General features: G+C 47.5%; 5 protein-coding genes across 21 annotated transcripts; 3 read left to right on the top strand and 2 right to left on the bottom strand.

Moving 5' to 3' along the window:
• The first annotated feature begins 77,686 nt into the window (after positions 1-77,686).
• LARP1 (La ribonucleoprotein 1, translational regulator) lies at positions 77,687-157,579 on the top strand. 3 transcript variants are annotated; one of them, XM_077823596.1, is made up of 19 exons: positions 77,689-78,358; positions 125,001-125,062; positions 128,999-129,064; positions 132,401-132,572; positions 134,387-134,518; positions 135,074-135,226; positions 137,389-137,551; positions 138,500-138,644; positions 139,027-139,201; positions 139,780-139,949; positions 140,448-140,801; positions 144,290-144,413; positions 145,905-146,110; positions 146,283-146,389; positions 147,051-147,202; positions 148,141-148,285; positions 148,642-148,751; positions 149,554-149,681; positions 151,366-157,579. In XM_077823596.1, exons 1-19 carry the CDS (start codon positions 77,872-77,874, stop codon positions 151,585-151,587), a joined length of 3,273 nt encoding a protein of 1,090 aa, XP_077679722.1. In that variant the 5' UTR covers positions 77,689-77,871; the 3' UTR covers positions 151,588-157,579. The 3 variants fall into 3 exon arrangements, with proteins under 3 accessions (XP_077679723.1, XP_077679722.1, XP_077679724.1); XM_077823598.1 differs by having other exon boundaries at positions 78,064-78,358; positions 132,404-132,572; XM_077823597.1 differs by lacking the exons at positions 148,141-148,285; positions 148,642-148,751; positions 149,554-149,681; positions 151,366-157,579 and adding an exon at positions 147,421-148,127 and having other exon boundaries at positions 77,687-78,358.
• Positions 157,196-180,973, bottom strand: FAXDC2 (fatty acid hydroxylase domain containing 2). 7 transcript variants are annotated; one of them, XM_077823600.1, is made up of 11 exons: positions 175,581-179,020; positions 175,152-175,232; positions 169,599-169,664; positions 168,151-168,198; positions 166,630-166,721; positions 166,405-166,508; positions 164,849-164,970; positions 162,204-162,409; positions 161,278-161,383; positions 160,461-160,627; positions 157,196-159,046 (listed from the first exon to the last, which is right to left on the bottom strand). In XM_077823600.1, exons 4-11 carry the CDS (start codon positions 168,196-168,198, stop codon positions 158,890-158,892), a joined length of 1,002 nt encoding a protein of 333 aa, XP_077679726.1. In that variant the 5' UTR covers positions 169,599-169,664; positions 175,152-175,232; positions 175,581-179,020; the 3' UTR covers positions 157,196-158,889. The 7 variants fall into 7 exon arrangements, with proteins under 7 accessions (XP_077679726.1, XP_077679729.1, XP_077679727.1 ...); XM_077823603.1 differs by lacking the exons at positions 175,152-175,232; positions 175,581-179,020 and adding an exon at positions 180,803-180,973; XM_077823601.1 differs by lacking the exon at positions 175,152-175,232.
• Positions 180,974-181,089: 116 nt separating this feature from the next.
• On the top strand, positions 181,090-192,106 carry CNOT8 (CCR4-NOT transcription complex subunit 8). 9 transcript variants are annotated; one of them, XM_077823590.1, is made up of 8 exons: positions 181,090-181,425; positions 182,209-182,310; positions 183,232-183,358; positions 186,438-186,631; positions 188,226-188,387; positions 189,261-189,405; positions 190,298-190,408; positions 190,714-192,106. In XM_077823590.1, exons 3-8 carry the CDS (start codon positions 183,242-183,244, stop codon positions 190,861-190,863), a joined length of 879 nt encoding a protein of 292 aa, XP_077679716.1. In that variant the 5' UTR covers positions 181,090-181,425; positions 182,209-182,310; positions 183,232-183,241; the 3' UTR covers positions 190,864-192,106. The 9 variants fall into 9 exon arrangements, with proteins under 9 accessions (XP_077679716.1, XP_077679712.1, XP_077679720.1 ...); XM_077823586.1 differs by having other exon boundaries at positions 183,217-183,358; XM_077823589.1 differs by lacking the exon at positions 181,090-181,425 and adding an exon at positions 181,602-181,927 and having other exon boundaries at positions 183,217-183,358.
• A 1,444-nt stretch (positions 192,107-193,550) lies between these two features.
• GEMIN5 (gem nuclear organelle associated protein 5) lies at positions 193,551-229,370 on the bottom strand. Its single transcript, XM_077823992.1, has 28 exons — positions 229,174-229,370; positions 228,103-228,257; positions 224,407-224,588; positions 223,120-223,271; positions 222,295-222,411; positions 221,561-221,693; positions 218,508-218,670; positions 217,657-217,869; positions 215,991-216,076; positions 215,156-215,250; positions 214,482-214,618; positions 212,900-212,973; positions 212,141-212,322; positions 211,089-211,225; positions 208,325-208,496; positions 207,851-208,069; positions 207,329-207,442; positions 206,700-206,828; positions 205,733-205,828; positions 205,305-205,442; positions 204,636-204,783; positions 203,637-203,756; positions 202,832-203,042; positions 201,804-202,061; positions 200,728-200,890; positions 199,601-200,165; positions 199,016-199,112; positions 193,551-194,204 (listed from the first exon to the last, which is right to left on the bottom strand). The coding sequence occupies exons 1-28, from the start codon at positions 229,316-229,318 to the stop codon at positions 194,037-194,039; spliced, it is 4,569 nt and encodes a 1,522-aa protein (XP_077680118.1). The 5' UTR covers positions 229,319-229,370; the 3' UTR covers positions 193,551-194,036.
• Positions 229,371-229,449: 79 nt separating this feature from the next.
• On the top strand, positions 229,450-246,335 carry MRPL22 (mitochondrial ribosomal protein L22). The gene is made up of 7 exons (XM_077824723.1): positions 229,450-229,545; positions 229,631-229,676; positions 230,317-230,452; positions 233,537-233,602; positions 234,086-234,163; positions 236,048-236,117; positions 245,765-246,335. Exons 1-7 carry the CDS (start codon positions 229,518-229,520, stop codon positions 245,974-245,976), a joined length of 636 nt encoding a protein of 211 aa, XP_077680849.1. The 5' UTR covers positions 229,450-229,517; the 3' UTR covers positions 245,977-246,335.
• Positions 246,336-285,159: the final 38,824 nt, after the last annotated feature.

Below are 285,159 nucleotides of genomic sequence, written 5' to 3'. Positions count from 1 at the left end.
CAGCCTCATCTGCTGCACCAAAACCAGCCTCGACACTGACTCAGCAGCAGGCCTGGATCGAGGTGCGTTGCTAGAGCTGGGTTAGGGGAGCCCATGCGCTGTTCGACTCCAGCCAGCACGCTGAAGTCTTAACTTTCAGAACCACCTAAACACATTCAAAGAAACGACCCAACATCCTCTTTACCCTGTCCCAGCTGCTGGTTTGCCAAAACCAGTTGCCTGCCTTCTGCTCCATAGTGCTTTGCACCGTAGCAAACTGTGCAGTTGTCCCCAATCCCTTCAGCAGTTGCAAAGGTTTTAATATTAGTGTAGCCTGGGGTTATAGGAGGAGAGAGTTGCAGCAGAGAACTGCAAGGAAATAATTCCAAAAGGGACGTCTGATGCTCTGATTAACCCATGAGAGCAGAGGAAAATAATTGCTTGCGGGTCAATGCAGTTCATCTGTAGGGGATTTTCTAAATAATAGGGGCCTAGAACATGGTTTTTAAGTTTCCAAACATTTTAAACAACTTAAAACATTTATTAGAGCTGCAGCCTTGTCAGAAATCATTTTCGGCTATTAGCGTAGTAAAATAAAGGGATTTAAAGCGTCTCAGATTGCCATTTTAACAGAGTTCAGATGACCTACGGTCCCCAGAATGATTGATGCACCAGAATAGTGTAATAAGGTCACGCCCCCACTGAGAGCATGAGAATCTGGCCCTTTAAATGCACTGAGCTTTGCTGTATTTTTGTCATATTGTTTAAAAAAAAATCATCTCAGGCCACCAAAACTCAGAAAATTGACTTAAAAATCATGAGATTTAAGAAAATTAATAATAAATTACTTTAAAAAAAATGAAAGTGGAGGTTTTCTCATAATCACATGAGTCCAGGAGCTGGGGCTTTAGGAAAAACATCAAATACCGGGGAGTTATGATAAAATCAGGAGCGTTGGCAATACTGTCATTTAGAAAGCTAAATGGCAAACTGGAATGGTCTCCCTGGAATAGAAAACTTCACAGGCATCTTGAAAACACACACACACACACACAAACACTCTCGCTCGCTCGCTTGCTCTCATTAAAAACAATGTTATTAAAGCGATGCTATAGCCCCTGCAAACCTACGTCCTAACAATTTCCCAATGGGGTGAAACTCTTGTCGTTTGTTGTGGCTTTGCCACGCCATCCTCCTTGGAGGAATCCTGAGAAGAAAGCAGCAGTAAAGAGACCATTTAAGGGCCTCATCCTGATCAACGCCGCTGAGCATCAAGTCCCTGCACTGGGTGGCTTTGGACGCCAATGGGAGCTGCTGGTGCTCAGCGCCACTCAGGATCAGCCCCTGAGCCTGTGACTGTGAGATATCCTATCTGGTAATTAGGGTGGGGGGAATACCTTCCTACACCCTTATCAGGCCGTACATTTAATCTTTCTCTTAAGAGGCACCCACTTAATTACTCCCTTTTCCAGTTGTATTGTTTAAACCCGGCTTTGAAAGAGCGATTGCTACTGTGATCATTATCAAGTTCTCTCCCCACTGCCTGCTCACCCCCTCCCCCTCCTTTCCTAATCACCAGGCTGGTGCCAGGGCCTCCTTCACTAGCCTGCCAAGGGATCTGGTAGGAGCCAGCCATTGGGCCGCCGTGCTCGGCGTCCCCCGTTCCCCAGCCTTCCCCTGTCGTTCCCACTCCAGAGCTCCATCCCTGAGAAAAAACAGACCCCCCGGCCCTGTTCTCCAGAGCTAACTGCTGTCACACTGACCTCCACCCCGCCTCCCCGGCTGGAGGGAAACACTGTGCTCAGCCAGAGGGAGCAGGACTGGGCGCAAAGGAGGCCATTCCAGTATAGCTGTGGCTGCCTCCTCCCTGCCCGTCTTGCTGGGGCTTGCAGCGTTATGGTTAGCGCCAACAGGCCGGTTAAGCCAATGCCTCTGTAAGGGACGAGGCATGTGACATTGGCCAAGCCGATGTCACGCTGCTGACATGTCCCAGCGTCCCGCAGGCAGACACAGCCGGGGCTGGCCGTGCCCCTGAAAGCACTGGCATTTAGCGAAGCCCAACGGCGCTGCCAGCAGCTGAGTGGGAGGAGCCGCGTACATTGGGATTTGGCTGAGTTACAATCAGCTATTTCGGGAAGTCCTGTCGTTTTCTGGACAGCCCTTCAAAACAAAACAGAGCCAGAGTCTGAGCTCCTTTACACCAGGACAATGCGGAGTAGCTGTATGCACTGTGGTGGAAGTACTCTGGAGTTAGACCTATGGAACCGTGCAACCAGAATCTGGTCCAAAGCATTTAAAATATGCTTCACGGCTTGTTCAAGTGCTGAGCCTTCCTTAAGTGGGCAGGCGTTTTAAACACAGCTTCCATTGGACTTAATCAGAATGGCCCAGGCCTTTCCACCCTCTATTTATAGGAGAGAGTCTTTAATTTTGCTTCAACAGACTGGTTACTAGTTGTTAAAAACATAACAGTAACTAGTCATATATTACCTCATTTGCTCAGCCGCAATATATTTTAACAATTAGTTGCTAATGGGGTGGTTGGAAATTGTCACTTTTTTTAATGGAAAATGTTGATTTTTTTTCTTCAGAATGAAATGCTTTCCATTTTCCCCAACCAAAACCAAATTTTTCAGTTGAAACTGCCGAAACAACAGCAACAACAAACTGATTTGCAATGAGAGATAAAAATGTTTCAAGGAAAGTCGGTGCTCTCCATAAACATTTTAATTTAGTCAAAAGTGCGATTTGCCATCAAAATTGATGGAAAACTTTTGACCAGCCCTAGTTGCTATTTCGTTGACGTACCGAAGCTTTCACAAAATGTCGCGCTATCATTAGTTCATAGATTCATATATTTTTAGGACCACGAGGGACTACTGTGAGCATGTAGTCTGAACTCCTGTATAATACGGGCCAGAGAATTGTACCTAATAATTCTTGCATCAAGTCCAATAACTTGTGGGGGAGCTAGAGTGTATCTTCTAGAAAGAGCCATCCAATCTTACGTCAAGTGATAGAGAATTTACCACATCCCTTTGTGAGTTGTGCCAGTGGTTAATAACCTTTATCGTTAAAAATGTGTGTAATTTCCTATTTGAATTTTACTGACTTCAACTGCTGGCCTCTGGATCTTGTTATTCCTTTTTCTGCTACAGTAAAGTGCCCTCTGGCATGAGAGACATTCTCCTATGTGGAGGCACTTGTAGACTATGATCAAGTTCCCTCTTAACCTTCTCTTTGATTAAGCCAAATAGCCTGAGTTCCTTGGTTCCAACAGTGGCCACAGAGTTTGTTACTATAAATATCAGCGTGACTTTTAGAAAACATTCAGCTTCGGCATTGTTCTTCTAAATGTTTTCCCATTTTTGTTTTTTGTCACCACTAGTTTTGATTGGCCAGGCAAATCACATAGTGTTTTTTGTTGCTGTTTTTCAAACTAGAAAATTTCCAATTTCAGCGATCCATCCAGAATTTCAGTAAACAAACAAACAAAATCAACCCATTGCAAAACACAGCAGAGTGGAAAAAACACTTCTGAATTCCTAGGAGTCGTTTTCTATTTTTCCATGAGCTGTAGTTACACCCCTGCTGCCAGGAGCTTTGGAAAAAACAGAAAGACTCAAGCCTGAAGAGATACAGTCATGCCTCTTTAATTACACTTCACTGATACTATATAACTGAATACAACTGGGGCTAAAGACCGTTACAGACGCTTGCTGACAAGCACCGTGCTGTGCAGGAAGAGAATCTGTCTCACCAAAGCAGAGCTCAGCAAACCGCAAGCAGAAGCTCAGCTACAGTATGTGGTAAATCAGTGGGTGACACCATTCTGAGTGAATTTCATAAGCGAAGGGAAAGCAGAGGTATTGTCATCAGCAGTAACAATCAACGCCAAACCATGGCACTCTGTGCACACGCTGTACCGTGCAAGGGACTAGGGATACACTAAGGCATGTAATTAGCAATGATCCCCCAGCTGCATAGAACAGGCATCAATTCCTTCGAACAAGGAACAGTCAGATCAGCAGATAGTACCTGTGGTGAACATGGCAAGGCTCTTAAAATGTTCTGAGTTGGGACACTGTCTGAACAAACCATTTGGGTTCTTGATTCTTGAAGTCAGTGGGGTTACCCATGCAAGTAAGGACCACTTACCTAAGGGATTGCAAGCCCCAGACCCTTTTTATATACCCTCAGTGTGCTGGCTGTCCACACCTATCCAAGAACGATACAAAAGACAAGTACCCTGGCCCTATGGCTTTTGAGTTAGCTGTGTATGAAAAAACGTGGCAGAGCTTTTGTCTGGTAGGCCCAGGAGCTGATGGCTCTGTGGTTTGTTTTTCCCCAGCCTCAGATAGCTCAAAAATGGTTGATTAGATTTTGATCAACATTTTTTAAAAAATCGCTTTACAGCTGAGGTGAAAAAAAGGCCATATCGGTACAAAAGGAACGTTTCGGAGAAAGTGATAGATGATTGAAAGTTGGGATTCTCATTAAAGCTGTCAGCTTTAACCCCCACGATAATGTGGAGTAAACTGAAATAAATAGCCGAGAGGAACATTTTCACATATTGTTTGTGTTTATGACCATAGCGCCTAGGGGCCCTGGCTATGCAGCTGAAGGCCCCCATGGTGCTAGGCACTGTACAGACACAGAAAAGACATCTACGTCAATCACTTTGTAACTGACTTTGGAGCTGAAGTCCTACGGCCTTGGAGTACACTTAGGTTCCTAAGCACCCGAATTGCTTTTTAAAATGGCTCCGAAATCACTTAGGCCCTTCTGAAAATGTTTCCCTGCCACTTAGCTGTGACTCTGCCATGCAGGAATAATGTGGCCTTCTCAAAGTCATGGCCAAAAACGTGAGTAGCTCCCCCAACACCACCAAATAGTCTGCCTGTAACAGACCAAATGAATCCCTGGTGTAATCCCAGTGGGTTATGGGAGAGAGGAATTTGCATTCCATTCTGGGCTGCGTGAACGGAAGTTGAGTGGGTTAGGCCCGTGTGCTAGTGTGGCGAAGTCTTGTGATGGGGTTGGGTTCATGCTTGGAGTCTGGTATTGTGTTGGGTGCGGCTGCTGAGCATAAGCACCCAAGGCCAGCCATCCTGGGTCAGACCGATGGTCCAGCTCGCCCAGTATCCTGTCTTCCGACAGTTGCCTTAATTTATAATCCCTTTGCTCCCCACTGTTTGTGCTGTGAGGAAATACACTGGTACAACTTTAACTCTCAAGTTTTTTGAGTGGGAATTGGATATTATACAGGCTAATGTAATGATTCTCTCTACCTGTATGTCTATTCAGCGGGATGACATGCAGCATTATCACACGTCTGAACTTCACACCTAGCATCGCTACACACCTGTGCGTTTTTTTGTTTGTCCATGAGCAATATATGCCATTGGCATTTTAGTTTTGGCTAATGTCCTTTCACTGCTTATTATATAAATAATATAAATAACTCATCCTCTGACTTCAAACATGCCACTTCAGATGTATGGCGGGAGATTACAGAGTTTGTTAAAGCTCAGGTCTTCAATCATCTAGGCATCTTAGAGGCTGTTCACTAAAATAGAGATCAATGCTTCAATTTTATGGGAGGCCTGTCCCATGTGACCAGACCCAAATCCCTTATTTTATGGCTTGCTTATGCATTCCTGGTGAAAAATGGTTTACATTTTGGGCCCTGGGAGCTCTCCTAAATCAGCTGCCAGGTTTTTGCAGCTGGTAGTAGAGGGGAGCGCTGTCATCGGGCTGCCCGGAGGTGAACAAACGAGCCAAGATGTGTGCAAGTGACGGCCTTAGCAGGGATGCTGAGCATGCTCCCCCGGGGCATGGAGCTGCTACCGTGCTGAGCCGAAAGCGCTGTGGTTCCACGAAGGGGATTGCTGTCTGACTTACAGGGTATTGCCAGGCCCTTCCACCCCAAGCCATCACTCAACCTCCTGCGCATCAGAGAGCGGCACTAGTGAAGGCCAGAAAGGGATGACCCTGAGCAGCGTTACTGGCTGCAGGCTGTTTATCACCCCTGCTGCTGCTTACCTTGCACCAGTGACTCCCTGACAGCAGCTTTTTGGGCTTCTGATCGAGACAGATGAAAGAGTTAAGGAATGGCGGAGAAGCACAAAAGGACAGCAAGGTAGGAAGGCAACTAGGATAACCCCATCGCTACTAATATTGCTCCTAGTGTTCATTCCTAATGGTTCTGTTGCAGAGATGGATCTGGACCTAAACTAGAACTGTGGCTTCAACTCCCACCAAGCTTTGGAGAGGTTCGGATACTGCTCCTGACCTCATGCCTCTCTCTAACAAAGGCTCAACCCAAATGCTGAATCCAACCCAACCCAGCCTTCAGAGACATTGGGATTCTGGCTCCAAACTTCACAACTCACATCAGACCATTGTGAGACAAATCAGATTATCCCTGCTGGGGAAACTGAGGCATGGGGCGATTAACTGACCTGACCAAGGCCATGTGGGTGAGCAGTCTGTGGTGGAACTGGAGGGAACCAAGGAATCACGATTTCCAGGCCCCAGCATTAACCACCAGAGCATGATGTATCTTCCTATCTGGGATGGAGAACAATGAATGTTTGATTTATTAAGTATTCACCAGCAGCGCGTGGTTCCCTGAGCAATGATGAGAATGGATTAAGATACAATAAAGACGTAGCATCACAGATGTTCTTCCAGAGTCAGCCAGAGAGACACACATTTAGGATACCTTGGTGTCACTCTCCCCTAGTGGAATCTGGGGATTGGGTGTCTGTTGGAGTCACCCAACCCCGTTCCTACACAGTGGGGTTCAATAAGATCCTTGCTCTCTGTTAGCAGTCTCCAGTTATGGTGGAATTTGGAGTTATCCTCTCAAGCTGTGAGATTGCAACTCTGCACTGTAAGGGGTGTATTTCTAAAGGCTGCCCTTTGCTTGTCTGCATGTGTGACTCCTCACATGGGGTTCTTAGCAGGAAGGGGATCCAGTGCCTGGAGCACAAAGCCCAGACCCTGACTATATGAACTAACAGAGGAACTTCATTAGTTGGTAGCAGTAGTAGGTTTTTATCCTCTTAAGTGGGTCAGATACTGGGCGAGGGGAAATGTAACACATACTGGGTTAAACATGCCGATGTGTACATGTACTCACATAGAGTCACACCTGGTAGATGCAACACCAGTATGTCTTACTAGCCGCCCCCCACAGCCTACCGAGGACAAGATATCAGAGACACTTCAGTCTTGGAATGGTCCGAGAAATGGCTGCAGGGTATCTGAGTGCGTCTGTGGTGGTGAAATGCACAGGTGCCGACTCCGTGGGTACTCCTCTGGGGCTGGAGAACCCATGGGAAAAAAATAGTGAGTGCTCAGCACCCACTGGCAGCTCCTCCCCATCCCTGCCTCCCCAGGGCCCCTGCCTGCTGGAGGCCCCGCCGATCAGCTCCTCCCCCTCCCTCCTAGCACCTCCTGTCCACCACGGATCAGCTGTTCAGCGACGTGCAGGAGGTGCTGGGGAGGGAGAGGGAGGAGTGAAGGTGGGGTGCACTTGAGGGAGGGGGCAGAATGGGATGGAAAGAGGCAGGGTGGGGGTAGGGCTTGGGGGAAGGGGTGGAGTGGGGGCAGGGCCTGGGGCGGAGCACCCCCCAGCATCTCAGAAAGACGGCACTTCTGGTGAAAGTAGGAGCTCCTTCTTGTCCTTTAATGTCTAGAGACACCTGGAAAGTGCAACCCTACCCTTGCAAATTAAATCTATTTCTCTTATTTTCATGGGCACCATAAGCGTATATCTTTTTCCATAAGAGAACTGCAAGCGAAGCCCTTGAAGTGAAGAGTAACAAAATCCGCTCATAAACCCAGTGTTGTTGGCTACCACCTAGTCCAGGGAGTTTAGACTTTGAATTATTGCCGTTGTGACTCTTTCCTGCTAAGCAAAGTGCAGAGTTGGTAGCAAGCAATAAACATAACTCCTCTGCAATGTACAAACACCTCCCCCCCACCATGCACCCGTCTCCTTCCTGACTGTGCTGTGACAGAAAACAGCTGCTCCACTGGAACGAAGCACCTCCAGAATGCGGGCAAGGAGAAAGGGGGACTTGACTAAGAACACATAAGGCAGTGGGATTAGTAAATGCACCTCTTCCCCAACCTCCACCTCCCAGTGCATGGAAAAATTCCACCACCAGGGCTAAGGCATTATTTATCCTGGTGTCTCCAGGGAGTGCCACCATTAGTAACTTTTAAGGATTGTGATCCTCCGCCGGGATGGAACATAGCAAAGCTGCAGCCAGAAAGAGGAACAGCAAAGTGAAAGCAAGCTACAAAATAACTCGGCTGTGCCCTTTGCTGTTGCTTGGGGTTATATGTTGATGGGTTTGTAAACTCTTAAAGCAATGAGCTATTCTATTGGGGTCTTACACTGGAAATAGCCTCACTCCCCTCTCTCGGTGCAAACCCCTGCTGTGATCAAGGGAAGGCCTGGCTAGTAGCCTGCCTGCTGGAACCCTTCCTCCAGTTTACAGATTCAGCGATTCCAAGGCCAGCGGGGACCGCCGTCGAAGGAGGGCAGTGTGACATAGTAGACTGAGCACTGGACTGGGACCTGGGTTCTATTCCCATCTCTGTCGCTGGCCGGCTGGGTGACCCTGAGCGAGTCACAGCACTGCTCCATGCCTCAGTTTCCCCAGCTGCAAACTGCTGATGATGCTGTTGACCTCCTTTCTGCAGTGCTTGGGGATCTATGGGTGAAAAGTGCTATGCCAGTGTTTGAAAGGTAAAAGCAGGCATTTTAGTGAAGGCACGTGGGTGGGAGTTTATCTCAAGAATCAGACTGTCCGCAGATAATTAAACCCACCTGTTAAACCAGATACTGAATCTGCTAGAGCTGCTTTCTCTTCAGATACAATCTTCAGTGTTTGACATGACACACAGACAGAGACCTGATTGTACACAATGACCATTAGGAAAGGGCTGGTGGTGTGATATCTGGCTGGCTCAGCACCTTCAGGGATTGCCAAAATACCCACAGGGAAGATGAGACCCTTGCCTTCAGCTGTCCTGTACCCAAAAATAACCCTATCCCAAGTAAAGCTGAACCCAGAAAAGGGAGCAGCAACAGAGTCTCAAAAAGCCCATTAAGGACTTTGCTGTTGATTTTACTTGAAAGGTGCTCAGCTGCCACAATGATGGGCAGCTGAATAAAATCCTCCCGAACAATCCTCCTTAAACTTTCCACTGCAAAGGGAGAAACAGCGAGTGAATCAACGAACAAATGAACACGCAGACAGGAGCAACCTTGCAGCCAGGGAGCAGGGCCCCAATGCACCAGGCACTGCACAAACGCAGAACAAAAAGACTGTCCCTGCCCCACAGAGCTTCCAATCTAAGAATAAGGCAATAAACAGCAGATGGATACAGACCGATGAGGGAATACAAGGAGGCAATATTGCTCAGTGTGACAGTGATCTCAGCACACCAGCATCACTGTCCTTCCATTGCTTCAGCCTTGTAGCTGATAACCTTCCTCAGTACCACCTGTTACATACTGTTTACTGGTCCGACTCGCTCTGCTGTTACCAGGAACAAAATACCTGACATGAAGGCATCCGAGACACACACACTAGGAGTGTGGTGAAGCACTGGAATGGGTTCCCTAGGGAGGTGATGGAATCTCCATCCTTAGAGGTTTTTAAGGCCCAGCTTGACAAAGCCCTGGCTGGGATGATTTAGTTGGGGCTGCTCCTGCTTTGAGCAGGGGGTGGGACTAGATGACCTCCTGAGGTCCCTTCCAACCCTGATATTCTATGATTCTCTGATCTGAGAAGTTATGGCTTTGAGCCACAGGATAGGGTTGGTGCAGGAAGGTTTGGCCTGGAGGGAGAGGAGGAGGCCAGGGCTTTTTACTGGCTGTAACGGCGAGCAATGGTGGGGGGGTGCAGAGAGGAGCAAGCAGAGGCTGGGGTCTTGCGGGGAAGAGGTGGCGTGGGAGCAGGGCCTCGGGCAAGTAGTGAGGCGTGGGGGGCAGGGCCATGGCTCGGGTGCCTGTGGGCCCCCCCAACACACACTTTTAGGGCACTTCCGCTGCTCCTGAGGAGAAGCATCCAGGAGCGGGTAAGGAATCTAGAGGGAAGGGGGCACTTCAAAGGAAAAGTGGAGGGGAGGTCTAGAAGAGAAGGAGGCAGGGTGTTGGAGAGAAAAAGAGAGCATTTAGAGAATGCGAAAGAGAGAATCTGGAAGAGAGGAAGGGGCTACAGAAGAAGGAGCCTGATTCAGCAAACCGCCCCTGTTCAGCAGAGACCTTACGGACACACAAAAGTTCCATTGGCTGTAATGGGACTCAGGACCCGACCCAGCACCCACTGAATACAAAACTTCTCATTGACTTCCGGGGGCTTTGGATTGGCCCCAAAGCCGCTGAATTGGGGCCAAAGAGAGAGCTTGCCAGAGGCGAGAGAGGGAGTCGGCCAGGAAGGAAGAAGGGACTAAAAAGAAAAGCAAATGCTGCTAGAGCTTCACAGCTGGATAGAGAAACTGGGCACACAGTGAGTGAAATCCTGGCCCATTGAGATCAGCGGCAAACCTCCCACTGACTTCCAGCGCGCTTAGTGATTTCATCCGAAATCACTGGACTTGGGCGCTGGTCAGTGCAGTGGCTAAAGTGCTGTGTGTGGTTGGGGACCTGCTCCTCAGGAAAAAATAGGTGATTTCACTGGGGTCACCTTTCAGTTTCAGGGAAAGCAGACAGCATCGCTCACTCGTATTTACTGGGCCTTCTCTTTGCTCTTTTGCAAACCTGTAGCTTTTTAAAATGGCTTAGTTCATTGAAAACATTGTAATAAATAGATTCCTTGCCAGGGATACCCTGCCCCCTTATTCATGTGGTTGCCTATTGCCGGGGTTAATTGGAGACAACAGACAAGTTGTGGGGGATCAAGCTCCTTTATGGGCTACACTTGAGCCTGGAGAGAATGTTTACAGCTTATAAAGAGAAGGATTGATCCTGAACTCAGGCAGCTTGCACTGAGCAAACGGTGCTGCTGTAATATTTAAAACACAGCGTTTGGGTGGAAAATATAGAACCCATGTGTTTTTCCATGTGAGTCCCGCTGCTCAGGGCTTGCTTAGGGGCAAGGCAGACAGCTGTGTTTATTTGTTCGGGGTGGGGCGGGGTGCTTCTCTTTGGGTTGTTGTGCTCTAAGTAGCCATGATGCTGCTCAGATTGACAGCCCTGGAAACGGGCTTTTTCTGATTCAGGTCCAGAGCAGGCTGGACATGCTTTGCCATCACTGCCCAACTCGTGTCGCTGGAAGGGCCCTGGTAGAGGCAAGAGGTTTGGTCAGTCTCCAGGGCCCTGCCAGACCCTGGCCACTCCGCTGAGATCACTACCCCGAGGACCACCCAGTGTTGCTGCAGCTTCTGTAATGCAGACATCTGCCCATTAGGGGCTGGGTTCAGACTTCAAGCCAATAGCCCATCAGTCCCCAGGTGATAATGACTTCCAGTCACTGTAGACCAGGAGAGGTTAGACTCAGAATTGAAAGACACCCAAGTCCATTATCCTGGGCCTGTCCCAAGCCTTGATTTCCTAATTATGGGCGTGATCTGGGGTGTCCTTTGGGTGAGCAAATCACACAGGGCAGTAGGGCTTATACAGCCAGGATAGCTTTCTCTAACTATGCTTGTTTAATAAAAGGAAGAGATTCCCTGTTTTCAGCTCAGGTTTTCCTTCAGCACACACCTCGCCAGCCAGTGCAGTGATATGTTCCATTGAAAGCTGAACTGAAAACCCAACTGAAAGCCCACACCCTGAATTCAGCTGCTTCTCCATTAGCCATGCAACAGCTGTTAATCTCTCAGACACCCACAAACACTGAGTGGGGCGATAGTTTCTTGCACGTGTCCTCGTGTGACTCTAGGCACTTTGGCATCACCATTGCAGGGGAAGCCCAGAGTCTGGACCTCAAGTCTTGCCAGCAAAAAGGGCTGGATCCTGCCCCCATGCCAATAGAAAATTCAAAATGTTGATGAAATTTCAAATTTTGAGGGGGACCCCAATACCCTGGAAATGTTCAATGAAATTTTCACCATATCCCCTAACATTTTTTAGCCAACAGTCAAGCTGGTTGGAACTTTTCAAATTTGGGGCATTCAATTCGATTATGAATTTTGAAATTCAGGGGGAAAATGGGAAATCAAGTCCAAAGCATGTTTTCTAAATTTCTCTTCCTGCTTTACCAGCAGTTCTACTTACTGGTACTTACACTGAGTAGCACTCTGCAAGTAGCCCCCCTTTTTTCAATGGGGCCACTTGCAGAATATGACACAATCCTCAGAGTGGGTGTGAGAGACACAGAACCTTAATATAATTTTGAGGCTTACATTGGGGATGGGGAACCAATTTGATCTAGTGTTGAACCCTCTCAAAACATTGTTGGTTTTAAATTTTCAACACAAGCTTGAATCTTACTGGGTGGGTGCTCTGCCTAAGAGAGACGATGATAAAAGGCATCACGGGGGGAAAAGAAAGGAAAGAAAAGTGGGAAAAGGAGAGATACTGGGGTAAATCCTGGCCCACTGAAGTCAGTGGCGCAGTTTCCATATCAAAAGGGGCAGAATTTCACCCACAGAATATTAAAGCTGGTTGAAAAATGGAGAATAGAATTTCATGAAGAATTTTGAAATTTCAAAGTTGTTTCCATTTCACAACATTCAAAATGGACCCATTTTCCATTTTTTGCTAAATTTTCTATTATTTTTTTAACCAAAGTCATTTTCAGTAATGTGATCGACATTAACTGTTTACCAAAAGTTAAGTTTTCTGTAACAAAACACAGTTTGGGGTAAATTAAGAAAGTTGACAATGATTTTGATAAAAAGGATATTCTGGAGAATTTGGGGGGCGGAGGGGAAATGGGAAAATGTCTAATGTTGACCATGTTTAGCACAAATATTTTGTTTTGTTTTATTTACAAGGCCATTTTTCTACCATGCAAACATTTTTTGATCTGCTTTACAGAATATATACTGTCTGCAGGCCAACTGCATTGTGCTAATGTGAGCTCAGGGTGGTGAATATAGGAGCTACTTCCAGAACCAATGTGACAGACGCTTTCTTGTGTGTATGGTGCCTAAATACGGCGCTGATGGCTACTGTAGAAATGGAGAAAGACAGACAAGAGATCGGGGTTCTGCCCTGGAGAGGGATACCCACATGGTTCAGAACTTTAGCTGACCAATCAGGCTTCTCCTTTTACCCATGGACTGAGGACCTGCTTCCTGTGTGGCTGAACCGTGCAAATTTGTTTTGCAGAGCTGCCTATTCTCTGGTGCTCTGAAATCAATTACGAAGTGTAAACAATGAGCAACAAACCAGGTCCCTCGCGGCACAGAGCCTTTGCCACCCGTGATCCACCCTGCGCTAACCCTTTTCATGGTCGGCAGCCTACCGCGTGATTTTCCCCCCTGTCCCAGGGCAGGGTTAGGACCTTTTCCTACCAGGACGGTAGAGAGAGCTGGCATGACTCCAGCATGGACACTGCCGTGACACAATCCTTCCCCGAAAGATGAATGGCCGGCCAGTTTTCTTAATCCAGCCACTTTGGAAAAATTGTTTGTTCTCATCCTGTTTGAAACGGCTTCAAAGTGGCTTCAGTCTAGACTGTGCCAAGATAAATTACAAACCCAAAGAGCTGATAGAAACCACAGGGGGAGCGAGTCATTTGCTTTAATGTAATTAAAACAAGATATAATAATGTATGTGTATATGCGTGCACACTCTCGTCTAGCTGGAGGGTTGGGGAGGAAGACAAAAGCTCTGCTGGAAAGCTTTTGTTTTGCTCTCCCCGTGGAGGCAGAGCTTTCTCCAGGGGAACCGAATTTTCTGGGGTTTGAGAAACACTGTCCCTTTAAGACTGGTGGGGTGGAGACCCAAGTTGATCCTTTCCCCGCCCACAGCTTCAGCCAGCCAATTAGATTGTAGCAGGTGGGCTAGGCTGCATGGCACAGGTATAAAAGGAGTAGGGCTATAAGAAAAATAGCAGGGGGTCATTGGTGATGTTGGGGGGGGCAGGAGATACATCAGACTTTGACACAATCCCGGCAGCTAAGAATGAGGGAGTGGCACGATTTGGAAAGAGGAATACAGGACTGTAACAGGGTGATAGAGGCCCAAGGCCCTAGAAACAATAAGAGAGAACAACGGAAGGTGAGAGAAGGAGAGAAATGGTGCCCTGCCCTTATTGTGAAAACCAACGTAGAGCAAGGCCAGATAGGGCCAATCATCATTAACAGCTCTGACCTTAGAGCATGATTTTCCTACCACATAATCCAATGTGACTTTTAGGCTCTGTGCAGACACAAAGACACAGTCTGTGCCACTGTAACTCATCTATTTGGGTATAGGGTCCAAGTTTCTGGTTTGTTTTTCACGCTTGAAGCTTTAGACAGATGTAGATCTAAACACAATCTCAAAGACATAGTCTGTGTTTAAAAAAGAATAGCTTAAAAAGAACGAAGTTACTTTTACCATTATTCATGGGATCTTTCTGTTTATGCTGCACAAGCTGATGGAGACAATATTATTCACCAGAAGTACTGTACAAACTCAGAAATATAGCTCTATTAGCAGAGATAAGGTGAAAGTGTTCTGAGTATGTCGTCTGGGTCAGAGTTGTGGCTGACTCTGAAACACAAAAGGTCGGCTGTTACATGTCAATAGTGTCATTAACTAATTTTGCTACACGAGCTACTGGAATAATGGAAAATATCTGACGTTATTTCCTTTCTTTTGAATGTTTAAAGGATAGATGTTGCTGCCTTTACTCACATGGTGTATCACCTTGCTCCACAAGGGTTCCCACTGATTTTATTGGGACTATTCAAGAGTTAAGGTACTACTCAGTATGCGTAAGGATATTACACTCTGTCCCTTATTAGCCATTTAGAATAAGAGTTAATCATTGGAGCAACTTTAAGCTGGCAGCTTTTCATGGGGTTGGTATTTATCAATCTAAGTGTCAGCAAATCAGTTTTCAAAACTAGGTTCTGGAGCGGATCTCATTCTGTGAAGAGGATTGCACATGTAGAGTAAATGGGCATTATTATTTCTAACAAACCATTCAGGGGTAATTCTCATATGAGGCTTTGATTATCTCAATCCAAAAATATCTTGATTAAACAGCACAAGAACTGCCATACTCAGGCTAATACTCCATCTAATCTAGGTACCTTCCTCTGGTACCACAAGTTTAAAAGGCAGGAAAAAATAAAAACCTAGCCTTCAGCTGGAAATTATTCAGCATTCAACTGGCTTTTCATCCTGACCCTTAGGAACAATCAGCCTGTGCCCTGAAGCATGAGGAGAGATAGTAACACCTGTCATTTTTGTATCCTTGCTAGTGTATCTGCCATTGCCATTCTTAGTCAGATCTGCTTAATCATTGCTTCTAAAATATTTGCCTCAGAACCATTTTTAATGTCTCTCTTTTTTCTTCTATGGAGAACAAGCTGAAATCTGCTCAGATAACTTTAAGCTTAAAATATATGGTTCCAGTTATTGTTGAGTTTGTTTTTCAACAAGCCACAGTTGAATCAAGAGGTGATGGTGAGAAACTAATGGCTTGTCTACACGGGGAAGCTGTATGGCTTTCGCTGTTGGTATAGGTACAGCAGGAAAATCCTCCTAGTGTCAGCACAATTCCATCAGTGTAATGGGGTTTTATACCACTATAGCGATTCCCATATGGGCCGGGAATAACTCTGTTGGTGTACGGTATAACTGTGTCCTCACTAGGGGATGTACCAGCATAACTAGAAAATCACAGAATACTAGGGTTGGAAGGGACCTCAGGAGGTCATCTAGTCCAACCCCCTGCTCAGAGCAGGACCAATCCCAATTTTTGCCCTGATCCCAAATGGCCCCCTCAAGGATTGAACTCACAACCCTGGGTTTAGCAGGCCAATGCTCAAACCACTGAGCGATCCCTCCCCCAAATCACCTCCCTAAGTGACATAGTTATATTAGAAAAACTGCCAAGTGTAGACTAGGCCTCAGGAACAGCTGGGAGATGGGCTATACCATCGCTGCAAAAGGCTGGGGAGGGTTATTGTACTGCCTGACTGCAGTGAAGGAGTAAACTAGCACTGGCTTTTATTTGCATGCCATTACCAGTGAGGATCTCTCTAGCTCTGGGTGGGGTTGCTCACCAAGGTGTCCTTCTTTCCCCATGCAAATCCTTTACCCTCAGTCAGGCTCTCTTTCCAAACGTGACATTATCTTCAATTAAAAACAAAGACAAGCTGAACAGCAGGTGCTGACTTGTCCGGGCTACAATGAGCAGCTTCAGCTGTGTGACTTATTTGGGGGAGAGGTCAGGGTTTTTTCTTGTTTTTTCTCCCTCTGTTTATTTCTGCTCGTGTATTTTCCAAATTATATCCGCACAGGTGAATGGCAAACAAACTTTGCTCAGCTCAGGATGCTGGCAGCGCCCAGTTTGCATCCGACGGAGAAGGCCTTAGCCTGCCTCTTCTAGGACAGGAGCCTGCGTGTCTCCTCGGCTCTCACTGATTGCAAGTGACGGAGCCCTAAGGCAGTAGTGCAGCCTGGCTGAGATGACAGGTCCCCCTGCACGCCTTGATCCAAGCAGCCTCTAAGATGGAGAGGGCCACAGCCCCATGCTAATGGTCAGGGCGAACGTGCGTCGCAGTGTAGACCCCCTGTGACTTCAGGACGCATTTTGGGGGCGCTCCTGTTTTTGGCTCATTGTGCTGCTGTTTGCCACGCAGCCGTCTGAGAGCACAAAGCACTGCAATCCCCTTGGCTCAGAGAAAGTGAGCCGGATTAATCCTTCACACAGTGAAGTGCATTCCCATGGGGTGATTGCCGTGTGCGAGCTAATGCAAATGCATTCTGGGAGGGATTTTTTATCTCTTTCCTCTGAAGCAGCAGGGCCTGCCGTGGCTGGAGGTGGGACGCTGGGTGGGGTGGGCCAAGGCTCTGAGGTGGTACCGGGCATCCTCTCTCTCAGGGGCTTGGCTGGCTGGTTCTTGTTCCCATGCTCAGGGTCTCACCGATCACCATATTCAGGGTTGGGAAGGAATTTTCCCCCAGATCACATTGGCAGCAATCTTGGGGGGTTTTCACTTTCCTCTGCAGCGTGTGTGCGCGGGACACTTGGCAGGATTGTCAGGGTACATCTCACTTAGCCGTTTCCCTGCACTGGTGCAGCTCAGGCCCTCCTGTTCTCTGCCTGTGGCACATCAAAGCCAAGTCTCCTGTGGGCTGTAATACTTGGGTCTATTTCGGTTGTTGGGTTTCGTGTGCGGGCGCTGGGTGGAGTTGGTGGCCTGTGCTCTACATAGGACATCACTGGATGATCTGGTGGCCCCTTCTGGCTTTAAACTCTATCACTCTACGCCCACATTGCCTGCCACGTGTACCTAGAGCTTTCCTGCATTCCCAGCACCTTGTCTTATGGAGCAGCTCAGGACCTCGGGGTTAGCTACTGCGCTGGTCAAAAAGTGCCGGGGGAACTTTAAAATTCTGCCTAGATGACCCACCCCCGGAGTGACAGAGGGAAGAGACCTCAATATAATGTTTCAGCCAAAGGACACTTCTGGCTCCTCTCAGCATGGCACGGGCAGTTTCAGTGTTGGGTATATGCCCAGGTCATCTGGTGGGAATTGGAGTGGGGGGGTATTTGTGTTTTAATAAAATAACTTCTTCTGGCCCAGGCCGGGCAGGAGTCACTGCTGCACTTGCCTGAGGAGTGGCTGCCAGACAGCAGTGTGGCCAATTCATTGCTTTGCAATGTACGTAAGGGTCCCTGGGGTAGATACAGAACCAGCTCTCTGGAGCCCCGTTCTGTTCCATTTGCTTAGTGATTTAAGCCTGCAAACCCCTGCAAACCTGCAACCTCCACGGTCGGTATCGACGAGGGCTCAAGCATTCTTCAGCCACATAAATTTCAGGTCCGGGTGCTTTGAAGTTTCCAATGAGGACAGTTGTTTTTGTTTGTAGTGTTGCTTATCACTTTAATGCCCCCTCCCTGTCTCCACGCGGGCTGCACTCTCAATCTAGCCCCATCCTTCTGTCCATGCAGGCCCTGCTGCCAGGGACCGCAGTGCTGCCAGAGACCACTGATAAGGATGATGGATGGGGAGAAGGCTGGCTCCACCATGGCCCAGTGGCTTCCTGGGAGCTCGAGACAGTCTAGCTGTTCCAAAGCCCACTGGAATGCTTGTTTAGAAGCTGGAAAGCAGCTGGGGAGGGGGAAGAAAGGGGCAGAAAACGTTGCCTCCATCCCCCGTCCCAGATGAATCCCAGATGAACCCTCAGCCTGGCTGCGATAGCAGATTTCAGCACCCTTCCGCTGCAATGATTTGCTCCCATGTTGACAAGGTTCCCTTTCAGCATCTAGCCCACCCTGCGATCCCGTTCTTCCAGGCCAGCCACGCAGTATGCAGTGGCTCTGCTTCACCCAGACGCTGGTGGAGGCAGCCAAAGCAAACCAGGGGATATAGAGGGGCCCAATTCACCACCACTTTCCCACCGCTGCAGCCAGTCCTCACTGTGCAAAGGGAGCACCCAGGAGTGCCAAACGTCAGCAGCTATCTCAGTGAGGGAAGAGTCCTGATTTGCTAGCATTTTGCACCCCCTTTGCACAGGTGTAAGTGACCAAAGCGGGGCCCAGGCAGGGGAGAATTAGGCCCACAGTTTAAAAAAAAAATCTGATTCATTCCTGACTGGATTTCCCTGGGTTTGGGATCAGGCTCTTGTTGCCAAAGCTGGTCAGTGTCTGACAGCTGGTTTTTGTCCTCACAGGCCCAGTGTTGTTTAAAACTCACACACACAACTTTAGTTCCCCTGCTCTCTGCCCTCTGGGATGAAACTGTTGTTGGGGGTGGGGAAATAAAACCTCTTCCCTTTGACTGCAGGGCCAGCTGGGAGCGACTCTGGATCGGAGCAGGCTTCTTTCAGTGGAACGAGCGAGGTCGGTGGCTTTCGTCAGCTGCTGCCTGTGATACGCTGCTGGAGTCTAGGTGTGTAGCTGGGGGTGGTGATGTGTCGGCCCTGCACTGATTGTCATTCTGTCTGATAGCACAAGAGAGTGCAGGGCTATGTGCAGAGAGACCTGCGGGAGGAGGATCCTGCCTTGTCAGGCCATGGACCGGGAAGGGGCTCTCATGTTTCAAATTGGCTTCCAGTGGCTACAGTCCAGTGTCTCCATATTTCGAGTTGAGTTGGCTTAACACCCATGGCTGCTTGCCAGCTGCCTTTGATATGGTGCCAGAGGGGTACAGCATACATCTGGGATCCAATGAGCGTTTCCACCTTCCACACTCAGGCTTTTTCCTTCTGCCTGACCCTAGTGAGAAAGCCGAATCCTGTGTTTAGAGCACTGCAGCCCGTTGTCTGGAGATGATGCTGATTGTCCTGGTGATGATGCTGATATCATGAACGCAGCATGATGACTTCACAGCAGAGTTTGGAAGGAGGAGACAGCTATTTCCTCAGCAAAATGGCCAGGGGACCATGACAGACTGTAGAGGAAAGATTTCCTCCCCAACTGGGAAAGTCTCCTTTAAGAAGAACTTTGGTCCTCCAATTCCATTAAAGACCCACTAATGTCTCATGGGAAATCCTGGAAAGCATTGTTTAGATTAGACACATTTCTGCTTGTATCCATTTCCATTATTTCTCTTCTCTCCTCCTCCCTTTATTCAGAAGGAGGTCTGTGTCCAAACAGGGCCACAGAGGGTAGCCGTCTGCCAGGGCTATTTAGGATAGGCTGCTTGCGCATGGTATACCTGCGCATTCCACTAGATTGATGAGCAATGCAGATAGGGGTGAGGTGCGGCTCCCTGGAAAAGAAAGGGTTGATGAGCTGCAGGTGACTGCAGGGAAAATTTTGACCAAAGAATCTATTTAGAAAAGGGATTGATTATTATTCTTTTATGAAGTCTATGTGCCCAGAAATGTCCTAGATCCTTCACAAAGGAAAGACAAGTCCAGACAAGCTCTCCGCCCCAGGAAGCTTCCAGCCTCCGTTCTCCTGCATGACACAGCAAATGTGAGTCAGAAGGATGAAAAGCAGAATGGGGAGAGGACAGCTCAAGGTGACCATGGTGAGATCAGCAGCTCAGCATCTTCTGCCCAGCACCTTTCATCCGAGGACCCCCAAAGCACATTACAGACCTTCCTTGGGCCTCGCAGCATGCCTGCAATGAAGGGCATTGTAAGAACTCTCCTTTTGTTGATCAAAGTTTAGGCTCCTCTGATTTGGGGGGCCCAATCTAAGACCCCCTTTGGGCCAGATTTTCAGAGGTGCTGAGCACCCGCACCTCCCATCGGGCCAGATCCTCAGTTGGCATAAATTGGTATAGCCCCTTCCATGGAGCAAATGCTGATTTACACCAGCTGGGGAGCTGACCCCTTGACATCGATGGTTTTCCAGGCGGCTTCAGCAGCTCGTTAACCCCTTCGTGGCTGCGGAGCTGTGCCTGGCTTTATCTCAGCAGCAGGGCATGTGGACGGTTCGTGCACAAGGATGGAATGCCAGGACGTGACAGTGGTGGTCGTGAGCAAGCAGCATGTCCTAAATAGCCTGGGTGAGCAAAAGCAGCAAGGAAAGCGTTATGTGGAGGGTATCATATGTACCAAACTCCTGCTGAGTGCCAGTGACCTTGTCTGTACTTGGCATTTGCCCAGCAACTGCTGTAGCTCCCCCCAAGTGTAGAGAGGCAAGGGTAAGCTCAACCAAGGCAAATCCTGGCTTTCCTTGTCTGCCCTTGGCATTCGCCTTGGGCAGCTCCACAGCTCCATGGCCACTGATGCCGGCATCCCAGGCCAAAGCAGGGGAAAGCAGGAATCCCGGACTGAGCAGGCCAAAGAAAATGCTGCCCGAAGGCTATTTCCAGAGCCAATATTTACTGTTCCTCCCCACCCTTTTTCCTTCGTCGTTTGTTTCTTGTTGCTGGCCTGCATTGTGGAGAGCTCAGCTCCTCCCATCCCAGCTTCTCCCTGCACGAAAAAGCCTCCAGGAATCTCGAGCCCACTGGAGGAGTCAGGCTTCAGCCTCCTATAACGGGGTAGCTTAGCGGGCTACTGTGACCCCAGCAAGAAGGCCAGAGTTTATGGATTACTTTGGCAATACCACTCAGCTGTTCCCCCAAAGCAGCGCCAACCAATTCTTGCCAAATGCAAACACCAGATCCACTTGCTAATTCAGCATCTCTGTCGGACAATGAAAAAGCTGGATGCATTTCCACACCAGCCTTATTCGAAAGGTTTCTTCAATAGAGGTTGTGCTTGTAATTAAATAACTGCATCTTGCCTCTCCGAAACAGGAGGAAAGGGCAGTTTAAAGATGTATTAAACCAAGTTTTTGGCAGGTCTCCTGGACTAAAAACAATTTGTGGATTTAAAGTGTTCTGTTTCAAATGTGGGACCTAGCTTTAAGTACAATTAAATAAAGATGTGCAAGACGGAGAGAAGGCAGAGCCTTCCTGGATGCTTTCCCCCCTTAGAATAGTGAGGGAGGATTTAGTAATGTTGGATTCCAGGAACAAACTTTGAACTACCCGTCTTTTCTCTAAGTGGTGGATGCGTGTGGGGATGCATCTACGCTACTAAGGTAAAGGCCAATTTTTCCAACGTCTTCAGCTTGGCTTCTGCTCTTGCATTTCTGCACTCACAATCATTTGCACACTCAAGTTAAAGGCTTGGCACATGCAAGTGCCAGAATGCTCAGAGAAACACAGACTGCTGACGTGATTATCTGAGGAAAATTACAGGCTACTTCTCTCTGGCTCTGCTTTAACGCATTGCACTTCTGTCCCTTTAAAGATCTGCTTCTGTGAAGCAAACAGAGAAAAATGCTTTGGGAAATGGGATGCAAAAAAAAAATGTAGCAGAAGAATCCAGCCATTTGCACGTTAAGTTCCAGAAGGTAAGATCAATATCCTTGTGATACAAGATCCATATGAACAGAGACAAAAATACATGTTGACTATTTGTGAAACATAATACATTTTCTACAGAAGATAACAATCTTAATTTAGCTTTAGACAGGGACATTTGTAGGACTCGGGTTTATATCTGCCCTAGTGACAGGATTTCTCACTAAAACTTTATACATTCTAGGGTGTAGTGTCTGAATATATAGACCCCTTACAGAAAATGTATTTACTCTTCTGAAACAATAACTAGAATATGAAACTCATCCTCTTTGGAAAGGGCTTGGAGATCTATGGATAGATGGATGGAAAGCACTATGGAAGTGCTAAGCATTTATTGTTAGTAATTATTTGAAACTTAGCTTCTACTCTCTTTTTCATGGCAGAAACCTGGCATACATCAGTCAGTTGTTCTCAGATTTTTTGTATTTGGCTTAATGCACTTCAGACACCGAGCATGCTCCAGTTCCAACCTCAGGGAGATTTATGAATGTATTTGAACATGCTTCTCCAAATATAGGGGATAATCAGATAATCAGTCTGTGTCCCAGCGAAGCCAATGGCAGCTGCCCTCTTCAAAGGCCCTGGGCACAGGGATCCTCACTCACGGGGGTTAGATGTGTCCTTGTGGAAGCCAGTTAAATCTGCCCTGTGCTGTCTCAGCAGCACGCCTAGCCCACACCTCTCATTGTAGCCTACATGTTAGAAATCAAGTCAGGATTCACGGAATGGTTATTGTGCAATAATCTGATAAGCACTTAGTGACCATAGCTTTTAGGCATGAACCCTCTGAATGATCTGAATTTGTGGCCAAATTCTCTGACAGTGTAAGTCCATTGACGGGAATGAGTTGTGCCAGCTGAGAATTTGGCCCCACTACCTGGCTACCTAATATTGCGTGTGTGCGAGCGGGTAGCTGAGAGGTGAATTGTGAGGTGTCCTACTCAGATAAGACGGATAACAGGGTAGCATTTGGATCCCAGCCCAGATTCTGCTCCTGGTGGTTTGGGGAGATGTATTTAAGCCATCAGTTGCTGGGCGGTGGGGGTGGGGAAGGGCGAACCAACCGAAAAGGGGCTTTAAAGTGCACTACTTCTGTGGTTAAAGGTCCTTGGGTTGGTCCATAAATCCAGCCTGAGTTCTGTTTATTCTGTTTACTGCAGTTACCTAACCTGTGAGCCTCGGTGTAAATCATGGGAAGTTGTGATTTATAGAGAACCACATCTCCCCATGGAGTGTGCTCAGTGTCCCCGGCACAGAGCCCTTATGGAAACCTTACTCCTCCGGGAGAAAGGAGATAAGAGCAACAGAAGCCATATATCTATCCACACGGCTACTACTGCTTCATATTTCAGCATGATCAAGCGTGTCGCCAGCTGATGGGCACAGCAGGCCCAGCTTGGTTTTTTTAGGTAGCACCAAACTGAACTGACAAGAAGCCGGAGACTGGAGCGGATCGTCTCTTCCGCCCAAGCCACCACAGTGAGCTTTGACGGTGCTGGCAGAGTGATCCTCCAGAGTGAGCATAACCCAACCAGTGCCTCAGGCAAACCCAGCGCCCCACAGCATAGCAATGGCTCCGAGAGAGGAGAGGAAAGAATGGGACTGGCTAGCCTGGGGATTTGACCTCAAGCATGTTATGTATGGAGACTCCTCCAATGAGCCGGGGAAGGTGCAGCAGGAAGGATGTGTGTGTTATATACACCCTCATCCACACAGATGTCGGTAAGAGCAAGTGACTGTAGAGAGAGAGAATGGAAGGAGGCTTCTCAGCTTATTATCCCAATCTTGCAAATGGAGAAACTGAGGCACGGAGCGTGTACGTGTCTTGCTTGAAGCCACGCAGCAAGCCAGTGGTGGATCCAGAATGGGAACTCAGGAGTTCCAGGGTCTGAGCCCCCGTGCATTGCTGCCGTCAGAGCCCGTGCCTCAACGGGATGCTAGTCCTGATATCTGATGTTGCTCTTCCAGACGACAAGGTGACTAGTGAGATAACACCCCCTGCTATTCCCCTGTTGATGGCAAACAAACCATCCTCACCTGAGAGGTGCTGATTCCTCATGAGTTGAAACTGGCAGTCAGATAAGAGTGTCCCTTCCAGACGACAGGAACCAGCTGTTCCTTAGGAGCCCCTCGCAGCACGCGGAATGACGAGTGGAAGTAACCCATATTATCTAGCAAAAGACACAGCCAGGAGCGGTAATAAGGACGACTCAGGTAATCACAGCAGCAGGTGTTCAAAGAGTAAACGTCCCCCTTCTATCACCCACCTGGCTATGGTGCACTGCAGCCAACGGGAACCCCCAGCTGCGTGCGTCGGGAGGAGAGACGTTCCGGACGCTGTTTGGCCCTGGCAGAAGCACAGCCAGCTCATTGGAAGCTCTGCCCACGGACAGCATGCCTTAACGCAGCAAATCCCTGGCAAACTGAATCCTGCCAAGTGGCAGATAGGAAGGAAGGAATGCCAGGGACTCCCCCATCGATAGCGCCCATGGAACATTCCACGACCACTGCCCGAGGCATCGCCAGCCACCGCCAAGGTGAGCGGGAGGGGAACGCTCAGCCAGCGTAAGGATTCTTGGACATTTCATACCTAGCGCGGCGAGCGCTTCCCTCTCTTGGGTCTGCCTGGTTTCGCTTGGACCAGACAGGCTGCTCCCCTCCCCGCGCCCCTGTTCCCAATCAAGCCGCCTGATGAGTCCCCCGGCCCTTCCCGTTATGACTTTGCTGCCAGTTTTGATGCTAACCATTGCGCCCACCAAAACTCCTGTTTTCAGCAAGACGCGGGAGCGCCATGGTGCTGATTTCTCCAAGATAGCCTGAGCTGTCTGCACTGCAGGGCTTGTCTCACCAGGGGGGAGAATGAGAGAGAGATCAGGCTAGGTCCCCGCTGTTTAGTCTACCAATCAGATTGGTGACAAGGAGTCTAGCAGCTGGCAGAAAGCACTTTTACAATTGCTCTGATGCCTGTTTCAGACTGTTCTTTCTTTCTTTCTTTCTTTCTTTCTTTCTTTCTTTCTTTCTGAATCACTGAGAATGTAGGAGGGCAGGAAGAGTTACAGTGGAGAGGCAAAGCATCTCAACCCCAAGGAAATGTCAAGGAAATGGAACCCAGCTTTTGTGGGACTGCTGACCCCAACCCCAAAGGTATTAACACAACCGAACCACTGGGGAAAACACAACAAACCGGCCGCGGAGCTGGCTTTTGTTTGTGGGTCGGCTCCTTGGCGCCAGGGGCAGGGACTGCTGGGGATCTAACATTAGCTCCTCTTGCCTCCATGCTGGAACTCCCCGGCCCGACGGGGCTGGACACGCTCCCTGGTAGTCCAGCCCTGAGTGTGGCTGGGTGTGTAAGCCTGCTCCTGAGTCGCTTTCTGAAGAACATGTGGGAGGGGGGTGGGGATGGAAGAGCTCTTAATTGCCAGAGGCTGTCCAAGTCTGCCCAGTGCGACATCTCTTCACCTTCTGTTTCCATCGGTTGGCTGATGACAACAGGGAAAAGAAAAATCACATCCACCACGTTAATGCCCTGCTCACTCAAACAGGGGAAAGAGAAGCACCAGCATTGTAACAGGCCTCACAAAGCTACATTAAAATCCATTAAAGTCCTGGTCCAGCACAACTCTGAAGTCACCCGAGTAGCCCATTGACTTCCCATGTTAATATTCACAGATATTAAGGCCAGCAGGGACCACTGTGATCCTCTCGCCTGACCTGCTGCATAGCGTCGCCCAGACATCATCATCCTGCGAGTCCTGCATGAAGACCAACTGGAGTGTATCTTTGAGAAGGGGATGGCCAATCATGATTTAAAGACTTTGTAATGGGAAAGCTGCCACATCCCCAACGTTTCGTGACCCTGACTGTTAAAAATCTGCACCTTATTTCTAAGTGACCTTAAGTGCTTTGCTACATCAGGGCCAAGGCTGCAAAGAGAAGCACTCAGAAGAACAATATTAACGGCCCTGACCTAGCAAAATATTTAAGCATGTGCTTAACTTTATCCCTTGAGTCGTTCCACAGACTTCAGCGGAGCAATTCCCAAGCCTAAAGTTAAGCATGCACTTAAGTACAAGTTGCCCACATGAGAGTTTTTAAAATTAAATCTTCTATGCTTTAAAAAAGATAAGCTACAACAAAGAAATTCCCTAATGTGGCAATATTTGGAAGAAGCATTAAATCATTCTGGGGGCCATGCAGGGTGCAGACAGCTGTCCCTTTGTGTGGGGGGAAATTTCACCCTGAAAGTTGTTTTTTTCTTTTTAAATTGAACTAACTTGTCGCCAGTTGCTCTTTTCTTTCCCCTTTCACCTCACTGAGCTTAACCAATAGAACTGGGCTTGACAATTTCTCTTCACTGTTTATAGTCAATTTCACTTCCTGCTTCTCATGCAGCATCAGGATGATGTTGAGTTTGGGCTCCCGGGCTGCAAAGGAGCTTTGAAACAAAACCACAAAGCAGGAGAACTTTTCTCTTCTGTTTTGCAAATGCCGTCTACTTCCCATCTTACTTTTGGCAGCCTGCATTGTGGAACGACTTGACCATGTCCCTGTAATTTTTCATGCTTCATGACAGGTTTGTAAACTGCTCCAAGGTCATCCTGTTGAGGACCAATAAGCTCATCAGACGTGCAGCCAGATACCATGGTGGTGGGGCACAATATAAGCACCTGAATAGGCCAGTCTCTTAGCCGTGCCGCCAGAACAGCTCAGGAGGTGGCCTTTCTAATTCCAAGAGAGGGACGCTCAGAGGCATTTAGAAACTTACAAGCTCTTTTATAGGAATTTTCTAAAACTCATTTTGGGCTTGGTGCCTCTTGGCATTTTAAAGAGAGAAATTAAAAAGGGGCTGAGAGTCATTAAAGTCAGAAACTCCACCATTCCTGCAAAAGCAACCCTTCTTGTCCCAGCCGGGGTTTTATGACTGTTCAGCGAATGCGATCAAACCTTGCTGGCTGGCACTAAGGATGTATGGCTGGGGCAGCAGTCCAAACCGCATGTTCACGGGTGTGTTATTGATTTGCTGAAGTGCTCTTTGAGTTTGGAAACATTTAATTGAAACAAAAAGGGGGAAATACTAGCTTCTTTGGTAGTTTGATGGGCCTCTTTATTTGAAATTAGATCTTCAATTAATAATAATAATTCATAATAATAAAGATCATTTCTGTAAATAAATAGAAAGGCACCTTCTCCCCAGACATTTTATAAAGCTAGCTGAGTCATCAAGAAAGCTAATTTCAGACTCCCTGGTGTCTTCTCGCAAAATTTGAATCTAAATCCAGATTTCAAATTCAAACTCAGGAGTGTTTAGAGCTTTGGCTTGCGATCACCTTCTTGCTGCTAATAACACACCATTGGGAGTCTGCACTGAAATGTGTCAATGTTAACAACCTTCCTCCTCAATTGCATGCACTGAGTTTGTATCGCAGAGCTGTCCATGAAGGCAGGACACTGGCTGCTTCTCCTGCTCTAATCCAGGGAGCAGTCCAAAGAGCTTCATCACATCCTTTATTTTCCCATCCGGTCACCCAAGCAGCTCCATCGCTGGGCCACAGAGGGGTCACCTGTGGGCACGGCAGAGGAGCTGTGCCCCAGTGATTGCATGTCAAACCAGAATTCAGGAGTTAGTAAATTACCTGGCTTGGAGTGATCCGCTGTCACCCCAGCCATCACCACACAGAACCGCAAACGTGTCCAGAGAGCCACGGACTCACATCCTGATTTGGATCTCTCGTACGCTGGCCCTTTGCTCTTTAAAGCCATTGGGCCAATTTGTCTCTGTGATGGCACTTACATGGGAATAGCGGGGAGGCAGCTCCCACTCACGCTGTTCAGGGATGGCTAGGGGCTAGCATGGATCCAGTGAGGCATCCAGTGGTCCCTATGGTGCTTTGCTGGAGTGCTGAGTTGCGGAGGGCACAGCTCTGCCCTGGCCATGCTGCTTCCTGTCCAGCCGAGGCCCGCTCCTTCCTCTGGTCTCCCCCACCCCAGCCCAGAAAGTCCCCTGTGCCTTGAAGAGGTGCAGAGGGGAGCCTGAGCTGGTGGTACCAGGGGTAGTGGTGCCCTGTTCCTGTGGTATCCTGCCCTACACTCTCATCGCACCAACCTAATTGGCACGAAGGGGCCCAAGAACAACAGTGGATGGGGCCCACTGATTCCAGTGGGGTCACTCTTCATTTACTCCCGGCTCAGGCCCTAAAATCTCAGCGCCCCCTAAAGTGATCGTGTCCCTCTCCGGAATTCTTCCTGGTCAGCTGTGGAGGTGATTTCCCAGCCCGGGGCCTGTAACGAGGAAGAGGGACCGGTCTGCTCAGAGTCAAACGCTTCCTGCCACCCCACAAACGGAAGCCAGCCATTGCCAGAAGCTGGGATTTGGACTCTTTCCACCCTCGTGCTGACTCCAGATGTGGCCGGGAATCCTTTCCCCATCCGGGTGAGCCCCAGCAGCATGCGCCCTCTGCCCCTGCCTCACGCATGACCTTCAGGGTGCATTTCACTGCCGAGGCAGCAAACCCAGCGCTTTGCAATGACCTTGGGGCAGATGGACCCTTGAGCCACTCAGCGGGATCAGGTGCTCTGCTGAAGGCTGGGAGGGGGGCTAAGGCTGGTTTCTCTCGCCATCTGGTGGCTGTTTCGCAGAGTGGCAGTAAGAGGCTCCGCACCCTTCACCCAGGCCAGGCTGGGGATCAGCGCGAGACCATCACTTGAACTCAGGGCCCCTGCATGTCAGCACGCAGCACGCTCCCTCAGCGCAAACCAAACCTGCAGCTAAGGCCGGCTCGAGCTCTGCCGCCCCTCTCTCGCCCTCACTCGGGCTGCCTTGTTTTTCAGCAGTTTCGTTAACGTGCTACAGGACACCAGAAAATCAAAGCCAGAGGGCAGGAAAGATTGTGGTGCCAGGACAGAGAGACACAGCTCTGTGCTTGGGGTATAAGGCAGGCCCAGCATGGGGCATAGGGGAGCCGGGCGGTTCCGTCCGTGGGGCGTTGGGGTCAGGGGCCCCGGGCGGCTCCACCCATGGGGCGTTGGGGACAGGGGCACTATGGATCCTGGAGAGATCAAATGAAAAGTAGCTTTTGCAAATGAAATGTGTGTTATAAGGGTTTTATTTTTCTACAGCTGCCGTGGGTGGATCAGATCAGCGGCATCCCCAGATGGGTCTGCCCAGCTCAGCCCTCCCTTGGCTCCCTGGCAGGATGGTGGGAGTCCCTTGGACCCAAGGTAAAACTGACATCACCAGCCTCTGCCAGGAGTGGGATGCTCTCCACGCCTAAGCCAGAGGAAGGCCAGGGGAGGTCGATCCCACCAACACAACGTGTCTGCTGGTGACGGGACCCCGGCTGTGGTTCTGTTCCAGGGCTGCTCCATCTCTCTCCCCTCCCCCGCCTTGTTTTATGGCCCTGTTGCATGGCTGCATACACAGAATACACACGCATACATACACACATGCACATCTGGTTTCCATCCCCGTAGTGAGCCCTAATTGCCGACGATTCTTTTGAAGCGTTTCTCTATTGTAAAAAGGAAAGCAAGCCCTGTAAAGGGGGCAGCCTGCCGTGACAAACCCAGCAGGCCAATGATTTTATGAACTCACTGGCTGTAAATTTCTTCCCAAACAAATCACAGGCTTTCTGTGCCCCACTCCACCCCCTTTCCTTTCTTTCCCCCTTTGTTGCTGGTACTCGCATTCCTTGCTGCTGGGTGTGTGTGTGTGTTTTATACGCTGATCAATGCAATTCAAACCGAGGCTCAAGAGTGTAATTCTGCGCCCGTCTTTTCCCGGTGTGTGTCGATGTCCAGGCAAGTTTTCAACAACACAAGGAGCTGTTTAGCACCTGGGCTGGTATTTATAAGCTCTTAACCCCTTGACGCCCTGTTGTGGAGAAATCACTGCCCTTGCAGTGCGGGACTAATGACACAAATGAAAACCATAATGAACAGTCGTGTACAGGGTCTATGAGGCTTATTCCTGCAGAGAAAGCATGGGTGTCTTTCTTTTTTCTAACACCTGCCCCTCCCTCCTTATGCCCTGAGGGCCAAATTCTGCCCTGATTTACACCCTGTGTAAATCTCTGTTAAATCAGGACGGGGGGGAGATCAGCATCTGGTCCACAGTGGTGGTAATGCAGCAGGGTTTCTGTAGCTCCCAGAAGCTGTACCTTTAAACTAGCACAAGGTGGCGCTGTCTGAGAGCAGCTGATGTTGGTGCCAGTTTTGCCCATGGCACGCTCGGGCCAGCAGCCGGGTAAGAAATTAAAATAAGAACATCAAAGTCAAATCCATGGCCCAACGGTCTGTTCCAGAGACACCCTAGCATGTTCCCTGCATGTATATATCTCTTCATACTATATGTTCCATTCTATGCATCCGATGCAGTGGGCTGTAGCCCACGAAAGCTTATGCTCCAATAAATTTGTTAGTCTCTAAGGTGCCACGAGTTCTCCTGTTCTTTTTTTTTGGCTACAGACTAACACGGCTGCTACTCTGAAACCTAGCGGGGGGGGGAGGGGCGGAGGGTGCCAAAACACCAGCATCAGGGAAGGCATCCAAACTTCAGCGAACCGACACCACTCAGTCAGCGAGGCCCTGTGCAGCGAAGGAGGGGCCCTGGGCCCCGCTGGGGAGGTGGGCCATTGGGCGGGCAGGCAGGTGAGCTGTTGCTAAACGAAGAGAGCATTTGGGTGTTTGGACAGAGAGCCAAGGGAGTTAGCTGCGGGGAGGAGTGTTAGAGATTGACCAGAGCAGGAATAATAATACTTGATTATTATTTATTAGGTGTATTATGATAGAGCTTAGGAGCCCCAGCCATGGACCAATACCCCATTGTGCCAGGTGCTGTACATTATTTATTAGGTGTATTACGGTAGCACTAGGAGGCCCATTCATGGCCCAGGACCCCACTCCGTTAGGAGCTGTACAAACAGAACAAAAAGCCGTGCCTGCCCCAGGAGCTCACGCTGTCGGACAAGTGATGCCATGCGGACACTGACAGACTGACAGGGCAGTCCAAAGAACCAACAAGACAGTAGTGACCAGCAGGAGGCGGCGATCTCTGCATTTTGAACTGATAGCAACTTGCAGCCTAGGACCCCAAAGCAAAGCCACAGCTGGGGGGACAGGCAGGCAGCGGCCAAGGCGGAGCTCTACGAGGGTGATTAGTGATTTTTGGGGTGCAACTTGAGTTCTCTGCAAGGGGCCTGATTTTTAACCAGTCTCTGTAAATCAGGCCCCTTTAAGCTGACACAAGTTTGGTCCCCACAATCACCAGCCGCTTTTGAAAACCTTGGCCCAGGTGGTTTGTCCGGGGCCGTGCAGCAAAGCCAGCAGCAAAGCTGCAGCCTCATTTGGATCTGCCATCTCTGTAAATCGACAGTAACTCCACTGACATCGCCCGAGTGGCATTGGGAGGAGATGGTGCAAGACTCCGGCCAGGCCGGTATGTCTCCAGGTCCCTATTCTCCAGCTGTCCCCCAGCTTACATTCTGAGACTGCGCCTCGCTTCAGAGAGGCACCCGGACTCCTGCAGGATGGCACTTGGTTGAGTGTGCTGCACGGAGCTGGAGAAAAGGAGAAGGAACGGGTCTGGCTAAGGAGGGTTCTCAGTCCACATGGATTCCTGCTGTAACTTCGCAGACCAGGACTCAACGGCCAGGATGCCTGTGGCAAAAGCTTTCCTTCTTGTTATTTAATATTTATATTGAAGGGCACTTAAAGGCCCCAACCTGCTTCATGAAGGGAAATCACAACAATATCCATCCATCAGTCTGGCTATCCATCCCCAGATACTATCTATCTATCTATCTATCTATCTACATACACCCCCTGTATCTATCTATCTGTCCCAATACACCCCCTCTATCTATCTATCTGTCTCCAAACACCCCCTCTATCTATCTATCTATCTATCTATCTATCTATCTATCTATCTATCTATCTATCTATCCTTACATGCCCTCTATCTATCTATCTATCTATCTATCTATCAAGCGTCTATCACCATGGTATCTAGCTGATAGTATCTGGACTAGGTGTCCCACTTCTCAATGCACCCAAGGCCTTTGATATCCTGGTGAAGCCTCGTCCTTTGTCATATGCTATTGTTAGTGTATCAGGCAGGAATGTCATTCTGCCAGAGGCCCATACCCCAGACTAGAGCTTCCCCCACCGCCAGACTTGGCCTTGCTCAAAGGCACCTCCCTGCCTGTGTCCGGATGGCCCTATGTGTTGTTTTCCATCTTCTGCTCCCCCACTTTCCCCTAGAAAGTCCTGCTCTTGTGCATGTTGGTTTGTTGCTGTGTAGGGTTTCTGACGGGCCCTGGGCCATTCACACTGGTTTGTTATTGTAGGGTCACTCATAAGCCCTGGGCTGCTCTCGCTGGGTTGTCATTGAAGAGTCATTCGTGAACCCTGGGCTGCGCTCATGGATTTGTGATTGTAGGGTCACTCATGAGTGCTGCACTCATTGGGTTGTTGTTGTCATAATAATGTATTGTTGATCGTATGTCCAGGGCTACAGAAAATGGTGTGTTGTTATGTGGTTGCCTGTGCATGGTCCTTTGTTATTGTAGGGTTGCTCAAGTTACTGACTTCCGGGGGGCATTGCGCAGCTTAATTCATTCACAGCTGTAAAGTGCCTAGAGACACCCCCCACCCCATGGACAGGTGGGATAGAAGCACTATGTAGCCTTGCAAAAACCAGTGAGGTGAGGATCCGTCCCGCCAGGCTGCTCTGTAAAAGCCCTGCTCTGTAAACCCAGCACCAAGTCATCTCCTGCGCTCTGCAAGCCAATGGGATTCCTGCCGCTTGTCCTGTCTGAAGAGCAGCCAAGGCGGAAAGCCGCTGGCACCACGCATAAAAATCAATACAAAATCAAACCCTCAATACCTAATAGCAAACAGAGGTTGGGCCGGCAGGCTCCACACCTCTCTGCATTGGCCACAGCTTTAGCCAATTAACATTCCTGTGAGGTTTCAGGGCCAGCGCTGGGCCCGCCCCTCCACTCGCACCTAGTAAATGTCAGCTGCAGCAATCCAAGCAAGCCATTCCTGTCGGGGTAATCCCATGGGAAACCGCCTCCGTCGCCCTGGCGACAGCACCCACACTCCGCTCTGCACCTGGCAAGCCTGCCCGGGACCCAGGGGAGGACAACACAGGCTCAGAGAGGCGGCAAGCCAACCCTCGAAACCCTAGATCCTCTCCTCCTTAGCTAAGAACCATGGTGCAACTCATTTCTGTAGGTCTGTTTACCTTGTTTAACCTTGCAGACCACACTCATTTCTTTTCCTTAGGGCTTATCTACATGCACAGCTTCCCCACTGCAGCACGTCTGGTGGAGGTGCGCTATGCCGACAGGAGAGCGCTCGCCCATCGGTATAATAAAACCACCTCTGCAAGGGGCAGTAGCCGTGTTGGCGGGAGAAGCTCTCCTGCCAACATAGCGCTGTCCATACTGGTGCTTAGGTCAGTGTAACTTATGTCACGCAAGGGGGTGGTTGCCAACATAAGCTGTAGTGTAGGCATGGCCACAGTTAATAAATAGTTAGTTTACTATGCAATTGGCTATAAGCGTTGTCTTTGGTGTGAGATCTAAGGTGCAAATTAACCTGGGGTCAGTGACGGGCCTTTTGGGATTGGGAGTAACCTGAATCTTTTGTGATCTTTGATGAAAAGTGACCATCTACAACTCAGGCAGGCTTGCCTGGGTGACGAGATGGAGCGGAATGCCCGTCTGTCTCTGACGCCTTGGTAAGGCTGTAGCCTGCCGGAGGAGTTTACACTTGTTTCTTGGTTGGTGAAACCGAAGTGTAGAACACACAGACAATTTGGGGCTTGTGCCCTGTTCCTGAACAGTCTGCCCTGAGGTGGCACGCATGCTCCTAAGCCACCCCAGACAGCGTGACAGGTACATCTACACGGCAATAAAAAACCCACGGACTCAAGCCTCACAGCCTGGGCCAAATGACTCCTGTTCCCAGGGCTCAGCTTATAGCAGTGTATATGATTGGGCTTTGGCTGGAGCCTGGGATCTGAGATCCACCCCCATCATGAGGTTTCAGAGCCCGGCTCCAGCCTGAGCCCAAATATCTACACTGAATCCCGAGCCCCAAGAGTCTGAGTCAGCTGTCCCGGGCCAGCCGTGGCTGTGCGGCGGGTCTTTTGTTGCAGTGTAGCTGTACATCAAGGCTACTCACTCTGGCATTGTCTCTTAGCAACCCTGGAGTGACTATTAGAAAGGGAATCCTCTCTCTTTCCATGGATGGGTGGCTCTGCTATCCAGACACAGCCCAAGGGGGAAATGTCCATTCCCATTCATGGGACAGAGACACTCACCTGTGTTAGATCCAGCTACAATATTATTAACGAGTCCCTATGTGTCACAGGGCACTTGGGACACGGCTTAAAGTTTTATGTCCCAACTATGAGAGCTAGAAATGGCTTTCTTTTCTTTTTTTTTAGTGAAAGAGGAAATTTTAATGAAATCACATGACTCCAGGACCTGGGGCTTCAAGAAAAATCACCAAATAGTGTGAACCTCAGGATGAAATCATGAGGGTTGGCAATGCTGTAATGTTTGCTTGCGGCATCTCTCAGGGAGACGTTTCCAGCAATCACACCTCTTTAGAAGGAATTTCCTGTCTGGCTACGTTATGGCACTGGAGTTCCACATCTCCATCAGCTGGCAAGGAGCTGGCCATGGATGCTCACCAGCCATGGCGGTGCCCTCCTAGATGGGCATGGAAGCAGATGGGAGCCAGAGGGCCTCCTGTGAGGACAGGGCGAGTTGAAATGCAGCCATTTTTACCTGCTGGGTGGTGAGGGGGATTTGCCAACTGTTGGGGTTCACTCCTCACAGGCCTGCAAGCCATCCTCACCAATCAGAAGACCCAGCATCTCATAACTAAATTCAGCGGCTTGGCCAAGCTGTGCTCAGGATTGAGGGGCATTGGCAGAGCTGGGGACTGGAGGATTGAGAATGTAGGGCGGGGGAAGGGAGATGCCACCTCAATCTATAAATCATCCCAAACTCGCTCCCAACTTGTCTCAGGCTCCCGCTAAAGCCTGGGGAACCTGGTGTGGATTTAAGGTTGATAACAAGACCTGAAACAGAATGAGATTCCCCCAGGCCTCTGTTGAGTTGTCTGTATTTTCACCCAGCTCTAGTTACAATCCAGGTACAGAGAAGCAACAGCTGCCTCCCTTTGAGCCCTACCTTCCTCTCCCTCTCGTCCGGTTTCCCCTTTGCAGTATGCCACTAGACCAGGCTCTCCCTCAGGAAGAAAGCACCTGGGGTTCCAGATCAACACAGTGAAAAGGTCCTGAACCAAACCTGGCATCCCATCGCGCCCAAGGCCCGGTTCTGCCCCATCTTTCAGGCGGGTTGCGCTAGCGTCCAGCCATCACCATGCCGTGGAGAATCAAGCCCTCAAACTTTGGGAAATTCTGGTATGATTGGCTGGCTCCCGTGTCACCAGGGCACCTTGGGTGAGCTCAAGAGGGCTGCAAGGAGAAGACAGTCGTTGTGTCTCACCTGGGGGTGAGATGCTCCAGGACTTAGCTGACTCCGGTCAAAAGAGCCCTCACCCTGTGAGCACTCTGAAATCTTGTTACTCACCCACGGGTGCTTCACACAAAACTCCCCATCCGCAGCCTGACTGCATCCCTCCATGATCCACCCTGCATAAAGTAGCATCGTCTCTGTGCCGCCGAGCAAGTGGCAGAATTTGGCTGCATGCTCTCCAGTGCTATATTAAAGAGGAGCACTAGTGACCCCGTAGTTAAGACTGAGCTGAGCGTTTGCATAAAGCACTGATGTTTCAAATCGCTCTGAAATCTACGTGCATTCTCAGATTGTCTTGACCAAGGACTGAAGAGGGCTGGAGCGATCACTGACCTTCAGTTGACTGCAGGAAGGATCATGACAGGGTGGAAGGCCGTTCTGCACCCCAAGGAACTTAGTCACCTGCGTTAACAGGCTGCAGAGGCCTTCTTGTCTCCTAGTTCCCAGCAGCAGTAGTCTGGGGGCGGGGCAGGAAGGGGGTAATGTCCCTTGTGGACCATGTATACATCTCCAGCAGCCTCAGCTGATCCAACGTTAAAGAAATGACCCTTTCCAGGGACTCTTCCTATGTATGTGCTCTTCCTATGCATATTCCTTCACAGCCCTGTGTTCATTCCACCACCCTGTGCCCACACCTCTGGACTGGGCCACCATGGCTCTCAAAGCACTGGCCCCTTCTGCTGCCACTCACACTGATCGTGGATGGGTCCTTGCTGTCTATAGTTATGAATCATCAACAACCCAAGTAAAAAACACTGCAGTCCCCAGGGATGCGACTGTCCAAAGGGGAAGGCTTGTTGGTTACTATGGTCCCAGCTGCAGGGCGGCCGGGGAAGGGAAATGTACTTTGTCACTGCAGTTTGCTGCTCCCAGGATTTATGTGTCTGTTGCAATTCACTAGCACTGGGGAAAGTAACCGAGCTCCTGTGATTCGTTACTTCATAGAAAGGCCCTTTGACTGGGGCAGGGCCTGGTACTCTCAGGGCCCCAAGTAAATCTGTTTCTGGAGAGCTGGTGAAAAGAATAGAAGCAGGTGAAGAAAGCGAGCGAAGGCTGCAAGGAGCAATGTAACCCTTCATGCAGGCGCATGGAAAATCCCTCACTAGAGGAAGGGGCTGGAAGGAGCTGGGATGCAGCCCATGGAGCTCTGGATCACTAACTGATCAAAGCAGGAGCAAGCACAGGCTGGGGGTGGTAAGTACCATTTCCACGCGCAGGCTGGCAGGGTTAAATCTGGACTGCCACCTACCTGTAAAGCAGAAAGCAAGTTCTGGATGCCAACCCCTGGAATAGGGCCCTGGGGAACTGCAGTGAACATCATTGATGGAGACAGGTGTCTGCTGCGCAGCAAGGAAACCTCCCTCCCCCTGCAAACTTCTGCCCTGTCTTGTGCCAGGCCAACCACTGAATGCGCTGGGTGTGCCTGGGTGGTGAGTCAGAGCCCAATGTGAGCCAGTGGGCCAAAGCCTGCTGGCTTTATCCAGACCGAGGAGCCCGGCGACTTCACTGTCCACTTGGGGAAGGGGAGCACCATGTGGCGGTTTGAACGTTTGTGCGTCTGGACAGGAACGATCGGTTTGGGGGCAAATGTCAGCACAATATGCGTGGATATGCCGTGGGGGAGGGGCGATCTGGAGTGGCCACAGGTCAGAGCTAGGGGGGAGCCAAGCCTGGAAGAGATCAGGATTGAGTGGGAGAGCGATAAAGGGGCTCCGGACGGGAAGAGCCGAGGTACTGCAGGTTGGCGCTCTGGACATTCGCGGAGCGACGCTGGGAGGCCAGGTTGAGAAGCAGCAGGGGGAGAGGAGGCGTGAGCAAGGCTCAGACACTTGGCAAATGTCTGGGAGCAAAAGGGGCTTGTCCCTCAGTGGCTGGAGAGCATGACCCAGGAGGAACCAAATATCCCAGCCAGTGGATCTTCAGGGAGCAGCTCCAGGCTCCAAGGTCTGGTGCCGTAAATGTAAACTCCCGTAGAGAACGGGCCCTCGGGTTTGGCCTGGAAAGCCACCACCACGGCTCGCAGGCCTGGCTTCTCGGCCACCTCAGCCACTTCCTTCTAGAACGGGGCAGGCTACTGGGGCAGCAGGTTCTGGAGGCACTACCTGGTCCCCGGTGTATAAGGGGTTCACCTCAGCTCAGCTGCCCCCTACCTGTGGGCGGAGGCTCAGGGGAAGGGCTCGAAATTGGCACCCGTGGGGCAGTTGAGCTCCCCCTGGGCTGAACTGCAGCCTGGAGGAGAGACATTTCTCGGACTCTTTTTTCCTTTGGCTCCTGCATGTGTGTTTTGATTTCTGGAGCTATGCCGGGTCCCTGGGGTGGGACCCTGGCTGTTGCACCTGGACTCCCTTCTGCTGAGTCACCCCACCAGCTCCCAGCTGGGCTGAAGCGTCAGGCACTGGCAAACGCCACCTGTGCTCACCACTTACCCTGCGCAGCGGAGCTGAGCCGTTCCAGACCCGATGCACCGGAGCCATGCTCGTCAGTCTGGCTAGCATCCAGTGGGTTCAGAAGCCAGGGCGCTGGGTCTGGCCACGCTGCTCTTTGCATCGGACCCAGTGCAGGGGAAAGGAGGCTGTGAGCCACCATTCTGCTTCCCTGGCCCTAGGGCTAATCCGGGACTGAGCTGACCTCTGGCGTAATTTAGAGCAGCCTCGGGGACTAGAACAAGACTCAGGACCCTTGAACAGCAGGAGCCTAAATAAGGATTGAAGGGGGGAAAGGGGGAAAATTTTCAGAAGTGCTTAAGTGGTTTAGGAGCACAGGCTCCACTGAAAATCAAAGGGACTCCCATTCCTAGGTGCTTTTGAAAATTCTGTGCCCCCAGAGTCGAGTTTTAGGCGCCTGCCTTTGAAAACCTTGGCCCCAGCGTCAGCGAGTGTTTCCAATCATCTGCGCAGGGGAGGAGAGGGGAGAGATCCCACCATCTGGGCTGGCAGTCTGAGATGAGATATCCACAGGCAGTAACTGATCCTCTTCCCAAACACTAATGGGGGTTCTGAAGTTGTGACCTTGGCAGCACCAAGCGGGATTTGCTCCCGCATTCAGCTAGTCTCTGGCTCCCATTTACCTTTATCCATGGCTGATTTACCTCGCATTTCACTGGGCCACAGAGTCAGTCCTGGGGCTCGCAGCAGCCCCAGCTACAGCCAAAATACGCAACTGCAGGCGATGAAGACCTGCTGAGCTAGGGGAGTCTGTTCAGCCAGCTCACCGCACGCTTTCTGTGCCACCCAGTGGACACCTGCTGTAAATGAGTGGAAGAAATTTCTGGGTCAGTGCAGGAAAGGCTCAGGGTATCTTAGTTATTCATTGTGTGTCTTTACAGCAGGGCTGTCAGGCAGGTGACCCCCATGGGAATCAAGACGAGTGCCTGATTCACCCATCACCAGCATCCGTGTATCTCAAGTGACGTCAGTAGAATCCCTCCTGATTCTCACCAGTGAAGGTGAGAGGAGAAGCAGGCCCCTGGTATACAGAGGACTGGTAAGTCTACAATTCCATTTACTAGCCTTGTTCTGCAGGCGGCACCTGACCCGAAACTTGCAAGCCAGAACCACCTTTCATTGGTCTGTCCCATATCATGTGATCCCAGGGTTAACTCTCAGAGTCATGGCCCAGTGTCAGGGTGTGATGATGCCACACAAATGCTACTGCAAAAGGACATCACGAGACCAGGTCGCTGGTCATTGATCTGACCCTTCCAAGAGAGAGGATTCAAGCATGATGACGTAGCATTACAGCCCCAGCAGCGTGGCTGAATGCCAATGGATTTGCTGGATCCTTTCGTCTTTAAAGGGTGAGCTGTGCGTTCTGTACTGTCTTTATCCAAACCCAAGCTCTGTGCGTGCCAGGAACGTGGATGTGTGCCAGCATGAGAGGTAGAGACGGAGCTCACTATGACACTGCCCGCCCGAGCCAGACTTGACCAGAGGTCCCCCAAAGCCCTCACGTGTCTTCCCATCTCCTTACCTGATGATCCATCTCCTGTTCTCCATCTGCCATCCCTTCTTTAGGTAACATGGGCAACCCATTGCCTCATTATCTTCTTCACAGGCCTGTGTGTTGGTCTAGTCTCTTCATTTTTGATTGGTGTCTTCTTTCCCTGTACAATACCAACATACATACTCCCATATCTCCCTGTCCAAACTTTGGAGCCGCATAATTTGCCACGGATGGTTCTGCCTTCTCAGAAGAAGCTTATGGCACCACAGCAGGAGGTGTTGCAGAGCAGGGCTCAGGGATGCTGGTGGAGTTGGGGGGCAGGGAGATCAGGTCTATAATAGCAGAGGGGGCTTTGGCTCAGGAATCAGAGTTGTGGTGAGCAGTGGGCATTTTCACACCCGCCCCCACTATGCCTGAGTTTGGTGAGCGTGATCAGAGCTTCACCTCCATGAACCCCTAGAATTCCCCTCCCCCGTAATGAAAGGGACCCTAAAGATTCGTAGGAGGCCCCTGACTTCAACAGAGTCCCACCCCCCCATACCGATATCAGTTTAAAAAGTTGATGTACTTGTTTAAATATGGTTACAAAGCAAATGTGTCACCCTTTATATGAAGGGTGCTGTTTATAGAGAGTTGATAAATATTTAACAGGTGATAGACGCATGTTACAGACATGAGCAGTATGTTGCAAATGAGTCTCTCCGTGTCACTAGAAGGTGCTACAGATGATTATAAGCAACCTACTAGATTCTGTTACAATCTGCAATGACTGATTAACCATTTATTACAACTTTATTAACCATTTCTTAATCCTTTACAAAGTATTTCCCTGTGTACCCTTAGTAGAAAGCATGACTGCTCTATTGCCCAAGAAAATACTTTATGCAAGCCGCCAAGCCCTCAAACAACTCTACAATAACAAACCAGTGCTTGCACTTCTTTGCTAATGTTCATTGCACAGCTCCAAAATCTGGCCCAGCCAGAGGGCTCCTGGGAAAATTTAGAATGGGGAGTGGAGGAGGATTTTTGGAAGCTGCTGGCTCCGCATTCTGGGAAGGAGTCTTGTGTGGGGAGGAGCTGATTAAGATAATATAATGCCTCTGAGATGGGGCTGTGGGCCACAGGCCCACAGTGGCAGTGGCAGATCCTGGCTCTGGAGACCAAGAAGCCCAGGTCTGTCCTGCAGTGGGTGGACCAGGCACTGTCCTAGGACGCCACGACAGCCCGCAGCGGGACAAATCGCACTTCCTAGCACCGCTTTGAACTCGGACTCCGCTGCTCCTGCCCGCGTGGGTGGAGCAGGTGACGAGAGAGCAGATTTATGAGGAGAAACTGCGTCTTCAGGGGCGGGCTCAGGGGGCATCACAGGACGCACCGCAGTGCAGGATCAAAGGCGAGGGCATAGGCCGCAGGAACACAATGTCCTCTAGTGGGAGGCAGGGCTGCTTACGCCTTGCTGGCATCGCTGCCATTCAGAAGCCTCTGCAGACAGGGGCTGTACCCTCCCCCGTGTGCCTGAAACACCTGTGCTTCCTCGCTCTCTTACTGCACTTTACATTCAGCAGCCCACCTGGCCTGGAGTGCAACCTGAACCCTGGGTACAGCCCCTTTTGCCCAAGGCTATTGCCCCAGCCAAGCCAGTCCCTGGAAGCGGCTTCATTGTTCTCTTGCTTGGCTGCTTAAACACAACACGGAAATGTGCGTCCCGGACCTCCGTGAGATCATTGAGACGTGTATCCCCTCCCCCGCAGCATCACCCCCACGCAACCCCCCCACACCGCAGGGTCTGCCTGCACTGCCCTTACCTCACCTAGCTAGTGACACAAGCCCTTATATTTGCTGGCCTCCGTTTTCATGAAAAATGTGTGCACAGCTGCAAAACCCCACTGCACACCTAATCTGCACGTGCATTTGCCCCTGCTACACACGCACCTGTAGCAATCACATGAGCAACCCGACCTATCGCCTGATTGGCTGATCACTTGCACACATCACTAGACTCTCTAGCTGTGGGTTTCTCTCTCCAGAGACAGGACAGTGGGGTGGGAGGAGGTATTGTTTCATATTCTCTGTGTATATATAAAGTCTGCTGCAGTTTCCACGGTATGCATCTGATGAAGTGAGCTGTAGCTCACGAAAGCTCATGCTCAAATAAATTGGTTAGTCTCTAAGGTGCCACAAGTCCTCCTTTTCTTTTTGCGAATACAGACTAACACGGCTGTTACTCTGAAATCTCTCCAGAGTGTAAGGGAAATATTAACAAAGGGCAGCCTCACCCGCTCTCGGTGAGTAAGGTCGGTCAGTATCACTGCTCAAATTAAACCAGTAGGGGCCCTCAGGCCAGCCGCATAAATGATCTGCCCCCAGTTGCAGACGGAGTCACTGCCAGGTGGGGTTAGAATTTCCTGGCTTCCAGTTCTGTGAGCTGTAACGATGGGTTATAATGTTGCACACGCCAGGTCAGCCTGGGAGGATGAGGAGGATTGTGGGGGCAAGATGAAGGCTGCAAACGTCTCTAAACGAAAAGCTCTGCTGGGCCCTCTTATGAAAAGACTGGTGCCAAAGTGGCCAAGCTTCAAACTCAACCTGCCTTTGAAGGAGAGTGGGGGGAGATGAAAAATGTTTGTGAACCAATTTCCAAAAAATGTTTAAGCACCACATGCCAGTCCAGGCAAGGGGGTGGCTTTAGCCCAGGGTTCTTCTGGCATCCGCTAGCTGCGTGCAGGGCCCCCAGAGAGGCAGAGAGTCCAAGCCAGGTGGAGGGGGTTCGCATTGGCACAAGATGCCTGCAGCATCCCCTCTGCCAGGAGCACCTGGAAGTGCCCAGCGCTGAGCGGAGAGGTGAGGCCAGGAGATGGGCTGAAACAACACATGCTTGGGCAGCCTCTGCCGGTGAGACCTCAGGTGTCATGTACAGCTGCCCTCCCCTCCCCTCCTGAAGCACTTAGCATTAGAGGTGGTGGGGGTGCTGTTGTCCCACTGGTGGGACTGCAGCAGAACTGCTGTTCCTCCGGCTGGGGCAGTGGCTGGAAGGAACAATGCTGCCGTACAGACAGTGGAGAGACTCAGCGAGCAAGCAAACCAGCGGAACACCCCCACGGCGGGGAGCAGAAACAACCCGCAAGTCCCATCGTGAGCTCAAGTGAAGCCAAAAGGGGAGGGACCAGCTTTGAGACTCGATTCCTTCTTTGCAACGGTGTGTGTCTCCTTCTGCTTTACCACTGAACCCTGCCTTAAGTGCAAAACTCAACTCAGCCTCAACGGTGCCTCTAGGATAGCAACAGAGCAGCTTGAAACTGGCGTCTGCTTCCCCTTCCTTCTGATCCTGTTCCCTTAAAATTGTTTTCTCCTCCGCGTAGGCCAGATGCTCTACTCAGTTTTGCCAGTGTGAACCCAGTTGGCCTGAGCGGAGTGACTCTAGATTTAACACACTGGAACCGAAGGCAGAACTTCCTTCTGTGTTTGCATGCTGATTTGCTGTTGTGTGGTGACTCACACCCGCGGAGTCAGGCATAGTAGTTTGTTGAGGTAGGGTGCCCATGAGCTTTGCACACTGCTTGGTTAATAGAGGGCTGCTCATTGCTGGGTTAGGCATTATTATTGGTATTATAATAGCATCGAGGGGCCCCCAATGAGCTCAGCACCCTACTGTGCTAACCCCTGCATAGACATGTTGTAAGAGACAGCATCTGCCCCAATCTAGATAGAAGGGAAGGGACTTGCCAACCATCACCCAGCCGATCAAGTAGCCGAGATAGAACTGGATCCCACAGCTTCAGATTCACAGGCCTTCACCCTTCTTCCTCAAGGCCCCAGCAGGGTGTTCTCTCACTGAAAGTGTGTTCATGAATGGGTGATAGCTGTGGTGTGGTTGGAGGGTTCATGAGACGCCTGGGCTGGTGGCATCTACTGGGCCTTTAGTTCCATGGCTGCTGCTCCTGCTGACGTTAATGGGAGCTTTACATGTGGCGAATTAGCTCTTGAGAAGAGCCTAGAAATATTCATTTTGGCGGGACGGGAATTACAGATTAGTAAAATCTGCCCTTCCCTTGCTGACCCAATGGAGCGTACACACCTTTGGGGGAGTGATAGTGGGTGATGAGGGGTTCTGCAGCGGCTGCCCAGAGTCCTGACTTGTTCATTTCTACACTTTCTACCATGGTTTTCTTTTGAAGGTGTAGGATTTGTTTATTAAGACGGTGAATTTTTGCGCTTAGATCTTAGCTGGACTCCAGTGAAATGCAGCTTAAAGAAGTTCTTTGCAGGAAGTTCCACGTTTTGTGTTTTAGTTAATTGAGCACCAAAAGTTTCACTGCGTTGGCTTATAAGGTCTGCAGGAGGGGAGCTCTGCTCTGACAGATCTCAGGAGGCCCGCCCAAGTGGGACCCCCACCCTCCTGGAGACGTTAGCAAGTCCATAAGAGGTGTGTGTCTGTTTACATGGTTGTTACATCTATCCCAGGCAAACAATGGCTGAGATCATAGAATCATAGAATATCAGGGTTGGAAGGGACCTCAGGAGGTCATCTAGTCCAACCCCCTGCTCAAAGCAGGACCAATCCCCAACTAAATCATCCCAGCCAGGGCTTTGTCAAGCCTGACATACCCTCTTATACAAAGGGCTGCAGGCATAAAGCGTTCATGAAAATGCAAAATCATCCAGACTGCAGCGACACTGCAAATGAAATTAACCAGTGTCATGTTCTGTGTGGTCGTGCAGTCAGAGGCACCAACCAAGGATCAAGGCCCTGTTGAGCCAGACGCTGTGCAGATGAGCAGCATAAAGACAGCCCCTACAAAGTGTTGGTGGCTTCTAACAGAGTTATCACATCCTTCACAGGACCCCACACTCCCCTAGCGGGCAAAGCAGCGTTAATGGCTTAGCCAGCCCTCTCCCAAGGGAAAACAGCTTTGTTCCTGTGGATAAGCAAGGGTCCCATGATGAGCTCTGGGTTCTCACTGCCTGCGCCCCCCTGGCCTGCGTGCCCATAACAATGGCTCTGTCTGTGGCTGCTCATGGGCTCAGTCCAGCGCAGTGACTGAATCTGCTGGCATGTCCCTGGGAGTGCGTTTGCTGGGCAGCGGTACTCTGCTGGAGTGGGGCTCATTGTCAACAAGACCTTGGAGGTGCCATTCTCTTGCTCACGTAGCTCAGAGATGGCTTGGCAAGGGACACTCTTGGGCAGCACAGGCCTGAAATGTGGGGAGCTAGACCCCCCGCTCTAGGTTCTCATGACCACCAATCCCTGTTCAGCAGCAAAGTAGCTGCCTCAGCTCCCCCATGCCATGGGTGAGAGAAGTGACGTGGGGGAAGCAGTGTCCCCCCGGACACTGCTGTTTAAGGGACGTGTGGAAGCTGAGTCAGAGAGTGGGGGCCTGGTAGTAACCATTGGGGATCCTGGGCAGGGTAGGGAGCAGGATGTACAGCCTGCTGCAGGGTTGCCCAGCATTTAAAAATCATGATTCAGGCCCCCAAAATCATGTGATTGGTTTAAAAACCATCATCATTATTATTTTAAAAAAATAAATATTGGGTGGTTCTTTTCCTTTGCTCTCTGGTTTACGAGCCTTTCGGGTGTACACTCATCCAGGTCACATTTTCAAGGGCTTATCTGAATTCTAAGGGTTAGAAACTGACTTTGTTTAATGACAGGTTTCAGAGTAACTGCTGAGATTCCCACCTAATCCCTTCTCTCCAGGGGCTGGGCTTGACGAAGGGTAATGAACATTGAAATCTAGCAATAAAAGCGCTTGTATTATACCTTATTATACCTAAGGTATTAACGGTGGTGCTGCTGTCCCTCGGCTTTTGCATTCTCTCTTGGCTTAATTTGAATTTCTGATTTAAATGCCTCTCTGAGAAGGTTTGCTGCCTTATACCAGTGCAGCAGTTCTCAGACTGTGTGGTCGGGACCCCAACGTGGCCAGGGCTGGCTTAGACTTGCTGGGGCCCGGGGTCGAAGCCGAAAACCCAAGCCTAAGAGCTTCAGCCCGGGGTGGCAGGGCTCAGGTTACAGGCCCCCTGCCTGGGGCTGAAGCCCTCCGGCTTTGGCTTTGCGCCCCTTGCCCGGGGCAGCGGGGCTGAGGCTTTGGCCCCTCTACCCAGGCCGGTGGGTTCGGGCGGGTTCAGGCTTCAGCGCCCCCTCCTGGGTTCATGTAGTAATTTTTGTTGTCCAAAGGGGGTCGCGGTGCAATAAAGTGTGTGAACCCCTGGTCTAGCGCATGAGAGCCATAGTGTGAAACTGACCAGTCTGGTCTTGACTGAAATGAATCAAGTGCAAAATGTACATTCAAACATGCATTCTCTCTCTCTCTCTCTCTCTCTCTCTCTCTCTCTGTGTTGAAGGGAAGGATTGTCCAGCGGTTAGGACACTGGCCAAGTATTTGGAGCAAGTCCCTGCTCTGCCAGTGACATCCGGTGTGACCTTGGTCAAGTCACTCAGCCTCTGTGCTGCAGGTCCCCATCTGTAAAATGGAGCAATAGCCCTGCTTTGCCTCATCGGATGTTGTAAGGATAAATACATTACAGATTGGGAGAAGCTCAAATACTCTGGCGCTGGGGGCCACCTTAGAGCGAGGGGCTGTCTCTTGGCAGATGTATGAGCTACAGACCCTTAGGGCACTGCCAAACTACCTGGTGGTGCTGATTTGGGATTCAAGCCTTGACCTATGTGTGAGACATCGGGCACTTCAGAGACTTACAAGCAATTTCCTGCGTGCCTCATCAGCTTCGTCAAAATCACCCCAAAAGGGACAGTTTTACCTGCAGTTTTTTCTGAATGCCACATCAGGTAGTTTGGGCCAGCAGGGGAGTTCGCAGAGCTGAAAGTAGGGTGGGAGGGTGGGTGGGTGGGAGGAGGAGGGGACAGAATAGCTTGCGCAGGAAACATGGCAACAAAAAATGACTTAATGTTTCCCTTTCCGTGAACCCAGTGAAAAGGTTGATTTATTTGTTTGTTTATTCTCCCTTTCCTGCGGGGGCTGGGATGTTTTGCCCAGCTGCGAGTGCCGTACTGGACAGAACAAGGGCGTTTCAACCTGTACTGTGCAGGTAAATACATTACTTGGGACAGGTTGCAAATGTCCTAGTGTGTTTCTTAGGAGATCCCTGAGCTTTGTTTCTGGATGGAAGCCAGGCTGGGGACTTCGTGCATTCAGATCGCGGGCCCTGTTGTGAAAGGAGATTGTTCACCTGCATTGGACTGGCTGGCTTGCAAATGAACCTTTTGGCTTTGCTAACAAATTGCTTGCACATCCAGAGAGGAAAGGGCTTGTTTTAGCTGAGGAGACCAAACAGCAGCTCCAAACTGAGAAAATCTCCTTGTCTCTCTGAGCCTTTCTGTGCAGAGAGCAGTTTCACAATGGGAGGAGTTGGCTCTTTGCAAACGGCTTGGCTCCCTCTGGACAGCAGGGGGCAGCAAATCCAGGCTAATCCCTGAGTCGCCCCTACTTCATCCAGAGGTTTTAATTTGCCTTTTACAATTTTAATCCCAGGGTAACTCCACTGATTTCAGCGGCGTTACTCCTGATTGACATGGTGTGAGTAAGACTTGGCCCATAGTTTCTAGCATGGTGGAGGCAGTATCTTGGTATAAGCAGATTTTGATTTCGTCGAGATTTTACAGAAGTCATGGATCTCATCTCTGGGGTGATCTGCAGAGACGTCCACATAGCACTGCACTCGCCCTCATCAGCAGAGGTGTAGCCCTGGACATATGATCAACTATACAATATTGTTATTGTTGACATCAGACCAGTGTGCGCTTCCTTGGGCTTGTCAGCAACCCTACAATAACAAACCAGAGAGCGCAGCCCAGGGTTCGTGCGTGGTCTCCTGCTCCTGGACGACAGAGCTTGCGTCTGATCCTCCTGATGCCCCGGCCGAGGAGCATGGGGACATGAGGATCTCAGCTCATGTCACCTCACTGCGAGGTAGCTACTATTGTCTGTTGATGGCGAGCCAGGAGCACCGAGGGGTGAAATGACTTACCCAGGGGTCCTTGGTGGGCCGGGTGAATACAGGACAGGAGCCCTGCTACCCAGTTCCGCACTACACCCGCTGGGCAAGGCTTCCACCCCATTACTGGGTGCCTGCAGTGAACCCCAGCTGCATGTTGGAGAGAAGCTGGAAACCCCCCTACTCTGTCCCCCTCGCCCCAACGTACGCTGGTCTTCCCTGAGTCTCTTTCTTTCTCCAGCCTGCTCTGCATTATTGGGGGCAGGGAGTTGTCTCCCACCATTGCTAATGCTGGATTAGCTCTCCCTATGGTAGCAATGGGGAAGGGGCCTAGCACAGACGCCCACAGCAGCCAGCATTTCGAACACCACATTGTCTGACCCTGCTAAGAGCTGGCAGTGGAGGGAGCCTTGTCTACGCTAGGGGTTTCAACCCTCTTCCTCCCAGAGCTTCACCAGTGTTAGCAACAGTGGGAAATTTGCCCTGCTTTATATGCGGCCTCTCTCTGCCTGTGTTCTAGGGCTCCGAGTTATCTCTGGTGCATTGGCTGTTCGGTGTCTCTGCCGCCCCACCCAGCCTGGGCAGATGCAGTTAACAACTGTGGCTGCCACACATTGATTACGCGCTCCGGTCCTGCAGCATGCGGAGCGGGCTTTATCGTGGGCAGAGCGCTGCTGGCTCATTCATTCTCTTTGGCCGTGTCCTCCCCGGAGCCCTGAGCGGACACGCTGACTGCGCTATCTCCCCAGGTCACGGGAACAGAGCTATTTGCAGCCTTCCTATCACACAGGCAGCACTGAGCGCTAGGTGGGGTCACTGGAGTGTGCCCTGAGAGCAAACAGGGGCCTTTTCATAGAATCATAGACTATCAGGGTTGGAAGGGACCTCAGGAGGTCATCTAGTCCAACCCCCTGCTCAAAGCAGGACCAATCCCCAACTAAATCATCCCAGCCAGGCCTTTGTCAAGCCTGACCTTAAAAACTTCTAAGGAAGGAGATTCCACCACCTCCCTAGGTAACGCATTCCAGTGCTTCACCACCCTCCTAGAGAAAAAGTTTTTCCTAATATCCAACCTAAACCTTCCCCACTGCAACTTGAGACCATTACTCCTTGTCCTGTCATCTGCTACCACTGAGAACAGTCTAGATCCATCCTCTTTGGAACCCCCTTTCAAGTAGTTGAAAGCAGCTATCAAATCCCCCCTCATTCTTCTCTTCCGCAGACTAAACAATCCCAGTTCCCTCAGCCTCTCCTCATAAGTCATGTGTTCCAGTCCCCTAATCATTTTTGTTGCCCTCTGCTGGACGTTTTCCCATTTTTCCACATCCTTCTTGTAGTGTGGGGCCCGAAACTGGACACAGTATTCCAGATGAGGCCTCACCAATGTCGAATAGAGGGGAATGATCACGTCCTTCGATCTGCTGGCAATGCTCCTACTTATACATCCCAAAATGCCATTGGCCTTCTTGGCAACAAGGGCACACAGTTGACTCATATCCAGCTTCTCGTCCACTGTAACCCCTAGGTCCTTTTCTGCAGAACTGCTGCCGAGCCATTCGGTCCCTAGTCTGTTGCGGTGCATGGGATTCTTCCGTCCTAAATGCAGGACTCTGCACTTGTCCTTGTTGAACCCCATCGGATTTCTTTTGGCCCAATCCTCTAATTTGTCTAGGGCCCTCTGTATCCTATCCCTACCCTCCAGCGTATCTACCTCTCCTCCCAGTTTAGTGTCATCTGCAAACTTGCTGAGGGTGCAATCCACTCCATCCTCCAGATCATTTATGAAGATATTGAACAAAACCGGCCCAAGGACCAACCCTTGGGGCACTCCACTTGATACCGGCTGCCAACTAGACATGGAGCCATTGATCACTACCCGTTGAGCCCGACAATCTAGCCAACTTTCTATCCACCTTATAGTCCATTCATCCAGCACAAACTTCTTTAACTTGCTGGCAAGAATACTGTGGGAGATCATGTCAAAAGCTTTGCTAAAGTCAAGGAACAACACGTCCACTGCTTTCCCCTCATCCACAGAGCCACTTATCTCATCATAGAAGGCAATTCTATGATGGAATCTCCTTCCTTAGAAGTTTTTAAGGTCAGGCTTGACAAAGCCCTGGCTGGGATGATTTAACTGGGGATGGGTCCTGCTTTGGAGCAGGGGGTTGGACTAGATGACCTCCTGAGGTCCCTTCCAACCCTGATATTCTATGATTCTATGATTCAATTAGATTAGTCAGGCATGACTTGCCCTTGGTGAATCCATGCTGACTGTTCCTGATCACTTTCGTCTCCTCTAAGTGCTTCAGAATTGACTCCTTGAGGACCTGCTCCATGATTTTTCCAGGGACTGAGGTGAGGCTGACTGGCCTGTAGTTCCCAGGATCCTCCTTCTTCCCTTTTTTAAAGATGGGCACTACATCAGCCTTTTTCCAGTTGTCTGGGACTTCCCCCGATCGCCATGAGTTTTCAAAGATAATGGCCAATGGCTCTGCAATCACATCCACCAACTCCTTTAGCACTCTCGGACGCAGTGCATCCGGCCCCATGGACTTGTGCTCGTCCAGCTTTTCTAAATAGCCCCGAACCACTTCTTTCTCCACAGAGGGCTGGTCACCTCCTCCCCATGCTGTGCTGCCCAGTGCAGTAGTCTGGGAGCTGACCTTGTTCGTGAAGACAGAGGCAAAAAAAGCATTGAGTACATTAGCTTTTTCCACATCCTCTGTCATCAGGTTGCCTCCCTCATTCAGTAAGGGGTCCATACTTTCCTTGACCTTCTGCTTGTTGCTAACATACCTGAAGAAACCCTACTTGTTACTCTTAACATCTCTTGCTAGCTGCAACTCCAGATGTGACTTGGCCTTCCTGATTTCACTCCTGCATGCCCGAGCAATATTTTTATACTCTTCCCTGGTCATTTGTCCAATCTTCCACGTCTTGTAAGCTTCTTTTTTGTGTTTAAGATCAGCAAGGATTTCGCTCTTAAGACAAGCTGGTCGCCTGCCATATTTACTATTCTTTCTACACATCGGGATGGTTTGTCCCTGTAACCTCAACAAGGATTCTTTAAAATACAGCCAGCTTTCCTGGACTCCTTTCCCCCTCATGTTATTCTCCCAGGGGATCCTGCCCATCAGTTCCCTGAGGTTGTCGAAGCTTGCTTTTCTGAAGTCCAGGGTCCGTATTCTGCTGTTCTCCTTTCTTTCCTGTGTCAGGATCCTGAACTCGACCATCTCATGGTCACTGCCTCCCAGGTTCCCATCCACTTTTGCTTCCCCTACTAATTCTTGTGAGCAGCAGGTCAAGAAGAGCTCTGCCCCTAGTTGGTTCCTCCAGCACTTGCACCAGGAAATTGTCCCCTACACTTTCCAAAAACTTCCTGGATTGTCTGTGCTGTATTGCTGTATTGCTCTCCCAGCAGATATCAGGGTGATTGAAGTCTCCCATGAGGACCAGGGCCTGCGATCTAGTAACTTCCGTGAGTGGCCGGAAGAAAGCCTCATCCACCTCATCCTCCTGGTCCGGTGGTCTATAGCAGACTCCCACCACGACATCACTCTTGTTCCTCACGCTTCTAAACTTAATCCAGAGACTGTCAGGTTTTTCTGTAGTTTCATACCGGAGGTCTGAGCAGTCATACTGCTCTCTTACATACAATGCAACTCCCCCATTTTTTGTGCCCTGCCTGTCCTTCCTGAACAGTTTATATCCATCCATGACAGTACTCCAGTCACGTGAGTTATCCCCCCAAGTCTCTGTTATTCCAATCACATCATAATTCCTTGACTGTTCCAGAGCTTCCAGTTCTCCCTGCTTGTTTCCCAGGCTTCTTGCCTTTGTGTACAGGTGCTTGAGATAACTCGCTGATCGTGAGGCAGGAGCCCTCCCCTCTCGCGCGCTCCTGCTCGTGCTTCCTCCCGGTATCCCAAGTCCGCACTTACCTCAGGGCTTTGGTCTCCTTCGCCCGGTGAACCTAGATTAAAGCCCTCCTCACTAGGTTCGCCAGCCTGCTTGCGAAGATGCTCAAGCTGCTAGGGGACTGGTGCTGCCTGAGTGGGCTGGGCCAGCAGTGACAGGGCTTGGCCCTGAGCTCATTTGTGCCACTTGTCACTGGGGGAGCCCCACTGACCTCAGCGGACGACCTCTGACTTTCACTGGCCTGAGACGAGAACCAGGCTCCTAGGCCAGCACCGTTGACTTGGTTGGGAGCCGGAGCAGGCCATAAATGAGGATGCCGTCGTGGAAACTGAAAGGCCTGGCTCTCCGTTATCCTGTCCCTTAAACCTGCCCAGAGTGAACGCAGGATGCCGCTCACCTGGGATGGCGGCACTTCACGCCCGCTTGGCATGGGTGTCAATGGCTGCACAATGGGCCGGGCACCGGAAGTCAGGCCCAAAGGCTCCCAGGACTGAGGGCTTTCCTCTCATCGGGGGTGCGGCCGCGCATCGCTGCTCTCCGGAGAGAGGCTCATCAAGCAGCAAGGTGCAGACGTGGGGCCAGGCCTGTCTGGGCGTGGGCCTGTCTCTTTTTCTAACCATGGAGCCCTTTCACCTCGGAACGGAACCATCGTCCCAGGCGTTGCCCTTGGACACCTCCGGTTGAATCCCTGGTGAAACCCAAGGGCAGCTCCTGACATCTCCCTTATTACCCTCTCATGAGACTTAGACCCTGTTCACGCTGATTTGGTTACACTGGTAGAAGCTCCACGGGGCCACGTCCGCCCTAGGAAAGACCGTGTCTCTTTGCTGCGTGTTAAAAATCCTAGGCCCGACCTTCGCTAAAAACTTATGTCAACCCAGCTGTGTTGCTCAGGGGTGTGACAAATCCACACCCAGATCAACATAGTTAAGCTGATGACCTCACCTCCAGTGTAGACAGGGCACTTCCATCGACGTAGCTCGGGGAGGTGGATGAATTGCAGCACCAGGAGAGCCCTCAGAGAACTACACTGAAGTGCTCCAGGGCTGCAGCTGCAGTGTGTAAGTGTAGACATAGTCTTAGTCAGGACAAGGCAAGCTGCAGTTTAACATAGTCAAGGTGCGGGGAACCTAAGATTTACCTTGACCAGCTAACCCATGTTAAAATGGCAAGTTAGCCTTGTCCCCACCTTAGGATTTTCACCTGTTTGCTAACATTCAGTTAAAAAAACCCAAATCAAGCCAGCTTTTTTCGTAATGCATCCACCCCCTAACCTTCAGTCAATTTCTTCCTGACTTGAGCTAAACCGCTGTGAGGCACTCTTAGCGTTTAATAGCGTCCGCACACAAACTTGCCTCCGTTTAGCAAAACCAGTTGAAAACCACACTTTTTGTTAAAATGGTGCAAGTCTGTGTGCAGACTCGGCTGTCGCTGCCTCGTGGAAGGCTTGTTATTGCCAAAGGGGGTCAGAAATTTTCCATCAGAACTTTGTTCTGATAAAAATGGGCTTTTCGGGGGAAATTGTTTCATCTGAAATTTTTTTTTGGGGGGGGGGAGGTTAATTAAAAAACAAACCAACCGTAGCATGAAGAAAATTTGGTTTGCAAATAACCAATTTTTTCCCAGCTTTTCATTGAAAAACAATTTGCAAATTAAAAAGAAAAAAACAGATATTTTTTGTTCTGTCAAACTTTTTCTCAGAAACACTTTTCATTCTCTGACCAGTTCTCATTATCCCACATCTGACCACCTGATTGGTGCCTTAGCTTACTCCTGGGGCCATGTCTGTACTCTGGGGCCCATGGTGGTTTTTTCACTTCCTCCCCAGGGTGAGTCCAAGAAGAAAGAGAAGATGAAAAATAAGGGCCAGATTCAGGAGCATCAACTCACAAATGCAGGGGACGTTGCATAAAAGTTACAGGCAACGACTGGGAATGGGGAGACCTTGGCAAAGGATTTGACTTTTTTGGGACTTGTGCACATGCATGGAATGGAATGCAGTGATCAGGTCCCTGCGGTCTATTCCCAGCTCTGACATGGTGATTCTGTGACTCAGTTTACCCATCTATAAAATGGGGCTATTAATACCAATTCCACGAGGGGTCTTACAAGCATGAATGAATGAATATGTATAAAATGCACTGATTTCCCTGCATGAAAGGTGCCTTACACTGTTTTATTCATTATTAAAATACAGGGCAGCTGTCAGTACAGGATCGTTATCTCCTGCCCTGATCTCTCAGCTCTACCTCAAGGATTTCCAAGGCTGCTATCCTCACGGTGAGTCAGCACATTTGGGAGGGCTGGGAGCTGTGACTTTGCCCCGGTTTTGTGTCCCTTCGGGGCCCTAGCCCTTGGCAGCGATAGCAGGGTTAAACTTGAATCTCAGTCATTTCAGCTAAGCTGAGCATTGTCTGGTCCAGCCAGCTGCAGGAGGGAAGAGCGAGGTGGATGGCTGAGCAGGCAAGGCAGGGAGGTGCCTGGTTTCAAGGTGGATGGGCCTCAATCTGGGGGGCAAGATGGAGAGCTTGAACGGCGCCCAGGAGACACATTTAGCTGTATGGTGCTTTTCAGTGGGAAAGTGGCAGAGCTTCACATGGCTGGACTGAGTGAGACAGCAGAGCCTAACCAAAAAGCCAAGCACAAACCTGAGAAGCCAAACCCGAGAAGCTGCCTCTGCGTGTATTGCCCTCATGCGGGTCAGGCCCGAGACTGGAGATATTAAAGGGGCAGCCCTCCATAAACCAGTGCTTGCTGTAATTCAGTTTGGACTCTGCCAGCTTGGCTGGTGGCATCTGGTCCCATTCCCTGGGGAATTGGCCTCTCCAGCCTAGGACATCACCAAGGAGGACAGCAGGACACAGCTACCAACCTCAAGAGAGTTGGGCAATTTGCAGAGTCCAACTGCAGCGGTAGTGGGCACGATTTTCAAAAGCACCTAAGGGCTTGTCTACAAGGGAAATTTACTGGCAGAACTACAGTGGAGTGGATGTGTCATTACACAAAGTAAAACTATTTCCCCATGTTTATTTTTCCCCCCTACTGTTTCTCACATGTTCTTGTCAACTGCTGGAAATGGCCCACCTTGATTATCACTACAAAAGGGGTTTTTTTTTTGTTTGTTCCCCCTCCCCTTCCTGCTGATAATAGCTCACATTACCTGATCACTCTTGTTACAGTGTGTATGGTAACACCCATTGTTTCATGTTCTTTGTGTATATAAAATCCCCCTACTGTATTTTCCACTGCATGCATGTGATAAAGTGAGCTGTAGCTCATGAAAGCTTATGCTCAAATAAATTTGTTAGTCTCTAAGGTGCCACAAGTCCTCCTTTTCTTTTTACACTACTATAGTTACTCACAGATTCATAGATTTTAAGGTCAGAAGGGACCATTATAATCATCTAGTCTGACCTAGTGCACAATGCAGGCCACAGAATCTTACCCACCTACTCCTGCGATAAACCTCTCACCTATGTCTGAGCTATTGAAGTCCTCAAATCGTGGTTTAAAGACTTCAAGGAGTAGAGAATCCTCCAGCAAGTGACCCATGCCGCATGCTACGGAGGAGGCGAAAAACCTCCAGGGCCTCTTCCAATCTGCCCTGGAGGAAAATCCTTCCCGACCCCAAATATGGTGATCAGCTAAACCCTGAGCATATGGTCAAGATTCACCAGCCAGATACTACAGAAAATTCTTTCCTGGGTAACTCAAATCCCACCCCATCTAACATCCCATCACAGGCCATTGGGCCTATTTACCATGAATATTTAAAGATCAATTAATTGCCAAAATCATATTATCCCATCCTATCATCTCCTCCATAAACTTATCGAGTTTAATCTTAAAGCCAGATAGGTCTTTTGCCCCCACTGCTTCCCTTGGAAGGCTATTCCAAAACTTCACTCCTCTGATGGTTAGAAACCTTTGTCTAATTTCAAGTCTAAACTTCCCGATGACCAGTTTATATCCATTTGTTCTTGTGTCCACATTAGTACTGAGCTTAAATAATTCCTCTCCTTCTCTGATATTTATCTCTCTTATATATTTATTGAGAGCAATCATATCTCCCCTCAACCTTTTTTTGATTAGGCTAAACAAGCCAATCTCCTTGAGTCTCCTTTCATAAGACAGGTTTTCCATTCCTCGGATCATCCTAGTAGCCCTTCTCTGTACCTGTTCCAGTTTGAATTCATCCTTCTTAAACATGGGAGACCAGAACTGCACACAGTATTCCAGGTGAGGTCTCACCAGGGGCCTTGTATAACGGTACTAAAACATCCTTATCCCTACTGGAAATACCTCGCCTAATGCATCCCAAGACCGCGTTAGCTTTTTTCACAGCCATATCACATTGGCGATTCATAGTCATCCTGTAATCAACCAATACTCCAAGGTCCTCCTCCTACTCCGTTACTTCTAATTGAAGCGTCCACAGCTTATAACTAAAATTCTTGTTATTAATCCCTAAATGCATAACCTTACACTTCTCACTATTAAATTTCATCCTATTACTATTACTCCAGTTTACAAGGTCATCCAGATCTTCCTGTAGGATATCCCGGTCTCTCTCTAAATTGGCAATACCTCTCAGCTTTGTGTCATCCGCAAACTTTATTAGTACACTCCCACTTTTTGTGCCGAAGTCAGTAAAAAAAGATTAAATAAGATTGGTCCCAAAACCGATCCCTGAGGAACTCCACTGGTAATCTCCCTCCAGCCTGACAGTTCACCTTTCAGTATGACCTGCTGTAGTCTCCCTGTTCATGGAAACATAGAATATCAAGGTTGGAAGGGACCTCAGGAGATCATTTAGTCCAACCCCCTGCTCAAAGCAGGGCCAATCCCCAGTTTTTGCCCCAGATCCCTAAATGGCTCCCTCAAGGATTGAACTCACAACCCTGGGTTTAGCAGGCCAATGCTCAAACCACTGAGCTATCCGTCCCCCACCCAATTAATCACTTCCTTATCCACCTTTCAATTTTCATATTGATCCCCATCTTTTCCAATTTAACTAATAATTCCCCATGTGTCACAGTATCAAACGCCTTACTGAAATCTTGGTAAATTAGATCCACTGCGTTTCCTTTGTCTAAAAAATCTGTTACTTTCTCAAAGAAGGAGATCAGGTTGGTTTGGCACGATCTACCTTTTGTAAAACCATGTTGTATTTTGTCCCATTTACCATTGACCTCAAGGTCCTTAACTACTTTTTCCTTCAAAATTTTTTCCAAGACCTTGCATACGACAGATGTCAAACTAACAGGCCTGTAGTTACCCGGATCACTTTTTTTTCCTTTCTTAAAAATAGGAACTATGTTAGCAATTCTCCAATCATATGGTACAACCCCTGAGTTTACAGATCCATTGAAAATTCTTGCTAATGGGCTTGCAATTTCATGTGCCAATTCCTTTAATATTCTTGGATGAAGATTATCTGGGCCCACCGATTTAGTCCCATTAAGCTGTTCGAGTTTCACTTCTACCTCAGATATGGTAATATCTACCTCCATATCCTCATTCCCACTTGTCATGCTACCATTATCCCTAAGATCCTCATTAGCCTTATTAAAGACTGAGGCAAAGTATTTGTTTAGATATTGGGCCATGCCTAGATTATCCTTGACCTCCACTCCATCCTCAGTGTTTAGCGATCCCACTTCTTCTATCTTTGTTTTCTTCTTATTTATATGACTATAGAACCTTTTACTATTGCTTTTAATTCCCTTTGCAAGGTCCAACTCTACTTGACTTTTAGCCTGTCTCACTTTATCCCTACATGTTCTGACCGCAATAAGGTAGCTTTCCTGGCTGATCCCTCCCATCTTCCACTCCCTGTAGGCTTTCTGCTTTTTTTTAATCACCTCTCTGAGATGCTTGCTCATCCAGCTTGTTCTACAACTCCTGCCTATGAGCTTTTTCCCCTTTCTTGGGATGCAGGCTTCCGATAGCTTCTGCAGCTTTGATTTAAAGGCATCCTCTGCCTTTAGATCCACAAGTTCTTCAGTCCAATCCACTTCCCTAACTAATTTCCTTAATTTTTGAAAGTCAGCCCTTTTGAAATCAAAAACCCTAGTCACAGATTTATTTTTGTTTATCCTTCCATTCAGTTTGAACTGAGTTAGCTCATGATCACTTGAACCAAGATTGTCTCCTACAACCATTTTTTCTATGAGGTCCTCACTACTCACCAAAACCAAATCTAAAATGGCATCCCCTCTAGTCGGTTCAGCATCTAGTTGATGAAGGAATCCATCAGCCATCGCATCTAGGAAAATCTATTATTGTTACTAGCACTCGTCCTCCAGTCTATATCTGGGAAGTTAAAGTCTCCCATGATCACGCTGTTTCCATTAGTATTTATTTCATTAAAAACATTAAAGAGGGCTCTATCCATATCCAAATGAGATCCCGGCGGTCTATAGCACACCCCAAGCACTATCCCAGGGGAGGCTCTAATAGTTTTCTTCCCCAATGTGATTTTTGCCCAGACGGACTCTGTCTTGTCCATTCCATCGCTTCTTATTTCTTTACATTCTACCTCATCATTGATATACAATGCTACTCCACCACCTCTACCTTCATTTCGGTCTTTCCTAAACAGAACATACCCTTCAATAGCGGTAGTCCAGTCATGACTGCTATTCCACCATGTTTCTGTTATCCCTGTAATATCTGGTTTCACGTCCTGCACCAGTAGCTCTAGTTCCTCCATTTTGTTACCTCGGCTCCTCGCATTGGTGTACAAACATCTTAATTTTTGCTGTTTGGCCTCGCTCACATTCTGTACCCTATTAGGCAAGGCCATTCTACAGCCAGTATGACCTATTAGACTGGTATCCACACTGGCCTTCCCCCTTATGTCCATTCTCCTACCCACGGCTGTATCCTTTCTTACTTTGTTTTCTTCCCTCTCAATGCTAAAATCTGGCGTGGAGATTACCTGGAGATCTCCCAACCATCTTCCCCAAATCCCTAGTTTAAAGCTCTCTTAATCAGTTGTGCCAGCCTCCATGCTAGAAGTCTATTTCCTTCCCTACTCAGATGAAGTCCATCCCGAGAGAACTGTCCTCTGTCCATGAATGCCTCCCAGTGGCCATACATCCCAAAGCCCTCCTTATAGCACCACTGCCTAAGCCATCCAGTACGGCTCCCCACGTGGATGCACCGATTCAGGAATCTGAGTGCTGTTTTCTGGTTTGCTGTTTTCTGGTTTTGCTTATGTCACTTTGAAAGTGGTGTAATTATTACAGCTGGGAGAAAATTTTCAAATGGAACGTTTTGGGGGGTGAAAAATGGGGATTTGGTGCCAAGGAAACATTTTGTGACTGTGTGTCAATTTTGTTGAATTGTTTCAGTTGAAGCTAAAATTAAAACAAACAAAAATTCTGAAAAAATCCTAGCGTTTTGTTTCGACACATCCAGAATGAAGCGTGTTTCGATTTTTCGATTTGAAATGACATTTTGTTTCAAAATTTCCTTTAGTTTTATTTTTAAGAAATTAAAATAATTAAAAAATGCTCGACATCTACACAAAAGGCTTCATTTGGGGTTGAAATGAAACATTTTGTTGGACCTGAAGTTAATATTTTTTTTTAACTTTTCAATTTGCCAAAATGCTCCGAAAATTTCTTTCTGGTTCCATCGGAAACAATTGTATTTTTAATTTTTCAGCCTTGCCAGAGAACCAAAAATATTGGCTATTCACTCAGCTCTAATAATTAAAGTGGGAAAAGGCACTTTTAATCTGGAATAAGAGCATCCCTGTGGCAAGTTATGTCTATAGAACTGGAGTGGTCTAATTATACTGGTCTAGTTCTGCCACTAACTTTCCCCATATAGGCAAGGCCTAAATGATTCAGGAGCACAGGGGCCAAGGATGTTCCTGAGACTGGCGGTCCTGAGTCACATGAGCACTTTTGCAAATTCTATCCTTAGGCTCATGGGCACGAAGGGAAAGTTCAATCACTGGGGAAAAGCGAAGGCTGAAAAGTGGTCAAGGGGGAGAGGGATTCAGCCAGCCAGCGCAAAACCTCTCAACCTACAATCTGGGAACGAAGGGAGGGGGCGAGTATTGACTAGCCAGTCTTGAACAATCACTGAGATAAACAGTGGAACAATAGAGGCAAACAGTAAAGTGGGGAAGGCTGAGTAATGAGGCTGGGTTCTGGTGGAGCCCAGAGAGTTACACCAGGGATGAATTTGGCCTGGAAGGGTTGTGTAGTGGGTGAGCCAGAGGAGTAACGCCCAGTGGAGGGAATCTCTGGCTAAAGCTTCTTGGGAAGCTGAGTCCATGGTCTTTTGGAGATTGACCCAAAGATGCTGCCAGACACCACTTTGTCAGCCTGTGCGCCATTACTGCGCTGGGAACCTCTGAGATTATTGATGACAAAAATGTTTGTCACCACATGCACAAAGGCATCTGGATGCCTTAACAAGGCCTAATAAACTAAATTATTAAATTTAAAATTAAGGCAATAAAGCCCAATGGATGACCAGGGCTGGAACACTAATCACACTACTGCAGAGGACTATTTATGTATCCTCAGGGGAACTTGCCTAACAAAAGCCTTCAAACCCACTGCAATAAGAATCATAAACTCAGGGACTTTAAGGGCAGAAGGGACCATCATGATTATCGAGTCTGACCTGCATGTCGCAGGCCACAGAACGGAATTACTGAAGTCCTCAAATCATGAGTTAAAGACATCAAGTTACAGAGACTCCACCAGAGACAAGGTAACCTATTTCCCCTTGTTTTTTCCTACCCCTCCCCCCAGACGTTCTTGTTAAACCCTGGATTTGTGCTGGAAATGGCCCACCTTGATTATCATACACATTGTAAGAAGAGTGGTCACTTTAGATAAGCTATTACCAGCAGGAGAGTGGGTTTGTGTGTGTGTTGGGGGGTGGGGAGGGTGAGAAAATCTGGATTTGTGCCGGAAATGGCCCAACCTGATTATCATACACATTGTAAGGAGAGCGATCACTTTAGATAAGCTATTACCAGCAGGAGAGTGGGGTGGGAGGAGGTATTTTTTCATGCTTTGTGTGTATATAAAAAGATCTTATACACTTTCCCCAGTATGCATCCGATGAAGTGAGCTGTAGCTCATGAAAGCTTATGCTCAAATAAATTGGTTAGTCTCTAAGGTGCCACAAGTCCTCCTTTTCTTTTTGCGAATACAGACTAACACGGCTGTTACTCTGACACCAGAGACTTGATGATCTACTGGGCTTGTGAGGGTTCAATATACATAGTGTGTGTGTATGTGTGTGAGAGAGACATTCTTCCCAGGACCAAGGCTGTGCAGATGGTTAGTGAGACATCATAATTAGCCATGCCCAGTGCAATATATGCTCTGGAGTGGACAGTGACCATAAGAGGCGCAGAAAAAAACACAAGGAGAGTTGCCATGTGATGCACATGCCTGCATGTGTTTGAAGCGTTTGCTAGCACAGATATACGATTCTTAGAGCATCAGTCTTCCATGCTTCCCAGATATTGCAGCTGTTCAGAACAGCCCAATGAACGTGGCATGCTTTGACCATGTCGGAGCCCTGGAGCAGTGTGAGGTATGCTGGGGAACTGGGAAGGGCACACCTGCTTTTACTATAAGCAAAGAAAGAAGAAGGTGGTTTACTCTTCCCAGCTTTGGTGCACTGGTTGCGAGAGGCCAGGATGATGCTGTCAGACCCTACTGCGAAGGAAGCACGGTGGTCTGGGGTCGGAGGCCGGTTCGATGACCCAGTGCAGACCAACAAGCTCCCTGTCCACAGCCAAGAAGGAATAGCCACAGCCTGGGGCAAGCCAGCTGTGTTAGCCACTGAGTAAAAGTCAGTACTCCAGCTTAATTAAACTCCGGGGGACGTGTGAGGAGGCCCTGGAGAGTTCAGGGTGACCCAGAGGTGTTCCAATAACCATTCGCCTATAACACAAATAACACTAGCATTTTGCAGCTTTAAGGATAACATGGCACTTCTGTCGCCCTTCCCTCCAAGAGCCTCGGTCCTATTACAAACCTTTGACCCTCGGAGGTAGGTAAATCCTGGACCGACCTCTGTGCATGCAGGGCTGGATTAAGGCACCGCAGGGCCCTCGCCACACCACAACACTCCCCATCCCTGCCCCTTCTCTTGTGTGGTTCCTCCCCCCAACCTGACTCATGCATGGGATTGGCAATACTGCCTCTCCCAGGAAGCCCATGGCAAAGGTGCTGAATGAGCCCAGGAGTCCCAGCCCTGCAGGCCAATCTTCCTCCACTTGTGCGCTGAGCCCAGGCTCCTCTATAGACGCTCCCCGCCCCCACAAGTATAAAACACACACAGCGCCTGTTGCAACCTGGCCAGCAGGGCTTTTAAATTAGAAGCCAGCTCACAAGACTGTTCACTTAGCAGGCACCTCACAGAGTCTTCTACTTCCTTAAGTTCAGACCAGTGGTTCTCAACCAGAGGTACGTGTACCCCTGGGGTTCACAGACGTCTTCCAGGGGGTACATCATCTCATCTAGGTATTTGCCTAGTTTTACAACAGGCTACATAAAAAGCACTAGGGAAGCCAGTACAGACTAAAATTCCGTACAGATACTCACTTGTTTATACTGCTCTATAGACTATACACTGAAATGTAAGTACAGTATTTATATTCCAATTGATTTATTGTATAATGGTATGGTAACGAGGAGAAAGGAAGCCATATTTCAGTAACAATGTGCTGGGACACTTCTGTATTTTTATGTCCGATTTTGTAAAGCAAGTAGTGTTTAAGTGAGGTGAAACTTGGAGGTGCGCAGGACAAATCAGGCTCCTGAAAGGGGGACGGTCATCTGGAAAAGTTGAGAGTCACTGCTTCAGACATTGTGTATTCCAAGTGCGTAGCGCTATGAACATTCACTGTCTACAGCACAGATTTCTGTCCCCAGCTTTAAGTTAACGCCAGCTGTACTTGGGTCTTCCCTCTAAAAGACTTTCCTTTCCCCTCCAGCCCTTTTGGCCGGTTCATTTCAATTCTCTGGGGCTTCCCTGCAGGGTGCATAGCCCTTCTGAGCTCAAAAGACCCAGGGATGTAACAGTGTGATCAAGGCTTTGGTGCAGGTGCAGGAGAGGGAAGAAAAAAAGACAATAAACCCACTCTTGAAAAGCAGTGGTGCTTCCCACCTGTTCTCCAGGGACAGGGACTCTCACAAATATCTCAGGGACTCTCACAAGACCTGCAGGCTGTGAGGAAGGTGGCCCCTTCCCCTCAGTTCATGGGAGAACACTTCATTTTTTGGTTTAATGTGTCAAAGCTTTAGGACAGGGACTGTGTTTGCAAAGCCCCTACCATAGTCTGGTTGTTACTGTAATCTAAACAATCAATACTAATTGGCTATGTAAAGAATGTAAAAGTAACCTACAAAGCCTGCAGTGGAAATAGGTTTGCGCCTTTTTCTCCTTTTCTCTGGTGCATAAGGAAGGCCTGAAAGCTGCTGGTCTGGTCTGCTGGTTTTTATGTTGTGGCTTTAGCTGCCTGGGACCACTCTGGGGTCTGGAGGACTAGTGGGGTTATGACATCTCAAGAAATGGGAAGCTGAGGAATGGAGATTTTCATCGGACTGTATAGACCTTTGCGTTCACTTCATTTTGATTTACCTTAAAAGTCTCAACCAATTTGGAGGAAGGAGCTCTTTGTTAAAGAGACAGTCCCCCCTCGCGCTTCAATTAAAAGGACTCTCCCAGTCCACACATCAGACCCCAAGAAGTCCTGCAGCAAAACCAGGGAAGAGCAGCCTTCAAATCATGAGATTTCTAAGGTTAAAAAGAAAGTAGAAAAACACACACGCAAACAACCTGCACCACTCTTGTATAAGCTGGGCGTGCTCAACCTACAGCCCATGGGCCGCACATGGCCCACCAGAGCGTTTCATAAAGCCAACGGCCTGCTTCAACACAACATACTAACAGCCAATTCATTAGTGTATTGTCGTTGTGTTTATATCATTTTAGTTTACACAAGCGTGTAAATAGTCAATACTGTACATAGAAACAACCTATCTACATACATACAAAACGAGCTGAACTAAAATCTAAATCAATACAGGTGACTTTAAATCTTATTAAAATACATAGACTCTGTTTGGCCCACCCACGGTTGTGCTTAGGTTTACGTGGCCCTCTTCTGTAATAAGGCTGGGCACCACTGGCATAAACAATGCTGCTTCAGGCATCAAAATTGCACAAAAAGTCTTTCACGAGTCCTCTTTAAACTGCTTCTTTATACGGTGACATGCAGTAAGTGTACATGATGCTCTACAGGAAAGCTGAAACACAAGATCTCTGCCCAAAGGGACCCTGTTCTGTACAGCATCGATAATCCTGTAGCAGGAGAGAGAGTGTCCCCAAGTAGAGAGGCGATGAAACAGATGGCCAGCGGAGAAGAGAATAAAAAGAGTCGCACGCACCTAGCCCACGGGTAGGTCCCCACGTCTTCATTTTTCTTAATTTGATTCCTACCCTAATATAAAATTGATACTAGGAAAAGAAACAGCCAAAAATACCTTCCAGGGAAATAGGTGTGCTGGAAAACAGTGCATCTGCAGGGGGAGTTGTGTATGTCTGGGAGGTGCTACCTCAAGGAGTGGGAGAAGTGACTGCTTTCTCCTGGGCCTCTCTGTGGCTTTACAGAGACAAGCAGAGATGGCTACAGGAGATGCTTAATGGCTCAATTTGCATTTATCTCTCTCTCAGACCGGGATATAAGGCTGTGGATTACACAAGCCTGTTAGCTAGGCACTGCTTTTTCAGGTCTGACTGCACTGCATTATGGAAATCCTTGCCATGGGGTTTTAGAGCTAGAGACGGGACAAGCCAGAACCTTCTGCCCTGGCTTTGATTATTCCAGCATCAAAATGCAGCTTTTCTGCCCGAAGCTCCTACAATAGCAGCGAAATGATTAAGTGAGCGATACCCTGGCAAGCAACCCATGTCCACATGCTACAGCGGAAGAGGAAAGCCCCTGAGGTCACTGCCCATCCGAGCTGGGGTAAAATTCCTTCCTGACCCCACATATGACGACAAGTTAGACCCTGAGCATGTGGGCAAGAACCAGCCAGCCAATCCCCTGAGAGAGAGAATGCGTGGTGACCTGGCCCACCCTATCCATCGCTCATCTCTAGTTGGGCCCATTCCTGATGCTTCAGAGAAACAACAATAATATGCTAAGACAGTGGAGGTCCATAGCACGGGGTGTCAGAGATCACAATGTGTGGCTTTATTCCAGGCGTCTATGAGTTCCACAGGATTAATACTGATCTGGCGCAGCCAAGTTAATCACAGGCAACCGCATGACTGCCGCCAGTCTGTGGCTGAGCAGTGACTGACCCCTTCTGATCTCAAAGTCTGATCTGCAGGGCTTGATGTGTGGGGACTTTGTCTCCAAGGTGGGCAACATGAGTGAAAACGCCCAGCTGGCAGCGGTCGGTGATGACTGCAGTCCTCTCAAGGCCAGTTCTCAATGATACATCCCTGTTACTAATAAAGTCAAACCATCTTATACCTAGTAGTCGGCGCTGGCAACGCATCTGAAATGCCTCCAGCCACCTGATGTGTTGTCTAAGCAAAGTCCATGTTTCAGAGCCATATAAGAGGATCAGAAGTACACAGGTTTGATAAATGTGTATTTGTGTATATAGCTTCACCTTCTTTTGGCTCCTGACCCTATGCAGGTTCTTCATGGCTGAGGCTGCTAAACTCATTCTCCTTAGGATGTCTGGCAGGGTGCGTCCATTTGATGACCATTTACTTCCTAGGCAGATAAAGTCATCCACTACTTCCATGGTTTGTCCAGCAGCACAGATGTCTTGTATCACAACTTTTGCATTGACACGCTGGATGTTTGTTTTTGCCCAAGAAATCCCTAGCCCCAGAGCCACTGTCTCATGCTGGAAGCTCTCTAGTGTGCCTCTGAGATCGTTTGCATCCTGCCTGCAGAGGACAACATCATCTGCATGATCCAGGTTGGTGACAGACGTGGAACTGACCGCTATACTGATATTTGTGGAGATATTCAAGGAGCCAGTCCACTGCACGACGGAGCAGGGCTGAGGCCAGAACACGTCCTGCTTCACCTTGGAACTAGCGTGAAACTTGACAGGCCTATAGGTGCCCCACTGAACCCATATCCCTGGGCCACTTTGTAGGTCTTGAATTAGCCTCAGGAGGATGTTGGGAACACTGGTGCCTCGTAGGGCCTTCCACAAGACAGCCCTATTGACTGAATGCAGGTTTACCTTTACGTCTACGTGTGCTGGTGTCAGAGGCCAGTTGACTTCACAATGGATCTCAGATAACAGACAGAGAGCAAGTGTAGCATCTATTGTAGATCACCCTGCTTGCTCTGGGAGAGGACATTTCACAAGGAGAGGGTGGAGCGGAGTGAAGACCAGTGTGAGGATTTGTCCAGGAACACAGAGCAAGAGTTGTTGGCCTACAGCTACTGCACTCATTGCGTGAGCCTTTCCCCGCATAGTGTGGGATAATGATCCCTTTCTCCTGCTCTCCTGGTACCTTCCTAGTAGACCAACCCAAAACAAACAAATGCTGCACTGATGGCATCCTGCCTTCGGGTCCAGCAGCACATCTGTGTTGCAGTTTCAGAGGAAGGAGATTTAAAAGAAAAACCCATGGGGAGTATTGTGTTTTTGAAAGAAGACACCCATCTTGGGTGTGGTGATGGGTAACAGTACCTACCCTTCGCTTCATCTGTGGATCTCACAGCACTTTACAAAGGTCACTAGCAGAACCGTGGTTGAGCCAGGAATAGAACCTAGGTCTTCTGAGTCCTAGGCCAGTGCTCTAGCCACTAGGTCATCCTGCAGTGGGCATAGAGCCCATTATTATTTTATTTCATTTCATTTCACAGTAGTGCCTAGGTGCTGCAGCCATGGAGCAGGACACCATTGTGCTAGGCGCTGTACAAACACAACAAAAATACAGTCCCTGCCCGAAGGAGCTTGCAATGTACCAGTAAGACAAGGGACAACAGATGGATACAGACAAACCAAGGGGGAGTACAAGGAAACAATGAGATCATACTGGTCAGCATGGCAGGCAGTGGTCTCAAGTGTGTCATTATTAGTTACCCCTCCAGTGAACAAGTGTTGTCTGTAGCATCATATTCCCGATGCCTTGTTTTTATCTCCCCCAGAATCTTTTCTAGTACTTCTCCATTACCATATGTATCAGCACCATCCATAACTCTTTTAGCATCATAGCAGTGGCTTGCCTAGTGTTGTGCAGAAACTTTTCCCCAAACTACGGTTAGCCCATGAGAAACTGAGAGTAAACTTTGGGTCCAAAACTGTGCTTTGTCGGGATGAAGTGTTCGCTGATTGGCTGGAGCGCACAAGCCCCAATCAGAATGCAGCTACTGAATAATGGTACAGTAACTCATGGCTGCAGAGCTGACTGTGTCCGTTATTTAACATGCGTTACTAAAAATAAACTGCTTGCTCTAGACTACAGTCCCAGCATCGCTTTTTCCAGCATTGAAAATAGCCTTCTCGGCTTTGCCTGGGTATTTAGTCAGCTGCTGGGGAATGCCATCCTGTGACCATGTTAATTTCCACCGACACAACTCTGAACCAGAGGAAGTCCCCCGCAGTGGTTTATTCTCAAAGATATGACCATTCCTCGTTTTGCTGTCAGGTCCCAGGGGTTGGGGAAGTGTGGAGGCAGAGGGGTGACAAAGTCATCTTCAGTTGCGTTAACCCTTGGTACATCTCCGATAACAATAACAACAACATAAACAGGGCCTCTGCATGCGCAGAAAAGCCTTTTCCTTCACCATCCTGATGCCAGTTCTGTATGAAAGCTGAGCCAGAGTTGTATCCAGTGGGTTTGCCGCTGTATGCTAGTTAGTGTGCTCTAAACTTGTTTGCCTCTCGAAGCTCTAGAAGTTTGCACACGACATTGAGGTTTTAATTACAAATACCCTGGTTTGTGCTTTTGTGGCTACTGTGCTTGGCGTTTCTCTGATGCAGGGACAATTTTCGGATGGCTACAGCAGCGCTTAAATGCATTCACTAAATAACTGCTTTCCTCTGCAGACAGGCTGGATTCTGGAGCTCTTTAAGTATCCATGTACAGCCAGGACATTGCTTACATTTTTTCAGGTGCTGTGTCATTGTTCTAAACCCAGAGTCCATGGCTGGAATCTTCTCCTACTAAATGTTCATGCTGTGATAAACATGAACAATGGGACCCTGAAATTATGGAATGAATGTATATCACATTAGCTAGCATGGCCTAAAATGGGATGAGTTAAACATTTCATAGGGGACACCCACTGTTCAGTGCATTCCCAGGGAGGAAGGCAGGTCCGGGTGTTAGGGTCTCTTTCCTCTTCTCCATTCCAGTTGTGTTATAGCTTTCAGCTTCCCAACAGAGGTTGACTGGGCAGGGCTTGTTGTCGGAGCTATTCAGTCTAGTCGCTCCTCAGAGGTTCTTCTGCATGGCAATGCAGAGTGCTGGATTAGGCCTCCAAGCCAAGTCAGCAAAGCAAAGCCTGCTACCTCCGTGCAGTTTATTGAAGGGGGCTGCCAGAGTGCAACGGAAGGTGGCAGAATTTGGTTTTGTACGTTTCTGAGACCATGACCCCAGTTAAGTACACAGGGCCAAATTCTGCTCTGTTTGATCCCAGGCAGCACCACTGACTCCTTCAGAGGGGTTGCATGGGTGTGGGGCCGGGCAAAATCTGGCCTACTGGGGCTTATTCTTTGGAGGGGAAGTTTTTGGTGCCGGGTGGACAAGTTGGCTTACACTGTACCTGTGTGCTGGCTTCCCCCCTGGATGGATGCGCCCCCCCAATGAGCCCCTCCCCCCACGCCAGGCCAGGGTTCTTGCCATCCTGTGGGGCAGTGGGTGGGGCTAAAATGGAGTTACTCACTGTGTGCCAACCTGCTCCGAGCTCAATTTTGATCACAGATGACTTCATTGGGGATAATGCACCAACGCAAACCCTTCCCACTGCAATGTTTATGTATACAGGCATGCTGTTGACATAGATCTCGTAATCCCTGCTCTGTGTACCATAGCCTGTGATTGTACAATAGTAGCCCATGGCCTGTTGCTGGCACTGCACTTTACTTCATTACTGAAACCCTTTTGCCTCTGACTCACTGACCAGTTGCTGACAGGGTGTTATTGCAAGGCTGGAGTTGTTTAGCTGGGCATGCCACAGTGTCATAAGGGTCAGACGGGGGGACACTTAGCTTAGTGGATCTTCAATTTCAGGGATGGGGGGGGAGGGGAAGGGAAGCGAGGGCGTGGATCAGCTCACACTTCAGTGATCTGGTGGCTTCGATGATGCAGGAGCTTAATGTCTGGGGAAGCAAATGAATTGCCTGTGAGGCTGAGGTAGCTCATCTCCCACCCAAATCTCCCTGATCCCTCCAGCCGAACCCACTGCAGGACACTTCCATTTAGAGCCCAAAAAGCCAGAGTGGCTTGATGTGTTTTGAGGGCTGCGTCTGATCTCCTTTCCCCTGCTTTCTTATTGAAATAGCCCTAGCAGCTAAACAGGGAGCACGGAGATGCTGCATGTTCAGGCCAGAGAGAGTGACGGAGAGCACGCAGCGATGACTCAGTGATATTTCAGTGCGGGGGGAAAGCTAGCTGAAGTGGGAGTGTCCCTTTCCCTTCTCCCCCACATGTCCTCCTCAGTCCAGCTCCTGGGTGTGCGGCCCCAGAGGTCTGTGATAAGAAAAAGCTGGAAAACTGAGCCTAGCGCAGCACCTCTGGAGCAGGGACAAGAGAATACCGGTGTATAGTGAATAAAAACCCCACCCACGCATCAGAGCTCCAGGAGCTTCCTGAACTGCATCCTCCATCCATATAACACTTAAAAAGCCTACACTAAAAGAACGTTGTGGTTGCAAAGCCAGCATTCAAAAGTTAATACCAGTCTTCAGGTTACCTGTGCCAGCTTAATTCAGCCCCCTTGGCATACACCTGATACCGTCTTTGATGACATGATCACATGCTACTTTTCCACAAGTCCCCAGGCTCATCCAGTGCATCCTTCGGCTCCCTAAGTGTAGGGTAACCAGTTCGCACCCACCACCCCTAATCATTCAGGGCTCAGAGAGGGATATAGCATCATCTGGTGCCAAACTGATGGATTAAACTGCACCTTTATTATGGGTTTGCACTGACACAGCTACCTCGTGGCCAACATCCTAGTGTAAACCTATGTCACGCTTCCCCCCAGCCCCAGGTATAAACTGGGCAGGAATACATTTAGACTGGAAATTGGAAAGTAGAGGAGGGAGGTTCTGGAACAGTATTTCCAGTGGGACTACTGGTGAGGGGGGGAACCAAACTAGTTTTCAGATGGAACTTGGTAAATTTATTAACAGGATGATATTAGGGGGTTGCCTGCAATAGCAGAGGACTGGACTTGATGACCCAGGAGAGCCCTTCCTGTCCCGTGTTCCCCAGTCCAGTTACAGCAAAATAATGGCAAAGATTACACAGCAGCTTTCCAATACACAACGCCTGGGATGCTCGCTGACTGCTGTCCTGGTGACTCGTTCTTAGTGGCAGGGAAAACATTTGCAAGCTGCAGTGGATCCTCCCAACTTGCTCTCCCTAGGGAAGGAGGTTGTTTACAACACTTGTTTCTAGCTGCGTGTAAATGGCCTGTTGAACTGTGGCCATGTGTGCACTTGTTGAGCGAGGGGAAGTGTGAGCGGGTCTCTTGAATAGTGCACGTGCAACACATCTAGATATTGGCCTGGAAGACTCAGACTGCGAAGCTGAGAACCTGGCCCATTGTGTCCTCCTCAGCAAAAGCCCGCCTATGGGAATACAACAGGATTCATTTGCAGTGATCCTCTTATTCCATGGATCAAAAATTACTCTCCCAAAGCCATTTATTGGTCTGGATACGGTTGCCCTTCAAGGTGATCAGAGGAGTTTTGAGTTATAAGGATCTGCATGGAAGCAATGTTATTCATCTGATAGGGAAGAATTTTACACCTTTCTGAGAATCACATGGCTGCAGGTAAAGAATTTTATGGGAGTGCCAGTTATAATCTGCCTGTTGTGCGTTGGTGTTAAAATGCAGAATAGAACTTGTGTGCATGCTTGGCTGCTGATTTTGCTTTTGTGCACGGCTGCGTCTGGACTGGAGACATGAACTGGTGGGAAACTAACTGATGGAACTGCACAAATAAAAGCACAGTGCTGCTGCGGAAACATTAGCCATCCTGATTTCAGTGGCCACAGTGCGTTGCAGCCACACATGGCGCTCCCTGGTAGCATTATGGGGCCCATGGATTGTTTCACCTATTCCACAACGCCTGGCGCAGCTCCCTGCAGCATGGCACAGTGTCTGAGGTTGACATCTGCTTGCACCTGCTTGTGTTTTTTAGAGCTGATAAAAAATTTGGAATTTCTGTCCTACAGGAAATTCTGATATTTTGGCATTGTGTCTTCATCCTGATTTGGGACACAAATTTGAAATATCAGAATGTTTTCTGGAACAAAATACTGTGAAATTTTTCTATTTGGAGTTGGCAAAACCTTTCATTTTGGGCCAGTTCAATATTAATCTGCATCTGAGCCGTGGGCTCACGTCCCTATTCTCTCCTGCTAGACTACATCACCCTGCGTCATTCTAGCCAGAGGAGAGCTGCAGTGCATCATGGGAGATGTAGTCCAGCCAGAGAGCCTGGCTCATAGGGAAGAATGAGGCATATGAGACAACTGAAATACATCTTCCATCATGCACCATTGCAGCTTGGAAGTTGAACATCAAACTAACTCAAAATGAAAGGTTCAGTGTGGTTCAACACTCAAAATGTTTTGATTTGGGTCTTCCTGAGCCAAAGGGAAATATTTTTGTTTAGATTTTCCAGAGAGAAAATTGAAAATTTTTGGCAAAATTTGGAGGGGGAAAAAAAGAAACCACCAGACACGTTGTTACTTTGTTCCCTAGTCTAGTCAAGGCCCTAAGGTTGACCATGACCAGCTGACAAGTGTTAAACACTGTCCACCCAAGATGAGAACACTTTTAAAAACAACACTTGTGTTAATTAAAACTTGGTAGCCAAGTGGTGTTTTAAAAAGGTGTTAGTATCTAATGTAGACAACATTTAACAGATGTCATGGTCAACCCTAGAATCTAGGTGTTGTCTAGACTCCAGACTAGGAAAAAACAGGGTTTGGGGGATTTTTTAATGCAATTATCTAACAATTTAGAACACCAGATAGCACCTAGTGGAGACACCATTTAATTCCTTAAAAAAACCTGTGTTAATGATGGACTCTGAGAGGAGAGGGACTGGGCTAGGCTACACCACCACCAACTAACATGATTGTAAATGTGTTTAAATTGTGTCTACACTGGGCATCCAGGGGTGTTTCAAGTCATCTTAGCTAACTTGATTTAAAAAAAATACCTTTTCTTTTTTTTTAACTCTAAAGAAGGCCTAAAGTGATAACGTGTTTTTAAATCCTGTTTAATTAAAACATGTTAGTTGGGGTATTTTAAGAAAAACACTGCATCTCATGAGACTCCCAATAAAATTGTGAGATGGCAACACTGCTCTCCCTAATGCAGCTGTGCTGGACCAGGGCAAATTGGGATTTACCCCAGTACAGCTTCATTTAGTAACTTACCAAAGTAAGCTCCTATATGGACTAAGATATCTGAAGACAATGGAAACCACCATCCAGGGCAGTAGGCCACATGCAAGGCTGGCAACTGATTGCAAATACAATGGCTCAGCCTTGGTCTCTGTGTGTCAGAGGCAGAAAGAAAGGCAAAAAGCCAGCAGACAGTGAGAGAAGCAGTTGTGAACATGGCCCTGAGAGGGAGCGCAGACAGGAGTTCCTTGGGGCAACAAGAGTGGCTTGAAAATCATGAGCAAGGAAACTGCCTGCTGTGGTCTGTCTCTCCTGTGCTCAGGGAAACCGGGCTTTGTGTGCATTCTTTGTAATGAAACAGGATTGTACCAAAGAAGTACCTGACTCATCGGAACATCACTTTCTCCTCTTATGGGAAACAACCTGGCAGAGCTCCAAATATTGGCTGGCCGCTCAGGCCGAAGGAGTAGTGTTATTGTGGCCATTCCATACACCTTGCCACAGTGCTGCTGTGGGGAGGCGGGCTCCTGGCATATGCCCCAGCCCTACTGGGTTTGCTAACGGACTGAGCCTAGTTCAGTTCCATTGTAGCACAGTCAGTCTTCCCTGCTGGGTAGTGGGGGATGGAGGAGAAGAACTCAACTAGCATCTGCGAGCTGAGGAAGTAGAGATAGGACTGGAGTATGGGCAGGTTGCTAGGAGTCTGTTTACACTAAACTTAGTCTTTGCCTGCTCTGAACACAGCTCACCTGCAGAGAGGTAGAAGGAACTCTCCTCAACCAATGGGCTCAGAACATTCCTCCCTTAAAGAACAGTGATGCTTGAGAGAAGACCAGCAAAGCACAGTAATTGGACCAAGGCCATGTATCAACTTCATAGATATGTAAAAGTGGCTCCCAAGGAAGAATGTTCTCTCTCTCTCTCTCTCTCTCTCTCTCTCTCACACACACACACACACACACAACACCTGCTGAACTATATTGAGATACATTTTCAAAGCATCACATGGGTGTTTAGCGATGTTGCCAATTAAAACCAATAGGAATTGCATAGCATGCCAGACTAGGCTTTCAAGAATTCAGATGCCCTGCACAGCAAAAATGAGAATTGTGGGTTTTTTTAGCCAGAAATGGGGCAAACCAAATCCCATATATGAACATCCTTGAACCTTGGGAGAAGCTCAGATTGGATACTCTGACATTTGCCTGGGCCTGTCTATCTAGTTGTAACTAACTTTTGTGATTTACTTCCTGGTTTCTTAAAACTATCCCAGAATGTGACACATACTATCAGAAGTCTCATTGCAATCCTCGAGGCTGCATCATACTGTGACCTCACAGATCTGGGAAACCCTCAGGGACTCAAGAAGGACCAAGAGAATCTCAGAGAGGGGGAAAAAATGATTTTAAAGAGTTAGGTAAAACATGCCTGTGTGCTGAATGGCTCACACAGCCTGGTTAATGGAGTCATTTAGTACTTAAATCTAGCCTTCGTTTTTCATTGCTTTACAGTTCATCCTTAAGGCCAAATTCTGAAAGATTGGTGCCAAAATTGCATTAACTCACACATGATAACAGGTAACTGAGAGCACTATTATGGATTCTGAATGTACCACTTGAGCACCACTGTTTGCAAATTTGGCCCTAAAAATCTCAGTGAAATCGGCAGATAAACTCTCTAAAGCCCGGCACTTCCGAGGGAATGCTGCCATTCTGTGTGCATTCTGTGCTGAAATACAGCAAAGAAAGCACAGCTTCTAGTTCTTCAAACTTCATCTTTCCACTCCACGTGGTGAGTCCAGTGCATTTCAGTGGTATTGATGGTACGTTCCCCATCTCAGCAATCGCTGTTGAGCATTAAGATGTTAGCCGCTCTCTCTCCCCCCGCCATTCCGCTTGTCCTTACAAAGCCTCACTAAGATTTAATTTAACAAACCTTATTTAAGTTTTTCTTGGAGCAGTCTCATAATGCTGCTTTACAGGGACTCAGAGGTGATCACTCGCAGAACCATGAAGACGAGAGCAGCTGTTTGGCTGGTCCACATGGGTTAGAGCAATACAATTTATCATAGACCGTCTCCTCCTATTAACGTAAGTACTAGAACAGGCAGGTAAAAGACCTAAGTGCCAATAACATAGACACAGAAGGTGCTCTGTAAATAATATACTCTCTGTAAATAGACACAGGTTGTACAGGGCGAAACGTTTTCAGATTTTTATACTCTTTCCATAGAAACTCCATAAAGCGAAAACCCTGCCATGTCGGTCCAAATTAAAAAAAACCTGCTGAATAACTAACCCGCTGAAAACCAAAGTTTGCAATGGAAATGACAGCTTACAATATAGAGGTGCTGGTTGGGTGGTAACCTCCCATCTTCTGAACATCCCGCTAAAGGAGGAAGAGACTGAAATAAAATGTGTGCAAGTATTGTGCATCCTCGTGGGTGTGTGCATGCCAGTGCAGACTTAGTTGTGTGTTTCTGTATACTGTTTTTGGGCATAATGTATGTTTGAGTGTGTCTGTCCTATATTTATTATTCGTTATTACTGTAGTGCCTACAGCCCTAGGTATGGGCAAGGACCCCAGCACGTGTGTCTACATGCTCCTTCTTTTCTGGGCCTGAAAGCAGAATCATAAACATATCATCTTTTGGTATCCAGGCGTTAGTTTTGCAGACTAAATATAGAAACAGCTGTGCCCCAAAAACACTGACAGGTAAGTATGACAGAAGCAGAAACGAGGGGGTGGTAGCAGCAGCAGGAGATGCCTATCTGTCACTTGCACCGCGCCCTGGAAATAGTCACATCCGAATGGCACCCTCTCCCCGCGGGTGGGTTTGAATGACTGTACAGTGCAGAGCAGACAGATTGTTACCGTGACAAGCTTAGGTGTGGCATGGACAGGACAAATATTTCACAGGGGACTACAGTGTGGCTGGAATTAAGGAAGGGTAAATAGGACCAGTTGCAGTGGCTGTAGGTATTCCTTGCAATTTTGTAGCTATAATTTGACTGATGCTTCTACCTGGACAGTCACATAGACAGTCAGGTTTTTACACGTGAGCTCTCTATATGTGGCCTCATCAGGAAGGCGTCACTTGTCAGGTTCTTGAGGATGGTGGTGGGTAAGGATTCATTTCCCTTCTCCCCCAGCCCCAATGGCTTTCTCATGTGGGACCCCATATGGTTGCATCTTGTCATCCCCCTCCTGTTTATTGTTTGTTTGAAGCAGCTAGAGCAGACTGAGAAATTTTCAGTGCTGGTGACACTCACATCTGTGCCCTTTTCATCAGATCCAGACTTGGCAGTTTCCTTGCTTTTCCAGTGCTTGGCCAAGGACTTCAATAAGAATGAACTGGCTGAGACTTCATCCACATAAGAGAGAGGTGATGATGATCAAATGGGGGGTTGGGGAAGGAAAAGCAAAGAAATTGACAGGGCCTTGTAATGACTCCATCTCTTGTTGGAGTTTGCCCGCTCTGCGCCAAAGATGCTCAAAGATGATCTTGGGGCACTTCTGTGCCTCTTGCTTGTCCAACCACCCGCGTGGTCTTGGATTCCTAGATGGCAACAGTGTTGATCCCACATTCTTTTCCATTTGCAGCTAGCTGGGAGGTTGCCACCTTTTCTTACTGATGTGGACCTCACCTCAGTCATGCACAACTTGGGCACCGCTAGGTTGTACTGCTACAGTGAACTTTACTTAGGGCTGACCCTTGAGATAACTGGGAACCTTTAGCTATCGGGGAAAATGCAGCTGATCCACATGAGCATGTTATCCCTGTGCTCCACACACGGCATGGCTTCCGGTTTGGTTTTAAACACTATTGAAGTTGTTGGTTTTAATCTATAATGCCCTATTTGTCTTAGAGACCACAAACCAGACTCTCCCCTGGGTTCTGATTCTTTTGTGCCTCTTTGGCAGCACAGAGGGGTCAGAAATCATCTAGATTTGGCCAGCTGCAAATTATCCCAATGTGTGTGTGTGTGTGTGGGGGGGGGAACGACATATCAGCTGGCCCAGAGCCAGCATAGCTGGGTCCCGCACCATTCCCACATCCAGCTCTAGGATGGTGGGAGCACAATGCACTCAAGTGCCAGCTAAGGTAGGTTAGAGGAACCCCTAGGACTGTTCTTTTGCCCCATGGGCCACCATGATATCTGAACTGCTCCTGACAACAGTACCTAATTGTCTCTCTTTGACAAACACCACATGGGGAATTGAATTGGAGACCTGCATAGTGGAAAGCACAGGTCTCTACAGCTTGAGCTAAGAGCCAGGTTCTGAACTGGAGGCTGCAATGGACTTGCATGCTCTGTGGGTCGGGCACAGAAGGGGACATAATGACCAAGTTACAAGTACTGTTGACGGCCGGAGGCAAAACATTCTCCGTGGAGGGGTCTTGGCTATTTGAAACTCCGGCTGGGGGTCTGTTAGAACTTTAACCCCTATTGTCCTTCGTAAAAAGGTGCAAAGTTCATCTCTTCATCCAAGACTTTGTCTAATGTCTTTTCTTTCCTGTTTTTGTTTCATGACTTTTCTTTCATTTTCCCTTTTCTTCCTAACAGCTAACTTTAAAACCCCCCTCTTCCCTTTTTCCCATGCACCACTACCTTGAAGCTGCAGCTTGTCATGCTTTCAATATTCCTAGGGGTGTCTCGACTCTGTGAGTGCAGCTCCTATTATACATTAAATACCAGTTCTTCTAGATGGAAGGTAGTGCTGGAGAGAAGTAAAGCATTGCCTTAGCTATTAAATATAGAATATGGGATCGCATGAGGCTTGTCGTGAATATAGGATGCCTTGACTGAGAATCACTGCGGTATTAGACCGGTCTTGTCGGCTGTGGCAATAAAAAGGAGACAGCCCCCCACGCCATCCTTTTTCTTAGGGGTTTTTTGGTTTGAAGTCCTACTCCCCCCCGTGAACTACATTAAATCGGATGGAAACAATGTGAGTTTGGGAGGATCATGGTGACAACCACCAATAACAGGTAAATTATACAGTGGTTTGAAATGTCTGGTATGGAAAATACTGCAGCTTAGTTGATAATTGGCAGAACCTCCTCAAACGTATGTACCTGTATACAAGGGAGAATACTAAAGTAGGATGACAAGCTATTCAAATCCCATGCTGTATTTCCCACTCCTGCCCCTAAAAGTGTCCCCAGGGGCCATGCCAAGGGGCGTGCTGGGAATATGGAGACAGCTACGGGCTGGGGAGTGCAGGGCCCAGGAGCTTTGGGGCGGGAGGGAGGGTGACCAGCCAGCCAGCAAGTAAGTGTGAAAAACCGGGACAGGGGGTGGGGGTAATAGGAGCCTATATAAGAAAAAGGCCCCACAATCGGGACTGTCCCTATAAAATCGGGACGGGGGGTGGGGGGGTGGGTCCTGGGGAGCAGCCAGGGGCCTGCACAGAGGGGAGCTGGGGTGCAGGTGCAGGGCTGGGGGGGGGAGGAGGAGGAGAGCAAGCACCCAGGCCCGAGCCCAGCAGCCAGGCCCCCCGCAGACGCAGGCTGCCCCGCACCCCCGGGGCTCCTCCCCCTCCCGCAGGCGCTGCCCCTTTAAGGAGCTCCTCCCGCCGCCGCGAATTGCATCAGGCGCGTGCGCGCCGCCGGCCCGGGCCGTCCCCCTTCGGCGTGCGCGCTCCCGCCCCCCCCCCCTTGCCAAGGCGGAGCTGGCGCTGCTACGTGCGCGCGCGGCGGCGGGCAGCGAGGAGGGAGGGGGGATGCGCGCGCCCGCCCGCCGGCGCGCTCTCGTGCCAGTCGCGTGGTCTCCGTGCTTCTCCATATTGCTGCGGCTGGAGGGGTGCCGCGGGCGGGGGAGCTGGTGCAGGGAGCCCCCCCACTTGCTCCGGGCGGCGTGCGGCTGAGCAGGGCCCCGCCCGGCGGGGGCAGCGCCTGGAGCAGCAGCCGGGGGGGGGGCGCGGCGCGGCGCAGATGGCGACCCAGGTGGAGGCTCTCCTGCCCGGCAACCGCCTACTGCCCGCCGAGGAGCACGGGCTGCTCATCAAGAAGCCCCAGGAAGGGGCGCGGGAGAAGGGCGAGCCCCTCATGCCCCACGGGGAGAAGGCCACCGCCGAGGAGGGCAGCGGGGGCGCCCCGGACGGCGGCCCCAAGGGGGGCGGCGGCGGCGGCGGCCCGGCGGGGGAGCAGCCCCGGCGGAGCGCGGCGCCCAAGCCCCCCAGCATCAAGCAGCAGAAGGAGGAGAGCAACAACCAGGAGAAGGAGAACCTGCTGCAGCAGCGCGGAGGGGGCGAGAACCGGCTGCTGGGCGAGGCGGGGGGCAGCAGCGGCGGCGAGGAGGGCGGCGAGCCGGGAGGAGGCGGGCGCAAGGAATTCATCGAGGCCCCCCCGCCCAAGGTGAACCCTTGGACTAAAAACGCCCCGGTGGCCGTGGTCACAGTCAACGGACAGTCCCCCCCAGGTGGGTCCGGGGGTGACCCCGGGGCGGGGTGCGGCGCGGTGGGGGGGGGGGCGGGATCTCTGGTCTGCAGTACGGTGACTCTGGTTTTTTTTTTTTTTTTTTTTTGTCCTCCAACCCCACCCTACTTGGCTCCGTCGCTGTGTCATCTACCCCCTGCCTCGGGGTCCTGTCCCCGCTCAGCCCCCACGCACGAGCTGGGGGAGTGAGCTCGGGTGGGGTGCGTGGGGCTGGGGGCGGCCGGAGGAAAGCGTGGTCGCGAAGGCCTCGGGCTCACACACACGCTCGTCCAGGGCACACGGGAGCTGCCTTTTTTATGAAAGGCTTCCCCCCTCCACCACCACCACCACCCGGGGCCGTCACACACATGCTGAGAAGGGGGCCCCGTGTGTGCGTGTATGGAGGGGGGGAGGTTTGTTCGGAATAGATCATAGATCATCCTCCCCCCCCAGTTTAGCGTTGCCGTATTTCCCACGTTGTAAATGCTTAATGAGTCTATTTGGCACGGGCCAGAAACAGAAAGCGCCCTCCATGCCCTCGCTGGCTGCCTGGATTCGCGTGCCAAAGTTTGCCCGGGTGCTACGAATATCGGGACTCGCTGACTGCGACCCGGCGTGGGGAGAACTAAACGTGTCATGTGGCCTTGGAGCGTGGAGGGGGAGCGGATCGCACGCCGCCACTCTCGGCCTTAATCCTCGCCGGGCGCACGTTTTGGGGGGGGGGGGGAAGGGTGCCCGGGGGGCGGGGGTCACCGGGAACGTGGATTTATGATTTCTGTAGCAGCCCCGGCTCTCTGGGAAAAGAGGAGGCTTGCAGCCTGTGGGAGCCATGAGGGCGGAGAAGCATGTGTGTGCGGGGGAGGGGGAGCGGAGCCCAGCCCAGGCGGAGCGGCCCGGCCGGGCCATGCGGCTCTGGGGCCCGGGGGGAGGGCGGCTGCTTTCGTGCCCAAGGTTCCACGGCGCTGTTGCAACGTTCCAGGCCGCGGTGCGGACGTTCCACGGCGGCGGACTGAGCGTTCGATCCGGGCAGCGCGTGTGTGGGGCTGGGTGGCTGCGCTCGGCGCTTCCTCCCCTTCCCGGCATTCCACTGCAGCAGTAAAGACAACGTGGTTTCTTCTGCTGCGAGCATGTGATTCTCTCTACCCCCCCGCCCCGGCTCGCCGCGGGGCCTTCTCCTCTTCTCCCCCTTTCCCGGCACGGATCGCCCCCTCTCCCGCCGATTTGCGCCCCAGCAAGAATCTGCAAAGCTTTAGAGGGTGACAGACAAGCTGTGCTGGGGGGGGGGGGGGGGCGGGAGGGGGAGGGGATCTGCCAGCCCTCGCCCATCCCCCACTCCCTATCCTGCCTCTCATGTGTCTGATCCAGTGCACCATTGATCGGAGCACGCTATGTCTTTTTTGGGGGGGGGGGATTCCCCTTGAACCCCACGTGTTCTCCATTCTCACAGCGGCCCTGCGGTGTGTGGGGAAACGGAGTTCTCTTCCTCCTCCTCCCCACGTGTGCGTATTTCTCTGTAGCTTAATGCGGCTGGGCCCTTGACTCCTGTCTCCCTGGCTTTGCTGGCACGGTGACATGTAGGCCTCAATCCTTCATTTCTGTGCAGTTCCATAGCCGGAGTGCGTAACCCTCCCTTCCCAGCATTGAATCTGTGTGGAGGATGGGAAAGGGAGGGTGAATATGCTGGACAAACAACACTCTCTCTCCCCACCGCCTCCTTTGGAATAAATCCTTGGCCCAAAGGAAATTCAGAGTAGCTTTCTGGTAATCGTGCATGTTGCAATGCTGATTCTGTGGTGTAACTTCAGCCCCTCTTCCCCCAAAAGTTACTGGGGGGAGGGAGGGGTGGTTCAGTTGTAGTTTAGTAACAACTGCCTTTTACATTGTGCATTCTTCCTTCCACCATTCTTTTTAGGCCAAGATTGGAAATGCTGAATGCTTTGCATTTCCTTGCACGTTGTAATAGATATTTTCTCCATCAGGAGAAATAAACTGTTTTAGCATGAAGGGAACCCCTGCCAGGAGAAAATACCGAGAATTTTAAATTGATCTCTCATTTATGAGGGCTTTTTAATTTTTCAGCCTTCCCTTGCAAACTTTAAATTACATTCCCAGCTATGACATCTGGTTTCTCATCAGTGCATGTGCCATCATTTTGCAAAAGCTGGTACCATCTAACATGATGAATCATCATAGTTATTGATCTTTGAAAGATGAACAACTCTGCAATATCTGCTTGGAATACTTTTTTTAGTGGGAAAGAGCATATAGGAGATAACTTAATGGTGCACAGCAAAAATCTCCATGGAGGCAAACTGCTCTAGTCTGTGAAACCATGGAATGATATAAGAATGACTTGTCTTAACAAAGTTCTGACTGTTTTGCTGCCTCAGTTTACTACTTGTTGTATGACCTAAAGCTGATCTCCTCACACCTTCGTGCAGCGGTGAGGATTCCTAATGCTGCTTTGGTGGGCCGCATTCTGTAATAGCCATTCTCTAGAGTTTTTAGCACTTCTAGCATTTTCAAAGTGCAGTACAAACTTTTTGTGATTCAGGAGGCTGATCCAGTTGGTTGTGATGTAAGCAGAAAAGACTTCATCTGTTACTTTCTGCGCATATCCTCTGTGTAGAGCTTTGTGAATTACAATATTTATCCTAAACTCCAAAGCTATAGGACTACAGACTTACGGTGAGAATGGATTAAAAGTATACCCAAGGTCTGCAATAAAAGTCTTTTGACTTGCCTTCATCTCTTATACATTAATATTTCAGGTTTTAAAGGACAAAAGACAGCATGTTTTGGAACTGGTCTTGTTATCAGGATGGGAAAATCTTTGTTTTTTCAAAGAAAAAATAATGTACTTCAAGAAAGATACAACCAGTGTTCAGCACTTGAATTGCAACACTATTAGGCTTTTCTGGAGGGGGCGGGGGGGGGGAGAGAAACTCCACAACTTATTCTTGTGGGGAAAATTAGTTGTTGAAAGGAAATAATAATATTGTAACAACCTGAATTCTGTTCCATTCAGAGTATTCCTTAAGGTGTTAAACAGTGAAATTGACTAGTAGGGCATTTTCTGGAGCTTGGCAGCCTTGTCTATAGTTCACACAATACAGGCCTTGTCAATATTATTCTGCTCTTTCGCTCTTGGGGCATTGTTTGGTTTTTTTTTTTTTTTTGCTGCCTATTAATTAACAGGAGGAAAAAAGGTGTTTATTTTACAAACATGGTTGTCATAAACTACCCATATGGACAGATTCATGGCTGAGCTGCCTGATGGGCTCCATCTTGAATATATTTCCTTCATTTGTAGGTTTCAGTCACAGCAAGAAAAGTTCTTTAACTACTTGAGGTAGAGGGTTTCTTACACTCACCAAAAGCCCCTGGAAAGTTACAACGCTTGTATGCCCATTTCACAGATACATGTTGGTTAGGTAAAGTTTTAAGTTGCACGTTAGAACAGTCTTTAAAGGTCTTCCAAGCAAATTGATTTTTGCACATGTTTAATGGTGGCGTTCTAAAGCTCAAATATTTGAGGCAGTTTAAAGTTATTTTTCAAAATACCCAGAATGACTAAGAACTTACTGTAGAACTGCTTTCAAAGCTGCATTTAAATTCTAGAAGTGTAAAGTATCCTAGACCTGATCCCTGCAAGCTAGTCTGCTTGTGAGAGCCCTTGTGGAGACCTGTGGACATCAGCAGAGCTCTGCAGAGGTACAAGGTTCCCTCCACATAATTGCCTTTGCAGACTTGGGACCTTAAATAGTTTAAAAAAAAAAATTAAACTCCATCATGCATATGCTATAAGCCAGTAGAACAGAATTAAGTGACTAAAGATGCTCTTTAGGCAAAGGCCTCTGCTCAGAATCTGAGCTTTTCGACACTGTTCTGTGCTGATGGTATTTGAATTCAGACTTGCAATACCCCTACAATTCCAGTTCTGGGCATTCCCCACACACAGTTGGTAATTTTCCCGTGTTGTATAGTGGCTTTGAGAGGTATGTGTACTGGGACTCTGGCAGGATACTGTAAAGCAGGACTTACAGCAGGATCTCCAAAGGTGAAGCTGCACCTGCTGAGATGGCATAGAAGAAGTTGCAGTGAATTTGCTGAGATTCCATTAGTATTGTATGCTCAAAGTCTCTCTGCCTAGAATTTTGACTAGTTTAGTTATGTATTCGGGGAGTGACTCAGAGGTATAAGGAAACCGGGGAAATATTTAGTTGGGCTCTTAAAGATTAGCACAATGGTAATGTTTGTCAAATGCAGGAAGACTTGTATCTGAATGGTCTCATAACTTACATGGATACTGGTAATGGTTTCTTTCCTTTTTCTCCTTATTACGGTCTTGTAACAAGATCCAGGTAATTGTAGCCCCTTGGTACACAACTTACTATGTGTTCACTGTTATAGTCTAAATAAACAAAGTCAGTAGCTTATCTCGCCTAGACGACCCTATAATAATAGAGTGTATACAGAAGAAAGGAAAAATATCTTGCAAGGGAAAAGGGTAGTGATTTTGTTTCCAGAGGTGGCTCTACACCAGTTTTAATATATACATTTCAAAAACAATGTATCGAGATTTTATTTATCTCTAGGTAATTTTTTGGAAAAAAGGAATATGACCCGAGGAGAAACCTTTAACAAATCTCCTAAAATATTTTGTGTAAATCTTCCCCCAATTGTGCAGTTGCATCGGTGTTTGCAACGATGTATGCGCTCGTGTGGACAGGGTTCATGTGTTCCTAGCACCCAGTTGTGGAAAAACTGCTGCACTTGCTTAAAGAAACATTGTATCAAAGCACTTATTGCTCTTTAAGCACTACTATATTTTACAGCCTCTGTTGGAACCAAGACCCGCTGGGTTTTCATGACGGTGCCAAAAATGGCTGAGTTCTGTCTACATTAACTCTTAATGCTATTACTTGCACTGGTGCAAGTGCACTGTTGCTGGAAAATCTGTACAGCATTTTCTAGTGTAGACATAGCATGTAGTGGTCTTTTTTTTGTTTTTGTTTTTTAATGCAGTTTCTAGCTCACTGTCTGGTGTATGCTCTCTTTCTAGCTGATCTTGAAGGCCAAGTAAAGCTTTCCAAAAGACACCTCTTAGCTCCTTGTAGCAAGCATCAATGTCCGCTGACTCTTGTTTGGAAAGGGCATAAAATAATGTGTGGGTAAGCACAGCTGAGGCTCACTCGCCACATGAGAGGTGCGGGAAGAGGTAGCATAACCCTACACTGCAATTACGCTCCCTTTCATCCTTCCTTGACTGTCCGTGGGGATGCGTCCCACAAAGGTGTGGGGAGAAGCACTTGGAACCAGCTCCCACCAGCGAGACGAGACACAAGTGAGAAGATTGCTTTGCCGTTGGCACACTTTCATCTAGGTAACTTTTCATTAGACTCTAGAAAGTTAGTCACTGCTATTGTGCCGAGTAGCCAATGCTTGGTAATCCAGCACGCGCTGATCTCCAAGGTGTTGGGCAACTCTTATTCTGTTACGGCATGTAGCTGTGTAGTGCTGTTGGCTTTGTTGCAACAAAGATCTAACGTCACAGCAAGAGCTCTGTTCCCCTTGATTTCATTTCTTCTGAAATAGCCTTTAGTCCTGATCCCACAACTCAGGTTTGAGTAACTTTTTGTGTGAGGGGACTGGAACTTCCTGCCCTGAAAGGTTAAAGGGCTTTTTCTCCTCCCCCACACACCTGTGCCCTTCAGCTTTTTTCTGGACCTTTGCTCTGTTCGGCACTGTTTGTTTCAGGGAAGGTTGGGGAATGCAGTGTATTCAGTGAGCTGATTCATAACCCCTTGTTGCTGGGAGTCGAGAATTCCCTGATATGATGCTAAGCTCTAGATGTCCAGTACTAAGGAATTAATTCAGGTGATTCTTATCAATCTTTGCTTTAAACCCTTCCAGCTTTTTTTGGCATTGCATCTGTGGTATGTGCAGATTGTGAAACTAGTGATCATTCAGGCTGAGATTAGCCTTGGACACCTAACTCCTTTAGGCCCATTTGAAAATCCTACCCAGTAATATTTCTGATATCCACACGCACAAATGAATTGAGCACAGACATGTCTGCAACACTAAATGGGCAACAAGGGCAATGGGTTGCAGGGTTCTATCAACCTTTCCCTATTATGATCCCATATCCTTTGGCATTCCAGTAAGTAATGTGAAATTGTATTTGGGGCACACCACATACCACCCTAGACAGGGTGCAGTGACAGAGCTAAGTGGCTGAAATACAGGGCTGCCTTTATTCAATCATTTTTGTTAAACGTTCCAAGTCTACCTCCCTTCTCCAACTCCACCAGAACTTGTTATAAGGGCAGATCAGGTGTTTTCACTTTACTGTAAGATTTTTTTAAAGGGCACAGCCACCATATTTCCAGCTGCAGATAATGCCTGCGTCTGTCAATAGGGTGACTTTTTTTAGAAAGTTCTGAACCTTAGTGAAAAATTAAACCTAGTACTTGCCTCACTCCAGACACTAGAGGATCTTGGTAGGCTTTATAAACAGAAACTTAAGCCTCATAATATTCCTGTGGGATAAGTATTGCCCCCATTTTACTGACAGGTAAACTGAGGCGTGGATGTTGTCTTGCTGAGGGCCATGCATTTAACCTCTAGGAGAACTAAGAAGAGAACAAGGTCTCCCAATTCTGTGCTCTTTTTAAACCTCAAGACCTCAATGAATCAGGATACTTGGGTTCTAATCCATTCCTAGCTCTGACATACACTTCTGTTGTGGCCATGGGGGACACTCCTGATTCCCCCCCGTTTTAATATTACAGGCTCTCATGCCCAAGGCTGTATGACCAGCTGCTGAGTGCTTAATGGTTGCCATGTTTGCTCACCTATATGTTGGTTTCACTCTCTGCAGCTCTAATTCCGACTTTGGTATGCAACTGAGGCTCTCTTGGGTATGGAAGGTGTGCTGTAAAACCATATTCGTGAATCCCCTGGGCAGGCTGAGCAGTTACTGTAGAGCTGAAATCTTCTGTCGTTGATGTGCTAGGATATCTCATTGTTATGCTGGTAGCATGAAGACTCCAGCATCCGCAGACATCTCCTGTGCTGTTACCTGGCCTAAAGTAGAGGTGTGGATACCTTGTGCAAATGTGTGGTCTTCCACTTCTTCGTGTTTCCATCTGCTTTTGCTGTGTGCTTCATTTCAGATCGGTGTTTTGTTCCCAACTTTGTGTTCTCTGAATCCAAGGGTTAAAATTCTACTGAAAAACTATGCAGAGCTTTGTACCTGGTGAGCGTATTCCCAACCGTAAATCTGGGGAAGCTACTGAAGTAGCTGAAGTAAAATCCAGTAGCCAGTGATAGTCTCATGACCGCTTAGCAGGTAAGCGAGGGGGAGAGTGCAGATGAGAGGTCTGTAACAAGTTAATGTGACACAGCAAGAGCTTATTTAAAACAGCTGTTTGCGTGTTTGAACATCTCTGGTCAGAACAAATGGGAGCTGAATGTGGCTGTCGAATAAGCCGGGTAGCAGGGTTCTTTGCAGAGGGAGTTTTGGCTCATGGAAGGTGTCTGTGTGTGTCAGAATGGCTGCTAGGTTGAAAAGCTGTCCCAGCCTAGAGTGAAAATTGGGATTAGCCTGTTGGAAAACTGGGTCTACTGGTGGCTGTACTGAGACTGTGCAGGGTGTATGGCTTCCTATGCCTGGCTTGGTAGGTATGGTTGTGGAGGCTGGTTTGTAGCCATATTCAGTGTCAACGTGTTTCTAAACACATGGCCCATCCTTTAATTGCAAGTTTTCAGAAAATGTCACTGCCGTGTTTTTCTGAAATCCTAGCTGGGGTTTCCTCTTAATTTGCAAAGAGCACATCGTTTGCACTGTGATGGGATGGCTTGTGGAGGACTAGTGTGGACCGATGCCTGCAGGGCCCCTTCCCAAGCAGGCGAATGTCTGCTCTGGGGGCTGGAAGGCTGCAGCATGCCAGTTCCAAGACAGCTCTGAGCTGTTGAGGGTTATAATGTATAAAAACTAAAGGGGTCTGTTCTTCCCCACCCAGCCCTTCATTGTATTTTGATTAGTCCCTGTCACGTGGGGTAGGAACTCTGCATGCAGTGCCAAAGCAACGCTGACTGGATTAGGAACTCGGTTCCCTCTAAACTGTGTGGCCACGCACCAGCCTATTAAGTGCTGCGCGGTCACTCAGACTACGACACGGAGAGATGCCTTTCCCCGCCAGCCCTAGCCCCGGACCTGCCGTGGCTAGGGAAGAGGCGCCCTTCTCCCAGCCCTGGCCCCAACCCAGTGCTGGCTCGGACCTGCCGCAGCCAGGGGAGAGGTGTCTAGCCCCAGCCCTGGAGCTGCTGTGGCGGGGAGAGGCGCTCCCCTCTTCCCCCCACACCCTGCCCCAGCCCAGGTGCTGCCCTGGGGTGAGAGCTGGGGGGAATCCTCTCTCCCTGCCGTAGCCCCGGGGAAGCCTGCACCCCAAACCCCTCGTCTCCAGCCCCCACCCCAGAGCCCACCCAGCCCCAACCCTCTGCCTGAGCCCCTCATCCCAGGCTCCACTCCTCTGCTCCGGCTCTGAGCCCCCTGCCAGGCTCCCAGCCCCGCCACATGAGTTTTGTTATGTGCACCAGTATGGAGGTGATGTCACATACCATGTCCATATTGGTGCACATGACAAAATTCTTTCTGCACATGTGTGGGGGGAAAAACTAGTGGAATCCTGGCTAGGGGTATTCTGTTACGCAAGGAGAGGGAGGGCGGCTGAGAATTAGTGACCTTGGTCTCAGACCTGTACCTTACCTCCAGATTAGTAGCTGATTAATACGGCTTTGTTCCAGAAGTTCACTGCAGTGGGAATTTCCCCAAAGCTTTCTTGCATTTGGGGTGCTGTCAGACAACAACATGGCTGGCAGCTGAGTGTACTTTAAAACTTAAAATGCAGATGATTTTCTGCCATCTCTTCTCTGATCCTTTTTGATCTCCACTTGGAAATGATGAAGAGAAGCTGCCACTGCAAGACCTCCCTATGGCTTTGGGCGCTTTTGGACTAAGTGATCTGATAGAATCAAATCAGTTAGAGATGGAAAAGACCCGTTTAATGCAGTAGAGTGCCCTGGGATTTACCATGGGGAACATGAGCTGATGCTGGCAATGTCAGCAGTTGCCGCAGTTAGACTAGTTCCATTGATTTAGAAACATAGGGTCTGTTTTTCTTTTTTTCAGCCTTTGAGTAGGTATGCTGTATGTGTGTTGAATGCCAGTATTGTGAACTTTGCATGTGCTTTTGAGTATGCACAGTCAAGTCCCTGATTTGCACATCTCTATGGTATCTGAATTGTGGTGGATGGTGCAGTGCTTTAAAAAGGTGTGGCTGGTGTGATTACTCTCCCTAGCCATGTGTACCTACTTACATTCCTAGCTTCCTGTCCTGCGGTGGTGGAGTGCTGGTAATCGGTAGAGGCGGGAGACTTTGTGTAGGGAAACTTGGGTTATTGTCAGTTTCCCGCTCCCCTGGGGTGAAGGTCGTGGAGGGGGAATGTTTGATCTGTTGCTCAACAGTTACCCTTCCAGTCAAATACAGTGGTGTTGGCTGGATCTGAAAAGAGTCTGGTGTAGGATGGGCAGGATGCTGACTGCTCGGTATGGGTTTGGGGCTGTACGCAAAGAGAAATTTGAACTCTAATGGCATCTGTAGAAAGTGCTGGGAAGAGGTTGACCTTCATGCCAATTGTAGACTCTTATCTTCTGCTCTTTGGTTTGCCAGCTGGGTATCTTGGGGTTAAAGCATCAGTCTTAACTTTTGGAGGGTTGGGGAAAGACGAGGTCTGGGTCAAGGGTACATTTGGAGCACACTTTTTCCAGCTGAGCAGTGATGTGTGCCCCTCTCTTACAGAGTCACTTCACAGTCCTCGGTGCACTGGCAGCGGACCTGTGCAACAGAATAGTTTATTTACTAATAAACAGTTGTGGAACCCCTTCTCCTTCCCAAGTTGGTGAAAAGACCCAGCAGATTCTCTTCTGTCCTCCCTGCCCACCACCTTCCCAGTAGTAGTAGAGGTTTTTTTGAACTCGCTGTCTAGTACCTGTATGAACGTAACATGTTTTTTAATACTAGATGCATTAGGCTGTAATTTAATTCTGTTAATTAAAACTTGGAGCTATTCTAAAAGGTTAAAAGGCGAGTGTGGAGAACATCAAGGTTCTTACTGTGTCTATAAAGTATGTTAGGAGACAAAGTTACAGAATTTCCAGAAACCTAGAGGAGAAGAGGAGTGGGTCAGGTTGTTGGTGATAGCGACTAGGTGGAGTTGCGTGCTGTAAGAGGGACAAAGTTTGCTAAACTAAAGCTATGGGAATGTGAGTAGGACATATGATGATGTGATTCTATACAAAACTGGCTAGTTCATTATTGATTCCCCCCCCCCCCACCCCCTCGAAGTCTTCACAGTGTTGTGAATTCAGCACATGGGGGGTTCTTATTCCAACTGTAGTAAACGTGAAACCTGCTGGTTAATACTGCAAAACGGTAATTAGTGATTACCAAACCTAAATGTTACACTAATCTGGCTCACTATGCCTGAAGGTGAAGAAGTTGAAACAAACAAGTGATTCAGTGGAGTGAAGTAACGAAAACTGATTTATAGTTTTTAAGTAAAATTCAAGATGTTAAGTAATGAGATGAAGGGATTTGTGCTCATCTCCAAAATGAGCTGCTTCAGATTCTTCATGGTCAAGTGGAACATCAGCTATGGAATTGGAAGAACAGGAACTTCGAATTTGTTCTTGCAAGCCAGACACTTTTTATACCACCATGCTAGAAAGGAAGCCATGATGGTATCTTCAAGTCCCTGTTCTAGGCCTTCCAGCTTCTCATAAAAATTAGCTTAATTCAGAAGCGATGTCTGCTCGTCTTTGAATCCCCCAACAGGAAAAAGATAAAGTATCATAAAAGCTACTGAAAAGTAAAGACTTGAACTTGATCAGAAAGTTGCAACTTTCTTCTTCTGTGATAACGTTGCCATCCGTGTACCACAAGATGAAGTTTTAAGACGTGACTGAAGCACTTTGAACATGTCTGGAGCAGTATGTCCAAGGAAAACTCAAGTTGTGTTCAAGTTACTGCAAATGAAAAAATGGCAGAAAAATTAAAGCAAAGAACCAAAAGCATAGAGGTTGACGTTAATGGAAGATAGTTAGTTGAACATGAGAAATGACCTAGTCGTGGCCACCATCAATACGGGAGGGAAACACATTCCTACTTAAAGCTGTTCCTTTTTATCTGAAAAGGAAATGGCAGAATATTGTGCACAAGTCGCTTTCTTTGCTAGAAAGGCAGAGAAAAATTAGATCAGGGATTTCTTTGTCATTTGCACGGACAACGAAAATAAAAACCCTGTAACTTTTCACAGGTGCAATCATCACTCTGAGCTGCTTAGGTGTGGGTGCCCTGCATGCTGTCTAAACCTTGACAGAGAAATAATACATCAAAGTTCTTAAACCATGTTGTGGAAGTTCAGAAATTCCACCGTTGGCCTTACAGTTGGTTGTGTGAAAAGAGGATTATTGCGTCGGCTTCCCAACAACCTTTGCAATCGTGCATGGGAAGATTGTGTGTGTTTTTCATATGCATCATAGTACAATACTTGTGTTGACATTTGCACTGATGGTGAGAAGGAACTTGATACAAATGTGGCCCATATTTTAAGCAAGGGCCTAAATTTACAAAAGCAATTTGAAGGAGGTTTCAGAGGGACTTGACAGATTATAGGCTGATAACCCTGCAGTTGAAGTCTCAGTGGAAATCTGGCTTGAACTAATTAACAACAACAGAACTGGAACCACACAAGGACAAAATGGAGAAATAATTCAGAGATACTACAGAACTTGGTTTAAAGCCGAACCAGAAATCACACACAAGAGGGAGGGTTATCTGAGTCCTTGTCTCGACCTGAAACTTAGGTCGACCTTGCTGCATGGCTTCACGCCCCGAGAGACAGCGTTGAGCTGACCCAAGCCCTGGTTATAGATGCTTGCTAGGCCAACAGAAGATTTCTCACCTCTCGGGGGGGTGGTGGGTGAGATTTACTACAGCAATGGAAAAGCACCTTCTGTTGCTGTAGCAAGTGTCTCCAATGCTACAGTGGCGTTGTAGCACTTTGGGGTATCGGTAAAAACAAGCACAAGTGGTGGTTGTAGATGAAGGTTACTTGGTTGCCTTGCCTGCCTGAAAGTCCCCTTGGCTTTCCCACCCCCCAGTTATGTTTTGAGAAGGTGGTCTTTTCACGGGTCGTGCAATGAGCTCTGCCCTTTTCGGCTCCTGGGCAGGTCACTGGCAGAATACTAACTGTCTACTAGGGATGTTTGGAAACATGGTCTGTTGCCAGCCGTACCAGTGGCTCTCACAGACCGTCCTAGGCCATGAGATGACCATGGTACTTTGGTTTTGGGTAATTGGCTGTGCTTATGAACAGATCTTAACTCTATTTGGATGCTGGAAATCTAGCCACAGGGATTTGAGCAGTGATGTAGCCAGGTGGAGAAAACAGGGGGACTGGAGATGGGTTAAAAAAAAAAAAAAAAAAAAAAAGCACCACCCGGTTGTACTCGCCTGGCGGCACTCCGGGGCTTCGGCAGCGCTTCGGCGTCGGGTCCTTCGCTCGCTCTGGTCTTCGGTGGCACTGAAGGACGCCGCCCCCCGCCGAAGTGCTGCTGAAGACCCGGAGCAAGTGAAGGACCCGACACCGAAATGCTGGGGGGTGGGGGAGCGGCTACTGCCCCCTAGCCACGCGACTGGATTTGAGATTGGAAGATTCCCTTCCATTCAGCCCCGTTTTTTCTCCCCCTAGCCCTTTCTAGCTGTCTCCTTGGCAAACCTTCCTTTGGCATCAGAGGAGTGGGATAAATCTCCAGAGTTTACCCGCCACTGAGGCCCTGAAAACCACTGGATTGGTCCTAATTGTCCCTTTTTATTGGGAATAGCCGTGGCGGCCTCATAATTTTGTTTCCTTTTTAATATGCAGTAGTACGACCAGTGTGGCACTTTCTTTTGTTTTTCTTTTTAAGGCAGTGTTATTCCCCCTTAGGCATCCCTCTCCCCAGCTTCCCTACAGGGACCGCCTTCTGCTGACCAGCTGGATGGCTGCATGTTTCAAAGGGTATCACTTCAGGCTTATGGGTGATTAAAGGACTGAGGCAGGGAGCCGGGCCACCAGCTGCTTCATGGCAGTGGTAATCAGACATTCCTTTTCTCTTGCTCTTCCCTCTAAGCTGCCTTATACTTTCCCTGCAGCTTTTCAGCTCCTGTCTTGATAGAGGGGCACTCTGTCTCTGTGGCATGGGCAGCAGGGTTTTACTGCTTATCCAGTTTGCCAGGTCTTATCGGCCCTGGACTGGGGGAGGGGTTAACTCCAGGAACATCCAGTGTCGGTACACTCCAGTACAAGAACTGATAAATGGCTGGGAGAAAAAGCAGCCGTGACGGTACGGTTACTTTCTCTTGGGCATCTGCTGGAATTACAGGGTTATCTGTGTGGAGACACCTTAATGGAATCAATGCAGCCCCTAGAATGCAGTGGAAAAACCTTTGTCTTTGCTTTGCCTTTTCCTCATCAAGGCTTTTATAATTCACTTCTCCGAAGCTTGAGGTGCATAGTGCACTGTGGGTGAACACCTTTTATACTGCTTGCCAGAATTGCAACTAGCCTCCATTAACAAATGGTCCTAAGTAAACATCCACCCCTGCACAGTGGTTTCCCTCCTGGAGTGGCTTTGAAAAGATCACCAGCAGGGGCAGTAAGAGCTAAGGTGAACAGACAGCAAGTGTGGAGAAATTGGGACAGGGTGGGGGTGGGGGGTAATAGGAGCCTATATAAGAAAAATCCCAAAATAGGGACTGTCCCTATAAAATTGGGACATCTGGTCACCCTAGTAAGGGCTTATCTCTGTTTAAAAGTTGATTCAGATTAAGGTGGAAGGGTGAGTTTAAAGCACAATAGCTATTCTTGTCATTCCATATGTGGACTCTCATTCTGGAATCCCAGTGGGCTAAGCTAAACAGGATTTTGGACTAAGAGTGTCCACAGGTAGAGTTGTTCCAGAATAGCTGTTCCTGAATAACGGCATGTGTAGATAACCCCTCCGTTTCAGAGGTGAGACCTCCCCTGCGTAGGCATATACTCCTATTTAAATGTCTGACTTTGGTTTGAGTACCTCAGCTGTTCTTGGCTCTCGGGAGGTGGACTCAAGGAAAGAGGTAGTTGCTGAGGAATGCAGGAATGACACCACAAAGTCCTTTCTAGATTAAAAACGTGTCCAATAGATTTGATCCTTTTTCTCTCCTACTCCTGCATTGTCAATAGGAAATTGGTAACGTTTTCCAATAGGTAATTGGAAACCTGTGCGCTGGTATAGACTCTTCTAATGGTATGAATGACCACATTGGCTTTGAACATGGGGCTGACAACTTGAGAATTTGCATGTGTGAGAGTTAATCCTCCTTTCGAGAAGGCCAGGAAATAAGTGGGGGATCCAGCAGTCCCCTGCAAGTTCTGACAGACAATGAGGAAGGAAGGGGGAGAGATTTGGGAGCAGCTGGGAGGTTTGTGTGGTTTTAACTTGAGTGCGGACACTGCCTTCACTGTTTCAGTCTTGGTGTCCAGGCCAAGATGGTGGCCCTACCATGACTGAGCAGAGGGCTGAGGCTCTTTATTCAGGCTGCTTTTCACCTCAGGGCCATAATCTGAATTTCAACTGTCAGCTAAGGGTCAAATGTACTGTGTTTAACATCCTCTGAAAATTTTAAAATACTTTGTGAAGGTCCTCTCTCCCCCCCCCACCCCCCCGACTCTTCAAAATTAGGGATGAATTGGATGGAACCTTGCGCTTCTGTACCTTAAATTGACCCTGCCCAAGACTGCATGGCAGGCGAGTCTCTGACATGATGGAGGGGAGTGGGAAACTGACAGGGAATCCAAAAGGAAATGAGTCGGTTATGCTAACCTTTAGGGTTTGGGTTTCCTGCTTTGCCCTCTGCCAGGCCCTGCCCCCCTGTCGATTGGGCACTGTTCTGAAGAGGTTTGTAACATGCAGGCACAAACCATGCTGCTGAAGTAATTAGGGATGTAAATGTAGTTTAAACAGGTACTTTTAAAAACAATTAATTATATCTGTTAACTATTTAATCGTTAACACGACGGGGGGTCGGGGTCAGGGGCTGCAGTCAGGGTTTGGGGTCGGGGGCTGCTGCCAATCTGTTTTAAATGTTAACTGCAATATATTAACAGTAAGATTAATACTTATCGGTTAACCGTTTAATATTTTACATCCCTAGCAGCAATGATGTTTATCTGTTCCTGGCTCTCTAGGAGAAGCAAAGTGGTATTTATCCAAGCTGAGGTGGTACCCTGAAAAAATACTGACACTCACTGCCTATTTGTAGAGGGAGAGTTTGTTTGTAACTTGAAGCTTCTCTGTAACTGCATTGTTAAAGGTTGTCTTCACAGCCATAAGGAGTAGGAATGAAATCAAATTTAAATGCAATCTATTCTGCAGAAAATAATGGTCTGGGTCACCACCTTTGCCAGGGTGCTTCCCACCACTCCATGGGATTTTACTTCCAAGTCCCTGTCCCAGTAAGGCAGTGCAGTCCAAGAGAGGTGCTTTTCTGTGTCTTCCTTCTTCTGCAAAATGTGGGTTTAGTTACCAACCAGGCATATAGCGAGGACAAATTAGGTGGTGTGACGATGTAAAGTGTGTAAATGCGAAATACTTAAACTCTCATCCTTATGGCAGCTGACACTTGGAATGTGTGTGGGTCTCTGTCGCACTCTTGTATGATGCAGGGACCTTATAGCTGTACCACCTGCATGAGGTGTTGCTATGGCGATGTTATGGCAGGTACCACCAGGTGCGTGCGCCTTCTAGCGGGGACACCCAGGTGAGATAAGGTGTGTTAAGATTTTCTGCCCTATGGGGTGGAAAGGTAACGGCAAGTCTGGGAGCCTGTGTAGTGTACAGAACTAGCCTGTCTTCCCGTAGCGTAGTTTGTGGCAATGTTGACCAGGTTGACGGTTACAATCATGGATTGCAGTAATAACGAGTTGGTGTGTTCCTCTTGCATCAGGCCTAATGAGCTTCTCTTCAGCCACTCCCATCCCCCAGTTTCTTCTTCATGTTCTCTTTCAAATGGATCCCACTTCTCTGGATTCCAGGCAGAAGGGAAGGAGGAGGACAGACACCAGGTGATTCAGGCCCATTGTGCTATAGCTCTTACCTTTCGGCTAAAGTGAGTGGAAAGCAGACACCAAACAAGGGTGTCTGAATTTGGCACCAGGGTGCCAACGGAGCATAGTGACTGTTCTAAACAAGCCTGATGGGCAGCTTGCTTCTGCAGTAAGGAGGGGAGTAACACACAGAATATGCCTGCCTTTTGTAACACACGTTTGCAGATTGGGTGTCCTCCTGGACTTGTCAGCTTCTTCTGGAGGCCAGAGAGCAGCACTGGCAAAGGGCCTTTTTGACTCCATTTGTTTTGTTTTCAATGCCCTATTGCCCTAGGTCTCATACAAGCTCTTTCTATTTATATTAAAAAAAAAAAAAAAGGCAAAAACCAAAACCTGCAGACAACAACTGGGAATCAGTGCCCTTCCCTTTCCCCACCACACGCTAAAAAGTAAAGATCTTCCTAGATTGCTTAAGTTTTATAGCACTCCCATCAGCCCCAGCCCTGGGTCTCTGGTGCTGGCCACTGGAGGTGTGGCCAGTTTTGGTGCTGTGTACAAACATTAACAGATACAAGATGCATGTGTACATGCATGTCCATACATTTATACATCAGTCTTGTAAGTGATGTGGAGTGCCCTTCCTAAGCTCTTGCTAGTTACAGTGCTGGCTTTCCATCATTGATAGCTCATAAACTAGGGATTAGTTATCCTACACTCCTATCATAGAGGCAAGCACATAGATAACTGCATTGGTTGGTGCAGTATAAGACCCTGAATAGGGTAGGATATTAGTTTGCTTGGCATCTTTGAGTGGCCGCTTTGGCATGGCTGTTGCTACTAAAAAGGCATCCTTGGTGCCTGCAATGATGTAATTCTTCTTTTTGAAAGCCGGCACTTGGGCTCTTGTGGCCCCTAGCTGAAAAATCCGGTGCAGGTGCAGAGGAAGGGGAAGGAAATGTGAGGCCTAAATTTCCTGGTGCTTCCTCACTTCGCAGGCGTCAGGATGTTGTCCACCCACTGCTTGCTGATTATTTGTCCTGGCGTGATGTGGTGTGGCACAAGCGTGTTGATCAGGATTGCAGACATCTAATTGTATCAAGGAAAAAAACGATGGCTAGGAAGCCTGTCTGGGTCAAACATCTTGGTAAGGCCCTTGCCGTTTCAGATGGATGTGAAAACCTGGAGATGTCTCTGTATTTTTGTGCTTCGTGTTTTTAATCTACCTTGTGTGTGTTGGGAGGTGGGCTGGCAAGGGGAAGTCTGACTCTCCCAGAAACCTCGGTTTGGAAATCTGCTAAGCATGCTCCTCAGAGAGCAGCCTCTGTCTTCATCTTTGACCTAGCAGCCACCTGCGTTTGTGCTTGCCTCCCCTTGTGGCAGGTGTGGAAAAAGAAAGTGTTGCCTGATTTAGACTCCCCTGGGTGCATGAGGTGCTGTTCCTAATTGGCAGGCTAATTTCTAATCTTGTCAGTTGTGCTTGAAGGAAGGAGCTGGGGAAGGTGCATCCCAGAGGGATATCCTGTCAGGCAGCCTTTGGCTTCCCATGCCTCAGGATTGCAGATGTCCTCCAAGCAGGTTGCTATTCAGCTTTGCAGATAAACAAGTGCAGTTGACTAATAGTTCTGTGGCTGTTCTCTACCGTGGGCAGGAGGAAGATGCTGTTTGTGTTCAAAGTCTGGCTCTTCGCTCTGGGAAGCTGAGTTCAAGGCTGCCTTTTAGTCACAGGTGAAATGAGTTTGGTGTTCTCAGCTTCCCTACAGATGAATGGCTGCAAATCAAGGGGTACTGAGAACTGGAAAATGAGGAAGTGCTGCAGCACAGATGCCATTTCTTTGGCAGAGTTGTGCCAGGGCAAATGTGAGCGACATCTGCCTTTGGCCATTGCAAAGAGCCCTTATTCTGAAGGGGCATAAATTGTTGGGCAGTTCCTGCCACCCACCTGCTCAGCCAGCCATACAGCAGATCGGATTTAAAACTGAACGGCCTAAACAGTGACCAATATGGCAGATTTCTAGCAGGACCACCTAACTTCCTTCCAAGTGCAGAAGTGGGACTATGGGGGGGAAATCACTACAAAATAAGCACAACTTTTCACATCCTCTGAACAGTGGTAACTATGGCAGTGGTGGCTTATCTAGTTTCTTGTTGGTTCCAGTCTGTTCAGTCCTCCAACATCTAGTTCAGAAATCAGGTTTACAGGTAACTTAAGCCTTCAGCTGTGCACCTCATAGGATTGCAGATGGGTAATTGAGCATATGGACAGTTCTGGTCCCTTTGTAATCTCAGTTCACTGTTAGTAATTTTGCATGCAAATTTGATGTATATTTTGCATTTCCATGGTTTTAAAACTCTGTCCCCCAGGTGCCTTCTGGTAGAGAAAGGACAAGGTGCCTCCCTTGATCCTGGATTTGTCAGTGTACAGTAATGTGTTCATTAAGGACAACCAAAAACCATACACAAATAGTAACACCAAGCAGGGCTTTCTGCTGCTCTAGGTGGTACTTACAAAGAGGAATGAATGGTGCTGCTTAAATGGTTTTGTTGTTCTACTTAGTGGGTCAGTCTGTCCTGTCCCTTTCTCTGTCAAGGGTTTCAGTCTACCGTGGGCTGGGAGAGCACCGTATTTAAAGACACTGAGCCTACAACTGAAGAGGCAAATTGCTGCTTGAACAAAGGTGGCAGCCTGCGGGTTTCTACACACTCTGGGCTTTGAGGGCATGTCTTGGTCTACTGCCATGAATGCATTTTCATGCACACCACCTTCAAGTTGCAGTGGGGGAGATTTAGATTGGATATTAGGAAAAACTTTTTCACTAGGAGGGTGGTGAAACACTGGAATGTGTTACCTAGAGAGGTGGTGGAATCTCCTTCCTTAGAAGTTTTTAAGGTCAGGCTTGACAAAGCCCTGGCTGGGATGATTTAGTTGGGGATCGGTCCTGCTTTGAGCAGGGGGTTGAACTAGATGACCTCCTGAGGTCCCTTCCAACCCTGATATTCTATGGTTCTAGAAACTGAAGATTTGGAGCCAGTGGTTCCCTGCCCCATCCTTATCCCCAGTGCTGAAGTTCCCTCCTGCCCACTCTCTGGGATTACAAGTGCTTCCACCAGGAATCTCCTTTGGCTCTACCTCACTGAGCAGTGAGAACTCAGCTGATTGACCAGCATGCAGCTGGCCACTTGGATGAGGAACCCAAAGGGCAATCCCCTGAGATCCCATGCAGGCTTTGCCACTAGTGTGGCATGTGCCAGTGATCCAGCAGCAGCTATGGTTGCCAAGGCCTGGAGTCCCCAGCTGGTGTGTGAAAGAATTAATTGCAAGCATCTAAATGGCCTGGGTTCTGCACTCCAGTGCAGACTGGCTGGGCCAACATTCCCCTGACCTACCGTAAGGGGGGTTTATTAAACTGCCCCAGATGGGCCTAATGGCCTCAGCCAAGCAAAGAAGTGGAGCGTTCTTCTCTCAACTGGAACCTGTTACCCAGGTAATGGGTGCTTTTGTTCACCTGTGGGAGCCTGACCTTTGTGCTTAGACGTTGCAGCAAGATGAGCTATAGAAGACCTTAAATAAATCCTTAGCAAGTCTCTTCACTTCCTTAACCCTGGTGATCGCAAAGACCTGCAGAGGATCGCAGATTCTCCCCCAAGCTGTGTGTGGGGGCAGACCGGCCCAGGAGGCTGTTCATTTCCAGAGATGCTGCTCTCACTGAATCAACCCTTCCTGTGACCCTACCCCATGTAAAGGCAGGGGGGGATTCTGGCATGAGGGTGACTTCCTCCTGCTGTGTGCAGTTCGGGGGGCACCTCTTCCTTGTGCTTGAATCTGGGGCGCCTTCAGGGCATGCTTCAAGGATAGAAAACTAAAACCTGTTTGGTACATTCTTGCTGTCTTTCAGATGGGCTGGGGACAAGCCAGTGTGTGGGCTCTTTTAAGGGATAATAACCCAGCTGCAGCACTCTGGTGGCTTTCCAGCTGAAGTCGGGGTGTGTGTGTCCGTCCCGGGAGAACCTTGGCTTGATGTGCTCCCACCTGTATTATTTTGAAGTACCTCAGGAGAGTTTGAAAGGGCCCCTACCTTTCAAAATGCCTTTTTTGGTAGCTGTGTGTTTAGCCAGAGCCTCCAGCTTTTTCAGACAGGGACCCATGCCTCCTCTCTTAGGGAGGAATTAATGATTTACCTGTTCCTTTCCACTGTACCTCAGGAAACTTTTTTTTTCTCTGTCCTGCCCTTCAAAGTCATTCAGGGTCTTCATGTGTTGTGTGAAGAGGGCTTTTTGTCTGTGGCTGAAAGGAGCCTGGGTATTCATGGGAGGAGGGGAAGAAGGGATTGGGTGACCCGGTTGTCTGAGTGGCCTAGCAGGCTCTGAAGACTTCAGTAGCTCAGTTGGAAGGACCCTGCAAAGAGGCTGCTTTCTGTCCCTTTCTTGGACTGGGAAAGGGACTGCTCCCCCTCCAGGGCTCGGCAAGGCATACCAGGGCGTCAGTCGGATGTGGCGTGGTACACGTTGGATGCTGCCTTCCATTAGCAGGTTGTTCGTGTTGCCGTCGGCCGGTTTTCCAGGTGCCCATGCTATGTTGCTGTTGGGGCTGGGCCTGGCTCTTGCTGACCCCAGTGTCTCTGCAGATGGAGGGACACTGGAAAATGCAAGTTTCTTTTTGTTTTGGTTTCCTCAAGTCCCTCCATGTCATCCCATACATAACCAACGGAACCAAGCTCGGGTGGAGTTAGAACGGTCTCTCAAACTTTCAGGGCAGATTTCAGTTTAATAGAACTTGTAGTGCTTGGCAGGTCTGAATAGGCTCCCTCCACCTGCTCCCTGCACAGAGGGAGAGAAATGGCAAGTGTATTTTTCTCTTCCCGCTGTCTGCTGGTACAAAAAGGACTTGTCCCCACAACCTGTGCTTGTAGAAGCCAGTTTAAAAAGTAAGAAATGACGACAGTGTCCAACCAGTACAGGCTTGTGTGTTGTTAATTCCCTTTCTTCAGTTATTTTTGCTCCCCCCAAAAAATACCCCAACAATCCTGCTTTCATATGAAAAGCGATTGAACTGATGAAGGGTTCTAGCCAGTGACACACTGACCTCAATTTCCACTTGGCAGTGCGAAGAAAGGACTTCCTCTGTTTTAGTTTTAAGAAAACCCAAATAAATCCAAAACCTTCTAAATATAATTCAAACCCCAGCTGTATCGTAGATTCCTTTTTCACAAGTACCTTTCCTAGCTGTAGCTCATTCTGGTGTGTGTACACTAGACCCGCTGCACTGTTGTGGGGGAGGGGGGACACCACCCCAAAACTACACTTCTAAAGGTTGATTACAGTTGAAGGCTGACTCAGCAAAAACATATACGCTTCCACTACATCAGCATTTGTGGGTGGCTTTTTAAAAAGGAGAAAAAGAAAAGCTCTGATTTCTGACTCTCTCTCCCCTTTAATACACACTCTGTATATATTATTGACATGTTCAAACACCTCTGTATAATCCTAATAAAGGCCAGGCTGCCTCCATTGAAACCACCGCAGCATGGCAAATCTTAAGATCCAGGTTGAAAGAAACTTTCCAATGTAACAATTTTGGGTGTGTAGTGAGTTTTTTTTATTATTATTATTTTGAAGATAATTCAACACATTACTTTAAAGTTTAAACATAAAAATGTAGCTCAGAGAATTTTATACTATGCAGTTGTTTTTCACTTGTCCAACACAAACATTATTAGATCTCTAGGTACATGAATCTGTATATTTGATCTCATAGTTCCTTTTAAAAAAAAAAAAAGTGAAATTCCTTGTCCACTCAATTTAAGTTTTTTTAACTGATTTGTTTGCAATAAAAGCTTACTATTTCCAATGTACATATATTAATAATGGCATGGGTATTTGCCTTGCCGTGCACATCACTTGACAGAACACATGAAAGCGAAGCTCACCTGGCCCAAAGAACATACACAGTATAACTTGACAAATGTGACTGAGGCTAGAGAGAGCTGTGAGGACTTAGTAAGTAGTGAGGAGAGCAGTGTAGACAGGCTTTGGCAAGAAAGCAAGTTTGAGGAAGTATGAGGGCGCATTCCACTCTTGGAAGTGAGAGGCTGTAATCATCAGGGCAAGAGAGTACTTTTTTTTTTAAAGATGCGTCTTAATTCTTGCATCTTCACAATTGCTGGTGGCTTTTGCTCCATCGTGGTGTCTCTGGCGAGCAAAGACTGGTCTTCTGCTAGAAATACCAAATACAGCCACTGAAATCTGGATGTTGGCGAGAGGCTGACATTAGGGTGGCCTTGTGGTTAAGGCACAAGAATAGGACACAGGAGACCTACGGTCAGTTCCCAGTTTAGCCACCAAGTCCCTGTGTGATTTTGAGCTAGTCACTTAATCTGTCCTATGCCTTTAGTGTTCATCTGTAAAATGGGGATAATAACACTTCCCTATCTCACTGGGAGTGTGTGGATAAAATCCATTAATGATTGTGAAGGTCTCTGTTACAGTGATGAGGGCTATATAAGTACTGGATAGACCTCAGTGTATTAAAAAATAAGTGATTTTTAGTGAAATAACCCAAGTTTATTTTTTTCGAGGTCTGTATCACTAACATTTGGGGCAAATTTATTGTTGGCTTCATCAAAAGAAAAGAAAATGAGAAGTTGTTTTTCTCTTCTGCAGTGCTCCAGCGAGGATAAGTTGCTGCAGGGTATCACGGATCCTGGTCTTGGTACTGGGATGTAAACCTTGGCTTTGCAGGTTTTTTCCCCCAACCCATTTTCCTTCGCTTTCAGAATGTGCTGGAGACTGAGAACTTTGTAGACTGCGCTGCTGGAGGTGGTGGTCATGTTGTCTTGTGTGTTTAGCACTTTTGATCACTGGTCCAGATTTGGGATGTTGGGTGCTACCACTACGTAAATAATAATGCATCTGACAACATTAGAAGGACATGATTTCCATAGGATTCTTCTCTAGGGCATGATCAAGATCTCAGTTGATTTATTGGACTGGTGCTAGTGCAAATCATCGAGGGTGCACAGATTAGCAGAGCTGTTTTACTAGACATTTCATTCTTTCTGCTCTAGTAGCTTGCAACAGAATGTATCAGAGACCCTGTAGAGGGTGGGGTGGGGGGCGGGGGGGCAGAAGTACATATTTGCAGTAAATAGTAGTAATATGTGCTTCTCCGTAAATGGAACTTATCTGACAAAGTAGCGTTGCCTAAAATGCAACCTACGGTTTAAATTTTTGGGTTTTACACACACACACTCACTCACTTTTGTTAAAAACCATGAAAAGGGAAAAGGTTGATCCGCCAGCCCTAAAACATTGCTACTTTTGTGTCTGGCCGTGTCTTTCGCTCTCTGGGCAGCCAGTCGGGGACCTACACAAAGCCATCGTTCAGAAAGTCCTTGAAGACAGCAGCTATACTTTCTCTGTGTGTTAAGCTTATCTTGAAACCCCGCTATCTTCAAACTCCCAGAACTGTAAATGCAGCAAGTTCAAAAGGAGAACCTCTGGCTGTGGGGAAAGGGTCTCCTTGGAACTTGCTTAATGTGTACCAGCCTAACACTGGTGGAATTTTTATTTTGTGTGTTGTGGGTGGGTGGGCGGAATGGGGACATGGGTGTTAGACTAACCGGGACAGTCTGAGCCAAACTAGCATTGCTGAGGTTAGTCCAGGGGATTAACTCCATAAAGGCCACTAGCCATGATACCATGGCACTAAATGTCTTTGAAATATATTGGTACCCATCTTCAAGGATAATTCCATGTCCAGGAGTTCCTTGCTATCTGGCATTCGCACTCTGGTTTAGGCTGAGGAGCCTGTCTGATTTGGCTGACAAGAATTCTGAACTCTTATAATCAAGACCCATAATCCACATGGGTTTGGAACTTGAGCCAAAATATTAAAATAGCCATTTTATAGGCACAACAACATACTATGTTCCCGTGTGTGTGCTTGATAATATATGGGTTCTGGAGACGTTCTGCCCTGTACCTAGTGTCACAAGCACAATAGAGGTGGGTGGGTGGTGTTGCCCATATCCTGGTTGTTTAATAATAGTGCTTGGAAATAAAACTGCTTGGAAATAAAACTGCTCTAAAGTTCCAGGGGAAATGCTTCATGGGCTGGTGGAGTATTTTTCCTCCCACTTTATTCCATTTTGTGCCATATCTCTAGCTTTTTCTTCTGTGGATAGAGCCTTTCCCATAGCCACTGGTGTCGATGTCTGAGGTGGGTGGAATCTTTGAGTTGAAATGGCCCCTCTTGAAATGTAAACCTGGTAGGTTTGGGTTCAGTTTTTGGTACTCTGGGGGTATGTCTGCACTGCAATTTAAATACTCCCTGGCACCAAGTCTGGGAGCTCAGGTCAGCTGACTTAGGCTTGTGGGGCGAAAAATAGCAATGTAGACATTTGGCCCGAGCCCATGCTTTGAAACCCACCCCCCTTACAGGATATCAGAACCCAGGCTCCAGCCTGAGCTCAAACATCTACACTGCAGCTTTACAGCTTCATGAATCGGAGCCAGCTGACCTGGGCCAGCTGCGGCCATGCTGCGGGTCTTTTGTAGCAATTTAGACATAGCACAGCACACTGAGGGTACGTGCTACTTGAGCATTAGTTCTGTGGTCCCCAAACTGTGGGGCACATTCCTCTGCACCCACCGATGGGGATGTTCAGGAGGGGCCCTTGCCAGCACCCATGGAGGGCGGGGTGGGAGTGCCCCGCTTTGCCCCCAGCCCCATTGTGCCCTCATTGCCTCTCTGCCCCAGCCCATCCCCAGCTCTCCTTTAGCCCAAGCTCCGTTGTGAGGAAGCCTTGGCTGTGTAGTAATGGACACGGACAGATTTGGTTAATGGTGAATGAAGCAGGGCACGACTGGGAAAGTTTGCGCACTACTGCATTAGTCCGCCAGAACAGGAGGGCTGGGATTTTCCCTTTACTAACATATTGATGATATTGCAGTGAGTAACTCCTATTAGCTTCGTGCTCTGGAGTTAGTTGAAGACTTTTCTGTGTGTGGACATGTGGGTGGTGGCCGTCTTGCAAGAAAGGATTAGCATGTTCTTCTTCATGTTTTGTAAAGATCTGTCTTTATTTAAACTGTCTGTTCTCCCCCTCTTTAAATTCCTGTAATTCTGGCAATGGCTTGTGGTGTGTGTTTGCAAGAGATGCACCTACATTCTTGGGGTTTGTTGACATGAGGGGTTTGAGAGTATGCTTGATGACAGTAAGATGGCAGTGAAACCCAGGAGAGCGCCTACCCTGAGGGATGTTGCTGTCTAAGCGTATTCTTTTCTTTTAAAAAATCCTTAAATTTCCCTGTCGTTGCTTAGACTGCAAAAGGGTGGAACAGCTCCCAGGTGCAACACTGACTGAGTCTCTCGCAAGACGTGCTTCTGTATTCACCGGCAGGAGAAAGTCCTAGTGCTACTTCCTGTTAAATCCTGCAATTCCTGGCCTAAAGATGAGTGTTTTTATCCCATTTTTGGGAAGAGCACCTTGTTTACACAGGTGGCCTAGTTCAGGGAGATGTACTAAACTTCCAGCAGGTTTTGTAGGTGAGTCAGACGTTAACCCTTCCCCGTCCTTCCCTCTCTTGTGCTCACCCCAAATGCACTGAATCACATTAGGTGTTGCTGACCCTGGGGTCAGTGGTGGGTGTTACTGTTGACCCCTCTGTGTCTCCAGGCAAATTCAGTAGCTTAACCTGCTAAGGATAAGAGGAAACTTTTGTTCAGAGGCTGCATGCTGGCATTTCCTTTGAAGGAACAAAGACTTTGGGTAAGAGGAAGAAGAAGGCAGAGGATCTGAACTGTCTGGTCTGGGAGGCCATACCTAAGAGAGACCTTGCATTTTAGGCTGGAAATGCAACAGGGAATGAAGGTGGGATTTGGGTGCAGGACTATGTACAGTGAAGTAAATTTTAACATGGTTTGAGTAACCTGAAGTGCAGTATAGATCCCTCCTACTTACTGCATTGCTGGTCTATATCATTTGTCCGGCTCACTATGACCATCTTGATCTTGCAGTTTCAGAAATCCTGAACCATCTCTTCCTGAGTGCAAGCTGTGTCCGAAAACAAGCACTTCCTTTGCCGCTATGGTTACTAGCGTGGCTGTGACTTAGCTACAGGTGTCCATGGCCTCGGAACTCTTGCTGCAAGATATATAGGGTTGAAAAGGTTAGATTTTTAGGGACAAGTGTCGGTAAAGATCAATTCCACTGTATGCTCAGAGACAAATGGAAAAATATTTGATTGTAATCAAAGTAAGAAAAATGCTTCTTCAGAACTTATTAGAGACCCACCTTTAATGTGTAGAAAACAAGTTGCAATGAGTACAGCATAAAGCACATATTTACAGCTCTGCTAAAACAGCTGGCTCCGGCTGTCACAAACCTGGAGCTGCAGATGATGATGATGCAGCCTTCAGAGAGCTTTAACGTTTTGAATCTCAGCGTCTTCTGTTGTTAAGAGTTATTGTCTAACCCCCTATAATTTCCCACAGCAGTGAAAGTTTAAATTGAACATGCTAATGGTTATTCTTTCTATCAGTGGAAATTATTAAAAAAAAAAACATCTAATTCTGCCAAGTCTGCACACTGTGGAGGCAGCTCACAGTGGTTAAAGAATCCAGACCAATTTTGGGGCTGCGGGTGATTCTTAGCAGTGATAATAAAAACCTGGAACAGTTTTTGAAAGCTTTTTCTTTTAAAAAGAGCCGTAAAGTAGCTTCTCCATTTCAGCTGCCAATGGGAAATAGGCTATTGCTACGTTCTCTGTAAAGCAATCTGAGAGATGAGTAGTGGGCACCTTCGAACCATGGGAGTTTAAAGGCCTGTTAGACTAGATAATCTCTCTCCCTGTCCTTGCAGGATTGTTCCTCATGGCGCATTTATTAATAATCAATTCCCTTCCCTCCCACCAGCTTTTTAACAAGAATCTTTATTTTTATCTTTACAATAACTTACAAATCCCCCCACCCCCACCCCGCCCGCTGCAAATTCTGTGGTCCTTGTCTGCCTGCCAGTTGCTGCCCCAGCTCAGAGCTGCTACCTATTCCACTTCCTTGCTGGAAAGTGACTGATGACTATCTGCAGGAAGGACTAAGTGGCAAATAAATGATAGTTGGACAGCACATCCTTTCCTGCATGCGAGTTAACACATTGTGTAGTAACTTTGCATTTCCCGTGCTCCTCCCTCTCTTCCCCCTCAAGCTGCTTCTGTCCCCAAACAGGATTTTCGAGAAGCTGGAAAACCAAAGCTGCCAGTCGGTTAGAGAAGCTGCAGAGAAAATGTTCCAGCTATATTTTTAGGGTGTCTGGTAATGCCTGTGTCAGAAAATTCTGCTCCCCAGAGCTAGGAAGTTGCATAACAATGTCCCAATAGATTAACGGCTGAAGAACAAATAACTGAAGCTCCTGCCCCTATGGGGATCTAGACTCGCTTCAGCAGCGAGAGACGCCGCCTTGAATGATACAGTGTGGTGTTGCATGTTGATGCCATTGTGCTCCATGAAACTGATTTTGAAGCGTCACATCGTCCAGCAACCTATCATGAGGCAGCCAGGACTTCAGTTTATGTCACAGCCTGTACAGAAATTTCATTTGGACTCTTTCATAATCTTTTTTCCAAAAGAGGATTTTTAGTTGCACTGAAGTGCCAAGGAAGCCACTAGAACAGAGACAGAATATTAATGAAGTATGACTACAATTACACAAGTCTGCTCCCAAGCTTCTGTAAGCCTGTCTTCACTCAGGAGTTAGCACCAGTTTAACTAAATTGGTGTAGCCATACAGCTTTCATGAAAGCAGTGAAAAGGGCCTTTGTGAATGCTGTTAAACCAGGTTTATATCTGTTTGAGAGTTCATGAAGGAGTCTGCACTGGTTTAATTCTATTTTTAAATGATTTTTGGTGCAGGTTTTTTGTGTGACAAGCTCATAAATCACTCTTAGAGTAACCCCCTCCCCCCAAAATACACAGGGGGACACAAAAGAGAGCAGATTCTCTAGAAATTATTCTGTCTAGATGGGGGGAGGTGGGCAGATAGTTCTTTCCCACTTCAATTTAAACATGACTTTTCATGAGTAACATGAGTTACTTCACGCCCCCGAGTTAGAAATCAGTGCTTTGGGATCTGCCTTAAAAAGGGCAGGAGTTAAGGGGAGGCAGTCATATGTTCATAGCTTGGCTGATAATGGTCTTGGACCTTTTTAAAATGATCACTGGCCCCTTGGTCTAGCTATATTTATTTCTGGACAAGAGTCAAGTGCTGGGTGTTGGATGGGTGTAAAATTATTCAGTCCCAGATATGAGAGCATGCGCTATTTTTGTGTAAGTATATGCTTACCGCACAATCCAGTTTTGTCTTAAATTAGTGAAACAAATATATCTACTAGTAACCTGTGATTGTGCAGCTGAATCCTGAATGTAGAAGATCTGGGGCATGACTTTCAGAAAGTGGCCTCCTTTTCTGTGCTTGTTTAAGTATTAGTGCTGGAAAAGTAGGGGCACTTACTGAAGGGGGTAGAGTTGAAGCCCTTCTTTAGAAATGCCTTTTCTGGGGAGAATCCCGCTTCTTTACACCTTGTGCTTTCTTTTTCTGGCTGGTGATGGAATAAATGTCCAAGTCGCACCGTCTAATTCAGAGAAGTCTAGAGCTGCAGAATCGAAGGTTGCAAGAGCAACTTGAACTGGTTGTGCCGCTCGCATGGGGCGCATTCTGTTTCTGTCGGAAACACGGTGGTGGTTAAATACTTAACGGCGAAAGGTGGGATGCTTCAGAACAAGGTTTTGTCGAATTGCAAGTTCCCCTGTTGCAGCGCCAGAGGAGGTCTGACGGCCATTAAAGGGATTGAATTTGTGTCGCGCTCCAGGCTTGGCTGTGTGATATGGTGACCTCTTGACACGTAGCTTCTGGGCACCGATGGCTGTGCTGTGTCCCATCAGCTGCAGAGGAATGCGGGCTGAGAATACCCATCTTGTGGTGTCAAGAGATTAATAATATCCGGGTCGGAGTCTTTATTTCTTGGAAGCGTGCTCCTGGGGGGGAAATTACGATAGTCCCTTTGGCTGCAGGAGAATTAGGTTTTATTGTTACGCACCTTGGGCACCCTTTAGGTAATTCAGTGGTGCACAAATGACCTCTGCACAGCTCCTTGGACTTTCCCTCCTTTCTCAGAGCTGCCACCTTTCTGTACTAGGGTCTGTGCTGAGTGGGTACAAGATTGGCAAATGCCCGCACAAAGCGAAGACCCTGAGCCAGAGGGTGGGCACAGCCTGGTCTCTGGCAGGAGTGAATACCCCAGTACTGAGTTCTTTGTCACTGCAAGCCCCCTGCATGCTGGGGCCCAGAAACCAAAGCATCTTTGAATACAGCTGCTGCAGCAGGTCACAGAGGGGAGAGTGGGTCACAGTAGCCGAGGCCCGGGAGCTTGGGTTGGGCTCATAATTTAAGTACCATCTGTTATGCCCCTTAGTCTCCCCTGCTTAGAATCTGCTGCACGATTCCTTGCCACAGCCCACTTTCAGTCTCCCTTCCCATTTCCACGTTCTGGGCAGTGGAATGGCGTAGCCTTGTGTCGCAGAAACCACACCCTGGCTGTTGTCAGTCATGTAACAAGTCTGCCGTTCTCTGCACCTAACTCCACTCAGGCTGATTTAACTTTGCACATGGAGTGGCAGGATCTTGATGAGACAGTAGCTTGACTCTCTTCACTCGGGGGTGGTCCTGTCAGGTCATGGTTTTTAGAACTAAATATAGTTGACATAAGGCGAGGATTTTCAAGTCACGTGACTGTTTATCCTCTCCTGGGCGTCAGTCTGCGCTGGGATCGGGTATCTGAATGGGTAATAATTAACTATTAACTAGCTTTGCATTAGAGTTTGGCAGACACCAGCAGTGTGGGCTTCTGCAGAGGTAGGCAAGAGCGGAGGAGACTGTCTCCCCTTGCCTCCCCCAGAGTGTGGAGGCCGAGTCTGTTTGGTCATATCCCCTTCTTCCCCCCTCTCCCAAACCCCCCCCCTTTTTTTAAAATTTAAAACCTTTGTAAATTGGGTGTTCTCCGTGTGGCAGGGAGGCCTGGAGTAGTGTGGTCTTGTGCGCATGTCCTGCCCTTGGCTGGGGTTTTGCTGGCTCATGCTGCTCACTTGGGTTGTGAACTGTCAGCTAGGAGGAAGATTTGACCCTTAGACTTTCCAGTGACTTTGCCCTCTGTACAGCCTCTGTCTCTGAGCTCCCTCCCTGAGCCTTGCCGGAGTGCTGAGGGGAGAACACCCCTGGGATGGGGGTTTCCTCTTTTCTGGGTAGGATCATCTCAAGGAATTCCCTCCCACCCACACAATCGCTGTCTTGAGCTATGCTGTGGCTGTGTCCTCCCGGTTCCTCAGCTCCCTGAGTGACGGCTGAAAAAACACTTGGCTTTTCCCAGGAGCTGTCCTGCAGCCCCAGCACACCTCCTGATGGATGGCCACAGGTGGGAGGGCTAATGTGGCATTCAGCCGGGAGCACAGTCCTCTTCCAGGGGTTTAAAGAACCATCCAACTTCTGCCCACCCTGCCCCCTTTCATTAACTCTTCATTTGGCAGGAGAGCTTTTCCAGGTGCCTTCCAAGGCATCAGGCCATGGGCGCTGGTGTGTCTCGATCCCTTGCCTGTCGTGGCAGCAGAGGACCCTGCCGGTTGCACAACTTGCTGACCAGAGATTCATCTACGTTCGTGAAGTCCAGGCCGCCATTGACTGCTGCTGGACGTTCTGTCCTTCGCATGCTCGAATTGCCCACTCAGACTCGTCCCACAAGGGCCACCCAGTCCCCTTCCCAAAGCAGTTACTGTGGGTGTCGGTTCAGAGTGATTGGGGTGCAGCGTGGGTCCCCAGTTCCGATGGAGCCTGTGCTGAGCCATTGACTTTCTGGATAACCGTGGGAAAGTCAGCGACAGCATTGTCTCTTCTGTCACACCCAGCGGGAAACTTGCTGGGGACCACACACTGCAGCTGATGTGAGCTTTCCTGGAAAAACATTGATTTATTTAAATTGGCGGGGGGGACGGGGGGACTTCTTCCAGGAGCCGGAGTTTCTCTGACACATCTCACCCCGGGTGATGGCAGTGCCGCGGGGATTGGCGCAGGAGGGACACAGCGGCGGGCACGTGCTGTGTGCACCTTTATGGGTAAAGATTCATAGAAATCCTGGTTGGTGAAGAGCTTAGTTGTAGAATGGGGTGGTAGAGGAAGGGGGAATTTAAGGTTTTTTCCAGATTGCTGCAGTGAAAAAATAATTCTTGTCCCCTTCCCCCTCCTACATGTGCACAGACTAATTCTTAGCCACGCTTTCGGTAGCACAGCAGCTATGGGAACCTGTCTGCATTTCTTATTCTTAGCCCACATATTTAGGGTTTATCATGTGCCTGTAACTTCATCGGATTCTGTCCTGAGTTGAAGATAACTTGATTATTTTTTTTAAATGTGTCTTCAGTACAATTGAGGTCATCTTCCCTGCGCCTCTGCTCCCCACCAGAAAGCAGAAAAAACAGTAATTACGCACTGGCTCACAAGGCATTTGATTCTTAATGGCATTTGGGCAGGTTTTTGGCTCATAATGTGAGATCAGGCCTGTGTGTGTGTGTGTAAAGTTGTGCTGCAGTAGTTAAGTTACTTGCATTTTAAAAACTCTGTGTGTAAGCACTTTGAGGCAGACGCTGTGTTTATGCGTGTGTTGTACAATGCCAGTGCCTAGCACAATGGGCCCCCAGTCCTGACTGGGGTTTGGGGGTACTACTAGGAAACAAATGAGCATATTATGTGTGCATGTGACTCTTTTGTGTCCTCCTTTTCCCCTGTCATTCCTCCCCACCTCCCCCCCCCAATGCATTTTGAAATCTTGTCCATATGATCCTTGTGAATTACCCATAGGATGAATAGATATTAGGTAGGGGATTCTCTTTACTAGTGTGTTAAAGTAGCTGTTGATACAGTTAATATCTCTTTGGGGCCAGTACGTTGTTGATTTGAGAAGTACCTATTTACGGAATTATTTAATGCACCTTAAAGTTATCAGAATACATGGATGGGTCTCTGCAGAGTAAATAAGTTAAAGGTGGTTTACCTGATACCTCTGCTGTTGCTTCAGTGCAGGTTGGGGCCTGTGATTAAGCGAGGTCAAATACTGCATGTACATGTATGCACACACACAGCCTTTCTGTTAGCTATGCCATGTCTATCGCTTGCTCTGAGAGGGGCACCAGGAACGTGTGCAGAGGTGGGAATGAACAAGGAGTCTTAATCAAGGAGAAATCTATGATCAGAGGAGCTAAGGACAGAAAGGAGGCGTTTTTTAAATATATTTTGAATAAAAAGAATGCTAATGTTGGTGTTGGTCCATTACTGGATGGAAATGGTAGAATTAATAATGCAGAAAAGGCAGACGTGTTCAATACATTTCTGTTCTATTTTTGGGGGGGGGGGAGGGGGGATTATGTCGTTTTTTAAATCAGCAAGTCCTGATAACTCGCATCCAAGAGCTTTAAAAGACTTGGCCTAGGAACTTGCTAAACCATCAGTGTTAATTTTCAATAAGTCTTGTAATACTGGGGAAGTACCAGAAGACTGGAAGAAATCTACTGTTGTGCCGATTATTTAAAAAGGGTAAATGGGATAACCTGGGTAATTATAGGCCTGTCAGTCTGACTTCGATCCTGGGCAAGCTAATGGAGCAGCTGATATGGGGACTCGACAAAGAATTGAAAAAGGGTAATGTAATTAATGCCAATCAACATGGGTTTGTGGAAAATAGATTCTGTCAAATTAATTTGACAGGATCTTTTTTTGCTATTGCAAGATTGGTTTATGACGGTAATCGTGTTGATGTAATATACTTAGATTTCTGTAAGGCATTTGACTTGATACTGCATGACATTTTGACCCCCCCCCCCCCAAAAAAAAACCCCTAGAAAGATATAAAATTAACATGGCACACGTTAAATGGATTTAAAAATTGGCTTACTATTAGGTCTCAAAATGTAATTAAAAGTAGAGAATCACCCAATCAATGGGTATGTTTTGAGCGAGGTCCTGCAAGGATTGATTCTTGGCCCTACGCCTTTTAAACATTTTTTTATTTAATGGTTTGGAAGAAAATGTAAAATCATAGTTTGCAGATGACACACAAATTGCGGGAATGATCAATAATGAAGTGGACAGATCATGGACACAGCAATCTGGATCACTTCGTAAGCTGGACTCAGGCAAACAATAGGCATTTTAATACGGCTAAATGTAAACGTGTACTTTAGGAACAAGGAATGTAGGCCATGCTTCCAGAAGTTCGAGAGCTGTGCCCCGGCAGGCATGCCCCGTGGAGCTGAAGCTCTGAGACCTCTCCTCCCTGCTGGGCAGAACCAGAGGTGATGGGGGGCGGGGTACATGTAGGGTCACCTGGGAGCTGCAAGGTGGGGCTGCCGAGGGTAAGGGAGGGACATGCCTGGAGGGGGAGGGCATGACTCAAGCTGTTGGGATGGCTGAACCTTTAAATTGTGCCCCCCACTCTCAGCAAGCACCAGCCCCCCACTCTCAGCAGGCACCAGCTGTACCTGGCAGCAGCCCCTAGCCCCACCACCCTGCCGTAGGGCAGAAGCCCCAAGCCGCCGCCGCCCCGCCCCCCCCCCACATCTGGTAGGTGGAGCTTGAGGGCCTGTGGGGGCCTCTGTGAGCTGCATTTTGACTGCAAGCCATGGTTTGGCCACCCTTGGTCTACGCTATGGCGCTACAGGGCCGGCAGTGTAGGCAAGCCCTTGCTTAGCCTGCCCAGCAAGAAAGGGGTGCAGTCAGGCACCTTCCCCAAGACCATACAGAGAGTCTGTTGCAGAGCTGAGGATAGAACTGCGGTGGCCTGCTCCCAGCCCCCGGGTCTGATCGTTGCACTGTATTCGGAACTTCGGTTCCACCGTGTTGTCATGGCGCTTGAGCTCTCTGAGCTCCAGGGCGCTGAGATAGGAGACCTCCCACATGCTCCCTGCGTGTCTGTCCGATACCCTTTCCGAAGTTATTTTTAGAAGGTGATCCTTGCAGCAGTTGCATAATTTAAATTGTACATTGTAGAGAGGTGCAAGCAGCTCCTGGCTTATTTTGCTGTTACATTAGGACTTGCGAGAGGGATCCGTCTACCCTCGGAGTTGTGGCAAATCGGTTTTAATGCTGTGAGCTTCCAGCGCCTGCAGCATTTCTTGCTTGCTGCTGCTTAACAGGTGTTCTACAAGCCTTGATTGCGCTGTTCCACTCTGATGCTTAGGGCAAAGCCTTTTACTTGGGTCTGACACACAGAGGTTTGTGTGTCCCATGTACAGGAAGCCACAAGCATTGCAGATGGCACCGGACTGCATCCCACAATGCAGCACTTAGCCTTTGGAAATTGGCCCAAATGATCGGCTTCCCACAGGAGCGTTGATCACTGAGACACAGGTGCTTTTGGGATTCAGAAAGCTCTTGTATAATCGGGGGGGGTGGCGGGAAGGAGACACCCATGCTCCCTGCAGATGTCTCCCAGCGGCTCTCCTGTTAATATTCCTGTGTCTGCTTCTCTACATTAGACTCTCCTTTAAAGTTACATAGCAGTTGCCAGACTGGATCAGACCAGGTGTGCATCATGTCCACTATCCTGTCCCTGACAGTGACCGCCTCCTGAAGCTTCAGAGGGTGGTGCAAGAAATTCTGTAAGGGATCGTTCTGGACTAACCTGCCTGTAGGGAAGGGAGCCTGTGTCCACTGTTGATGTATGCGTTGAATCGGAAGGCTATATATGCCTTGCTTTTATTTATTTTTTTTTAATCCTAGGAGTGTAACTGGAGATGTTCTTCTAAGCCATATCTTGTGACTCCCAAGCTTTGTAGGCCTTCTGTTTCCCCTTTGGATCAGTATCATTGGGAGACAGTGGCATTGGCATCGTAAGGTCTCCTGGCACGTTGCTGCTTTTTTTCTTTGAATGAAAATGGGTGGGTTTTTTTACTATTTTTTTTTTTTTTTTGCGATTGGGAAGAGAGCCTTCCCACTGCTGAGCAGGGTCTGTTTGCAGCCAAACAAGGGCACCCTCCACACCCGCGTGAGGTGTTAACTTGCAAACCTTGGCTGGAGGCACTGAGTGCTATTTGAGAGCAGGCAGCCAGGAAACCAAGCCTGGTGGGAGCTGGCACTTGTCTTTCTGCCCCGCCCCACAATCCCCTTCCTCAGCACAGAGCCAGACTTCCAGCCAAATCACAGGCTGGTGAGAATGAGGTTCTCTCTGGTCCGTTAGGCTTACTGGACTTTCTACAGCCCAGTGTGAGCATTCGCCACCGCTGTATCTGGCACTAACGAGTGACCAAGCTGGCTGGTGGTCACAAAAGAGAGGTGACGGGTCCCTCCCCTCTGGAGGTAGGTATTAGGGCAGCCTGCACCACCACAGTGGGTCAGACCAATGGTCCATCTAGGCCAGTATCCTGGCTTCTGACTGTGGCCGGTGCCAGGTGCTTCAGGGGGAATGAACAGAACAGGGCAATTGCGAGTGATCCACCGCCTGGCAGTCAGGTTTAGGGGGCCCCCGAGCATGGGGTTGTGTCTCTGAGCGTTTTGGCTAATAGCCATTGATGGGCCTATCCTCCTCCAGGAACTTATCGAGTTCTTTTTCAAACCCCCCGTTATACTTTTTGTTCTTCACAACATGCCCTGGCTGTGAGTTCCACAGGTTGACTGTGTTGTGTGAAGAGAGGCTTCCTTTTGTTTGTTTTTAAACCTGCTGCCTATTAACTTCATTGAGTGATCCCAGGTTCTTGTGTTATGTGAAGGGGTAAATAATAATGCCTTATGTGTTTTCCCCACACTAGTCATGATTTTATAGACCTCCATCATATCCTCCTTGAGTCATCTCTTTAAAAAGACTCGGGATTGTTCAGCTTAGAAATCTCTTCTCAAGTTCCATATGTCAAATCATTTGTGTTGCCCTTTTCTATACTACTTCCAATTCTAAACTTTTTGTTTTTTTAAATGGGGTGACCAGAACTGTGTGCAGTATTCAAGGTATGCATATACCATGGATTTATACAGTGGCAGTATATTTTCTGTCTCATCTGTCCATTTCCTCGTGATTCCTAACAGTGTTATCTCTTTTTGACGGCTGCTGCAAATTGAGCAGATGTTGTCAGAGAACTATCCTGTGAAACTAAGATCTCTTTCTTGAGTGGTAACCGCTAATTTACTTCCTATTATTTTGTTGGTATAGTTGGGATTATGTTTTCCAGTGTGCATTACATTGTGTTTATCAGCACTGAATTCCATTTGCTGTCTTGTTGCCCAGTCACCCAGTTTTGTGAGATCCCTTTGTAATTTTTCACAGTCGGCTTTGGTCTTACGAAAACCTCAAGATAATTTTCATCTGCAAACCTGGCCACCTCACTGTTTACCCCTTTTCTAGATCACTTCTGTGCATGTTGAAAAGCACTGGGACCAGTGCTGACCTTGGGAGACCCTACTATTTACCCCTCTCTCCGTTCTGAAAGCTGACTGTTGATTCCAACCCTTTGGTTCCTATCTTTTAACTGGTTACTGATCCTATGAGAGGACCTGCCCTCTTATTCCATGGCTGTCCACTTCGCTTAAGAGCCTTTGGTGAATGACTTTGTCAGAGGCTTTCTGAAACTCCAAGTACGCTGTGTCCACTGGCTCACCCTTGTCCACATGTTTGTTTGTCCCCTTTCAAAGAATTCTAATAGCTTGGTGAGGCATGATTTCCCTTTACAAAAACCATGTTGACTTCCCCCCCACCCCCCTCCGGCCCGCCCCAGCAAATCGTGTTTGTCAGTGTGTCTGATAATTCTGTTCTTTACAATAGTTTCAGCCAATCTGCCTGGGTACTGAAGTTAGGCCTACTAGCCTGTAATTGCCAGGATCACCTCGGGAGGCTTTTTAAAAAATTAGCATTACGTTACCTGTCCTCCAGTCATCTGATACAGAGGCTGATTTAGACAATAGTTAGCTAGTTCTGTAGTTGTGCAGTATCTGTTGTGTGAATGAATAGGCAGCTTCATTCTCTAGGACTGTCGCACCTCATTTACTGGGGATTTTTGACAGCGGAGTGGCTGCACTGGTGCAATTTGCTAGTGTAGATGGGCCAGGCCACAGTTTGTGTTGGTGCAGTTTGCCGCTCCCATGAAACTAAGCTACGTTGCACTTGAGCAAATAACTGCAACTTTGCCTGTCTGTCCTAAGGGTTTGCACTGATGACTGTAACTGGGGCAAATTGGCAGTTTAAAGAAGGTTTCAGTTCTGACTTTATGTGCTTAAAGAATTTTTAAACCTTGGGGCTCTGACTGTATTTTGTTTTTAGAATGTATAAAGCTGACCTAAGACTCTGGGGGAAAAAAAAAAAATTTGTTATCTTTTAGAAATATCCCCAGTGTGGGATCGGTTCTTCCTTGCATGTGCAGGAGTCTTGCCGGCATTACCTGGATTGCAGAGATGGAGGGCGGGAGGGAAGCCTCTCCTCACTTTTAACCAAGATGTCCTTTCTCCAATGTGTTCCTTGGTTGTTGAAGTAAAGTAGACAGTGCCACAAACAAAACTACCAGCAATAAACAGGCTGATTCTTAATCCACCTAAAAAAGCTCGCGCACAAAAAAAGTGCAAGTTCCACGCCCCCCACACTCCACCCAGCGTTGGTGCTTGCAGCTGCTGCATGAATTGCCTGGCAAGGGTGGGTGTCGAGTCAGTGCAAAGCCCAGTACTTGTGTAACCGGAATATCCAGTGTTGCCTCGAGTCCACTGTCCTGCATCTGGTAGCTGCTTTCAGGGATTCTTGCATCCTCCTCTGAATAGAGAGTTAAGGAATAAGCTGTCCATAGAGAGAGTCTCCTTCCCCTCTCCCCCTGTTGGTTGCTTTCCTGTGCCCTGACCCATGAGGATTTGTGTATTGTATTATAGGGGAGAGCTGATTTGACCTAGGGTTAGGTTGTCTAACACTTTCCGTTGTAAAGGATTCTTCAAGAAGCTCTTGCACCTCCACTGTTCGCAGCAGGCTTGCGGTGTTCACGGCGGGAAGGCTCCTTGGGCTAGAGAAGTGCCTCTTCTTTCTCCAGTTAAATTCTGCTCAGATTTGGCTGAGAGATGAACTGTTAAAAATCACCATTTCCTTCCTTAGGACAGCCGTGGCAGACTGCCAGAATCCCTGACCTCCTCGGGCTGGGCTGACGGCAGCACATTACTGCACTGGGGACGCCAGGGCAGCTGGGCTTTTCGGGGGAGGGAGCTGAGCCCTGTAGGCCCCCCACCTCTCCCCCCCCTCCCCCCGGCTCGGCACCGGTGGCTCATGTACACGAGTGCCCCCACCCCGGGGATACTGTGTGGAGTAAGCGCTCCCTGAAGCCCTGGGCAGTCGTGGTGATGGGATGGTCTCTGTCCATTTAAATGTCTGGATTTTAGAAATCTTGTTAAGCATCTAAAGTGCTGGTCTTTTCAAGGGAGCCTAAGGGAGTTAGGTATGCAAGGTGCCCAACTCCTGTTGGCATTCAGTGGGCAAAGAACACCTGTCTGTCTTAGGCTCCTTTTTGAAATGCCCAGTCCCAGCAGATACCTGGGTGGTGGTGGCCCTTTTCCGCGCTGTCGGAATAGTTTGCCAGGAACTGCGTGGCAAAGGGCCGTGATCTAGCTGGGCGGCCTGTGCTCTGGCCCCAGCTGGGCCTCGGATCGATTCGACCCCTTAGGAAGCCGTTGTGAGCTGCTTGTCGAAGAAGCCAGGCTGGCTGAAGCTCTGTTTTTGATTTCCCCAAGCAGGTAATAAGCCAGCCTGTCTCCTAGCCTGAGCGTAATGCTTCGCCATTCCGTCGCGCGGCTCATCTTCAAAGCGTGTTGCAAACGCCGGTGAGCCTGAGTTGTGCTGTGCCGCTGCGTTGTGCTCGGTACCGGTTCCAGTGGTGGTCTTGGCACGTACAGTTGAAAGGCGTTCATTAGCCCGCAAGCCTGGGTGGACTTCCCCTCTTGTGGCGTCTGCCTGTGACAATGCTACTTTCTCCTCAGACCATTTAGGGAAGCCAAACCAGTTTTGTGTCATTCTCCCCCACCCAGCCCACTGAAATGACCAGCTTGCAAAACAGCAAGACCCAGAAATGGTGAGGCTGTACTGGGATCTGAAATTCCCCAGGAGCGAGACCGTGGGGGGGAGTAGATAGCACGTGGGCTGCGGCTTGAGGCCTGAGTTCTATTCCTCACTCTGCCACTGACTTGTTCTGTGGCCTTGAGCAACATCTCTGGCCCTAGCTTCCCTTCCCATCCTTTGTCTTGTCTATTTGATCTGTAAACTCTTCCAGGTGGGGACTCTCTCAAGTAAGTGTTTTGTACAGCACCTAACACAATGGGGTCGTAGCTCTATTCTGGCCTCTAGTTCTGGGAACACCAGTAATAAGCTAATACTAAGCAGGCACATGGTAATCCAAGGAGGCATTGCCCACATACACTTGGAAAGGAATTGTGGCTTTGAGGTCACATGCAATAATTGAGTCTAGTGCAGCTTCAGCCAAGTCCATTTGGTGCAAATGATAGGGCTCCCAGGAAGCTGCATTTCTGCTTCACCCTCGCCAGGGAGCTGTCATCTTGTTGCCAGAAGTCTCCTGACTTCTTAAATCAGGTTTGCAGTCGCGTTACTTTGGTTCCTCCCTGTCCCCCGGTACCTGTGTCCAGTCCAGCCATGAGGCAGTTAGTGAAGGCTTCTATCTGAGGTATGTTCCTCCCTAAAGATCGCACACTCCACCCCCTCCTCAGCATGCAAGCTGCCCTATCAATGCCTGCAGTGTACCAAGTTTGGGCTGGGTAGGTTTCTGCAGGGCCAGCTTGGGTGGGGTCTGCCACCCTCCGGCATTTTTGCTGTGCTGGTTTTCTTTTTCCCTGCGCATGCTGTAGCGTAATGGAGCTGGACAAAATACAGTGCCGCGAATGTTCCTAGGGGGTTCTAGCGTTCCCTGGGCGGATGATAAAGGCACAGAAAGGGCCGTGTGAAAGGGAGTGATTCAGGCCGGGGTTTAATTTGGAATTCACGAGTGACTCTGTTAGCAGGCCCTTTATACCATTTGCAAAATCAGGAGCTGCTTACGGGTGGTTCAGGGACTGCGTAGACAAGTGCAGCAGTCTTTATGTGCCGAGGAATAAGCTGGGGATATTCATAGTGCAGACGCGTCCAGGCTGGTGGTCTCTGTCAGGCCTGTGTCGTGGGCTCTTTACTATGCGTGGGTGCAGGCAGGAAAGACCTCACTGGAAAGTCTTCTCCAGAAAGCTTTATGGTACATAGTTCTCCATATGCATTGGTTTAAAAAGAAGTATTACTTTCTGCTGAAGCCTTTGCAGTAAGCTGAGCAAACCAGCCACAACAAGCGACTGAGTAAAATATGTGGCACAAACGCCTGTTCCTGGTGGCACATGGATCCGCCGGGCTGATTTAAACGAGCGGAGGATGGTGAATTGTGCAGCTGCTCATACTCTCAGCACTGGCTTATCCTGGTAGTGGCTCGGCAGGCTCCCCGGCTGCTGCATATGTGTGTAGATAATTGTGATATGCAACAGTTGGCTGGGTCACGCTCCCTCTGTGTTCTCGTTTGTCGGAAGGGGCTCTGTGCGATCCACTCAGGTCTTGCCTATGCCAAATGGAACTCATGCTCGATCCCTTTGTCCGGAGGTAACAATTTACCTCCTTGTCATCCTGTGTATTCTCTCCATTTGGATTTTAGCGGAACAGAGTGCTCAAAATTCTCATGGCAAGACCATGCTCGGCACATTCTGTTTTTCAAGGGCCCCACAAACATTGTTCCTCTCAGCACCTCAATATGATACGGGAGTAGTATTCCCGTCTTTCAGATGAGCAAATGACAGTTTAAATGATGGCTCTCAAGGCAGCCAGAATAGCTGAGTTCCTGGCTTCCAGTGCTGTGTTCATTCCTTTCGACCATGCCTCCCTCTCCTGCTAGTTGGGGAAGAGGGCCTTGCCTCACAGTGTCCTCATCCGTGCTGCTGAGTGTCCCTGGGGACATACCTATGAAATTGGTGGACCAGATTTGTCTTGGTGTCTCACTGAGTTGTAGGTGCAGGATTGCAGCGTGGGGGGAGAGCTGAAGTCTGGGGGAGGGCTGGATGGATTATATCTATTACAGTGGCAGCAGGAAGGGGATGGGGAGGAGGGGGTCTCCCTAACCCTCAGACACGCCTGCTAACAGTGTAAATTGAAGACACTGTGCCCTATAGTTAATTGGATGTGTTAGCGGATTGATTTTTTTCAGAGGGCTTGAACATTCACCGCTACTGTTGAAGTCAGGGAGAGCTCCAGATGTTGTTGAAAAGCAGACCCTGGGTTTCTGTCGCTTCAAAAGGCACCTAGAGAGGCTATGTTTAGCCTGTGACATCTGTGGGCGTGGAGTGGGGAATTCAGGGGCTGTTTGGAAAGAGTTCTGCTTCCTACACTAAGCCTAATGGTGAGCATTGCTCCACCGGGCGGGTACGTATGCTGCAGGCTCCACTTTCTGGCATCGCCATCTGTGAGAGGGCGGTGGATGAGCGCCAGCTAGCAAGGAGAATTCCAGAACCAGGGAGCTGCTGTCTATGCAAAGTCCCACTCGGGAACCCTCTGAAGGGGGAATTGACAGGGCAAACTCTGCTTTGCCGCTTCTTATTTTGGCTCATTGGCATTTCGATGTGCACGGCTCGGCGTCCTGGCCCCGCTCTTGGGCTTTATGGCCTGAAAAGGACCACTTTGGTCGCCTGGTTTGAGCGCCTGTGTAACGCAGGCTGGCTCCGAGGAGCAGTGAGCGTCCAGAGGTAACCAGGCGGGGCGTTCTGTGACGCAGCGCAGCTCCCACGGCATGGCCCCGGCCACTTCTAATCTGCAGTCGCCTGGGGCTGCTCATGGGAGATTCGTGCTCCTCCAGCCCCCTCTCTTACTGCCCTTCCCCGTGTTGAAATAAAGCCACTGAGCCAGTGTTGCAGGGGTACCAGTGGCCATCGTCCCGTGGGCTCATCTCCGGAATGGGTGGTGCCGAGTGCACAGTACCTTTCGCTTTCCCCTCACTCGGCAGAGGACGGTTCCTGGGGATTTGGGGGTGGGGGGTGTCTGCTGGCTGTCTCATGGATGTGCAGGGTTGCTATTTGCAGAACTGATTCTGGTCTGAGTGAACTCTTACCTGCTTGGGAGGCTGCTATGGAGCTTGCAGGGTGGTAAAACGGAATTAAGGGGTTACCTTCATTTCATCCCTGGCTGTCTGCAGTGCGTGGTACCGGGAGTGTGCGGCAGAGGGGTGGGGAGAAGTATTGGCAGGGAGCAGGGTGCATAGAGTTGAAGTGCGTTTGTAGTTAAGCGCACACATGTGCCACATATGAGCCATCCCACTTTTAGCACAACACCCATTGGGAGCAGGCAGGGGGAGGGAAATAACCCCCCTACGGGAAACCAGCTTCAAAATTTCAGGAGTTAAGTCATTTAAAAAAAAATATTTAGGTTTAGAGACACTATCAACGTACAATATAACATGGTTGCGAGCATGAATGGAGTCGCGTGTGTGACCCGCCCTGCTTTTAAAGCTATCTTCTCTGAACCAGCTCGCATCAAACCTTGTAAAACAATTTCACAACTGAAATTCCAGCCAGATGTTACAACCGCGGCATTGTGCTCCCCCTGGCCCAGGCTCTACTCCGAGATGTTGAATCGTTTTCAAACAGTTTTAAAAACATTCTTCAAGTGCTGGGTCATAAGCCTTCCTCTGGGCAGAACAGCTAGTGCCCGGGAGGAAGTGCAGATATAGTTCTATGGACTTGGCGGGTGAAAATCGTCTAGGGGTGAAATGTTGGGACCCGCACCTTCGAAAGGTGAGGGGTGGAGCTGGAGTTAAGCCCAGGTATGGCTGTAGTAAACCTGCTGCGGGGTCAGTGGCACAGAGAAGCTGGAGCTGAAAAACCCCTCCCCAGTGCTGTCCTACCATCTAGAAGTCATAAAAATGCAGGGCATTCCAGGGCATCTTCTGGATGTTAGAGGGGGACAGGGTTTTCTCCCAGGGGGGGGAGGGAGGAGTGGGGAATGCCAAGTGTAGGTGAGAAGAAAAGCATTTAATTCCCCCTACAGTCTCTTCTGCCTCCCTCGCTCGCTCCTGTGCAGTTATTTGTCGTCATTATGCTAGTGCCCAGAGGTGCCAGGCTCCCACAGTGCTGGGAGACAGTCCCTGCCTCAAAGAGTTTGCATTCAAAATAGACAAAGGGTGGGAGAAACATAAACAATCGGGACCCGATTGTGCTAGGTTCTGTACATATAAACACACATGGTGCATTGTCACCATTTTACAGCTGATGATTGATGTCCGATGGGGAACTGAGGCACAGAGAAATTGTGACTTGCCCAAGGTCACACAGGCAGGCTGTGGCAGACGCAGGAGCTGAACCCAGATCTGAGCCCCCGTCAAGTGCCTTATCCATGAGCCCATCCTTCCTCACCTGTGCAGTGGGTCATGGATGCTGGTCTGTCCTTCTGTGACCTTTTAATGAATGGAGACCATAGTTATCCTGCCGGCACCGTGAAATGAATGGTGGCAACCATGACACATGGTAGTGCTCACCCGGCATGCCTTTAGAGAGGCTATGGCTGAACCTCTTCCCTTTCCAGGCCGGCCCCAAAAGAGTCCTGTGATTGCAATACTGCGGCTTCTGTGTGCAGCGGATGCATCTGCATGCTCGTATGCTGGTCTTTACACGGCTGCGCCATGGGTCCATGCATGCAGTGTGGAAGGGGGTATTACCAGCTTCTGTGGTGCCAGGAATCCCCCACAGAGCCGTGCTGCAGTCCCTCCCAGCGGGGCAGCTATTTGAAACTCTGCAGTCCCGATCCGAATGGTCATGGCCAGTCCGGGGCAGCTGATTCCCTCTGCCCACCTGCTTGGGGAGGGGATGGAAGCAGGGCCGGTGGAGACAGCAGTTTGTCTGGCAGGTGGAGGAGCAGACTCAGCTGCTCCCTTCTTGTGGAGCTCTGTCTCTCCAGTTGCTGCCTAGCAGAGGGCGCTCGCACAGCTGCTGCCTTTTGCTGGGACTGTGTGAGATCAGAGCAGTTGCAAGGAGCCGGGCGCACATACAACATGCCGGGCAGCAAGAGCCACGTGTCCCTCATTAAAAGCTCTCCACCACCCTCTTGGGGAAAAGCCAAGCTCATCAAGCCATGCTGGTGCCCAGCTGCTCAAGGGCACGCTTGTTTTGCTGCTTAAGCAGCAGATTTAAGTTTGCGTGGCACTTAACTGCCCCTCCTCCAAAGAGCCGCGTCCAAGTTGAGCAAGCTGGCAGTCATGCTGAGTGTGGGAGGGGCTGTGTGTTGAGGACAGGTCTCCCGGCTGGTCTCCATCCCAGAAACCAGTCCTGCTGCAGAAGCTAATTGCAGCAGGATAATCCCCCCTGCCTGCAATACAGCCAGTGGTGTGCCGTCCTGCAGCGTAGATCAGCTCAAACCACCATGTGGCCGTGTCCGCTAACCATGCGAACAAGCTTTGTAGCTGTAGCCTAGGTTGTGATGGGGTTTGCAGGTGGACGGCAGAACCTGGCTGAATCCTGTTTGTACTGTACAAGAGACTGTAGCACATCCCTGCATATAGTTTAACAGGGTTCCCTAGCTTCATTGTTCAGGTGGGCCCTTGTGTGGATGCTTCAAACTCTGCAGATTGCAATATAGGCATAGCTATGTGGTCAGGGGTGCGATCTGTGACCGGCAGAGACGAGACTGCAAATGTCTGTAGCGTGGATACAGCTATACTGACAAACCGTGCACTCATACAGGTATAGGTGTTTCATTTGGGAGGTGAGGCAGGTTTATTGCACCGGTAGAAAGCCGGTTTCTCTTCCTCCACGCTAGGAGCGCTTTGCTGGTACCATAAAGCCCTCCGAATTCAGTTGCCATTGTGTTCCTTCGCTCCCTGGTCATCGTTCCTGTCAGCCCTGCCGTGCTGGGTGTAATTCTGCCTTGTTTCCCGTCCTGGCATTCGCGCACTCAGTAATATCCATTGCAGGCGTGTCCGTATTTACTAGCCTTTTGGAACCGGGGGTGGCATTGGGCCTTTGTCCCTCCATGTTAACGTGAAGGGCCCTGACTGATCGCCATACAGTAATGTCGCTGTCTTTGGTTTGTGTGCTCACACTTCCTAGATGTCTGTATTAAATACCCCCCCCCCCACACACACACACACACAATTCCCAGCTGTCCTGTTCTGCTTGCAAATTCAGGTGAGACACCAGGGTGCTGGTGGCCAAGGGCTAGTGTCCCTGGTTCCTTTCCCACCTCTCGCTTGGGCTGAGCAGGCTGGGGCAGGACTGGGCACCCCGTTAGTGAGCAAAGCTGCACTCGTGAGACTGACCCTGATTCGTGCGTTGCAGGGAGAGATCCTGTTATGTAAACGGAGCCCTCTTGAAGTGGGGTGTGCAGTGTAGAGGTGGAGAACAGTGTGTTGGCCTGTAGGAAACACTGGCTGTCAGTCGGAGCGTAACTCTCCCTGCCTGCAGAGCTGGGTGATGAGTGGATTGGGGAAGGGGAAGGGTAGGTGGTGCTGGGAATTGGACCATGGTCTGCAGCCTCCATGATTGTGGCTGTGGCAGGTGAAGTCTTTGAAGTCTTTATGGCTCAACATCTGCAGCCGTTTGGCCCCCAGAGGTGAAATGGGGACTCTCCGTTTGAGTGATTTGGGTCAAAGCGGAGAAGGGTGGACTCCGGATCGAATAATCAGAGAGACGCTGCACTCCGCCAATCCAGCAGAGAGCAGGCGCGCTCCTTTCAGAATCATGTTCTGGGGCAGATCAGTCCAACCTGTCCCATTTATTACACTTCCTCCTGGGATCTCCTCCTCCTCTCCCACAACAGGGATTGGGAGCTTCCAGAAGTGGCCATGTAGGGTTTGCCTGTGCTCCGTGCTAAGCCCAGGACACTGGGGCCTGGGCTTGCGGACTCGGTGTTTCCAAGGCTGTGGTGAGTTTCAGTCTGCACTGCATTGGTAACCTGGGTTTACAGTGGTTGGATCTGGTCTCACAGCTGTGCTAACGTGTCCATACTGCAGTGTGCAGATGCAGCTGGCCCTGCTTCCACATTGCAAAATGCCAGGGCTTCGACCCAAATCACAGGGGCTCTGACCCACCCCTGGAGCAGGGTCCTAAGATCCAGTGCTTGCTGACCTGAGTCGGGTTGATTGATGTGTGGATGGAAGTAGGGCTTGGGCCCAGTGCGGACATACCCATCCAGCCCTTTGCAAGGAGGAGGGGAAGGGTAGCTCACCTGGATGCACTGTGGGGAAGAGAAGGGTCATTGGGAAGATCTAAGAGGGACTCTGGCCCAGGTAGGGAGAGAACTCAACCAGTGCCAGCATGTGGCCTGCCAACCTCAATGGACAGTGGAGAGAACGCTCTAGCAACCCTTGGTGTTGCGTATTAACGCCTCTGTTCTATTTTTCACAGAACATACGACTCCAGCCAAAGTGGTGAGGGCCGCAAACCCCAGGCAGCGGAAAGGAAGCAAGGTATGTCTGCCTCTACATCTTCCTGTTTCTGGTGGTGTATTACCTGGCTCTCGCTGCTTGTCTTCTGTATTGCAGCAGCACCTAGAGGCCCAGCCGAGATTCAACCCAGTGTGCTGGGTGCTGTATGTACACATAAGGAGACGCGGTCCGTGCCCCCAAGAGCTTATAGCCGCAACAGACAAGACAGGCAAAGCATTGGAGGGGAAGTGACTTGCCCAAGGTCACCTGACAGCTCAGTGGCAGAGCTGGTACTAGAACCCAGGTCTCGTGGACTCCCAGGTCACTGCTCTGTCCCCTAGACCACGCTGCCTCCCATGCCACTTAAGGCAGTATTTTTGTTACCTCACCGGGGAGCAAACTTGGCTCTCTGAGTGGTGCATGCATTTCCACTCCATAGCAGCTGGGGATGACTCTTCACCCACGCACCCCGCAGCTGTGCACAGCCTCCGGTTATGCGTAGCCGCTGGAAACTTTAGCGTCCCTCCCGCAGCGTGTGGTGCTTCCGTGGCAGTGCCCAGCTCTGGCCATGGCAGTGCTGCAGAGGGCACCTTTCTCCCAGCTGCTGTGTTTACAAGAGCCTGCGACGCTGGGGTTGTCAGTCCTGCTCGGCACCTGCCTAGCCCCTGTCGTCAGAGCATCTCCTAGGGCTCTCCCACAGCGGAGCTTCTCAGCACCCGGAGAGGCAGGGTTCGTGCCCATCTTGTGCCTCGATGCCACAGTGACGGGAACAACTTAAATTGGTGCCCTCCGCCCACCTGTGTGTTGGGTGCAATGTCTGCCTGCCTCCCGGCGGTGGGTGAGAGCCCATATGCATGTGCGGATGGGTCAATGTCGGTGATGTGGCTGGACGATGCACAGTGCCGTGTGGGTGCCTAGAACAACCACCGTTCCCCACCCGCTTGGACCTGCTCCATGCTGTCCGTCGGAGACCGTTGTTTCTTCCTGGAGAGCTTGCTCATGTCCGTTCCATGTTAGGGGTGTGTGCTCGCCGCATGCACCGGTGCTGGAAGTTTTTTTCCTTAGCAGTATCTGTAGGGGACCGGCTCTGGCGCCCCCTGGAGTGGTGCCCGCATGGCACGGTATACGGGGCGCCACCGGCTCCCCCCACCCTCAGTTGCTTCTTGCCGTCAGTGACGGTGTGGGAATGTCTGCTGCTTCGGCTAGCTTTTGCTTAGTTCAGTGTGTCTCACGAGCGTTTCTTTGTAAAATAGTTGTGTATAGTTCAGTATTCACCCTTCGTATTAGTTCTCGTTCGTTGGTCCTGGATGGGACTCAGCCTAGGGACGGGGCATTAGGGTGACCAGACCGCAAGTGTGAAAAATCGGGACGGGGGTGGGGGGTAATAGAGGCCTATATAAGAAGAAAAAGACCCCAAAATCAGGACTCTCTCTCTAAAATCGGGACATCTGGTCACCCTATGGGGCATGCCCCCCCCATCATCTGGCTTTAAACCATGCGATAGTTGTAAACGGCCCATGCCCATCAGCGACCCGCACATTGGTTGTTTTAAGGTGTCTAGGAGAAGGACACACAAGTGACAACTGTCACATCTGTAAGTCGTTCAAACCCAGAACGAAAAAAGAGTCATCCATCTCACAACATTCCTGATGGAGTTGGCGTTGACCCCGGCACTGGAGCAGAAGTCCGAGTCTGCCCCAAGCACCGCAGTGTTGGCACGGAGCGCCCCACCTGTGCCATCTACGAGTTGGCACGGATCCCCGGCCCTGGCCAAGAAGCCCAAGAGGTCTGCGAGGGGAAGATCCCCTACTTCCCATAAGGGGAAGGAGAGGGCCGGAGGAGAGCCCGGACCCGTGCTGGGCAGCTCGACACCTCCGTCAGGGAGTGGGGGCCCAGCTCATGTCGAGACCCTCCCTAACTAAGCTTGCCACAATGGACAGTGACGAGGGCCTCCGTCAACTCGAAGTCCTGTCGATGCCTGAGATCCTTCAGGCAGGGCAGGAGATCCTGACGCTACCGGTGCTGCCCACCGGTGAGCTAAGGTGGCACAGCCCTTGGGTAGCAGGTTTGAAATCCCCCTGGCCTGGGAGCGGGCTGGGATCTGCTGAATGCAGGAATGGGCCGTTGAAGTGAACGGTGTGGTGGCAGAGAAGCTGGACCATGCCACTCGACTCTCCTTTTAAACCAACCAGCCAATACAAATCCTCTGTTGGGTGAGAATACGGAAAATTGCCCTGCAAGCAGAATAGCATAACGTCTCGTGTGACTCTCCCCCTGAGAACGCCGGGGGCCTGCACTCATCACTGGCTGCTCCTCTCCAAAGGGCAACTGTGCTTTCCCCAGAGCATGATCTTCTGGTCCTCTTTCTTGAGCGTTAATGTTCCTCCCCTGCTTGTTTGGGAAGCGACATCCACGCTCTGCCTTTTTTCCCCTGGAAACACCTCTCGTTCTCAAAGCATCAGGTTTGAAAACTAGATCAAGTGGAGACACCAGTAAATGGTGTTATAACTGCCCTGCAAACCAAACAGCTTCACCGGCAAGCTCCAGCCTCACAAGGGAAGGCGCATGAATGGTGTGTTGTGAGTGGCCTTGGAGGCTGCTCTGGGTGGATTGAATGGAAACCAGATGCCTGTTCTTGCCGTCAGTTGAGCACAGAGCTCTGGCAGCACTTGATTGCAGTTGTGCTGTTTAATGTGAGTGAGCCCTGCAGTCATCTGCCCCCAGGTGGCATGAGCTTTTAGAATGAATTTGAAAGTGAATTTGGTATCCCAGCTGGATTAACAGCACCGAAGGCCCTGGTGCTCTTTCTGCTCCTCTTTCGGGGGAAACAGGGCTGTGCTGAAACCCCGCGGAGCCTTGCAGTTGTGGTCTGACCTCACCAGGCGGCACCAGGATCATAGAATCCTAGAATATCAGGGTTGGAAGGGACCTCGGGAGATCTAGTCCAACCCCCTGCAGGACCAATCCCCAGCTAAATCATCCTACCAAGTACCATCCCTTATTTTTGCCCCAGATCCCTAAATGGCCCCCCTCAATGATTGAACTCACAACCCTGGGTTTAGTAGGCCAATGCGCAAACCACTGAGCTATCCCTCCCCCCGGGATGTAGGAGTTCAGCTCCAGACATTTGATTGTAGAAATAGAGGGGATTTAGAGACTGACAATGAAATTGCCTGAGGGTCTGGAAAGAGCCTAGGGAAGAGATGATTGTTCCACGCAGTAGTGAGGCGTATAAAGAGGGGTGTCAGCAGCTGCTATTTCTGTTTTTACTACCCCGCTCATCTGGGTGAGCTGTTGGCCACGGGGCTTGAACCTGACCTTTGTGGCTCTGAACACGTGACCGTCTTTTGTCTGAGCTGAAAGACCCAGAGCTAAAAGCAGGGTCATCAAACTGTTTGTGGCCAGCTAGCAGTCGGAAGGTACAGTGAACCGCCCAGAGTGGGTCTGGGGTGCGCTCATCCGTCACTTAAGAATAGGGGGATATTCAACTAAATCCAAGGCAGTACATTTAAAACCACCGGGCATTAGTGTTTTACGCTGTGTATAACTCGCCCATGAAACTTGTTGCCCATCAGGTCGTTGAGATCAAGCGCTTAACAGAATTTTAAAGAGGGTGACACTTCATGTGGATAATAATTATCCTGTCTAAGAAGCGTGGATTTTAAGGGCTATATACCCTGAGGCTTTGGGGCATAAACCAACCTCGGATCCCCCTGAGGTAGGCAGCAACCACTCCTTTAGGCATGTTAGTCCATAGCTGTCCACGAGGCTGTTTCTTGTCTCTTTCTCTGAAGCATCTGGTACTGGATGCTGTTGGATGGGGTGAGAGGCTGTCAGTCCGATCCTCTAGCCCAGGCCCTGTGCTCTGGAAGGGGGAGAAGGGATATTGGCCTATTGAATGCGAGGAAGCAGCCCTTCAGAACCAGCGCTTGAGATCACTGTACTAACGAGATCTCTCTGTTTGTTTTTTGAATAAAGGTGGGTGACTTTGGTGATGCCACGAACTGGCCGACCCCTGGAGAAATAGCCCACAAGAGCATCCAGGTAAGAAGCACGACCCTGCAAACAAAACACTCTACCACGCGGCAGCATCCGAGCTTTCCCTGGCGAACGAGCGATGTCCCCTCTTCTCTCTGGGGGCAGAGAACTCTAGAAAAGTTGACCACTCAAGACCAAGACGTCCTGTGAGCTTTTCCTTTGGAAGCGAGGTCTCGTAAGGGCTTCTCTGTCCCTAAAACAGCTGAAATAGACACTGTCAGCTGAAATCTTCCTTTATCACATTTCAGTGCCTATTTTACCAATAACACCACAGATTATTATAGCAGGGTTTGGAAAAGTTACCTGAGACCTGCTAGTTGATGGACTAGTCCTGCTAGCCACAGTGGACAGAGCTAGGCTGCTACTCCCCGGAATGCAAGCAATAAACAGCTGTGTACTGTTTGTGTATCTTTCTTAACTGTCCTCCTCTGGGAAGATTCTAATGCCTTTACAATGTAAGTTTTTGTGTGAGTTGCTTTCTTTGTTCCCTTCGTTCTTCTTTTGTCACAACAGGCCAGTGTATATTTCCCTGTGCTGTTTTCAGTGTCTGTTTTCCTCTTTGCGCTCTCACTCTCTGGTTCTTCTTCATACTGTTCTCTACCACCTGCCCCATAATCCTTCAGCTCCTGCTCTGCTTCCCTTCTATCTCCACCCCCGTTAAGTCTCTGTGTACTCCACTCACCTTTAATGGATCCCCTCTGTCTCCCTTATACTCCCTCTGGTTCTTGACAAATTTGGCAGCCTCCCAGTAACCAGAGAACTAAATGTACTAAAAGGCCCAGCTGCCCTTAGGCAGCCCTCAAGCCCAACCTCTCTCACCAGCTCTTGCTTAGCTTCCCACCAAGGTGATGCCTCTGGACCCTGCTTGGGGCATGGTCTATCATTTGTAGTCTCCTGCTAGTGGGTTCCTGAGTTTGAAGCCCCCTCTGCTTACTGTAGAGGAGCGGTGTTGTGTGCTAAATTTAGCCTCCTTTCTTATAAAGACCTTTTGCCCAGGGAAAAAGCACTGGTACATGTCTCAGCTGCTCATTGCTTTTCCCAGCAGCAACATGAAATTGGCCGTTATTGGCCCTTTCCTTGTAACCCGGGGCGGGGAGGGGGGGGGGGTTCTGAATTGTTGCCATGAAATTGACCCAAGCACTTATTCATTTCAGGCTGCTGCTGTTGAGCAAAGCTCTGAGCAGCAGTGGTGGTGCTGAGACTGCGGGCAGACTCACCAAGATGGCATTGCATCAGGTTTATGCTAGAGTGATGTTTAAAGGTGATCCCTGCAACCGTAAGAGCTAGAATCTCCTCTTAAAAATAAATAGCTAAAGCATAGATCATGCAGCTCTTGTTTCACTTACTTTCCTAGGTGGTTTTGCCTTCCAGTTCTGGAGGCTGCAGTGTTTGGGTTGGAAGAGCAGGGGAATGGATATTTTAAACCTCCGTTCGTCAGAACTGCAAACAAAACACGAGCCTGGGTGTATTGCTTAGGTTGGGTAAAAGATTGCTTTTACAAGTCCATCCTCAAATCTGAACCATGGATTGTCCCTTTAATAATAATAAAAAGCTAAAGGAGCAGGTTGAGCAGTCAGTGAGGAACATGCTGTGCAAAGTGTGAGTTGGAAGCACTTTCATCTACCCACTGAGAAGACACTTGGCTGTTCAGAATACCCTAACTCAGCACAATTACAGTGACCTTTGTGCCTCGGGGGATGGATGCTGCTTTCTAAACCCGGCCTCCCAACGTACCAGGCTCCTGCAGCCTTCTCAAGCAAGGGAGGAATGAAGCCGGATGCCCTCAGCTTGTGCGGCTGTTCTGAAGTTGGTATCACAACATGCTGCTTCCTGAAGTGGAGCTGAGGTGGCATCTCTCCTCTAGCCCAGCTCCTCTTTCAGCCTGGAGTTCCTCCCCTTCCCTGACCCCCCAATTCTGCACTGTTGTCCTCTAGAATTAACCCTTGAGCTGAAAGTGTGTGTCTGTTTTTTTTTTCTTCCTGTGTTCCCTCTGCCCACTACTCTCAGAAACAGATAGAGATGGGGACCTTTGCAGGCCAGAAGGATGTGGTCCGGTTGTGAAGCCAGTGACCCCATGCTGGTTAAAACTGTACTTTCATGATTGCCTTAACCAGCCCGCTCGGCGGTGTACCAGCACAGATATTTCTTCTGCTGGGAGAAGGGCCTGACCAGAGCTCCCCGCAAAGCTTGTGTCTAGCCACTGGAGCTGCCAGTGTGCCAGGATGGCTCACGCCCTCCAGGTTGCTCCCTAGCTGTAATCCATGTATGTTCTCCATGTGTTAGCGCGTGTTGGATGGTATGTTATGGGGGAGAGCCCCTCTGTGCACTGCTCATCTCGGAGGCAGGAGGCCCCAGGGGAATCTCAGCCAAGAGCATTCCTCGGTGTTTTCTGTGGGGGGGGGGTGTTAAAGCTGGAGTTCAGGTCATGGCCCTGTGGGCACTGCCTCTCTCCTGCTGTAGCGCTGGAAGCTCCAGCTGAGCGACTCTTTGGGGTGCTGGGCATCGGCTCAGGAGGCAGCCAGGAATAGCTTGCTGTGGCCCCGGGTGCGGAGGATTTCCTTTTAGGGATTCCCTGCATGTTGGGCTCCCTCGCTCAGCGGTGCTATTCTGGGACGGGGAGCCTGGATCCTGTTCTGAACCCTGGGCGCAGTGAGTTGGGCAGGGAAGTTCAGTAAGCTGGATCTCTGGTGCAGGGGTCGAGTTACCCAGGTGAAAGCGGAGAGCTCCTGGCTGAGCAGCGGAACGGCCCATGGCTTGGTGCCTGCTAACGCTGGCCCTCATGAGGGGCATGGCCCCGTGCTGCTGCAGCCCAGATGCAGGAGCTGTCAAAGCTGTTCTATTTTTGGGCACTTTCCTTTCAGCCTTAGTTTCCTGGCCATGCAATAGCTGCAGTCAGTCAGTGCCCCATTGCTACCCAGCTTCTCCCCTCTGTGGTGCGAATCTTTACCAGACCCAGCATCCTAATGCAACAGACACCTGTGAGCATCCCTTATGTCCACTCCCTGATTTTAGGAATCCTCTCCCCGCTGTTGCTCCCCCTCCAGATAAACTCTTGTCGGTACCGTGCCCAAGTGTGTCCTGGGGGTGACGAGAGAGCATGCAAAGCTCACTCCGACTTGTCTTCAAGCCCTTGCTAGTTGAGCTGCTCTTTACCGGGGCCTGTCGTCTCCCCAGGGTGAGATGCTGGGATCCCATCCCCAGACTAGTAACTGTCCTTCCCGCTTCCCCTCTGCGGGGCTAGATGGGCGTGGCTCTGGCAGGTGGATCTGACCAGCTCTGCGTTGTCTGTCCTGAGCCCGCTCCCACCATCCTTTGCCTCACCTGCCTGGCTCTTGTCTCCAGCAGCCACCCAAACCCCAGCCCCTCCGGAAGCTGCCCCTCAAGAAAGATATGAAAGAACAGGAGAAAGGGGATGGGAGCGATGGCAAAGAGAACCTGAAAACCAAATCAGACGAGTCCGGGGAGGAGAAGAACGGGGACGACGACAACCAGAAGTTGGCCCAGAAGAAGAAAGGTGAGAATGGGAGAGGGGTGGGTGAGATTCCAGGGGACTGCTGGAAGATTGGGGATTTGGTTCTGGCCGAGCCAGCTTCCATGATGTCATGACCTTTGATGTCATGCTGCCCTGGCTGTCCCAGTTCTCTGGCCACCTCCAGATGGGCGATTGTAACCTGCGTCCCTCGGGCTGCATCTGAAATCCATTCACAAGCTGGTGCAGAAGCAAGGGGTGGCGCCTGCTAAGCAGAGAGTCCTGCTGTTTCACCATCCGCCCCGGCTGCCCTTCTGGATAGAATTACTGTTGATTTGCTTTTGGCCTATGAAGCCCTAAATGGCCTGGCACCTGCCAACCTGAGACTCCCCTCCTCCTCTCCCCCCACCGATTCCCTCTTCCCTCCCCCCCCCCCAGTGCAATCACGGCTACTGAGTGGGGTGCTGGATCCGCATCAGTTGTTTGCAGGGGTATTTCCCATGAGGGTCCCTCTGCTCTGGGACTCGCTCCCCTACTCTGCTTGATCCAAAATAGTCCAGCTCGGTTGATCTCCAGGGGAAGTTTCTCCTTTTCTACAGCCTCTGGGGAGAGGGCATTCGCTCATCACTGCTGTTGGGGATCAGCTGGCGAGCTGGGTCTATTGCTGGGCGACGTTAGAGGCATGTGGAACCTGGTCTAGGCTCTGTTGTAGCTGCTTGTAAACAAGAGATAATGGATAGGCATGAAAGGGAGTGAGGCTGTGTCCCTGGATCTGAGGCGGCAGCCGGTGCTGGGCCTGGAATCTGTGCATCGGCCACCTCTGCCCTCCGGGAGTCTTGGCGTCTCTCCTGTTCCATCTCAGGGTAGCTGGGGTAGCAAAGAGTCAGGGGACGTCTGCACTTACTCTGCTACAGTGACGCAGCTGCATCATTCAGCGTGGAGACTCCCTTCTTCCATTGACGCAGTTAATGCACCTCCCTGAGAGAATTCATCCGTCGACCTAGCACTCTCTGCATGGGGACTAGGTCACCAGAGCTGGGTCTCGGGGGAGTGGATTTTTCACAGCCCTGCGAGATGTAGCTATGCTCATGTAAGTTCCCCAGGTTGCAAAAAGCATCAGAACTAGAACATCAGGAGCGTGACCGTGGCGCCCCTCATCCCGTGGGTACAGGGACCCCTGGGTTCAGTGCTTTCTTCAGACCTCGATGAGTTCTGGGAAGACCATAGCCTGCCTCTCGGATGGACGGACTGGCCCCATTCATCATCTTTCCTGGGGCGGTGGCTGGCTGTGCGTTGGGAGACATCTGTTGCACTCGACCCCAGGAGATGGCTTTCCAGGGGGAAGCCTGCTTCGATCCCAGGGCGCAACAGGAAATCCGGCCATGAGCGGAGTGCACACAATGGCAAGAACCGTCTCGGTCTCCTCCTTGTGCTTTGAAGTTCACCAGGTCTGGTCCGAGGTCTGCGAGTGACTTTGGGGCCATGTGCAAGCACCGAACGCATGGGGCAGAAAGCTTTCAAGTCCAGTGCAGCAGCCCCATGGCCCTGAGCTCCCCAGAGCGGCAGAGACTGTGGGGAAGGGAGCAGCACTGGTGAGCCAGAGGGGAGCCACACCCAGCCCTCCTGTGCTGTGGTTCTGCAGTCTCCCTGAGGCTGTTTTCAGGGCAGCGGGCCAGCAGGAGCCTCACAGAGGGGGGGATCTGTGTGAGAGGCCCAAGCGCCTTCTGGCCTGGAATTGGATGCACCCTAGATTTTGTCCCTGCTTGAACATGCAGGGAGAAGGGGAGGGCGGAGGTGGAAGCAAAGATTTGTTCTTCCTTTTAAAGCTGTGTCATGCCCAAATCCTGTCCCTCGTTCAGGCAACAAGCACAAGTGGGTCCCTCTGCAAATAGACATGAAGGCGGAGGTGCCCAGGGACAAAACGGCCTCTCGGAACAACCGGCAGAATGAGCAACACAGGCACCCCTCCAACAACCGCAGCGAATTGAAAGGTGGGTGGGCTGGGCTGGGGGTGGGGGGCAGGGGCAGGCGGTAGCTCCCCCCCGTCTCGGCACCTGGTGGCATGGCTGCTGCAGCACTCCCAGCCTACCTGGGGTTCCCCCGTGGCATTTCCACCAGCCATCGCTGGATCTGAGCGCTTGCAGGGAGCGGCGCCTGGACGCTGCGCTCAAGGGCATGCTACGGACGACGTCCCAAGGGAAGCTCTCGGGACCGTGTCGGTCATGGTCCGATAATGCCAGATGGGCCCTTTCCCAGCCACTCTTCTCCAACGCAGGAGAGGGTCGGGGAAAGCCTGGACTCTGAAGCATTTGCCCCCGAGGTAAAGAGCTCATCTGGGCGCAGAGAAGGGCTTTAGCCGTGTCACTTGTTCAGGGAGCATTGCAAAGAGGATGTAATTGCTTTAGATGCTAGACTCCTTCCAGGGCACTCTGGTACCTGCCGAAGGACAGAGGGCAATGGGGCGCAATCCCCAGGCCTAATTGCACATCGGAGCCAGCAGAGGGCGCTTTCACCTCACCTCTAGTGTCCCCCTTGCTCCCCCGCAGGCTGGCACCCGGATAACAAGCACGAGCGGAACTGGCCTGATCACGACGAAACCTCCAGTGTCAAGAGCGAGGGAGGAGCAGTGCGAGGAGCCTTCCGGGGCAGGGGCCGGGGCAGGGGCCGGGGCCGGAGCCGAGGAAGAGGAGGCACTCGCTGTACGTATAGCCCTGCTCTGGGTGTCTAACTGGGCAAGATGCAGTCAGCAGCGGACTGCACCTTATTCTCGGAGCCCTTTTGTAAGGGGCCCGTGACTGACTGGCTGCTGGAGTGAGTGGGGCTTGGAGCTGGTTTGTTCTTCGGGAAAGGATTTGCGGGTGATGGTGGTTGAGTGCTCGTGGGAACAGTCAGGCATATCGCATTCCTCGCAGCCCTGTGTCTTCATGTCACCTGTGGTGCAAGCGTTCACCACAGGCTAGAGAATACCGTAACTCCATCACGTGGAATGGTAGATGTGGCAGCTGATAAACAGCCCTAGTTTGGTACAGGTCAGCCACGGAAATGGATCATGCACAGACGGAGAAAAGTATCGTCTGTGCTCTGGGTACCTCGGCGTTTCTCCAGACAGACCTGGGTCCTGGCAGTTCAGGGACTGTCGGTTAGTGCAGCACTGGGGCGGGGTCACGAGTAACTCTCCCCCTCGGACGCAGCTTTGGATGTGGAGGGCACGTTGGCCAGGATACCAGGGCTGCCTGGTGTTTCGAGAAGTGTCGTGGGATCCACAAGCCACGTCTGGATGAGCATCCCGAGTGATGGTTAAGGACTGGCCCTCCTGAAGTGTTTATACGGTGCCTGTTGCGGTAACGCGTGAGCACCTCACAATCAGGGGGATGCATATGCTAACGCCCAGGTGATCCTCCTCTGTAAGTGTGGAGCTGAGGCCCAGGGAGACTGTGACCTACCCAAGGTCACACAGGAAGCCTGGCAGAGCAGGGACTTGAACCCGGTACTGGCAAAACCCAGGCCGGCATTGGATTACCGGTCTCCTCTCAGCAGGAGGCTAGCTCCTCCATCAGCACATGGCTGGATCTGCTTTGAGTATGAGCCTAAGCACTAGTTTGGTTAAATTTTCCTCCCGTCATCCTCAGGCCCTGAGATACAGCGCTGTGAACTTGCTGTGATCCCCTGCCTTTCTGGCTGCCAGAGCACTGCCCAACTCAGAGAAATGAGTTCCTCACCAGCCCCTGGCTGGGTGCCAATCTGTGCAATGAGCATGACGGAATAGCTGCTCCCAGTGAGGGGTCTCTTGGGGGGGTGGGGAGGAGACAGCTGCTCCGGAGGAGCCAACCATGCCCATTCCAGCAAGAGGCTCCAAACCCCCGGCAGGCCTGCTGGGCCAGGGAGTGCAGAAGACGGGGTGTGAAAGGAAAACGTGGCGAGGTGCCCCTAATTACAGAGCTGCCGTGAGTTGTGCTGTTGAGAGCTTCAGCCCAGAGCTGCAGCTGCTCCTAGACTTCGTAGACACTCCCTTGGGGTTCCTCTGCGTGAACGCAGCCTAAGCCCAGGGGATGCCTGGCTGCACTTGTCTTAATATGAACATTTAGTATTTTTTTTCCCCACATCCGCTGTTTGCACCTAATTTCGCCCCACCTTTGTATCCCCCCGCATGGAGGGGGGTGGGGTTGGGGGTCAGGGATGCGCAGGAGTTCTTGGCCCTCGCTTCTCAGTCCTCTTCCTTATGTTTGTCATGTGGAGAGAGGACTCCTGGTTAATGGACAGGCCCCAGGGGATGGGGCTGCATGAGCCTGTTAGTTCACGTGGTGGTGATTTGTCATTTGCTGGGGCCACGAAAATCCAGCTGACTTTGCTGTGACAATGGCCAGTGCTTTGTTCACCCGAAAGGCTCAGCATTCCAGCCGAATCAGAACGCTCTCCTGATGGCTAAAGCAGGGCGGGGGGGGGTTTCAAGCTCCCCATGCTGTCTGGGTCCCTGTCCTTGCTCTTTAAGGAGATGGCTGGTAGCAGCAGGGGCTTTGCAAAGCTGGAGGTGTCTCTGCTGGAATCGCTGCCGTGTCTGGACACCTCCCATCAGCCCTTGTTCTGTTTGCCGTGGTATTTACAGAGTTAGGGAATTGCCTCGGGGCAGGAATCCGTATTGGAGGGGTCCCCTTCATAGTTCCTGTGCAGTTCTCTTGTGACTGTCCTGACTGCTGCTGTGTTCTGGGCCCTAAGCTGGGATTGTTGGTAGAGCGCTGCTGTTCGTATGGCGGTAATGCCTGGGTTGTATCACCTTGCCACGCCCTCAGGAAGATCGCAAAGACCCGGGGACAGTAGATGTCACGTGCCCCCTGAAAGGCCTGCCTTTCTTCCTCTCTCGCAGCACACTTTGACTACCAGTATGGCTACCGGAAATTTGACAGCTCGGACGGCTCGCGCACCCAGAAGTACGCTAGTAACATCACCTACTACTTCGATAACGTCAGCAGCACGGAGCTGTACAGCGTGGATCAGGAGCTGCTCAAGGACTACATCAAGCGGCAGATGTAAGTGCTGCCCCTTCCCTGGGGGCCGGGGGCGTCCCTAGCCAGCAGAGCCAGGGACTGGGGTTTGTCCCCTCTTGATGTGGTGCTGTGGCGTAACATGGGGCAGCAAAGCTCCATGAGCCCGCACTGGGGGCTGAACTCAGCTCAAAATGTGGCACCCAACTTACCTGGGATACTCAACAGACGTAGCCTTGGGAGGGGCTGCAGCCTGGGAGTCGATGCTTCTGTCTGCCATGGAGTTACCGAAACCAGAAGCGGGGAGGGGCTTGTGGCTAGGCCATGGGACTGACTCCAGACCTGGGCTCAGTTCCCTGCTTTGCCAGAGACTCCCTTGAACAAGGCTATTGACTCTCTGCCCTTCAATTCCCCACCTGTAAACTGGGTCTCTTGCCCACCCATGGTCTTTGTTTAGATGATAAACTCTGTGGGGCAGGGACTCTGTGCGGAGAACTGAGTCTGACGGGACCCCTGGCTGAGCTGGGGCCTTCAGGTACCCTGGGATGCAAGCAAGAGCTAACAGTCTGGCTGTGAGCAGCCGGCTTGCAGGTGTAGGACTCTGGCTATAGAGGCGAGGGGGCAGAGAAGTAGAAGGGTGGTGCCTTTTCTGGCGTCCAGCCCTCTTTTGGGGAGATGCATGAACTGGTGGGCCCCCTCAGAGCTGAGCCACTACCAGAGAGTCGCGTAACTTCCCTTTCAGAGATTGCGCTTGAGCTCCTCTTTGCCCAGCGCCACTAACGAGCTGCTCCTCGTGCAGGTGGCAGCCGCGCAGGGCTGGCTTCCAGCATCTCTCTGCGGTTTCAGGGCCTGGCCTGAGCTCCCAGGGCGCCCGCTGTCACAGGAAAGGCTGGAGATCCCGGCGGGGGTGGGGGTGGCTCGTGGGGTCTGCGGTGCCTGAGCAAGGTGGTGATAGTCTGTGTCTCCTTCCTTCGCTGCCGGTGCTCCGTGCAGAGAGTACTACTTCAGCGTGGACAACCTGGAGCGGGACTTCTTCCTGCGGCGCAAGATGGACACGGAAGGCTTCCTCCCCATCACCTTGATCGCCAGCTTCCACCGGGTGCAGGCCCTGACCACGGACGTTGGCCTCATCGTCAAGGTGAGGGCTCCTGACGGGGTCGCCTCTGGGAACAGGGAGGTCTGCGGGGCTGCTGGGCAAAGCTCGGCTCGGGCCGTTCCCCTCCTGTCCAGTCCCCGATTCTCTCAAACCTGACTTTCCCGCTGACTTCCGGGAAGATGCTGCGGCCGTTGGGGGACTTGCCCAAGGTGAGGCCAAGCAAGTCGGACTTCCTGCCTTGCCCCACTGGTGGAACCCCAGGGTACGTGAGCTAATGGGAGCACGTTGCTCCCTCCCCGGTGCAGACGCCAGGGTTCTGTCTCCACCTCCCTGCAAAGGCAGCCCCAGCCTCCAGGCTGGGGTTCACAGCCGCCCCTTGGGGGGCGTCTCTGAATTAACACCGCTCGGGGGGCTTGGTCTCCAGGCTCTGAAGGACAGCAAGGTGGTGGAGATTGTGGACCAGAAGATCAGGAGAAAGGAGCAGCCAGAAAAATGGCCTCTCCCCGGCCCCCCCATGGCAGACTACACACAGACTGACTTCTCTCAGCTCATCAACTGCCCCGAGTTCGTCCCCCGGCAGAGCTTCCAAAAGGAGACAGGTAAGAGGGGGAGCGTTGGGGTGAGTGGGTGCGTGTAACCGGGGAGAGTGTGGGAGGCAAAGCTATCTAGTGCTGTCACAAATTCATGTAATTAATAGCAGGTGGATGGTGTTTTTGGGGCAGTTTGTCCTGTAGCGACCCTGACTCTCCCAGGAAGGGTCCTGCTGAGGATGGAGGGGGGCCCAAGCACCTGAGACCCTTTGGGCTGACACTTCTCAGGGCTGAGTAAACTCAGTGGGTGTCCAGATCCCCTGAGGGCTTTGCAAATCTCAGCCTTTCAATCTAGACATGGCAAACTGTGGAGAATACAACACATGGAGCAATCCTGCATTTTGGCAAGAGGGTTCCCCGTAGCAGCCCTCTCCTTGCTGCAAGGCCTTTCCCTTCTCTGGACTTGGTGTTTGCTGCTGTGGAGGCAGCTTTCTCTGGGACTTTCCTTCCAGGTTTTTGAGAATAAGACCCTTGAATGTGCACAGACTCATGCCACTTGCCCTGGGGCCATCCTTACCTGCGTGGGTGGATGTGCAAACACTTACATGCCATGTATAAAACCCTTGTCTGTCCCGAAATGTATCTAGAATCTGCCCCCGGCTCTCCCCGCTCTGCCAGCCCTGTGCCGACTAAGACTGAGGAGGTCAGTAACCTGAAGACGATGCCCAAAGGCCTGTCTGCCAGCTTACCGGACTTGGATTCGGAGACGTGGATTGAAGTGAAGAAGAGGCCTAGGCCTTCCCCAGCCAGACCCAAGGTACTGTGCGGCGTGTGTGGCTCTCCCCATGTAGCAGGCTGAGCTGAGAAACGCCACGGGGTGGGAACGGCGCTGGGCAGTGTCTGGGAAATGGCTGGGTTTTGCTGGCAGTTGTCTGGCCAGCTCTAGCAATGAGGCAGGAGCAGATTTAGTACTTGACTGGCTTCTGGGGCATGACTCCCGTGGGTGGCTTTCCTGGTTGAACATGGGCTGTCAGCTTCGTGTGGCCTAGAGGGGAAAAGCAGCGAGCTGAAGGTGACCCTGTTCTTTCAGCAGCACAGAACCAGCAGCCTTTGGGACGGCAGGGTCACTCCATGTGTTGTGCTGAGTCAGCACCAGGGTCTTGCTGAGGCAGTATTAACTCGCCAGGGCAGAAATGTGCAGTTCTCCCTGGCTCCTGACCTGAAAACCCAGCGGGCCTCGTGGTGACTGTTCTGCCGGAGCCCTAGCTGCATCCCCCAGGGCCTCCAACTCATCCTCTCCTCCGTTTGCCTTTAGAAAGTGGAGGAGTCGAAAGCACCGCAGAAACAGAAGGACCAAGACGAGCCTGAGGAGTTGGACTTCCTATTTGACGAGGAAATGGAGCAGATAGACGGCCGTAAGAACACCTTCACCGACTGGTCAGATGAGGATTCTGACTACGAAATCGACGACAGGGACGTGAACAAGATCCTGATAGTGACGCAGACGCCCCCTTACCTGCGCCGGCATCCCGGGGGGGATCGCACAGGCAATCACACCTCCAGGGCGAAAATGAGCTCTGAGCTAGCCAAGGTCATCAATGACGGGCTGTATTACTATGAGCAGGACCTGTGGACGGAGCAGTTTGAGCCTGAATATTCGCAGATCAAGGTGAGAGCTAGAACCTGTGTCCCAGCGTGTGTCTGGGTGACCCTTCCCCTGGCTTAGTTAATCCAGTGCGAACCATACATGGGGGGCGCGCTCATTTCAGGTTGAGTAGCTGGCTTATTTCACTTGGACTTAAAACCTCTTCCTAACCAGCTCATGCGAAACGAAATAAACCTGGTTCAGACTGAAACAGGCGCGACTGTACTGTGTCTTGCGCTGGTTGAAAATCACAGATGAGCCCTGCGACAGGGTTGGGCGAGGGCATCGCATGGTGCTCATGAAAGGTGTCCAGCCAACAGTGCTGGATTTGGGACTCCTACCCGCCGAACAGGGTCACAGGTAGCAGCATGGCTAGCTTCGCCCCCGGCCCCGAGTTTGCCCTAGAGAGCCCTCCCTTAGGGCTCCCAGGCTCTCTTTCATCCCGCCCTAGCACAACACCTGGGAGGGGAAATGGCTTTAGTTAGAGGGATGGGTGCAGTTGGGCAGGAACCAGCCAGCCACACCAGTTCCTTGTCCCTTCCTGCCACTTGGACCATATCTCCCCCTTCCTTTCTCGACCTACAGCAGATCTGTGCTCCTGGCCATCTCCCCCAAGACTCTGCCTCATTTCCTCCCCACTTCACCTCTGTTCTCACTGTGTCCCGGCCTCGCTCCTTTGGGCTGCTCCCACTGTCTGCTTGTGCATCTCTGTTCATGCTGCATTCTGTACTTGACAATTGCTCCTTAAAACTCACTCTTTCCCATCCCCCCATTCTGTCTTCCTCCTCACGCTCCAGTGGCCTGCACCTTGGAGTCTGTTTCAGGCCTTGTAGAGCATCACATTATCTCTGGTGGTGTGTAAGCCTTTCTAGGGCTTGCCCTCCAGATGTGGCTAGGGGCCCGGTGCCCAGGAACTCTGGGCCGTGGGAAACCAGATTGGAAGCTGACGCGACAGTACCGGCTGTAGCTGCGGAAGTCAGGGTGACATTGCTGAGGGAGAGGCAGCTAGATGCTGGGAAGGGAGGGACTGAGGAGAGCAAGCTGCAAAGTGCTTCTGCTCCGCTGTGAAGTCGGAGGAGCCGACGCCTCTGCAGGAAAGCAGGTGCAGTACTGTTAGCTGTCCGAGACCACCCCACACTCGTCTCCCCATGCACACGGGAGCCAGGTTAGGATCATTCCACCCCCCAAAACGTTCCTGCGTGGAGGCTGCAGTGTTCGGAAGTCAGGAGGTGCCAGTTTAAAGCGCCTCCTTATGCCTGTGTGTTGTGGTCGCTTTTATTTTTGGTATCCTACCGCGTCTCTGGTAATACAATCCTGGTCACAATTCTTTCCAGTGACCCCTCCCCCCGACCCGTAGCCCCTGCTCTGTTTTCGTTGCCACAAGGACCTGTCGTATCTCCGGAGACTCTGGCATTTTATAGGTGGTCTCTGTTCTCTCAGAAGTGCCACGCTGTGGGCAGCCGATTCCAAGACTTTCTCTTCAACCCAGCGAGCAGCACAACCGTTCAGGGAGCGAAAGCAGGTGGCCAGCACATGCCGTCAGTGGGTTGCTACTGCACTAAGGGGGCATGTTTCTCCCTCGGGTTAGCTAACGGGGATTAAAATAGCAGGGAAGACCCAGAACTTGGCTTTTGACTCAAGCCAGGCCTTGTCTCGACGACAAAATTAAGTCGACTTAAGTTAGGTCTCCGTACAGTCACTGCGGTGATTCATGTCCACACTACACCCCCTCTGGTGGTGGTGCATGACACCACTTCCACTGACTTAACTGTGTGGGGTGCTGACCGCTGGAGCCTCCCTGCCCCGGGGCTGACAGCCAACAGGCGATTGTAAGCAACACCGTGTCTACACGGACGCTGCCTCGTCCAAACGACATCACCCTAAGCAGGACCCCTCGTGTAGGTGGAGTTATCAGGTCGGTGTAGTGGGTGACTTACATCGGCGGGTGCAACGGCGGAGTGTAGTCACTGATAGGTTGATATAAGCTGCTTTCCGTCGACCTGACTCTGAGGTGGAGACCAGGCCATAGCCATTCAAGTTCAACCCAGGCTCCCCTGTGGGCTTGACTTGGAGTTAGAAGCCAAGGTACCATGTCTTCACTGCTGTTTTAACTCAGGTTACCTCACTCGGGATAAGAACACGCTTTCCCTCGCCCCCGAGAAGGCCTTAGTCTGCAGTGTGTTGCAGAAGAACAGTTTTACTGAGTAATGCTCACAGAAATGACTGCCATGGACTTCAGTGATGCTTCCCCGGGCGTACGCGGGGCCCGTGCTTGGTACTACACCATGAGGGGAAATAGAGCTGTGCCACGGGGAGCAAATTGAAGCTGAGAATGGGGAGACGGAAGTGGTTGGGGTGAGGAGCAGAGGGCCCGAGGGAGGTGCTGTTTGGGCAGCCCTGGGCAGAGTCACATAGTAAGAGGGTGGTGCGTGCAGTCCAGTGGGACACCTGGGCCTTTGCTGGGAGCATGCTGAGCCTGTATTAGTACCCCAAGAGAGGAGAGGGGCTGGGGGGTGAAGAAGGCCCTGGAGGCCTTGGGGAGGCTGGTCCCTGAGTGGCCTTGGAACCCAGGGGAGCTGTAAGACATTCTAGAGGTAACTGAAGTGGGTGAGTGTGAAAGGAGCAGGAAGGGGGTGGTAATGCCATGTCTTCTAGCGCTTTCATATATTTATCCTCACAGCAACCCCAAGAGGGTAGGGAAGCGTTGTTACGGTCCCCATTGTACTGAGGCACAGAGAGGCTTCAGTGCCTTGCCCAAGGTCACCAGGAAGTGACCGGAGCTGGGAATTGAACCTGGATCTCCTGCGGCCTCGGCTTGTGCCCTGGCACCAGGCCGTCGCTCCTAGAGATGAGCATGGCGCTGCTCTGGGAGAGCTCCTCCAGGTTGGATTGAGAGTTGGGCTGGCTAAGAGCAATAAGACAGAGAGCAGGTGACGGCCCCATCCCTGCAGGACATTGTCACGGGCGGGTTTCCCTTTCCCGTCTCCAGAAATGCATAGCTGGGACAGCAGAAGTGCGAGAGATGCCAGGGAGCTGCTCTAGCCCGGGGGGTGCACATAGACATGGGTGTCACATGCACTGCAAATCGCTCCTGTAGGGAGGGAATGGAAGGGTTCCCTCGTCCTGTCCATGGCACAGAGGGGTGAGCCGTGCCCCTCAGCGCTCGGAGCTGGCATTTCCGTGACTGGCACCAGGACAAAGGGGTGGGGCCCCCTTTTTAAAAGCAAGTCCTAGGCTAAGTCGGATTCCCCCTCCTAGTCTAAATGGGCTGGCGCTGCAGTACTGACCTCTCACCAGAGTTACCTGCCGGGAGAGGGCAGTGGTGAGGGCATGTCCAGGCTGTGCTGGCAACGGGAGGGAACAGGTAGATTTGGGATGAGCCACAGATGAAGTGTCTGCTCAGGGCCAGCGCGGAACCCCAGAGGAGGCTCCCGGCTGAATGGGGGTGAACCGTCCTGTCGTGGGCAGGGCAGCTGTGCTGGCTACTCCATTCTCTTCATCTTTAAATGCAGCAAGAGGTTGAGAACTTCAAGAAGGTGAATATGATCAGCCGGGAGCAGTTTGATACTCTGACCCCAGAGCCCCCCGTCGATCCAAACCAGGAAGTCCCGCCTGGACCCCCCAGATTCCAGCAAGGTAAGAGATGCGGTATTAAGGACGTATTTGTGTAACTTACTTCTAACTCTAGGGAACAAAGCTGGTTGGTCCTGCTCCAGGTCCTGAAATCTGGAGAGAGGGCGCCGGTGGCATTGTGCCGCCGTGAGCACGTTTGCCGAATGTGCGTTACCCGATACACCTAAATGATGGGAAGCGTTACCAGAGCTGGAGCCTGATCTGCTGCGGAGAGCCTGGTGTCTTTGACCTGGCAGCTGTCCCTGGAGTGACTCCGCTGAGCAGTCGCATGCTCCATAGCAGCTGATGAGAAGTGGGCAGGGGAGGCAGGGTGTCTTGGTGCTGTGGGTAACGAGCTGTGCTTATTGGGACCCATCCCCTGCTGGCTGGCCAGCTGGAGCACCTTGAACGGGGGGCTCAGTCATGCTGGGGCTGGCATGCTGCCGAGCCGGGGATCGGGATAAGGGCGTAGCGTAGTGCTCCAGTGACCCCGGGGGGTGTGAGTGTGTGTCTTGGGGCGGGGGGGTTGCTCACCAACCATCCTGCCCGGGAGCCTCTGAACCAGAGGGGGACCCTGCCCCGCACTGGGCATCCCACCTGTCACATCTGCAGTACAAGATGGGTCCCTCCACGCTCACTAGCCGCCCAACTCCTCAGGCTGGAGCTGCTCCCTCAACCAGGAGCAAAGTGTCCTGTCCCCTCCGGCTCCCCTCTCCCTGTTTCCACTGGGACAGAGGTGGTGCGTGCTGCAGAATCTTTCCGGGAATCTCCCCGTAGAGGCGTGGCCTAGCACGCCTCCCCGGTCTAGTGGCGCCGCTCGCCCCATGAAGCACAGAGCAGAGCACTCAGGGTCCCGGGAGAAGAAGGAGCCCAAATTCAGGGGTCTCCCAGGCAATGTAGGGTCTTAACGGGTCTCGCCTGTGGGTCATGCTGCCAGGTGACCTCTGTTGCACTGAGGGAGAGGTGACTTTCACAGTCGGACTTACTGGCTGTATCTTTCCTATGAATGAAATGAAGGGATCTGCATGTAGGACCAGGTTGAAGGTGCAGCTGGGTCCAGTGTTCTGGCCGGGGAAGTGGTAGATGGGGTCTCCTCTCCCTCCCCCCGCCGTGTGTGGGGGGGATGGGGTTCTCATTCGGAACGGGTTTCTCCCTGGTCTGCGGTAGGAGACTGGCAGAACCACAGAGCCCTAGTCCCATAACTCTTCTTAGCCCCACATGGTTCTTCCCAGCTTTCCACCCGAGGCAGCTGCCGCTTTGTCGTAGCAGCCTTCTCCCTGGTGCTTGGTGTTTGTCTTTCTGGAGGCGCTCGGTGAAAGGTCTGAGCTGCAGGCTGCTCCTCCAGGAGCAGGGGACAGCAGATTGCATGTCTGGTCCATCTCCTGAACAGGCTTTGGAGAGAGAGAGCTCCACCGTGTGGTTCCAAGTACAACCAGTGGGGCCCCTTCCCCTCAGCCAGAGCTCGGTGTGAGCTGGTTTTTGGGGGCTGTTCCCATCCCCCTCTCCTTCCTGCAGTTCCTACCGACGCTTTGGCCAATAAGCTATTTGGAGTTCCGGAGCCTTCAACCATCGCCCGATCTCTGCCAACCACTGTGCCAGAATCACCCAACTATCGCAACGCCAGGACTCCCCGGACCCCTCGCACGCCTCAGCTGAAAGACCCAACGCAGACGCCCCGGTTCTACCCCGTGGTGAAGGAGGGCAGGACGATAGATGCCAAGGTGAGATGTCCCAGGGGGTTCGGGCTGCGTGTGCGGGTGATGATGCTTTCAGCTACCCGGGAGGTGTTTGGGACTCCTGCTTCCTGTCTGGGGTGGCCACAGGAGTTGGGGAGGCAGGGGGGGAAAGGGGTCAACCCAGGAGAAAAGACACTTACGCCGCTGTCCCTTGCAGACCCCCCGGAAGAGGAAGACGAGGCACAGTTCAAACCCCCCCATGGAATGCCATGTTGGCTGGGTGATGGATTCCCGGGAACACAGGCCTCGCACTGCCTCCATCAGGTATTCAGAAGGGCCGAGGAGGATGGGAAGGGTCCAGAGAGAGACCTGTAGAGCTGACAACCAAGGAGCAGTGCGGTGGGAAGGCGCTGTCTGGCCCTGGTGCAGCCCCTGCGCCCTCTGGCCCGAGAAACACGGCGGTCAGCGGGGTTAAAGGGCTCTTCCCTCTGTAGCACGCTCACCCAGTGGAGCTGCCTTTGCAGGACGGTTGGTGACAGGGTTGGGGCTCCATTTAAAGGGAAGGAAAAGAATTGTCCCCTGTCTGCGTGACGGACACATCAGAGCAGCTAAATGCATGTGGGAAGCTAAACCAACGTGCGCTCGTGTCAGAGGGGCCTGCTCCGAATAGTGTCTGATTTCTGTAGTGTTCTGGGTGGTTGTACAAGGCTATAGACCGAAGACAAGGGAGGGCCCTGGCCTGAGGAGTTCGTGTACCAGCCCCTTTCCATGCCATCCCCCGTACGATCAGGTAGCAGGATGCTGCAGGCCACTGTGCAAACCACGTGAACCTTGCTTTCCTCCTGCTGTGCTGTCCTGCCCCGGGGTGCTCCCTCTCTCGCTGGGCTGCAGCCTCTCATCCCACGAGTGATGCTGTGGCTCGGGTTTGCACCTGCCGGTGCCTGAAGGAAGAAAAGGTGGTTTGAGTGGTGTGTCTTGTGCTCAGCTCCAGCCCCTCGGAAGGAACCCCTGCCGTCGGGAGCTACGGCTGCACCCCCCAGTCGCTGCCCAAGTTCCAGCATCCTTCCCACGAGCTGCTCAAGGAGAACGGCTTCACGCAACATGTGTATCACAAGTACCGTCGGCGCTGCCTTAATGGTGGGTTGGGGGAGGCCCCGCTGAGCTCACCCCAGGGCTGCTGGAGCTCTCGCTCTGCCTAGCAGAGGGTGGGGGCACCCCCGTGCAGCAACACACCGTAGCTGCACGGGTGACCTATCTCTGCACTGGCACAATAGACGCTGCTGCTGCTGCCTAAACCAGGGCGGGGACATGGAACGGACAAACCAAACCTAACCCTCCTTCACCTTGCATTGTAGACTAAAGAGGGCACTGGGTTACTGGTAGCTAGCATCGCGTCTCCGTGCACGCAGAGGGAACTGACTTTGTGGAACTTACACCAACCGGCAGCACAGTCAACCTGTGGAACTCGTTGCCAGGGGATATTGTGAAGTCCAAAACTATAACAGGGCTCAAAAAAGAACTTGATAAATTCATGGAGGAGAGGTCCATCAGTGGCTGGGGGGGGAGGGATAGCTCAGTGGTTTGAGCATTGGCCTGCTAAACCCGGGGTTGTGAGTTCAATCCTTGAGGGGGCCATTTAGGGATCTGGGGCAAAAATTGGGGATTGGTCCTGCTTTGAGCAGGGGGTTGGACGAGATGACCTCCTGAGGTCCCTTCCAACCCTGATATTCTATGATTAGCCAAGATGGGCAGGGATGGTGTCCCTAGTCTCTGTTTGCCAGAAGCTGGGAGTGAGTGACAGGAGCTGGATCACTTGATGATTCCCTGTTCTGTTCCTTCCCTCTGGGGCACCTGGCACTGGCCACTGTCGGAAGACAGGACACTGGGCTAGATGAACCGTTGGTCTGACCCATTATGGCTATTCCTAAGTGGTGGGTTACATTTAGGGCTGGATGCCCTCGTAAGCTTCTCCAGGGCATCTTCCCACTTCATCCCTGTGCCGCTGCTCCTGGCAGGGGTAGTCTACCCGTCCGCCTGGAACCCAGAGTCACTGCTTTCCTTCCCCCCCCCAACAGAGCGCAAACGCCTGGGCATCGGTCAGTCCCAGGAGATGAACACGCTCTTCCGCTTCTGGTCGTTTTTCCTCCGAGATCATTTTAACAAGAAAATGTACGAGGAATTCAAGCAGCTGGCATTGGAAGATGGCAAGGAGGGATACAGGTAGGGCATGGTCACCTGTGCTGCGAGTTGGGACGGGAGGCCGCATTCAGGTTTCGGGATGAGAGCGCGTGAGTGGGGCGGGGAGTAAACGCTGGTGCGTCTTAGAGCAGAGGGAGCGGGTGCAACCCTGGGGAAGGAACAGGGGAGAGGCTCAAGCTCCACCTCACACAGAAGCAGGGTATTAGCTGCGGTGTGTCCCTCGGGAGTGTTCCCAGCCCTGAGAGATGGCGTCGTTCCCTGTTGACACGGGGCTGGGCCCAGGAGCCCGGGGCTAGCTTAGGCTTCTCACGCAGTTGCGCTGAGCTGGTGTCTGCACGTGGCGCTCACGAGCCGGTGGCTGCCGCTGTGTTCTGCAGGTACGGCCTGGAGTGCCTTTTCAGATACTACAGCTACGGGCTGGAGAAGAAATTCCGGCCGGACATATTTAAGGATTTCCAAGAAGAAACCATCAAGGATTACGAAGCTGGTAGGTGGTTCCTTCGGCCGATCCTTGAAGCTTGTCATCCAGCCTTGCTCTCTGTGACGGGCTTCCTCTGGGAAGTCCAGCCGTGCTCCAGGTTTACTGTGGGAATGGTGACCGGGGAGCAGCGCTGGCTGTAACGGTCCAAGGGCTGTGTGGAGTAGAGCACATGGGAACCGTCGGCGACTCTGGGCTGAAAGGGACATCTGGCTGTTCGGGACACAGAGGTGGCTGGGGGCCTGGCGCTGGGAAGGCTAATGGAAATAGGCTGTAGTCGATGTTCTCCAGATTCACCCTTTGTGGGACCAGGTCCTCCAGGGTTTCTCTGAGGGCTTGCAGTGACCCAACCCTCCGACTGAACAGGACCCCCTGCACCCAGAGCTAGTCACTGTCTCCCAGAGTGGGTGACCCAGTAGTGAGAGGGGTCCTCTCCTCTCCCATGGTTCAGCCATGCCGTCTGTGCTGTGCTCACAGCCCCTGCTGGCCTAGGGAGCGACAGGCCAACGCGGTCTCCGTGTGTGGAAAGCAGACAGGCCCTCCTCTGCGACTTCACCTCAGGATACACTCTTGGTGCCACGTGGTCATTGTGCCAGACCCAAAGGGTTTATCGAGGCGTCTCTGCACCCGATGGGTGGGTGCCACGTGGGTACAGGCAATCCCGTGCGCCCTTGGCGGGGATCCAGTGTATCGCAGTGAGCCTGAGAGGCCCCTTCGCACAGTGTCTGTGTTCGGGTGGAGGGTGCTCGTTAGGCTCTCGGGAGCCCTTCGTGGACAGCTCTGACGACTGTAGCTTTGTGTCTCGTAACAGGGCAGCTCTATGGGCTGGAAAAGTTTTGGGCCTACTTGAAATATTCCAAAGCCAAAAACCTGGACATTGATCGCAAGCTGCAAGAATACCTCAGCAAGTTCAAGCGCCTCGAGGACTTCCGGGTGGACGTGAGTAGGCGCTGCGGCTGACGGCTCTTCCCACTGCCCCCCCTCCCCCTCCCAGCTCTTCATCTCTTTTTCCTTCTCTCCTCCCCCAGCTCTTCTCTCCTCCCTCCCTATCCCTGACCACTTCTCCCAGGGCAGGGGCGCTGGGTGGAAATTCAGTCAGAATTGGGGCCAGGTTTAACTCAGCAGCAACCCCTAGTGTGGTGTTCAGGTCATTGCAGCTGGGTGGGGGAATAAAGACACGCCCCTTGTTTCTGTGTCGAAGGGCCCCCTGAATACAGGGCTGTTCCTTGGCTACTCGGTCTCCATGGGAAGAATATTTAGCTTTGTTTTGCTTCCCCGGCTCTGGACAGCTGTGAATTGCTTCCCTGCTGGAGAGAAGCATGGGCCTTGCTTTGATCCCACATGCTCTTTTGTAGCCAGGCGGGGTGTGTGGGAGGCCGGAGGACGCTCCCCCACACATTGTAAATGGGGTTAAGGTTCGTTTTCTCCCGAGATCTCTGAGGAGGAGTCTGACTTTCAGAGCAGCTGATGTACAGCTCGACAGCGCCTAGGGGCCGGCAGCACATGCGTGCGAATGTCAGGGGCAGGAGATAGGAGAGAGAATTTCAAATGAACTTTGAAATAAAGCGGAGGGCTGGGCAGGAGGCTGCCGCACAGATAGCGTATGGGTGTTGGAGGTGGGGCAGGACAGAAGAACAGTCAGTGTTAGATAAGGAGAGAGAGAGGGGCCTGCCTGGTATGGTGGAGCCAGGAAAGCTAACCCTGCCCCACTGGCATGTTGCTCAGCTGTCAGGGGTTATCACAGGCCTCTCCGATAGGAGTTGTTTGCGTCGGATCAGTTACTCCTCTGTACCTGCCAGCCCGTTCCCCCGTGCCCAGCACTCATGAGGGTGCCACTGGGTTTGCATATTGGGAGCCAGGTTAAGCCTATTTGTACAAACATTTACCCTATTAACCCCCCCGTCCCCAGGGAGACAGGTAAGTATTTCTCCTCCCCATCGTGTCCATGAGAAAAACCCAGCACCCAGTTAGCTGGCTTGCTTGGTGGAGCCAGGTTTGATAGTCAGAGCAGGTTCCTCGTCCTGCACTGGACTGCTGGACCATACTGCTCTGCTGAGAGAGGCTTGGCAAAGAGGAGGCCCCGATGCCGTACCTGCACGCGGTTAGGGGATGAATCCTGGCGGTGGTGGGTTGGCACCATCGGTGTATTTAGAGCAGGCCGCATCCTAGTGGGACCTCGTGTCAGGAAGCGCGAATGATTTGCCTGCTGTCATGACTCATCAGGAAGCAAAAGCAGCTCGAGCTGCTGCCTCCTGGGGAGAGGAATTGGGGATTATAACAAGAAAGGGAGGCCGAAAACTGCCCCAGGCCGAGGATCGGCGTAGGCCTGAAGCCAGTTCGCCCCACAAGAATTCTTCCCTCTGGCTCCCTAATGCAGCCAGAGTGCAGCCCTCCCCCTGAGCACCTGCGTGAGCAGATGGAGAGGCTGAGCTAAGGTTAACTCCCCTGTCCCCCTTGTTCCCTAGGATCCAGGGAGGGCTCTTGTACCTGTCGATGGGGCTTCCCAGGTGACAGGTGCAGAATATGGATACGAGGGGGTGGTGGAGGCAAGACCGCGGCAGCGTGCGTGGGGGTGACTTGCTTTGAGATAGCTGCTCTGATGCCAGGGTTCTTTCTCTTTCAGCCACCCATGGGAGAGGAAGGTGGTCACAAGAGATTCCCATCAACGCTGGGAGGAGACGGAAGGAAGCGCTACCCCTCCCAGTCTTCCAGCAAACCGGTCAGCCACTCCCCATCCAGCCAAGCCCATGCCTCGTCCAGCCAGCCTGTGAGAGAGGATGCCAAAAACCTGAGCCACCATGCCCTTGCCACAGCGGCTGTGGAATCTCAAACACTGGGGAAGTAGAGAAGCTGGAGCTTCTGCTTCCTATTGGGGAAGGGGTGGGTTGGTGGGGAATTTGACCGGGGGAGGGGAGAAGTGCGGTGGGGAGGGACCGAAAGGGAGTCGGAACGTGGGTGTCCAAGAATAGGCTGCTGGGGGAAACTTCAACGCACACAACCTCTCTTGTGGCTGGAAAACAAGACGATCCCAATCCAAAAAGGATCCTTTGCTTGCTGTCTGTCACTGACTGAAGCCGGACCCCCTCCGCCCCCACTTTCATGTCTTAGCTTCTTTCTGGGTGGGTTGGGAAGGGGGAGATATTTTTTTTATTATATATATATCAAGTTTTAAATTATTGATAGAAGTTCGTCTGGATTTACCAAAATCACTCTGCGCTACGCAGCTCCCCACCCCCCTCACCCCCCCCCCCGACCCGACACGCACCCCTTCGGGTCAGCTATGCAGCCTGCTCGGAAAGCTACGAAGCTCCGCGTCGAGTCGGCCTGCGGAACCACCGACGTTCCTGACCCGGCTGACTTCACCCATTCCGGATACAAGGATGCGTTTTAAAAACAAAAACCCAACCGATACAGAAAGACTTGATTGTATTTGCCCCTCCTCCCGCCAGCTCCATTTCCCAGGGTGGGTTCTCCCTCCACCCAACTAGCCCTTCCATCATGGACAATTGGAAGTCAACCAAAGGACCTTGACCAGACATCGCAGTGGGCTCATTCGACCCTTCTGTGCGACGACGGGATCTGCAGGCTCGTGCAGGAACGCTGACTGCACTAGAAGCAGGAGCTTTCTCTTCCTCCCCCTTTGAAAACCACAAAAAACAACAACAACAAAAACCCAAACCCTCTCCACAGACTGCTCTCCCTTGGCTTTCTTCCTTGAAAATAATTGTTGCCTTATTGTGGAGTGGGAGTTCTGTGCCCCGCCGGACTTCCTCACGTGGCCTCGGGGCGTGGCGTCTGCGTGGGGCAAGAGCCCCTTCGTAACCGCCTCCCTGTGGGACTCCTGCGGGGAACGGCTGGCGATCTCCCGGGCGACCCGGTTGCGTTGACACAGACACCGGAGCTGCTCCCTGCAGCCGAGAGGGACGCTGTAGGACCCACGCCGGGCGATCCCCTTCCCTTGGAGGTGGGCTGTAGGCCCCGCTCTGGAGAGGATGCCGTGCTGACGCAGCTTAATCTAAGACTTAGCCTACGTAGTTGAAGCCGATGTGATGTATATACTGATGTAGTGTCCTTCCTGCTACAGCAACTGTCCGTGCTGTTGCCTCACTCAGACTTAGAGGTGCACTGTCAATTTTCTTTCTTCCTCCGCCAGCCCAACAAGCAGGGGGAGCGCTGGGGGGTGGGGTGGGAGAGGTTGGTTATCGGCCAGCTGGGAGGGTAGGAGGCTAGCAGGAAGGGGGACAGCCCCAGTGGCCGGATTTCTCACTGCTGAGGGGAGACGTGGAGCCAAGAGTAACGTGACGGTCCCGGAGCACGTTCGTGCTACGCCATGGCAGCTGAGGAAAGCGGATACCGAGAACCCATCTTGGACGAGCGCTGACCCCAGGGGCTGGCTGGGTGGGGTTGGTCTCAATTCAGCAGGCTGCCTGCGAAATGCGGTCTCAGTGCGGGTTTCCCTGTTACAGACTGGTGCATTCAAACCTCCTCTTTCCCCCCGTTAGGGTGCACGGCAGGCACCATGCTCCAGCTGTTCGCCCGACCACAGCACCGCTGGGGCATTTATCAGACTCAGCGGTGCACTACAGGAGCCGGCTTCGGGGGGCGCCTTATCCCCCAGCGCGTGCGTTCGGACTCTCCAGAAGACAAGCTGAGCCTGGTGGGGTTTGGCCGGGGTGGGGAGCAGACGGGGCTGAGATGGCGCAGAAGGAAGTTGTGGCTCACAGGTGTTCTGCATCCCAGCCAGGAGGCAGTGCAGAATTCAGGCTTGAAGGCAGAGGTGGATCCCCTGGGAGGGGAAGGGGTACTTCCCTTGCTGGTAATATGCTCCGCCTCCATGTGTTTCTGCGTGTGCTTTGCTGGGTTCTGTGCTGCATCTCCTGCGTGTGCTGGCCTTGCAAGCCAGGGAGGAACTTGCTCGACAAATATTGAAAACAATGTCTGTCTGCAGATGCTGCTGCCTTGGCCCGCTGCTGTCTGGGTAGTGGGGGGGAACCTTCCCCCCAGCTCATTGTCGCCCCATCAGCTTTTAGTGCAATGGCATGTCACTTCTGAGCATCCCGCTGATTTAGGGCTGTCACATACTAGGGCACCATGCCTGGCAAGGGGGGGTGTCTCTAGGGCTTGCATGCTGCTTAGTAGCTGGGAACCCTGCCCTGTACCTACAGGAAGCCCAGCGGTGCTGGAGGGCAGCAGTTCAGAGCAAAGCTCAGTACAGCAGGCTGGGTGGATCACCTGGAGTTTGTCACCATTGGGTATTGGCATTGCCAGAGGCAGGTAATGAGAGGTCCGTGAGCTGCTAAAGGGCCCTGTCCAGCGAAAGCAACCAGCTTCTCAGAGTTATACTGCTTAAAACAGGCTGATGTGGGGAGCGGGGGCAGAGATGCTGGTTGTTTCAGAGCAGATTTGGGTGACTCTACAGCCAAGCTGCTGTCGCTAGCTAGAGCCGAGCCAAGGGAACTGAGTGGCTGGTACTTTGTGTTCCCTCAAATCAAGATCCTGGTATATTCCGCAACTAAAGCCTGCTAATGATTTAAACACAGAGGCCTGCCCCAGTGTCCTTGCCTTATTCGGCCGTGTCTGGGATAGCACGGAGTGCCCAGTTGGCCATGTGAGCCCCAACATGCAGGTGCAGCGCTATTGCGTGTCAGCCTTGACTTTGAATTTCCCTCGTCTTGTGAGCTGGAGCCAAACCCTCACTCTTGCAGGTGTGCTGGGATTTAGATGGGGGTGGTAGGGAAGAGCCTGGAGGACACTGAGGAATGACTGCGGAGACACCGCTGTCTCTGTTGTTGGGGCGGGGGGCATGGTCTCTTTGTTACCAGTTGTTTGCATCTGAACAACTCAAACCAGGAATTAGGAGAAATGGGCTCGCCTTGAGGAGTGGTTGCTTGTGAAATCCAACAGGCTAAAGGAGCCATTGAAGATGGCAGAAGTGCCCAGGAACGTCCCAGAGAGCTTCAGAGATCCAAACTGATTGATTTGCTGTTCTGTCTTTGTTTGTGCGACACCCTCTCAAATTTCAGCCCAGCGCAGTTTGTTTCCCATTTTAGTCAGTGGTTTGTCATTTGTCGTCCATGTGAATGGGACCTGCCTAGAAAGACGTCTCTGCAGGAGAAGCTTGCCCAGAGGAGAGATCCCAGCAGTTGTGCAACAGCCCAGGATTGACATGCTGTTGAATTGTAGCAGATTACAATAGGGTCAAGTGTGAGCTGTGTTTGCATGTTGCTGTGTGAGGCAGGCCCAGATCCCCGGGGGAGGGAGAGGAGATGTGGAAATGAACCCGAGAGAGGCAGCTGCATTGCGTCATGCGTGTGGTCCTGAAGACTGAAATAAATCAAGGCAGCAAGGTCCTGTTTCACCCTATGCTCTAGAGGGAGAGGGTTTTGCTCTTTAAGAGGGTTTTGCTCTTTACTCCCTGCAGTGTACAATGTATACCCCTTTCCAAAGAGGGGAGGACAATGAAGTATTTGGCACCAGGAGTACGAGTCTATGGCAGCATTGCTCAGATGAGGGCTGACCCCATAGGGTTCTAGCCTGTGTCCACAGGCACAGAGCCCCACAGCCTGCCGAGTGGGTACCAGGGCTGAGGGGTGACTGAATGCTACGATTGACCCCAGAGAGGTCTGCCATGCCTCATGGTGCACACGGGATGAGTCTCTGGAGGCACCTTCCCAAAGCTAAGTGAGACCCACCTCTGCTATGTAGAATATATCTACAGCTAGAGGATTGCATGTGTCTGAACGCCCCTCCGAGGAGGGGTGGCAGCTGTTGAAATTTGGTTTCCCGTCTAGAGAAGAGCAGATGGTCTGACCTCTGCATTGGCCTGATTTCCTTCCCCCACCACGGCTTTCCCGAGAGGAACTTTAACTCCCTTCTAGTCAGGGATGGTCTATCTTGACTCTCCCACCTCCTTTTAAAAAAAACAAATTAAAAAAAAATGGTTCTCGCATGTGCTGAAGGGTTCTGTAGCTTGCAGTTGCCATGTCTGCGGCAGAGGAAGTCAGAGGCAGCTGTTAATGCAGAGCCAAGTCTGCCCCACGACCCCCAGGTGGGGGTGCAGTTGGCCTTGCCATTCCAGGTGGAAGAAATGTCTGTTAAATCATGTGCATCTCCTCTCTCGGGCCCTGCACGTTGGTGTCCATCTTACAGACAGACAGCTGTGGCAGGATCCAAAGCACTGTGGTTCAGGGTTTTTACAGAGGTCGGGTGGTTTGGGGGGTTTGTTTTTTTTAAAGGAAAATGTGTATAGGGTGCTGCTGCTCTGTCTGCTCCTCGTGGCTTGTTTTCCCCCTCCCAGTGGTTATCTGTAATTGTTGGGTTCTGTCCAGGTTCACTCACTCTGCTTCTGATTGGTTGACTGTACTGTAACAAATGACATATTAACCTCAATACTCTGCCATACTTCTGTACATGTACAATACGGCAATGCGGAGGGGAGCCTTTTAGCTGTTAATGCCTTTCTGATCTATACTTTGTTTTATCAAACACACACACGCGCACACACACAAACCTGTATATGTAGCAGATTGTTTGCAACACTCTATATCCTCCGTGTGTCTCTTCTCCGAGACCTTGGGTTGTCAGCTCGCTTTCTTTTGGAATCAACGTTAGGCTCTTAATAAGGAGAGGGTTGCTACACTTGATGTTAAATGCCTCACTGACTTTTTAGTTTTAATTTCCAATTCCTATAATAATAGAGGAGAGTGGGTGTGGGTTTTGGGTTGTTTTTTTTGTTTTGTTTTGTTTTTGAAAACAGTTTCATCTCTGATGTGGATTGGGTGGAGTGACTTAAAAAAAATTCTAGGGGTAACGTTTCAAAGAGTCGTTTACATCTTCAGTTTCTGAAGACACTTGAACATAGGACCGACGTATCTGTGACAAGCACACCCTATTGTTGGAAGCTCTCTGAGCGTGAAAGGGCATGGGCTTAAACCTATCCATTTCGGTTTTTATAGACACTTTTTCATGTCAAACGTTAGATGTATTTCAACTAACACCCCAACCCCTCCTCTTTATTCCTCAGTGGTACATTCCCACTTCTCATCACCTCCAGAATATCAGTCTTGTACAGTAGGTTGGCTTGTACCAATGATATCCCTGGGAGACGGGGGCTTGGTATCATTTCATCCATTGGAGTCTTCCTGGCATAGTGTTGTGTGCCTGTGGGAAAGGATGGCTGAACTCTCTTCCCTTGCCAACCCCAGCCTTGGGGGGTCCCTGTGGAATGTACTACCATTGGGGTTGGAACCCCAGCCCATGGATTCCGACTTGGAAATTGACACTGAGTTTAACTGGTGGTGGTTGGGGCAGGGTGGGTTTTCCAGTGTTTTTGTCTAGATGCTCATCACTTAGCCAGAACAAAAGGGGATATAAGTTTGATCTGGCTGCCCTTTCCAACCAGGCTCTGTCTCTGTCCCAACCTCATCCCTCTACTCCCAAAAACAAAAGAGAAAAAGTGTTTTGCAACCTTCTTCAGCTGCGTTTTATTGTAGAGACAAATTTAAAATGACTTATCAGACCACTCATCACTGGGGAGGAAAATCTTGTTAATACAACCCACTCTGTGATCCATCTTCTGTTAATAGTACATAATCTTGACTTGTGTGCCAGGATCATCATCCCATTTAAAAGGAAAAGAAAAACAACCACAACAAAAAAAAATGTAAAATACTTGAATGAGAGCTTGTATTATAACATTAATATTATTCAGAGTATCTGCTTTCTAGGCTGATGTGATTCATTATTCTAGTAATGCTTTAGTCCTTTGTAATTTGTGGTAATTATGCTTTTTCCTTTTTAATACAAAAAAATGTATAAAAATAAAAACCTCAAAAGACCGTGTGGTATGGACTCTCCTGTCCCTGCAACCTTCCTTGCTCTGGGGTCTAAGGGTCTGAGCTACAGATCAGACACGTCTCATGTGGAATGAATACTCGTGAAGGTGAGACACTGATGGCAGCTGGGCACTATACAAGGTCTCCGCAGAAGAGCTCTTGTAGGACTGCTCAGTCTCAATCCAGTGCACTCTTCCCTTGCTTGTTCCTGTCCCAAGCCCCCATGCTGCTCTGCCAACACACCTCAGGCCTGATTTTCAGCACTCGCTGCTCTGGGTGCTCTGTGATACTTTCAGTTGTGTCCTAATGGTGTAGTGGTTTTCTGACAGGGAGACCATTTTGTTTAAGGGATTTGCAGCCCTCCCTACCAAACAGCTCAGGAGAACAGTGATGTCGGGGAGCTCTTCCATCACGTATAACTTTATGCAATCCTAGGGGTTTCCCTTTGCCTACTTTGCTGTGTTGGAATTCAGGTGAGTCTTGGTGGGATGGAGCAGTCAGCCCCTACTAGCTATGCTAATGAGACTTCAGCCCCAGAGCCTCCGTCCTAGAAAGTTCCCTTCGTGACTTGCATTTTGGTTTCATCCTCCGTATTAATTGTTAAAACGATAAAACCTGTGTCGTGCTCCCAGTAATGTAGCACTGTGCTGTGTGGGGGTAGCATCTGCCTGACCCGTGCTGGTGATCAGTGATGGTTTGAAGCTTGAAGCCCTTGTCCCATAGGTATGGGGAGTAACCGTACTGTGGGATGTTGAGCTCTCAGGGCTGATGGTGCTGGTGAAGTGGTTACGAAGGGCCACATTGCCCCAACAAGCGTGTTTCCATGTGGTCTTCGGGTTGATTCTCCCAGGCCCAGAGTGCTGGGATGAGATCAGGCCAGGCTAAATGCCTGGAGTGCAGTGCTCTTGAATTCCCCTGCGACTCCCCATGCAATGCAGGTGAGATTTCGTCCTGGGTCCAAAAGCCTCAAGCAGGAAATGGGAGATCTGAACAGCAGCCATTTCTGTGGGGCTGGAAGGAAACCTGCATGGGGCAGTTTGTGGGCAGCTTGATCCAGGGGACTAAAAAAACGCTATGCTCACTTCAGGAGGCTCCCCAGCTGTAGGGCTGCTGCCTGGAGCTGAGCTCTGCACTCCAGGCTGCGGGGGACTGAAGGGAAGCGAGTTCAAATGTCACCAGCAACGGGTTATGGTTCCGCTTTGTCTTTGATACTTAGGATGAACAATAACCTGCTTCTCATTAGAAAATTACTTGGCATAATCATGGTTCCTAGCTCTCATGATTCCCCCGTGCAAGCCGCAGGGGAGGCGGGTTCACTTGGCTTTCTTGGGTGAGTCGGGAATGCTCTCCGTGAGAGGGGTGAGGCTCAGCAGGATGACGTGCCTCTCGTAGGCCTTGGTTTGCTTGAAGAGCGTGTCTGTTCCATGCAGGCGGTCCAGCACCCCCAGGACTCCGTAGCACTGATTGAACCTGGCAGCCAAGCACAAAGGGACCATGCAGGGTACTGCAGGTTACAGTCGAGAAACAAGGTAGGCCATGCAGATCTCTTCCCTTTCACCCCCTCCCATAGCCTGTGTCCCTATCAGAGCCCCGCCAATCCTGCTTTACGTTCTTTGTCTCTCCCAGCCTTTTGCTCTGCAGCCTGCGGAGGACTGGATGGAGTTTAGCCCAGAACCTGCCCATTCTGCTACATAGTCATCTAGGAAAGGTGTTGAGCCAGGGGTGTTCTCCATCCCCAGGCACTGCGGGCTGCCTTTGCAGCCATCACCAGCCAGGGAGTGAGAGAGTGGGACTCTGCCAGACAGCCACAACTCCAAGCTAATGAGCTCCTGCGGCCACAGGAAGACCAGACTGCCTGTACACGCACCTATGGCCAAGGAAGCTATGAGCTGGCTATGAGCCATAGGGTCTGATGTCCCCAGTGATCCGTGCTCCTGGCATACAGCATGATCAGTGTCATGAAGAGATAGGGTGATATGCACTGGTTGATACATCAGGTATCACCCCATCCTTAGGTTGGAACTGAACTGTCCTCCCCATTCCTGCAGGAAAGGGAAAGCGGTGCTCAGGAAGCGATGCTAGCCAAGGAGCCTGGTCAGGGACCTGAGCACAGCCCTGGGAACCAGGACCTCCCTCGGGACTCCTACCTGCAGGCCTGACACTGCTTTGCTCTGCTACCTTTGTAAAAAGGTGCTCATACGTCACCTCCCCTGGGGGGTGGGAGTTAACAATTATGTGTCACAGCACTTTGACCAGGCGAAGCCAGGTTCCTGCTGTGTCAGGCTTTTCAGCTGTGAGAATGTCTGTCTGGCTTTTCCATTGCTGCCTTTGGACAGAGAAGGAATTAAGCAGCCAGAAAGATGCTCCACGGAGCATTGTCTGTGATGCCCTAGATCACTGCTAGGGAAGACCAGGCTATGCCTGCTTCTCTGGACCCTACACATTATTTTCTCTGTCTAATCCACCCAAGAAACCTGAGCTCAGGTTCAGCATTTGGGTTTCTGCTTCGTAGCCAGTTTTCCAGCTCCACGGACCGCGAAACAGAAAGGAAAATGTCAGTGATTTGTCTGAAGGTTGCACGGTAGGTCAGTGGCTGAGCTGAGGTAAGAAAGCAGGAACTGTCCAAGGCCCAGTCCTCTGCTCTGACCTCTCAGTGCTTCCTGTTTACAAAGGGTGAGGAGGCTGGATCCATTCAAGCTGCCTTCAGGGGAACCAGACTGAGGTGGGGCAGATGGAGTCCCAGAGTAGAGATTGACTAGCAGTCATGTCTGACTGTTTGGCCCTCACAAATGGGCTACGGCCCATCCCCACCACTGATGGGCTGACCTAGTCCACAGAGCATGGGGGGAGGAGCAGCTATATGGATAGTGTCCAGTGACCTTACTTGAGGTGGTGGAAGTCGTGGAACTCTGGCGAGGGGAGGAAAGGCAGGTGGTAGCCGCAGTGCGAGATGGATGTAGTCAGAATAGCAAGGCAGAGCCACACCATGATGGAAGCAACATGGGATCCCAGGATTATCGGACCCACCAGCAAAGGCAACATGTTGGAAAACTGGAATTCAGACACAAGCCCTGCCTCATTAACATGCACACCCAAACCTTCTGTTCATAAGGTCGCAACCGGCGTCTCCTCTTGTTGCTTGTGCTATGGGAGCACCTAGAACCCAGTGCAGCCCGGTGCTGCTGTTGCTGAACTTGGTTGAAGTGGAATAGTGGGAATTGAGCGCCTTGTGGAGGTGTTGTAAGTTAGCTAGTGCTGCTGTGGGAGTCCCTGGGAGTGTTCTGCCAATGCACCTAAGAGACTGGGATAAAGGAGGTGACAGAGGCCAACTCCCACTGTAACTCATTCTATGCAGTAATATCTTCCACCAGCCTCAAGGAGGCCCCATTCCATCAAGCCCCAACCTGCCGGAGGCCCTGGCTCCCAAAAAGTTTGTCTTGACAGTAGATTGACCCTGTTGTACCTGGCTCTACCCTAAGAGCTTGTAGTCCCAGTGCAAGGAGCCACAAGACACTTCTACTACAGCAGCTTTTTGGAGATGCCACAAATCCCAGCTTCATCTCCCAACAGGAAGAGTCTGAAGTGTAGCTACTCTCCTCCCTTCCCACAAATCCTCACCCAGTGGAAATGCAAAGCCCACAGCGACGGGTTGGGTTTACTTGATAGGCTGCTGGGCAGTGACCCCAAGAGGACCTGCTTACCAGGTGCTCGACCGGATGAGCATAGAGGGAGACTACACCAATGGGAGCGGTCCATTCATGGTGCTTCTTGTGTATGCGCTTGTACAGAAGCGGGTGATGAACAAGCCTGCATGGAGAGAACCAGAACAAAGTCTTCAAGTCCAGTCAACCGGGAGACCAATGTCACTCCGGGTGCATCCTCAGTACTTTTCTAATCTATAGGTTTTTAGAGCAGCCAAGTGAATTAAAGACCAGGGCTAGCCGTCAGGACTCGTGAGTCAAGGCAGAACCCGAAATAGAACCCAGGTGTCCTTGGGCAATTCACCCAGCCTGTGTATATTCCTGCAGTTGCTTTGTTTGCTGTTGAACTGCCTCTCTCTCTTTATGAGGTAGGTATTTTTTTTCTTTGATTTTACTCTGCATCTTTGTGTGTGTGTGTATGGAATAGTAGTGCTCAGGAGATCTGGAGAGTTGGGAGCTGGGTCCCATCGTGCCCGGCGCTGTACACGTGTATAGGAGGTCATGGTCCTTGACCAGGGAGTTCAGTCTTTTTGGTCTACATATACACAATACACTCTTTCTAGATTTTCTTTGGCTGGTGTATAGTTCTTCCTATAAGCAATAGTTACAGCCTCCTCCCTCCAACTCGACTGCTTTAGATTATAGCTTACTTATAAAATCAACTTGCCTTTTCCATCCCTCAGCCTGTGGGCTAGTCCATCTCAATCCTCTTACTTTCATAATCTCTGGTTAAACACGGCCCCCGGTAGTGTTACACCACCAAGAGCTCCCAAAGGAAAGGCTGGTGCCACTGACTGGCCAAGGTTAATGGAGGTGTTTTGCTGAGGGAACGGTCATAATTCAGGACAGAGCAGTTCACATTTGTTAGGGAGCTTAAAGGAGGAAGAAGCAGCTGCAGGACAGACTAGTTCTCTTGCCCAACTCACCGGTGTGAATAGTAGAAGAGAATTTCTTCCACCAGGGTAAAAATGGACAACTCCAGGAGGAACCAGTGAAAGGTGGGTAGTTCCTCACTGCAGGGCTGTCCCCGCCACTTCATGATGGGGAGCATGAGCATCATCATTGGGAGAGAGATGAAAACCTGATTAAACAGCACTGTGTGAACAGCCTGCCGCAGCTTCGCTGGATCCACCTGCAAGAGAGGAGACTCTGCTAATGCTAGCCATGGAGCCATGCAGCTCTGGGCTCTGGGGAGAGGGAACCTTTCCAGGACTCAGGCCTTGGATGTTGGTAAGTTAGTTTGTTTTGGGTTTTTTGGACCAAGTTTCACAAGTAGGCAAATAACCAAGAAACTGATCTCCCTAAAGTTCAGCGCCCTCATTCTTTGTGTCGTGGCAGCCGAGTGCCTGGCTCTGCTGTTGGCAAAGCACAGAACTGAAGGAGAGGGGCGAGAGGTAGGATTGACAAACACGCTTTCGGTACCCAGCAGCTGATCAGCCTTTGCTATCTAAGCAGGATACTTCCCTATGCCAGCCTGAGCAGCTCCAAGGCTGGAATTAAGTGAGCACATCTCTGGTGTTGATGGCTCAGCATGGCCACGCTGATGTAAGACACCACTATTATTTCAAGGCTTTGTCTTCACTGCAAAAAAGGTGGGTGTGTTATAGTGAGTCAGGGCTCTCTCTCTGTAAAGACATCTTTTGGCAGTGGCAGATACCGACTCTTGCCTCCAACCACAGCCCCCGGGGTGCATTGCTCCACCTTGCTTCAAGGAGGAGCAATAAAAAAAGCCAAGTGCCCTTCTCAGGGTTGATGGGTCCCCGACTGAATGGTCTCCCTCCAGCTTTCCCCATGACTTCCTGATCCTGCTTGCTCTCCCTGGACAAACAGCTGAATGGCTGTGGCTGCAATTTTCCTTTCTATAATCTTAATTAAAGACCTTAGTGTACAATTTGAGGTCATCTGCCAGGGCCAGGGGTCTGAGTCTGGTGTTACAGGAATATGTCTCAGCTCACCTGCACAAAAGCTGTAACATGCTTTAACCTGCAGCCCCACAGCTCTAGGAAAGGGGTAGAACCCTTCCCTGCATCTGGCGGTGATTTCTCTGACTTAGTTCCCCATGTCCTGTTGATCACTGTGGCCAGGGCTGTGTGCACAGTGCAGTTATGCAGCAGCGTGACTGTGAATTGCTTTAAAGTGCTACCTAACTACAGTCCAGCATTTGAAATGACATTGAAAGAACTCTTTAGCCCACACAGTTATGAAGAAACCTTCCAAATGTGATATGAATAGCAGCCAGCTGCTGTCTGCCTGAACCTGGCAGTGCCCCGAGGTATGAAACTTTTCCCATTTACCAAACTGGGGCGTTAACACTGAAGTCTGACAACATACGCTTATTAACCGCTGTTCAGTTTAGCAATCAACTCACGCTGACATAGGTGCTTGCCTTTTTTGCGTGTAGTGAAAAATACTGGGGCGTTGGGGCAACTGATTGCTTACTGTCAAAGGCAGGGGGAAAGGAGGAGTTAGTTAGCCATGGTCTACGCTTAATATCACAACTGCATAAGTTAGAGGTGTGTGTATGGGGGGAAACATACCCTAGCAATGTGGACAAAACCCCTAGTGTAGACATAGCTTCTGGTGCCTTCGCTCATGGCTTTCGGTGACCTAGTGCAGGCTGCCAACAGAGCTATGCTGCTGTGGGCTCTGTAGTGTAGACACAGGCTTAGGCTGTCTCTACTCTATGGAGACTATATGCTGGCGTAGCAACACCAGTATAGCCCCGTGGTGTCGCTGTAGCCTATACTGCTGGGAAGGAGTGTTTCTAATGGGGTAGGAACACAGCCTTGCCAAGAGACATTAGTTACATGGACAGAAGCATTCTGCTGTTACCCCAGCTATGTTGACAGTGGGGACTAGGTCACCATAGTGATGTCTGTCAGGGGCTGGGTTTTTCACACCCCTGACTGCAGCTATGTTGACTTAACTTCACACCCCTGAGTACTGTAGCTATGTGGCCCCAACCCCTGCTGTCCATGCAGCTAGGTTAATGGAAGAGTGCTTCTGTCTACCTAGGTACTGCTACTCAGGGAGGTGGATTACCTACATCAACCGGAAAACCCCTCCCGTCGCTGGAGGAAGCATATCTGCTACAGCTCATGCAGCCGTGCTTCTACCTGGCATCTCCCCTTGGCTAGCTTAGGAAGCCCCCTTTCCCCCAGCCCCAGCTAGCTTTTGTGGATCACAGACTAAGGTGCCTAACTCAGACTTGGGACATCGTAGTGAGTTTTCTCGGCACATAGCTAGTGTGACATCTAACTGCTTGGGGGACACTGAGGCCTAAAACATTTGCCCAAGGACATCTGTGCCAGGGCTGGGAACTGACCGCAGCTGGCCTGCATCCTAAGCCTTGCCCTAACCACAGAACGATCCGTCCCCTGTACATTTGCATGCCATGTAGAATTCTTGCCTTGATTCTATTCCGCCAGCCCCCAGTGTGGAAGAGCATGAGGTTTTGGGAGGGTGGGGTGAAGGAGACTGACAGCTCTGCCTCCCCCTATCCTCCCTTCTTCCTTTAAGAAAATGCAGGTGGTATTCGTCCAGCTCGGCAGGCACGGCGAGAAATACCTACAGGGTCGTTTTTGCCCAACTGAATTCGGTACCGGGTGATGAAATTGGGCTTTCCGGTCCCATCTGCCACCATCAGGAGTCCATTGAAGCACCAGTAAACAAGGCTTGGAACTAAGGCCGTGCCTGTGGTAGAAGGAGAGAGAGATGGCTTGTCAGGATTCCTTCCCCACTCTGAACTCTGGGGTACAGGTGTGGGGACCCGCATGAAGACCCCTTAAGTTTATTCTTACCAGCTTAGGTTAAAACCCAGATTCCTTTCTTGCCTTGGGATGGCTGCTGTCACCAAGTGATTTAACAAACCATCAGGGAAAGGACCACTTGGAGTCCTATTCCCCCCAAACCTACACCCCCTTTCCTGGGGAAGGTTTGAACATATATCCTCACCAATTGGTTACAAAGGGACTACAGACCCAAACCCTGGGTCTTAGAACAATGGAAAAATCAGTCAGGTTCTTAAAAAGAAGGATTTTATTTAAAGAGTAAAGGGTAAAAGAATCACCTCTGTAAACTTAGGCTGGTAGTTAACCTTCCAGAGTAGCAGAAAATTCAAAGAGCACAGAGGAACCCCCTCTAGCCTTAGTTTCAAAGTTACAACAAAACGGGGATAAAGCTCCTTCTAGCAAAGGGAAAATTCACAAGTTGAGAAAACAAAGATAAAGTAATATGCCTTGCCTGGCTGTTACTTACAAGTTTGAAATGAGAGACTTGTTCAGAAAGATTTGGAGAACATGGATTGATGTCCGGTCCCTCTTTGTCCCAAGAGCAAACGGGCCACACAAACAAAGAACCCAAAACAAAACCTCTCCCCACCCAGATTTGAAAGTGTCTTTTGTCCCCATTGGTTCCTTTGGTCAGGTGCCAATCAGGTTACTTGAGCTTCTTAACCCCTTACAGGTAAGGAAGAATTTAGGCTACCCCTATGGTTATGATACCGCTGAAAAAAGGGGAGCCTTTGTCCATCAGAAATGATTGATATTGCAGTGGTGCCTGGAGGACACGAACAGAGACCAGGGCCCTGGGGGGCTAGGCACTGTCCAGAAATGAGTGTCTCCGGGCATAAGGTTTTCAGAGCAAAGACACAGCTCCTGAATGGGATAAAAGGGTAGAGTGGGGATGAGATTAGAAGAATACAGGCCTGCGCTAGGGACAAGGCACCTTGCCCCCTACCACCAAGTCGTTATCGCCAGGCTGTCGACACTGCAGCCAGGTTTCCTCCTGTCGTAATACGGGTGCCACCCAGCTAGAATATTACTAAGGTCTCTAGCTTTACAATAAAGCCAGTTCTATCCTTTTGGTAATAACTACTCCACTGAGACCTGGGGTGTAATTTCACTTTAGCCTAATGAGGGAGGTGGGAACCTTACGTCGGTCCTGGATGGTTTGGCAGTTACAAATACTTGCAGTGGAAAGGGTGGTCCCAAAATGTTAGCTGGACCCTGACCATTGGGGAGGCATGGCATGGATTTGGCGGCAATGCACGCCATTGGTACACAGAGCTCTGGGAGAGCTGGAATCTGGCTTTCCTGCAGCCGAGCTTTGGCATTCAAAACAACTCACCTAGAAGGAAAATTGCCCACTGGTTTCCTCCAAGCAGGTGGAGAACTTTCTCCCATTGTGCCTGCCAGAAATTGCCCGAAGCCCCCCAGAACTTCTGCAAGTGCCTGGGGAGAAGGGCCCAAGAATTACACGCAGCGTTTAGCTTTTCATTGCAAAAATTACATGTGTCTTATCTCCCCACCCACTGAAATGTTGCTTCTCAAGCTATCAGGTGAGTGGTCTTACCAGGTGACAGAGTTCCTGAAGGCAGCAAACAGCAGCAGGCCAGTGCCCAGTATGAAGCCAGTTATCTTCATAGAGTCCCAGAGCTTCCCCGCCTGAGAGCAGGAAACAGAAGTGATTACACCTATGTCATGGAGTAGCCTGTGTTTTAAATCACTGGAGATCAAGGGATGATCCAGTCCTAGGATCCCTTGTTTTCTGTCACCAGCACTCTACAGAAGTGAGTGGAGCCAAGTTGTTACCCACCCTGTCCACAGATACTAGGTGGGTCAGGATGAGACTTTCTGAATATATGTTACAGTCTGTATCTGTATAGTAAAAGAAATACATGTTTAAACTGGATCCAGATAGCAATCAGTCTGTGACTTCCTCCCTTCTCTTGTGTAACAGGTCATTATGATGAACAGATAAAATAGCTCAAAACAGCAAAAAGAAAAGGAGAACTTGTGGCACCTTAGAGACTAACAAATTTATCTGAGCATAAGCTTTTGTGAGCTATGGCCCACTTCATTCATTGGGCTTGCATAATTAAATAACATTAGTTTCCCTACTCATCTGGTCCTGTGGCATTGCTAAGAGACAGGCAACAACAAGAGAAGTTTAATCCCTTACAACAGGATCAATGCAGATATGTGGTGTAAGGTAACAACCCCGAGTCCCCCTTCCTCAGCAGCCTTCAGTGCAATGCGCCTGGCTGTCGCTCCAACAGAAATAGACAACATCAGCCTCTCTAATGCTCCTGTTCCAGGATGCTTAGGAAATGATTATCTGGAACTGGATAGAATTTAGGTCATTTGCACTGAAGACTCCCAAGTGAAGTGGTGTTAGCCCTTTTTGGTCCAAGGGGCTAGTCAAAGTTTGAAGCCTTGTAGGTGGTTGCGGCTGGGAGTAGAAATTGATGATTGCACCTGGTATTTTCTTTGACACAATCTTGTTTATTTGCTCGGAACAACACCCCCTGTAATAACTGTTCAGTTTAGAGCTGAGGCATAGAAAGTGTGTGATTTGCCCAGGTTATACTGCAAGCCCGGGACTGATCCACAAACGTAACCTTTCGTGTATAACTCCTAGTCCTGGACTTCAGTCACAGAGATTCAGCAATTTGTGTATCCCTGAGGTTCCTTCCAACCCTGATATTCTATATCTGTATTAAGATGCCCTTTGACTAGAAAGGGCCTTGTTTAATGGCTGTCCCTTTCTCACACATACCAAAGGAGACATCAATTAAATTTAACAGAACCACTCCACAGTACGAGCGTAGAGCGGCGTCAGCTACGGAATCTATGAAGCTGCCGTTGTGGGAAAGATTCCTTTGTTCATCTAATCCATCTCCGTGCCAGGTTATTCCTTCCTCTAAGTTCTCTAGTGCTTTGCTCTGTCCAGGGGTAAGTGACAGAAGCCACAGGGCATCTGCCAGGGCAGAGACTATTCACTTAGCATCACCAAGAGCCAATCAGGAAGCTCCCTGGCACTTGGCCACCATATAACATTTCAGTTGAGACAACAACAGCTTTGAGTCTTTACCTGCTTCTGCCGTGAGCCCCCCGTGGAACGTGCAGCATCTCCCTTCATCTAAAATAATAAATGATGCGAGTGAGTGAATGGGGAGCTGAAAAGAAAAAGGGGAGGGGGAGGAAAAGAGGATGGGAAAGCAGCCTCCAAGGAAGTTTTCACATGTTAGGATACAGCTGTCTCCCGGTGGCCTGACTGGTCTGGAATGTGCTGTGTTCAATAGCTGTCCCAGGCCTTCGGGACAAAACAATCTGGTACAGCAGAGTAAGTCAGGGGGGCGAGGGATTAAAATGATAGATCACCCTGTGCCCTTACATTACAGCCCCTAAGGACATGTGCACCAAACACTGGTAACATGATAAGGGAGATTTTCTCCTTTAGGTCACTGCTTCAGATCCAGCCCAGGGGGCAATGACTGAAAATCGTTACTATCTGCTGGCTCTTCAAATACAAGCTGGGCAGGTGTCAGCATCATAACCAGCCTGGCCTATGGCTCTAACCAGCCCCCTTGCTGACAGGCTCAGCAGAGAGGCCAAGGATTGAATCGAGAGAGAGAGCCTGAACTACCTTGCACTCCTAGAGGTCAGGTGCTAGCGGGAGGAACCTTGTACTTTCGGTGCACGTGCAGTGTCTACAGCAGGGCTAAGCTGGGGAGTTTTCATTTCCTAGATGGCCAACCTTTCCCAGCAACAAATTTGCTTAACAAAATAGTCCTTACGATTAATCTCACCTCAGCTTCACTGAATCTTCTTCAATGTTCAAATAAAAGACAATATAACACCCGGTACATAGATGCCATGAGCCAGATTCTGCCCTTGGTTAAACCCTGGCCACCCCAGGGATATTAATGGGATTGCATGGCTGGAACAAAGGGCAGAATTTGAGCTCCTTGTGCTTTTAGAACTAAAGCAATGTAGCCAAGAAAAAGGCCTTATTTTTTACTAGGTCTTCTGGTGTACCCTGCATTCTTTACTGTGGTAGAACCCCACTGCAGCCAAGTCCATGGGAGTTTTGCTGGACCTGCAAGATTAGGGTCTGAGTGCACAGTAAACTCTCTAAACTGCATTCTCCAGAATACCAACAGAAGCCACTAACAAAGAAAGAACAGCATAGCTTTGTCTGTTTATGAGGCAAGAACAGCCAGTGCATCAGTAAAAGATGCAACGCCAGGGTTAGTCTGCGTTCAGGGCCCAGCTGAAGTCACTGGTTTAGTACAGAGGGTTCTGTAGAGCTCCTCAGCTCAGTGCTGTTGTTCCTGGATCTGGCCATCCAAGGCCCATTAGCATAAGCTGGAGAAATGCCCACACCCCCGAGATCCGCAAGGAGAGCTCTTAAGAGGGGAGTTCAACTGGAATGGTCTGTGACACGCTGACTCCTTTATGGTAGGAGCAAACAGGCTATATTACACAGAGCACAAAGTGCTGACAAAATAAATAATTCAGAAGGTAATGGTGCATTACCTTTATGATGCTAATATTCCCTCTGGTGGGAGCTGCTTTTGTAGAGTTTCCTGGCAAAGGACCACACTGCCAACAAGCACAAAAATCAACCCGTCAGCTTGGAGACAACATTTCTGTTTTGAAATTGTAAAACTTTGATGCCCTTTTTTTTTGCGCCCCCTTAAAGCTTGTTAGTGTTTCAGCTCTGAAGGTTTATAGTCCAAAATCAGACCCACTTCTCTGTCTGGGGTGTTATTTACCGACAGGTTAAAAAGGGAAGGTCTGATTCTCAGAGCTCCTGCACGCCCGCAGCTCCTAATGACTTCAGCGGCAGCTACAGTTACTCAGCAGCACTGAAATCCGGCCCTAAACGACTTGCCCAGTGACTGTGGTGGGGGTGGGACGAGAATCCAGCAATTCTACCTCTCCGCCTCTTAGCTGGAGCACAAGGGCATGAGCTAGCTGTGCTCAGTGTAACCGTGGGGAACCAGCCTTTTCTAAACTCAGAATTGCAAATGGATTGAGCTAGCTCTGACCCGCTGACCCAAAAGAGCTATTGAAAGCTGCATCATAAGAGGAAGCTGTTTAGATTTTACACTAGTGTCTTCATCCCGTTTGCTAGCCTCTTCCTCCTGAATTCAAACTCCCCACTCCCTCCTGGGCCATGGGACGCTATTCTTTCCAATCTGTAAAATCTTCGACATGCTGTTTGTTTCCAACCTGGCAGCCTAGTTTGCTAGCTAGGGCTCTTCTGAAAAAAGGAAATGACTTTTGATTCTAATGGTTCTGATCAACACACTAAATGGTTGGTATTTCAAACTACCAAGCAGAAGGAAAAACTTTTTCATTAGGAGGGTGGTGAAACACTGGAATGCGTTACCTAGGGAGGTGGTGGAATCTCCTTCCTTAGAAGTTTTTAAGGTCAGGCTTGACAAAGCCCTGGCTGGGATGATTTAGTTGGGGAGCGGTCCTGCTTTGAGCAGGGGGTTGTACTAGATGACCTCCTGAGGTCCCTTCCAATCCTGATATCCTATGATTCTATGATCCTGCTGTCTTGAGAATAACAAGTGTAAATATCTTTGTCGCACGATCAAATTATCTTATTTTGCAAAACGCCTTTTGCCCTCTGTAATGTACTTATCAAGCCACGTTGTGCTGTTATGCACCATCCAAATACAACCCCATTATCTCTGTGATGTTATCTATCTGTACAGCTGCACGCACTGGCCTTAGTGAAACAGCTTGTACAATAAATAGCTTATGCTTAAAAAGCAATTTCTTTCTGACACTTCACTTCATCTCAATGCTGTTCATACAGGAAAATGGTCAAAACCCAAACCCTTTCGAAATGGATGCTCCATGAAGAACATATTAACTGAAACCGTTTTACTAGGACAGTATAGTATTAGCCCAATGGCCTTTTGTGACTGAGTAAAGTCTTTCCTGAGGATTGCTCAGATGCTACAGGGATGGGCAATGTTATAAGGTCCTAGATAGCTAGGTGTATAAAAGGGAGAGCCTCACTGCTCTGACCTGACGCACAACAGCCTGCTTGGTAGCTGGTGCTTGAGAACATGTCTTCTATATTGATCCAGTGGCTCAAATGCCCTCGAAACTGTGTCTCCAACAAGTCGGAAGGCCAGGAAGATTGCAAGTTGGCTTTGAGTCCTTAAGAGGAGGCAGCAGGATTGCCCAACATCATTTCATCTCTTGAGCTTTGGGGGAACTGTTAAAAGAACCACTGGTATGCCTCACGGCCGGGTCCCCTCCTGCCCTGTAATCAAAGTGCAGCATTCCTCTTTGACTTAAGGGTACTGCGAGATCCAGTATTACATTTAAAGGCAAAAGCCAAATTTAGCGAGATCCTGTTCTGCTCCAGCACCACACAACACAGTATTTTTGCTGAGATGGCCCAGGACGCACCTACTAAACAGTGACATATGCCACTGAGCTGGGGCTATTCCACTAAACAGAGAAATAATGACACCACCGGCCGCTGAATTTGCACTAGCATATAAACCAGGCAGTAGTCAATCAAACAAACATTAGCCCTCTCAACGGGCTGCAGTCATAGCAGAGTCTGACTTGAAATGAGACGCCAGAACTGCCGCTGGTTTATTTTTTTAAATCCGCCTTTTAAAGTAATTTTTACAAAGCGTTTGAGACTGTTATTAAAACCAAGCCAATCCCAGCCAGCAGCACAAGTCCTCAACACCTGAAGTAAAATACTGGCACAGCCAGGGCTGAAATTCAGCTACAGCTGTCTGGAGCAGAGCTCCAGTAAATATGTTCAAACATGCAGAGCAGAAGCCATCATGTCCCCTCCGCATGGGGCTAAAGCTCAAGACCCGCTCCCTGCAGCAGATGCCGCCAGCCCCACCATCCTGCCATGGGGCAGAAGCCCTGAGCTCCCGCCCACACAGGCTTTTAGGCAGAGCATGCAGGGGGAGGCCCTCTGGGAAATATACTATGAGAATTTAAACCACAGGCATGTCTAATGATCACATGTCAAACTTAAAAAAAAACAGTCTATAAAACGTTCAATAATCTGAATAATTATTCCTGCAAAGTGGGTCTGGATTTCTACAACAGCCATTTATGGACCAACAAGTCCATATTCACAGAATTTACCATTCCAGCCATTGAAAGAGGCCCATGCATCCAATTTATGTATTAAAGGTGATACTATGGTGTGATTCTTTGCAGGCACATGGACACCCAGGAGAATTTCCTGGCCTGGAATTGCAGCAGGTCTTTTGGCAGCAGAATGACGTGCTTGGCTTTGCCTTCTAGTCTGTGCTTTAGATTCTCATACTGCACCACCTCTGGGGCATCTGAGCACCTGCTTGCCCACAGCAGCCCCTTAAGTCTCTGCTCACAACCATTTTGGAACACATCTCGCTTCCACTCCTCTTGCACTGGCTGTGGAAGGAAGCAAACAAAGAGAGAAAAGTGGGTCCCTCTCAATGGGGCGGGGGAATGAGAAGGGACAGCCACGCCCCCAAATGATAGTCCTCTAAGGGTCAGCCAGACTCAGATTTGCAGTTCAAGGGCCCAGCCCTGATCAGCAGCTTAACTTCATTTTGCAAGACCTTGCAAAGAACACCACAGAAGGCAAAGGGCAGCTGCTATTAGTCAGCTGAGCTCAGCAGATACTGCAACACTGGTTAGCCAAATCCAAACCCACTGCAGTGAAACCCACAGTAAACTGAAGCCAAGACTTAAATACACTGCACATTTCCTGAGCTCAACAGAGTGCACGAGACAGCTCCTAGCCCCTCCAGAGCTGGCTAGCTTTCTTCTCACGCCATACACACAGTTTTGGTCCAGTCTTCATACGCCACTGGCTGGCACTGCCATAGCAAAAAGCATCTCCGGGGGGCGGGGGCGCTTCCATGAGACACTCTTTAGTTGAAAGCAAATTCCCGTGTTCGTGATAAGTGTTAGCAAGGAGACGGTTGTGGAAGTGACAGCAGCTGCGCCAGAGGGAAATTCTTTAGTAAATTTCCCCAGTGCAGATATTGTCAGAGGCAGGTACCAATGTCCCCACGCCAGCCTCGCATATCACAGCTCCTCCCACCTGCTCTCGGGGGCTAGACTCAGGTGAGACCCAAGACAAGAAATAAGTAGGCCAGGAAGTAACTCCATGAGATTCATTAGGCAGGACATTCCTAGCTCCTAAGTCCCATGAGGCTGGATTTGCAACACCAATACAAAAGTGAGTGCACATCAGGTTGGCGAGACAGCGGGACCAGTCTGTTTGGGTGGAAAGCGAAGCAGAGAGGCATCGGGTCTAGCAAAACAGGATCAGCTCTTCTCATCTCTGTGTGCAACTTACTTCCATCGGATGGCAGGGTAGGTGGGTTGGGGACAGAGAAGTCAGTGCTTGGAGGGGCTGGAGGAGCTAGTGTGCATACGGCATCAGTTATGGGCAACGGGGCATGTGTTCTTCACTAAGCATATCCTGCCCCGCCAGCTGCATCTGAGCCTCATTCCCTCCCGGGCACAGCCCCCTGAGTCATGTCTGCGCAGCATAAGGAAAAAGCTGGGGACTGGGCTCGCAGAGCTGCAGCCACTCCTGCAGCTGGAGGCGGCCATGGCAAAGAAGAGGGGGTGGGGGTCCCATCCCTCTTTTGGGCTATCAGGCAGACATGCAGGTGCCAGCCCCGGGAAAGGGCAGCTCCCAGGGAGCCCAAGACAGAATGGATCATCCTTATTTCATTTAGCAGAAGCTTTGCAGAGCCCAGGTGGCAGTGCACCAAGGGCGGCCTGGGAACTGCCTTGATGTGGAAAGGCGCTCCTGGAAAGTCAACGCTGTGCATTTAATACTCTTACATGCTGGGCTAAAGGATCAGACTCCCCTCCCAGCCAGTGACACCGATGGCTCAGCCAGGGAGACCAGATGTCTCTATCCAGCAGAACTGGCTCTCTTAACCCAATAGCCAACTCTCCAGTTGTTGAGGCTCCCTCCCATCGGCAGGGCACGCGCTGCTGCTCTCCCCAGGACACCCTTCAGGAGTGGATTCTTGGCATTCCCATCTCCAGATTCAAACCAGCTTGTGCCTTTTCTCCCATCATACCCACCCATATTCACAACAGCACTGCCCCTAACTGCAGACTATGTTACTCTTGCCTAGTCTCTGGGCATAGACCCAACACTGAAATCACGCCAGGCAAAAAGAGATGCCCATCTGGCTCTGGATGTCTGGTCACCCCAACTGCAATGCCAAGTTCTGGTGTACAGGGAGTAGCCCTCAACCACTGATTAATTCAGGCAGACACTCATGACAGCTGGACTCAGCCCCTTATCTTCGCAGACAGTTGGCTTTTCTTCCCTGTACATCTGTCAAACCATCTTGAACACAGTGACCTATGCTCAGCCCTAGAGAGAGTCCATGTCTTTCCCAGCAAGGACGATCTCTGGTATGTATTTATGTGGTGGTTTGAGGGCCTCCATCAGGTGGGTGTTGTGATGCATCAGCTTGTTCCCCAGCTTGCCCTTCATGTACCCCATGATCTCAGCGAGCTGGGCAGTCAGGGTATAGCTCTGCAGACAAGCTGCAAGATTGTCCATCACAGATATCCCTGATTCCATCCAGAAGATCACAAGGAAATACTAGATGATGTTCTTCACACAGTGCATCTGGATCACACTCCCCCTGGCACTTAGCCTTGCTGTGCTAGCTCTAAAATTGCTGCTTCCTGTTGGGGTTGCCAGCTGGCGCCAGAGTGATGCTCACTTCCCCAGGTGGGGAAGAGCTGGGCAACCAGGAAGCTGTGGCAGGCCAGACACAGGCTCAGTGACACCGGCCAGCCAAACTTTTAAAAGCTATAGCATCAGTGACGCTTTTTCAAAAACTTATTTTATCAGTTTGATCCCCGCCCCTCCACCCCAACTTACTGTTACCAACCTAGGTTCCAACCTGAGGTCGAACAGCTGCCCTCTTCTAATTACACTGAGCCTGCAATTCAGCCCTCTTTGCAGACACCAACTGGAGACCCAGCTGCTGCTGGCAGGTGCAGGAGCTGAATAATTGGGCATGTCTGTGGCAATGGATTCACTCCGTAACACACCTCCTTTCCCTTAGCCCTCCTCTCCTGATCCCTCTGGCATCAACACAGGCTGAGAGTCAGCTGCTGGAACAACAATCTCACCTGCGAAAAAATGATGACTATCTGTGACACCACAGGATGCAGCTATACACTGGCCACCTTGGGGAACCACATACCTTAAAAGGTGCTTAGTAGACACCCTCTCTCTAAGGGTAGACACAGAGCTAGCTAACGTGCTTCTGGTGCTGCTATGTGCCAGGCACTGTCCAAACAGAACGACAGACACAGTCCCCACTCTGAAAAGCCTAAAATATTTTTTTTTAAATAAATGCATTCATAGAACTAACAACTGGCTGTAAGTCTCTTAATGGAGTTGCCATCCCTAGAGTGTCCATCAAGTACCTCTAAACCACTGTGCCCCAAGGTGCTGGTTGCTCCCTCTTTGCTCACCTCCTGCTGGCTGCAGCCTAGAAGGGGGCCCTGGGTCGCTGGCCAGAGTCCAATCCACAACTCAGTTCTCTCTGCCCTTCACCACTGCTGTCGGTCCCTTTATCACATCCTCAGGCAAAGGAAGAGGGAGGTGTGTCTATAAGTGAGCAGCTGATTGTCTCCTCCCAGGCACGTCATGTGAAGCCAGCATTAGGTCATTACTGGTGCTGGCAACTGTTACACCCTTTTGGTCAGAAAGTTTAAAGAGAAAGAGAGAAACAGTGTGTGTGTATGACCGAAAGAGAGAGAGAGAAAGACTGTATGTGTGTGATTGAGAGCAGCACATTCTTCAAGGAGTTTATTTTTGCTATAAAAGTAATTTAGCAACATCATTAAAAATCTTTTCACTTTTGTTTTCATTAGTTACACATAAATAAGTTTGCAGATTATGCATATTGCCCTCACCCAGTGCCCAAAGCACAAATATTTAAAACCAGTGCAATTCAAGAGGTCAAAAGTGTATTTATTGGGACCAGGGAGAATTATTGGGCAACGCTGCTTAAGTCCTTGGCCCTCTGTCTTGGCCCCCAAGTCTGACTTGTAGGGCAGGGATGGCATCCCTAGCCTCTGTTTGCCAGAAGCTGGGAATGAGTGACAAGGATGGATCAGTTAATGATTACCTGTTCTGTTCATTCCCTCTGGGGCACCTGGCATTGGCCACTGTCAGAAGACAGGACACTGGGCTAGATGGACCTTTGGTCTGACCCAGTATGGCTGTTTTTATGTTCTTATGACTGTTCGCTCACATTGCATAAGTGGGACTAGAAAACAATGACTTAAAAGGGTTATATTATGATATCAGTCTTATCTATGTAGAACAGATTAAATTGGCATTCCCTCGTTCTTAACAATAGTATTTACACATAGTGAAGTCTGTAGTGTACATGAGAGCACTGGGTACTGCAGGTCTGGTAAGAAGTCACTTGTGGCAGCCCTCACTTTTAGTATGCAGGTGTGGTCCCAGAAAATGCGACTTATTCCAGTAGATAGTGTGGCAGCTGATCCAAGCTCTAGGAGAGGTGCTGTTATCCATCACCACTTTCTGGCTTTATTATATGAGGAAGAAACAGACACACCACAACACACGTCCACTTAGCCCTGCCAGGTCTGCAAGGAAGTAAACAGCATCTCGGTTAATGATGGCTAGAGCTCAGAGAGATCCACAAGTATGAGAATCACAAATGTCCCATAGTCTGTGGCTAATACCTGGTACTCATAACCGCACAGAACTTTTCACCAAGCCATGTTCGGGGGGGGTGAGGGGGGGCATGACACCTCTTCAAACTCCATTCCCCCTAGAGGGCCACTTGGTACCTCAGTCACTTGCTGTGACTTTATTTCAGCGCTAAACTGCTGTAACATTTCAAAAACATTTTCAACTGACTGACACTAACTTCTCCATGGTGGGACAGGGCTCTTTCCTTTTTGTTGTTTTCTGTAGCCTCGTAGACTCAAGGAGAAGTGATGCTGCATTTCACAAGCAGAAGCACAGCACAGAGAATGGAAATACACAGCCTGAGTGAGAACAGAGTCGCTGAGCTGAGCTTCATTATGACTGGTTCTTGTAGTGGGATGGTTATCCTGCATGCATGAAAAAGTAGGTGAAAGGCCATTGGAATCTCACCAAATTCCAGACTCTGGTGTTTTCCTTTAACTGTCACTTAAAGAAGAAATTGTTTTTGAATGAATCACTCTCCCAACAGAGGACTGGATCGTACAGGGGGTTGGTAATGGGCTAGATAAAGACTTTTCACTTTCTAAGTTGCTAGTTTGAATCCAATCCAGGCTGACAATAACCAAAAGCATCTCCTATTTCTTAGCTATTCAGTGTCCCATCTGAAATTAGTTTGGTTCCCAGTGGACAGGTATCCAAATCACAAAAAACTGCCATTGCTACTGACAAACTTTGGACCCATGTAGGAAACTATTTGCATGAAAAGATTGGCTGTTTTATGTCCTTGCAATGGTTTCATACAGCCATACATACACTCAGTACTGCTTGTGACGGTTCTGTTTTGGCAGGGCCAATTCCTGCGGGAATTCTTTGCTATTGCGTACGCACAGAATTCATGTGCCCTGCAGATTTTTTTTCTCTGCAGAAAATACATTCTACTGGAGAGGTGCTGCAATTATGCCTTTCACCCACCAGGGATTGCTGTGGTGCCAGAACACAGAAGGCAGCCAGCTCACAGGCCAGAGCAGCCAACCATGGATAGGGAGGACAGTGTGTTCTTCACAGCACCTTGCCCATGGGGCCAGGGGAGGAGGCACAGGATATGGGGTGTGGGGGGGAATAGACAGAACAGGGCACACAGGGCTGCTGGGAGGGGGTCACATAGACTGGGGTTCAAAAGAGCTAGTGGGGGGACACACTGGGATGATGGCTGAATGGGAGTGGGGATGCAGTGCCACTTGGGGACTGGGGGGTGGCTAAGTAGGGGTGTAGGGACACATGGGGACGGGGGGATACAGGGACACATGGGGACAGGGGCAGATGTCTCAGATTGAATGGGAGAGGCTAGGAGTCAGCCAGGGTCTGCATGGGAGAGGCTCTCCAACTCCCTAACAATCCCCCCACCCCAAAAAAAACCTGTGCCAGACTTCTGCCACCCACACCCAGGCTCCTTCCCAGCAATTACTTCCCTCTCCCTCAGTACCCCTGACTCCCCCAAGCCTTTGCACGGCTTCTGAGGGGTGAAGGATATAAAGTTATGTATTGTAGTTCAAATGAATTATTACTCAAAGTTCTGTATTAATATGTCTAATAAGGAATCTATTTGTCAAAAAACATTTTCTGAATCTTTTTTTTTTTGGTCTGTATTGTTACAGACATACTTGCTGACAGGTATTTTGAAATAAATTACCAAAATAATTGAAACTGGTGTGATCATACTATGTTATTTTGACAAATAAAATATACAGAATTTTAAAATATCATGTGCAGAATTCTTACTTTTCTGACACAGAATTCCCCCAGGAGTACATAGTGCATGTAATGTATAACTCATGCAATTCAAAGGCTATATGCTGCAGCTGAGAAAGCAAAAAGGGAACGAAAAACAACTAATCTGGAAGATAAGGTTTGAATCCCTAACAACCTCAAAGATCAAGTTCAATAAACACTGAGTTAGAAAAACTCCATTTCTTTGCAAGAGATAGACACCATGAGAATATGGTGACATGGAAGAGGTCGCTTGCTGGAAGGGGATAGTTAAATAAATTACTTTCATAATGCTTGAAGAGATATCTGTATGAAGGGGTCAACGTTAGGACTGGGATATTGAAATAAAACTGACATGAAAGGAAACAAATTCCAGAAACTTGTCCAAGTAACAGAGTAGCAGCTGTGTTAGTCTGTATCCGCAAAAAGAAAAGGAGGACTTGTGGCACCTTAGAGACTAACAAATTTATTTGAGCATAAGCTTTCGTGAGCTACAGCTCACAGTGTAGTTCACAAAAGCTTATGCTCAAATAAATTTGTTAGTCTTTAAGGTGCCACAAGTCCTCCTTTTCTTTTTGTCCAAGTAAGGCACTGATCGGAGATTCAGTGGGAGAAAAGAAGCCACCTAACCCTGAACTGTGGGAAGAGAACAGCAACTGCTGTCATGTTTTGTAACAACTGTGGGACCCATCGATCCTGTCATTCAAGGGCCTCTGCTCCTTCAGTAAAGCCAGACGCAGAGAGGCAGGTATCTGCTTTGGAGACAGACTCAAGCGTAATCCAGTTTAGAGCAGCAAAACCAGAGGCAAAATGGAGAGCACAGTCCTCTCAGACAGGAATTATGCTTTGGCAGCTGGATCTGGAGGGGACTTTTGTCTGCTGCTCACCTGTTTCATGAGAACAAGATCAGAGGCCTAAACTGTATAAAGGAGTTAATCAGAGATTCACGGGGGTGTTTGTTCTGAGTTAAAAACTTGTGACCACAGAAAATCCCCGTGGCAAGTTTTGAAAGACGGATCACCTGTGAGAGCCCTTACAGGTGCTCTCTGGTAAGCTGCTTATGTGTGTATATTCTTATTTCAGTATGTTTTCAGCATGATACTTTTCACCTTAGGAATAAATGTACTTCCTTAGAGGAACATCTACATGGACGTTTTGGCATAAGCCCAGGTGAGCTGACCTTGGCTCTTGAGACTCGCTACCCATGAGGGTTTTTTCCTGTACAGACATCCCCTGGCTTGCTTAGGAATTGAGTGTAGACAGGGAACTGCGCAGCCTGGACACCTGTCAGGACGGAGAGCGACGCGGGTCTGTGCCCAAGAGAGGTGATGGCTGCGAGCTGGGAGCATAGCGTGGATACCCTCATGTGCTGCCATTGCCCCAAGGGCCCCAGCTAACATCCAGAGGAAGGGGAGAACTGGGTCCTGTCACCCCCAGAGCCCCAGCTGGGAGCTAACAATGTTGAGAGTCTTTAAGAAAGGGATAGATAAGACAGAAAATATCATATTGCCTCTATATAAATCCATGGTACACCCATACCTTGAATACCGTGTGCAAATGTGGCACCTCATCTCAAAAAAGATATACTAGAATTGGAAAAGGGCAACAAAAATGATGAGGGGTATGGAATGGCTTCCGTATGAGGAGAAACTAATAAGACTGGGACTTTTCAGCTTGGAGAAGAGATGATTCAGGGGGATATGACAGAGGTCTATAAAATCACAACCTGTGTAGAGAAAGTAAATAAGGAAGCCTTATTTACTCCTCATAACATAAGAACTAGGGGGTCACTAAATGAAATTAATAGGCAGCAGGTTTAAAACAAAGAAAAGGAAGTATTTATTCACACAGTGCACAGTCAACCTGTGGAACTCCTTGCCAGAGGATGTTGTGAAGGCCAAGACTACAACAGGGCTCAAAAAAGAACTAGATAAGTTCATGGAGGACAAGTCCATCCGTGGCTGTTAGCCAGGCTGAGCAGGGAGGGTGTCCCTAGACTCTGTCTGCCAGAAGCTGGGACTGGGCGACAGGGGACGGATCGCTGGGTGATGCCCTGCTCTGTTCCTTCTCTCTGGGGCTCCTGGCACTGGCCTCTGTCGGCAGACAGGACACTGGGCTCGATGGCCCCTTGGTGTGACCCCACAGGGCTGTTCCTATGTTCTTCACAGGGCATGGGGTCCCCAGGACCCCGGCTGGAAGCTGCGGGGAGTGGGCCCTGTGGCCCCCCCAGGGGTCCACCTACCTGGGATCCGGCCCCCTAGCCTCCCTCCAGGCCGGGCCGCCCACTCGCTGTGGCGACGGCAGCAGCGCGCGTCCCCCAAGCGTTTGGCTGTAGGCGCCACCCTGCTCTGCTCTGCCCCACCCCGAGCGCTGAGCAGGAGCCCGGAGCCACTGAGGAAAGCAACGACCGGAAGCTACAGTGGCCCTTTTCCCCCACCGTTGCGCAGGCGCCCTTCGAACAAGACGCTCTGCTCCCCGCCACGCCCTTGCGCACGCGCATTCGGGCAGCCTATTGCCGCCCTACCAATCGCTTGAGCAAGCTCGCGCCGCCGTTGGAACGAGCTGCGCGCACGGGCGGTTGGGCGGCGTGCCCCCTTCCCCTCCCCGCACCCGACAGAGCCTCAACTCTCGCGAGAAATTCTGGCGCTGGCGCAGCTGCGCAGGCGAGGTCCGGCCGCCCGCCAGCCCGCCTCGGGACGCGGCGGGGGGAAGGGAGGGGAAGGAAAGGAGCAGACAAGCCACGGCCGAGTGAGGGCTAGAGCGGCCGGCGGGAAGTGGCGGCTCAGGGCCCAGCTTCCCTTCCCCAGCCCGCGCTCGCTCCCTGCCTGTGCGCCTGTGAGGAGACGGCCCTGGCGGAGAGAGCAGGTGCCGTGCGGGGAGGCCCCGTTAGACGCTCCCTGAGGGGAGCTGAGCGGGGAGAGGGACGGAGGGGGAGGGGGAAGAAGAGGCGGGGCTGGGGAAGAGGTGGGGGGGGGCTGCCAGGGTGAAAGGGGTTGGGTGGGGAGCAGAGCCCCCCCCACCCGTTGCCCCCCCGTGGCTAGCGATGGGTGCTGTCGGCGGGGGGGGTGATGGGAGCCTCTGGATTATTTTTGTGCCTTTTTATTTCCGTTGTGAGAAGTCTCTTTGAAGGAACGTGGGAGGTTACTGGGGGCTATTTCGCTGCCCTCCCGTGGCCTGATTTAGCCCCCCCCCCTTCTTAAAGGGGATTTACATGCCCCTCCACGAGACAGACCCAGGCAAAGAGCGTCTCCTGCGTGCTGCTAGATCGTTTGGTGGAGGCCTCGTCCCCGAGCACAAGTGTGGCTGCCCTCTTCTCGGGAACAGTAAACACAGTGTTTCTGACTGGTGGCAGATTGTACTGGAAGCAGTAGGTGCAAACTTCCTCTTCGGCTGTGTACCCCATTCCTGAGCTGCCCACTAATAATGAGGCTAAGGCTGAGGCTGCCAATAGGTTTGCCATTTACGTGGAGACCTGCCCACTAATAATGAGGCTAAGGTGTCCATGTGTCCTGATTTAAAAGGGCAGTCCCAATATTCAGGGCTTTTTCTTATATAGGTGCCTATGATCCCCCACACTCCGTCCCGATTTTTCATTCTTGCTATCTGGGCACCCTAAACGAGGCACAGATAGTATCTCATCTCTTATAGGCTGCCAAAAAGCCAAAGATGGTAACAGCATAATCTCAAGGGTGGTGTGTTTCCTCTTCTATCTGTCATGGCAGTAAGGACATTTTGGAAAAACTAGAGTTGGTAAGAACCAAAAGGCCTACATTGATGATATTAAACTTAACAAAAGTTTAATTCCTTGGCAGGTAAAACAATATTAATCAGCACGTGCTTTCATAAAGTTTTTGGTGGACTGTTTAGTTTCACTGCAGCTTCTGTAAATAACTCTAGATGCCTTTCATGTTGTAACTTGCTATAATCTTGGTGCTTGTCTACACGTGGTTTTCATACTGCTTTAACTATCAGCACAATCCCCTAATGTGAGTGCAGTTATACCCACGTGTTTAGCCCCATAAATGTATCAGAATAATCTTTACTGTTATAACTGTCCGCACTAGAGGTTGTACTTATGTAACTATATCCACATAAAAGCTCACTCCTTACCGGAATAGTTAAACTTCTACAAAATCTTTGTAGAACAGGCCTTGGGGAATTAAAACAGAGCAGCACACATCTTTCAATAACACTGCAGTAGGGAGCTATTTACTCTTACTTTCTAGCCCTAACAGAACAACACTGTTGCAAAAGCTGTACAGAATTAAGGTATTAGTTCCTTTTAGGCTTGTAGAAATAGGCCTTACACTTGGAGTGCAGACCTAAAAAAGGAGAGACACTCGCTTGTATCAATTGGACTTAGTAGTCCTAGATACCTTCTGCCAATTTAAAACAGGTTTTGCTTCTTTCTCTTACTGCGTATTGCAAGAATATTCTAAAATCAGGAAATAATTTAGTTTAATAACTCAAATATGCCACCTGAAGCTGATACCCCAAACTAAGAACATGCCATTCTAACTTTGTTGTTGTGATCTGATTTGTCGAGATGTATTAATATAAAGTAATGTGTTTGTGTGTGCTTACTGCACTGTGCTGATTAGGTTACACAGCTTGCAGTTCTACACTACCCTACTTACCATCCAACTTTGACATCAGGTGTTTCTACTCCAGTTCCTGCAAGATGCCAGCAGCAATTGTGGAGAACAGTCAGGTGATCTGTGAAGTATGGGCAAACAATCTGGAAGAAGAAATGAGGAAAATTCGAGAAATAGTTCTCAGCTACAGCTACATCGCAATGGTAAATATGCTGTACTTCAGTGATCACCTACCTGACTAAACTGAGGAATTTCAATGCGGGTAACTTGATTGCTCGTATATAAATATAAGTGTATTCTAATGTCAATTTAAGCTAAATAGTAAGTGGAGGAACAGTTGGAAAGCTGCTTGGCATTTAAAATTTTACTTTTTTTTTTTTTTTTTTTTTAATATATGGTCTTTCTTCAATATCTTGCTTAGCATTTATGTAGATTCTCTGTGAAATCACATAAGTATACAGTGAGGCTTGAAGCCATGTTGAGCAGCTGAGATCCGTTAATGCTTAACAAGTAGGAATGTGGTATTTTGTTCATTTTATAGAGTTTAAAAATAATTAAGATGCTTAGTTAGTTATGTAGCTAGCATATTTTTCTTTTGAATGGCTAGTTCATATTGGCTTCATGCTGGTATATGGCAATAGGCACACAAGTCACAACTTGTTCGCTAATAGGATTGGTCACCTTTTATAATGGCCAGGCACTGCTGCCTTATAGGAAAGGAAATGATTTGGGCTTGAATTTCATGTTGTTGTTTTTTGTTCAGATAAATCTGTTTAAAAAGGCCCAAGAATCTTGTGGAGAAACAGTTTCAGGAGGGGCGTTTTGTAGGGGGAACTTTCAGACCCTTAAACCCCCCCTTCCTCCCCCCCAGCTGTAAGTTTTACTTCATGACATATGTCATAGTTACAGTATTTACAAAAAAAACCTTTATCTTCACTTAGTGTCTCTAAAATCCAAGGTATCCAAATTCCTTTAGGAATGCACACTTCAATTCTGAGTACAGTAGTAGCCACTTAGAAATGGGATAATTACCATCAGTAGCCATATTTGCCTTTTGAAGGTAGAGAGCTCCATATATGCGGTGGTACAGAAAAGAGACAATTTTTAATGACCCTCACTATGCAAGTGTGTAAATATGAATCAGTTCCATCACCACTGAAATGCACACACACCTGGATGGAACGTAAAGGTGCTGAAGCAGGAGCTTCCTCCTTTCCCATCTATAACCTCTTCCTTTTTGAGCTTTAAAAGTTGAAGTTTAAGTTGAAGTTTGTTACATGACAATTCCATGGCCACACTGGTGTCTCCTCTGCATGATTGCCATTGAGGAATCAGGCAGAAGAGAGATGTTTGGCTGTGGAAGAGACTGTCAAATACATAAGGTTGAATTCTTCTCTTGTATACACTTGCGTTTCCCATTAAATTAGACTCTAGAAGATTCATGAGCATATCTGTGGGTGGAATTTACCCCACAAATCTGAAATAATAGTAGAGAACACACAAACTGTTTTTCATATATATTTTCTCCATTATTAATGTCCCTTTTTCTTTACGTTTTGTTCATACAGAAGTTTCTTATCAGTTTAGGGCACCTGGGGTGTTGTCTAGTAGTGTCTCTCAAAAGCAATCATTATCGGCCACAGCATGGGAGATCACACAACAAGTAACCACTGTGCTGATTTTTAAAGTGTTTTGAGGACAATACGCAGTCCGCCGATATAAAATAGGTTTTAGCAAATATTGGGGGGATAAAGGATTTATTCCAGGAGGGGGAAAAAAGTCTCAAGATATATGCAGCAACATTATAAACTGAAAGAAAGGGCACCATTGATAAGTGAATAGTATCAGGAGCTAACAAACTGTATCACCACAGAAAGATTATTTTTTAACGGAGGCCTGTGAATGAAATAGAAATTGTCTAAAATTGCAGTTTCTCTTAGCATTCTCTAAACTTTTTGTTCACTTAATCCAGTTTTATTCTAGTTGTTCAAAGGGTATAAATTGTCCATCAGGTGTTCTAGTTGTTAGATATAATTGGGGGATTTGACTTTAAAACTGTGAGCAGACTAGCCTTCTGGCTGGGAAGTAAAAGTAAAATGGCAGCTCTCCCTAAGAAGCACCAAAACCATTCAGGGAGGGGTATTTAATTTTTTGTACTTTCCCTTTACAAGTGTTTAAATCAGTAGCAGTGTAGTGTATGCGGTGTGTGGTGCTGGTTTCAAAAACATAGCAAAGAAAAGAAAAATTCTTCATTAGGAAATGAGTGTAAACCTATTGAGTGTGTTTTTCCTGAATTTATCTCCCAGCTTCCTGACTTCCAAACCAAAAAAAAAAAAAAGTGATTTTTGCTTATTATTAATGAAGAGACAGATTAGAAACAGAAATACGGAGTGATTGTTGCATTGTCAGTGTATTGTACGCGTTGGCCCGAGTGTTACCATTCCATACCGAAAGTTTTGTTATGGACGGGAATGCCTGTAAAATTCTGAGATGAAATGCTTGCAATAGACATAAATCACAGGATGCCCACAGCTGAATTGTTCATCAGCTACATCATCCATCCCCCAAATTTTAATATGGGTGTATACAGTCAATGAAAAATATCCCATTTTTGTATATCCCATGGGAATACTTGAATCATGTGATGTATAATATCACTTTGAGTATGTGTACCCAGAATAGATTAAGGGCCCTGTTCTTTGGTCTGTGTATGTATGTTTGTGTTGATGGGGTTGTGTGTGCACACTTCTCCCCTAGAATTTCCAAAGTGTGCTGTAAAAGCTGTTCAGCTCAAGTATTCTTTACCTCCCTCATACAAACGTTTAACCTTTGTTTAATGTGAGGAATCATTAACACTTACTAATTTGTAAAAGCAGGTATATCTTAAGGCTAGGCAAAATTTCTTACGTGGAGCTATCGTTCTAGGTTCAGGATGGCTGAATTATGGGGAAGTTTTCTTTACCTTACTCTCTCATCCTGTCTGAGTTTACATTTTGGTTCTAAATATTATAAGATCTTATGTATTAGTATTCCTTCCTGCTCACTGTACTGCATCTGTATTGCTAAGGGGGCCAAGTATGGATTTCATGGTTTCTGTATAGAGGTTTAGGGTTGTGTAGCAAACAGCACTGGGAAAAAGCTGGCAAAGTAAATACTGTAATTATATATAAAATAAATAAATAAATAAAGGATGGGAAGTTTAGTAATGAGAGCTGCTAGTGTCAGACTGAATGTGCAACTTACTACTATAGCAAGGTTTAACTTTTCATGCTCCTTTCCTAGGACACAGAGTTTCCAGGAGTCGTAGTTAGGCCAATTGGTGAATTCCGCAGCTCCATAGATTATCAGTATCAACTTCTTCGGTGTAATGTTGATCTCCTGAAAATCATCCAGCTGGGCCTAACTTTCACGAATGAGAAGGGGGAATATCCTTCTGGGATCAACACCTGGCAGTTTAACTTCAAATTCAACCTTACGTAAGTCTTCTGAGTCAGAGAACAATCCACTACTCCCCGCTCTTCCCATTATACTTCGACCAGGCGACAGCATGTTTCAGCGTGTCCATTGCCAGCAATTGAGGCTGCACCAGGAAAATTCAGATCTCAGCATAAAAGGACTAAGTTGTGAGCCTTTCTGACACCATGGAAGATATTTGACTTTCAGGAGTATTACAAGTCTTGTTAAAATGTTGCTCTTGAACCGAGCTTTGTAACATGTTGTTTGCTTGATGGTACCACTAGATAATTTAGGTCCAGACCTTGAGGTACCTTACATTTGCTTTTTGGAACCTGAAGGACTCTTCCAGGTTATGATTTTCTTTAAACTCCATCTCCATTGTCCAGAAATAACAGATCGGCGCTTTCTTCTGGTTCTGCAACACTTAAAATCTATACCTTTTCCCAGAGCTGTGCTGGAGTATTAGATGTGACCTAAGCCAAGAAATATTAACCAAACTCCATTAGCTATCCAGCAGCACTAATCTTGTCAAATGGAACAGGGCAGCGGTTCTCAATCTTCTCCATATCATGACTCCATGTAACAGCTGAAATAAGTTTCAGGACCCTTTCACATCTAGCCATAAAGAAAGGGTGGGTGTGCACGATAGTCGAACTGGCTGGAAATTTTGTGACAGAATGTTTTTCTGTCAGAAAATGGCAATTTGTCAAAAGCTAAAAGGCATCAATTCCAACAAAATTTAATTTTGAACAAAACAGAAAAAGCCTTTCAGTAATGTCAAAATGTTCTGGTTTGTCACTTTTGGAATGGAATGTTTTAGTATTTTTTTTTAAACTGCTTTTTGTTTTGATATTTCTTTAATATTAACATTTTTTAAAATTAAAAATGTCCATATGAAAGAAACATTTTGATTGACCCAAAACAAATTTGTTTTGAGATTTCATTTTGTGGGAAACTTCAAAAACTTTGTTCTCGTTCTGTTTCAGAAGGGGGGAAAAAATTAACTGGTGAAACAGAAAATCCTGTTCCTGCCGAGCTCTGTGTGATACATCCCTTCTCCCCCTTCCTGGTCCTGTTTGAGAGGCCACAGAATAGGCAATAATTGGGAGTGAAAAAAATACAATTTGATTTCTCAAATGGCATTGGAGATTAAGGAAAGTAATACATGCAGAGATGTGCAATGGCCTTTACTATAACAACTCTGCTGACTGTATTTGAGCCACATCTGCGCACTTCTGAGACAAAAATCTGTTTTTTGCTTCTGCTAGCTGCAGAGGCAACAATGCTCAGAAACTGTCAGCCGACACAGTAAAGGTGGGTTCTTCTGGCTTGGACATCAGCAGTGGAATTAATAACAAAGTTACAATTGCAGAATCGCTTATTGTTGGGGCTGCACAAGCCAGAAAGATCGTAGGTGGCGGTTGCAGTTGCACCAGCAGTTTAGAGAACATTTTTACCTGTAATCTGAATTGATACGAAGTTCCCTGAGACATAAAAAACAGTCCAGTGTTGCCATTGTCAGTGTTTTGAACTGAAGTATTTGGAGAATCCTTCTTTGTAGCTAGGAGCCTGCCAGATCAGCACATCTAATGCAAAGCTGCCTTTCTCTTTTAGGGAGGACATGTACTCACAGGATTCCATAGACCTCCTTGCAAACTCTGGGCTGCAGTTCCAGAAGCATGAGGATGAAGGGATTGATACCTTGCACTTTGCAGAGTTGCTCATGACTTCAGGGGTGGTCCTCTGTGAGAATGTGAAATGGCTCTCATTTCACAGGTTGGTGCAAGAGGAATTGAAAGTGCGTTGCTTATCAGAGAATATTGAAGCAGCAAAATGAATAATCTTGTCAGATTCACTCCCACCTTTGATCTTAATGAATAAAACACAGATTTTAAGGAGATGAATTTATAACTAACACACTCTAGTTTCAGTTTTTCAGCTAGGTAAACCTGATTGTAGCCAGTGCTGGCAAACTCTGGACTTCTAAAACTTTCCCCTTTGAAAGCAGGAGTTATTAACAGAAAACTGAAATAAAAGAATAAGGAACTGTTTATTAAACTCCGAACTCATGTGCATTGTAAACTAAAGGTTTTGTTTTCTCTGACCCTACCACAGTACTGCTTTCTCTCTTTTATGAGTATCATTAGTATGTATGTTTACTGGACAGGGGAAGAGGTCTGTGTAGCTGAATTGCCCCTCTTGTAATTGGCTTCTTGAACTACTTAACTGCATAGCCACTTTCTGATCTGTCACTCACCCAAGTATCCCTCCTGGAGGTGAGGATGCAAGGCATGGGACCCTAGGCTTTATGCCTTCTCTTCTTACCTATTGCACGTTGCTCCAGCCACTGAGGCCAAGTTTACACTAGGAAAAAGGGTGTTTTTCTTCCAACAATATAGCTTTTTTGTGTGTTTCTCTCATTGTACAATCTTAGTGTAGACAAGGCAAGTGGTAGGGGGTCCTACCTTATCGTTGGTGGTTGAGGTGAGCCCTACGCTTCCATGTGGGGAAGTTAGTGAAGTTTTATAAGCAGCTGAGATGTTAGGGTCTGAATGATATGCAATAGAGAGCCATCACTGTGAGGAGGGGGATATTGCTTTTGGTTGTGGCTGCTGCTGACTTACCAGATTTTGCACAATTCTCTCTCAGTGGCTATGACTTTGGCTACATGGTGAAACTGCTAACGGACTCCAGGCTTCCAGAGGAGGAACACGAGTTCTTCCATATCTTGAACCTTTTCTTCCCATCCATCTATGATGTCAAATACCTAATGAAGAGCTGCAAAAACCTTAAGGTATTTAGTTCCTGTCAGTAACTGTGCTAAGAACATATTGGGATTTGCCTTGTTTATAACATTCTATACATAAGTGTGTAATAAGCCAAAACAGGGGTTGGTTGCAGATGTACAGTATTTTAAAATTTAGTGGTGAGGGGTAATTCCTCTGGCTGTAGCCATGTAATGGCACTATGTACATACGACAGAAAGGTTTGTTCTACCTCCTCTGCTCTTTTGACTAATCAATTAGGGAACAGTTCACAGGATTCATAGGGTACTTATTTCTGAAGCCTGCTTAGACTGGGCATACTTTTCCTGTCTTTGAAAAGATGTGGATCAGCATTTTCCTTTTAAATGAATTATTGCATGACTTGGATAACTGCTAAACGCTGAAATCTGTTCATCAACTTCCAAGCATTGTTTGGATTACCAGTCCGAGTTTTTCCCTTCTCCAGAGCTGAGTTGTTGTTTCCTGTGGTATGTCATCTGAGCACTGGCATGCCCAAGTTCTCACCCCAACTCTGACAATGTGGCTTTGGGCAAATATTTAACCTCTCTCTGCCTCCTTCCCTTGTCTTCAAAATGGGAAGAACATGTACCTACTTCCCAGCTGCATTGAGGTTGTATTAGTGTTTGCAAAGTGCTTGGAAGATAAATAGCCCCTTAGTTGCTAAATATTACTCTTTCTATGCTGTTGAACTGAGAACTCGGGCATTCCGGTGCTCAGATGACCTAGCACGTGTCACTCAGTTCAGGCTCTTTTGTTTTTTTAATCAATATTGGTACATCGGCTGTGATTAACTCTAAAGGCAGCCATTAACCTTCACGTCTAGAGGAAGCATGGTATGTGGTAGCACTGGGAGGGGAGAGATTCCAGGTTATTAAATCAGTGTTTTTTCTCTCATTGTAGGGAGGCCTTCAAGAAGTTGCAGACCAGCTGGATTTGCAACGAATTGGACGACAGCATCAGGCAGGATCAGACTCTCTGCTCACAGGAATGGCATTCTTCCGAATGAAAGAGGTATCCCTGGCCCCTCTCCTTCCAACAGCAAGATGAGGGGGAACATGGTTTATGGCCTGACTTTTCTATCCCTGCATGCACTCCCTGGCACTTTCATTTTTGAATCCTTATTGTCAGCCCTTTAGGCCTTAGACTAGCAGTCATGAGACTTGGTAGTGTTGGCAAAAATTTCTTCTCCACCTATCCCCTCCTTGTGGGTATGCTGATTGCAGTCACTTCTGGAGTGGAGGGTGGCATTTAACAGAGCTGAACTTTGGGGTCAAAAGCACTATAAGAAATGGAGAAATATTATTTTTCCCCTACAGTTGTTCTTTGAGGACACGATTGATGATGCGAAGTACTGTGGGCGGTTATATGGCCTTGGCACCGGAGTGGCACAGAAACAGAATGAGGATGTGGACACAGCCCAAGAGAAGATGAGCATCTTGGCTATAATCAACAACTTGCAGCAGTGATAACTGGGTACCACTCAGCAAGATATGGTCCCGGCAGCTGCAGTCCTAATCTGTTTCCAGCAGTCTCTCTCATGCAAATGACGTCTAACAGTATGCATTTGGCATGAGGACTAGAGGTTTGCTGAAGACAAAAGATGCTCTTCATTTTGATTCAAACTTAGAAGAGGGGAGTTTATAACAATGCCAGCATTGATGACTTGCCATCTTTTTAGTACCAAGGACAGGAGAGACACAATTAACGTATATACCTCTGTTTTCTTCCTTTTAAAATGTACTGAATCTGCAAGGAAGACTTTACTCCAGAACATTCAGCAGAACTGAGGTTCTGAAATGCCAGTGAAATCAGACACACAAATGCATTTGCAGATTGTGCTTTAAGAAGCTTATTTTAAATTTTTTTGTTGGCTGTAAGGTTGACATCTGCTCCTCACCCTTTGCTTGTTTTTATCTTTGGTATTCTGTAGAAGTGACCCACTCGTTCGTGGCAGAGTTTTGGATAGGATAATGTAAGAGACTTTCCCTGGAGCTAAAACATTCAAATAGTTGTGTCTTGGTAACAGTCAGACATGGTGTATTTGGAGCTGAGGTGACCACCTTCATAGCTCCTAACTTTGTACAATTTCGCACTTTCTTTAGGATGGTTGTGCCAGAGAGGTGTGTCCCACCTGTAAGACTAATCTATCTTCTCATAGATATTAATACAATAAACTGTTCTGCAATAGTTTAAAATGGCCTAGAAGTTTGCCTTTTCTAGAAGAGATTTGTAACAGTTTGGACCAAAATTGATGCTGACTTCAGCCACTTGGTATTACCTGATAACATGGAAGATTTTACCCTTTTCATTTCAGCATGAGCAAGATTAGTAGGTGCATAAATGTGTAAAAAGTGGCTCTAGTTTTATATTTTAGTGATTTAACAGCCTGGCAAAGCAATTGGATTTCCCTTTTATAGAGATAATATCCCCAGGGTGGGAGGCTCACAATTCTGACTTTTTTTAAAATTAGATATTCTAAAAGTACACACCTATATTTTTGAACAGCTTGGAAATATGTTTAAAAAAAACCCCAAAACTTATGCCTAGAGCAAATTAAAACTATTTCTGAGTCTTGCATTTTAACAAGCTTATAAAAATTCTTGATTTTTTGCAATGATTAAAATGTTATAAGCTGGTATTTAAAATGCATGTAAATACTATTGATGTTTTTAATTTTGTAAAATAAAGATTTTTTTTAACCAGTTATAAGTTTTGGTTTTTCTACCTCATTCTAACACTTACTGAAATTACTGAACTTGCAGCAGCACCTCATGGGGAGCAACTAACAGTTCTACCTTAATCTCTTCCTAAATTCTCTACAGGTAAATGCAGCAGGATATGAGCATGGCAGCACTGACCAGACAGACTAATAATGCAACTGTGCTTCATCCAACAATTAATGGATCTTTATGTGCTGCACATTGCCAGTTCTGGGATACCCATTAACTAACTCCAGACAGCTAGTTTGTATCTTAGGACCGATTATGTTGGGAGGATTCTACGGTTCAGAAAAGGGAACGAATACATGATTAGAGGGTAGCTGTACCCCAGCCCTAAATACTTAAGCAAGAGCCTGGTTGTTAATGGCAGCTGAAGTAGTTTGGCTGTTGGCTCCCAGGTCTGTTGAGGTGAGAAACAGAACAGAGTTTTCTTATGCTGTGTTCTCTTGGAGCTTTGCCAGCATGTAAGGCCGGTTTGCAGTGGAAGGTGACTGTTTCCCTTTTATATCATGTCTCATGGTGATGGCAGCACCTTCCTCCATGGCATGGCTATGCCTGCCTTGGCAGAGGGTGAAGGGACTTCCTTATGGAGCAATAGCACCCTCTTCTGGTTTCCAGGTATCTTGCCTTGCACACAAGCAACATGATTCTCGGGTTACCCACTTCTCCGTAGACTACCTACAAGGGGTTCATCAGACCACCTTTTGGGACTTCAGTTCTATAAATAATCTTTTCCTGAATATAATGAATATGCTGCTACCTATCTCTGCTCTGCCAAAGCAGCTTTAATACTCTCCTGTTCAGCTTTCCCTTTAAGTCAAGCGTTGGACCAGAACAAGTGGTACATTCCCTGTGCTCCAGCTTTTCTCATCTTGAATTTCCTTGCCCTAGCTGCACCATGTATGGAAATCCATCCCTCAACACTCGCTGGTCTCAGTTACAGGGGTTACCTGAGCTGCGTGCAGTGCTCTTACTCAGCAAAACTTGCTTATGCTGGGCTGAGAGGGAAGAACTGACATTTCAAATTAAACAAGCAAAGCCTTATGTGAATCCTGAGGCTAGCTGTACAGAAAATATTACAGGTCAAGTTACTTGGTTCACCTTTAACACTTACTGATTACACATACCAAACGCCTTGATCTTTTACTGCCCACCTGAACTACTGTTAAGGCCAAATATACCATCAGTGTAGTAGCAGGAGGAAGCTACTTTCCTCTTCAGCAAACGTTCATAAGAGGTTGCCACTCCTACCTTCCCCTAAGATGATGAGACTTAGTTTAGTCATGAAAAATTTATCATTTAACAGAACTGAACCTAAAGTAGCATATGGTACAATGTGAATAAAACTTGACTGTCAGCTAAATTCTAATACACTTCAAAAAATAACCTCTGGTTCCTTTCTCCCCAATCACCTTTCAAATGAAATTCAAAGCTCAAAAGGTAAGACTTTTATTCAGAGAGGAAGCAAAACACTCTCCCCCTAAAAACAAAAAACTCATGTGCCCAAGACAAACTGGTTAAGTAGTAAGTTGCTTAAAATTAAATCAAGTTACTGCTCTTAATTAGATGGCAACTGCTACCTTTTCACTGCCAAAATGTTGATGTCTAATTTGGTGTTACAAGTGTTATGTAAATTCAAGGGCTTCTCTGGCATAATTTCCCCTCCCCAAAAGTTTAAGGGCCATAGCTTTCCACTTTTACAAGCACAGTATCGATTATGGAGCTGTAAAGGGCCATTAGTAACTGACAGTTAGGGGGAGTCTGTATATAAACTTGATTTTTGGTACTCCATTTTCTAGAACAAAGCATCCTCCAAAGTATGGTGACCACAGAGACAGTCCTTCACTTCAAAAAGAACAGTACAGCCCTGGCTTGGAGTAGCTGCTGGTAACTCAGGCTGCCCGGGCTTGAATATAACTTCACGTTAAGAACTTTCTGCTGATCTTTTCATAAACTTTAGCTCTGCTGTATTTCCTAACCAGGTCCAAGGCCTGTTGCTGCAGTTCTGGACTCAGTTCTGTGGGGCACTGGGATCCAATGTGAAGTAGCACAAGGCCACACTCCAGCACATCTGGGAAAGGGAAGACCTGCAAAGAGAACCATAGACATTAGCTGCTCTTTAAACAGGGTGGTACTAGCACGTAAAGTAATTCAGGAGAGGGAAACCATCTGTGGAAATATTGCTGACAGTGACACAAAGTGGAAGAGCACTTGGGAAAAACAAATCTTTTGCTGCAGTTTTATGCACTTCCCTTTTCTAATACAGAATATATTTGTGTTTAGCAGAGTTTGTTTCCTCCTTCTTGAGCTTGTATTCAGGATCAGAACGGCTAACTTCTCCTTTTAATACAGAATCCAGAAGGGTAGGGGATGAGGACAAGCACAGGTGGCTTTATATTGATTTTTTTAAAAATATCACCTTAATTAATCCTAATTTTAGCAGTTAGTGCTGGGCTAGTAAGAAGTGTTTATTTACACATGGTGAATTGCCTGCCAGGTGCAAACCTCTCGAGACATCTACAGACTTATGTGTAGTGCTGGTGAGGAGCCACTGGTCATGATACACGTAGGAACCAGTGACATAAGGCAAAGGTTGGAGAGAGAGTCCTCGAGGCTGTTGCTAGGTAAGAGATTGAAGTCCAGGAATCTCCATGGTAGCATTCTCTGAAATGCTTCCAGTTCCATGTGTGGGGCCAGTTAGACAAGCAGAACTGCAGGGTTTCAGGGCATGGATGAGACGATGGTGTTCGAAGGAGGGATTTAGGTTTATTGGGAACGGAGGAGTCTAGATGGAAAGGACATCTCCATCTAAACCAAAACAGAACCAGAGGTCAGAAGTTTTTAAAAACTAAAGCGTAGGGGAAAGCTCACAGGTGTGGAAGACAGACATCCCTTAGGGGAGGATTTATTAAGGAGGATACTTTGTATCCTACAAAAGCAGAGAGGATAGAAGCTGATAAAAAGTACAGGTAGGAGCTGAAAAGGAACAGTCAAATGAAAGAGTTCCATTCAATTACATCAAATGAAGGCAGGCTTTATTGACAGATTTTATAAGTGCTTGTCTACAAATGCAAGAAGTCTAAATACAAAGATGGGTGAACTCAAGTTCTTTGTACTAAATGAAGATATTGATAGAACAGGCATCACAGAAACGTGGTAGAATGATGATGATGAATAGGACATGGTAATACCAGGGTACCAAATATACAGGAATGAGAGTAGGTCGTGCTCGTGGGGAAGGGCACTATCTGTGAAAGAGTCAAATATAGTAAAAATCTTAAATGAATCAAGCAGTACCATAGAATCTCTAAGGATAGAAATTCCTTGGTTGAATAGGAAGAACATAGCAGTAGCAATATGCAATCACCATCCTGGTCAGGTGGTTGGTAATGACTGTGAAATGCTCAGGGAGATTAGAGAAGCTACACAAACAAAAAACTCCAATAATAATGGGGGATTTCAACTAACCCCCTATTGACTGGAACATGTCACCTGAGGATGGGAAGCAGAGATAAAATTTCTAGACATCTTCAGTGACTGCTTCTTGGAGCAGCTAATCTTGGAGAGAGAATTCTTGGTTCAGCCTTAAGTGGCGCACAGAATCTGGTCCAAGGGGTGAATATAGTTGAGCAGTTCGATAATAGCGACCATAATGTAATTAAATGTAACATCCTCAGAGGGAGGAAAATACCAAAAAAACCCCACTCCAGTAACACTTTACTTCAAAAAGGGAAACTGCACAACGAGTAGGCTGGTTCAACAGAAAGTAACAGGAACAGTCACAAGAGTGAAATGCCTGCAAGTTGTATGGAAACCTTTTAAAAACACCATGATGGAGGCTCAAACTACATGTATACTCCAAATTAAAAGAAACAAAAAACCAGTAAGAGGACGGGAAAAAAAAAAGCCACCATGGCTAAAACAGTAAAAGAGGAAGTTAGAGACAAAACAACAGTTTTTAAAAAATGGAAGTCAAATCCTACTGAGGAAAATAGAAAGGCGCAAAAACTCTGGCAAGTCAACTGTAAAAGTATAATTAGGGAGATCAAAAAAGAATCTGAAGAGCAACCAACAAAAGACAACAAAAAAAAAAACTTGCTGTTTTTGTAAGTACATCAGAAGCAGGCAGCCTCCCAAACAATCAATGGGGCCACTGGACAATTGAGGTGCTAACGGAGCACTCAAGGGAGACATTGCAGATCATTCATTTAGCTTTTCTGCATCGATCTTCACTGCAGAGGATAGGAGAGAGATTCCCACACCTGAACCAGTCTTTTTAGGTGACAAATCTGTCAGAGTGAGGTATCAATAGAAGTCGTTCTGGAACAAACTGATAAACTGAACAGCAATACGCCACCACGACCAGATGGTATTCACTTAATAGTTCTGAAGGATCTCAAATATGAAATTGCAGAACTACTAACTGGAGTATGTATCCTATCGCTTGAATCAGCTTGTGTGCCAGGTGACTGGCAGATAGCGAATGTAGCGCTGATATTAAAAAAAAAGGCTCCAAAGGCAATCCTGGCAATTACAGGCTGGTAAGCCTAACTTCAGTACCAGGCAAACTGGTTGAAACTAAAGAAGAGAACAGAATTATCAGACACCCAGATGAACAGGGTATTAGCATGGCTTTTGTAAAGGGAAATCATGTCTCATCAGTCTATTAGAATTCTTTGAGGGCGTCAACAAATGTGATTCCGTGGATATAGTGTACCTGGACTTTCAAAAAGCCTTTGACAAGGTCCATCACCAAATGCTCTTCATCAAAATAAGCTGCCACAGGATGAGAGGAAGGTCCTCTCAATGGATCAGTAACTGGTTAAAAAGATAAACAATGGGTAGGAATAAATGATCAGTTCTCACAGTGGAGAGAGGTAAATAGTAGGGTCCCTGAAGGATCTGAACTGGGACCAGTGCTGTCCAGCATACTCAGAAATGATCTGGAAAAAAGGGTAAACAGTGAGGTAGCAAAGTTTGCAAACAAATCAAAATTACTCAAGATAGTTAAGTCCAAAGCTGACTGAAAAACGTAAAAAGGGATCTCACAAAACTGGGTGACAAAACAGCAGATGAAATTCAGTGTTGCTAAATGCAAAGTAATGGACAATGGAAAATATAATCCCAACTATACATACAAAACGATGAGGTGTACATGAGCTGTTACCACTCAAGAAAGAGCTCTTGGAGTCATTGGGGATAGTTCTCTGAAAACATCTGCTCAACGTGCAGTGGCAGTCAAAAATGCTAACGGAATGTGAGGAACCATTAGGAAGGGGATAGATAATAAGACAAAAAACATCATGCCTCCACATAAATTCATGGTATGTCCACACCTTGAATACTGCATGTGGTTCTGATCACCCCACCTGAAAATAGATATATTAGAATTGGGAAAAGTACAGAGAAGGGCAACAAAAAAGATTAGGGGTATGGAACAGCTTTCATGTGAGGAAAGATTAAAAGAAGTGGGACTGTTCATCTTAGTAAGAGACAAATATGGGGGGATAGGATAGAGGTCTTAAAATTATGAATGGTGTGGAGAAAACCTGGATTTGTGCTGGAAATGGCCCAACTTGATGATCACTTTAGATAAGCTATTACCAGCAGGACAGTGGGGTGGGAGGAGGTATTGTTTTATGATCTCTCTGTGTATATAAAGTCTGCTGCAGTTTCCACGGTATGCATCCGATGAAGTGAGCTGTAGCTCACGAAAGCTCATGCTCAAATAAATTGGTTAGTCGCTAAGGTGCCACAAGTACTCCTTTTCTTTTTGGTGTGGAGAAAGTAAGTAAGTGTTATTTACTCTTTCACTTAACACAAGAACCAGGAGTCACCCAATGAAGTCAATAGGCAGCAGGTTTAAAACAAACAAAAGGAAATACTTTTTCACACAACGCCCAGTCAACCTATGGAACACCTTGCCAGGGGATGTTGTGAAGGCCAGAAGTATTACTGGGTTCAAAAGAAAAAAAAAGTACGTTCATGGAAGATCGGTCCATCAAGAGCTATTAGCCAACATGGTCAGGGACACAACCCCATGCTCTGGTTGTCCCTAAACCTCTGACTGCCAGAAGCTGGGGCTGGACAACAGGGAATTGATCACTCAATAATTGCCCTGTTCTGTTCATTCCCTCTGAAGCATCTGGCACTGGCCTCTGTCAAAGACAGGATACTGGGCTAGACGGACCATTCCTCTGACTCAGTATGACTGGTCTTATGCTCTTACATAATCACCATAACTAGTAAGGAATATTTTAAAAGTACATGAAAGAGTCACACAGGAGTGTAGTTCAAAGTTCTCGCTAGTGAGAAGACTCCTCAAAGTCCTTCTAACTATACTGAAGAAGTCATGTTTTGAGGAGGAAAATTACATCACAACAGTCTACAACACCTCACCCAACTAGGGAAGCTACTCATGTTGTGTGGCCCAGGAAACTTTTCTCAGGTTTAGTGCAAACAGTCTAACCAAGGAGATGATGACTGTAACCAACCAAACTCTCTCAATGCAACTTTTGTGTTGTGACTAGAGCCAATGGCAAGCTGCGATGTGTCTATCATTCATTTTTGGACTGCAGTGAAGTGGTTTCTCCTGTCCAGACATGATGGAGTACTTGTCTCTTTAAAGTGGCACAAACAAGTATATCCAGGCAAAAAGCAGCACTTTGCCCCTCTACCGACATCAGATAGTGCAGTGATGAAACACTTGGGCAAGCCTAAATCTAGACTGCTGCTTCCCTGGTGCACAAAAGTCAGAGGCCATTAACTGGCAGAACTGGAGAGCGCAATGGTAGCATAGCCCTTGAAGTGCTATCTTCTTTGGCCAAGAAACCACCTTATTAGCAAGCACCAAAGACTGTCATCTTATTGACCCGTACTACCCTACTTTAAACCTTACCTTTAAACTCTCCGGAAATTCTGCCAGCTTCTGGTTTGCCTCTGTAAGCTGTTTCATCAGCTCAGGCAGGGAAACTGGTTCCTTTGCTGCTTCTTTACTGTCAAGAGAATATAACACGTTACAATAATTGCTTTACCTAAGTGTACTGTCCCCACCTTCAAAGCAGGGGAGACGGGTGAACTAAACCAAACATGGCCACGTACAACTCTTGAATGACAAAGGCCAAACAAATCATGCACCAAAAGAGACAGAAATTCTTCTACCCAGCATGCCCTTTCCATTCTCCTGCCCTCCTAATGCATTGCTTAAGCTAGGCAGCATTAAGGCATTGTATATTTTAAGGGCATTTACTCATCTACAGTAAGCTTGGGAGTGTGGCAGTTCAGTTCGGAGATCTCCGACAATCCTTTGCCATCAGATGTGAATTCTCATTTGTTCAAGTTTTTGAAATGCCTGTGAACAGCTTCGGTGATTTTAGTTTCTCAGGATTCGTACAGTGAGTGAATTAAGCTGGAGGCCAGAGCAACTGCAAACTGAGAAAGCAGAATCTGATCTCACTCAGCACCTCGCTGTTTTGAAACCTACCACTGGCTCTGGCTGCTTGGGGACACCAGCCTGTCCGATTCAATCTCGGAGCTCACATGCATCTTGCTTTCCTGCGCGCCATCTTTTACGCTTTCCTGGAGGTTGTTTCTCTGGTGCTGGCGGATCATGTCTGCCAATGTCTGCTGGACCTCAGATACGTCCTTCTGGGTGCTCTGCAAAGCAGCATGCACTTCGGAAAGGAGCATTTTATAGCCATTCAATTTCAACTGCCTCTCCTCCAAATCACTTAAGCTAGCTGTTGTGTTGCTTTCTGTCCTACTGTTATGGTCTGCACTGGGTAGGTTTCCTTCCAGCTCGGCTGCAGTTTGATTAGCAATTTCTTCGGGGGAAGAGACAGGTGTGAGATGGCTCTGGTCAACAGCTGTCTGCTCACTAGGACATGGCACAGAATCCAGCACAGCCTGTTCTGAGACAAGGGAATCCTTGGGTAGGTTCCACCATAGATCATACAGCAGCCCATAAGCCACAAAGCCCTCTAAACTTCTGTAAGCCGCCATGCTCTGAGTGTTTGTGCTGTCCAGATTGTCTCTCAGATGATCACAGCCTGAAAGGGGATTGAAAAAAGCCGTGTTAAAAGGGTTTCTCCAAAACTATACATAGAACTGCCCAATGCACATATTTTGCAAAGCTATACAGCGGTCCAGATTCACTCTGGAGTTAGCTTCGAAGTGAAGTGAGCAGATAGGGACAGCTTCCTAACATTTACAGAGACCCCACAACTTCCAATGTTTTGGAAGCTAATTTATACAATAGGCATTGCCGTAGCAGATCATCCCTGGGGTCAATTTAGCCAGTATCCTGCTCAGGCAGTACCAGATGCTTCAGAGGAAGATGTAAGTAACTCTGCAGAGGACAATGATGGATTAACCGTGTCATAGGGGAAGTTTCTTCCTAACCCTAGGCAGTTAGTGGTTGGTTTACATCTTATATCTCCCTTACATAATGTTTTAACCTAACTAGTGTGAGCGTGGATGTGCTGATGGGAATGTCTCATTCTTTGCTAGATCTTAGTAGAACTCCAAAGCCCACTGAGTGGACTGGAGTTTATGGAGATCCCGCACTGAAGAGCTGCTCACAACGCCAGAAAAATGAAGGAGGAGATTTACCTTTGGGAAGGAGGAGATTGCAGATTTCTTGCATAAGAATAAAGTTCCCGGCATCATAGCTGCGGGTCACAGCTCCAAGAATAGCCTTCACTGCCTCATCCCATGAAGCTGTCTCATGGCTCAGCGCTGCTAGGGTCAGATCATGGGAGATATGGAACAGGAGCTAAAGGAAACAGCAGAGTCCTTGTTAAGAGTTTTGTTGCAAGCCACGAAGGGGTCTTCAGGATAACAGAAGTGCAGCCATATGCAAGGCTTGCAGGTTGTTTTCATTTTGAAAGGAAGCCAGTAGAGTCCCTCAAAACACATCACTTAACCCCAGCCAACTTTAACATGTGCCCCACTTAACTCTGCTACAATGTACATATCCTCTTTCAGCTGAGGAGGTCAAAGCACTTCAGAGTGACAAGCAGGACTATAGGCTTTACAATGGCAAGCATGCACCCTATTCTACAGCTGGGGAAACGGGAGTATACAGTGGTTAAGTAACTCATCCAAAGTCACACGGAGCCTGGAGCAGAGCTGGACACTGAACTGAGATCTCTTGGGTCTCAGTCTAGTACTTCAACCCTAAGAGCACTCTTCCCCTCCTAACATCTCTTTATACGGTCTTGAACCATCAACCTGGTCATGGGAACCAATCCAGTCTGCCACACAGTGAATGATTAGTGTTGTTGTGACCCTAGCCTTATAGTTACAGTTGTGTTTGCATTACAGTAGAACCCCTATTTTCCCTACTGGAGATTGAGGATTTCATAAAAATCAAAAACTTAATAAAAAGGAACATCTCAAAATTACAGTACGTCTGTTGCACCAGGTACAGTACGGGGCACTGCCTCACTTTCTTCTTGCCCTTCACACCACAGCAATGAAGGCACTGGAACGGGAAGACTTGTTTTTCATAGACATAATTTTCATTGTCTGATTCGTCCCTCCCCCCAGCCTTGGGAAAAATGGTTCATATCACTGCTCGATCATAAGATCAGCATTTGTAAAACCAAGGTTCTATTCTATTACCTCATCTTGTCCCCATTTTCAGAGGTGTGAGTGTTAGTACACACAGATTCTAGATAAATTACCTGTTTGGGATGTGTGTTGCTGGTGGCAGGAGGATACTCAATACTGTGCAGCTGCTCAAATACAGTCTTGGTCTGTTCAGTGGTATTCACACCAAACACGCTCCGCCACACCTCGCTCACCATCTCCAGGAAAGAGTCCTGGTTCCTCACAACCCAGCTGTGGTAACAGGGCAGGGAGCAGCTTTTCCGTTCAGTTGGATTCCTTTTGCTAAGGCATTTGCACAGCAATTCATTAAGGCAGAAAACTAGTCTTTGTCCCTGCAAGCGAAATGGAAGAATGTGCTGAACGGTTGCTAAATCCGAACATAAAGAAAAACCTTCAACGATACAAGAGTAGATTGAATAAACCCCCTTGACAAGTAAGTTCAGTGAAATCTTGTTTCACAAGTTCCGTGCTCCAGACATAGCTACTGTGGGATGATATTTATAGGCCAGAAGGGGACCCCTATGATCATATAGTCTGCCCTCCTCCAGAACTCAGGCCAGAGAATTTCGCCCACTAATTCCTGTATTAAGGCTTGGCTTGAGCTAGTGTGTATCTTTTACGAAGATATTGAGCTACGTATTCTTCCCACTGCTGACCTCTGCTTTGGTAGAGTGACCCCACTGCAGCACCTGATCTTAGCTGTATATTTTTTTTTAAAAAGTCACAGGACAATTCAACAATGGTAATGCATAACTTAAAAAAGACACATATGCTCTCCCAGGGTCCAGTTCTTCCCCCTTCGTGTGTTTTGGCATCTCTCTCCCTTTCACTCCTCCATGTTAAGATATCCTCATGCATACCTGTCTAGCTTAGATTGCAAACCACCAATGACAGGGATACTTTGCTTATCTCTGCAAAGTATCACATACACATTGCTACAGAAATAAACCTCGGGCAAAACCTTTCAGTCAGGAAGAACCCCAAAGGGAGTCTTCAGCTGGATCATAGCAGTATCTGGAGGCTGTTCTAATGCAAGGCGAATGGTTGCTAAATGGGTCTGTATCTGGAAGGAGCCTGTTGCTATAGGGATAAGCAAACTCACCAATAACCTTTCCTGTTGCTGAAGGACCTCCTGTGCCCCCACCCAATTCCTGGCCGATAGCAGCTCCTGAGCACATCTGAAAGAAAATGTTGTCGCCAGATCCTTTTCTCCAACTATCTGAGCCAGCTCCGCAGCCGTTTTAAGGGATGCCACATCCCCCTTTTTTGCCAGCACTTTAACTGCATCATAGGGAGAGGCAGCCCCCAGGTAACTAAAGAGAGAGATGAAAACTAATTAGCAACAGGTTAGTATTAAGATGTCATTTTCCCACTCCTTATTGCAGCAGCCTCAACCTGCGCTGTAGGAGTAGTGCCTCAGTTCCCCGTCTGTAAAATGGAGTTAACAGCACTTCCCTACCTCAAAGGCGTGTTGTGAGGATACAGACTGAGGTGCTCAGACACTAAGGTAATCAGGGCCATGTCATTAGTCACCAGAAACCATGGCCTCAACAGAGACACTGGATTTATGGCTCATTACAAGTCTGTAACCCACTTATGCCCTATAACTGCAAAATGCCAACTAAATTTTGAATGGTCTCTTGCAACACATGTTAACTCCTGATGCTTAACAATCTCTTCCACCTTGTATTTAGCTGTGACTCTCCCCGTACTTTCCCCTGACCTGAAGAAGAGCTCTGTGGAGCTCGAACGCCTGCCTTTTTCACCAACAGAAGTTGGTCCAAAACCAACAGTCAATTTCTCAAAAAACTCAGCAATTATGTTTAGAATAGTCTCTCAAGAAGAGCTAGGAATGTTCTCTCTTTTAGCCAGTAAGACAATGTTGTTCCCTTTTTGCTGGCACCTACCATTTGGCTGCCGTGGAATAATGACCATCTTTTTCCAGTATTGCTGCCCAGCAGGTGTAGAGATCGTTCAGGACTGGATCTTCTGGACGCAACCTGGCCTTGGCAATTACAATCGCTTCCCTGAGGCAAACAAGAGAAACTCTTATGAGAGAGTCCAGTTTAAAATATTACCTGCATACAGGCCCACACTTAGGCCCACTCCTTTCACCGCAGCAGTCTCCCTGGGGTTTCAAAAGGAAACTAGCTCAAGTATTTTAGGCCCAAGATGTAGGAGAGACTTATCTCAATGGATCAAGCTATTGGTTCAATTAATTACGGAATTCCACCTCCAGTAGCTGCAAATAGCTGATGCTTCTAAGGAAACCAAAAAATGCTAACACACCTGGCTGGCTATGTAATGCAGTGTGCCTAGGGGGAAAGTTTATTTAAAAATATGTATCTTGTTTACAGTAACTAATGGTAATGAGAATGTTTCCACTCATTGTTATTTCACTGCACCCTATTTAATTTAAAAAAGGAACACCACTTTGAAATCCAGTAAACTAAAGTAATAATGAGTTAACAGTATTTTCACATATAAAACCTGCCCGAGTCCCCTTGCCCACTAAGTATTATGATTTTGTCTTTTTCTCTATTTTGTAAAATGTTTTCTCAGTCAAGCAAACAAAAGAAAAAAACTGACTGGCTATACCAGGGAAAAAGTGGGACTGACTGAAAGCAAAGTACTGCCAAATTCACAAAAGAAAGAAATTAATATATATTTTCTCTAATCCTTTTCAGTTACATTGATCTTAGGAGTTACCTGTAGCAGTAGTTAAATAAATTCAGACAGAAGTCTGATTTTTAAGTTGACTAGATCCTTTTAAATAATCCACCGCAGTGTCTGTGATTCAGATATTACAGTACCATACTAGTACATCAGAGCCAAGAAGTGAAATTGACAACAGTCAGACCATTCCATTTGCATTAAAAACAGTCAAAATGGTCCAGGGTAGTGACCTGTAAAAATGGTTCGTTTTCAGTAGCTCCACAGCCTCGTACACTTTGTGAATGGAGAGGAGATGGGAGGCAGCCTTGACATACTGTTCCTGAAAGCACAGCTGTTTCGCGAAAACTTCTACTGTCCACACCCAGGCCCGATAGCCAGCTGCAATACAGAAGGTAGCATAGCTAACGACAAGGACTTACACTTAGGAAGGATTCCCTGTAAAACTGACTTCTAAATTCAGTGACTTCTGCACATACCCACCTTTTCTGCCTTAGGATAGCTCGTTATGTTTTAAGCCTTCTAAATTGAGTCATCTAAGCAATGGGACAGGGAACAGGTTTGGAAGTGACCAAGGGGCTAGATGGTACCAGGATCAGTTCTTACAAGTTTATTTAAACAAAAATCAAATGACTGAATGGACCATCACATGTCAGAGGACAATTCGTTTTTGTGCTTGGAAGTAAGATGACTGCCCTGTCTGGGAACCCAGAAGGAATCCACTGGGCATTCTTCCCTCCTCCCCTAGTCCCAGAGATTGTCTGTGTGGATTTCTGTCTGTTTTGTATCCAGGTATTGTTAGCACAGTGTTATAGAACAAGACCTGCTTCTGGTCCTGCACAACTAACACTAGGATACCCTTAAGAGCTAAACCCATTTGCTTACATGTTAGCAGAACATACCCATGGGTGACATTGCTACCAGCTGGTCTGTCAACTCTCCCCGTTCAGCAGCTGACTGGAGGATGCCGTTCAGATCTCCTTTCCACAACATGAGCTGCTGAAACAACTCCGATTGCCCATTCTCCAAGTGGCTTTTTCCTATTTAAAACAAACATGCCTCTTGGTTCGATACCAGAATGACTGCAATAGTGATATGCTGCACAGGGGAAAAGTGCGTTCACCCAGGGCTAAAACAGAGGTCTGCATTTGAGAGACGCAAGCACAATGCCTTCATCCAGGCACCACGTCTGGCTCCAGCCAGTGTTCTTGCTCCCTTGTTTTAATGGACATTAAATTCACAATTAAACAAGATTCAGGTCTCTCTCTATATATGGAGGATAATGGAAACAATCAGAAATTATTCAAACCTGATTCATTATCCCACTTACCTTCCACCTCCATCATCCTGTACAGTGCAGCTCTATCTGTAAACATCCCCAAATGAACATGATCCCCTGAGTCTGGGGCCAAACCCTCACTCAGGCCTACCAGAGAGAAAATAAAGAGAGAGTAAGAGCTATCTACATGCAGTGAACATAACCAGGAGCAACCAGGGAACAGGGGGCGGAAAGGAGAAAGAGACCTTTAAATCCATTGTATAATTACACTCCACTTTACCTTCAAAAATACTTATAGCAGATAGCTTCTGCTCCCTGTCCTGTATACAAAACAGATCGAATTGGTTCTCATATGCACACCACGTCTATATCCGATTTAAAGGACCTTCAAGGTGGAGCAAGAATATTTATCCAAACCCAAGTTCAGTTAGTATTTTGATTTGTGCCCTTTGCATCTAAGGAAATCATTGTGTGAACAGAGACATCTCCCTCACAGCCCAACTTCTCCTGCAATGAAGTGATAGTCTTGTGTTTGACACTAATCCATTGCTATGAATCAATAAATATTTGAGTTTGCTATAAATAATAAAATCTGTAACACAAACACAGACTAGGTTAAGGGGGAAAGCCAAAGTCATGAATTTTCATGCCTACAGGTATAAAATTTTATCCCACCCTGCACTGTTTAGACCCCAGATTAGAATGTGCCCAGTATTGGTAAGGGTATTCCAATCCCCCAGCCTCAAAAAGTGGCCACAATGGCAGAAGAATGAAGCGTTATGGGAAGGATAAAACAAGATTTGTTCACCCATTTCTATGTAATGGCCCAAGATTTTCACAAGGCGATTCGTAAAGTTCATTTCCAAAAAGCCATATTTAGGTGCCTCGATATGGATCCAGGAGCCCTATCTTTGACACCCATTTGTGAAAATCTTGGCCAAAATGCTTTTGGGGTGGGGTGAGGTAGGGGGATGCCCTAGCTGAGCAGGAAGAGGAAGCTGCAGCTCATCTCCTGTACCTTTGGATCTCAGACATGTAGCCAGCCTCAAGCAGTCCTGATGCAATTCGTCTTTCGACCTCTGGTCCATAGATGTGCTGAGAGGTAGGATAGACCGAGGTTTTCTCTTCTTCACAGAGGCATCAGGGACTGGAATGAAGTTAGTCACATTTTAGGCACTGTTGCATAGTTTCAGCACTAGCCGTAACCAGTTTCTCCCTCCCACAAAAGAAACCAACTTATGACACAGTAAGAAATGGAAACTTAGGGTGCTCTAGAAACTATGTCTAAGCACCACAGACACCTGTTTTAGGGTATTTCTGCCTTATGAATACTAATCACTGTGCACAAACCAAATGTTTTTCTACCTCCCGGTTTATACTGAAGATAGCAACTATATGTACTGAGACATTCACATATCACACTAAACTTAGCCATTTTTCCTGCTTGGCGGGTCAGTTAAACCAAAAGTAGTTTGAACTAACACGATGAATAGCTCTGAGAGCTCTCTCTCCAGACATTGCTTAGCTGATGTAACATTAATATGGGATGCTGCTCTTTTACAGGAAACAAGCCTCAAAGTGTGGTGGCTCTGTCTGGTCCCTGAAACCCAATCTGTGTCATGACACTTGTGCATGAAATGTACCAACCTGGTTTCTCTTTAGGGTGATCCTTTTTCACAGGAGTGGTTTTATGATTCGTGAAAGGTTTTGGCAGGTCAGATACAGAACAAACACGTGGATGCAAAGGGAGCTCCTTGGAAACTGTGGGATTAAATGAATGAAAGAAACAAGAAGCTATGGACAAGCCAAAGACATTAAAAGATGTAGTGTCAAGGTTTAATGTAGTGTCAGCGACAGGTTGAGCAGCTTGGTTCCAATGTAGGTTTAACTTCTTGTGCTTGAAGTATTAACTGAAATCAGTAATCTAGAAGGAATCTGCAAAAGCTGCTCCAAGTTTGGTCAAGGGAGAAACCAGAACTTGGCTGATTCCAGGATCACTTGAGAGGGGCATGAATGTGGCACAAAGTCACCCTCTCTTCTCCAGCTGTCCCAGGCACATAGGAGAATTTGGTCCATGGGCATGCTATTTCATGACTATGATCTCAACTTAGCTCTCCAGGCTACTAAGCCTCTTCCATTAACTAAGACAATCTTGGGACTGGTAATTACCTGCCAGGGAGACCTTGTCAGAGAACTCCTGCGCTTCCTTTTCTTCCTCATGGTCTGATATCCCATTCTCATCTAACAAATTGTCTATAAGCTCTTCTCCATTCACTGTGTCGCTCACATCCTGCTTTGCTGGAACCTTCCCCACGGGCTTTTTCTTCTTCTTAGCTTTGGGTTTGGGTTGAGAGCTCCTTTTTTTCTCCAAGTCTGCGCTCTTTTTGCCTGGAAAAGATTGCAATAATTATGTCTAAGAGAGAGCAATCTGCTTAGATATTAGCATGTCACCTCTGGAGATCAGAGCTCCCATTTTGGCTTAACTTCCTAGACTATAACGCTGGAGGTCTCATCTACAGCTCCACTTGATCCTGGACACGGAGGATCTGCCTAAGAACTAAAGGGCAGATTTGAATTTAGAACAAACATTACTCCTATCCCCACACCTCCCCAGTACAGAATCCTCTGCTCAGGTAGACTGACCTTGAGGGGGCCGGGTATACTCCTGCTTTGAGGTTAGCCATTTATGAACACAAAAGTCATCTGCTCCTGTATAAACAGAATCTGGATCCACTGGTGACCATTGAACACAAAGCAGCCGGCCCCGGTGCCCTCGATAATTGCACAGTGGCTCCTCCTTCAGAACATCCCACACCTAAAAACAAAAGCCCTTTTTTAGAGAAACCAAATATCTAAACAAGTCTGATACTCCTTTAATGTTCTGTATCATCATCTTCACCCATCACCAGCAGCTTTACATTGAGAGGTCTCCAAAGTAGTCTAGTATGTTTCAAGAACCAGTAACCCAAACCCAGTACATAGAAGGAGTTTCTGAATAGTCCCTTTTGTTGCTACTGATAACAATTGTACATTCATGTGACATCTTTCATCCTGAAGGATCCAAAAGTGCTGATGAAAGACCCAATCAACTGAAGCTGTGAATCAGTTTACCACTACTGAAATGCAGTCACTTATGGCTTTAAAACACAGCAACTATTAAGCAGTGTCCAGAAACATTGTACAACAGAATATCCTTTAATAGATATGAAAAAGACCCCATAAAGAACCCTAGAGCTAAGGAGTTCTCTAATAGGATTAAGTGATTGAGTCTAATAATTCAAAACACAACACATCTGAAAAGTTTCAGTGTCAAAACTGAGGATACCTTCAGAAGGCTGGATGGCAAATTAAGAGGCCTTTATTTGTTAGAGATGTCTCACTCTATGCAAAGCATTGCAGACTTGAAACTGGATGTGTTTTGAAATTTAAGATCAAAGCTTGTTATCCACAGTGTAAACTCAGACTTTGACTGCATGATCAGACTACGAAAACCCATTCCCTTTCTCTCAGGCCAGGATTCTGCACTTTCCTTCTGTTGACAGATGTGATCACCTACATCTAAAACAGAGATAGTTTTGTGCGTGTGTGTCTCTGTCTCTCTCTTTCCTCTTTAGGTCCAAAATCTGACAAGTAAGTGAAAGGGAGATGATGTTCAAATATTTGACTCTAAAATAGGAATGTTTGTAAACAAAATCTTTTCTTCATCACATGGGCTAAAGATCACTAAAGATGTTTTAGTTAATCTTTAAGGCATCATGGTGGTGATTTTCTTAATGTAGAATCAGTGTAGTGTGAATATTTTCCCATAAGTAAGTTGCGCAGTACTGATCGATAAGAAGATAACGCCAAGTTCTGCATTTCCATTGCAGAATTTCTACGGAGCTGGATGGGAACTGTCCAATGAATATTTTTTTCTAGTGGAAAATGCAGTTCCCATTTAGTTAAAATTTTTCATAAAAAAATTCAGGTTTTGCCAGAAATATTTGAAAATTTAAGCAAAATATTCCATTTGGGGTCAGGTTGAACAAATCGAAACATTTTGGTTTAACTTTGTCTGACATTTATCACGCAATCCACAGCAGTCTTCCCTCTGCTCAAACTGCCATGATGCATCAAGGAAGATAGGTTTCAGAGTAGCAGCCATGTTAGTCTGTATTTGCAAAAAGAAAAGGAGTACTTGTGGCACCTTAGAGACTAACCAATTTATTTGAGCAATTTAAATTGGTTAGTCTCTAAGGTGCCACAAGTCCTCCTTATCATGGAAGATGTAATTCAGCCAGGGAGTGCAGCCCAGAGGAGCCTGGGCACATGTAGGCACTGGAACTACAATTTCCAAAAAGGCACAGCAGCAGCTCATGAGAACTCGATTAATATTGATTCAAGACAAATATAAATGTTTCAATTCGGTTCAACAAACTGAAATAAAATATTCTGATTCTGGAATGTTGAAATGTCTAGTTTCTACATTTCTCAATCAATATTTTTAGAAATTTTCACTCCACAGAAAATTTTGATATTTTGACTGTTCCAACTTGTGAAGAAAATAAATTTAAAAATATCAATTTCCAACCAGTCCTAGATGTCTACTTTCTCCAAAATGTTGCGAGCAGTTCTCTGCATTTTCATTCTACACAATTATTTCAGTGCCAGAGGCATCATTAGGAAGTCCTTACTACTTGTACTGTTTCATTTTCTCCTCCAACCAAAAACACACATAAGAACAGCCATATTGAGTCAGACCTATTGTCCATTTAGCCCAGTATCCAACAGTTGCTGGTGCCAGATGCTTCAGAGGAAATGAACAGAAAAGGGCAATTAGCAAGTGATCCATTTCCTGTCATGCAGTCCCAGCTTCTGGCAGTCAGAAGTTTACAGACACCCAGAGTACAGGGTTTGCATCCATGACTATATTTTGGCTAATAGCCATTGCTGGACCTATCCTCCATGAATGTATCTAATTATTTTTGAATCGCGGTATATTTTTGGCCTTCACAATATCCCCTGGCAATGAGTTCCACAGGTTGACTGTGAGTTGTGTTAAGAAGTACTTCCTTCTGTTTGTTTTAAAACTGCTGCCTATTAATTTTTTCTTTGGGTGACCATAGTCCTTGTGTTATTTATCCCTTTATATAACATTTCCTTGTTCACTTTCTCTACACCATTCATCTCTGGTGCTGCAAAAGAAGCAAAGGAGTCTATCACTTTACAATTTTATCCTGTAGAGGAAAATCATGCTGTCCTTTTCGGCAGATTTCTATCGCAGAGAAGTTTTCAGCAATACCACAGTTTATCTGGCAAAGGAGTCATCCCCACATACTCTGCTGTCAACTCAGACTTAAAAACATTGCAGAGGAAGGAGGATTAGAAAGCAAAAGAAATGTAATAGTAAGTGGTTCTATAACCATACCTGTGCCGTGCCATCATAGCAAGCAGATACTAATCTCCCCTCATGGTGCGGGCTCCAGGCCAGACTGGTGATTTTAGCTGTGTGCCCCACCAGAGTTCGAAAAGGCTCTGTTAGCATCGCAGGAGTTTTTGAGCTCTCTGAAAGCAAATAATGGAGGTCAGGTAAGGCTGGGATGACAAGTCACTCCAACAGAATGGAAATTGTCACATCAGGCCACATTCACAGTTGGCAAGGAGCCCTGGGGCATGCCTTTCTTTGTCTGAACAAAGCAGTGGACAAAACTGCACGTGCAGATGTAGGTGAATCCCTGCACATGCACCCCAACCCTGTGTACTGAAAGCTTGGCTTACAACGTTCAACACTGGTTTATTAGTGACCTCTGTTGTCAAGAGCTTTGGGAGAGGGTGTGCACAAAGGACTAAGCAAAATAAAGTTGCCTTCTATTGGCTGCATTCATACCATAATCACACTAATTCACATCTCCCCATATTGCAACTCACAGGTTCCTCGCATTCCGTGCACGTTGTAAAGGAGCAGCACTGTGACACATGCGAGCTCTTTTTAAGCTGAGATTTCTCACGGTTCAACGTGTCTCAGATTTCTCTGCCTTTTTTTCATGTATTTCAAGACACAAGCAAAAGGCAACTTTTTCAGAGAACTGAAACAAGCGAGCCCCCTGCCATCAGAGAGGTGTACTACACCCCATAGGAACCTTGTTGCCAGCTGCCTATCAACTCTGCTCCTTACGCAGGCCTGGGAAGGATCCCTGATGAGATACAAGGTGCCTCTCCTCATTCAGGGCTTATGCATGCAGTCCCTGCCAACAGTCCCAAGCCCTGCTGCCTGGGGAAGCAAACATGAGAATGGGACCCCAAAACAACTAATTGTTGTTAAAAAGGTGAGGAAAAGAACAAAGTCAACTCCCTTTGGAGTCAAGGAGTGAAACTCAGTCACAGAGCTCCCTAGGGAGTGTAAGGAAAGGAAAATACAGAAACGGGGGGGGGGGGGATCCCATTCCTGCAACATCTGAAAGTATAAGCCCAGGCAGTTACCTATGACACTCTTTAGGTTATGCACATAAATGATGGCATTGATTGAGCCTGAAGCTATCATGTAGCTCAGCTCTGGCTGGGTCCCGTGCTCATGATGCCAGCGAATAGCATTAATCAGTTTATGATGTTGCTGGATGGTGCAGAGCAATTTTAAGGTAGGAGCCTGAAATATTTCAATTGATCTGAAATTAAAACAAACAAAAAACACAACATGAGAAATTAGGGAAAACTGGGATTTGCTAAAGGATATATGTTTCATCCATAATGTGAATATTCTGTTGTTATTGCACATTAACAGGGTATAATGACAGAATGTGACTTGGAGTGGTTCAAGAAATTAATGAGATTTTCACCTCCATAAACTTGTCTCAAATCCTGGCTTAAGTCACAGGTGAAAACAAGCGTCCTGAACCTTATCAGTCACTTGTAAAAATCAACATACACGGTGGAATGATGGGTTGCGTGCGCTCATGAGAGACCCAGCTCTGGGACGGTAGAGAATATTACCAATCAGGACTGAGGTACACGAGCAGTGCCATGCTGGAAGCACCTGCCCTCCAGCATAACTGGTTCCAGGTAGAGCTAACTGTTTCACTGACACGAAAACAAGAAATTCCTCCTCCCTCAGATACACTGACAGGGCTGAAGGTCAGAGATAAATCAGAGCAGTCACTATGCTGACTCTAGATGAATTGACGTAATCAGCTGTTGATTGCATATATGACATTAGCATTAACCTAGGCCTTAAAGAAAACATACCCATCTTCGTTACCAAGAGCCAACATTTTGCCATCTGGTTTCCAGCTGATCTCAGTGCGTGCAGGCAATTTGTACTGAAGAAAGAAAACATACCAAAGAAAAAACACAGAGCTGTTAGCAGTAACTGCTGCAAACCCTTTCCTTCCATGAAATTCAAGAGAATTAAACCAGTAGTCAACTTGGGAGTTTGCAATTAGAAAAAGACCATAAAAAGAGAATCCCCAATGTCTGATTTCCAGAGCACATTTTGTAACAGAGATGCGTGCTTGAGTGATGATAAAATAGGTCCTATTAATAGCAGGACTAATTGCTGCAGGAAATGGTGACTCAGGGTTATCAATTCAGACTCTAAAAATCTCAAAGGAAGTTTCTCTGGGATCCAGTGGGATCTGGGCACCTAACCCCACTGAAAATCCCAGCCTTTGTGAACAAACTCGTAACTGCTATTTCGAGTTTATAAAGAATTTAACTATTGTTACAATTCCCCCAATCCAGACCTACATTATTGGTAATTCTCAATTTAAGATGCTTGTTGTTTCCTGTTGGGCATGGATTTCCCCCCTTTTATCTCTAATGATGCTTTTGGTCTGAAAGACTAGACGAGAGCCTCAGCTGGTCAGCAACGCTCCAAGTCGTCAAAGGAGCTTTGCTGATTTATACCAAGTGAGGAAGTAGCCCACTGTGTTTACTTCTTTGTTTTGCCAAGGCATAATTAACCACCCCTCTTCCCAGGTCTGATCACTTACATTAGCCTACTCTGCTCCCGCTGCAGTATGGTTTGAGATGAACTTCTCCACAGTGCTTAGTAACCTTATTGCAACAGCATTTCATCAAAAAAAATTAGTAAACTGCACTCAGAGAGGTAGTGATCTAATAGGTCCAATGATGAGAGCAAAGGACTAGGAGCATTTTGAGTTCTCAGGTCGCTGACCCACTTTCATTCACTATGTGATCTCAGCCAAGATATTTGGGGGAGATTTTCAGATGTTCGAGTCTTAACTGCCATTTGTGCCTCTGCAAAACTCTCCCTCAGTTCACAAGGAAGTTGAATGCAGAAATGAGACTGAGGTGTGGTCTGAGTACAGGACCTAGAGCTAACAGCTTCACATTTTAATCGCAGAGCTGTGCTTCAAGTGCTTTGCCTTGGTTTCCTGATCCGTAGAACAGTATTAAGGATACTTGTTTGCCAGCTTCAGAGGGGCATTGTGGATTTTAATTAATGTCTCGAATGCTTTGAAGATGAAAAGCACTATACGAACCAAGTATTAATTTTAGAAAGACAAGTACTTCTCTGAAAACAAGAAATAAATTACAAAAACAGAAAAACAATTAGTGATAGCTTTATTGTGAGAGAAGATCTGCTGTCTTGCCTTAATGAAAGAGAAAGAACTTCTTCAGGGGCAAAAGTGTATGTATTTAGATGCTTTAAATGTCTCTGAAATGCATCTAGGAAGATTAAGGATTTCAGATGCTTTATTTTATTTGCTATAGATTCATCAGCAGGACAGAAAAGAAAAAACAGGGATGGAATGTTAACATGCAAGTAATTTCTACTCCATGACCCATAAAGAATTATACTCACTTTGATTGAATTAGTGTCTCTGATGACTTTATTGATGTCATTTGCCTCTCCATTAAGCTTCCAAGGATTGTGCTGTAAGACAATACCTTCCCCTGCACAGCTGTATAATGTTACAGAGGGCCTGTCACCATCGCCTCCTATACAACAGAGATAAAAGCTAAATACAGCCTTTTCCTACACAGACCTAAGTAGGGGTAATTGCTCCCAGCAAAAATACAACCTCTGATTGAAAGAGTCATATGTGATTTGGCAGTAAGAGATTCTCCTGCTATAACCCATTAAAAGGGCCCACTTTCAATACTAGATGTTTACTCCTCTTAACACACTGACTGTGCATGGGGTCTACCTCCCTCTAGTGGCTGGCCCTGAGCAACATTAAGAGCTTGTTATTTAACAAGAGTCAACTCAGTTGCTCGTCTAGCTCAAGTGGTACGGGCTGGTGAGTTTGGTGCTACAGGTCCTAGGTTTGATCCTCAGTGATGACTGCAGGGTCTATGTGTATATGTCACTATTGGTTCATTCCTTCTTGAGAATGAATCTATTAAAAAATCTCCAAGGGCACAGGCATCATACCCAGTGCACACCGACTCAGCAGGAGGGCCATCTCCACAGCATCCACATCCTCTACAAGTGAAAGGACTTCCAGTTTGCTATAGTATGGTTCCAAGACTCACCAAAAGAAAGAGGGGGAATCGGAGGGCCCCAGGCTAACGTGTACACAGTCTTCTTGTGATAGGTGCTGGAGATCTGAGGCGGCCTATTTTTGATGCTGGACAGGGAGAGGAGCAGGGAAGAGCAAAATAAGTCAGATTTCAGAGAGGTGTAGTGAACATCCCCAAACAAATCTCACATACAGAGAAAGCTCAAAGCACAATGGCCATGAGTGAAAATGGACAAGCAGCAGTTCAACAGGCCAAAAAGCAGAAATGCAACCAGCAGCACACCTCACAATTGCATCCTCAGCTACACTGCTTGCTAAAGTTAAGATTATAGCAGGACTTTTCTTGTATGCCACATTTGCACATGCTCCTAGTTCCCTGGAAAGTTCTGGCTGAAATTTTCAATGCCTGGTCTGCACCCATAAGTGATATTTGGTTGGGCAATTGGAGCAAACTTACATCAGCAGCTACTAGGCACAGCCGGTAGATACTGGCAAGATGGACACACCCCAAATCCAACCAACTATGCTCTACAGCTACTTGTAATTTAATCCTACACTCTGAGCAATAGCTTGCCTAAGCTAAGGACACTGCAACAGAGAAGACAGTCAATGTACATTGAGTAGGAAAGGACTGAGTTTCAGCCTTCGCAGTGATACTTATTATCTTTATCTAATGCTATTGAATGCATGCAATGGAAAAATCATCACTAGAAGCATCACAATAAGTAAGAAGTTAAAGTGTCATTTCAAACTGCCCAGGAGTTTAAGAAAGTTCCATTATTCCCATCATTGTAGCAACTATAATTTGCTCATCAAAACACCGATCAACTTGAAAACTAGTTTCTTACTTGCTGGAGTAGGTGTCATACATGCCAACCTTTCCATCATCCGTTCCAAAGGCTAAGCAGCCTTCTTTCGTCGGATGCCAGGATAACTGCAAACAAAATAGTAATAAAAGGTCAAACAACCATACAGGCATATGGCTAATTCCTATCCCCTAGTGCATTTTTTCCAGGGATTATCTAGAAAAAAAAAAGGAAAATCTTGAAATTGGGGAGGTAGCACCATCCTTAATAGATCAACCCCTTGCTACCAGGCCCACCAGCTTAATACTTAAACTGATCTCTTGTTGAGAATATGCAAGGCTCCCTCTCCGTTTATTGTGGGTTGGGAGAAACAGAGCTAGAGGCATTAGAATGCTCAGAGTGGCAAAAGCAGTTTCTACTGAAGACATATACAGTTATCTTGCCATCAGTGACCCTAACACTCACCACAGAGCAGGTACCTCTTGCTAAGCTGTGGTTGAACTATAACCGCAGTTAACTATGCCTTGGCACCCTGCTGTGAAAGGAAAGCCTAGCGACAGAGTTAGAAGATGACAATGGGGAAAAAACGGCCAGAAATACAATGCTATATAAATGGACCTTTGTCAATTTTTCCCTACATCTCACACAGGCACCTGTAGCTGCATCAGTGTCTAGAATTCTGTCTCTAGACACGAAGAAATATGCTGCTTGCAAATGAATCCACACGTGAGAACCTGGGCAATATACTGCCTTTATGTATCTATTAGCTGGATAAAACATTTTCCAGAAGGGAGGGATAAATGAGTAAGTGTGACAGATATGGGCAATTTCCAGCAATAGACTTGAAAGATCATTTTATATTAAGTTTATGTATTATTGTGGGCCAGGATTGTATGTAAACCCTCGGGGTGGGGAGATATGACAGATATAAAACCTGAGAGTTCAAAAGACTAAACTGAAAACGTGCCAGACAAGTATGGACTTTTGGGACAGTAAGTGTGAAGTAGATTTCATGGGGAATCCCCAGGGAGATGTTAATGCAAATGCAAAAACCCAGCCTTTTGAAGCTATGCCCAGAGAAGAGGGTAGTTATCTGCTGATTAGCTGTTACAGAAGGCCAAAATCAAAAGCCCCGAGCTGCATAAAGAAATGGTTGATTTGCCCAATCTCTGTTCTGGTTCTGGATTTAAGATAGATGAACTTATAACCACAGGGAAAACCCAGTTATGGGCTTTGATGGACTAAAACCTACCGGAGCCTGAGGTTGGAATTGGGGATGACCTCTGATAAGCTTTCCAGCAAGTGTGTAGGCCCTTTTACTGTTACAATATGTTTTCTATAGAATGGTTTTTACCGTACCAATACATGTGCTTGATTAGAAGGAGCTGTGGGGTAACTTATACCTGCAGGCAACACACTGATCACAGCCCTCGGAAAGCAAGAAAAGCACAGACACTGTCCTTTTTATGCTGTCTAGCTTGCTGGGGATATCCCGGTGTAGGCAGGGAGCGATGCAGCCTTAAAATCCCTAATCAGGAGGAAGTGAGATGTGGGTCTCTGCTCAAGAGAGGTGATGGCTAGGAGCTGGAAGCTTAAAGTGGGTGTCCTTGCTGGCCCACAAAGGGAGAATACAGGTGCAACTGCCCTGAACTGTAACAAACAGCAGGAAACAAAATGCAAGAGAAAAGAGAACTAGAAGTGCACTCACAGCTGTGACCTTGGATTTGATGCCCTGCCAGAATGTTTTCACATCGTAAGTATTGCTCAGAGACAAGGTGTTCCACACCCGGATCATGCTGTCCCCAACACCTATCGCAAGGCAGCCTGTGTCCACAGGGGAGAAGGCCAGACTGTAGACAAAGCCCCCAAGAGAAGGCAGAGTCCAGCAGCAATCTAAAGTCATCAGGTCCCAACACTTTACCTGGAGAAAGTTGGGAAACAAGAAACACCAAGGCTATGAGTTAGTAATGCAATGGCAATAAAAAGAACTTGAGCAAGACAGATACTGAAAGGGTCAAATTTAAGACTATACCAAGGATGCCTGGTCCCCCTTCTAAGGAGTACACAACATAGGGACGTCTCTGTATCATGTGAGAGAGTGCCCATTCATTAAAGGTGAGCAGTCCATATGGATAAATTAACTCATCCTCATGGCCCTTCTCCAAAAATTGCAGACTTCTTAGCTCCTTTAAGAAAGGCACCCGTCAAGACAGCACTTTAAAATTATCTAGTCTCTACTAGCCACATATTACAGCGATAATATATGTGATTTTAGCAAGGAAACTGGGTCTTGTTAAAACAAAGAGAGAAATGTATATATAAAGAGAAAAATTGACATGTCCCACTGTTAAATACTTCTCCCTCAAGCCCAGAGGGAGAGCGAGATTCATCAACCTCATTGTTATAAAAGTCTGAGCTCGTAAGTCAACAACATAAATACATACAACCTGCCCCAGCTCAACCCAATTCTTAGGAGCAAAATTTGGGATATTCAGATTTAGCTGAAGCGAACGGTCTCAGATATTGTTATGCTATTGTATGACGACAAGTGGTTCTTACATCCCTGTCCATTGAAATGGAAAGAAGTAGCTCTCTCCCGTGCACCTGCACTGAACATAAATTGAACACAATCCTTGTGTGATTTTGCCCTTCTGAAGAAGATCCCAGAAGCGTCCATTTGCGTTTCCCAGATTGGGTCAAATCCCACAGCAGCAGCTCACCTCTGTGAAAGGAAAGTGCACACTTTATTTTCCTCTGCACAAGAAATAGCTCTACGCATATATGTACACCCACCGACCTGTGGCAAACCAAAGTTAGAGTGAGTCGCACAGCTTTCTCCCTCAGAGATCTCATAGACAAACATGTATCATTAGCAGTGATCTTTGGACAAGTCCCAGGAAACACAGAAGTTACAATCTTATAAAAAGAAAAGGAGTACTAGTGGCACCTTAGAGACTAACAAACTTATCTAAGCATAAGCTTTCGTGAGCTACAGCTCACTTCACTGGATGCATTCAGTGGAAAATACAGTGGGGAGATTTATATACATAGAGAACATGAAACAATGGGTGTTACCATACACACTGTAACGAGAGTGATCACTCCAACCCCTCCGACAGAGACAAACACCTACAAGATCTCTAACAAGCATTCTTACAACTACAGTACCCACCTGCTGAAGTGAAGAAACAGATTGACAGAGCCAGAAGAGTACCCAGAAGTCACCTACTACAGGACAGGCCCAACAAAGAAAATAACAGAACATCACTAGCTGTCACTTTCAGCCCCCAACTAAAACCTCTCCAACGCATCATCAAAGATCTACAACCTATCCTGAAGGACGACCCATCACTCTCACAAATCTTGGGAGACAGGCCAGTCCTTGCTTACAGACAGCCCCCTAACCTGAAGCAAATATTCACCAGCAACCACATACCACACAACAGAACCACTAACCCAGGAACCTATCCTTGCAGCAAAGCCCATTGCCAACTGTGCCCACATATCTATTCAGGAGACACCATCATAGGGCCTAATCACATCAGCCACACTATCAGAGGCTCGTTCACCTGCACCTCTACCAATGAGATATATGCCACCATGTGCCAGCAATGCCCCTCTGCCATGTACATTGGTCAAACTGGACAGTCTCTACGTAAAAGAATAAATGGACACAAATCAGATGTCAAGAATTATACCATTCAAAAACCAGTCAGAAAACACTTCAATCTCTTTGGTCACTCGATTACAGACCTAAAAGTGGCAATTCGGCAATTCTTCAACAAAAAAACTTCAAAAACAGACTCCAACGAGAGATTGCTGAATTCGAATTAATCTGCAAACTGGATACAATTAACTTAGGCTTGAATAAAGACTGGGAGTGGATGGGTCATTACACAAAGTAAAACTATTTCCCCTTGTTTATTTCCCTCCCCACCGTTCCTCAGATGTTACTGTCAACTGCTGGAAATGGCCCATCTTGATTATCACTACAAAAGGTCCCGTCCCCCCCGCTCTTCTACTGGTAATAACTCATCTTAAGTGATCACTCTCCTTACAGTGTGTACGGTAACACCCACTGTTTCATGTTCTCTATGTATATAAATCTCCTCACTATATTTTCCACTCAATGCATCCGATGAAGTGACCTGTAGCTCACGAAAGCTTATGCTCAAATAAATTTGTTAGTCTCTAAGGTGCCACAAGTACTCCTTTTCTTTTTGCGAATACAGACTAACACGGCTGCTACTCTGAAACCTGTCATTAAGGTGAGCTATTACCAGCAGGAGAGCAGGGAGTGAGGGGTAAACCTTTTGTAGTGATAATCAAGGTGGGCCATTTCCAGCAGTTGACAAGAACGTCTGAGGAACAGCCGGGGGGGAATAAACATGGGGAAATAGTTTTACTTTGTGTAATGACCCATCCACTCCCAGTCTTTAATCAAGCCTAAGTTAATTGTATCCAGTTTGCAAAATAATTCCAATTCAGCAGTCTCTCGTTGGAGTCCATTTTTGAAGTTTTTTTGTTGAAAAATTGCCACTTTTACGTCTGTAATCGAGTGACCAAAGAGATTCAAGTGTTCTCCGATTGGTTTTTGAATGTTATAATTCTTGATGTCTGATTTGTGTCCATTTATTCCTTTACGTAGAGGCTGTCCAGTCTGACCAATGTACATGGCAAAGGGGCATTGCTGGCACATGATGGCATATGTCACATTGGTAGATGTGCATGTGAACGAGCCTCTGATAGTGTGGCTGATGTGATTAGGCCCTATGATGGTGTCTCCTGAATAGATATGTGGACACAGTTGGCAACGAGCTTTGTTGCAAGGATAGGTTCCTGGGTTAGTGGTTCTGTTGTGTGGTGTGTGGTTGCTGGTGAGTATTTGCTTCAGGTTGGGGGGTTGTCTGTAAGCAAGGACTGGCCAGTCTCCCAAGATCTGTGAGAGTGATGGGTTGTCCTTCAGGATAGGATGTAGATCCTTGATGATGCATTTGAGAGGTTTTAGTTGGGGGCTGGAGGTGATGGCTAGTGGCGTTCTGTTATTTTCTTTGTTGGGCCTGTCCTGTAGTAGGTGACTTCTGGCTCTGTCAATCTGTTTCTTCACTTCAGCCGGTGGGTATCGTAGTTGTAAGAATGCTTGATAGAGATCTTGTAGGTGTTTGTCTCTGTCTGAGGGGTTGGAGCAAATGCGGTTGTATCGTAGAGCTTGGCTGTAGACAATGGATCATGTGGTGTGGTCTGGATGAAAGCTGGAGGCATGTAGGTCGGAATAGCGGTCAGTAGGTTTCCGGTATAGGGTGGTGTTATGTGACCATTGCTTATTAGCACCGTAGTGTCCAATATGTATGCTCAAATAAATTTGTTAGTCTCTAAGGTGCTACAGTACTCCTTTTCTTTTTGCGAATACAGACTAACACGGCTGCTACTCTGAAACCAGTCTTATAAAGGTTAACCCACATGATAAGGCCAAAATCCTGTCCCCACACTAGTTCCAATATCACTTCTTCCCCAGCACGCAGGAGGCAGGGTTTCCTACTCAATGCTTTCTTGGCTAGCAACTAAAATGTCCAAAGCTGTAAAACGTGTCCAAGCTGGTAAAACCTGCTCACCCAAAGCAGCTGGATACAATCTCTGTGGGATGGCCACAGGGCCAGTGAACAGTTAGCCAAATGCGCTCTTTAATAGCTGGGTCAACACCTCCACTTCTTCTCTTCAGAGTGGGCAACTTCAGGGTCATCACCCCTACAGAATCAAGAGATTAATTAGAATCTGGCCACTGAGCACAAGGCAGTCCTCTGAGAGGCTGCCAGGCCTTGCTAACACGAAGCCTCAGACTAAAGCCCCAAGTGCATCCCCATGTGTCCTTTCAACTGATTTTTAACAATTTCCCAGTATGTCAGTGCCTGTCCCCCTGCTTTTAAAATCTACAATGTACTGTGAGAGTTCCTCAGAGTGGAGTCCTCTGCATTCTAGATTCAATTCCTGGAATCCCTCGAATGATGGTCAGAGCCACCATTCCCCAAAACTGGTCAGGATTTCTTTACTTTCAGTAAAACACGTTTTGTGAGGTGGAGGAGGGTGCCCCTTCAGCCACTTACTCCAGCCCTGGGTGGCCTAGGAAACTAAGTATCTAGACTGACAACAAAGCCTGGGATTTAGTACAGTAGGGGCAGAGCATATTACAGCACAATGGGGCCCTGATCACATTTGAGCATCTAGACACTATTAACATACAAATGAATCATCATCACATTGCTGAACTAGCAGGCTAGCAGACAGAGAGTGGACTTATCATGCCACATGCACTGGCATTATTTCCTCTAGAAATGTCCATTGGACTTACCCCTGCCTCTAGCACAGCTCCAGATTCGGATGGTCTGATCTTTGCTTCCTGACGCCAGGTAACAGCCTTTCGTTACAGCTGCCTCCTGCATAAGCTCTCCATTTAGAACCTCGCCTTCTTCCAAGGGGAACGTTAAATGGTGTTGAAATGATAGCAAAGCATATGAAAAACATACAGCGCTGTAAATATTAACAACTGCAATTACATTGCCCTGTGTCAGATAAATTTTATTTTTAACTCTTTGGCTGCCTTTGATCAGCTAGTGATAAAGAAAAGAACCAGAAAACAACCCTATAATCATGTACAGCTAGGCTTCTGTCTTTTTTCTATGCTTATCTGTCCTTTCCCTATGTTTATGAGTAGAAAGAATTTGAACTATGTGTAACCTGTACTCCCCGTTTGGGGAAAGAATTCCTTATACAGATGGGCCTCCATGTTCATACCTCAGGACTCAGACCAACAGGGGTTGACCAGTTTGAACTGGAAGAGATATCACAAAGTATGTTGAACCAAGCTATAAAAGCTCTACCATGTTCTTTGTTCTGGGCTTTGCCATATTCCTCTGTGTAGGAATTGGTGAGCCCTTCAGCTGTCGTACTTGCTAGCATTAAAGTGCCTCATTTTATCTAAGAGTCCTGACTCTGTGTTTGTTTGGCTAATACAGAAGTCCAGGAAAGGCTACCCTCCCAACCCTAGAAGGGAGGGAAACCCTTTTTCCCTAACACTAGTGTATTTTTATTAATGAAATAAGGAACTTATCTGGCTACTAGCTGGATAGCCATATGAACTACAAGATACTTTGAAAGCACCTAACCGTTTATTTACCTTGAAGCTCTTCTTGCCGACTGCGTAACACTTCTTCGCCAGGCACAGGGCACCATGCCAGAGAGTGAATTTCATCATCGTGGCCTCTCAGTCTATGAACAACTTCTCTTTTCCTGCTGATGTCGATTATAACCACCATACCATCTTTATAGCTAAAGACAAATATTTAAATTCACGGAGAAATACTTGGATTCTCGAATAAACACACAGGGCAGACTCTTAGCTGGTGTAAATCAGCACAGCTCCACTAATTTCAAAGGAGCTACACCAAATGAGGATCTAGCCCCCAGGGCTGACAGTGCTGAGGCACTGGCAGACCAGGTGCCAGCTCATGCCAAGGCTCAGAGCATCACTGAACACTGACAAATGCACAGCTGGAAACCAGTCTGGCTTGCCTGTGGGTTAGTGTAGTTAAAACAGATATTAGTGATATAAGAATGTGTGTAGCGTCAAAAGACTGAGAGTTTGTTGATTGCATGCCTCATTCCCTGCAGGAAGGAGAGGCCTATGCATGAACTCATCATCAGCTTGGATTCTAGAGTGAACAGGGATTAAAAAATCCCTTAAAGGGATTATTAAAAATTACAAATTAATTAAAAATTAATTAAATAAATAATTAATCATTAAAATTAATTACAAGGGATTATTAAAAATCCCTTACAAGGAGAAACTGGGCCTTTATGCTGTCTGGACTCTGAGAGGCAAAGATTCCTAAACAAAAGCAAGAGATCTTCATGCTGCTTGGCATGGGTCACCCCTAAAGGACATATAGAGTTGCTTATTATAGACGCTTATATTACCTTTTTAAATCTAACACTAACTCCTTTGTGTGTGTGTGTATGTTTCCCGTTTTAACCTTGTAAATAACTCATTTCTTTTCTTAGTTAATAATTTCTTCAGTTAGTTTATTACAGCCCACCCATCCCCGTAGACTTCAGAGGCCAAGTTCCAGCCCAAGCCCGAACATCCACACGGCTATTTTTCGCCCCATAGCGTGAGCCCGAGTCTGTAGACCTGTGGTCTGAGAATCACTGCCGCAGGATCTCGCTTGCTGTGTAGACATACCGTAAATGTCATTTCGGGTTGTTAGAAGCCACTATGTCATATACCAGGTCAATAAAATACTTAAACAACTAGAACAAAAAAAAAAAATCCTTTAAGGTGTACTGGCCAAATCCCCAAACTACTGAAACTTCTGAGAGAATAAGCTTAAAATTGTACTACAGGCAAAACACACAATATCTACCTTGCAAAATAAAAGGGAGACACAATGTAACTAGTACTTACCCGATGGCCACCAAGTTCTCATGATGCGGGGAACAAGCTAGACAGAATATAGTTCTAGGCTCTGGGAAGAACTGCTGGCTGTCATTTCTGTTATACCAGTAACAAATGACTGTGCCTTTTTCATCACCGGACACAACCAAATCTTTCACGTGGGATGACCAATGCAAGGCTGAGATTGTATTCTGAAAAAATAGAATGCAGACTGATCAAGGGTGCCTACTGAAGCCTTGTCTTTAGGCCCTTTGTCTAAAGGAATAATTTACAAACACACAATAGCAGGAAGCACATGGATAAGTCTGTTTAAGCAGCTAGAAGGTAGCAGAAGCAGTAGACCAGAGTTTTCAACCTCTGGTCCGCAGATCCCTCGGAGTCCACAGACTATGTCTAAGATTTCCAAAAGGGTGCATACATTCATTTGAAAATGTTTAGGGGTCCACAAATGAAAAAAAGGTTGAAAACCACTGACATCAACTATTGTAGACAACACTGTGAGAGGATGATCCTTTCATGGGGCCACCTCCCCTATAGCCCCACTGTTTGGTTCACAAGTGTTTTGTTCGCTAGATGGCCAGGAAAGACTCCATGGATCAAACTGGAAGGACATATTGAGTGGGGTCCTGCAGCGATCAGTTCTGGGTCTAGTTCTGTTCAATATCTTCATCAATGATTTAGATAATGGCATAGAGAGTACACTTATAAAGTCTGCAGACAATACCAAGCTGGGAGGGGTTTAAAATGCTTTGGATGATAGGATTAAAATTCAAAATGATCTGGACAAGCTGGAGAAATGGTCAGAATGAAATTCAATAAGGACAAATGCAAAGTACTCCACTTAGGAAGGAACAATCAATCGCACACATACAAAATGAGAAATGACTGCCTAGGAAGGAGTACTGCAGTAAAGGATCTGAGGGGTCACAGTGGATCGCAAGCTAAATATGAGTCAACAGTGTAACACTGTTGCAAAAAAAAAAGCAAACATCATTCTGGGATGTATTAGCAGGAGTGTTGTAAGTAAGACACCAAAAGTAATTCTTCCACTCTGCTCCACAGTTAGGCCTCAACTGGAGTATTGTATGCGGTTCTGGGTGCCACATTTCAGGAAAGATGTGGACAAATTGAAGAAAGTCCAGAGAAAAGCAACAAAAATGATTAAAGGTCTAGAAAACATGACCTCTGAGCAATGTTCCCTCTAATTTTTGACAGGCTGTGTTCGCAAAAAATTTCTTCTGTGCAAATTTTTGACAGGCCGTATGTGGAAAACATTTCTTCTGTGCAAATTGTTGTGCGTGCGGTGTTTCGCCGTGTGCACGGGGTTTAGGATCCGTGTGCTCGCGCACACGCACACAGCTTAGAGGGAACAGTGCCTATGAGGGAAGACTGCAAAAATTGGGTTTGTTTAGTCTGGAGAAGAGAAGACTGAGGGGGGTCACGATAACAGTTTTCAAGTACATAAAAGGCTGCTATAAGGAGGAAGAAAGAATGTTTTCCTTTAACCTCTGAGGATAGGACAAGAAGAAATGGGCTTAAATTGCAGCAAAGACGGTTTAGGTTGGACATTAGGAAAAGGTTCCTAACTGTAAGGGTGGTTAAGCCCTGGAATAAATTGCCCAGAGAGATTGTGGTATCTCCATCACTGGAGATTTTTAAGAGCAGGTTAGATAAACACCTGTCAGGGATGGTCTAGATAATACTTAGTCCTGCCATGAGTGCAGGGGACTGGACTAGATGACTTCCCTTCCAGTCCTACGATTGTATAATCACAATATGAGAACCACTTCACTGTGGCCTCTGTGAAGTCAAGGATGCAATATATATAAACTTACTAGCAGGTGAAAGCCTGATGTCATGCTGATGTGGCAGTCGGGCCAAGAAATCCACCATATATGCAGTCTCCTTCATACAACCAATGAAACTCTCGCATGAAATTACTATAAGGTGGGTGTACAAGTGGTTGAAAGAAAGAAGAGTTCTTTCATACTCAAAGAAAAGTTATCAATGGTTCGCTGTCAACCTGGAAGGCTATATCTAATGGAGTCTCGCAGGGGTCAGTTTTGGGTCTGGTACTATTCAAAATTTTCATTAATAACTCGGATAATGAAGTGGAAAACATGTTTATTATATATATTACACCAAGCTGGCAGGGGTTGCAAGCACTTTGGAGGATAGGATTAGAATTCAAAACAACTATGACAATTTAGAGAACTGGTTTGAAATCAACAAGAGGAAATTCAATAAAAACAAGTGTGAAGTATTTCACTTAGGATTAGGAAGGAAAAATCAAATGCACAACTACAAAATGGGGGATAACTGGCTAGGTGGTAGTACTGCTGGAAAGGTACTCACCATCTTGAGGGGGGGGGGGGGCGGGCGGCACGGATCAATGTGCACCGCAAGTTGAATACGAGTCAACAATATGAAAAAGGTGTGAAAAAAGGCTAACATCCTTCTGGGTATTAACAGAAGTGCTGTATATAAGAGACACGACAGACAATTGTCCTGCTTTACTGATCAACGGTGAGTACCTCAGCTGGAGTACCGTGTTCAATTCTGGGCGCCACCCTTAGAAGAGGTGTAGACAAACTGGAGAAAGTCCACAGGAGAGCAACAAAAATGATAAAAGGTTTAGAACACCAGACCTATGAGGAAAGGTAGGGGAGTAAACCAAAACCAGGCATATTTATTCATGATAAAAGATGATTGAGAGGAGACCGGATAACACTCTTCAAATATGTTAAGGACTGCTATAAAGAGGATGGTGATCAACTGTTTTCCATATACTTCTTGTCTTACGTTAATGGAATGGCTTAATCTGCAGCAAGGGAAAAAACTTTCAAACTGTAAGGGTAGTTAAGTTCTGGAATAGGCTTCCCAGAGAAGTTGTGGAATACCCCTCACTGTAAGGGTTTAAGACCAGGACCGACAAACATTTAACAGTGATGGTCTAGGTTTACTTAGTCCTGCCTAAGTGCAAGGAGCTAGACCTGATGACCTCTCAAGGTCCCTCCCAACCAGACACTTCTATGATTCTGTGCAAACTAACTGTAGAGTAAGGGTGGTTGAGTGACCTCTGATATCTAGGATTCTTGGCATGGATTCTTGGCATGGGATAGATACATGCCTTACTGCACAGGTGTAATTTGTAAAGTCAAAATGGCCAAGAACTTAAATACTGGATAACAGACTGCAAATCCCAGTGATAATTAAACCAGGTGAAATTATAAACCAAAAGTGCTTTCAAACATGCTTGTAGCAGTTTCATTACTTCACACTGACTCATCAGACATTCTAGGCTTCAGTGTGACACACAAAGTGACAATCCTGGAATCTTACTACAATATATACATTTTTTTGAAAATCTACCTAGAAATCAGAATTAGAGAGACCTCCTGATTTTGATTTCAGGTTATTTCACAAACTGAAGTACAGTTACAAACACACCAAAACATACAGCTCTTTACTGCTTCCAGTAGGAAAGGCAAATGCTGGTATTTAAACGAGTTTCTAAACAAATGCAGCTTTCAAAGTTCTATTCTACAGTTTCTGTTTCCAAACTGGTCCATGGACCTCTTCTGGTTTCTAGCTGTCTGACAGGCATTGAGAAACTGGTGCAACTTTGTCTTTGCCTAAGAAAAGAAAAGATTCTGGAACCTTGTTTTAGAGTTTTTCCACAGGCACGGGGATAGGCTACTATACCTGATGCAGCGTATGCTCAGTCACGACAGTCAGCGTCTGCGTATCCCAGATTTTCACAGTTCCATCGTCAGAGCTGCTGGCGCAGAAGTTGCTCTGACCAGGATAGCGACAAAACGTGAAACCAGAAACCCTTTCAGTATGGCCTACGAGTTCCCCTAGGATTGCAAAAGCAGAAGACATAAACAAAACAAATTCCAGCTTCAGAAACACAACTGTTCTTCTAAATTTAGACAACAATATTTTCGATATAGCTTCTAAATGTCACAGAAGTCAAAACATCATTCTTTGCAACATCCACTGATTACTGCTGCGAAAGCTGTTTAAAGCAGGATGATTATGAGAACACCACAACAGATACCAAATTTGTTGGCGAGCTCAGATGTGGGCAGGTTTCTCAAGCCCAGGTGACATCCAATGTGCTTTGAAAGCCTACATGAATTAAAAACCATTCTCTGGCCCGGGCCAGCTGATTCGGGCTTGTGGGGCTGGGGCTGTGGGACAATTTAATTGCGGTATAGACGTCTGGGCTCGGCCTGGGCTCTAGCACCCCATGAGTTGGGACCCTTCCTGAGTAACTCCACGTGTGGCCCCTCTCGCTCTGGAATAAACCTGGATTAAGCTGAACAGGAACAAGTTACTCTGGAACAAGTGTGTCCACATAGAGAGCTGGGCAGAAACACCGCCTGCCCTTTAGTCTCACACCCGACTGCGTTTGAAGTGCAGATAAGCCCTCAGGGTGCGTGCATCTGCACAGCCACCCCGTCTCCCACGTGCCCCGGGCTCTCCAGAGAGAGGGACGAAGGGGGTGCGCGGCCAGGGCCAGAGCCGCAGTGAGAGGCCGGGGTGTGGGGCAAGGTCCATGAAGGGGATCACTGCGAGCTCACTGGCCCCAGGGCCGGGGGTCCCCCGCGCCCCCCACGCGGCCCCGGGCTGAGGTGCCCCAGGCTCTCGGTCTCAGACCCCGGGGCAGGCGGGTGCGGACCCCACACCGCCGGGTGAGGGCGGAGGCGGGTGACCCCCCGAGGGGGGGAGGGGAACGGGGGTCCCCGCCCCGCGAGGGGCAGAAGCTACCGTGGAAGGCGGGCGCGGCGCCGATCTCCAGCAGGTAGACGCTGTTCCTGGCCCCGAAGCCGAAGAGGCGGCCGGCCCCGCAGGTGTCGCAGCAGCGGCTGCAGTACCAGTTGGGGGAGGCGGGCAGCACCCGCTCGGCCGCCATCTCCCCCGGCAGCGCGGCCGGCCTCAGCCGCCCTCACTTCACCCGCCCGCGGGCAGCGTTACCAGGCGCTGCCGCAAAGCGCCGCTCGCACGCTGTCGCACCACGACCCCTGACCTCCCGGCGCACGAGCGCCGGGCCGGGGCCGCGGGCGGCGCTGCGCATGCGTGGAGAGCAGCTACTGTGAGGCGAGCCGGAGAAGATGGCGGCGGCGGTGGTGGTCGGAGCTGGTGAGCGTGAGGGGGAGGTGGGACGGGGATGGGGGGAGGCGTTTGTCCGCCGCTTCCTCACTAACTCCCCGCTTCGCCGTTGTAGGGGCTGCCTGGGCGCGGAGCCTTCTCAGCTGGGCCCGGCCGGAGAGGTAAGTCTGACTCCCCCGCAGGCAGGGTCGGATCTCCCGGGCTGAGGCTCTGCCCCTCGGGAGGGTGCGCCCCGGTTGGGGGGCGGCCCGCCCCGCCTCTCGGGAGGGTGTGTGCCGGGGGGGGGCGGGGCGGCGCTATAAGGTCAATAGCCAAAAAGCGGGCAAGAATTAGTTAAATTGCAGACGGTAGTGTCTCCTTGCTCGATGATAGGATTCTTTCAGGCCAGTTCATTTTTATATGCAGGGACAAATGAATGGGTTAAGTCTTTCAATCTGGAATGAGGTGTGCTGGCTGTGTTACTGACCAGGACTGAAGTACTTTGGCGGCATTGATGGGCACTTAAGTTTGGAATAGCTGTACAGGAAGGCTCGCTGCTCATCTCAGCGAGTCCCAGATTTCTCATATACGCAGGAGAAATGCCCTTGGCATAAAGGCATATCTCTTATAACTTCCTTTTACCAGTTGCAAATGTTAAATATACATGTAAGTTTACCAAACTCACATTTTTCTTTGCTGTTTAAACTCATCTGGTACAGTCTGATGTTTCAGTGACTTAGCATACAGTCAGTTTCAGTTATCTGGATAGGATCACACTGCACAGGTCCAGCAGCAAAACAATTAAAATATAGTTTCTTGCAGGTTACTAGCATCTTGCAGTATTTCTCTTCTGTCAAATATCCAAACAAGAACGTATCTTCAGAATGTCGGGAGATGGGAGAAGAAGAACAGAATGGTTTACCCTCCGCAGCTGCCAGGAGAGCCTCGAAGACCAGCAGTAAGAATTCACCTGTGAAATCTCTCTACCTACTTATATGTAGCAAATAGTTGCTTCCAAGCAGACTGCTGCCTATCTCTGGCTAATTCCACAAGGCAATCACGTATAACTAATTAGTAGACTCAGTCCAAGATTTGGGTATTTTAGGCATCTTTTATTCATAACTGTATCAGCAAAGGAGGTTCATTTAATCTTAGAATTTAGAAATGGGAAAGAGCTACTGAATCCTCAAGTCGCAGCTTGGACCTCAGTTATTGTTTAATTTGATTGCCCAACTAATTTGTGTTTTGCATAATACAAAGCTACAGATTAACTTACTTATTGTTGGTCACTCTGCCAAACTAACTAAATGCTGAGCCTTGAACTGACTGAGGAAAGCAACATGAGAATCCTTTCTCTAATTATTTCCTTAATATTGCCTTCCTCTGCTGCTCGGTCAAGATAGTGTGGGAAAAGCTAGCTTAATTATGTGCATGCTGAGTCAAATTCAGTTGGTAGAAAAATAGAATAATGTTTTATGTAGTTGAGTTAACAGTTAATTTCAAATCTGGAAAAATAAGCCTATTACGTGATTACCTTCTTACCTTGCTTCTTTGGGGCACTTAAAAGCTGGAAATCAGGGTGGATAAAAATCAATGATGTAAAAAAAAATTTAAAAATCATTTTTTTAATTTAAATTGGATTTTTTGATAAAATGCTTTTTGAGGGAAAAAAGCTATCTAAAGATAGATGTATTATAGCTCAAAGATATCATGGAATAAGGATTATAAATTCTTAATTCTATAGTATGAGCCAATATATTCATGTAACGTTTAAGAAAAGTTTTGTAAATGAGTCCCAGTAGTTCATGGGTTAGGGACCCAATCTTATGAGGCTTCTGTATAGATTATTTAGGTTAATCTTTCTATCTGCCCAAAGGGACTCAGTGCTCAGTCTAGAAGATACCATCAGAGATGCTTAGTTTTGCAGTTCTCAAACTGTGGATTTGTGTCTCCAGAGATAACATGTTTGTTAACAGCAAAATTGTTTTAAAATAAATACATAATGTATAGGAGGTGAGAGATAACAGACCTCAACCCTATTGTCCCTCTGCAAATTTGTGTACAGGGAGTCAATCCCTTACCTCTCTCTAAAAGTGCAAAGTTTCAAAAAGTTCAATGAATAAAAGATTATTGGGGGCAGAATAGGTCTGGACTCGGGGGAAGAAGTCTGGAGATAAATGTGAGAAGGGAGGGACAGGCAATAGAAACAAAAGTGAAACCGTTTGAGCAGCATATTCCAGAAGTCCAGAGCTCTTTCTGAGTGTAGCCTTCATTGATTTGAGATCTACCATACCATTCTTTCACTAGAAGGGAAAACCTATAATGGCAGCAGGCCGTAAAAGAGACCCATTTTGGAAATAAGAACTATTCAAGAATTTGCTGATGTTTTTTTAAAGAAAGTCAAACCAGTGAACTGGTGGAAGTCACTTAAGCACTTGGATTCAGAGACTGTTGAAGTGATATCTCACTTTTAACAGCAGTAGCTTCTTCTGCAGATGTAGAAAGAATATTTTCTTCCTTTGGACAAATTCATTCCAAATTGAGAAATCATTTGGAACCTGAAAAAGCAGGAAAGCTTGTTTTTTCTTTTTCATATTATGAATAAACAGGAAAATGAAGGTGAAGACGACTGAGTTAGCTGCAGAAGCCAATATTTTAAGTTTCTCATGTTGACTTGGCTGACATAGGCGATTTAATTTTTTTTAAATATTTCATTTAACTATTTTATTTAAAAACCATTTTAACAAACACAAACCTGATTTTAAAAAAATTGAATGTTTAAATTCAAAAATTCATATGCTTGTTTTGTTAAAATATTATGTTTGCTGTTGAAGAAAAAAATCCAGAATATATAACGTTGTTGTTTTAGTTAAATAAAACTATTTAAATGTCTGTCTGGTGATGTTCTCCTCCTAATAGAGCATGCCAAGAAAATTCTCCAAATATTAATGATTAACCTTTTGAATTGGAGATGGTTCACCTCCCAATGACTTCATAAATAATTTGCTTCAGTTACCTTTGGTAAATGAAATAACCAAACAGTCATTCATTTTCTGATATATCTGTAAAAGAATCTGAAAAGTTTTCAAAATCACTTAAAAAATGTATAGTGTGTATCTTCTAAAATTGAAACCTACATCTATCTCTGAGTTGTGAAGAATATGTATTAAGGTTATAACAACCAACAAGAATGCACATTTAAATCGAATCCACCCTGCTGGAAATGTAGTTAGATATGCTAGGGTTTTTTTCTGTCGGCTTGTGTTTAATGTGTAACTAGATAAACTAAATATTGAAAGGCTGGGCACTGGAGGAAGGAGTAGTACTACCTTTAAGATCTCAAAATTAGCAGCCTGCACTGAGATGTATGGGAAATTTTGGAAGGTTCATTTTAAAATTCTTCCAGGTATTTCACTTGGAACTAAAAATTGTAGTCCTGTATTTTTATAACTCTTTACTTAAAAGTAATGAATTTAGTATCAAGTGTTTGGATTGTTGCTCAGCAAAGCTTAAATGAAAAGCACTTGCATCTCAAAAGAATAGTTGATTTTAAAAAAAAAAAAGCACTTTATTTTGTGTGGGACAGGAGCCTTTGATCTTAAGCCTTAAGAATATGTGCAGTGAGTAATGAAATGAATGAAACGTTAATTATATAATTTATTAAAATATAAATCATCTTCTTTTATTTAAAATTTTGCACTGATGTGTTAAATTCCACTTGCTGTTTCTAGCCCTTGTAGGTGCAGTAGTGGTGTTCAAGTGGCTCTTTGGAGACAGCTTTTCTTATCAATCACTGATTGAGAAGCCATCCTGATTCTGAAGGGTTAATTAAGTTCATTTATAGCACCAGTGTGTAGAAGCGTTAATAAAATGTTTTGACCAGATATGTTTGACCTGGAGTTCTTGTAGTGTAATAGCAGAAGTGGTCATCTTGCCTTGTAAGATTATTTTTTTTTCCCAAGATATTATGAACATTCCATCTTCTCACTTTCACAGCCAAATCACCACTATTATAGCTTTAAAAAAAATCTCTTTTCCCTAGGAAATATTCCACTGTCGAAGGGACATAAAATACAGTAAGGACAAGATGTGGTATTTGGCAAAACTGGTAAGAGAAAATTTTAACTTTGTGCAATGTTCTTGGTAGGAAAGTGTAAATATTTTTAATTCCTATATTTCTAACTTATTGCTTTGGATAAGCAGAAGCCTGATTCAGCCAGTTTGTTCAGCTTTTGTATTGTAAAATCTCTGGAAAACTCTTCCCATGGTTTTGTATAAGCTTGCTCATCTAGTGCAGATGACTAATAATTTGCATTTCTGTAGAGCCAACTAACTGCTGTTCAGCAGCAGATAGTGGTAGGAATTTTGGTCAAGGACCATCCTTCCCTTATGAAAAATTGTATGGCAATTGACTGATAAAAATTCTGCACTAAAGGTTTTATTGTGTGGTGGATGGGAATGGGGTGCTAAAATCTTTGAAATTTAACTACAATAGCAGCATTGTTCCTGGCACTGCAATCTTAAATAACATTTTTTTTCTCCCTTTTGTTCAGAAGGGTTTGATTTTTCTGTTAACTTCTCCTAATTCCAGGTAAAAGGAATGTCAATTGATCAGGCTCTTGCTCAGCTGGAATTCAATGACAAGAAGGGTGCAAAGGTGATCAAAGAGGTATATTGTGCAATTCTTTAGCACTTCAGTGTCCAAACAGACTTTTTCAAACTCATACCTATATCAGAGTTTCAAGAGACTTTCCATTAAGCCCACCTGGAATATTTTGATCAAGTCATATTGGCTACACTAATTAATTTATTCTGCTCTAATTTGTCCAGGCATTAATGACCTCTGCACACAATATTTTAGTAACCAGTGGTAGCAGAGTGCATGAGTGTTCTCTGTTCATAATGACCAGCCTTCAAAAACATTTAAACTCATGTCTCTAAGCTTATAGCTTAAAACATATTTTGAATTTATAAATTGTAGGGTACAAAAAGGGAGAACACCTGAGTCTTGTATTGAAAATCTCTATGATTGGCTTTATGTTGCAAATGTCATAGGCCTCTTAAACAGGTGACCCACTTGCTCACTAGAGGAGGCATCAGTTTTCAATACAAAAGTACTGAAGTAAAGCATGTCACTTTTCACCTTGAAACAGTGAACTTCAGTGGTTAATCCTGCACAACCTCAGAAATTGCATTTCTAGTCTAGAGTGTGACCCTTCATGAAGATGAACATAAGAACAGCCATATTGGGTCAGACCAATGGTCTGTATAGTGCAGTATCCTGTCTTCAGGCAGTGGCCAGTGCCAGGTGTTTAAAGGGACTGAACAGAATAGGGCAATTTTCAAGTGATCCAACCCTGTCATCCACTCCTTCTGGCAGTTAAAGGCTTAGGACACCCAAAGCATCAGGTTGCATCTCAGGTCTATCAATGGCTCTTAGCCAAGATGATCAGTCTTCCATGAACTTGTCTAATTCTTTTTTGAACCCAGTTATAGCTTTGGCCTTCACAACATCCCCTGGCAACAGGTTCCACAGGTTGACTGTGCATTGTGTGAGGAAGTACTTTTGTTTGTTTTAAATCTGCTGCCTATTAATTTCATTAGGTGACCCCTGTTTCTTGTGTTGTGTGAAGGGGTTAAAAAAAGAAAAAAGATTTAAAGCTGGCACTTGCTGGAAAAAAAACTAAAGTGAAGATTTATTTTCGGCAAATCTTTATCTCCATTTAGCATAGAAGTTGGTCACCATCAGTTTGTGCCCCAAATTTAACATCCCTCTAAATTGTTACTTCTGGGGAAAGTGCACAATATTGTAACTATTTTAGTGTTTTTGTGAATCTGTTAAGCCCAGATTTTGAAACCTATTTAAACATTGCAGCCCCTTTTGAAAATGAGATCGAGGCTCCTAAATCAGTTAGGCTTTGCAACACTCAGTGGTGCAATGCTTAAGTACCTTTTAAAAAAAATCTGGGCTTACATCACTTAAGAACTCTTAAATACTTTTGTGGGACCCATATGTTACATCATGCTACAGAGAGGGTTGTTGCTTATGTATGATCATCCTAGTAACAGCATTAGCATGAACAGTGAAAAAGTATCCCATGAAGCAATCTTTAACTTTTAAATTAAATTCCAAACTTTATATCTCAATTTCTTACGACTTTTCCCCTTTAGCTAAAATATGTCTGTGTTTAATTTGTTAAAACTGAACCTGCATCCAAATATGTAGGAAAAGAACCCCTTTCTAGAGTACAGGTCAAATTCATCACTGGCATAAGCATGCACAACTCCACTGATGCTAATGGAGATGACCACTTCCACCAGTGGTGAGTTTAGCCCTACATCTGCACCTGTATCGCAACCACACCAGAGACCATCCCTGCCATTTTCAAAGCTTCTCTGAAAGAGAGAAAGAGGCCCCCTGCTTGTAGTCTCATCCTTTTAGAATCCGTTTCTACTACTGGTTTAAAAATGGAAACAATTATGGGTATCTTTATGGAGATGAGAAATTGCATTGCTTTAATTCATGTTCACCATTTATTTTCTTTTGCTCTAGGTTCTTCTGGAAGCTCAAGAAATGGCAGTGAGAAATCACAACGTAGAATTCAAATCAAATTTATACATAGGTAAAATTGTTTCTTATTTTTTTAAAACTGCTTCTGCTGGAGCCTGGAGGAGCACTCAGTGGCTGCTCTGGCAAGAGAGGTAGCAGTGGCGCCCCGCTCCTGCCCTGAGCACAGCTCCCCATCCTGCTCAACGCAACTCTCCCCCTCCACTCCCCTTCCCCCCTCAGAGCGTGGCTCCCCCCTGTCCTGCCCCACTCGCCACCCTGCCCTGGCTCCCGGGGGGGGTGGAGAGGGGAGGAGGGGGTGTGATTGAAAAAGTTTGGGGACCACTGTGCTACAGCATTGCAGCCTGTTCCAGGCAGCTACTGACCTTGCTCTTCCCTGAGGCTCTTTTCATATGGGCCTGCTGGGCTCTGATTGGCTTCTCCTCACAGCCCCTCTCCCATTGGCTGCTTCTCCTGCAGCATCCCCAGGGTTCTGTTAAGCCAGGGGTAGGCAAACTTTTTCGCCGGAGGGCCACATTGGAGTGTGAAACTGTATGGAGGGCTAGGTAGGGAAGGCTGTGCCTCCCCAAACAGCCTGGCCCCTTTCCCCATCCGCCCCCCTTCCGCTTCCTGCCCCTTGACTGCGCCCCTCAGAACCCCCGACCCATCCAACCCCCCTGCTCCTTCTCCCCTGACTGCCCCCTCAGGACCCCACCCCCTTCCACCCCATCCAACCACTCCCTGTCCCCTTATCCAACCCCCTGCCCCTCCCCCCCACCCCCTTACCGTGCAGCTCAGAGCAGCAGGAGCTCACTGGCCAGAGCCAGCCGCGCTGCCCGTGCAGCAGCATGGCTGCGTGGGAGGGGGGACAGCAGGGGAGGGGCCAGGAGCTCACCTCCCCAGCCAGGAGCTCATGGGCCATAGTTTGCCCACCACCTCTGTGTTAAGCCCTTACAGGCCAGCATGGGGCCAACACCATCACAACTACAAATTTTATTCTTTAGCAAAATGCTAATGTTAAAAACCAGAGAACCTCAGTACTCCATCTTCCCAGAGCAGTTAAGAATTAGGCAATCAAGCCTTTAGTCAGTACTTGCAGTTACCAGCACTTTCTACAGCATTTAACACCATTTTTAGTAAGAGAGACATACATCCGTCAAAATACCAGATAGAATCTCTACTAGCTGTATACAAATGGACAGTCTCATTTGGAGGAGGAGGCTTGACTTTAGCAAATAAGAAAAGAATTCAGTCTGTCTTACTGGTACTGTTTCAGTGCTACCAGGTAGCTTTGACAATCCTGGATGAGTAGAGAGCAGGTTTCCATTCACCTTCAGTATTAATGCTAACACCTGTGTCTGTAATCCACCAAACAAATTAATTTTAACTTGCCTTAGAAACATCTTATTCAAGAGCAGGCACATTTTTATGGTGTGGACCACATCTTCAGACTACTTGTGGAACACCTCCTTCTCCATGCACAATCGCGTGACAGGCCTAGGGAAACTACAGCAATGGCTTACATGGGAAAACACTAGGAAAATATTTATATACCCTTAATTGTCTTTTGGGCAAAAAACATTTTTATTTAAAAACGTTCATTGCACTGTCTGTCCAACTCTTTGTGCCATCTCTGCCTCTGATCCAGTCCCGTCTCTTCCTCAGTCTTTTCTGTTGCTTGGTTTTCTTCTCCTTTGCATGTGCTGTCTAGTCAGCTGGTGCCCTTCTCTCTCTGGACATTCTGCACACAAACACCCCCCCCCCCCCCCCAAAAAAAAAAAACAAAAAAAACCAGAAAAATTCAGTTGTCCTCTGAAGAGTTATTGAATTAAATATGGAGACTGAATTTAGTAGTGTGAAATAACCAGATTTTTATCCCACTTTAAGTGCAAATCTGAACCCCCCCAACTGTGGAATTGTAACTGCGTTTCTAACGGGACACTGAACTCCAATACTTATCAATGATGGTCTTGGGTGTAGTAATGTGTGGGGTTTTTTTTCTGTGTATGACTGCTGTAGTGTCACGTTTTCAAGGATCTATCCTTTCCAATAGTGTGTAACTTACATTTAGATGTGGAATACTAGCCAACAGTTCTCTTACTTTTGAGTAGCTGAACTTCTGTCAACCTCTCATTAACGTAATAGAGATTCTAAATGAAGTGCTTTTAGACACAGCCTTACATGCAGTCTTCTCATTTGTCCCCTATCAAATTTCTGCTATTACCTCTCACGGCATGATCAGTGCCATGGAATGTTCATTTTGCTTTTGAACTTAGAATGATGAAAAAAGGCAATGGAATTGGCTTCTAACAAGGGGAAAAATAGAATCATAGAAGATTAGGGTTGGAAGAGACCTCAGGAGGTCATCTAGTCCAACCCCTTGCTCAGGGCAGGACCAACCCCAACTAAATCATCCCAGCCAGGGCTTGTCAAGCTGGGCCTTAAAAACCTCTAAGGATGGAGGTTCCACCACCTCCCTAGCATGTCACTTCATAATATTCATGACCTCTGAAGTGGACAGTTGGGGAGAAAGTGACTGAACTGATTGGTGAGTTACTCCTTTCTGGGGGAGGGTTAAAGAAAGGTGTCTTGTAATGTTAAAGTTTTAAGGGAAACATTTAACTGAAATGCTTGTTAATGGAGTACTAATGGGCAAGGCAAGCTGTTTTAAAACTAAAGGAGTACTTGTGGCACCTTAGAGACTAACAAATGTATTTGAGCATAAGCTTGCGTGAGCTACAGCTCACTTCATCGGATGCATTCAGTGGAAAATGCAGTGGGGAGATTTATAGACACAGACAACATGAAACAATGGGTGTTACCATGCACCTGTAATGAGAGTGGTAAGGTGAGCTATTATCAGCAGGAGAGCGGGGTGGGGGAGGGGGGAGAACCTTTTGTAGCGATAATCAAGGTGGGCCATTTCCAGCAGTTGACAAGAATGTCTGAGGAATGGGGGGGGATAAACATGGGGAAATAGTTTTACTTAGTGTAATGACCCATCCACTCCCAGTCTTTATTCAAGCCTAAGTTAATTGTATCCAGTTTGCAAATTAATTCCAATTCAGCAGTCTCTCGTTGGAGTCTGTTTTTGAAGTTTTTTTGTTGAAGTTTTTTGTTGAAGCATTGCCACTTTTAGGTCTGTAATCGAGTGACCAAAGAGAGATAGAAGTGTTCTCCGACTGGTTTTTGAATGTTATAATTCTTGACATCTGATTTGTGTCCATTTATTCTTTTACGTAGAGACTGTCCAGTTTGACCAATGTACATGGCAGAGGGGCATTGCTGGCACATGATGGAATATATCACATTGGTAGATGTGCAGATGAATGAGCCTCTGATAGTGTGGCTGATGTGATTAGGCCCTATGATGGTGTCCCCTGAATAGATATGTGGACACAGTTCGCAACAGGCTTTGTTGCAAGGATAGGTTCCTGGGTTAGTGGTTCTGTTGTGTGGTGTGTGGTTGCTGGTGAGTATTTGCTTCAGGTTAGGGGGCTGTCTGTAAGCAAGGACTGGCCAGTCTCCCAAGATCTGTGAGAGTGATGGGTCGTCCTTCAGGATAGACTGTAGATCCTTGATGATGCATTGGTGAGGTTTTAGTTGGGGGCTGAAGGTGGTGGCTAGTGGCGTTCTGTTATTTTCTTTGTTGAGCCTGTCCTGTAGCAGGTAACTTCTGGGTACTCTTCTGGCTCTGTCAATCTGTTTCTTCACTTCAGCAGGTGGGTATTGTAGTTGTAAGCTGTAGTTGATAGAGATCTTGTAGGTGTTTGTCTCTGTCTGAGGGGTTGGAGCAAATGTGGTTGCATCATAGAGCTTGGCTGTAGACAATGGATCGTGTGGTGTGGTCTGGATAAAAGCTGGAGGCATGTAGGTAGGAATAATGGTCAGTAGGTTTCTGGTATAGGGTGATGTTTATGTGACCATCGCTTATTAGCACCGTAGTGTCCAGGAAGTGGATCTCTTGTGTGGACTGGTCCAGGCTGAGGTTGATGGTGGGATGGAAATTGTTGAAATCATGGTGGAATTCCTCAAGGGCTTCTTTTCCATGCGTCCAGATGATGAAGATGTCATCAATGTAGTGCAAGTAGAGAAGGGGTGTTAGGGGACGAGAGCTGATGAAGCGTTGTTCTAAGTCAGCCGTAAAAATGTTGGCATATTGTGGGGCCATGCGGGTACCCATGGCAGTGCCGCTGATCTGAAGGTATACATTGTCCCCAAATGTGAAATAGTTATGGGTGAGGACGAAGTCACAAAGTTCAGCCACCAGGTTTGCCGTGACATTATCGGGGATAGTGTTCCTGACGGCTTGTAGTCCATCTTTGTGTGGAATGTGTGTGTAGAGGCCTTCTACATCCATAGTGGTCCAGGATGGTGTTTTCAGGAAGATCACCGATGGATTGTAGTTTCTTCAGGAAGTCAGTGGTGTCTCGAAGGTAGCTGGGAGTGCTGGTAGCATAGGGCCTGAGGAGGGAGTCTACATAGCCAGACAATCCTGCTGTCAGGGTGCCAATTCCTGAGATGATGGGGTGTCCAGGATTTCCAGGTTTATGGATCTTGGGTAGCAGATAGAACACCCCTGGTCAGGGTTCCAGGGGTGTGTCTGTGCGGATTTGTTCTTGTGCTTTTTCAGGGAGTTTCTTGAGCAAATGGTGTAGTTTCTTTTGGTAACCCTCAGAGGGATCAGAGGCTAATGGCTTGTAGAAAGTGGTGTTGGAGAGCTGCCGAGCAGCCTCTTGTTCATATTCCGACCTATTCATGATGACGACAGCACCTCCTTTGTCAGCCTTTTTGATTATGATGTCAGAGTTGTTTCTGAGACTGTGGATGGCATTGTATTTTGCACCGCTGATTTTATGGGGCAAGTGATGCTGCTTTTCCACAATTTCAGCCCGTGCACGTCGGCGGAAGCACTCTATGTAGAAGTCCAGTTTGTTGTTTCGACCTTCAGGAGGAGTCCACACAGAATCCTTCTTTTTGTAGTCTTGGTAGGAAGGTCTCTGGGGGGTCAGTATGTTGTTCAGAGGTGTGTTGGAAATATTCCTTGAGTCGGAGATGTTGAAAATAGGATTCTAGGTCACCACAGAACTGTATCATGTTCGTGGGGGTGGAGGGGCAGAAGGAGAGGCCCCGAGATAGGACAGGTTCTTCTGCTGGGCTAAGAGTATAGTTGGATAGATTAACAATATTGCTGGGTGGGTTAAGGGAACCACTGTTGTGGCCCCTTGTGGCATGTAGTAGTTTGGATAGTTTAGTGTCCTTTTTCTTTTGTAGAGAAGCAAAGTGTGTGTTGTAAATGGCTTGTCTAGTTTTTGTAAAGTCCAGCCACGAGGAAGTTTGTGTGGAAGGTTGGTTTTTTATGAGTGTCCAGTTTTGAGAGCTCATTCTTAATCTTTCCCTGTTTGCTGTAGGGGATGTTGATCAGATGGTTCCGCAGTTTATTTGAGAGTGTGTGGCACAAGCTGTCAGCATAGTCTGTGTGGTATGTAGATTGTAATGGATTTTTTACCTTCAGTCTTTTTGGTACGATGTCCATCTGTTTGCATTTGGAAAGGAAGATAATGTCTGTCTGTATCTGTACGAGTTTTTTTCCATGAAGTTGATAGATTTCCGCTCCATACAGCTAAATTCAGTGCCTTGCACAATGACAGGTTTTAGAGTAGCCGCCGTGTTAGTCTGTATCCGCAAAAAGAAAAGGAGGAGTACTTGTGGCACCTTAGAGGCGAACAAATTTATTTGAGCATAAGCTTTCTTGAGCTACAACTCACTTCATCAGATGCATGCAGTGGAAAATACAGTGGGGAGATTTATATACCCGTTGTTTCATGTTCTCTGTGTATATAAATCTCCCCACTTTATTTTCCACTGCATGCATCCGATGAAGTGAGCTGTAGCTCACGAAAGCTCATGCTCAAATAAATTTGTTTGTCTCTAAGGTGCCACTAGTACTCCTTTTCTTTTTGCGGATACAGACTAACACGGCTGCTACTCTGAAACCTGCTTTAAAACTGTATTCCACCTTAGTTCCTTTATTGCCCAGAGACGCAGGTCCTGCTTACTCCTCAGTCACTTCATAAGGTGCTACACTGTGTTCCCTTATGTTCCCATTGAGTTCCTTAAGGAAAAAATCTACAGCAAAATAAATCAAGAATGAGATAAAAGCACACGTGTTCTAGGGCAAATCCTGAAGCTGTGGCTTTAGCACACCTCTAGCCAGATGTAGCAAACAGCATATTCTACTTCAGATCCATGCAGTTTGTTTGTAATATCTGGCTGGTCCGTTTTGGCAAAGCCTGGTACTCAGGAGCAGAGGTGCTAAAAAGCTGAGTGGAATTTGAGCAAAATCAGCTTTTGTTGTTGCTAGTGCAGTGTGTTGTGGGATTTTGTTTGCATCATAGCTCCACCTTATTCCTGCATGTGCTACTTGGCAGCAAGGTAAAACACCAGACGTAAAAAGTACGGCTATAGATTAATCTCAGTTAACTCATGTGATTAACTAAAGAAAATTAATAGTGATTAAAAAAAATTAATCACAGTTTTAATCACACTGTTAAATTTCAATTGGGATTCTATTGTTTGTTAAATATTTTTGGATGTTTTTCTTCATTTCAAGTATATTGATTTCAGTTACAACACAGAATACACAGTGTACAGTGCTCACTTTATATTTATTTGTTATTACAAACATTTGCTCTATAAAATGATAAAATATAGTATTTTTCAGTTCTCCCATTACAAGTACTGTAGTGCAGTGGGGGACTGGAAAAATACTATTTTTGTTTTTTTCAATGCAAATATTTGTAATAAAAATAAATATAAAGTGAGCACTGTATTCTGTTGTAATTTAAATCAATCAATATATTTGAAAATGTAGAAAAATCCAAAAATATTTAAATAAATGGTGTTCTATTGTTTAACAACGCGATTAACTGTGATTACTTTTTTCAATCGCCTGACAGCCATAGTAAAAAGCATTGTGTTGGGCCAAATGCCAGAAAGTACTCCGAATCCTACAAATGACACATTAGAAGCCCAGCACTCCGTAGCACAACAGAGCTGTGTACATCTTCTGCTGTAGCCCTTGAGGACATTTGGAGGTCTCATAACTGAATAAATTACTTTCTGATGACAGGCCTTAGAATCATAGAATGTCAGGGTTGGAAGGGACCTCAGGAGGTCATCTAGTCCAACCCCCTGCTCAAAGCAGGACCAATCCCCAATTAAATCATCCCAGCCAGGGCTTTGTCAACCCTGACCTTAAAAACTTCTAAGGAAGGAGATTCTACCACCTCCCTAGGTAACGCATTCCAGTGTTTCACCACCCTCTTAGTGAAAAAGTTTTTCCTAATATCCAACCTAAACCTCCCCCAGTGCAACTTGAGACCATTACTCCTTGTCCTGTCCTCTTCTACCACTGAGAATAGTCTAGAACCATCCTCTCTGGAACCACCTCTCAGGTAGTTGAAAGCAGCTATCAAATCCCCCCTCATTCTTCTCTTCTGCAGACTAAACAATCCCAGTTCCCTCAGCCTCTCCTCATAAGTCATGTGTTCCAGACCCCTAATCATTTTTGTTGCCCTTTGCTGGACTCTCTCCAATTTATCCACATCCTTCTTGTAGTGTGGGGCCCAAAACTGGACACAGTACTCCAGATGAGGCCTCACCAATGTCGAATAGAGGGGAACGATCACGTCCCTCGATCTGCTCGCTATGCCCCTACTTATACATCCCAAAATGCCATTGGCCTTCTTGGCAACAAGGGCACACTGCTGACTCATATCCAGCTTCTCGTCCACTGTCACCCCAGGTCCTTTTCCGCAGAACTGCTGCCTAGCCATTCGGTCCCTAGTCTGTAGCTGTGCATTGGGTTCTTCCGTCCTAAGTGCAGGACCCTGCACGTATCCTTATTGAACCTCATCAGATTTCTTTTGGCCCAATCCTCCAATCCTTATTGCTTTGTGGTTAGTGCATTGCACAGCTACCCAAGATCTCTGCTCTAAGCCACTCTTAGTCCTTGGACTGAAGGTGCTGTAGAGGGAATGTCATAAGATCTTCCTCATGTTACCTTAAAGTGACCTTAGTTGCATAGCAGATAGGCTCTAAAGAGTCCCAGCCAGGCTACCGAGGTCAAGAAGAGTCAATGATTTAGATAATGGCAGAGAAAGTATACTCAAAGTTTGCAGATAATACCAAGCTGGGAGGGGTTGCAAGTGTTTTGGAGGATAGGATTAAAATTCAAAATGATCTGGACAAACTGGAGAAATGGTCTGAAATAAATAGGATGAAATTCCATAAGGACAAAAGCAAAGAACTCCACATAGGAACAATCAGTGGCACACATACAAAATGGGAAATGACTGCCTAGGAAGGAGTACTGTGGAATGGGATCTGGGGGTCATAGTGGATCACAGGCTAAATATGAGTTAACAGTGTAACACTTGCAAAAATAGTAAAGATCATTCTGGGATATATTAGTAGCAGTATTGCAGGCAAGACACACGAAATAATTCTTCCGCTCTACTCCGCACTGATTAGGCCTCAATTGGAGTATTGTATCCAGTTCTGGGTGCCACATTTCAGGAAGGATGTGGACAAATTGGAGGAAGTCCAGAGAAGAGTAACAAAAACGATTAAAGGTTTAAATAACATGACCTATGAGGGATAAAAATTTCTCTCTTTAACTTCTGAGGATAGGTCAAGCAGCAATGGACTTAAATTGCAGCAAGGGAGGTTTAGGTCAGACATTAGGAAAAACTTTCTAGCTGTCGGGGTGGTTAAGCACTGGAATAAATTGCCGAGGGAGGTTGTAGAATCTCTGTCATTGGAGACTTTTAAGGGCATGTTAGACAAACACCTGTCAGGAATGGTCTAGACAATACTTAGTCCTGCCATGAGTGCAGGGAACTACACTAGATGACCTCTTGAGGTTCCTTCCAGTCCTACAATTCTATGAGTGCATGGTTGGGTGCTGAAATAATGAAAATATCTGGTAAGTACAGTGAGTGCTGTGGGCAGAGGAGATACGACAAAATGGAATCTGTTAAGTCTTCACAAAGAATGGAGAAGACAGGAATCTGTTACCTTGTGGTTATAAAAAGAAAAGGAGGACTTGTGGCACCTTAGAGACTAACAAATTTATTTGAGCATAAGTTTTCGTGAGCTACAGCTCACTTTGCTGAATGCATCCGATGAAGTGAGCTGTAGCTCACGAAAGCTTATGCTCAAATAAATTTGTTAGTTTCTAAGGTACAAGAAGTACTCCTTTTCTTTTTGCGAATGCAGACTAACACGACTGCTGCTCTGAAACTTGTGTTAATAGTTACAGAAACACCAAAAAAGAGAAGCTAATTTGAGGGCCAACCAGGTTTTACAGTGCCCCTTTAATGACTGATGAGAAGTTGGAGCAGTCATTAAAGGGGCACTGTAAAACCTGGTTGGCCCTCAAATTAGCTTCTCTTTTTTGGTGTTTTCATTCACTTTGTGCAAAGTGAATAAATTACATGTGCATGCTTTTTATAATCAATATTACAGTGGTCTTAAAGAATTCTCTCAGTCATGAGCTACTCTATAACAATTCATTATGCATGCAGTAAAATGGGAAAAAATGTCTGGAGGGAAAGGAATTTGAGGGTGCTTATAAAAAAATATCCTGCCAATGTCCAGTTAAAGGTTCCAGTAGCTCATTCACTCTGAGACTCTCCCATTTTTTTTCTCTTCTTCTAGCTGACTCCTTTTCTGGAAAAGGTCACTATCTGAAACGGATTCGCTACCATGGCCGAGGCATGTTTGGCATCATGGAGAAAGTCAAATGCCATTACTTTGTGAAGCTTGTAGAAGGCCCACCTCCCCCTCCAGAAGCACCACAGACTGGATTTGACCAAGCAAAGGAATATGTGCAGCAGCTCCGAAACAGAACCATTATTCATACACTATGACACTCTAATCTAGCTGTATATATATTCTTCATAGTTTGAAAATGTGTAAGTAAAAATAAGATTGTAAGACAGTTTGTATTGTTTGGTTCTCAGTTTGCTATTGGCTTATTCAAGATCCACTGCATGATGCAAGGAGGCTCACAAGCTTATTTTTTACTGTTTAATTATAGCACCATAGATGTGTAACCCATGGAAAGGCAATGAGTATCCCTTCTCCTGAGAAGTTTGCAGTCACACAATGATACTTTCTTTAAACGTGTTTTTGGTATCTGTCTTACCAATTTTTCTCAGCCTTTGAATTGCCAGTTCTGTTCTCTGAATTTTATGCTGAAAATGGAAGAATTAAATCAGAAAATTCAGTTGTCTGTCCTTAAATGATCCACTAGTGCCTTGTATAGTAGCTGTTTTTGTTTCTCATGCTGTAAGTACATCTGCATGGGTACAAGGAACTTCTGGTGCAGGTCTGGTTGTGGGCTCAGGGCCTTAATTAGTGAAATGTACATAAAGTCTTTAATCTGGCATAGGTACAACAATGTGACTAAAGTGTAGAGTCAGAATCAAACAAGCTCATAATTTCAGTCTCAGATCTTCCATTTTATTTACTTTTAATATTAACCTGTTTATCTAGTGCTGGTCTATCTTAGCAGCTTCTGACACACAGGAAAGCTCTGTAGAAGATAGTCTCAACTATGCACTTTAAGTGGATTTGTTGATTGTTGGGTGTCCCTTACTCTGAAGCATCTTTGACAATTCCTAAAGCACATCTTTAAGATAATTGATGGGATTGTTGTCCCTTCAGTTGTACTGGATGCTTATGGCCCTGTACATAATGACCTCTGTCATTAAGTCTCCAAAAGAGATTAGAGGAGGGAGAATGTTGAGATACTTAATCCAGGAGGTCTCTGGCAGGGAATTGCAGTTTCATTAGTGCCCTGGATATCAGTGGCTCATACACATTATAGAAAGAAGGGATATGATTTTTAGAGCCTGTTTCAGATCAGCTGCCACTGAGTAAAATAAGTCAACTTCAGCTTGGGAGCTTTAAATTGAGTCAGTAGGTGGCACTGTCTAGTTTGTGAGTGGTAGGACGATGCTGAAAACTTGTAATGTGTTAAAGCTCATTCTTTGGCCATCATGATGGTATTAACCGATACATGCACAGAATTCCAGCTGATCTCATTGGAAACTTTGTATTGGTAGCAAGAGTACACCATGGAACAAATTTTTTATGTGCTTTGTTGGTCACTAGGAGGAAACTAGTTTTTGTATATCATGCTTCAGACCAAATAGTGCCTTTGAGAGAGTTTTTGTGATACTGAGGCAAAGGAAATGCTCTGACCTTAATGGAGAATGATTTATTATACAATCCATAGAGTGGCTGTGTTATAAAACTCCCATCTTGTTGCTGTTGTGTCTCACTTCTATCTTTGAGAGAAAACATCAAGGTCTGCTTTATAGATGAGGATATATCCTCCCTACTAGGCAATAAAAGTTTCTCCTCACTACCTGATGCTTTGAACATGAAAGACCAAATACAGGGTGAGTTTAAGGTTCAATACCTTAACACGAGGCAGGGATGGGGTGAATGATCTGTAGCATGTCATCCATGAATGTCTGTATTCCAGACCTTCCTTCCACCTCTGGAAGCTACCCCTTGTGAGTGGAATGGAAGAGATTCAATTTCAGTTCTTATACTGCACCCATCACACAAGAGTCTTCCCCTGCCGGCTTAAGTTTCTATAACAATTGGATGATAAAGATTGCTATGTGGATACAAACAAACTGCAATTTTTATATAACTCCTGGATAGGTTTTTATAATCTTGAATATCTCAAGTAAAGCATAGCATCATTCTGCCATGGGGTGTGGTACATAGCATATCTTGGGTGCTAAAATTTAAGCAATATGAGGTGCTAGGGGTCCTGAAGAAATAGGAAATGTATTCCCAAACCGCTACCATCAATGAGTGCTCATTTGTCCACTGGCTAACACTGTCTTGCATTCATGCAATAGAAGCAGCATATCTGTGATGGGGGGGTCACTCATGTAGTGAGTGCCTCTTAGTGGCTGGGTGTGGTACTGCAGGCCTTTCCTCCCCCTACCTGGTAAGCTATCAGCCTCACTTGATGGCTCTTCAGTAGTTGAGCCGCTCAATCAAAAATTAAAAAAAAACCTTCCTGGGTAGAAAAAAGTTAAATGCTCTACCTGCCCTTCACCTAGGCTTCCCAACAGAGCCTTACCCTCTTCTCAGGGCTTAGGCCACTTTGCTAGTAGGATGGCAGCTGGGAGGCCTGGGCCCACTCGCTACTCTGGGTCCCTGCACACAGCAGCTGTGTACTACTTCCTTCAGTTTGCTGTTGCTGTTCCCTAGGCATTTTCCCATGTAACCCCTTCTCTTCACCCTCGCCTCAGGGCTGAAGTTCTCAAATCCTCTTCCTCACTGAAAGCAAGTATCACCAGAACCCATTTTCTGGTTCTCTTGCTCTCCTGTAACCAGCAACAAGCCCCCTTCTGTGCTCTGGTCCCAGCCAGGAACTGATCTGTTCATGCCCTGGAGCTCCTTTTATCTGAGCCTGCTGGGCTCTGATTGGCTGCTTCCACAAGGCTCCTCTAGGCATGCCTGGAGGACCCAACTGTGCTGCTCCTTCCTGGGGCAGGGTGTAGAAGGACCACAGGGCCTCCAGCATGGGGCCTTAAAGGGCCCGGTGCATCCCATCACAGTATCACCAATGTGACTCCATTTTAGTTTTTCCTGAGTGGTACAACCCTAATAAAACAGGAAAGGCACGCTCCTCTGCAAATCTCTGATGCACACTGGAGAAGCCCTTCCTCAAAGTAGCTACATGCTACTAGCAGCAGCTGCCGTTAACCAATCCAGGTGAAGTGACTAAACTCTTTTTTAAAACTCCTGCATCATCCTGTTGAATCTTTTATAGGGTAAACTATCACATTCAGGTGACTTAATCTGTTTGGGGTCCCTTTTGTCTGGGGAGGGAAGATCATTGAACCACAGTGTACACCCCTCCAAATTAAACACCAATTGTCATTTATTAAGCACTGTAATAAGTCTGCTCCCAGATATCCTTTCAAGTTAACTGTCTCTTGAGCACTAAAGGTTGTCCTCAACTTGCCCTTCAGATGTACACCTGACCTCTATACAAGGTTGTTTCCTTATATGAATGTCATTGCTCTACTTAAACGCGATCTGCAAACCGAGGGGCAGTGTTGTTTATATTCTTTTCAGCTTTTTTTATTGTGCACTGCAGCCCAAAAGCTTAAACTAAACCCTCCTTTTTTATTTCCCGTTAGAAATGCTGTTTGTGTTTGGCCTGGAATGCTTTGTGATAAATGGGGAACTACTGAAATGGTGACATTGCAAAAGGCAAGTCTGAACTACAGAAAGGAATTTCAAGTCATGGTCTAAAACTTTTAGGTAGGGGTATTAGCATCAGGAACTAACCTTTTGGGTGAACATCTTCGTTAGAGTCAATGTTCCTGTCCTTTTAATTAAGGTGTGGGCTGCTCACAAAGCTCATGCTTTGCACCCTGCAGCAGACCCAGGAAAGAACATTCTCGTTTTTCTTCTTAGCAAAAAAAGACCATGAAAGAAATATCAAGCGGGAAAAACTCTATGAGAAAGAAGCACGAGCCCAATATCCTAAAAATCCTTCACAGGTTACCTTTCATTTCCATAACACCTCTTTCCATTGTCACCAGGTCATCGTGCTCTCAGCTGATCATTGCAATGTCTACTATGCTCTTGATGCATCTGTCCACCTTAGAATGCAATAAACAGGATAATTTGGGGGAAAGAATGAGCCTGGATTAGTGTGGCTGGCTGCTATCTTTCCACCAATAATAGGACAGAAATGGCTCAGCAGTGAATTGGTTTTGTTAACTTGCTGCATAAGAGCTTTAATGCAGGAGTTAATCTGAATCAGCTGTGGAAAATTCACTACATCTCTAATGCTACAAAGTTTTATGCTGTCAAGTGATATATATAAAAAAGTTTTGGGGTACTTTTTTTTTTTTTTTAAACTTTCTACTGTGCTTTCCCAGTCAATAATCTGAATTTCAGTTAAGTTGTTCTGATACAGGTCTAGACAGAAAATCCTGTACTAAGTACTGTAACAAGCCTTTGGCAGAAGGTGATCATTGACAGTGACCTCCAATTAAATAATACTCTTGAATAGAGTCCTACCTTGGGATCAATACATGGGCCTCTACTAATTGTATTAATGAAACATAGGACAATATAAACTCAGCATTATGTACATCTATTGATACAGGCATTGGAGAGCAAGCAAGCATGCATGAAGGAAGAGGGACCTGGAGAGATTAGAAGTTAGAGCTGTACTCAGTGACATGTGATTTAATGGAAGGAAATTTGAAGCACAATGAAACCTTTGCTCAGATCCTTCTCCAATAAGCAAACCTTTCAAACTGTCCCCAAGTTCTCCAGTGCACTGAAAAATTGAAGGTTCTCTATCCTTCAGTCAAACTTAACACCCTTCAGTGTAGTTTAAATTTCAGCCAAACATCTGCTCAGTTAGGTGAGCAGCCTTTTGGTTTTAAATAGTCACCATCAAGAGAGCTCACCACAATAACTGTGGGAAGTCATAATCAGTTTAGATGCATGATCAGGAGATCAGGCTGCTATTTTGTAAGATAGAAGACAAAGCAATCTGAAGGTGATGAATGATAAACTGGATATGATCTTGCAATATACCACTGTGATAGTGGCCAATGCCATTCTTAGTCTTGGCTGTATATAAGATACACAGCCACAGATTTACTCTTGGCTGAGTTTGGCAAGCCTGGTGGCCGTGCAGATGTTCCTGTTGGACTCCCCAGCTACAGCTGTTGCTTGTAGGGTCACATGGTGGAGAACATGCACATGGCAGAACCATCTTGGGGATGAGGTGACTCTATAAAATAGTTGCCTTTGGCTACTCTAGTGGCTGGTCCATGTCTGGATGCTGACTGCCATTAGCCAACGTTCATGGGCATTATTCTGCTGGAATGAAATAGTTTTAGTGTAGATCAAGCATTGCTCATAATCCTGTCTGTCTAGTCAGGAGAGCAAAGGCAACTAGGAGGGTCCTGGTTTTTTATCCTTATTGAGTTGCCCAATGTGGTCTAGGGGTTAATTAGGTACTGGGAGTTGCTACTCCTGAGTTCTATTGCAATATGGGAGTTTGTACCCCTGATCACTGTTGCTGTATCCGGCACTGACTCACTGCATGACCTGGTCACTCTCTAAACTTCTGAATGCTTCACATATACCCACCTATATGAGGTACATAATCCCATCTACATCACAGGCATGACGAGATCAGTTTATAAAGCACTTGGAGATCCTTGGATTAAAGGGACAAGAGAAATAGAAAGTGGTGTTTAGTTTCTGTCAGCCATATGAAAATCCGCCACCAGGAATGATGAGAAAGTCCTATGTGAGCCGAACTCTATCTTTTCAATAGAACTAAGGTTAAGCCTAATATCCTTGATGAACAACAAAAATAAAGTGTGACGTACGTTACCATATGTTCTATAGACCTTGCTGAAAATACCCCTATAATTCTGGCTCTCTAGAGAACAGGCCATTGATTGCTGAGCGACATCTAGCCAGCTGCAGTTCAGCCATGTAATTTAAAATAATTACTAATTAAACAAAAATAAAAGAGTCTATAATAACAATAATCAACTCAGCATTGGTTATTAGCCAAGTTAATTTTTGCTGGAGCGTTACCTAGGGAAAATAACTTAAAGCCGGGGGGAGGGAGGGGGAATCTCTTAAACGGAAGGGGATGGAGTGATTTCTGGAACTGCAGCCAGAGACTGACTTCTTGAGCATTAAGGCTCTAGTAAGAAATGGAGGGGATCTCCAGGGTGCACTCGGCAACCAGAGAGCTAATTTTGTATTCTATCGCTAACATCAACATTCTCTTCTTGTTTCAAGAAACTCATACATTAACACACAGGGGAGGCTGCCATTGAAAAGAGCAGGCCAAGGACAGCTTCATAGTTCTGTTCAGTTGGGCTAACATAGCCCACCTTGGAGTATTAGTTGAGAATCTGACTCGGTGAGAATCGTTGTTTGCCCATTCTTCCCCCCTGCTGATTTCAAGAGTAGAGCATTCTTGCAACCAATGGGAAGACTGTGTGGCCAGTACGCGTGGCTGGCCAGTATGAATGTTCATATATGCCGCTATAGACTGCAAGCTATGTGTCTCATTATAATGCGAGGTGGCATTTTTATCCAAAGGTTTCTAGTTTTGGGGAATAAACCACCAGAGCATTAGAATTGATCTTGTGTTGTTTGCACATGATGCTAGAACAACCCCCAACCCCAGCTAAAATATAGGTCTGAAATAGATACCATCTGGATGTAATTTGTTACGGTTGAGTATCAACAAGAAAGGGTTAAAAGTTAAATTCAGAAATATAGATATGTGAAGTATAAATGCTTTATAGAAAACAAGCATGCAACATATTGGGGGTAGTTAGAAAGATGTCACTAATGGGTAGGGGTTATACCCAAGTTATATGCCATGCAGCTTTTCTGTTCATGGGCTATTTCTATCTGAAGCAATCTGTCGGATGACTATGGATGGCACAAAATCTCCCTCTATGAAAGCAGTTTCACTGCTGGGAATGGAACATAAACAGTAAATCTGAGAAGTCGCTCTCCTGTTAATAATCCAAGAACGTGGCTCATGTAGCTTAAAAGAGTTGCACAGTCAAAAGGTTCTAGTGATTATTATTTCTATACACTTGGACTACTTGCTCAATTTCTTTTAAAGTTCAGCTAAATATAGATGCATTTGGAAAATAAGGGTCTGATTCTCCCCTCGTTTAAGTCATTTCAACTCCATTGACTTTCATGGAGTTACTCCAGGGTTATACCAGTTTGAGATCATAATCAGGCCCAAAGAATTTCACAAGAGTGGAATTACTAACGGACTATTCGCAAAAAGAAAAGGAGGACTTGTGGCACCTTAGAGACTAACCAATTTATTTGAGCATAAGCTTTCGTGAGCTACAGCTCACTTCATCGGATGCATTCAGTGGAAGATACAGTGAGGAGATTTATATACACACAGAACATGAAAAAATGGGTGTTATCATACACACTGTAAGGAGAGTGATCACTTAAGATGAGCTATTACCAGCAGGAGAGCGGGGGGTAGGGGGGAAGAAAACCTTTTGTAGTGATAATCAAGGTGGGCCATTTCCAGCAGTTAACGGACTATTGTACCCTGGCACACACAATCCCTGTTATAGAGGGGGACCAGAGCAGTGAACTTCAGAGCCAGACGCAGTTCTGGATTTGTTCTTCTCCAGAGCTTTGATCCCTGACTTTGGATCCTCCATTCCAGCATTGATTCCTCTTTTCAGTGCAATAATTGAGGACTCTTCTGTCACCACTAAATTATTGGGTGGCTTGGATTATCTTCTCCTTTCATTCCTTTTAATGGGAGGGTGCAAAACAGTTTTCTGTCCTGAGTTATTAATCAAAACCATAGAGTGGCCAAGAGTGGAATGAAGGCATTTATACATGTTACTAAAGTAAGACTGCTTCAGCGTGAACAGCTAATAAGCACGAAATGAGTCCATATATCACCTATTGATTATCGCCTGCAGAAGAAGGCAAACAGAAGCCCTTATTGTATGCTGTCCATGTAAATGAAAGCTTTAATTAGATGAAAACAGAATGGATGGTGAGATGGGCTGTACCCAGCCATTAAAGGGTTGTTATTCATAATTAGCTATTTTAGATATTTCCAGTTCTTGGGTCTTTTCCCCCCATGCACTTTAAAAATTCCCAGATGCATTAAGATGAACACAGTAGTTAGTAAATTTCCCCCTGTGTATTGTACAAGCTCAAGGTTATGAGCGAGAACTAGTACTGTCATGTCATAAATCAGGTATAATGAAACAGCTTGAGAGCAAGCACAGGCGAGTCCTGCTTCCCTCATGCTGTGCATATCCTAAAGCTCTTAAGGTGGAGTCGGCAATGAGACTGCTTAAAGCACTAAGGATAAAGGGCCCGATTCTACCACGCTTACTGGCCTAGAGTAGAACTTTATTCCATGGGTGGTTGCAGTGGATACAAGGTACGGTTCACGCTGTGCAAGGGTGGCAGAATCTATCCAACTACTGAGATAGCCCCCCATTATTGTAGTATCTGAGAACCTCACGATCTGTAATGTACGTATCCTAATAACACCCTGGTGAGGCAGGGCAGGGCGTTTGTCCCCATTGTATAGATGATGCCAATTTTTAAAAAGGGCTTCAGAGGTGATCCTGGCAATTACTGGCCAGTAAGCCTGACTTCAGTACCAGGCAAACTGGTTGAAACTATAGTAAAGAACAAAATTGTCAGACACATAGATGAACACAATTTGTTGGGGGAAGAGGCAACATGGTTTTTGTAAAGGGAAATCATGCCTCACCAATCTACTAGAACTCTTTGAGGGGGTCAGCAAGCACGTGGACAAGGGGGATCCAGTGTACTTAGATTTTCAGAAAGCCTTTGACAAGGTCCCTCATCAAAGGCTCTTAAGCAAAGAAAGCTGTCATGGGATAAGAGGGAAGGTCCTCTCATGGATCAGTAACTGGTTAAAAGATAGGAAACAAAGGGTAGGAGTAAGTGGTCAGTTTTCAGAATGGAGAAGGTAAATAGTGGTGTCCTCCAGGGATCTGTACTGGGCCCAGTCCTATTCAACATATTCATAAATGATCTGGAAAAAAGGGTAAACAGTGAGGAGGCAAAATTTGCAGAAGATACAAAACAACTCAAGATAGTTAACTCCCAAGCAGACTGCGAAGAGCTACAAAAGGATCTCACAAAACTGAGTGACTGGGCAGCAAAATGGTAGATGAAATTCAATGTTGATAAATGCAAAGTAATGCACATTGGAAAACATAATCCCAACTATCCATATAAAATGATGGGGTCTAAATTAGTTGTTACCACTCAAGAAAGAGATCTTGGAGTCATTGTGGCTAGTTCTCTGAAAACATCCACTCAGTGTGCAGCAGCAGTCAAAGAAGCGAACAGAATGTTGGGAATCATTAAGAAAGGGACAGATAATAAGACAGAAAATACCATGTTGCCTCTATATAAATCCATGGTACGCCCACATCTCGAATACTGCGTGCGGATGTGGTTGCCCCATCTCAAAAAAGATATATTGGAATTGGAAAAGGTTCAGAAAAGGGCAACAAAAATGATTAGGGATATGGAACGGCTTCCATATGAGGAGAGATTAATAAGACTGGGACTTTTCAGCTTGGAAAAGAGATGGCTAAGGGGAGATATGATTGAGGTCTATACAATCATGACTGGTGTAGAGAAAGTAAATAAGGGAGTGTTATTTACTCCGTCTCATAACACAAGAACTAGGGGTCTCCAAATGAAATGAATAGGCAGCAGGTTTAAAACAAACAAAAGGAAGTATTTTTTTCACACACCACACAGTCATCCTTTGCCAGAGGATGTTGTGAAGCAAGACTCTAGCAGGGTTCAAAGAAGAACTAGATACATTCATGGAGGATAGGTCCATCAATGGCTATTAGCCAGGATGGGCAGAGATGGTGTCCCTAGCCTCTGTTTGCCAGAAGCTGGGAATGGGCGACACGGGATGGATTGCTTGATAATTACCTGTTCTGTTCATTCCCTCTGGGGCTCCTGGCATTGGCCACTAAAGACAGGATACTGGGCTAGATGGACCTTTGGTCTGACCCAGTATGGCCGTGTCTATGTTCTTATGACTGAGGCACAGGGAGAGGAAGTGACTTGCCCATGGTCACACAGGTGGTATGTGGCAGAGCAGGGATTGTGCCTGGGCATGCCAAGTCCTAGCCTTAACCCTTAACCGCTACGCGATCCTTCAACCCCTAGCTAAGCAGCTTGCAATTATAGGGGCTGGGCTCTGTCTCCATGTCCCATGTTGAGTGGCACTTTACTCAGCGGCTCTAGTGAGACGACTCACGTGAGTAGCAAGAGGTTCAACGCCCAGCCCAAGTGCAGTAGCAGCTGTTATGTTGACCAACCCAATTTCTTTCTCGTGAATAACTGTGCGAAGTTTAATTCTCATGAACAGTACCAAGCAGCTGTTCACGTGTGTCTGGAAATCAAAGGTGAGCTGTTTTGAGGGATGGAGAAAATCATCTCTTTAAGGAACTTTTTCACCTCTAGTTGGATATTAATGCCCTACCAGATCCATCCTGGAGTTGGGACTTTCTTTGATACAGCTGAAAATTGATATATATGTAGGGGGCCAGATCCTCACTTAGTGTAAGCTGACATTGCTTCAACTGACATCAAAGAAGCCACATCAAAGTTGTGGACAAATTGGAGAAAGTCCAGAGAAGAGCAACAAAAATGATTAAGGTCTAGAAAACATGAGCTATGAGGAAAGATTGAGAAAACTGGGTTTGTTTAGTTTGGAGAAGAGAAGACTGAGACAGGGCATGATAACAGTTTTCAAGTACATAAAAGGTTGTTACAAGGAGGAGGGTGAAAAATGGTTCTCATTAACCTCTGAGGGTAGGACATGAAGCAATGGGCTTAAACTGCAGCAAGGGTAGTTTAGGTTGACATTAGGAAAACTTCCTAACTATCAGAGTAGTTAAGCACTGGAACAAATTGCCTAGGGAAGTTGTGAAATCTCCATCACCGAAGGTTTTTAAGAGCAGGTTAGACAAACACCTGTCAGGAATAGTCTAATTATCATATAGTCCTGCCTGGAGTGCCGGGGACTGGACTATTGAGGTCCCTTCCAGTCCTAGGCTTCTATGATTCTCTGATGATTTACACGGCTGAGAATCTGATCCAAAGTATTTGAGTCTGAGCATTTTATTGTCAAACTATTGATGCTGTATTCTTTAAACGGAGTAACTTATCACTTGAAATAAACTTTAAAAAGCTACTGATCACAAACGTCTATGAGGTAGAGAAATATAATTATCTGCATTTTACCAGTGGAGAAACTGAGGCAGAGAAAGTGAGGGATTTGCCCAGATTCAGAGAAAGAGCCCATGGAAGAGCCAGTAGAACTGAAGAGGAATAGTAGGATTGCTCAAGAACAGACCTAGAATGTGCTATGGTATGCTCTAGAACATGGATCTGCCCCTGTTCCTACCATTTTGGACAGCTCCAAAAGTGGGAAAGGGTTTGCTTACCAGTTCTGTTGCAGATACAGCTAAAAACTCATGAGAACAGATGATCATAGATCCACAGATTTCAAGGCCAGAAGGAACCATTAGATCATCTAATTTGACTTTCTGCATAATACATTCAGGCCATAGAATTTCACCCAGTTACCCCTACACTGAGCCCAAGGGCCTACTTTTGACTACAGCAAATCCTTTCAGAAAGGCATCCAGGCTTGATTTGAAGACTGCAAGAGATGGAGAATCTACCACTTCCCTTGGTCATTTGTTCCAATGGTTAATCAACCTCACTGTTTAAAAAAAGCTCCTTCTTTCTGATTTTAATTTCTCTGGCTTTAACTTTAAGCCATTGGTTCTTGTTATGCTTTTCTACTCTAGGGTAGAAAGAACCCATTTGGGCCTCATATTTGCTCCCTGTGAAAGTACTAATACACAATGGATCTGCTCTAGTTTGAGCTGGCTAGCAGTCTGCCCTTCTTTAAACAGAGCTTGCAAAGCTCTAGCCCTGTTTCCAGGGATTTTCCCTTCTGTTATAGCTATTATAAAACTATACGATTCATACTGTATTCTACCTGTGGCTAGTCTGCAGCCTGGATAGAAAAATATCTCTGTCTACATGTTTCAGAGTAGCAGCCATGTTAGTCTGTATTCACAAAAAGAAAAGGAGAACTTGTGGTACCTTAGAGACTAACAAATTTATTTGAGCATAGGCTTTCGTGAGCTACAGCTCACTTGATCGGATGCATTCCGTGGAAAATACAGTGGGGAGATTTATATACACAGAGACCATGAAACAATGGGTGTTACCGTACACACTGTAAGGAGAGTGATCACTTAAGGTGAGCTATGGTTCATGAAAGCCATGTCAGAACACTGCTAGTAGCAACCATGTTTAAACACATCTGTGCTAACAGCTTCCTCCTTAGTATAGACAGGACCTAAGACAAATGTGCAGTTTGACTATAGAAATTTGGACAGGAAAAACGTGGCACCTTCTTGAACACTTTTCCTATTTTGACTGAAACTTACTTGCCAAAATAAAGACCATTCTACCCTATACAAAACATTTGGGATTGCAGTGTTCTTAGAGGGGAAGAGTGTTTGCCAAAGCTAGTCTCTAAAGGCAATGAGGTCTGGGAATCGGACTAGTGGAAATGACAGAGCTCACCCCAGCTCAGACTTGGGTGAGTGTCCTAAGGGAAAGTGAAGGAGTACTTGTGGCACCTTAGAGACTAACCAATTTATTTGAGCATAAGCTTTCGTGGGCTACAGCCCACTTCATCGGATGTTTTTCACAGCCGAAGTTGTTTGCTTTTGTCTTCAGAGTGTTACATTTAAAATTGGGGATTCCCCACCTGTGCCCATCAGTTCTTAGATGTCTGTTGTTTGCTTTTATTTTGCTTGTTTTGTGGAGGATATCTGTGTTGTTTTGGGCCCGTGCTTGCTGCTTTTGCAGGGATGGATGGTTTTGAACGAATTATTTAGCTTGTCTTTCCCCATCTGTTCTTATGTTGGATATTTGTTTCTTTGGGGGCCTTTTGTGTCTGTGTTGAGAATGCATTTCTCTTTGCAATGTTAAGAGAGATTTATATTTTAATGGGTATTTGTTTTAGCTATCACAGTCTGGATTTATTCATTTGATAGACTTAATCTCTCAGCAATGCATGGAATCTTTCTCGGTCCTGATCTAGCATTCATTTAGCAGCTGGGCTTTTCAATCAGATAGCGATTAGGGCTTGATCCTGAGTGATGCTGACTGTGTTCGACTTCATAAGGAGTTGGAGGCGCTCAGCAATTTGCAGAAGGCACACAGCACCTTGCAGTTTTGGGACCTAAAAAGATTTGTCTGCGTACAAATCATCTGCATAAGTTAGCGTGTAATACACATCTTTCCAAGCTAGGTCAGATCCTTCATCAAATATTACTGAAGGAGATTTCCCGCTGGTAAACTGGATTGATCCATAAGCGAGGGATTGAAAACAAAGAAACAAAAATGTCCCCTTGAGCTGGATTAACCCCCTTTGGGGGCTCTGATTTGAGGCTTGTTTGAGCTTTATATCTATCCCCAGCCCTCCGGGGATCTAAGGAAAGACAGCTTTGTTTTGCAGGAAGTCCTCAAATGAGAGCTGGTTGGAAACAGGATTTTTTTTCCTGTGGAAAATTTTAGACCAGAGCAAAATAAAAGAAGTTTTCATGTCAATTTTTCAGCTTCAGTTCTGATTTTGTCAGGACAAACTGATACTGTTGTCCTTGCAACTTACATCTGCAGCTCATACACATCTCTCAACTTCTGCTTAGTTTTCTCGCAGTTTAAATCCCTTTGTCTGAGGCAGCGCAATAAACATCTGCATTATTTTAAAAAGTAAACCTGCATATGAAATCTTGTTCAGATATTACATCTATACCTTCAAGGTGAAATGCAGCAGCATCCCACAATTGGTAGTTCCTTTGGCACAGCTGCTGTTTTGATGGACTAGCATAATCCATAGCATTGACAGCATAAACATTTTGTGGCAGCTTTGCAAAGTTCTGCAGGCAGCCAGTTATTTACTAATGATCTCCATCTCAGGACTCGCCTCCTCCTTCCTCAGCTCTAGACAGGAAAATGTTTCAATTTAATTTGGTCTTCTTGGACAGCGGACTAGATGGATTCTGGCTTCCAATATGGAATAACAGCAATGCCACCATAAGTATTTTTGGTGTTGAGTCAGCCCTATGCTGATCACATTCCCCCTTTTAGTTCCCTCATTACCCAGGCTTCACTTTCAGATCCTGTTTATGTTTACAATGACCTGAGGGGGGATGCTTTGCAACTCTTGTTACATCCAACCAGAGAAATCACTCCCCTCAATAGCTCTCTTCTAACAAAGGAAATAGAAGAGCATGTTCTTCCAGAGCATTTCCAACAATTTGCCTCCCCAGACCTAATTTGTCAGGTGCTAGGACCCTGCACAAAAACGCAGTGTTCTTCTGCTGACTCACTCTGACAGCCAGACCAGGTGGATGCTATTAGCTCCAGCTAAAGCATACAATAGGATAGGGAAAGAGAAGTCCTGCAGGGTGCAAGTCTAGAAACAGCTAAGCCCAGGAGGACGCTTAGGGCTATGTTATGTTTTGGGTAATGAAAAGGCACATTCTAGGAAGGGGTAAGTTTAGAGCAGCTGCATAGTGTTTGTAAGGCGCAGAGTGGGAATGCCACTTGCTTACAGGTAGATGTATATTCTTGATTTAGTGATTAGACATTTAGCTGCAATTTTCTAAATAAGAGCAGCACAGCTAAAACCCCAAGAACTAACCAGAGACTGTCTTTTTTTCATCCAAATCCATAGAGGGCACGCCTGTATCTATTTGGCGCATCCTGGAGGTTACAGGTAGGTGTGTAGTGCTGCTTAGCTTAGAGGAAAGCACACAGCTTAGAGGAAAGCACACAGCCAGAGCCCTTCCAGAAATACTTCCTGGCTTCTTTAGCAGAGTCCTCTGAAATTTTCCTTCTTAAACAATGATGGCAGCTCTTTATTGAGAGGCCTTTGAAACCATGACACCACACAGACATAATTCTCTAGACTCCAGGTGACTTGCCTCAGATAATCCATTCTCCCTTCGCTCGGTAAGGAGAGGGGTATCGCTTCCTAACTGATGACTATCCTGCAGCTCTGCTGTGCCGTCAGCGACGGAATCCGATATAGGACTTTCATCCAGTGACAGTGATGAAGTGGTTATTAAATGTAATAGAAATCACTCAGGCCCCTTTTCATTAAAAGCTTCATTCTTATCGCTGGCTCTCAACATTTCTAGGAACAGAGGTGGCTAGAATTACACAACTAATGAGAAAATCCTACATTATCAATAATTTTCCCTACACACACACATACACTTTAAGCAACGGATTGACACATCATCTGCTAAATCTTAATCTTGAAAGCCTGCAGCCCCTCTCTCCAGCTTGGTCACTGGGCCTTTGAACGATGATTGGAGTGGACTAAACTGTGTATAATTTTCATCTTTTGGGTATTCATCATGGAGCAAAGCACCGGGGGTTTGAACAATAATCATTCCATTTCACAGAGCGCATGCCCGAGAAAGAGAGAGTGGGAAAATGTCAGAGCCCCGTCCATTATCCAGCTCTTTTGAATCTGAATATAAAGTATTAATTTAAATCAACTGAAACACATTAAAAACTTGATGTTCTCTCTTTGCCCCAGAAGTACGCTACTGATAAGAAATGAATTAAAAATGCAAGGTTTTCAAATAGCGGAAATGCTCTGTATTTCAAATGAAGCTGGTCTTTTTATGTGTGGTGTTTTGGACTAAAAAAAATTAAATGCACATAACTCGACCTTTTCCAGGAATCCGAACTGTTTAAACTAATGTTTGTATTGTTTAATTTTCTTGCTTCCATCTTCTAGACAGAACTGGAACCCTCAACGCAGCAAGGCTGAGCAGCCGCAGAACAGAAAATCTCAGGAAGAAATTTGTCTTTGGGGGATTATCAGTGCAGTTTTACTGACTTGTGTATTTTTGTAGAATGTGTGGTAACCTCCAGTTAGCATCTGATTAAAAGAGGTAATGTGGTTTAGTGGATTGGGCACTAGACTGGGAGTCTAGAGACCAGACTTCCATTCCTGGCTCTGCCACTAAATGGCTGGGTGCCTTTGGGCAAGTCACTTCATTTCTGTGTGCCCATGTTTCCCCTCGGTCTGTCTTGTCCATTTAGATTGTTGGTTCTTGGTGGCCATGTGTTACCCTTACTGTGTGTTTGTACAGCACAGTGTGGCCCTGATCTCAGCTAGGGACTCTAGGCACCTGTTGTAATATGGATCATAATCATTATTAATACTCAGGATTAAATCTCACAAAACACCCATTGACATCACTGAGAGCTTTGTCTGAGTAAAGACTGGGTAATAAGAAAGGGCAAAATTTGGCTTGGCTTGCAAGGCTGAGCATGGGGCTGTAAGGCCAGATTGCAGGTAGGAGCATCGTGGGGGGAGAAGCGCCCAAGGGTCTGCTACATATCCACCTTGTGCAAGTGGGCATGGGCAGGTATGATAAGGCGGGGAGTGGTCTCCACCCTGCCAATATACCAACTAGCATAGTAATGCTGGGGGATTGCACTGCACAGGCCTGCAGCACGCTTCCTCCATGGAGTAGGGGAAAACCAGAAGGCCACTTGTGCTTCTCAGAGCTGCAGGCAGCTTCCTAAGGTACTTGTGGGGCAGTATGGTAATTAGCTGCCCCTTGCTTGGGGCTCATGGCAAAGCAACAGCTGAGCTCTGAGCGGAGTAAGGAACTCTGGGTTTGGTCCAGGCTGAAGGGCAGTGACGTTGCCAAGAGTCTGCTGGGGTATCAGGATGAGATCACCGGAATATTTTCCTCTGGAGATGTAAGCCAGGATTTAAAAGTGAGCCCTTTGTGGTAGAAAGGTAATGTGCATCTGAGCCCCCACACATGTATTAAAATAACTGGATTTTTTTTTTTTGTACCAGCTCCCACATTCTCTGCTGTTTCCATGTAGTGCTAAATTGAACTCCAGGTGGGATTGTAAAGCATCCTAAGAAAGGCTTGCATGAAAGGGGCTATAGAAATGGAAGACATTGTTGTGTCTCCGTATTGTAAATAAAATCTATTTTCAGGTAGCCTGGCATTCAGTTACAGTCTATCTGCAGAACAACTCATCTTTCAGGTATGAAATTAACTTTGAAATTCACATGTTTGTGCTTCATGGACAATAGGTGTATGTAGGAGGGCTGGATGTTGTCATCTACATCTCAAACGTGTCCTTGGTCGTCTGAAGAGAGAGATGCTATAGATGTGCAATCAATCTCTTTTCCCTATGAGTTTAACAGACTTTTTGAACAATCTCATTTCAATGCCCCTTTGTTCTATAATGGAGTCCAGGCTGAGCTGGTTGCTCTGTAAAAGCTTTTTCAACATATGAATTAAGGATTTATCTCGACTGACTATTCAGTCCAATTAAAACCAGTGTCTTCTGCTAAAGCAAGTGCAAAGGGAGCAATGGTGAATGATTTCATGAAAATCAGACAAACAATAAAAGCAAGAGGAGGGCACTGTATTATTCATGCATATTCTTAGAGTAATGATTGTACTTCCCCTTCGTAAAAAGCCTCTGCTCTTAGAGGAAACGATTCTAAATGCTTGTTTATCAAACTTGCCGTAACTGGAGTCCAGCGTGAATTATTAAAATGTATATGAAGTGCAGGGAGTTTGGTTGTTTCTTTTCCTTTTGACAGCTGTCTGTGAGAAATAAAATTAAAAGGAGAAAATTCAGCAAAGATGGTGATGCAGCGACTGGAGGAAAAGAGCTGGACTCTGGATCCAAGGGTGTGAAAGGCTGAGGAAAATGATGAGCTACGTAATTACGAGACCTGTCACCTGCATGGGTGGGAACTCTGGGAAGGAAGGTGGGGCAGTGGGAGGGAATAAGAGTAAGGTAGGGTTGTAGGAAGTGACCAGAATGGAGGAAGGGTGAGTGATATGGGGAGGGCGCTGTGGCACTGGTGGGGGAGTTACGTCTTTCTCTATTTATATCTATAGCACCTATCACCATAATTTCTAAGTGCTAGATAACAACGGTGAATGTGTGCCAGGGATTTCAGGGTGCACTAGGAATGGGCCAGTGGCGAGTAGCAGTGAGGAAGGGGAAATCCGGAGCAGTCAAACCAGATTCAGCCTTGTAAGCGGATAATAGTTTAGCCAAGTAAAAAGGTGACAAGAAACGAGGTGAGGCCCACGTGACAGTTCGACATATGTTGGCTGTGATGTAATAAACATGAGGTTCTTTTGATTTGTCTCAGAGTCTCTTCATGTTTTCAATCTTTTCTCCCCAGCCCTGAGGGTTAGATAACTACTTTTCACAAAAACAAAACAGCACACGGAGCTTCTCTGGTCACCACCTGACTCTGGGGCCTGGGGTGAAAAAAAAAGTCACCAAAACATTGCAAGTCTTGCAATAAAACCATGATTCTCCAGCATGAATTTCTCTCAAGGATTGCTGGGTTCAGAAACAGGACAGATGAGCCCAAGAGATACCATGGAGATTCCTTGACTTCAGCCTGACCTTCTCTTTCATTAAGTCCATGAATTCAGGGGAAGCCCCTGAACCAGCAAAGCACTTAAGTACATGCTAACCTTTAAGCACAAATAATCCCACTGATTTCAATGGAACAACTCAGGTGCTTAAAGTGAAGCACCTTCCTGGATTAGAGCTGCTATTTATGTTGTTACTGTGTCCACCAGTCTTTTCCCTTCATAGTTCCTGTTGTATGGAATCTAGATTTCTACAAGTGAGGAGGACATTTGGCAAATAACCATTCCTAAAGTGTGTGTCATGTGCAACTGTGGTGCTGTACATAGGCACCAACTCCTTGGGTGCTCCAGGGCTCACGCACCCACTGGAAAGAAAAGGGGGTGCTCAGCAGCTGCAGGGCCAGATTAATCTTTTGTGGGCCCCAGTGCCCAACTATGGCCTCATCCCTCTTCCACCCGACCTCTGCCTAAGGCCCCGCCCCTGCTTGGCCTCTTCCCCCTGAAGCCCCTCCTTGTTTGGCTGTGCAGCCCCGCCCCCACTCAGCCTCTTCCCCCGAGGCCCCCGCCCACGCCTTGCACAGGGGGAGGGGACGGAGAGGAGTACTCACAGGCAAAAGCAAAAGGTCAGTCAGTGCCTGTGGTCCTGTGTATGTACTCCTGAATGCTCATAATGTACCTGAGATCAGGCAGGCATGTGTGCTGTCTTGACCCAAATGCACAGGAGCAGCACTGCTTTCATCGAAGTCCCCTGGCAGAAAAATATGTCTGTGCATTGTTTCCTTCCCCACTATCACATCCTTAACATTTATAATTGAATCCTTTAAAAAAAAAAGTAAGAATTCGTCTTCTCCAAAGCAAAGGACAAAATGACTCTTCATTAATTGTTCTTTCTGAGTCGCTTGCCTTGTAGGCCATATAATAGCATGAGGCTTTTAGTGCAGTAGGCCAAAAAAACCAAACAAAGAAACCATCTTTGTACTGACTGGTACAATTCCCTGACCAAAAAAATTGCGAAAAAGGGGAACGTTGCTGTCTATTTTTATCTGCTCTGAAGTCATTAACAGACACACTGGGAATTCTACAAAGCAACAGCTCAGAAAACAAACAGAATTGCTCAGTGCTGAATATGATTCTTGTAACATCTATGCTTTTAGAGAGCTGTACAGCTGGAAAAATTCAGTCTGGGTTTTTCTCTGTCCCCTGTTGGCTCTCATTTTGGAATATGGTCAGGTCCTGAGAGTTTGGTTTTTGCATAATTGAAGCACCAGAACATATTAAATCGAGAGCTAATGGTGATGGGTTTTTTTCTTCCAGTCTGAGTGATCAATTATGCATTAGCAGGCAATCAACGATCAAAGGGATTCTATTTTCTCAATTGAATTTGAGGATTTTGGAATTGGAACGGATGAAATGTAGCTAATGAGTCATTTCAGGAGGGAAGAGACAGGATCCTGGTGCCTTCGGCATACAGCACTGGGCCTGACTGCTTTGCAGAACGTTTTGGAATGTCTGCGTGATGTACAGATGTGTCCCCTGCCGCTCCAAGAGGGACAAATGAGGGTGGGGAAGGGGGAAACCTGTCCAAAGGTTACCAGACAATGAGCACTGTGAACTAGAGTCTTCTGCCCAGCAGTCCTCCTGGCATTTGAAATAATAACAAGTCAAGCAACTGGAGCTGGCCCTGCCTCTTGTACCTGTAACAAATAACAAGCAGAATAGTTAATGATAATTACAATGACCGGAAAATACACGACTCTGACATGGGATTTTGCTGCTATGAAGCACTTCACCTGAACGGGACAGAGTCATTATCCTTTTTGTTGTGTGCATATTGTCAGAGGATAGTTGATTGGCACTGTCTTGTTATGTGATTGACATGGCGAGCTCCATTTTCAAGCTCGGCAGCCCGCATTTGGGCACAGCGTCCCACAGGTTAGTGCTCAGATCAGCCATTAAAAACTTGAAATGGGCATTTGGGCCCCTCATTTCCAATCTACAGCCTCAGCTCCACAAGGTACTTCTTCAGGTCCCTAACTATAAGCTCATGGGTAGTGCGACTGGCTTCAGTGCCCTGCTCCCAGGCTTCAAGTTAGGCATGGGCTTAAGTCAGGGGCGAAAGTAAGTCGAGTGACTTACCGGTACTCTGGGGCCAGCTCGAGCCCCCGGAAGGGGCAGGGCCTAGGGCGGAAGGGGCGGGGCTGAGGGGGTCAGAGCCAGCCCCAGCCCACCCTGTAAGGTAAGTGCCCCCCCCCCCACTGGGGTAGCAGCAGCAGCCCGGGGCTCCAAGGGCTATTTAAAGGGCCCGCGGCTCCCCTGTTTCTACCGCCCCGGTCCTTTAAATAGCTGCCGGAGCCCTGGAGTAGTGGCGATGGGGCTCCAGTGGCTATTTAAAGGGCCCGGGCGGTAGAAGCAGGGGAGCCCCAGGCCCTTTAAATAGCTGCCGGAGCCCTGCAGCCACTACCCCAGGGCTCCAGCAGCGGGGCTCTGGAGGCAATTTAAAGGGCCTGGGGCTCCAGCCACTGCTGGGAGCCCCAGGCCCTTTAAATTGCCCCCTGGGGAAGCCGAGCTGCCCCAGTACGGTGCACCAGCTCTTGCCGGTACGCCATACCGGGGCGTACCAGCTTACTTTCACAGTCTGGGCTGTCTTCAAGAAGAAGACAAAAGCTCCTAGATAAGAACATCCCAGACATCAGGGAAAGTTATTAGCCTCAAGGATCCTACATGCTGTCTCCAATGAAGTTGCAAGCCTTATTTTGCCAGTGCTGGGATTTTGCCATTCAAAGGTAAACAGCTAAAATGTGACGTGGACTCTATGAATGGGGATGATCAAAAGACTGAGCAGGAGTTAAGGACACACTCCCTGAAGCAACAGGAACTGGTTTGTGAGTTAAGGGAGCAGATTATGTCAGTCAGACCCTAGAGGCGTTGGGGTGTTAGTCAGAAGTTTAGGCCTAGCAGAATCTACTTATGGAAGATGGATAGACACCTGGCAAGCTAGACATGTGTATAGACGGTTTATTGATTTCAGACATTTTCTAGTAAATGTTTCAGTTCTAAATAAACAATACTTTGCTTAAGAAGACTGTCTGGTGACTGAGTACCACTGTTCATAGCCCTGAGAAGGGAGGGAACTGCAGGTACTGAACCCTAGTCAGACCTGCTGAGGTAATCCGGGGGACTGCAGCGCAGGGCCAGGTCTGTGGGAGATTTGTGTGATTCCACTCTGAGGAAGTGACAGCCTGAGACTTGAGAGAGGTGCACTCTGCTGAGACCAGGTGGGATCAGACATGCAGTTAGCCCCATAACTGTTTCAGAGTAGCAGCCGTGTTAGTCTGTATTCGCAAAAAGAAAAGGAGTACTTGTGGCACCTTAGAGACTAACCAATTTATTTGAGCATGAGCTTTCGTGAGCTACAGCTCACTTCATCAGATGCATACCGTGGAAACTGCAGCAGACTTTATATATACACAGAGAATATGAAACAATACCTCCTCCCACCCCACTGTCCTGCTGGTAATAGCTTATCTAAAGTGATCATCAGGTTAGGCCATTTCCAGCACAAATCCAGGTTTTCTCACCTCCACCCCCCCACACAAATTCACTCTCCTGCTGGTGATAGCCCATCCAAAGTGACAACTCTTTACACAATGTGCATGATAATCAAGTTAGGCCATTTCCTGCACAAATCCAGGTTCTCTCACTCCCTCACCCCCCTCCAAAAACCCACCCCCATACACACACAAACTCACTCTCCTGCTGGTAATAGCTCATCCAAACTGACCACTCTCCAAGTTTAAATCCAAGTTAAACCAGAACATCTGGGGGGGGGGTAGGAAAAAACAAGAGAAAATAGGCTACCTTGCATAATGACTTAGCCACTCCCAGTCTCTATTTAAGCCTAAATTAATAGTATCCAATTTGCAAATGAATTCCAATTCAGCAGTTTCTCGCTGGAGTCTGGATTTGAAGTTTTTTTGTTTTAAGATAGTGACCTTCATGTCTGTGATTGCGTGACCAGAGAGATTGAAGTGTTCTCCGACTGGTTTATGAACGTTATAATTCTTGACATCTGATTTGTGTCCATTTATTCTTTTACGTAGAGACTGTCCAGTTTGACCAATGTACATGGCAGAGGGGCATTGCTGGCACATGATGGCATATATCACATTGGTGGATGTGCAGGTGAACGAGCCTCTGATAGTGTGGCTGATGTTATTAGGCCCTGTGATGGTGTCCCCTGAATAGATATGTGGGCACAATTGGCAACGGGCTTTGTTGCAAGGATAAGTTCCTGGGTTAGTGGTTCTGTTGTGTGGTATGTGGTTGTTGGTGAGTATTTGCTTCAGGTTGCGGGGCTGTCTGTAGGCAAGGACTGGCCTGTCTCCCAAGATTTGTGAGAGTGTTGGGTCATCCTTTAGGATAGGTTGTAGATCCTTAATAATGCGTTGGAGGGGTTTTAATTGGGGGCTGAAGGTGACGGCTAGTGGCGTTCTGTTATTTTCTTTGTTAGGCCTGTCCTGTAGTAGGTAACTTCTGGGAACTCTTCTGGCTCTATCAATCTGTTTCTTTACTTCCGCAGGTGGGTATTGTAGTTGTAAGAAAGCTTGACAGAGATCTGGTAGGTGTTTGTCTCTGTCTGAGGGGTTGGAGCAAATGCGGTTGTATCGCAGAGCTTGGCTGTAGACGATGGATTGTGTGGTGTGGTCAGGGTGAAAGCTGGAGGCATGCAGGTAGGAATAGCGGTCAGTAGGTGACATTGAAGAATTAAGTTCTCCTTAAAATGCTTTCAGTATTCTGTCCCACCTATTGTTTTGAATGCAGACAGAAATCTATCAGATTCACCATGGTGTCTGGGTTTCTAATAGAAGTGATCTTATTTTACAAATACAGAAAATAGGCAATTATGACACACACAAAAAATCAAACTTTTTTGCCTTAAAACCCACCATTTTAATAGGATTTTAAATGAATTCCATGCTCATTGTTTCTTATTTTGTTTGGATCATGCCTCATAATAAGCGCTGTGAAATTAATGTGAACCTATTACTAAATTATAATGGAACAATTATGGAAATAATGAATTTATTATCACTAGTGCTAGTAGCACGAATATCGAAGCAAGCTCTAATGACCTGACTCTCTGTAGCCTTTATTAATATATCTATAGCAGAAAACCTGCTTGGGCTTTACACTAAAGATGGGCTGAGCCAAAACCCCAAACCCAAATATTTTCAAACTTGGGAGATGCTTTGATCTCTAAAAAAAGAAAAGGAGGACTTGTGGCACCTTAGAGACTAACAAATTTATTTGAGCATAAACTTTCGTGAGCTACAGCTCACTTCATCAGATGCATTCAGTGGAAAATACAGTGAGGAGATTTATATACACAGAGAACAGGAAACAATGGGTGTTACCGTACACACTGTAACCAGAGTGATCGCTTAAGGTGAGCTATTACCAGCAGGAGACCGGGGCTGGGGTGGGGGACTTTTTGTAGTGATAATTAAGGTGGGCCATTTCCAGCAATTGACAAGAACGTCTGAGGAACAGTGGGGGGTGGGCGGGGGGGGGATAAACATGGGAAAATAGTTTTACTTTGTGTAATGACCCATCCACTCCCAGTCTCTATTCTACCAATGTGATATATGCCCCTCTGCCATATACATTGGTCAAACTGGACAGTCTCTATGTAAAAGAATAAATGGACACAAATCAGATGTCAAGACTTATAACATTCATAAACCAGTTGGAGAACACTTCAGTCTCTTTGGTCACTCAATTACAGACCTAAAAGTAGCAATTCTTAAACAAAAAAACTTCAAAAACAGACTCCAACGAGAGACTGCTGAATTGGAATTAATTTGCAAACTGGATACAGTTAACTTAGGCTTGAATAGAGACTGGGAGTGGATGGGTCATTACAAGCCCTCCTTTTCTTTTTGCGGATACAGACTAACACAGTTGCTATTCTGAAACCTTTGATCTCTAGCAGACTTTGTTTAATTCTAACCTCTAGTGGCTGCTTTCTGTCTGTTACAGATCGTTATTGGCCTATCAAAACAAGTTAAATCTGAAGGTAAAAATAATTGAGCTGTTCAAAAATGGCAAAGGGCATTTTCCAAATATTCTGAAAAATTTCTAAATATTGTTCATTCTGCAGGTTTTGAAACAGCATAATTTTTAATTTATATTTTTAAATTTATCATTCAAAATGTGGTGTGTGTGTGTGTTAATTCCTCCTCTTTCTCTCCTTTTTGCCCCCTTTTGCCATTTTGCCAGGTCGGGGGAGGAGAAGGGAGGGAAAAACTGAAAACTAAAAGCTTTCCATCTTAGGGTTTCATCAGTGACAAAAACGGAACATTTTGAAATTAATTAATTCCTTAATGAAAATTTGAGTTTTTGAAAAAAGACCATTTTCGATGAACAAAGTTTCATTCAGAAAATTTCAGCCAGCTCTCTCAAAATACTCCTCTTTTGAGTAAACAGGATTTCACTTACAGAAGGAGAGCGATTCTATAGCCAATATAATCAGTTTTATGGATTACCTCATTTCCAAGTTCTGAAGTCATTTCAGGAAACAGTACTGGATCAAATAAGCATTGGCAGGCCACTGCACTGCTGCTGAGCCTTCATAGAATCATAGAATCATACAATATCTGGGTTGGAAGGGACCTCAGGAGGTCATCTAGTCCAACCCCCTGCTCAAAGCAGGACCGATCCTCAACTAAATCATCCCAGCCAGGGCTTTGTCAACCCTGACCTGAAAAACTTCAAAGGAAGGAGATTCCCCCACCTCCCTAGGTAACACGTTCCAGTGCTTCACCACCCTCCTAGTGAAAAAGTTTTTCCTAATATCCAACCTAAACCTCCTCCACTGCAACTTGAGACCATTACTCCTTGTTCTGTCATCTGCTACCACTGAGAACTGTCTAGATCCATCCTCTTTGGAACCCCCTTTCAGATAATTGAAAGCAGCTATCAAATCCCCCCTCGTTCTTCTCTTCCGCAGATTAAACAATCCCAGTTCCTCAGCCTCTCCTCATAAGTCATGTGTTCCAGTCCCCTAATCACTTTTGTTGCCCTCCGCTGGACGTTTTCCCATTTTTCCACACCCTCCTTGTAATGTGGGGCCCAAAACTGGACACAGTACTCCAGATGAGGACTCATGAATGTCGAATAGAGGGAAATGATCGCGTCCCTCGATCTGCTGGCAATGCCCCTACTTATACATCCCAAAATGCCATTGGCCTTCTTGGCAACAAGGGCACACTGTTGACTCATATCCAGCTTCTCGTCTACTGTAACCCTTAGGTCCTTTTCTGCAGAACTGTTGCCTAGCCATTCGGTCCCTAGTCTGTAGCGGTGCATGGGATTCTTCCATCCTAGATGCAGGACTCTGCATTTGTCCTTGTGAACCTCATCAGATTTCTTTTGGCCCAATCCTCTAATTTGTCTAGGTCCCTCTGTATTCTATACCTACCCTCCAGCGTATCTACCTCTCCTCCCAGTTTAGTGTCATCTGCAAACTTGCTGAGGGTGCAATCCACTCCATCCTCCAGATCATTTATGAAGATATTGAACAAAACCAGCCCGAGGACCAACCCTTGGGGCACTCCACTTGATACCGGCTGCCAACTAGACATGGAGCCATTGATCACTACCCGTTGAGCCCAACAATCTAGCTAACTTTCTATCCACCTTATATTCCATTCATCCAGCCCATATTTCTTTAACTTGCTGGCAAGAATACTGTGGGAGACCGTGTCAAAAGCTTTCCTAAAGTCAAGGAACAACACGTCCACTGCTTTCCTCTCATCCACAGAGCCAGTTATCTCGTCATAGAAGGCAATTAGATTAGTCAGGCCTTCTTCATGATTGTGGGGCTCTTTAGGATGCAGGGGTCTGCTTGAATGGATCTGAATGTAGGATTGAAGCCATAGAGCAGGGATGGCCAAACTGTGGCTTGTGAGCCACATGTGGCTCTTTTACTGTTAAAATGTGGCTCGCAAGCCCCCCATGCTGCCCCCCTTCTCTGCCTACCAGCCTGGGAAGAAGGCGCTCAAGACCTTTGGCATGCAGTGAGGTCGTGGGGTAGGGGCTTTAGCACTGCGGGGCGCATCTGCTGCAGCTTGGGGCTTCAGCTGGACTGGGGCTGAAGCCCCGAGCCCTGGCTCTCAAACTTCTGAAGATTGTCGTATGCGACTCAGAGGGCCAGTAAGTTTGGCCACCCCTGCCATAGAGTGTAAGTGAAAAATATTGTTATGGCAGGTGTCACCAAATGGCAGTATTACACGTAGTCTTCCATGTTCTTTTCCTTAGCAGGTGAGCGAGTTTTGACTCTTTGGGAGACATGCTGCTTTGTTAAGGATTATACAATGTTTGTGTGTAGGGCAGATGTGTGAGCAGCAGCTGAGTTTGTTCTCTGCTTTGGGCTCTGATTAGAATCAATTCTTGAGGCAGAGCTGCCCCCAGGGAATCAAGTATTGGTATTGGGCTGAGATCCCTGGAAGAAGGGATTGCCTTCCATGCTATTTGACCATCTACAGTACTGCTTTCCCCTGCACTGGGATGCTGCCCTGCAAGGCCTTGGACATCTGCTACCACTTGGCAAAAGGGCAATGCTGATGTCTGAAAAGGACACTGGAGTCAGAAGAACGCCAAGGCTATCTTCATTCTCTAAGTGGTAATAATAAGCCCAAATGAAATGGTCCGATTAAGAGCAGTTATTTTATTCTGTCTCTCTAAAGTGTTTGTTTTCTTGTGCACTCTCCATCCATATTTTTGGTGCTCATATTTCTTGGAGCCATGGATTGTGGTGCTTTCTGCTGGGTGTATGTAGGAAATGTTTGTGATGACCAACTCCAGGAGATCAGAACTCATCCCCCGCAACACACAAATGCACCAGCTGTAAAGCATTATCTAACAATCACTTTACTGGCTGTGGGTCATTACCTGTGGCTGGATGTGTGTGTGTGTGTGTGTGTGTGTTTGTGTTTGCACACTCTTCAAAGAAAGTTTCTCCATTTTCTTTCAACAGGCTTTTTATCTTTTATTTTGTAACTTGAAAATCAGAGTGAAAAACAATAGAAGGAAGCATGTCCCAGTCATGGCATTTTATAGAACAATAATGACATAAAAAGGGTATTTATTTTCAGAAGAAAACAAACACAAAATCTACCTTTAAATTAAATGTAGTTGCAAAGAGCCACTGACCCCTCATGAAAAACTTTGAGCCAGATTCATTGTTAATGTAACTCCGTTGTCTTCAGACCATAGAATTGTCACATTAGTCATTTTCAAAAAATCATTTTGGGGAAACCAAAATGTTTCTTGAGAAGAAATCCAACTGCTCCATATTTCATCTGGAAATGAGTACTTACTGGGGCACTGAAAATGGTGACTATAATAACTTCCACACTCCTGCTTTGCTTCTCATCTGATGAGTTCAGTTTAGTCCAGGGATGAATTTTGCACTTTTTTTTAGAGGCGAGCTGGCTTTCTCATATTTTCTGAATTTCTCTTCGGTGGGTCTGTACTAACTAGGGCCAGATTTTTGGCAGCTGGATGTTTCACCCTTAAGCATAGGTGCTGGAACTAAGGGTGTGGGGGGTGTTGCAGCACCTGCTATCTTGCAGTGGTTTCCATTATATACAGGGTTCACAGTTTAGTTCAATGGCTCTCAGCACCCCCATTATACAAATTGTTCCAGCGCCCCTGCCCTTAAGAGAGCATCTCCTGTTACTTATTCCCCACCTAGCGTTGTTAAGGGGCCCAATCCTCCATGTGCTGAGTTGAAATGCCATACTATCCATTGCTCTGAAATGCCACTCGTGTTTGGATGATTTGCTGAAATACTGGGTGGTGCCATGCTACCAGCACCAGAAATAACTCTGCTAGCGGTAGTTCTACTCCATGGCTCTATAGACCCTCACCTCTGTCAAAGGCATATTTTTCTCTTAGGTCTTGCTTAATATTGTCCCTCCATATTCTTGGTTGGCCACAAGATTGGACTCCATAAGTGGATTTGTAGAAATGATACCACAGTGCCAGTCACTCAGATTTTCCGATGCTGCTACCTCATTCCTTCCTTCACGGCCGTGTTTAGAGTAGATGTGGGGAATACTTGCCTGCAATCTGCCTCAGATGGATAGGGGACTGAGGGAGGGAGGTACCTAGGGGAGTGGGGAAGGCCAGGAGGTATGGAAGTGGCTCAGGGAAAGGCAGGAAGGTGCAGGGAATGGATTTTGGCTGCTATGTAGATCCTTGAGCTGCAACCCAAGTTCCCCTGCCAGTCACGGCGGGAATGGCACATGGGGCAGTGAAGTGGGAGACTGCCTGAGACAGCTGGGGAGCAGGAACTTTGATTATCCCCCATCCCCAGAAAGGGAAACCATTGGGCTGACCGGAGGGCTGAGTTGTGAAGAGGACGCTCTGGCTTCCTGGAGCGAAAGCAGGGCTACAGAGGAGAAACTGGTTTCAGAGTAGCAGTCGTGTTAGTCTGTATTCGCAAAAAGAAAAGTGTATTCGATGAAGTGAGCTGTAGCTCAGGAAAGCTTATGCTCAAATAAATTGGTTCGTCTCTAAGGTGCCACAAATCCTCCTTTTCTTTTAGAGGAGAAACTGACGGGGTGTAACCGCTGGCAGGAGCGTTGCCTGACTGAGCTAATCCCCAGAACCGCGTCGTCCAGCAGTGAGCAGAGCTACCCGTCAAAGGCACAAAGTGGACGTGTAACACTCACAGACCCTAGCCAGTAGGTCGCAGGGGCATGAGCTGCTCCTCTGTGGTTAAAATCCCCTTCTTAATTCCCCCGTCCCGGCCCTTTCCCTGTGCTGCTGCGGCGCTCAGCAGGGCCATTCCCTCCTCCACGCGGCAGCCGCGGGAGATGGAGGGGCCATCTCCTCTGTTTGCCTGGGTTTTATCTGGTGCATGGTTAACCTTTAGTCAGTGCACTTATTTACTTTGGGTTTTAATAGTGTGAGAAGGTCACAACAAATTTAGACTCCGGCATTTTAAGCTCTTAGAGCAATAAATCACAATGTGTGGCACCCCAGTACCATCTCTCCAGAACCAGAGAAATCCAATTTGGTTCCTAATACAAAGGCAAGCGCAGTACTGTGGTGAGAGGGTTTTGACGTATGGTTCTGAAAGAACCTACCCATTTCTGCTCTATAAATTAAAACTCTTCCGCAGAGCTGACAAGTAACTCATATTCTTGGCGCTGGTCCTGCTTTGGTTTTGTTCCCAATCACCCCCCATTCCAGCCTCTTGATCTTTCTGAAAATCGACAAGGAGGAAAGACATACCAGCCCCTAAGCGGGGTATTGAAACACTGGTGACGTTAGCAGAGCTCCTGGGTTCAATGAATGTGCTTCTTGTGCACTGAATGCCAGAATCTCAGGCACTTGTCTCTTGTTTATTCCTATCCCATAACACACTGAAAATTTCCTCCTTCCTATCCCTGACCCAGGACACCTTCCCCAGGTAGGGGATCAGAGCGTCCTCCAGGTCATCTGGTCACCAGAGCCTGGGTGGAGCAGAAATGAAACAACTGCAAGAAACACTCTACTCTAGTGCATAGACAAAGCACTGGAGAATATGCCCGAGGAAACTAAACTGCATTGGTCTAGACGGGCTGGATAACCTAACATATATGTCCCTCTCTGAATTCTATGGCCCTGGCTGCATTACTTCTCGTGTCTTGCTTTCTACACTCCTGCTAATACATCCCAGAATGATGTTTGCTTGTGGTCCAGAAAGACCCCCAGATCCCTTTCCACAGTACTCTTTCCTAGGCAGTCATTTCCAATTTTGTATGTGTGCAACTGATTGTTCCTTCCTAAGTGGAGTACTTTGCATTTGTCCTTATTGAATTTCGTCCTATTTCTCCAGTTTGTCCAGATCATTTTGAATTTTAATCCTATCCTCCAAAGCACTTGCAACCCCTCCCAGCTTGGTATCATCTCCAAACTTTGTAAGCTTTGTGATGTTTTGTGTGTTTATTAAAGCTCCAGCTCCTGGAGCCATGTGACTCCATGAGAATCTTGCTTTCATCTTCACAGAAGAGTTTTTGGTCCTGATGCTTGGCCTCTGCCTAGGGCTGCATATTGCCTTCCAGTGTTTTGTTTTAAATACCAGTAGTGTTACACATACCAATGACTGGGCACCACTGCCCCCGTGTATTCTGCCTGGAGAATAGTCTCCTTCAGAATTTCAGGCGTAGCTGTTTCTACCATCCTCTTTTTGCTCTCTAAATATGCCCATAATTTCTTCTTTCCAGTGAAAATCTGCTTATTGTGTAACTGTAAAGCCAAGCTCCCCTTCCAACAAGCCTGTTCCTAAAAGAGGCATTTGTTCAAGAGGGAGATGGGCTTTGATTTGTGAAACAGAAAATGTTTTCACTTAACAGAACCAGTCATGTGACAGGCCAATATTTTACCCTTTTTCGTGCAGTAAAAGTTTATTCTTGTAATAGGTTTATCCCTTCTCAGCTATCCACTTCCCAAGGACTCACCTGACTGTGGGCTGTGGGCTGGTGCACAGAAAATTAATTCTTTTTATAGCAGTCTATTTCTTTCACAAGCCCTCGTTTCAAGTGCAGTTTGACTGTATGACACATAACAGTGTGTGCTCCTAGCGGGAGTGCCCAGACTCTAATTTAATCTTACACTGGGTGCTTTATAATGTCAGCACAGCAGAGCCAAACTTCTGTTCGAGCTTTCCTTTACATCCCAAAGGGAATTCTACATGGATCTATGTGTAAGATACAATGATGCCACCAATTTGTTACCCACTGTCACTGACTGGGGGCTTCGCTTTCCTCGGGTTTCATATTTTCTGGTATGAGCCTTCATTAATAAAAGCAAATGTCCACAATGAACACGTCACTTTAAGTGTGAAAGAAAGAAAGTAGGAAAGAATTGACAGCAAAAATTATCAGTGATAGTTGGAGTTTTACACTGAGATATTATGCCCTGTAAAGCACAAAGCCTCATGTGAATATCATAAGCTTCCTTTGCTGACATATAACACACTTACCAGTGATTCCATTTTGTGGGCCAGACTCTCGGCTGATGTAAATGGGTGCAATTCTATTGACATCCAGGGAACTACACAAATGCAAGAAGCCTGGGAAACAAGCAGGGAGAATTGGAAGTCGTGGCACAGTCAAGGAATTATGATGTGATTGGAATAACAGAGACTTGGGGGGATAACTCACATGACTGGAGCACTGTCATGGATGGATATAAGCTGTTCAGGAAGGACAGGCAGGGCACAAAAGGTGGGGGAGTTGTACTGTATGTAAGAGAACAGTATGACTGCTCAGACCTCTGGTATGAAACCGCAAAAAAACCTGAAAAAAGAAAAGGAGTCCTTGTGGCACCTTAGAGACTAACCAATTTATTTGAGCATGAGCTCAAAAAACTTGAGAGTCTCTGGATTAAGTTTAGAAGCGTGAGCAACACGGGTGATGTCATGGTGGGAGTCTGCTATAGACCACCGGACCAGGGGGATGAGGTGGACGAGGCTTTCTTCCGGCAACTCACGGAAGTTACTAGATCGCAGTCCCTGGTTCTCATGGGAGACTTCAATCACCCTGATATCTGCTGGGAGAGCAATACAGCAGTGCACAGACAATGCAGGAAGTTTTTGGAAAGTGTAGGAGACAATTTCCTGGTGCAAGTGCTGGAGGAACCAACTAGGGGCAGAGCTCTTCTTGACCTGCTGCTCACAAACTGGGAAGAATTTGTACGGGAAGCAAAAGTGGATGGGAACCTGGGAGGCAGTGACCATGAGATGGTCGAGTTCAGGATCCTGACACAGTGAAGAAAGGAGAGCAGCAGAATATGGACCCTGAACTTCAGAAAAGCAGACTTTGACAAACTCAGGGAATTGATGGGCAGGATCCCCTGGGAGAATAACATGAAGGGGAAAGGAGTCCAGCTGGCTGTATTTTAAAGAATCCTTATTGAGGTTACAGGGACAAACCATCCCGATGTGTAGAAAGAATAGTAAATATGGCAGGCGACCAGCTTGGCTTAACAGTGAAATCCTTGCTGATCTTAAACGAAAAAAAGAAGCTTACAAGAAGTGGCAGATTGGACAAATGACCAGGGAAGAGTATAAAAATATTGCTCGGGCATGCAGGAGTGAAATCAGGAAGGCCAAATCACACCTGGAGTTGCACCTAGCAAGAGATGTTAAGAGTAACAAGAAGGGTTTCTTCAGGTATGTTAGCAACAAGAAGAAAGTCAAGGAAAGTGTGGGCCACTTATTGAATGAGGGAGGCAACCTAGTGACAGAGGATGTGGAAAAAGCTAATGTACTCAATGCTTTTTTTGCCTCTGTCTTCACGAACAAGGTCAGCTCCCAGATTACTGCACTGGGCAGCACAGCATGGGGAGGGGGTTACCAGCCCTCTGTGAAGAAAGAAGTGATTCGGGACTATTTAGAAAAGCTGGAGGAGCACAAGTCCATGGGGCCGGATGCGCTGCGTCCGAGAGTGCTAAAGGAATTGGTGAATGTGATTGCAGAGCCGTTGGCCATTATCTTTGAAAACTCATGGAAATCGGGAGAAGTCCTGGACGACTGGAAAAAGGCTAATGTAGTGCCCATCTTTAAAAAAGGGAACTACAGGCCAGTCAGCCTCACCTCAGTCTCTGGAAAAATCATGGAGCAGGTCCTCAAGGAATCAATTCTGAAGCACTTAGAGGAGAGGAAAGTTATCAGGAACAGTCAGCATGGATTCACCAAGGGCAAGTCATGCCTGACTTATCTAATTGCCTTCTATGACAAGATAACTGGCTCTGTGGATGAGGGGAAAGCAGTGGACGTGTTGTTTCTTGACTTTAGCAAAGCTTTTGACAAAGTCTCTCACAGTATTCTTGCCAGCAAGTGAAAGAAGTATGGGCTGGATGAATGGACTATAAGGTGGATAGAAAGTTGGTTAGATTGTCAGGCTCAACGGGTAGTGATCAATGGCTCCATGTCTATTTGGCAGCCGGTATCAAATGGAGTGCCCCAAGGGTCGGTCCTCGGGCTGGTTTTGTTCAATATCTTCATAAATGATATGGAGGATGGTGTGGATTGCACCCTCAGCAAGTTTGCAGATGACACTAAACTGGGAGGAGAGGTAGATACGCTGGAGGGTAGGGATAGGATACAGAGGGACCTAGACAAATTAGAGGATTGGGCCAAAAGAAATCTGATGAGGTTCAACAAGGACAAGTGCAGAGTCCTGCACTTAGGACGGAAGAATCCCATGCACCGCTACAGACTAGGGACCGAATGGCTCGGCAGCAGTTCTGCAGAAAAGGACCTAGGGGTTACAGTGGACAAGAAGCTGGATATGAGTCAACAGTGTGCCCTTGTTGCCAAGAAGGCTAATGGCATTTTGGGCTGTATAAGTAGGGGCATTGCCAGCAGATCGAGGGACGTGATCGTTCCCCTCTATTTGACATTGGTGAGGCCTCCTCTTGAGTACTGTGTCCAGTTTTGGGCTCCACACTACAAGAACGGTGTGGAAAAATTGGAAAACGTCCAGCGGAGGGCAACAAAAATGATTAGGGGACTGGAACACATGACTTATGAGGAGAGGCTGAGGGAACTGGGATTGTTTAATCTGCGGAAGAGAAGAGTGAGGGGGGATGTGATATCTGCTTTCAACTACCTGAAAGGGGGTTCCAAAGAGGATGGATCTAGACTGTTCTCAGTGGTAGCAGATGACAGAACAAGGAGTAATGGTCTCAAGTTGCAGTGGGGGAGGTTTAGGTTGGATATTAGGAAAAACTTTTTCACTAGGAGGGTGGTGAAACACTGGAATGCGTTACCTAGGGAGGTGGTGGAATCTCCTTCCTTTGACGTTTTTAATGTCAGGCCTGACAAAGCCCTGGCTGGGATGATTTAGTTGGGGATTGGTCCTGCTTTGAGCAGGGGATTGGACTAGATGACCTCCTGAGGTCCCTTCCAACCCTGATATTCTATGATTCTATGATACACTCTATTACACCAACTAAGGAGCTGGCTCTAAGTCTCAGAAAAGGATCAGTTCTTGGTTCTCAAAGCCAAACCAGGGTACAACACAGCCTACGACATTCCAGTTCCCAACAATTCCCGTATGAAAAAGTCTTGTAGAATGTAATAGGGATGAAACCTATCTGATTTAATAGCAGTAGAATAGGTTTCTATGGAAACTACGAACTCTACAGAATTTAATATAAAATAACCATTCTATAGGTGTTTGGTTTTTTTAAAATCTATTCAATGGAATTCTACGACTGGGACAGAATTCTCAGTCAATTGCATTCGACAGGGTGGCTCAAAGGTCCCAGAGGAAGTCTTTATTATATTGTAAAGGTCTGTTTCATACGGCTTTCCTAAATTTACGTGTCTGTAATCTTCCCTGGCTGGATCATCCCCTCTCCATACGTGAAATGATGTAACCCAGTTCTAGAGCCTCTGTCCAGGGGGAAAGAAGGAGGTCTCTTGCCTTTGTGACGTAGACTGTAGATACTCCCCTTACCGATGTAAACTAGTCATGGTTTAGAGCTTAGTGAATTCTCATAATTTCTGGTAGCTATGAGTTGCTTGGACCCTTGAGGATGGACCTGAGACTTTGAGATGCACCTTTACTACCTTGTTTCATGTCTTGTGAACTCAAGGGCCAGAGAGGGCTTTTCTGGGCTGTAAGAATTAGGTGACATTTTTCATCTGGCTTCAAAACACTGAAAAGGCCCTAGGTATTAGGGGATGACAGGCTCAGTTTTCATTACTGTTACACTTAGGGTTGCCACCTTTCTAATGGCTGGTAACTGGAGCCCAAGGCCCCACTCCCGATCTACCTCTTCCCTTGAGGCCACGTCTCCTTCTCTGCCTCTTCCTGCCAGATTTTTTTTAAAAAAAGACATCAGGGCTTGTCAATTGTCACTCGGATACACAAGTCAAAACCCGGACTGCCTGGGTGAAAACCGGACAGGTGGCAACCCTAGTTACACTAGTGCCTCAAGGCCCCAACCGAAATCAGGGCCCCATCGTGCTAGGTGCTGCACATACACAGAGTGAGCGACAGTCTCTGGCCTGCAGAGCTTGCAATGTAACTATACAAGATAGACAGAGGGTGGGAGAACAGTGTTGTTATCCCCCTTTTAAAGGTGGGAAGCTGAGGCACAGAGAAATCAAGGGTCAGATTTTCAAAAGAGCTCAGTATGGTGGGTATTGAACTCTTTAGAAAATCTGGCTCTAAGTGGTTTGCCCAAGGTCACACAAGAAGTCTGGGGCAGAGCAGAAACTGAACCCAGAACTGCTGAGTACCAGCCCAGTGCCTTAGGAACAAGTCTGCTCTCTCTTTCTCTTTTCAGGTAACTGAATGTACCTGACTGAACGACACAGACTAGGCATGCACTAGTGGCTCACCAGAGCACCCACCCCCGGTGCTGCATTCCCTGCATCACCTACATAGCAGACAGCTACATTCAGATTCCAGAATCTTTATGGTGTTAGTGAGTGGCAGTAAGTAGACAGAGAATCTTTTCAGATGCTTTGGTTGCTCTTGTGTCGCTGGCATTTAGGGGAACTCTGACCTGATATCTAAACTGGATGTAACACTCACTGTGAAATGATAATCATGTAAACGCAGACTATGATTCTGTGCTCACTTTTGTGACTCTCCCTTCACTCTACAGGGACGGTGCAGAAATCTACCCTCTCTGATTATCCGGTTGCATTCCCGAGGCCTGTTGTAAAGGGAGCTTGTTTGCCGTGGCAAAAATAAGGAAATCAGAATTCTCCAAAACTGTAAATCACTCACAGCTCTCAGTGACAAAAAGGACCCCCCCTCTCAAGGTGACTTTATTAATCTGGGCTTTATTGTCTAATACATCACGAAGGGAGGTGGAGAGAAATCAGTGACTGTGCGTGGCCCCCATCTGTGGGAGGAACAGGCAGCAGCTGTCTGTGAAATTGAGCACTTTCCATCGAAAATTAATTAAATTAGCTCAGATTCCATCAATAATGTAGCTGGATCCCCCTGCACCTCCCAAGAGAAGCTAGCTCTAAGCTGAGTGCACCAGGAGACTGTTTGTGGAAATTAGGTAATTATTAGTTTAATTCAGTCATCAAATTAATTTTGAAAATGGCAAACATTAGAGGAGGAGCTGACATGTGTGGCATGTGAAATGCTTTGGATTCCCTGAGGCTGGAGCCCAGAAGGGACTGGCAAGAGGGTCTGCGTTTTGCATTGTTCACATATGCAATTTACATAACAAATCTTAGTGACCAGAAGCTGATATATTTATTTCCCCTTTTCTGTTTGATTCTCGACGGGTTCTTATGCCACCTTCAGCACCATAGTATCTGAGCGCCTCCCAGGAGTGCCCTGAGCCATGCGGCTAACATCTGTCACGTGTGGTTAGTTCTTTCACCTCCGTGGAATAGTTTGTTTCAGCAGAATTATTATTTTTTTAATGCCCACCCAGCTCTGTGTTTATAGGAGAGAAGGCTGGCTGAGGAAGTGCTCCTGGCACTTGGGGTGGGAGCCGGTGAGGTTTGTGATGGCCCCTTGTGCCTGGGGGAGTTGGTTTCGCTGTCTGGAACCAGCCCCCAAGAGAACTCTAGCTCCTGCACCAATGAGCTTTCGCCTTGTAGTGGAAAGTTCCTTGTGCCTGAGGCGTGGAGTTGTCTACCTTATTTGTTCTCCCTTCCCCCCCATCATTTTAGTTCAGCCTGTCTTAGTTGCTGCACAGTTACTCTTTCCCAGGGAGTAACATTCATCCATAGAGGTAGAAGAACATTTATCTGACTCTAGAGTATGGGTTGGTGTCTTCAGACACATTGCAAATGTAACCCACACACCTTCTGGGTGTGGTGTTCTGTCCCACCTAGTGGCACCGAGACCACTTAGCGAGCGAGAGATTGTCTGCTCTACAGCCTTAGCTAAGAGCCATATGGCTTTTAGTTCATGCCGTAGAGGCTCACGCATTTAGCTCCAGAGGTCCCAGATTCTATCCGGGGGCTGTCAGCGTTACACAAACATTCAGGTGCAATTACTGGGCTAAGGCCCTGATCCTGCAAAGCACTTAAGCACGTGCCTCCTGTGACACTGTGTGCTCCCCACGCTGGCTCTGAGAGGGCTGAAGTAGGCCAAGTGGGCCCAATCAGTCAATTAAGCAGCAACAGAGGGAGCTAATTGGGAGGAAGCTCACCTGTGAAAGAAGAGGAGGGGCCTCTATAAAGCCCAGGAACTAAGAGCAGCTAGGGGCTGGGAAAGGCTGAAGTTACTCCCTGGGAGGAAGGAGTTGGTGAACCCAGAGAGGGGGAAGTGCTAGATGGGCACGGCACGGGGAAAGTAAGGTCTAGAAGTGAATGGGCCTTGGCTGCTGTGTAGAGAGGGTGGGCCTGGTTTTCCTGTGGACATGACGCCATGGGGCAGTGAGTGGGAAGCCTGACTAAGACTGAGGATGTGGCCCCATGAGGCAATGCATAGGAAGGCTGCCAAAGATTGCTGAGGAAAGACTTTGATACCCCCTAAAGGGGAAAACCCGTTTTGTGACCTGGGCGGAGTCATGAAGAGGCAGCAGCATGAGAGGAGCTGGAGACGGAGAGGGGGGCAGAGAGATGGCGTGTGTGGGAAGGGATGTTGACATCGTGAAGCTAAGCCCCAGAATGGGCAGGAGGTGGTGCCATCCAAGCGGTGAGTAGAGTTGTTCCATTGACATCACTAGGTCTCCTCCCATGCTTAAAAGATAAACATGGGCTGAAGTGCTTTGCAGGATCGAGGCCCAAATCTTTGTTTCTGGTTGCCAAATATCTCCTTGGTGTCATATGATCTTCTCTTCTCTAATTCTGTGGGAAGAAAGCAGCAGTCCTTTTTCTCCTTAGAGCAGTGTGAAATCACATCTGGAGGGAAGTTCATCTCAGCATCTAAAATACAAACATGTAAACTGTGGCTCCAAATACACTTCACAATGTCAAACAGTGGCATTGCCGGGATTTCAGTTGATGTCACCCACTTGCTGCAAAGTTACTGCGTTTGTGATCCTGGCAGCAAGAAAGACCAAGGTCAAGACAGTATAAAAGTTACTATCTGATTATACTGGATCAATATAAATTTTTTTTTCTACATTCATTAGAACAATAAAGGGAGGCAAACTTGTTTTGACTAATATCAAGCTCACAAGTGCTGTGGGGTTCAACTCCAGATCCAGTGTAATTGTGTTTGCATGGTTATTTATGCAGTTACAGGTAGGCCCATCGAGAGACATTTGAGGCTCTGGTATGTTGTGTTTCCTGGGGTCCCAACTCCTCCCATGTCTGTATTTACCAGACCTTTACAGATGTTTTGGGGGCCCCTGAGCTTGTGGCCATGGTACAACTGTTCCCCCTCTTCCCTCCCTCTTGTCAGCCCTGGTTACAGGGCATGTGTGAGATAAGACCCGTGCAGTCATCCTTTGGGATCTGTCTCTGTTTACGGAGACACGTAAAGCTACCATTTTATTATTATTACTATTTGCAATTTTTCCTGGTTTGTTCTAAGGTTCATTTATTTTTAGACATCAGAACTGGGGTTTATATACTCTGCTCCCTTTAAAATAAATACAGCTGGTTCGTTTTAATCAGTTATGCTTTTTAAATTTATTTACTTAACTTAAATTAACTTGCAGAGCACAAGTATTTGGAAAAACGGACTCCTCTTGGTTGAAATTCCCTCTGCGCAGAGGGCAAACCCAAAACTGATGCACTCTTAAGCCCTCAAAATGAGGTTTATGTAGGGCTTAAGTTGTGCCCAGGCCTTGTGCTGTCTCTCTGTATACAGGGGTGAGTTTCATATTTTTGTTACTTCTTTGACCAGGATGTGTCAATTACTTGACACATACAATTTTCACTTGAGAAAACCCTTTTTGTACATTTGAATACTGCAGCCAAAACAGCTTGTGAGTCTTTGTGATTGACCAAAGAAACCA

The sequence above is a fragment of the Eretmochelys imbricata genome, chromosome 8 (assembly GCF_965152235.1).
Source record: "Eretmochelys imbricata isolate rEreImb1 chromosome 8, rEreImb1.hap1, whole genome shotgun sequence".
Taxonomy (NCBI): domain Eukaryota; kingdom Metazoa; phylum Chordata; order Testudines; family Cheloniidae; genus Eretmochelys; species Eretmochelys imbricata.
The sequence above is the reverse complement of the archived record's forward strand: the minus strand, read 5'-3'. Positions and strand labels throughout refer to the sequence as shown.

Excerpts from the sequence above, each read along its gene's own strand:
- GEMIN5 (XM_077823992.1), bottom strand. The coding sequence starts at position 229,318 with ATGGCGGCCGAGCGGGTGCTGCCCGCCTCCCCCAACTGGTACTGCAGC. Across the intron at positions 206,829-207,328 it reads TCACCCTAAAGAGAAACCAG|TCCCTGATGCCTCTGTGAAG; the intron begins GTTGGTACATTT and ends ACTTCATTCCAG. Across the intron at positions 203,757-204,635 it reads AAAACGAACCATTTTTACAG|GGAAGCGATTGTAATTGCCA; the intron begins GTCACTACCCTG and ends TGTTTGCCTCAG.
- FAXDC2 (XM_077823599.1), bottom strand. The coding sequence starts at position 172,238 with ATGCATGGGCCTCTTTCAATGGCTGGAATG. Across the intron at positions 169,665-172,208 it reads CTCTTTCAATGGCTGGAATG|TGTGGTCCTTTGCCAGGAAA; the intron begins GTAAATTCTGTG and ends GCTTGTTGGCAG. Across the intron at positions 168,199-169,598 it reads GGAATATTAGCATCATAAAG|ATGAAGGGAGATGCTGCACG; the intron begins GTAATGCACCAT and ends TTATTATTTTAG.
- CNOT8 (XM_077823594.1), top strand. The coding sequence starts at position 183,242 with ATGCCAGCAGCAATTGTGGAGAACAGTCAGGTGATCTGTGAAGTATGG. Across the intron at positions 186,632-188,225 it reads AACTTCAAATTCAACCTTAC|GGAGGACATGTACTCACAGG; the intron begins GTAAGTCTTCTG and ends TTTCTCTTTTAG. Across the intron at positions 189,406-190,297 it reads AGAGCTGCAAAAACCTTAAG|GGAGGCCTTCAAGAAGTTGC; the intron begins GTATTTAGTTCC and ends CTCTCATTGTAG.
- MRPL22 (XM_077824723.1), top strand. The coding sequence starts at position 229,518 with ATGGCGGCGGCGGTGGTGGTCGGAGCTG. Across the intron at positions 230,453-233,536 it reads GAGAGCCTCGAAGACCAGCA|GAAATATTCCACTGTCGAAG; the intron begins GTAAGAATTCAC and ends TCTTTTCCCTAG. Across the intron at positions 233,603-234,085 it reads TGTGGTATTTGGCAAAACTG|GTAAAAGGAATGTCAATTGA; the intron begins GTAAGAGAAAAT and ends TCCTAATTCCAG.
- LARP1 (XM_077823596.1), top strand. The coding sequence starts at position 77,872 with ATGGCGACCCAGGTGGAGGCTCTCCTGCCCGGCAACCGCCTACTGCCC. Across the intron at positions 139,950-140,447 it reads CTTCCCCAGCCAGACCCAAG|AAAGTGGAGGAGTCGAAAGC; the intron begins GTACTGTGCGGC and ends GTTTGCCTTTAG. Across the intron at positions 144,414-145,904 it reads ACCCCCCAGATTCCAGCAAG|TTCCTACCGACGCTTTGGCC; the intron begins GTAAGAGATGCG and ends TCCTTCCTGCAG.